The following is a 254,775-nucleotide window of genomic DNA, read 5'->3' on the forward strand; positions in this document are numbered from 1 at the left end:
AAGCGCTCAGCATAGAGCAAAGAATAAATATGAGCCAATCCTTACTGCGATCTTTGGGAGGCAGAATGAACAAATCAACATCAGGTGAAGAATTAGTTTTAGTTATTTTTTATGCTGTTCATCGTGTGGAATAAGTGATTAGGCGACTTTATTCTTTGGGTAAGTGCGATTACAGATGTGGAGACACAGGGGTCTGCGGGTGCTCTAGTCAGCTAGCTGAAACCGCATGGACCAAAGGATCATCCTGCCAAACGCCCTCTCTCCTTTGATCATGAGCATAATACTACTGTGACAAAACAGGGTGAAGCTAAAACAATGTGGCAATACTTTATTGAACCACACAACTGGCAAATAACATAGAACAGTGGCAGCAAAATACCCAAGATGGTGAAAAATTAAAGAGTCTCACACTGACTCGTCGGTGACTTCAGAGCTTTAACAGCCGACCACCCCACCTGTGGAACGACAGGAGGATGTAGCAACAAGCTTACGAAGCTGACAGTCCATTGAGGTACAGGCCAGGTGAACGGAGGGTCACATTCTGGTTTCTCCGAACATCTCCATGGAGCCAAGTGACCTGTGGATGCAAATCCTGGCTTTCCCAAATATATCCAAGGGGCTCTGTTTACCGGTGGGTCCAAATCCTGACTACCCCAAACATATCTATGGTACAGCGATGGTCAATGGAGCAGATCTTTATTTTTTTCAGCTGGGACCATGGTCCCCTAAGCTGGCATCCTGTAAAATGTAAAATCTGATTCCCTCATGATGGAGCCATGATCGGGCAGCTATCCTGTAGAGTGTTCCTGGATGTGGTTCTGTAAAGAGTCTCTGGTTCTTTGGATCTCAGGATCTCTTGGCTCTCTGGGTGTTTTGGCTGTTTGGATGTAAATTGCAGAGGCATAGTCCACTTTTATAGCTCATAACTGTTGTCATTCAAGCCAGCATCCAGAGGTCAAGAAGACGATGTGATGAGGCTACCTTGCATTGTTTGACTACTTAATTTGCATAGTTTTTAATCCTCTGTTTTGTAAGTCAACAAACCACAGGACCCACAAAACGGTCATTCAACAGATTAAGTAAAAATCCAGTGTTCAATTACCCTACATCACTGTCTTCTAAAGATAGCAGACAATAAATTGAAGGAGCTGATATAAGAGGCAAACATTAGCTATTCAAAATGACCAAAAATCAACGTTTAAGGCTGTGTGCACACGATGCAGATTTGCAGCGGATCCGCAGCGGATTTTACCGCGCAGAAACGTTGCATTTCTGCATTGTGATGTACAGTAGCCTTAAAATCAATGGAAAAAAAACCGCTGTGCAGACGCTGCGGATTTTTCCGCGGTACAAAATCTGCAGCATGTTACTTCTTTTGTGCGGTTTTCCATCTCCCGTCACAAAATCCGCAGGGGGTAAATCGCGATGGAAAACCGCATGAAAAATGGAAGAAAACCGCAGGAAAAATGCAGGTCATTTGACCTGCGGATTTCTTCCATTCTGCGCGAAAAAATCAGCAGGGCCAAAAAGTCCGTCTGCACTCAGCCTAAGACTACAGTAATATGACAACAGTGTATGGTTCTTGACCGACTGAAGAACAAACGCATAAATTCAAAACTCAACATATAGATAACAGTCTATTCCTCCTGGCTTACGGATAGCAACACCGTTATCAGTGTGTCAAGAGTGGGAGAAGAGGGTTGCATTGACAATCAAACACAATGGGCAGCACTTTGAATACATTTTATAATTAGTCATAAAATTGTAAATAACTCATGAAAGAATAAACTTATGTTAAAACCAAACACACCATTGTTTTTATTGTGAAATTCTCAAAAAGTTTGATGTGTCACATGACTTTTCCCATTGAAAAATAAAGTTGGATCCAATATGGCCTACTTCAAAATGGCCACCATAGTCACCATCCATCTTGAAAAGTTTCTCCCCTCCCATATACTAATGTGCCACAAACAGGAAGTTGATATCACCAATCATTCCCATTTTATTTAGGTTTATCCATATACCGCATTTTTCGGACTATAAGACGCACCGGACCATAAGACGCACCCCAATTTTCAGTAGGAAAATAGGGAAAAAAAAATGTGTCAAATGGGGGTCCGTCTTACAGTCCGAATTCAGCTTACCTGGGAAGGGATCCGGCACAGGTGGAGTAGTCACAGGGGTCATTCAGTGGTCCAGGCTCGTGCGGTGGCGGCTCTGTGCTGGGGCAGCTGTGCTGAGGCAAGGGCAGCTGTGCTGGGGCATGGCAACTGTGCTGGGGCAGCAGTGCTGATGCAGGGGCAGCTGTGCTGGGGCAGCAGTGCTGGGGCAGGTGGGCTCTGCGGTGGTGGCAGCGGGATGTGCTCCGATGCAGAGGCGGCGGGTCCGCCGGCATTTCTTCGCAGCCCGGAGCATGGACGCCGGTCCGGGGATGGCGCATGCGCGGGATCAGATCTCGTCCCGAGATCTCGGGGGACGAGATTCAAATCTCGGCAACGAGATCTCGGGACGAGATCTGAAGCTGCGCATGCGCCATCCCGGCGGCCATGTTCCCGGAGGCCACCGCAACATGGCGGCGGCCAGCAAGGGAAGTGTGGAGGCCTCCGGGCTGCGAAGAAATGCCGGCGGACCCACTGCCCCTGCACCGGAGCACAGCCCGTTGCCACCACCGCACCGCCCGCTGCCACCAGCCAGGTTAGGTACCGTGTATTGCGACCATAAGACGCACCCCCCCCCACTTTCCCCCAAAATTTTGGAGGAAAAAAAGTGCGTCTTATGGTCGGAAAAATACGGTAAATGGCCCACCCTGTATATACACTACGTTTGTGCGCCACATGCACATTTGTGGCCTACTGGTGGTCATTTTGCAGGGCTCTGGCAGTGCTCCTCCTGTTCCTCCTTACACAAAGGAGATAGCGGTCCTTCTGCAGGGTTGTTGCCCTCCTACAGCAATAATAATGTGCCACATTTCCTTATATTGCAGTATTTGATATCATTGGTGTTTTATATGCATACTGACCATGGTGCTGCTGTATTATAGGACATTATGTTATGTGACTAGTGTTACACTGCATCCTGACACTTCATTTATGTATTGGTTTATTTGTCTGGATTACTAAGGTCTGCTTCAACCTTATATTGATCCTTGGAATAGAAGTTCACATTTTAATTTAATTTCTACAGAATAATTACCTATGTACAATGGACTAAACCAATGCTAGTACCTGCACTAAGACATTACCCATACAATAAACTTTGTGCCTTGAAGGTTTACCAGGTGTATGTCACTGTCACCACTTTTGGGTTGGGTGTACCCACTTTTCCAGAAACCTGTTGTAGTGTGTCTGACTTTTTAAGATTCCTTTTTTTTATGCAATATTCAATAACATTTGTACTTTAACTTTTACTCTGGCCTTGGTTAAAGCGTTTTTTGTGGTCTATTTATATTCATGCTTTATGGCCCGTTACATAGGATAATTTTGGTGTGCGAGTACGATTACAGCAATACTTCACTTATATTCTTTTATGTTTTAGCGCTTTTACACAATAAAAACTATTTTATTCAAAAAAAGAATCGCTTTATCTTGAGAGCTAGAACTTATTTATTGTTCTGCTGACGGACCCGTATGGCGGCTTGTTTTTTGCAGGACAAGATGACGTTTTCAGCTGTACAATCTTTATGCAGATTGCTTTTTTTATCGCTTATTTTTCCACTTTTGTTCAGCAATATCATGATAAAGCATAGCTTTTTGCCTTTTTTTTGTTTTGTTTTTATGGAGTTCATTGAAGGGAACAGTGGGACAGTTTTATAGCTCGGGTCGTTCCAGAAGGGGCGATACCAAAGAGGTGTACTTTTTATTTTAAACATAAATATATTGATTGAATTAATAGTTTCTTTTTTTTTTTGTTCTTTAGTTTGTGATTTGTAAAAAATTTTTACATTTTTTTTTTAATCTTTTTTTTTACTCTTGTACACTATCATGCAGTCTATGAATGGACAATGAGCCAAGCTGTGCCCTTTCAAATACGAGACATTTCTTCTAGTACAGACTGTTTGCTATCCCCCCTCTAAGCTGAGAATCCAGGAGCTAAGGTGCCAGGATTGACACCTACCTCCAGCAAAAGCCTTTGTCAACTAAATGTAACTCTACTGCCTTATTAATATCCTTTATTATTTCCTTCACACTCTACATGAGTTTTTAGATGATGAAGATGATTCCCAGAAATAACAAATCCCACATTTTGAACATAAAAAATGGTTTCTACCCTGTATGAGTTCTCTGATGTGCAACAAGATTTGAACTCGAACTATAAGATTTCCCACATTCTGGACATGAATATGGTTTTTCTCCTGTGTGAATTCTCTGATGATTGAGAAGACTTGATTTCTCTGTAAAAAATTTCCCACATTCTGAACATGAATATGGCTTCTCTCCTGTGTGAATTCTTTGATGTGTAATAAGATCTTGTCCCTGGATAAAACATTTCCCACATTCTAGACATGAATATGGCTTCTCTCCTGTGTGGATTTTTTGATGTGTAATAAGATTTGATCTCTGGATAAAACATTTCCCACATTCTGAACATGAAAATGGCTTTTCTCCTGTGTGACTTCGCTGATGCCTACGGAGATGTGCTTTCCGGTTGAAACATTTCCAACATTCTGGACATGAATATGGCTTCTCTCCTGTGTGAATTCTCTGATGATTGAGAAGACTTGATTTCCCTGTAAAACACTTACCACATTCAGGACATGAAAATGGCTTTTCTCCTGTGTGAATTCTCTGATGATTGAGAAGACTTGATTTCCCTGTAAAACATTTCCCACATTCTGGACATGAAAATGGCTTTTCTCCTGTGTGAATTCTCTGATGATTGAGAAGACTTGATTTCTCTGTAAAACATTTCTCACATTCTGGACATGAATATGGCTTCTCTACTGTGTGGATTCTTTGATGTTTAAGAAGATATGATCTCTGAATAAAAGATTTCCCACATTCTGGACATGAATACGGCTTCTCCCCTGTGTGACTTCTGTAATGTGTAAGCAAATTTGACTTATGGATAAAACATTTCCCACATTCTGAACACGAAAATGGCTTCTGTCCTGTGTGACTTCTGTAATGTGTAACCAAATTTGACTTATGGATAAAACATTTCCCACATTCTGAACACGAAAATGGCTTCTGTCCTGTGTGACTTCTGTAATGTGTAACCAAATTTGACTTACGGTTAAAACATTTCCCACATTCTGAACATGAAAATGGCTTTTCTCCTGTATGACTTCTCTGATGTCTAAGAAGTGTTGATTTAACCATGAAACATTTCCCACATTCTGAACATGAAAATGGCTTTTCTCCTGTGTGACTTCTCTGATGCCTAAGGAAATTTGCTTGCTGGTTGAAACATTTCCCACATTGTGAACAGGAAAATGGCTTTTCTCCTGTGTGAATTCTCTCATGTGTAAGCAATTTAGATTTACATTTAAAATATTTCCCACATTCTGAACAGGTAAATGGTTTCTCTGTGGGAATTATTTGATGTTCAACATCATGTTTGCAGCTTTCATTTTGCTTATCAGTCTGTGATGAATCCAAATAGAGGACTGATTGAAAAGGCTTCGATGATTGATTTTTGCTCTGAAGGACTGCAGGTATAGCTGGAATAATGACATGCTTTTCATAGGTATCTGGTTTGACACCACAGTCACCTGCCAAGAATGAAACGGATTTTATTATTTTTCAATATCAATGCCTTATATTTTATATCATTTCTATATACACAATTCTATACAACTCAAAGTATAATGAAACTATGACCTCAGACAGTGGTGAGCCACCTGTTCACAAATCCCATGGTACTGAACCTCCAAAGTACAAGCAACAAACATAATACACAAACGCAGAAAAGTTTGAAGCAATAAAGTCGTAGTTACTCACCGGTTAACGGTATTTTTCGGAGTCCATGACAGCACCACCTGAGAGAGGGGATCCGCCCTTTAGGAACAGGAAACCTACAGATACAAAAAGGCGGCACCTCTCCCACGCATCAGTTGGATTACAGAGCACAAGAGGACAACAACGGTTAATAGCATAATTTATATACAATACTTTACACGACTATTTAAATTACCCGTGTACCTATAAGGGGAAGAAGTGCACACCCAAAATTTTAAACTAAAGGGAGGGAATATACGGGTGCTGTCATGGACTCCGAAAAATACCGTTAACCGGTGAGTAACTACGACTTTCTTCGGTCGTCCATGACAGCACCACCTGAGAGAATTACAGAGAGTAATAACTATTTAGGGAGGGACTACAGCCTGCAGTACCCTTAAACCAAAAGAGAGGTCTGTGGAAGCACCCAAGTCTAGCCTATAATGACTATAAAAGGTGCACGGAGGACCAAGTAGCCGCCTTACATATCTGGTCGATGGAGACTTCTGATCTCTCGGCCCACGAGGTCGCCATGGCTCTGGTGGAATGCGCCCTCAGCTTTCCGGGTGGCGACCTGCCTTTTGAGTTGTATGCGATTAAGATCGCCTCTAATCCACCTAGCTAGTGTGCTTTTTGATACTCTACAACCTTTCCTAGGGCCTTGATGGGAGACAAACAGGGCATTATCTTTTCTCCAGGGATCGGTAACTGCCAGATATTCTTTGAGGCATCTCCTAACATCTAGGGTGTGTAGTTTCTCTTCCTTCTCATTAGCTGGATTAGGGAGGAAGGATGGAAGGACTATCTCCTGTGTCCTGTGAAAGCTAGAAACTACCTTAGGTAAGTACGCCGGATCAGGTTTGAGTGTTACTCTATCGTCCTTAAACTGTATATAAGGAGGACGCCTAGATAATGACTGGATGTCGCTCACCCTACGAGCTGAGGTTAGAGCTACCAGGAAGGCTACTTAAGGGACAGGTTTTTTATGGAAGTTGATGAAATAGGTTCGAATGGAGCCGCTGTCATAGCCGTGAGGACTAGGTTTAAGTCCCATGGCATGAACCTATCTTTCACTATTGGCCTGGATCTACCTGCTGCTTTAATGAATCTACTGATCCAGTAATTACCCGCTATGTTGCAGCTAAAGAGGGCCCCCAAGGATGATACCTGTACTTTAAGGGTACTAGTGGAAAGCCCCATATCCAGACCTTTCTGAAGAAACTCTAAGATCTGGTTTATAGGTGCTGAACCCCCAGCGACTATTCCGGAGTTCTGAAGGAATCTCTTCCAAATCCTGACAGATTTTGGTAGTGATGATTTTCCTACTTTTAAGTAGAGTGTTAATCAGGTCTGGGGAGAAGTCTTTATCTCTTAGCAATGTCCGTTCAAACTCCACGCCGTCAGATGTAGGCCAGCCACCTGAGGATGGAAGACTGGGCCCTGGGATAAGAGTAGGAGATCCGGGATGTCTGGAAGGACCCAAGGCTCGGACACCGACATGGTCCTGAGGCATGAGAACCATGCCCTCCTGGGCCAAAATGGAGCGATAACTATAACCCTCGCTCTGTCCCCTCCTGATTTTTCTCAACACCAGGGGTAGTAATCCCCTCTCTCAGGTGGTGCTGTCATGGACGACTGAAGAAAGAGAGAATTAAAAATAAGCTTTGTTACATTACAATCTATAGCAACAGATAAAAATATACACCAAAAAAACCATGTGAGATTCTAAAAGGGGTATTCCCATTTCTTTTCAACTATCCGAATATGTAGTAGGTGTAATAATAATAGGAAATATGTAGTGAAGTTCTTCTGACTCGCTATGTTGATCACCCCATGTGCAGAGCACTGCATTAGCTTAGGTATCCATGGTTACTACCACTCATATAGTGACTGTTAGTTGCTAGTGGTCATAATCATGGCTACCTAAGCTACTGCAATCCCCTGGACATGGGGTAAGCGACAGAGAATCAGGAAAACTATGCCACATATCTAATTGGAGGTATTTGCTATTATAATTACACCTACTATATTTTGGGATAGGATCTTGGAAATGAGAGTACCCCCTTAAGGCCTCCTTCACACGTCAGTGTGTCCGGTACATGTGACAGTTTTCATATGTACCAGTGACGACCCACTGAACTGAATGGATCTGCGCAAATGTCAGTGTGTTTCCACAGACCGTGTGTCTGTGGGCAAGGCATGCTGACATTACTGTTTTTTTAGCAGAACGGTCCACAAAAAGTCTTGCACATGTGCACACTAATGACATATGGATAACATCGGTGTGTCATCAGTGGGAAAAGTACTGGCACCTGGGAATCAGCGGTACTGTCGCGCTGATTGCTGGCTCCGGGTGTTGAAAACAGCTCACATCATTGTACCCTGCTCTGCCTGTGATCAGCGCAACCAGGGAACAACGTTGAGAGTTGTATTCAGGCCCCGCTGTCTATATAGGAGAAAAGTCTAAACTAAAAAAATAAAAATCACATTATACTCACCTTAACACCTAATCCAGTGAAGCCATGGTCACCTGTAAAGAAATAAAAATGAAAAAAGACTATCACTCACCTGTCCAAAGTTGAAAGAATCCAGTGTCCCATGCCGTAATCCATCTGTTACAGAACCACTCAGCACCCAGAATATGTTGTGCAGTTATATGTATAATAGGTTCCAAGGGAGATGAATGTCCCTAATGCATCATCACACAGGCTGCGCCCTGGGCAGAGGGAACACGATATTCCCCTTTTGTCCGCCCTCCCCCCACCTTTGTAATTCCCACAGTAAATATCGGCAGGCTCCGGCCACCGGCGGCTATTGTAATGTATGTCTGGCCTGCCACTTTTCTATTGGCCTGCCCTCTGTATCTGTGTGATATATTCTGTGTCCTGTGAGTAGTGATCTTTTATATGCACCCATGTAACCAAGGAATTCCAGCCAGCGTCCTTCATTCAGACTCCAGCCAAAGCAGAGTGGACCTCCGGAAACACAGGGTGGTACTGAAAGAGGTACCCAAGATTGGAAGACCCCGTTACACTGGTGGCAGCAAGCGGGATATGATACCCCTTCTACAGGAGGAAAGGAATGAATGGAAAACAACTACCAGAAGTTAAAGAGGATTACATTAAAAGATCTGGTGGAAGCCCGAGGGTTGATCGCCAGCAACAAAACAAAAGCGGATTTGATAGCAGCCATCATGGAACACGACAGTGCAGCGCCACCCCAATGTGAACGTGGAGGAGACTGAATTCCAGAGGGAGGTAAAGAACAGACTGGCGTTCTATGGCCCAAACCCTGCAGTAGAGATCATACGAGAGGTGATGGCTGATGTGCGTACTGATCTGAAGGAAAAGATGGCCGAGCGGACCAGGATAGAGCTAGCCAAGATGGAGATGGCAGAGCGGACCAAAGTGGAGCTGGCCAAGATGGAAATGGCATAGCGGAGAGAGGAGAGTCAGCGAGCAGGGGGAGCTCTGGCCTTCGACCAGGTACCTTCAACAGTAAGCCACAAAAAGATCCAGTATAATGCCTTCCGACAGTTGGGGGAGGCAGAGAAAGACATTGATGGTTTTCTGCAGGACTTTGAGCAGCAGTGTGCCCTTCATCAAGTAAAGCCGGAGGAATGGGTTCAGATTCTGGCCAGCAATCTGACAGGCCGGGCAGCGGACGCCTATCGCACGGTACCTGATGAGGACTGTATGGACTATGAGTGGATCAAAGAAGTGATCTTGGCCCGGTATGCGCTGACACCAGAGGCATACTGCCAAAAGGTCAGCAGACTTATAAAACGCGTAACCGATACCCACGCTGAATGGGCCAGTAAATTACGGTGGTCACTGCTACAGTGGGTACAAGGGAGCCAAGCAACCACTAAGGAGGACGTCCTCCAGCTCTTCTTGTTAGAACGATTCTTTAATGGACTAACTCCCGAGACACAGGAATGGCTTCGGGACAGGCGGCCAACGACTCTTGAGGAAGCCGCTCGTCTGGCCGATGAACATCATGATGCAAGGAGGCCTCAGTTGTCCGGATCAAAGGTGGTCACTAAGGGCCCGCCCATGGACCTGGAGGGCCCCAAACCACCGAAGATTGTAGGGGGATCAGCTAGAAACCCGGCCTACCACAGTCCCCCTGGGGCGTGATGCCACACCTGCCGTCAGCTGGGCCACCTGCAAAGACAATGTCCCAACCGGACTCCGCATACCCAGTGGCCAAAGGCGGGAACAGCTACCTTTAGCCGGGCTGCTGTACACTGCTACCAAGGCGAAGCTGACCCGGCATTGGGGGCTACGACTAACCAAGGGGTGGAAGAGATGGAGGAAGTGCTGCATGAAGTAGCCCCGTGCAGGCATCCCGGGCAGATAATCAACAACAGCATCGACAGGTCGTGTGGGTTAATGGGAAACGTATGCAGGGACTAAGAGATTCCGGGGCAACTTTGACCCTTGTGAAGCCTCATCTCGTCCGGGACCAAGAGAAGATGGACCGGACAGTGGCAGTCCGTATAGCAGGGGGAGCCATACATCGACTGCCCACTGCTAGGATTCACCTGAACTGGGGAGTCGGGGATGGCCTTGTTGAGGTCGGCTTGATGGAGGATTTGCCTGCAGATGTCTTGCTGGGAAATGACTTGGGGCCCATGTTGTCTGCATTCTCGGTTGCCCCTCTGGCTGAGACATATCCTGTGACCACCCGGAGACAAGCTCGAGCTGCAGAGGCGGAATCACACTCAGAGGAGGCATAGGTAAGACATCCCAGCCCTACACGTATTCCCATAGCCAGACACATTTCTTGGGCCACCCCAGATGAATTTAAGAGGGAGTTACTTGAGGATCCTTCATTGGAGGGATATCGTGGGAAGGCACAGGAGGGGAGAGGGGTACTGAAAGGGGAACAGTTTGTATGGAAGCAGGGACTCCTCTACCGGATCACAGAGCAGCACCACACAGGGACGAGCTCCACTATAAAACTACAGCTGGTAGTTCCCAAGAAGTATAGGCAGGAGTTACTGCGAATCTCTCATGACATACCCTTGGCCAGGCACTTCGGCGTCAGTCGCACCAGGCATCGTGACACAAAACTTCTTTTGGCCGGGGGTAACCTATGATGTTCGTCAGTACTGCCAGACCTGTGACAGTTGCCAGCGCATTGGCAAGAGGGGGGAATCGATGCAAGGCCAAATTACTCCCCCTCCCCATTGTGGAGGAACCATTTAGCCGAGTAGCGGTCGATCTGATAGGGCCGTTAGCCAAACCCAGTCCGTCAGGGAAAAGGTATATATTGACAGTGGTAGATTATGCCACACGGTATCCAGAGGCGGTTGCGTTACCTAACATACTGGCAGAGACTGTGGCGGCCGCCCTGCTCCAGGTGTTCTCACGGGTTGGATTTCCCCGGGAGATTATCTCGGACCAGGGTACCCAACCAACTGTGGAAGCTGTGCAGCGTAAAGTCCATTAGAAGCGCCCCGTACCACCCGCAAACCAATGGGTTGTGTGAACGCTTTAACAGGACATTAAAACAGCTCATTGGGACTTTTACCAGGACCTACAGGGACTGGGAGAAATTCTTGCCACACCTCCTGTTTGCCTATCGGGAGGTGCCCCAAGAATCCACGGGGTTCTCCCCGTTCGAGCTGGTATATGGGAGAAGGGTAGGGGGACCCCTAGACTTAGTGCTAGAACACTGGGAAGGGAAGGGCCTCATAGAAGGGGTACCCATTGTACCCTATGTGCTGGAATTCCGGGACCGCCTACAGGAGCTGACCCAGGCTGTACGTGAGAACATGCAGGCGACCCAGCAGCGCCAGCGCGTATGGTACGATCGGAGGGCCAGAGAGCGCACCTTGGAAATAGGACAGAAGATCCTGGTGCTACAGCCCACTAAGCAGAACAAGTTCCAAGCTGCATGGCAGGGGCCCTACCAGGTAGTGGGGAAAATAGCCGACACAACCTATAATGTCGCCGATTGTGACGACCACAGGGTTATCCGCATGTTCCACGTGAATATGCTGAAGCCCTACCGGGGGCGCCCTGAAGAGGTAGTGGCCATCTGTGCACCTGAAGCAGAGGATTTAGCCGGACTTCCCTTGCCGGATGTCTTAGGGGAAAGGACTCAGTCTAAAACATGGGACCAGGTACACTTGTTTGAAGACCTAGGCCCCCGGGAGAGACAGCAGGCGGAGGAGTTGTTGAGGCAGCGACAGAGGATGTTTTCGGGGAGACCAGGGTACACTCGCTTGGCACAACACAAGGTTGAGACCCAGGATCAGACCCCCCTGCGACAAAACCCCTTCTGTGTCCCTGAGTATGTACGAGAGGGGATGCGACAAGAGATGTTGCGTTTAGGGGTCATTGAAGAGTCAGATAGTCCCTGGGCATCCCCTGTAGTGTTAGTGCCCAAGAAGGATGGAACTACATGGTTTTGTGTAGACCATCGTAAGCTCAATGAGAAAATAGTGACGGATGCATATCCCATGCCGCGTGTGGATGAGTTGTTAGACCGGCTGGCTGGGGCAAAGTATTTGACCACCATCGATCTATGCAAAGGCTACTGGCAGATTCCCCTTAGTCATGATGCTATTTCCAAGTCGGCATTTGTCACCCCGCTCGGCTTATTCCAGTTTCGAGTTATGCCATTCGGGATGAAGAATGCTCCGGCGACCTTCCAAAGGCTGGCTGACCGGCTTCTGGATGGTCTCCAGGACTATGCTTGTGCCTACCTGGACGACATCGCCATCTACAGTGCGACATGGGAAGAGCATCTAAATCACCTAGAGACAGTATTGGACAGGATCCACCAGGCCGGAATCACCCTGAACCCAAACAAGTGTCACGTGGGCAAAGCAGAGGTTCAGTATTTAGGGCATTGGGTGGGAAGTGGGAAACAGCGACCAGAACCAGCCAAGATTGAAGCCATAGCCAAATGGCCCACCCCACGCACTAAAACCCAGGTCATGGCGTTTCTAGGGACAGCGGGGTATTACAGGAAATTCGTTCCCAATTACAGCAGCATAGCCAAGCCCCTCACTGATCTGTCCCATAAGAACCAATCCCGCCAGGTAACCTGGACCCCAGAGTGTGAGGAAGTCTTCCGCCAACTAAAGGACGCCCTCACCAATACCCCTGTATTGGCCGCACCCGATCCAACTAAACGTTTCCTTGTTCACACAGACGCTTCTATGTTTGGATTGGGGGCAGTACTGAACCAAGTCGGGCCGGACGGCCAAGAACACCCGGTAGCTTACCTGAGTCAGAAACTACTGCCCAGTGAAGTAAGCTATGCGGCCATCGAGAAGGAGTGCCTGGCGGTAGTATGGGCACTCAAGAAGTTGCAACCATATTTGTATGGACGACAGTTTTCCCTCCTAACGGACCATAATCCCCTAGTCTGGCTTAATCGGGTCTCCGGAGACAACGCCAGATTGCTGCGGTGGAGTTTAGCCCTACAACCTCTGGACTTCACCATCCACTACAGACCCGGCAAACAAAACGGTAACGCCGAAGGACTAAGTCGACAAACGGAACTTGTACCAACCCCATAAACTTCGGTCATCCCCAAACCGATCCGTTAAGGATCAGACTGTGCATGCCGATCGCGTCGTTGAAAAGGGGGAGCCGTGTTACAGAACCACTCAGCACCCAGAATATGTTGAGCAGTTATATGTATGTATAATAGGTTCCATGGGAGATGCATGTCCCTAATGCATCAGCCCACAGGCTGAACCCTGGGCAAAGGGGACATGATATTCCCCTTTTGTCCGCCCCTTCCCCCCCCACACACCTTTGTAATTCCCACAGTAAATATCGGCAGGCTCCGGCCACCTGTGGCTATTGTAATGTATGTCTGGCCTGCCGCTTTTCTATTGGCCTGCCCTCTGTATCTGTGTGATATATTCTGTGTCCTGTGAGTAAAGTGTTGTCAGACTGGAAATACATGGAGAAGCAGTGATCTTTTATATGCGCCCATGTAACCAAGGAATTCCAGTAGGGTCGTCCTTCATTCAGACTCCAGCCAAAGCAGAGTGGACCTCACATCATTGTACCCTGCTCTGCCTGTGATCAGCGCAACCAGGGAACAACGTTGAGAGTTGTATTCAGGCCCCGCTGTCTATATAGGAGGAAAATTAAGTGTAAAATAAAAAAATAAAAATCACATTATACTCACCTTAACACCTAATCCAGTGAAGCCATGGTCACCTGTAAAGAAACAAAAATGAAAAAAGACTATCACTCACCTGTCCAAAGTTGAAAGAATCCAAAGTGTCCCATGCCGTAATCCATCTGTTACAGAACCACTCAGCACCCAGAATATGTTGTGCAGTTATATGTATGTATAATAGGTTCCATGGGAGATGCATGTCCCTAATGCATCATCCCACAGGCTGCGCCCTGGGCAGAGGGAACACAATATTCCCCTTTTGTCCGCCCCCCCCACCTTTGTAATTCCCACAGTAAATATCGGCAGGCTCCGGCCATCGGCGGCTATTGTAATGTATGCCTGGCCTGCCGGTTTTCTATTGGCCTGCCCTCTGTATCTGTGTGATATATTCTGTGTCCTGTGAGTAAAGTGTTGTCAGACTGGAAATACGTGGAGAAGCAGTGATCTTTTATATGCGCCCATGTAACCAAGGAATTCCAGTAGGGTCGTCCTTCATTCAGACTCCAGCCAAAGCAGAGTGGACCTCCGGAAACACGGGGTGGTACTGAAAGAGGTACCCAAGATTGGAAGACCCCGTTACACCATCTGTGTGACATTTGCATATCAGAATAAGCGGTGACCTGAGGTGACCACTCACGTTGAAAAGCTGGGTAGAATGACTCGTTCACACCCTGATTTTTCAAGGTGAACTGCGCTGATTTCATTGAGGTCATCACAGTTCATAGGCCCGCTCTTGCTGCAGGGAGTCATTTTCCCCTGCGCTTCAGAGGGAGTGGTTGCCTCATAACCCTCCATCAAAGTCCTTCGCATCCAAAAGCACTACAAAAATTGGCTGGTGACTAGCTCATCCAACCTTTATCCACCCCAATTCCTCAAGATAGTTGGACCATCATTGTAAATAAGCCCCTGTACTTTGTGTCACTTCCACCACATTGTAGAGTGTAAGCTCTTATGGGCAGGGTTGTCAATATCTTGTCACTGATTATTGAAACTGAACCTGTCAAAGACTGAACTCCCGCTACTAAAGTACCTATACTCTACATTGCCATTTCCGTTTGTGGTTCCACTATTAGTCCCCAGCAATATGCCCGCTGTCTTGGCGTCATACTTGACTCCGAGCTTTCCTTTGTCACCCACATACGATCACTGGCTCGCTCTTGTTATCTGCACCTCAAAAACATTTCTATAATTCAACCTTTTCTTACTTTTGACTCCGCAAAAACTCTTACTGTTTCTCTTATTCATTCTCATCTCGACTATTGTAACTCTCTTCTAATCGGTCTCCCTCTCACCAAACTCTCCCCCTCCAATCTGTCTTGAATGCTGCTGCCAGGATCATATTCCTCGCCAATCGTTACACTGATGCCTCTACCTTGTGCGAGTCATTACACTGGCTACCCATCCACTCCAGAATACAGTACAAACTTATTACCCTCACCCACAAAGCTCTTCATGGCTCAGCACCACCCTACATCTCCTCCCTTGTTTCAGTATACCATCCTATCCGCGCCCTCCGTTCTGCTGATGACCTGAGGTTAGCATCCTCAATAATCAGAACCTCCCACTCCCTTCTCCAAGACTATACACGTGCTGCGCCAATTCTTTGGAATGCACTTCTCAGGTCAATACGATTAGTCCCCAATCCCCACAATTTTAAGCGTGCCTTGATAACTCATTTATTCAGACTGGTCTACCGCCTCAACACATTAACCTAATCTATCCCTTTGTGGCACAGCCAAAAGTTTTTACCATAACCAGGTTCCCCGCATCATGTTCCCACATGCTTTATGCATCCATTAGCGCTCTGTGTCTGTACTGTTACACACTTAACATTATGGCTGGTCCATACAATCAGGGCAACTGTTACCACCCACCTTTCGCGTCTCCCTTTTTTACTGATAGATTGTAAGCTTGCGAGCAGGGCCCTCATTCCTCTTGGTATCTGTTATGATCTATGTGATTATTGTTATGCTGTAATGTCTATTGTCTGTACAAGTCCCCCGTGAAATGTAAAGTGCTGCGGAATATGGCGGCGCTATATAAGTAAAGATTATTATTATTATGAGCAAATGTCAGACAATTTGATTACAGCGTTGACAACGCTATTCATTCAATTTTGGACAGGTGAGAGATATTGTTGTCTTATTTTTGTTTGTGTAAAGGTGACAATGGCTTCAGGGGATTAGGTGTTGAGGGCTTGTACCCATTACCATGAAAAAAAAGTTCCGATTTCAGTCTAGAAAATTAGGACTAATGTCATAAACGTGCCATGCGATTTTAATGCGAGTACAATCTGATTTTTCACACTTAGCATCCGAATAACATCCGAATGCCATGTAATTGCTATTTGATTGCAATACGATTTTAAACATGAACTTTGACATAGCGAATTACTCTGTCATTTACACATATTTTTCCAAGGAAATATACTTCAATAAACACATATACTGTATACATTTTATGAAAATCTGGCAATTCATCTGCCGCGTACAGCAGGATCACAGCGTGACGCGACAGAATAGAACAGGTAGATTACAAACAATATATACAGGGTGTGTCATGTATATGGATACACCTAAATAAGAAGGGAATGGTTGGTGATATCAACTGTCTGTTTGTGGTACATTAGTATGTTGGAGGGGGAACACTTTTCAAGATGGGTGGTGACCATGGCGGCCATTTTGAAGGTGTCCCTTTTGGATCCAACTTTATAAATGGCCGCCCAGGTGTATCCATCTAAATGGCCCACCCTGTATACATAGAATAGATCGATATAAAGAGGTCAGTCACACATACAATTAGCACAGTATGTATGTGCAGCTTACTGTACATGTATTTAATTAAATTATTTTCTGAAAAAAAATTGCATGGGCTTAATTTCCTAACTAGCAGAGGGAAAGCAGATGGCTGTGGGCTGATTTTTATAGCCTGGAAAGGGGGTAATACCCATGGAACTTCCCAGGCTATTAATATCAGCTCTCAGTTGTATACTTAGCCTTTACTGTTATTATAACGGGGGTCCGCTAAAAACAAAATAACGTAAAGTCCCCCTATAGTTATTAACCAGCAAAGGCTTGGCAGACAACTGCGGGCTGCTATTAATAGCCTACAAATGAAACAATGGACATTGGCCCCATTCCAGACTAAAAACATCAGCTCTCAGCCACACCAAAAATGGAGCATATAGAAGATGCACCAGTTCTAGCACTTAGCCTCGCACTTCCCACTTGCCCTGGTGCGGGCCAGAAAAAATTGTTGGCACTTTGCCAAAATTTGCTTTCGGCATGTTTCAGCTCTTTCCAAAGATGCTCAATAGGATTTAGATCAGGGCTCATAGAAGACCACTTTAGAATAGTCCAATGTATTCCTCTTAGCCATTCTTGGGTGTTTTTAGCTGTATGTTTTGGGTCATTATCCTGTTGTAAGATTTGTCAGCAATTTTCCTCCTGCGGCCACATCCAGGGAGGTTGGCTACAGTCCCATGGATCTTAAATTTCTGAATAATATGTGCAACTGTAGTCACAGGAACATCAAGCTGCTTGGAGATGGTCTTATAGTCTTTACCTTTAACATGCTTGTCTATAATGTTCTTTCTAGTCTCCAGAGACAAATCTTTACTTCGCTTCCTCTTGTCCAAGTTGAGTGTGATACTCACCATGTCACCAAACAGCACAGTCAGTATCTGTAGCCTCTATACAGGCCACACACTGATTCCAAGATTGTAGACACCTTGATGATTCTGTCACACTAAGGTGCGACCCGTCTTAATTGTCTGTGGTAAAGATGTGGTTGTGGAAAAACAGGTTTCTGGTTTTTCTTCCTTATCCTCTCCTTCAGTTTCACTCTGCTCACCATTTGTATATATACCAGATACTACCGGAGCTAAAATGGCTGCTGGGTGACGTGTGCCCTTACATAAAATGGCTGCCGGTGTAGGTGTGTGTGTAGTTTGTCTCAAGACGGCCTCTGGTACATGAGGTGTGCCGTCTACATTCAGGACTGGGTACAAGGAAGAAAACTTGTGTGGGCGGGGTGCCCCACAAACGGCACATGTGTCCCTCCAATCTGGGTTCTGATTTTGACAGACTGCACATGTCCACCCCCCTGGATTATACGGAGGTGGTTTATATGGTGCAGGTGCAGCTGCCAAAACTGGAGTCATTTTATCAAGAGGTGGCTTGTACATATATTCACCAGTGGCAGAATCACATTCTTCAACCCACATTTGTCTCTTAATTTCCCTTGAGGCTCTGTGCCATGCTTCCGCATCCCTCAATACATTCCTGTCACGTAACAAGCCTTTCTTGGTAATTAACATACTTTTCCATTCTGTCTCATCAAGTCTCCCCCCTCGGGTTGTAGACCCTACAAGCTTTAGGAGGAGTTTCGCATTTTTAACATACTGTTTGCCTTCTCTTTGTGCCACTACCTCTTGAGCAGAAAAATAATTAGCCTTAGACTCACTATGACCCATGTTTATAACTTAATTTTCAACCACTGTATCTTAGCAGAATCTCAAACTTTTATATTGCCGTAGTTGTAAATATGTCAAAAAAAGGTTACTGTGTATGTGTGTATTATGAAACAACTTATTACACTCTATATAATATAATGTTATATCTTCCGGACTGATTACAGGTAATTCAGCGTGATTGTAAAACACTTTGAGTTCAGGAAATGCAGCTGAAGTAGCGGTCTAACTAGTTTTACCAGTTTTTCTCAGTATAAGAGCTGCAGACAGGCGTGTCTCATCAATATGTCAGTTCTACAAAAATTATTGCAATACAACAATCAATGTTTCTTTGTTACCAAGGCAACTAGGGCTAGGCTTTTTTGTCACTTTAGGTGTAGTAAATAGTGGTAATCACTTATAAATAGGTGGTTGATATTTCAGCAGAGGGGGAAAAATTAGTAATCACCTCTTTCCTTAAAAATATATATATACCGTGTCATTCACGTCACCGGGCCCAGTTTATACCGTGGGCGTATGGCCGGATGTGAGCACCTATGTGTATATCTCCTCTTCGACCGTCTAAGGTCGGAACCAGGGTGATAACTCAGTGTGAACCCCTCCCCTTAACTCTGCTCTGTATGCTTCTAATAGCCCTAGTGCAGCATGAAATAGTTTTTAACAGATACTAGACACGCCTTTAGAATTTTAGAATTGGTTAGATCGATCAATACACACAGACAATTAAGGAATTATATACCTGACCGGGTCCGTAGGCTCAGGACTTTCAAACGTGGTCAGTTTAAGGGTTCAGAGAAGACAGCCAACTATCTCCTCCCAGCCGGACGTGAATACAGAAGGTTAGGTAAGATGATATATTTTCTCACCTGGTCTCGAGCTGCAGCCTCGTCCTGCTGGAAAGACGTCCGTCCTGGGGGAGATTTTGTTGCGGCTGTGATCGTCTGGTATCGTCCTGAGCCCCACTGTTTGAGCGCCAACTGATGATTCTGTCACACTAAGGTGCGACCCGTCTTAATTGTCTGTGGCCGAATCGTAGCTTTGGCACAAGGTATACGTATACTCGAGGAAAGAATACACAAGACAAGAGGGTATCGTGTCAGTATGATTCTTCTCTGTCTTTAATCAAACGTGTACAGCTTTTATAACAGAATTTGAGCTACATCATCAGTTACATCATGGGCATGTTTCCAGTTACTATTTGCTTTTCTCAGGTTGCTACACAATCATTATGTACACTTCTGGGCTACCGTTTACTGCTCCCACATTGCTAAACAATACTTATATACACAAGTATTGTCTTCTAGCTTGGCTCACCCTGGTCCACCCAGTTTATTCAATATTTGATGAAGCTTAGGTGAGTGATACCATAAAGAAACAACTCTAAGAAAATATAAGAAAATATAAGAAAATCAGAAGTATCTTAAAGCAACATGATCCCAATATCCAGCAAAGCGTCCATATATTGATACAGTTTTGATTCTTGTATATATTCATGTGCCATATATTCTTCCCTTAATACAGATCCAGACCCAAGCAGTGGTGTAGCAGCATCAGGCAATCTAGGGAGGATGTCTTTACCTTTGTACGAGGATGAAAGTCCCCCAAATAGCCCCGAATATACAAATGCTTTCTACCCACGCCGAACTAAGCATGTAGCCCCCACCAATGACATTTTTGTTCCTACCAGACGTAGTACCCGATATGTGAGCTGGAAACCACAGGAAGCTGCCACTCTAGTTAACAGCTTACCTGATCCAGAGGGGCACCCTATGCCTTTTTATAGAAAAATGAGTCAGATACACAAAACCCATGCAGCAGCATGGATAGATTTAATCGGGTTGGCCGAGATCAAAGCAGGAGATTCATTTTGGCCTGTAATGGAACCATCCCTAAGACCCACGAGTGGAATGCCTGAATATTATCAGACCCTAGCCTCTGGGGGGGGACTTCCTAGAAAAACTCCAGAGCTGGGCCAAGGACCGCCTAATAGACCAAGCCACCTCCTTACAGGATACAATGCAAGAGAAAAATGAATCGGTGGAAAAATATTACCACAGGTTGAATCAAATGTTTACTGATTTAGGATTTGACCTCGTGGACAAAGCCCACCACCAAATTTGGGTACAGGCCTTTGTGCAGGGTCTCAGAGAACCAATACGCAAGCAACTGCAAAACACCAGGCCAGAATACCGCAGACTAGAATCAGAGGTACTACATACTGTTGCAAAGGGACTAGAGTTAAACCAGTCAGCTAAACCCCGCACCACCCTTCTGTTGTCCCAAGACCCGTCCCAGAGTAATCTCAGACCACCGAGACCTAGGGTAGCCTGCTTCAACTGTGGGAGAATAGGACACCTAAGGAGGAACTGTAGATCAGCTCCACTCAGGAGAGGGCCAGAACAGCGACAGCAGCCCACCCAGGGACCACCTGGACCCCGTCCACAATAGGACATTGGCAAGCCGGATCCACCACACACCCCATTACTCATACACTCCACAAAACAACCAAGTGGACCAACGCCCACTATCCAGTTAGAGGTTGAGGGCAAACCCCTCACTTTCTTGGTGGACACCGGTGCAGCCAGAAGTGTAATCAGAAACATTGACCTACCAGATCCAGACTGTCTGACGGATGAAATCGTGCCTTGTGTGGGGGTGGATGGAAATACTCGGTACACACCAATGACCAGACCCCTCCATGTAAGTCTCCAGCCAACACAAACCATGTTGTCTCAATTGGTAGTCTCATCCACCTGTCCAGTCAATCTGCTAGGGTCAGACCTGCTGTCAAAATTTCAAGCTAATATTCTGTTTCACGAAGACGGGACAGTCAGTCTTAAGACCCAACTTTCTTATGATCACTCTGCAGAATTATACGCTTTTTTCTCTTTGCAGTGTAACGAGCAGGGCGCGTCCATAGATCCAGTCAAACCAGAAATCATGGCATTGATCCCAGACATGTTGTGGGCGCGAGGCCAAGAAGACATTGGCCGGCTTAAGGTTCCGCCCGTGAAGGTAGAATTGAAACCTGGAGCACTGTTGCCCAGGAAACCACAATACCCGCTCTCTACCTCACAATCTGCTGCTATTACACAACAACTGAAAATCTACCTCGAGAATGGAACCATCACACCCACCAAGTCACCCTGCAATACTCCTCTGTTTCCATTGAAGAAGAAAACTCCAAAGGGACAACCTACTAAGTTTCGCATGGTACATGATCTGCGAGCTGTCAATGAAGCCACAGTACTGGACACACCAATTGTGCCTAACCCACACACACTGCTTTCATCCATCCCACCCACCTCTAAGTGGTTCACGGTGATTGACCTAGCAAATGCATTTTTCAGTGTGCCTCTACATCCTGACTGTCAGTACCTGTTTGCTTTCACGCATGAGGGTCGGCAATATGCCTGGACTGTGATGCCTCAAGGGGCGCAAAATAGCCCCTCTATGTTTACTCAAGCCATGATGACTGTCTTGGACCCCTGGAAGATGACACATCCCACTGTTGTTCTTTTACAGTACGTAGATGACCTCCTCCTCTGTGCTGACACTCTGACAGAAGCCCAAACGGAGTCCATCTCCTTACTACAGTTCTTGGCACACAATGGATGTAAAGCATCAAAGGACAAACTGCAGTTCTGCAAGGAAAGAGTGGTATTTTTGGGACACTGTATTTCCCACCAAACCAAACACCTGACTGAGGACAGGAAAACGGCTGTACGAAATATACTCCTGCCGATCAAGCCCTCACAACTGCAGACCTTTCTTGGCCTTGTCTCCTACTGCCGTCCCTGGATCCTCGATGCCTCTCTGCACATGCAACCTCTGTATGACTGCCTCAAGGTCGACCCCTTCAACCTGACCAAAGAAGCCATCGATGGATTCCACACGCTAAAGACTGCCATCACATCCTCTCCGGCCCTAGGACTACCAGACTACAACAAGCTATTTTGCCTGTTTGTCATGGAAAAACAAGGACATGCAACTGGAGTCCTGACGCAGCTCCATGGAGGAAGACAACGCCCTCTTGGGTACTATTCTGCCCGACTGGATCCAGTGGCTCGTGGAGCTCCAACTTGCATGAGAGCTGTGTTTGCAACCCACCTACTCCTGGACAAGACATCTGATGTCATACTGGGTCACCAGCTGAAGATCATGGCGCCTCATGACATTACTGCCATCCTGGCCCAGACACAGCCGAAGCACCTGTCTGCCGCCCGTCACTTAGGTCTCCAATGCTCCCTTCTGCTTACAGACAACGTTACCATCTCCAGGTGTGCTGTTCTTAACCCAGCCACTCTCCTACCTCTGCCAGAAGGAGGGGAGGGCGAAGACCACATCTCTGACACATCAGTGGAAGAGGTAGTCGACTCTGAAATGGCCCAACATGATTGTCTCGCTCTGATGAGACAGGAAACCTCCGGGTTTGATTCAGTCACGGATGTTCCTTTGGAAAACCCGGACCTGACGCTCTTTGTGGATGGATCACGATATGCAGACCAAGAAGGCCGGTTCCACACGGGTATGGCAATAGTTACAGAAGATACTGTGTTACTAGCACAACCATTACCCCCATCCGCCTCTGCCCAGGAAGCGGAACTGCGAGCTTTAACAGAAGCATGCCGGATGTCTGCTCAACGCACAGCCACAATATATACTGACTCACGCTACGCTCATGGTGTTTGTCATGACTATGGACCAATCTGGAGAGCAAGAGACTTCATCACATCCAATGGAACGCCTGTCAGACACCACAGAGCCATACAAGAATTAATGGAGTCTTTGTTGATGCCAGAAAGAGTTGCGGTGGTAAAGGTAAAAGCACACACTGGAGGAACTTCAAAGGAAGCAGTGGGCAACAGACTGGCTGATGTCACAGCAAAAGAGGCTGCCTTACTACCACTTGACCCAGAAACTGTTCATCTTTTCTCTCTTAAGGACTCAGTATCAGAGGAAAAGGAGCCCTGGGAGAAGACACTCTCCACACTTCAGAAACAAGCATCCAAGGAAGAGAAGGACCACTGGACCCTGGATGGAGCCACAATAGATGCCAGACATCTGATGATGTACAGAGGAAAGCCCTGCCTACCAAGAGTTCTCTACCCTATGGTGGCCAAATGGGCTCATGGCACAACTCACCAGTCCAAGGTCAAGATGCACAACCTTGTCCGCCAGTATTACCACGCACCAGGCTTTTCAACAGTAGCCGCCAACATTACAAAAGGGTGTCTTGTCTGTACCCGATGCAATCCAGGAAAAACCGAAAAAACACCTCAGAAATGTACACCCAGACCCCTGTACCCTTTCCAGTGCATACAGATAGATCACATACAAATGCCACACTCAGGGGGTTTTGAGTATGCCTTAGTAGCAATAGACATATTTTCAGGGTGGCCAGAAGCCTTCCCTGTCAAGAACCAATCAGCAAAAACCACTGCTAAAAAACTTCTCTCAGAAATAGTGTGCAGGTATGGGCTCCCAGAGACTATAGAAAGTGATCAAGGACCCGCATTCACAGCCAATCTCACAAAAGAGATATGGGAGGCCCTCGGGACCGAGTTGGCCCTACATACTCCATATCACCCACAAAGCAGTGGCAAGGTTGAGAGGTTGAATGGTACATTAAAGTGTAAGATGCTAAAAGCTGCACAGGAGACAGGAAGACCATGGCATGAGAGTCTTCCCCTCGCACTGTTCAGCATCAGACATACACCTGCTGGTCCCACCAAGCTTAGTCCATACGAGATCCTGTTTGGTAGTGCTCCAAGGCTAGGACTGTATTTCCCACAACAGTTGTCTCTGCAGTATGACACTTGGACTAAGTTTGTAATTGAACTAACTAAGCACTTAACTAAAATACATTCTCGAGTTTTTTCATCCATCCCAGATCCACAGGACCTAGAAGGAACCCATACGATCCAGCCTGGTGATTGGGTCCTCACTAAGAGGTTCAACAGACGTACCCTGGAACCCAGATACGACGGCCCATACCAAGTCCTGCTGACTACTACCACAGCTGTCAAGCTCGAGGGCAAGCCCACATGGATCCACGCTTCACACTGCAAGAAGGTCCCAGATCCAGAAGCCAGTGGCGACCACCACCCTTCATCTGCCTAATACTTATCCTTTACTTAATTCACCCTGTAGCCAACCTCCTGGGGACAATCACTCATGAGGAGGGCATGATGACTTTCTGGTATAATGTTTCCACCCCCAGGGTAACATATCAATTTGACTAATGTCTTATAGTAGACTGCCCAGGCCCCATGGGACAGTTTGATATTTGGTTAGGTACCCAATTCATCTGCGTCACCACAGCTGAAAGGGGGGAAGGGTCAAACTTTGAGGATTGGGCTCTTGTTGGATGGAACACCGGTGAACATGATTGGGGTTATCGACCACTCCCAGCCTTAGAGCGAAGGGACAAATGGGGAGCCAGCCTATTATCCCGCATGACTCTAACTAAAGCCCCTTTCAAAGGCCAGAGAGCCTTTCCAGGCTTACCCATCCCTGCCACCCACTGCCCCAGGGAGGGATGCATAGTTCTCTACCTTACTATTGACAACCCCTCAGAAAATGACCAAGGGTTGTACGTACTAGGCTCAAGTACAAAAGCCGGTAGAGCCGGAAAGGGTGACAACATGGGTAAATTCCGATTAAGAAACCTTGAATCTAGACCACCAATTGAAGAGATAGATGAACCAGTACCAGGAGCTAAGTTCCTAGTAGATTTGACATATGAGGAAGAACTTGCCATAGAAACAGGGTTTTCTGACTCCAACATCTGGCTCGAATGGGTGAGATATACTGCCACTAGTGCAAACCGCTCCTCATGCATAGCTTGCACCACCGCCAGACCCCATTTAGGCACCGTACCTTTCCCAATTAACCCCTGGGAAGATGAGAAGGGGTTCCTGTGTACCCTATCTCTATACATGGATAATCAACCAGGTGATTCACAAAAATGCCAATCCATAGCCCATCTATACCCACCTCACCAAAATACCGAACCAACTGGCCATGGGATCACCCCCTACCCAGGTAATTACACCTGCTTCCAACGAGATGCCCCTGGTAGACAAGTGAACAACCTACCATCTGGTTACTGTAATAATCAAGTCATTCAGGTACAGGAAGGTAACCTATATAACGACTCCTTGTTAATAGGCCAAATTTACCAATTGCCTGATGTATATTGGTTATGTGGGGACATGAAGATCAGGCCAAGACTCACTGTTCCATGGAAAGGACAGTGTGCCATAGTAAAAGCCCTTATGCCTTTCCATATATTTGATTTACCCGGCTGGGATCAAGTACTCCACGAAAAGCGTTTGCCAAAAAGGGTAAAGAGGGAACTCCAAGGAAAGAAGGAACTTCAAGGTTCTTTTGACCCCCATATTTACATAGATTCTATTGGGCTTCCACAAGGGGTACCTAATGAGTTTAAAGCCAGAAATGAGATAGCAGCTGGTTTTGAGTCAATTATTCCCATGATTGGGGTAAATAAGAATGTAAAATGGATAAATTACTTATACTATAATCAGCAGAGGTTTGTTAATTTTACTAGAGATGCTATACGGGGACTCAGTGAGCAATTAGGCCCCACATCCATCATGGCCTTCCAGAACAGGATGGCCTTAGACATGATCCTAGCAGAAAAAGGCGGAGTCTGCAAAATGATAGGTTCCAGTTGCTGCACCTATATACCGAACAATACCGCCCCCTCTGGAAGTATATCCAGAGCACTTAAAGGCCTTACTGACCTATCAGAAGAGTTAGCTCGAAACTCTGGAACCGATGACAAATGGGATACCTGGTTTGGGTGGTGGAATGGCTGGCAAAAAGCACTTACAAAGTTTGGAATAACCATATTATGTGTTCTAATTATTGTAGCCTTAATTCTATGCTGCTTAGCTCCATGTCTTAAGAAAATGATGATGAAAACTATGGAAACCACAGTGATGACCATGCATGCCGATTTTGAAGATTCCCTGTATGAAAACATGCAATCACCACCTCCGGAATATGCCTGTCTGAAGCAAGCCAATGAGGGAAAGTCCAGGATCTGACTTCCTCCTGTGCAAAGTCCGTTAGGAGGGGGTCCATCTACTAGAGATGGGTCGTCTCGTATATACGGTGAAGATTAGTTAGTTAGGTTCCAGCATTGTTGAGATAGGTAGGCCGGGAGGACAGATCGATAGGTTCGACGAGATTAGGGTTTTGATTTTGCATATCTCCAAAGGAGGGACTGTTAAGGGAAGAATATATGGCACATGAATATATACAAGAATCAAAACTGTATCAATATATGGACGCTTTGCTGGATATTGGGATCATGTTGCTTTAAGATACTTCTGATTTTCTTATATTTTCTTATATTTTCTTAGAGTTGTTTCTGTATGGTATCACTCACCTAAGCTTCATCAAATATTGAATAAACTGGGTGGACCAGGGTGTGCCAAGCTAGAAGACAATACTTGTGTATATAAGTATTGTTTAGCAATGTGGGAGCAGTAAACGGTAGCCCAGAAGTGTACATAATGATTGTGTAGCAACCTGAGAAAAGCAAATAGTAACTGGAAATATGTCCATGATGTAACTGATGATGTAGCTCAAATTCTGTTATAAAAGCTGTACACGTTTGATTAAAGACAGAGAAGAATCATACTGACACGATACCCTCTTGTCTTGTGTATTCTTTCCTCGAGTATACGTATACCTTGTGCCAAAGCTACGATTCGGCCACAGACAATTAAGACGGGTCGCACCTTAGTGTGACAGAATCATCATTCTGTTTATTAACCAGCAAAGGCTTGGCAGACAACTGCGGGCTGCTATTAATAGCCTACAAATGAAACAATGGACATTGGCCCCATTCCAGACTAAAAACATCAGCTCTCAGCCACACCAAAAATGGAGCATATAGAAGATGCACCAGTTCTAGCACTTAGCCTCGCGCTTCCCACTTGCCCTGGTGCGGGCCAGAAAAAATTGTTGGCACTTTGCCAAAATTTGCTTTCGGCATGTTTCAGCTCTTTCCAAAGATGCTCAATAGGATTTAGATCAGGGCTCATAGAAGACCACTTTAGAATAGTCCAATGTATTCCTCTTGGCCATTCTTGGGTGTTTTTAGCTGTATGTTTTGGGTCATTATCCTGTTGTAAGATTTGTCAGCAATTTTCCTCCTGCGGCCACATCCAGGGAGGTTAGCTACAGTCCCATGGATCTTACATTTCTGAATAATATGTGCAACTGTAGTCACAGGAACATCAAGCTGCTTGGAGATGGTCTTATAACCTTTACCTTTAACATGTTTGTCTATAATGTTCTTTCTAGTCTCCAGAGACAAATCTTTACTTCGCTTCCTCTTGTCCAAGTTGAGTGTGATACTCACCATGTCACCAAACAGCACAGCGAGTATCTGTAGCCTCTATACAGGCCACACACTGATTCCAAGATTGTAGACACCTGTGATGCTAATTAGTGGACACACCTTGATTTAACACGTCTTTCGTCACATAATATCATGAGTTTTATTTTTTAAAAATTCTATGGAAACATGGTTGAAAAGCAATGTCTGACATTCATTTGTTCATCTTCATAGATTATTTTTTATCTGTTATTACTTTTGTCAGATTCAAGTCATTTCCGTCACCATTGTGGGTTTTTCTTTCATTAAACGAGGAGTACAAAAATTTTGACCCCGTGTGTAATTACAATAGAATCTGTGACTTCTCTGCATTTAGTGGTCACTACTCACCTGGGTAGTCACCTGTAGGAATCGCCTCTTTACACCGCTCATCACCCCTCACATATGTCTCTGTAGTATTAATATGGGTCAGATCTTCACCCTGAAACAAATATTGTAAAAGTCACCGACAGATGGAGAAGTCCCATCCATGATCAGCTCTAATCCTGCCATCTCCACCGCTCTCATTACACAAGTATAAAACATATAATACTGGTGGATAGAACAAGACTGAGCACAAGACCTTCACAGCCGTCTACACATCATAGGGGAGATCTCATGACACCTTCTCTCCATCTACCTGATGATCCTGAGGAACATTGGGATCTTCTTGGTTACAGTTCTGTGGAAGAAGAGGACGCGGACATCTCTCTGGTGTTGTCCTCGTACCGAATAGATCTGGAGGAAACACATACAGGGACTGAATTCATTCTTTACATACAGATAATTATAGGCCGTGTGTATTTAGTCCTGACTATTACCTGGTGATGTGAGGGGCTGGGGAACCTCCATCATGACGTCCTTGTACAGATCTTTGTGTCCTTCTAAATACTCCCACTCCTCCATGGAGAAATAGACGGAGACATCCTGACACCTTATAGGAACCTGACACATACAATGATACCGTCATCCCCCCGATCCCTTTATAGAGTTACTATATAATGTCCCAGCATTCCCAGCAGTGTCACCTCTCCAGTCAGCAGCTCAATCATCTTGTAGGTGAGTTCTAGGATCTTCTGGTGATTGATGTCCTCATGTATCAGGGGGTGAGGTGTAGGCCCCGTGATTGGGCTCAGGGGTCTTCCCCATCCCTCAGACACAGGGTCCTGACAGCGCTCACTAGAGGTCTTCTTCACTACTGTGTAATCCTGGTTATGGAGAGACACATTAATAAATCTCACTACAGACATTTCCAGAGTCCTCACCTCTCCAGTTCTGTCCGTTATTCCCATAGATAAGAATGATGTAATGTGACATCATCAGAATCTCTCACCTCTCCAGTAAGCCGGAAGAGGATCTCTAGGGTGAGGTGTAATATCCTCTCCGCCATCTTGTCTGTAGTCATTCGTTAATGTTTAAAGTAAATCTTCTAGAAGATAATTATACCGATTGTATCTGCCAGGATCCTAAATGGAAGGAAGATCAGCTGATGAAGAATCATACAAAATACCATGGGAAAACAAGACACAGGAGCAGTGATGCTGATATAGTGTAAGGACATGTGTACACCGTGTCATGTCAGGTGGACATGTCCTGTAACCAATCCGAAAAAGTGCAAAAGTGGGAACATAATGCACAAAAATGAAAAACAACTCACTGTTCATAGTTTCAGTTTTAAAACTTCTATTAACCCCTTCAGGTTTCTAAAGCTGCAAAACAGTTACAAGAAGTGACCAGAAAACAGCAGATAAGACGCCAAAAAATGGCATCTCAGGACCCCGTCCAGTCTGAGGACCAGAGATCATAATGTGACCTCACTATGGGCACTCCTTCTGTTACGAGTGCATGAAAAAAAAAAAAAAAAAAAGGATTGTCCAGGAAGGCATCAATGTGCAGTATACAATACGGGGAGCAGAGATGTGCGAACTTGTCGGGAAACATTTGCCAATCTCAAATTCGGCACGAACGTAGCACATTCGGATTAGTGTTCCAGAGCAAAGTTCGAGCACATTTCGGTAAATGATCGCGTTTCCAATAATGCTTTTGATAGGTGTCACGGGGTTACTGCAGAGTATCCAGAAGACCGCGGCGTCTGATTGCTACTACTCCTGCGCTGAAAAGCACTTCTTTTTAATGGTGTAAAGCGCTGCGGAATATGTTAGCGCTATATAAAAATAAAGATTATTATTATTATTAATGGTGTTCATTCCTTTTGGCAGAACACGGGTTAATCGACCATGTTGAAAACTCTGAGCTCTCAGCTGTGCTCGGTCAGCCATTCCCATCCCCTATATACACCGTGTGCAGAATTATTAGGCAAGTTATATTTGAGAGGATTCTTTTTATTATTGAATAACAACTATGTTCTCAATCAACCCAAAAGACTCATAGATATTAAAGCTTAATATGTTTGGAAGTTGGAGTGGGATTTTTTTCCGATTTGGCTATCTTAGGAGGATATCTGTTTGTGCAGGTAACTATTACTGTGCATAATTATTAGGCAACTTAATAAAAACCAAATATATACCCATCTCACGTGTTTATTTTCACCAGGTAAACCAATCTAACAACAGAAAATGAAGAAATAAACATTTGACACTCAAAAACAAAACAAAAAATATCAGTGACCAATATAGCCACCTTTCTTTACCAAAAAATGTCATTAAAGAATGGGTTAAGATACTAAAAAAGAAATTTTCACACCTCTTGCATGGAACCTTTTATTCCTGCGTATCTATAAATTATTTTTCATGTCCAAAAAAACTTTTTTTTTCATTGTGACATTCTATATATTGTTCCTAAGCACTCAGTCACGCTCTTTGCATGAAATATTTTACTTCTGCGCTGAAAAGCCATTTTATGTGCAAAAAACTCCATCTGATGGTCACTAATTCCATATATTGCTTGTAGGTACTTATTCACACCTTTTGCATGGAACCACTCATTCCTGCGCATCTCTAAATTATTTTTGAGGTGTAAAAAATTCCTTTTGATTCTGACTAATTCTATATATTGCTCGTAGGCACTCATTCCCACCCTTCGCATGGAATCATTTATTTCTGCGCAGAAAATCCATTTTCCATTGGAAGATCATTTTGGAGTTATTTAATTACTTTTAGATATATCCATTTATATTACTGTGAAAAAAAATTCTCCAGTTGTATAAAATACAAGTATGATCTGCCTAATATCGACTAAATATATGTTTGACTGTATGATTGATTTATTTTTCTTTCTTTTTTTTCTTGGAACTTCAATCCTGGAGTGATCTGTATCGTGGCAAGGAACCGCTCACTCTTCCTTTCATGTGTTGCCACTTTTTGTCATTAATTGCAAGCTTTGTGATTGGTTTGTAACCTGTATATATTTTTCTATGCATCTTGTTTTTATTTCCCTATGACTAAGGGTGCCTTTGTGCACCAGAAACGCATCAGGTGTTTTTTGCATTTTAATATGGCATATTAGCCTAATAAAGTTTTTTTTTAATTTATGCCGGTGTGCCGAACGAACTTTCTTCTTCTTGTGGATAATTCCACATGTGGTAATTCATAGTTTTGATGCCTTCAGAGTGAATCTACATTTTTCATAGTCATGAAAATAAAGAAAACTGTTTGAAAGAGGTGAGTCCAAACTTTTGGTCTGTACTGTATATATGTAATCGATATTACATAGTGTATTACATATTTACAATTTATTACAGTTGTGTTGTAAAGTTGTATTCCAATAAATATATATTATTTTCTATCTAAACATCTTGATTATTGTATCATAAAAATGATTATTGTATCATTAAAAATGTCTGATGTTCATATTATACTACAATAAATTTTTCACTTAACCCCTTCACGACCTTTGACGCCACATAGGCGTCATGAAAAGTCGTGCCAAAATGACCCATGATGCCTATGCGGCGTCATGAAAAGATCTCCCTCCTGCGAGTCGGGTGAGCGGGTTCAATGAAAGTTCACCCGACCCGCCGGTGCAGGGGGACCTAGACTTGACCCCAGGGGGGGTGGCTTCACCCCCCCAGGGATACGATCACTTCCAGTGACCTTTTTGCCACCCCCCTCGCATCTGATTGGAGCTAGCGTCCATGTGACGCTAGCACTCCAATCAGATGTGGAGGGGCGGAGTAAAATCATGGCTGCCTCGTTCCTCAACTTCATCCCGTCCGTGGAAGCTGAAGAACAAGGTGCCAGACTGCCGCCCTGACCTGCGATCACCGCCGCTGTCATCGCCACTGCCACCACTGCCCTCCGGTAGTATATCGCTCTTCTCCGCCGCCAAATTCCAGCCCCTCCCACCTCCGCTCACTCACCCCTGCCCCCTGATCCTCCCCCAGCACCCCCGATCATCCACCTGCTGTTTCCACATCTGCCAGCTCCTCAGCCACCTACTGCCTCCTGTGCCTGAGAGCCCCCTCCTGTGCCCCAGTGATCACCCTCATTAACCCCTGCCCCCCTGATTAACCCCTGCTGCAGGTTTTTAGTTCATTATCGCCTCAGCCACCTCCTACCCCCCCTGTGCCTGACAGCCCCCCTCTGCCACTGGTGATCCCCCAGCACCCCGATCATCCACCTACTGTTTCCAGCTCTGCCAGCTCCTCAGCCGCCTACTGCCTCCTGTGCCCCAGTGATCACCCTCATTAACCCCTGCCTCCCCCTGATTAACCCCTGCTGCTGTAGGATTTTATTTCCTTATCTCCTCAGCCACCTCCTTCCCCCCCTGTGCCTGACAGCCCCCCTCTGCCCCTGGTGATCCCCCAGCACCCCTGATCATCCCCCAGCACCCCTGATCATTTCCCTTGCTGCTTGCAGGCTCCTCAGCCGCCTCCTGCCCCCGTGATCACCCCTCAGCCCTAGTGATCACCCCCATCAACCCCTGCCCCCCTTATTAACCCCTGCTGCTGCTGTTTTTTATATCCACCTCCATCTCCTCAGCCACCTCCTGCCCGCCCCGCGCCGGCAGCCTCCTTCTGCCCCTGGTGACCATCCCCCTGATCATCCCCCTGCACCCCTACTGTTGATGCCGCCGCTGGTTCCATCTCCACCTAATTCTCCTCAGCGCCCTCCTGCGCCTGACAGCTCCTTTCTGCCCCCGGTGACCATCCCCCAGCCCCAGTGATCACCCCCTGCCCCCCTGATCACCCCCCCTGCTGCTGCCGCTGGTTCCTTCTCCACTTCCATCTCCTCAGTCCCCTCCTGCCCCCCGCGCGCGCGCCTGACAGTCCCCTCCTGACAGCCCATTCCTCCAGTAAAAAGTTTCACCAAACACTCGCACATACACACTATAATAAAGGTTTTTTTACACACGCACACACACCACACGCACAATGTCCCGCTCATCCCAGTCCCAAAGGGTCTACTCAGTTGAGGAGGCATATGAAATTATTGCCTCTGATACTGAAAGTGAGAGAGAGGACCCCACCTTTCTCTATTCCTCCCACTCTTCCAGCGACACAGACTTGCCACCACCGAGATGTCGCAGGACGAGAAATCGTCCGGAGCCCAGGGAAGAAGAGTCGGAGGCCTTAGAGGAAGAGTTGGAGACCTTGGAGGAAGTCTCACAGCCAAGTGCTAGTCACGCCCAACCTAGCACTAGGTCTCCCTCCTGGACCCCCGTCCCTGAAAATTTTGCTCAACGGATTCCTGATTTCGTTCCCCAATCAGGAATCCAGTTTGAGACTGCCAACTTCAGGGAAATAGACTTTTTCAAAGTCTTTTTCTTGGAGTCAATCGTCAGTCTCATGGTGGAGCAAACTAACTTGTACGCCCAGCAATTTTTGGCCAAACACCCAATTTCTTCATTCTCTATTTGGAGTCCCGTTAACTCTGTAGAAATGATTAAACATTGGGGACTGGTCCTTCACATGGGGATTGTGAAGAAACCAGAAATTCGCCAATACTGGAGTACTGATATTTTATATCAAACTCCAGTATTTGGCATGGTTATGACTCGGAAACGTTTTGAGGCTATTCATAAATTTCTTCATTTCAGGGACAACACTGAAAGCCTTCCCCGCGATGACCCGAATTTTGATAGACTGTTCAAAATTCAGCCAGTCATCGAACACTTCAACAACAAGTTTGCTGAAGTGTACATTCCTGAAAGGGAAATTTGTGTGGATGAATCCCTCATCCATTTCAAAGGGAGGCTTCAGTTCCGTCAGTACCTGCCCAGCAAAAAAGGCAAGGTACGGGATGAAACTTTACAAGCTGTGTGAGAGTACCTCAGAGTACACTCTCAGCTTTAGAGTTTAACCAAGGAAAGGACAGTAGGATCCAGCCCCCAGAATGTCCACTTGCTCTGGGGGTGAGTGTGAAAATAGTGTGGGATTTGGTCCACCCTCTGCTTGATAAAGGTTACCATCTGTACGTTGATAACTTTTATACAAGCATCACACTATTTCAATCCCTCTCTGCCAGAGCTACCGTCGCTTGCGGTACCGTGCGCAGAAACCAGAGGGGTCTCCCTTTGCCGCTAATTGAGCAGCCTCTAAGAAAGGGTGAGACCCGGGTCCAATATAGCGGCAACGTGCTTGTGGTCAAGTTCAAAGACAAAAGAGACGTCTTTGTCTTGACCACAATCCATGGTCCTGGCACCACGGCCACCACCGTTCGAGGTACCCCAGCACCGGTCCACAAACCGGACTGTGTCCTGGCGTACAACCATCACATGGGGGGAGTTGATCTTTCTGATCAAGTCCTCCAGCCCTATAGTGCCATGCGGAAGGCGAAGGTGAGGTACAAAAAACTGGCTGTGCACCTCGTACAAATGGCACTGTATAACACAACTTGCTATCACGACGTGCAGGCCAGAACCACTCCTTCCTTGAGTTCCAGGAGGCAGTGATAAAGGCCATGATTTTTGGAGAGGAGGACGGAGCGCGCCCCAGCACCCCTGGAACTCAAGTTTCCCATATGGTACCAGGGCAACATTTTCCCCGTGAGAGGAAAAAAAAAAAAAAAGGTGCCGGGTATGCTATAAAAAGGGGGACAAGAAGGGAAGCTCGTTTCCAATGTGAAACGTGTCCCGACAAACCTGGACTGTGTTTGAATGAGTGCTTCAGAATTCATCACACGTCCATGGACTAAACACATCCTGACGCTCAACTACAGAACTCAGCCACACCAGCCTGACATACACAACACCACACACACACCAACCTGACGTACACTACACCACATACACACCAACCTGATGTAGTATCAAGTTGGTATGTGTGGCGTAGTGTACGTCAGGTTGGTGTGTGTGTGTGTGTTGTATGCTACACCACACACATCAACCTGACGCACACTACACCACACACCAACCTGACGTACACTACACTACACCACACACCAACCTGATGTACACTACACCACCCACACACCAACTTGATACTACATCAGGTTGGTATGTGTGGCGTAGTGTACGTCAGCTTGGGGTGTGTGTGTGTGGTGTATACTACACCACACACACCAACCTGACGTACACTACGCCACAAACACTAACCTAATGTAGTGTGGCAGATTGGTGTGTGTGGCGTATTGTACGTCAGGTTGGTGTGTGTGTGGGTGTGTGGTGCATACCCTACCACACACACCAACCTGACGTACACTACATACTTTCTATAAGCGACATGGTGTCCGCTAACTATTGGAGCTAATTTTCCATTCCAAAAGTCAAACGGCGCTCCTTCTCTTCAGGGCCCTGCCGTGCGCCCAAACAGTGGTTTATGACCACATATGAGGTATCGGTGTACTCAGGAGAAATTGCTCAACAAATTTTAGGATCCATTTTGTCCTGTTGCCCATGTAAAAATGAAAAAATGTAGGCAAAAATAATTTAGTGAAAAAAAGTCCTTTTTCATTTTTACAGAGCAATTTGTGAAGTACCTGGGGGTTCAAAGTGCTCACTATGCATCTAGATAAGTTCCTTGGGGTGTCTAGTTTCCAAAATGGGGTCACTTGTGGGGGTACTCCAATGTTTCGGCACACAGGGGCTCTCCAAACACGACATGGTGACTGCTAATGATTGGAGATAGTTTTCCATTAAAAAGTGCGCGAGGTGTACGGAGCGGAGCCGCGTGTGCGCAAGGTGTACGGAGCGGAGCCGCGTGTGCGCAAGGTGTACGGAGCGGAGCCGCGTGTGCGCAAGGTGTACGGAGCGGAGCTGCGTGTGCGCAAGGTGTACGGAGCGGAGCCGCGTGTGCGCAAGGTGTACGGAGCGGAGCCGCGTGTGCGCAAGGTGTACGGAGCGGAGCCGCGTGTGCGCAAGGTGTACGGAGCGGAGCCGCGTGTGCGCAAGGTGTACGGAGAGGAGCCGCGTGTGCGCAAGGTGTACGGAGCGGAGCCGCGTGTGCGCAAGGTGTACGGAGCGGAGCCGCGTGTGCGCAAGGTGTACGGAGAGGAGCCGCGTGTGCGCAAGGTGTACGGAGAGGAGCCGCGTGTGCGCAAGGTGTACGGAGCGGAGCCGCGTGTGCGCAAGGTGTACGGAGCGGAGCCGCGTGTGCGCAAGGTGTACGGAGAGGAGCCGCGTGTGCGCAAGGTGTACGGAGAGGAGCCGCGTGTGCGCAAGGTGTACGGAGCGGAGCCGCGTGTGCGCAAGGTGTACGGAGCGGAGCTGCGTGTGCGCAAGGTGTACAGAGCGGAGCCGCGTGTGCGCAAGGTGTACGGAGCGGAGCCGCGTGTGCGCGACATTGGAGGATGTACATGAAGAAGACTCCATGATCTTCTAGTGCTGCTTTGTGTTGGGTATGGGGACTTTATCTGGTGGTGATATGTGGGTGCAGGTCTTGCATTTCTTACTGTTACAATGTACAAGGTGCAATGCAGGGACAGACATCGGAGAAACTAAACAAAAACTACAAACAAGGATGAATCTGCATAGACATACAATGAATAATGAGCTGGAGCCGCCTGTAGGAATACACTTCTCTAGACCTGGACACAGTATGGCAGATCTAAAAGCCCTAATATTGAAAGGTCATTTTAATAGTGACAGAGAAAGAAAAATCTGGGAGTTCAGATTTATAAATATGTTTCAGTCTCTAACAATAGGACTCAATTTGACACCAGTATTCATGACTCATTACATGGACACAGCTGACATCTCCACAAGGTCTTCAGATGTCTAATAGAACACTTCCACCTCATCTACATGTATAACAAAAGCCTTAATGTGATTTCCTTGGCCTGTCTCTAGCATTATCTCATGTCCTTGTAAAATTCCTATATAAATGTCGCCATCTCTTCTCAGTAATTGCCTGATGAAGGGGCCTTCTGAGCCTTGAAAGCTTGCAAATATAATTACTCTGGTTAGCCAATAAAGGTATCACTCCTTGAATACTTGTCTCAATTTTTTGGGGACATAAGTATTTACATCGATATTCTGGCTAACACGGTACCACAATATTATTTTGTATTGAACATCTTCATTGATGTAAAAAGACATAAATCCACGTGACACATTCATTCCTGCACTGAGTTAGTCAAAGGTAGTCATAAATTTATACACCCAGACCCTCCTGTGTCTCTGAGATTTGAAATTACCTTTTAAAACAAGTAATTTAATGTCCATGATGCTATGACCGGGGATACAAAAATGTTTTTCTACAGTTAACTGTGAACCTCTAGTAGTTATAATCCAGTCCAGTTTGTTTTCTGCTGTCTTCTCTTTGGACTGGTCATGCGGGGGTTAATCCCCTCTGCCTCATTCTGGAGCCGGCTAGGTTATTTCAGTCCTCTGCAGCCTGCGGGCCAGCGTCAGCTATACAGCAAGCTTCCAAGCTAGTGCCTCTGACCTGTATTCCTTTAGTGTTCATTCTGCCCCTGATTACCTGGACTTGTATATGACTTGGCTTGATTTCTGGACTCTGCTTCTGATTTTTCCGCTTCTGATACCACGCTTTCCAACTGGCTTTTGACCCTCTGGCTGGTACCCCGACTTCGGATTACGTCTTACGTTTCTGATACCACGTTTCTGGTAGGTCCCGACTTCTTGCTTGTCCCTGACTACACACTTGCTGTCTCCCTTGATACTTCTGCTCCTGACAGTTGCTGACTTTGGCTAGTCTGACCACTCTTTTGTTACCTGTGACCCCTGTGCTGTTGCTCTGTGTTACTATGCTGTGTGTGTGCGCGCAACCTCTCTTCCCTCACCAGCACCCCCTGGTGGAGGTTGCACTGTACTGCACTGCAGCAGCACATTACAGTAGTCACCTACAATCCAAATCTGGAGGTGCTAAGGGGAGCTGCACAGAAATTACAACCTTTACTACAAAAAGCTACACAATTACAATCCACATTTCAAGACCCCCACTACTGTATATTAAGCAGCCCCCAAATTTAAGAAACATCATTGTCAGAAGCTCCCTGTCCTCTCCAACAGCTACAGGAACCTTTCCTTGCAACCAGAAAAAAGTAAGACCTGTCCATTTATAATGACCACGGACAAGATAAAGATCCTCAACTCACATCAGGACTACAAGATCCCAGGTGCTTTCAGCTGCACCACATCTAACGGGGTGTACTTAATTATTTGTACTAAATGTCCAACTGGGAGTCTGTATGTGGGGGGAGACAGGGCAAAAGCTGAGAAGAAGGATGAATTTTCATCGCCACAAAATAAGAGAAAGAATGGATCTACCTGTAGCAAAACCTTTTTGTATCCCCGGTCATAGCACCATGGTATCAACCACTGAGGAATCTCAATTCTAAATATTTTTCTATCTATCGGCTGACACGGTACAAAGATATATGTCTTTCCTGGATCAAGATTTAGGATGCGCTTTGCTTTTGTCTTATTGAACTTTGTACTGTCCTGTTCATCCATAATGGTTTCTTTTTATTCCTGGACATATTATTACCTGAGGGTGTAAGGTTTTTGCAGGATTCTAGTAGTATTTCCTTAAAAATGCCCCATTTATGTTCGGTATCCCGAGTTACCATAACGTTGTCCCAATCTATACGATTAAGCTCTTCCCTTAATTTGCTACAATCATCTTTCTTAAAGTTCCAGGTTTTGGCATTTGCCTTTTTGAATGTTTGATTGAAAATGACATTGAAACTTACCATGTTATGGTCACTGCTCACAAATGCTCCCTGACCTGTAGATCTGAAATTGTATCTGGTCTATGTGACAGGACCAGATCCAGTAGATCACCTCCCCTGGTCAGTTCATCAGCCAGCTGAGAGAGGTCATTGTCCTGAGCTGTGGACTAGAAATTGTAGCTTTTAGCACAGCCAGAAGAGTCTATGTCCCATTGAATGTCTGGATAGTTAAAATCCCCCATTATAAGAACCCTGTTACTGTTTGCTGCTCCTCCTCTACCTGTTCCTCTATATTAGGAGGCTTGTAGCAGACTCCAATTAGCAGTTTTCCATTATTACCATCCCCACGTACAGTTACACAGCGACTCTACATTGCTGTAACTCCCCCAATGTCTTCTTTCAGCACAGGTTTTAATGTGGATTTTATGAAGATGCACACCCCTCCACTTTTTTTTATCTTTCCTGTCCTTTCTAAATGTCGTAGAACCCTCTATGTTTGTTACCCAGTCATGGCTCTCGTCAAGCCAGGTTTCCGTAATGCCCACCACTGTGGGCATCGTGGAGGTGGATGCTTCTGATTGGGCATTGGGAGCAATTCTCTCACAAAGAACTGGAGAGAAGGCTCGGTTACATCCTTGTGCTTTCTTTTCCCGTAGGCTTACCCGTGCAGAGAGGAACTATAACGTGGGAAATAAGGAACTTCTAGCGATTATTGCAGCCTTTAAGGAATGGAGGCATCATCTGCAAGAGGCCGCACAACAGATCATAGTGCTGACCGATCATCGCAATTTAGAATTCCTGAGATCTGCTAAATGTCTGTCTCCACATCAGGTTCGGTAGAATCTATTCTTGAACCAATTTAAATTTTGCTATTTCTTGCCGTCCAGGTTCACATTATGGGAAAGCTGATGCTTTTTCAAAATCCATTCTGCAGATTCCGTATTTGGGTCTCTGCCCCAGACCATTTTATCGGATGCCAACTTCATCGGAGTAATCCATGATCCGGACCTATGGATGGTGATCAAGGAAGCCTATGATGATGATACAGGAAAGATGTATATCTTTGTACCGTGTTAGCCAGTAGATAGAAAAATATTCAGAATTGAGAGTCCTCAGTGGTTGATACCTTTTAATGGCTAACTGAAAAGATGGTAACACATTGCAAGCTTTCGAGACTACTCAGGTCTCTTCTTCAGGCTAGACTAATACAAAATCTGAAGAGTCACATATTTATGCACAATACAACACAGAAAAAATGCAATGGATAAGACAAGTGACGTGAAGCAGAACTATCAATATGGGAGAGGGAGAAACATAAATATTGGACCAGTGCATAGATAAGGAGTCCGGATGTTTTATAGTCCTCTGATTGGGGTCTCCTAATGTGTTGTGATGCCCCCACCAGGTCTTGAAAGCAAATTCCTTAATTGATGTAAAAAGACATAAATCCATGCAACACATTCATTCCAGCACTGAGAGTGTCAAAGGTCGTCATAAATTTATACTCCCAAACTGTGATGTATTGTGCATAAATATGTGACTCTTCAGATTTTGTATTAGTCTAGCCTGAAGAGGAGACCTGAGTAGTCTCGAAAGCTTGCAATGTGTTACCATCTTTTCAGTTAGCCATTAAAAGGTATCAACCACGGAGGACTCTCAATTCTGAATATTTTTCTATGATGATGATGTATCTCTTGCTAACCCACGTGTGGATATCATTCTTGTCCTTAAGGGAGACTTGTGGTTTCTTGACCGATGCATCTACATTCCTGAGGCTGTACGTCTGAAGATCCTCAAGTTGGTACATGACTCCAAGTTGGTTGGTCATAGGGGGTACAGAAGACACAAGAATTCCTGAGCTGATTTTTCTGGTGGCCAACTTGCCTGAAGGATATGAAGGACTATGGGAGGTATGTGGTCGTTATAAGACACCTCATGCTTCTCCTACGGGTCTACTTCAACCACTACTGGTTCCATCTCGCCCATGGGGCTCAATCTCTATGGACTTCATTGTGGATCTTCCTACTTCTTGTGTCATGAATATGATCCTAGTGGTACTTGATCGCATGACTAAGGCTGCTCATTTTGTTCCTTGTGCCGGCCTTCCCTTAGCTAAGGAGACTGAACTTGGTGATACAGAATATTTTTCAGCTACATGGGGTCCCAGATGAAGTTATCTCTGACCGTGGAGTACAATTCACCTCAGATTCTAGAAGGGGTTTTATTCTGTGCTTAATATTAATGTTAATCTTCTGCATATCACCCTCGGATGAATGGTCAGACCGAGCGAACCAATCTGACTTTGGAGCAATATCTACAATGCTACATCTGCCATCTTCAGGATGATTAGTTGAAACTACTTCCTGTAGCGGAATTCATCGACAATAATTCTCAGAATGCCTCCACTATGGTAACGCTTTTCTTTGCTAATCTAGGTTATCATCCGAGCAGCTTTCCTAGATCTCCGTTGGATGTTCCAGTTCCGGCAGTGGAGGAAAGGTTGACTGCTTTGAGGAGAATCTACAAGTCCTTAAAGAAACATTAAATTCAGCTCAGGAATGTTACAAGAGATCGGCTGATAGATTCCAGAAGCCAGCACCCATGTTCAAGGTAGGAGACTCAATGTGGTTATCCACTAAGAATCTAAGACTGAACGTTCCTTCACAGAAACTGGGACAGAAGTGCATAAGTCCTTTCAAGATCACCGGTATTGTTAGACCCAGTCCCGTACCCCTGCGGGGTCCCCATCGGGACTCCCGCTCTGTGCTGGCCCCACGCTGCCCTGTTGCAGCCTCTACTTCTTCACTTTCCCCTGCTTCCTGGCACACGGCCAGCAGGTCCCCGGGTAGAGTGCTTAGGGCGCGCTGCCGGTCTCTTAAAGAGACAGCGTGCATTTTTCAAAAAGTACTTCTGACCAATGGTGTGCTAGTAATTACTATTTCTAGCCCCTCCGTCATAGGGAGGGTGCCGCAGAAACAAGTATCTTCTGTTGCTAGCTTCTGGTTCTGCCTGTTGTACTTGTGCGCCTGCAGAGCTCTGCCAAGTATTCCGCTTATACTGTTTGTCTCTGCAGACTGTCTGTTGGCTGTTACCCAGCTGTCCAAAACTACATCTGTACCGTCTACGCCAGTTCTGTCCTGCTCCGCCACTCATTCATCCGAACCACTGGACAATGCCTGTATCAGCTTTTACCCATGTACCCATAACCCGTCGGTCAGCTTGACCATTTCTGTTAACCCTGTTTATCCATCTGTCCCGCTGGGGCAGCTGCCACGTGTCCGGGGTCTGATTACAAGCTGGCACCGTAAGACCAGATTGGTGCTGAAAATTGATGAAGATGTCGGAAAGTGAGTATGAGAGGGAATTAGGTTTAAAGGGACCCTGTCAGCATCAGGATTTTTTCTCATAGTTACCAACCTCAGGTGGAGCGTTTGCCTAGGTACCTAGGATTTGGGAGAAATAAAGTGAGAGACACAGGTAGCTTAGCTATCAAGTAAATCTCCTGTTTAATGGTGGAGTAGGACGGGTTCTTATAGCCCAACATCAGAGGAAATGGACAGAAATGGACAATTCCATAACATTTCGCAACAATTGGCAAAATGAAGAAGAGTTTACACAATAATTGGCAAAAAGATTACGCTATATAACAACATGTCAGCTATATCCTGGGACACAAGATTAAATTAATTGAATGTGGCGGGAACACGGGGGTGTTTTGGGCATTTACTTAATGTCAATTTAACAATTCGCGGAACTATATCCTTTTAGTGCATTTGGCCAAGAAGATACTTGGCCTTGACATATTCAGACATAGAAGAGGAAATTTTGGAGCTGACCACTGGCCAAAAGTATTTAACCACATAGACAGATGATAACAATTATAATGGAGTCATGGGTTATGGACTTGTTTTTCTGATATTTTTCTTAACTTTAGAGAACTGAAATTAACCATTTCTTTGAGAGCGCTTCACGGCGGCCAATCATTTAAATTCACCTTCCCACCTGCTTGTTCTCCCTCTGTCTCCATCCCCTTTTCTTTAATTGACAGCTCTGGCTTCACAGAGCCAGAGAAGGGGGGAAAGAGAGGGAAACCAAGCAGGTGGGAAGGTGTATTTCAATGATTGGCCGCCGTGAAGCACTAAGCTCCTGTACTTGGTTGAACAGTCATTCTGTGCTGACAGAGCTCCTTTAAAGCACCATTCCAGTGGTGAAAAAAAAAACCAAAAACGCTGGAGTGGGGCTTAAAATGGCTACAGTGCCCAAATGTTTTACACCCTGTGGTTGAATTTTTCAAAACCAGTTTAAGAGTAAAGTGATTGTTACCTGGACTAAAAATATAACTATACACCTATATAAAACACACAAACACAGTATCTCTAATACATGCCGGTAGATAAAGTCTATACTGTATATAATACATACCTGCCTGTACTATACAGTGTGTTTATATAAAGTTTGCTCTTATATATTATATGTAGGTATTTATTGCACCCATCTCTATAGTGCCCATAACCAGTAATGACTGGAGGCTGCCCTGACAGATTACAGGCAGTGATTAGAGACTGTTCTCGGAGCTCCGGGGCCGGTCGCTGCTGTGTGTGGCTGAGAGACGTGATCCTGCAGCGACCAGCACGGAGCTCCGGGACCACAGGGAGTAAATCACCGCTGAATGAGCCTTAGGCTAGGTTCACATTGTGTTAGAGGCATCCGTTAAACAGATATGCTAACGCAGATGTCATTTTTGACATCTTTTGTGACCTAGTGCTAATGTATGCGCTAATGCATGGCAGCATTTCGTTACCATGCGTTAGCCCAGACAGGTCTTGTGCGCTAGACCCGACGCACCCGAAAACGCTGCAGACCGCGCTCGAGGGTGCGTCCTGAAGTAACGCATCATCGCTAACGCATGCCGATTTTGACATGGGTTAGGATGCTTTACTATTATTGCGGGCAATGGGGGCGTTAACACTTCCGTTACACAGCGTTAGTGCAGCTACATAACGGATGCCGTCAGCGCATTAAACACAACGCAATGTGAATCCAGGCATAAAGGAGTTGGCTGGTCTAAATCCACAAGCCTGCAGTCCCTCTATGGGTCAACTATGACTGTAGACCTGCGAATCCTCAAAGTGTACGCACTGTGCGCTGTGAGGATTTGCCAGTCTCAGAGCCGGGAACAGCAGTCACGGGGCTACAAGGGTGTAACATGCAGACTCCCGGCCAGAATTCAGCTAGAGGAACTGTTAGTGAATATCAGTCTGCACTTGGACCGCAGTGCATGGACCGGCCGCGGGTCTCCAGACCTGAACCCAGCAGCATGTATGAGGCTGGGAGATCAGCGCTCAGTCCATACACTGCAGTGTGAGCGCAGATCCCACTTGTATTAATCATTCCCTCCCCCCTTTCACACTCCAGCCAAAACGTATAAGCTACTGGGTGATCCTGAGCTGCTGCCTGATGCTGTAATGGGGCATTTGGTTTCGCAGCAGCGCTCAGGGTCATTCAGTAGCTTATAAATTCTTGTTGGGAAGGAGGACGGCATTATTATATCAAACAATCACGTACTGAAATGGTGGACAAATTAACACATGGACTTAAGTTAGCTACTCACACAGCCTGTCAAAAAGAATCTCCCTGCGGGCTGCAGACTCCTCTCAGCAGCCTCCCCCTGTGGGACGCAGCCCCAGAGTCCTCTCACTAGCCTCCCCAGTCCCCTCACTAGCCTCCCCCTGTGGGACGCAGCCCCAGAGTCCTCTCACTAGCCTCCCCCTTTGGGACGCAGCCCCCAGTCCCCTCACTAACCTCCTCCTGTGGGACGCAGCCCCCCAGTCCCCTCACTAGCCTCCTCCTGTGGGACGCAGCCCCCCAGTCCCCTCACTAGCCTTCCCCTGTGGGACGCAGCTCCAAATTCACCTCACTAGGCTCCCCCTGTGGGACGCAGCCCCCCAGTCCCCTCACTAGCCTCCCCCTGTGGGATGCAGCCCCCCAGTCCCCTCACTAGCCTCCCCCTGTGGGACACAGCCCCCCAGTCTCCTCACTAGCCTTCCCCTGTGGGACGCAGCCCCCAGTCCCCTCACTAGCCTCCCCCCGTGGGACGCAGCCCCCCAGTCCCCTCACTAGCCTCCCCCCGTGGGACGCAGCCCCCCAGTCCCCTCACTAGCCTCCCCCTGTGGGACGCAGCCCCCCAGTCCCCTCACTAGCCTCCCCCTGTAGGACGCAGCCCCCCCAGTCCCCTCACTAGCCTCCCCCCCGTGGGACGCAGCCCCCCCAGTCACCTCACTAGCCTCCCCCCCGTGGGACGCAGCCCCCCAGTCCCCTCACTAGCCTCCCCCCGTGGGACGCAGCCCCCCAGTCCCCTCACTAGCCTCCCCCCGTGGGACGTAGCCCCCCAGTCCCCCTCACTAGCCTCCCCCTGTGGGACGCAGCCCCCCAGTCCCCTCATTTCTCTCCCCTCAGCAGGCACAGGCTGTCAGACCCAGTCTCCTCTCACCTGTTGCGGTCTCCTCACACAGTGACCACTGACAACAACACCGGACACTGTACAATGCCTAGACTGTATGGGCTCCTTAAAGATGTGACGTCATTTCCGGCGTGTCAGACCGGAGGGGGCGTGTTCTGACAGCAAAAGCAGGAAGAGGAGACGCCATTACACGTTTGTCTGTCTGGGCTGCAGTTAGGACCTGGAAGGAGCCTACACAGTCTAGGCTCAACCAGAGCCACACTCCACATATATGGCTGCTCTGTGCGCACAGGACCTGTGATGAGGTCACAGGAGGGGAGGAGTCAGGGGTCACATGATCAGGGGCCTCAGTGTGTGCAGGACTCTGCTGTGCTGGTTGTCATGGTGCTGGATGAGGGGAAGTTTATGTGTGGGGTCAGGAGGGGTTTCCAGTGTGGATGTGGCAGAGCCGTGTGTGTACGAGGTGTACTGAGCGGAGCCGTGTGTGTACGAGGTGTACGGAGCCGTGTGTGTGTACGGAGCGGAGCCCTGTGTGTACGAGGTGTACGGAGCGGAGCCGTGTGTGTACGAGGTGTACGGAGCGGAGCCCTGTGTGTACGAGGTGTACGGAGCGGAGCCCTGTGTGTACGAGGTGTACGGAGCGGAGCCCTGTGTGTACGAGGTGTACGGAGCGGAGCCGTGTGTGTACGAGGTTTACGGAGCAGAGCCGTGTGTGTACGAGGTGTACGGAGCGGAGCCGCGTGTGTGAGGTGTACGGAGCGGAGCCGCGTGTGTACGAGGTGTACGGAGCGGAGCCGCGTGTGTACGAGGTGTACGGAGCGGAGCCGCGTGTGTACGAGGTGTACGGAGCGGAGCCGCGTGTGTACGAGGTGTACGGAGCGGAGCCGCGTGTGTACGAGGTGTACGGAGCGGAGCCGCGTGTGTACGAGGTGTACGGAGCGGAGCCGCGTGTGTACGAGGTGTACGGAGCGGAGCCGCGTGTGTACGTGGTGTACGGAGCGGAGCCACGTGTGTACGAGGTGTACGGAGCGGAGCCGCTTGTGTACGAGGTGTACGAAGCGGAGCCGTGTGTGTGTGAGGTGTACGGAGCGGAGCTGCGTGTGTACAAGGTGTACTGAGCGGAGCCGCGTGTGTACAAGGTGTACAGAGCGGAGCCGTGTGTGTGTACGGAGCGGAGCCGTGTGTGTACTGGGTGTACAGAGCTGAGCCGTGTGTGTACTGGGTGTACGGAGCGGAGCCGTGTGTATACGGAGCAGAGCCGTGTGTATACGGAGCAGAGCCGTGTGTATACGGACCAGAGCAGTGTGTGTACGATGTGTATGGAGCGGAGCCGCGTGTGTACGAGGTGTACGGAGCGGAGCCTCGTGTGTACGAGGTGTACTGAGCGGAGCCGCGTGTGTACGAGGTGTACAGAGCAGAGTCTCGTGTACGGAGCGGAGCCGTGTGTGTGCGAGGTGTACGGAGCGGAGCCGGGTGTGTACGAGGTGTACGGCGCGGAGCCGCATGTGTACGGGGTGTACGGAGCGGAGCCGTGTGTGTATGAGGTGTACGGAGCGGAGCCTCGTGTGTACGAGGTGTACGGAGCGGAGTCTCATGTGTACGGAGCGGAGCCGTGTGTGTGCGCGAGGTGTACGGAGCGGAGCCTCGTGTGTACGAGGTGTACGGATCGGAGTCTCGTGTGTACGGAGCGGAGCCGTGTGTGTGCGAGGTGTACGGAGCGGAGCCTCGTGTGTACGAGGTGTACTGAGCGGAGCTGCGTGTCTACGAGGTGTACGGAGCGGAGTCTCGTGTGTAAGGAGCGGAGCCGTGAGTGTATGAGGTGTACGGAGCGGAGCCGCGTGTTTATGAGGTGTACGGAGCGGAGCCGCGTGTGTACGGAGCGGAGCCGTGTGTCTGCGAGGTGTACGGAGCGGAGCCTCGTGTGTACGAGGTTTACTGAGCGGAGCCGCGTTTGTACGAGGTGTACGGAGCGGAGTCTCATGTGTATGGAGCAGAGCCGTGTGTGTGCGAGGTGTACGGAGCGGAGCCTCGTGTGTACGAGGTGTACGGAGCGGAGCCTCGTGTGTACGAGGTGTACGGAGCGGAGTCTCGTGTGTACGAGGTGTACGGAGCGGAGTCTCGTGTGTACGAGGTGTACGGAGCGGAGTCTCGTGTGTACGAGGTGTACGGAGCGGAGTCTCGTGTGTACGAGGTGTACGGAGCGGAGTCTCGTGTGTACGAGGTGTACGGAGCGGAGTCTCGTGTGTACGAGGTGTACGGAGCGGAGTCTCGTGTGTACGAGGTGTACGAAGCGGAGTCTCGTGTGTACGAGGTGTACGGAGCGGAGTCTCGTGTGTACCAGGTGTACGGAGCGGAGTCTCGTGTGTACCAGGTGTACGGAGCGGAGTCTCGTGTGTACCAGGTGTACGGAGCGGAGTCTCGTGTGTACCAGGTGTACGGAGCGGAGTCTCGTGTGTACCAGGTGTACGGAGCGGAGTCTCGTGTGTACCAGGTGTACGGAGTGGAGTCTCGTGTGTACGAGGTGTACGGAGCGGAGTCTCGTGTGTGCGGAGCCGTGGTGTGTGCGAGGTGTACGGAGCGGAGCCTCGTCTGTATGAGGTGTACGGAGCGGAGTCTCGTGTCTACGGAGCGGAGCCTCGTGTGTACGAGGTGTACGGAGCGGAGCCTCGTGTGTACGAGGTGTACTGAGCGGAGCCGCGTGTGTACGAGGTGTAAGGAGCGGAGCCGTGTGTGTATGAGGTGTACGGAGCGGAGCAACGTGTGTACGAGGTGTACGGAGCGGAGCAACGTGTGTGCGAGGTGTACGGAGCGGAGCAACGTGTGTACGGAGCGGAGCCTCGTGTGTACGAGGTGTACGGAGCGGAGCCTCGTGTGTACGAGGTGTACTGAGCGGAGCCTCGTGTGTACGAGGTGTACTGAGCGGAGCCGCGTGTGTACGAGGTGTACTGAGCGGAGCCGCGTGTGTACGAGGTGTACAGAGCGGAGCCGCGTGTGTGTACGGAACGGAGCCGTGTGTGTACGGAACGGAGCCGTGTGTGTACTGGGTGTACGGAGCGGAGCCGTGTGTGTACTGGGTGTACGGAGCGGAGCCGTGTGTGTACGGAGCGGAGCCGTGTGTGTACTGGGTGTACGGAGCGGAGCCGAGTGTATACGGAGCAGAGCCGTGTGTATACGGAGCAGAGCCGTGTGTATACGAGATGTACTGAGCGGAGCCGCGTGTGTACGAGGTGTACAGAGCAGAGTCTCATGTGTACGGAGCGGAGCCGTGTGTGTGCGAGGTGTACGGAGCGGAGCCGGGTGTGTACGAGGTGTACGGAGCGGAGCCTCGTGTGTACGAGGTGTACGGAGAGGAGCCTCGTGTGGACGAGGTGTACGGAGTGGAGCCGCCTGTGTACGAGGTGTACGGAGCGGAGCCGTGTGTGTACGGAGCGGAGCCGTGTGTGTACGGAGCGGAGCCGTGTGTGTACGATGTGTATGGAGCGGAGCCGCGTGTGTACGATGTGTATGGAGCGGAGCCGCGTGTGTACGATGTGTATGGAGCGGAGCCGCGTGTGTACGAGGTGTACGGTGCAGAGCCGTGTGTGTACGAGGTGTACGGCGCGGAGCCGCATGTGTACGGGGTGTACGGAGCGGAGCCGTGTGTGTATGAGGTGTACGGAGCTGAGCCGCGTGTGTACGAGGTGTTCGGAGCGGAGTCTCATGTGTACGGAGCAGAGCCGTGTGTGTGCGAGGTGTACGGAGCGGAGCCTCGTGTGTACGAGGTGTACGAAGCGGAGTCTCGTGTGTACGGAGCGGAGCCGTGTGTGTGCGAGGTGTACTGAGCGGAGCCTCGTGTGGACGAGGTGTACGGATCGGAGCCGTGTGTGTACGATGTGTATGGAGCGGAGCCTCGTGTGTACGAGGTGTACTGAGCGGAGCTGCGTGTGTACGAGGTGTACGGAGCGGAGTCTCGTGTGTAAGGAGCGGAGCCGCGAGTGTATGAGGTGTACGGAGCGGAGCCGCGTGTTTATGAGGTGTACGGAGCGGAGCCGCGTGTGTACGGAGCGGAGCCGTGTGTCTGCGAGGTGTACAGAGCGGAGCCTCGTGTGTACGAGGTTTACTGAGCGGAGCCGCGTTTGTACGAGGTGTACGGAGCGGAGTCTCATGTGTATGGAGCAGAGCCGTGTGTGTGCGAGGTGTACGGAGCGGAGCCGCGTGTGTACGAGGTGTACGGAGCGGAGCCTCGTGTACGAGGTGTACGGAGCGTAGCCTCGTGTGTACGAGGTGTACGGAGCGGAGTCGCGTGTGTACGAGGTGTACGGAGCGGAGCCGCGTGTGTTCGAGGTGTACGGAGCAGAGCTGCGTGTGTTCGAGGTGTACGGAGCAGAGCCGCGTGTGTACAAGGTCTGCGGAGCGGAGCCGCATGTGTACGAGATGTACGGAGTTGAGCCGCATGTACGAGGTGTACAGAGCGGAGCTGGGTGTATACGAGGTTTACAGAGCAGAGCCGTGTGTATATGTGTATGGAGAGGAGCATTCTGTGGACGGAGCGGAGCCATGTGTGGACACAATGGCCTATTCAAATGTCTTGGGTGGCCATCTGGGCATGGACAAAGCTCAAGAATGGGTTATGGATTTGTTCTATTAGCCTGGATGTCACCAGAAAATCTTAACGTATTCCAGGTCCTGTCCCATCTGCCAGGTAAACGCCCCCTCCTCTCACTTTCAAAGTCCCCTTGTGCCATTAGCCATCATACAAGTGGCATATGAGCAAATTGCCATGGACTTGGTATGTCCACTGGTTAAATCTGCTAGTGGGCATAAATACATGTTGGTCATCCTTGACTATGCTATGCGGTACCCTGAAGCAGTTCCCCTGAGAATATTCTCTGTGAAAAGTATAGCCCGCAAGTTGGTATACGTTTTTCCATACACAGGATTATAGATGGAGATACTAACCGACCAAGGAACACTTTTTATGAGTCAAGTGATGAAGGAACTGTGTAAGGCCCTGCAAATTTCACCACTGAAGAAGACCATGTACCATCTCCAGATAGATGGCCTTGTGTAAAGGTTTAATAAAACATTGAAGAGTATGCTTAAGAAAGTCATAGAGAAGGACGGTCGAGACTGGGACTGTCTCCTGCCTCATCTCTTGCTTTCTATCCAGGAGGTTCCACAAAGCTCTAGCAGATTCTCTCTGTTTGAACTTCTGTATGGCTAACATCCATGGGGTCTCCTTGATTTAGCAAAGGAAACCTGGGAAGCCAAAATCACCCTCCCACCGGACCTTCATGGAGCACGTCACTCAGATGCAGGAGAGGATTGTGAAGGTGATGCCCATCATAAAATGACATCTCCTCTAGAGGCTCAATCTAGTGTCTACAACTGGTCAGTCAGGGTGAGGAAGTTCAGCTCTGGGGACTGAGTCCTCATACTAATTCCCACATTGGAAAGTAGGTTATTGTCCGAATGGCAAGGCCCCTATGAGGTTGTGGAGAAGCTTGGTGAAGTGAACTACAAGATTCGCCAACCAGGAAGGAGAAAATTATACCAAGTGTACCACGTCAATCTGATCAAGCCAAGGGTATACATGGAACCCATTGAAACTCCCATGTTTGCTGGTCAAGCCAGAAGCAGATATTGAAGAAGTCGCAGTAGCGAAAACATTGTTGAAGGTCCAAAAACAGCAGTGTCGGGAGTTGCAGCAGAAAAGGAACCTGTCCTCAGATTTTCCAGGGTGTACAAAGGTCATAGAACATGACGTTCTGACGGAATCCCATGTGCGGGTGAACTTGAAGCCCTAACGAATTCCCGAGGCCCGGCAAGAGCTGATTTACAAGGAAATAAAGCATATGCCGAATCTCTGAATGAAGTCTCCAGGTTCGATGCATATCTGATACTGTGTGTCTATGACCTGATCGAAGATACTTGGACCGGCAAGGTATATAACCAACTTGAATTTAATGAAAGGATAATGGCAAATGCCCATGTCAAAAGACGCCAAGGAGATCACTACATTCTCTACACCTGACAGATGCTTCCAAAACATCTGGATGCAGTTTGGTTTACAGGGAGCCCTGGACACAATCCTGAGGGCCATGGATCGGATCCTCGCACTTGATAAGAATGACGCTACAGCTGTGCTTGATGCTCTCAGGAAAGCCAGGTTTTCAATAAATCTGAAAAAAAAGTGCGATGGGGAAAGAACAGGGCAAATACCTAGGCTATGTAGCAGGTAGATGTGAGATCAAACCCCAGATCAGTAAAATGGACACAATCCAAAACTGGCCAAAACCACTCTCAAAATCTTTCTGGGAATCGTGGGGTACTAGAGGAGATTCTTCCCAAAATTTGCTAAGATGGCTGCACCCTTTACTGACCTCCTTAAGTGGACAAAATCAGCAATGGCCAAATGGACTGCAGAGGCGGAGATGGCCTTTCAAGAACTGATAATAGCTTATATGTAAGCAGACTGTTATGATTGCCCCCGATTTTAAGAAGGAGTTTGTACTCCAGAAAAACGCCTCAGAAGTTGGTTTAGGTGCAGTCCTTTCTCAGGTGATACACGGGGAGGATCACCCCGTTCTTTAACTTAGTAGAAAGCCATCGGCATTTAAGAATTATTCCATCATAGAAAAGGAATGCTTGGCTATAAAGTGGGCGGTGGACAAATTACAATACAATCTGTTAGGGCCCTACTCAGGTGGATGAGGGAGAAAAAGGGGGAAAATGCTTGCGTTACCCCCTGGTTTATAGCCATTAGGATTTTGATTTCCATGTGGAACATAGAGCCAGGAAGCTACATGATTGTAGCAGTTGAGTGGCTGGTGCTTTGTTCCCTGACACTTCAAGGGTTAAATGCATTTGATGTCTATGCATGTTATAAAAGGATAATGCCCATTGGGGCTGCAGTTAGCTTAGACAGGGTTAACTGTAATGGCTGGCCCAGTTTGGGAGGGAGAACTGAGAGTTAGAGTCAAGCCCAGGAAGATACAGAGTCAGTCAGAAAGTGGAGAGCAGTATATGAAGTAGCAGGCCTAAGTCAAGAGGCTGCTGGCCGCAGCTTGAGCCTAATACTCGGGACAGTGGATTGCCGAAAATACCCTTCCGTATGATTCTGTCTAATGGCCTGGGGCAACCTCAAGATGGATGTCAGGGGCCTGGTTTGAACTCAGCTACAGGGAAAGATGGACTCAGACTACATGGGGCAAAAGGTATGGTAATCCAAATATACTGCTAGTGGTGGAGAAGACTCCCTAGGGCTAGATAAGCCAGTGAGATGGACATTCTACCTTTCCCTATAACCAGAGCTGAAGTTGTATCTGGTACCTGTGGGAAAAGATAACAGTCCATTGGGCCTTATCCTCTACATCTGCCTGTAGATACTGCTATTCACCAAGTCAAAGTTTGATTGGTTTTATGAACTTTGTGTTTCCTGGATTAATAGCTGCCCTGGTTCCAGAAGAGGGATTCCTGGACTCAGAAGAAGAGGCCTGCAGTCCTAAATAAGTGTGATGTACCTCACACAAAGCAGCACACTGGGACAAGAGATGTCTGTAGGAGGCCAAAGCGCGTGGGAACAGAAGCTCGCCCAAGACTACCTGGCTTGGGCATCTTACATGGTAATGCCAATGACCTCTCAAGAATCCCATGTCTAGTAGTAGAAGGTGCAGGTAAGAAGGCCTCCTGTGTGTTATCTCCAGACTGAGCTGTATAATGGATGCTATCCAGCCTGTGTTCTGGACTTTCTCTAAATTGCCATTGATGGAAATGTTTACTTTGCTTTCCATGCACTGAAAGCCGTTTATTTTCTTGTGCTTGTCGCTCGTTATGAAGCACCAATAAACCAACATGGATATTTAAATGGAAACGGTTCCTGTGTTACCATGAACCTAACAAGAAGCATTCCCACAATGACCGCTGCATCAGACGTGAGTTATGTGCAGGTGCCATCTTTCTTCCTGGAATTTTTAAAGATAGCCACTGTTTTAAGTTGGTCATGCCTTCTTCTATGTGCCTGTTCTGCATATCTGAGGGATTTCAAAATCCCATGTGATTTCAGCAGTTTAACCCCTTACCGACATGGGAGGTACAATTATGCTGATGTCGGTATCCCTCCATTTGATGTGGGCTCACCGCCGAAGCCCACGTCTTTCCCGAGACATGTCAGCTGTTTTGAATAGCTGACATATGCCCGCAACAGCAGAGTGGAATCGCTGACAGCGGCATTGAAATGGCACTTACAGCCATCAGGACAGAAGTACGCACACCGGTGACCCACGTCACATGATCGTGGGTCACCAGTGTGTCTGCATAACAACCCGAGGTCTACTGGAGACCTCTATGGTTGTCAGTGCCAGATTGCTATGAGCACCACCCAGTGGTCGGCGCTCATAACAAGTCAGTAATTCAGTTACATAGAGGCAATATCTGCACATCGCCTCTATGTTGCAGGGCCGATCGAGTTGTGCTAGCGTATAGTTTCCTATGGAGACTACTGAAGCATGGGTAAAGTTAAAAAAAATAATGTGTTTAATATACAAGTTCAAATCTCTCCCCTTTCGCCCTATTCAAAATAAAATAATAAAAATAAAATCAAACATACACAAATTTGGTATCGCCGTTTTCAGAATCACCCTATCGATTAAAAAAAGGATTAACCTGAATGCCAGAAATAATGTTTTTTGGTCGCCGCAACATTTCATTAAAATTCAACAACGGGCGATGAAAAGATCGTATCTGCACCAAATGGTATCATTAAAAACAACAGGTCGGTACGCAAAAAAATAGGCCCTCACCCAACCAGAGATCACGAAAAATGAAGATGCTACGGGTATCGGAAAACGGCGCAATTTTTTTTCTTTTTGGCAAAGTTTGGAATTTTTTTTTCACCAAAAAAAAAAAGAACCTAGACATGTGTGGTGTCTATGACCTCGTAATGACCTGGAGAATCATAATGGCAGCTCAGTTTTAGCCAAACAAAAAATAAGTGTGGGACTGCACTTTTTTTGCAATTTCACCGCGTTTGGAAATTTTTTCCCATTTTCTAGTACACGATATGGTAAAACCAATGGCGTCATTCAAAAGTACAACTCGTCCTGCAAAAAATTAGCCCTCACATAACCATATTGATAAAAAAATAAAAATGATATGGCTCTGGGAAAGAGGGGAGGGAAAAACGAAAACGTAAAACAGAAAAAAGCTACGGGGGTTAAGGGGTTAAAGCTTTGGTAATGCAGTGGGCTCCTGCGCTCACCCGGCAGGAGAACTCTCTGTTGTTTACAAGTATTTTGTCTCTAGCAGCATCTCCCGCGTTCCCCTATGACTTTTAGGCACGGTTCACAGCAGCATATAAAAAATCAACCATTTTTCATCCAGAAAAAAAAATCTGTTATGCATTTTTTTTTTTTTACATCACCGGTTACTAACGTTTACAAGATCAGTTTCCTAGGTTAATATAGGCAATGTAGTCATGCAAAAAAGCATTACGGACGATTTGTATGAGATCTGTTAAGATCTATGGGCCGGACAGAGATCTCCCACCTCTAGAGCATATTTTAAAAGAAAAGGGGTGTTACCAGTGTGACACATGTAATGACTGACAGTCTACTCTCTTTGTGTACATGTTTCACACTGGTGACTCCCCTTTACTTTAAAATAAGCTCTAAAGACAGATTCTCGGGAGATCTCGGTCCCGCCCTTAGATCCAAACAGCTCATTAGCATATCTCTGGAGTAAGACATCGGATCATAGATATCAGGGTTCATTTTATTCAACTGTCTATGACCTACTTGCCAATAAAGACAGTTTAGGAAGATTTATCCTGACAGGGTTAAAGGCAACACATGTCTGAATAACATTTTAAGCTCGGGGCAATGGTGGACCACTTACAGATGTGTAACATTAGACGCTGCTTCTTTGCATAGCAATATACCCCATGATATTTTGAATTTGCTTGGTAATGGTAGAGGTGTCGTCCAAACACCCTCTCTGAAGACTTTTCATATATTATGTTCCTGTTCTGTCTTATGTCATGATTTCACATGCTCTGAGTTTAGCCCCATAAGTTCTAAGGAGAGCAAATTCCAGTTCCATAACAAGTTCTACACTAACTGATTTCTCAATGTCCGGAGTTCAGAGATTGATGGAGTAATAAGGTCCCTTTCACTATCAGTGAGTACCAGCTGTAGCATAAACCGCCGAGAGAGACGTAATTCCTCTAGGCAGCTAGAAGGAGTGGGTGTTATGTCTGGTCCTGTTGCACCCGGCCCCATACCTCGCTGGTCCCCGTTGGGACTCCCGCTCTCTGCTGGCCTCGTGCCTTCCAGCCGCAGCCTCTGCTCCTTCCCTCCCCTCTGCTTCCGGGCATGCTGTCAGCAGGTCCCTGGGGAGAGTGCTTAGGTCGCGTGCGCATGCTCCCAGTCTCTTAAAGAAACAGCGCGCATTTTCCAAAAACATCTCTGACCAATGGCGTGGTACGGATTACTATTTCTGGCCCCTTCGCTCCAGAGCAGCAAGTATCTTCTGTTGCTAGCTTCCAGTTCCGCTGTTGTTGTGGCTATGCTCCTGCAGTGTTCTGCCTAGTACTCCAATTACACTGTTTGTCTCCGCAGACTGTTACTGGTTACCCAGCTGTCCAGGACGTCTGTACCGTTTATGCCAGTTTCGTCCTGCTCCGCCACTCAGCCATCCGAACCTCTGGACAATGCCAGTGCCAGCTTTTACCCGTGTACCCAGAACCCGCCGGTCAGCTCCACCATTCCTGTTAACCCTGTTTATCCGTCTATCCCGCTGGGACAGCTGCCACGTATCCGGGGTCTAACTAGAGGTAGCACCGGTGATATCCAGACATTCGGTTCTGACCCTGTTCGAGGGGACTTACTATGGGTGTCTGGGGCTCACTTAGTCTTGTCCCCTTCGGAGCCCAGGACCGAGGTTCCGCAAATATTGCAATAAACAACGAATGTGAACTTCACCACCTGTGCCTCCACTGCTATTCAATACAGTGGGCTACATCAGGCATCTTGTGAACCAGTCTTGGAGGTTTACAGAAATCCTATTCTGACCAGGAGGAAATACGAGGTACCCATTACAGTGCAGGATAAAAAAATGGGAACAGTGCTAGAGAAATTGAGAAGTACTCTGTCACTCTTGAATTGTACTTATACTATTGAAATGCTGTATTTAATTTTCGCAAAGATGGAGCATAAGAAATGTACCAGAAGTATTGTACCTGCAATAGTCTGTTAATGTGTTAATGACTTCTGATGTCACTGATTCATAACTTATTTTCAAGGCCCCCATACCCAGGAGGTGGGGGCAATTCAGACAACACAGAAGGAACAAAAAATTTTAACGGATCTGTGAAGCACATAAGAGACATGGAAAGAATGGTGAAGTTTTAGTCTGAAGGCAACCGGATTGACTACCTCCAGAATCTCAATAAATATAATTCTGGATTAATTATTCAACGGCTCATATACAAAAAAAATCAATCCTTAAACGATACTTTATTAACCAATCATTAAAAAGTTTTCAAAACTTCAAAAAACAGGCAAACAAAAATAGGCTTATTGCTGATTTTCAAAATCCAGCCACAAACACTAGAGAGTCGTTCCAATGTCAGGTAGAGGGTCACAAACCTATTTGTCCCTATAGGGCCCTATATCTCTCTCCTACCTGACAGTGGAGGTTGGCACCCTCTTGATACGCAAATGGCGCCCCCGCTCCTCGGCGGCTCTCCCTAATCACCCTGTTGACTCCTATCTAAATGACATCAGCTTGGAGTACAACAGATGGCCGGGGACATAAATATAATAGATAATAACCCCATGCCACAAACCACCAAGACAAAAATGTGAGGAATAGTAACTGGAAAAAACTCTAATTTTTGGCAGATTTGTAAACATTTGCTTTGGGAGGAAAAGGGGTCTAAATAACCCTATTTAGGTGTCTCCCTGCCTGACAGCGGAGCTTTTACACCCTACGTTACTCTGGTGCCCCCGCTCCACGTGGGCTGACCCTTACTGACCCCTACACTTCTCACCCAGAAAGAGGAAAGAGGGTGTCAGAATATATGGCCAAGGGAGACAGGGGTAATAACTTAGAATTACCCCTGAAAAAATCCCCCCCAAAGACAAAAAATGTTTTAATAATAATAAAAAAAAAATAAAAAATGCATCTGCAAACTGATGTATACAGTGTATGGGATAATAGTGCATTAGCAAAGGCAGTTGCAAGTAAAGGGGGTAAGATATCAATCAGAACAGATACACAATCCTTTAAATGTTCTTAAGCAGCATTAATGTACATTTCTCACATCACAAAACGCTGCTATTGCCTCTAATCCCCAACAACACATTTTTCATATTGCATCATGCCCAAAACAATGAGCCATTGATCGCTCAGGCTCAAAATTGCACTGTCCCAAAAAAAAAAAAAAAAAAAAATCAGCAAATTAACAAATATGTAAGAACTTAGCTCATGGCCACTGAAAAATCACCTCAATATATACAGTGGGGAAAAAAAGTATTTAGTCAGTCAGCAATAGTGCAAGTTCCACCACTTAAAAAGATGAGAGGCGTCTGTAATTTACATCATAGGTAGACCTCAACTATGGGAGACAAACTGAGAAAAAAAAATCCAGAAAATCACATTGTCTGTTTTTTTTTTCATTTTATTTGCATATTATGGTGGAAAATAAGTATTTGGTCAGAAACAAAATTTCATCTCAATACTTTGTGATATATCCTTTGTTGGCAATGACAGAGGTCAAACGTTTTCTGTAAGTCTTCACAAGGTTGCCACACACTGTTGTTGGTATGTTGGCCCATTCCTCCATGCAGATCTCCTCTAGAGCAGTGATGTTTTTGGCTTTTCGCTTGGCAACACGGACTTTCAACTCCCTCCAAAGGTTTTCTATAGGGTTGAGATCTGGAGACTGGCTAGGCCACTCCAGGACCTTGAAATGCTTCTTACGAAGCCACTCCTTTGTTGCCCTGGCAGTGTGCTTTGGATCATTGTCATGTTGAAAGACCCAGCCACGTTTCATCTTCAATGCCCTTGCTGATGGAAGGAGGTTTGCACTCAAAATCTCACGATACATGGCCCCATTCATTCTTTCATGTATCCGGATCAGTCGTCCTGGCCCCTTTGCAGAGAAACAGCCCCAAAGCATGATGTTTCCACCACCATGCTTTACAGTAGGTATGGTGTTTGATGGATGCAACTCAGTATTCTTTTTCCTCCAAACACGACAAGTTGTGTTTCTACCAAACAGTTCCAGTTTGGTTTCATCAGACCATAGGACATTCTCCCAAAACTCCTCTGGATCATCCAAATGCTCTCTAGCAAACTTCAGACGGGCCCGGACATGTACAGGCTTAAGCAGTGGGACACGTCTGGCACTGCAGGATCTGAGTCCATGGTGGCGTAGTGTGTTACTTATGGTAGGCCTTGTTACATTGGTCCCAGCTCTCTGCAGTTCATTCACTAGGTCCCCCCGCGTGGTTCTGGGATTTTTGCTCACCGTTCTTGTGATCATTCTGACCCCACGGGGTGGGATTTTGCGTGGAGCACCAGATCGAGGGAGATTATCAGTGGTCTTGTATGTCTTCCATTCTCTAATTATTGCTCCCACAGTTGATTTCTTCACTCCAAGCTGGTTGGCAATTGCAGATTCAGTCTTCCCAGCCTGGTGCAGGGCTACAATTTTGTTTCTGGTGTCCTTTGACAGCTCTTTGGTCTTCACCATAGTGGAGTTTGGAGTCAGACTGTTTGAGGGTGTGCACAGGTGTCTTTTTATACTGATAAGTTTAAACAGGTGCCATTACTACAGGTAATGAGTGGAGGAAAGAGGAGACTCTTAAAGAAGAAGTTACAGGTCTGTAAGAGCCAGAAATCTTGATTGCTTGTTTCTGACCAAATACTTATTTTCCACCATAATATGCAAATAAAATGAAAAAAAAAACAGACAATGTGATTTTCTGGATTTTTTTTTCTCAGTTTGTCTCCCATAGTTGAGGTCTACCTATGATGTAAATTACAGACGCCTCTCATCTTTTTAAGTGGTGGAACTTGCACTATTGCTGACTGACTAAATACTTTTTTCCCCACTGTATAGTAGGCGGGGTAATAGTACTTTGACAAAGGCAGTTTCAAATAACGGGGGTAAGGTATCAATCAAAACAGATATACAACCATCTGAGTATTCTTAAACAGCATTAATAAACATTTCTCAAATCACCAACCGCTGCTATTACCTCTAATCCCCCATAACAGCATATTTTCATATTGCTTCATGCCCAAAAACAATAAGCCATTGATCACCCGGCTCAAATTGCACTATCCCCAAGTATTAAATCAACAAAATTGACAAATATGTAAGAACTTAGCTCATGGCCAATGAAAAATCGCCTCGACGCGTTTCCCTCCCGTAAGAGGAGTTCATCAGGAGGCCCATGATGTATTATGAATGCTCCCTCCGAGCATCAGATGTCATGCCTGGTTGCAGGTATCAATGGGTATGTGGTGACCACTGGTCATTTATAGCGACCTTACAACCTAGTCAAAGTGATAGAGGAAAATGGGGTCACCACATACCCTACGTCAGCAAGGATTTGAACTTCTGGATCACGGAGTGAATTACCTATATGATGGACTGCTTGCTAGAGATGGAGAGCACCTTACTAAGACTGGAAAACAAGTATTTGGAAGTCACCTTGCTACACTCATCAGGAGAGCTTTAAACTAGAACAATTTTGGTAAGGGATGCAAAAGGCCAGAAAAAGCCATACACCTGACAAATGCTATTGAGAACTCTGCTAGTATAAGTGGAAAGGAAGAACACAGACAAAAAAAATCTAAATAAAAATATTGGAGGAAGAGAAACCAATTACAAACTAAAGTGATTCTATAGAAATGCACAAAGCATGGGAAGCAAAAGACCAGAAAAAGCCATACATCTGACAAATGCTATTGAGAACTCTGCTATTAGAAGTGGAAAGGAAGAACAAAGACAAAAGAATCTAATTAATAAAAATATTGGAGAAAGAGAAACCAATCACAAACTAAAATGTTTCTATACTAATGCACAAAGCATGGGCAACAAACAAGGAGAATTGGAACTACTAACACAGGAAAAGAAATATGATGTCATTGGAATCACTGAAACTTGGTGGGACAATACACATGATTGGAATACAAGACTAGAAGGATACAACTTATTTGCAAGAAACAGACTTGATAAACGAGGAGGGGGTGTCACATTGTATGTTAGAAACGCGTATATCTGCACAGAGATTGAAGCTTCAGAGACTGGGAGTTCTGTGGAAACTGTTTGGGTAAGAATACAAGGACAGAACAATGGAAAGGACACCATTGTTGGCATTTACTACAGGCCGCCTGTGCAAGTTGAAGATATGGATGAACTCTTTATGCATCAAATGGCCAAGTTCTCCAAAAAATATGACATAGTTGTCATGGGAGATTTCAACTATCCAGACATTTGTTGGGAATCTCTCTCAGGCAAAACTAACAGGTCAAGGAAATTCTTATCCTCTCTTGCTGACAACTTTATCTTCCAAAAGGTAAGGGAGAAAACAAGGGGAACTGCTACCTTGGATCTAATCCTTATAAACAGGGAGGAAATGGTTGAGGAGGTAATAGTGGCTGGGACCCTAGGAGGTAGCGACCATGCTATTTTAGAATTTTGGATAACTAGAGGCGGAAGACCTGTGAAGACTCAGACGTCAAGGTTAGATTTCAGAAAGGCAGATTTTAAGGGATTCAGAAAGAGAATTGGAGGGATCCAATGGCTGGATATCCTTAAAGACAAAAATGTCCAGGAAGGATGGGAAATCTTGAAAAATGAAATTCTCAAAGCACAGTTGTTAACAATTCCGAAAAGAGGGAAGAATAGGAAGCATTTAAGGAAACCAGGATGGATGAACACAGAACTTAAGCACATGCTAAAAAGGAAGAAAAAAATGTTTATAAAATGGAAAGAGGGAGGCATATCTAAAGAAGAATATAATGCTGTCTGCAGAACCTGCAGGGCACAAATCAGATTATCTAAAGCTGAAAATGAATTGAGGCTTGCAAGAGATGTCAAAAGCAATAATAAAGGATTTTGGGGATATGTCAAAAGTAAAAGAAAAGTCAAAGATGCTATAGGATTTTTACAGGATGAAAATGATGAAATGGTAAGACAGGATGTTGAGAAGGCTGAACTTTTAAATTCCTATTTTGCATCTGTTTTCTCTCAGAAAGGAAATGTAACATCAACTGTTATTCATTGTCCTATTAAGGGAATAGAAGAATCCAGGATATCTATAAACAGAAAGATAGTGAGGAAACACTTAGCTAACCTAAATGAATTCAAGTCTCCAGGTCCAGATAAATTACACCCCAGAGTACTGAAGGAGATAGCAGAAGAAATTTTTGAACCCCTCTCCATAATCTTTGAAAATTCTTGGAGAACAGGAGAAGTCCCAGAAGACTGGAGAAGAGCAAATGTTGTTCCTATCTTCAAAAAGGGGAAGAAGGTGGACCCAGGCAACTATAGGCCGGTGAGTCTGACTTCTATACCAGGAAAGATCTTTGAACAAATTATTAAACAACATGTATGTCAAAACCTGGATAAGAATGAAGTGATTAAACAGAGTCAACATGGGTTTGTAACTAATAAGTCATGTCAGACTAACTTAATTTCCTTCTATGACGGTATCACTGATTGGGTGGATCAAGGAAATGCTGTAGATATAGTATATCTTGACTTCAGCAAAGCATTTGACAAAGTCTCTCATACAATCCTTATTGAAAAAATGACTAAGTATGGAATGGACAAGGCAACTGTTAGGTGGATTCATAACTGGCTTAGTGATCGGACCCAAAGAGTGGTCATAAATGGCTGCACATCCAGTTGGAAGAATGTCTCAAGTGGGGTACCACAGGGCTCTGTCCTGGGCCCTGTATTGTTCAACATCTTTATCAACGATTTAGATGAAGGAATTGAGGGTAAACTGATTAAATTTGCTGATGACACAAAGCTAGGAGGGATAGCTAATACTAGAGAAGAGAGAGAGAGGATTCAAAAAGATTTAAATAAACTGGAGAAGTGGGCAGCAACTAACAGAATGGTTTTTAACAGGGAGAAATGCAAAGTACTACATCTGGGCAATAAAAATGAAAAAAGCATATATAGAATGGCAGGAATAGGGCTAAGTGACAGCACATGTGAAAAAGACTTGGGTATACTAATAGATCACAGACTGAATATGAGTCAACAGTGTGATGCAGCAGCAAAAAAGGCAAATGCAATTCTAGGATGTATTAACAGAAGCATACAGTCTAGATCACGTGAAGTCATTATTTCCCTCTACTCCTCTTTGGTCAGACCTCATCTGGAATATTGTGTCCAGTTTTGGGCACCACATTTTAAAAAAGACATCAACAAACTGGAGCAAGTTCAGAAAAGAGCGACCAGAATGGTGACCGGTCTGCAAACCCTGTCTTATGAAGAAAGGTTGCAGGATTTAGGAATGTTTAGTTTGCAAAAGAGAAGACTGAGAGGAGACTTAATAGCTGTCTACAAATATCTAAAGGGCTGTCACATTGTAGAAGGATCAACTTTATTCTCATTTGCACAAGGAAAGACTAGAAGCAATGGGATGAAACTGAATGGGAGGAGACACAGATTAGATATTAGAATAAACTTTTTGACAGTTAGAGTGATCAATGAGTGGAACAGGCTGCCATGAGAAGTGGTGAGTTCTCCTTCAATGGAAGTCTTCAAACAGAGGCTGGACAGACATCTGACTGGGATGATTTAGCGAATCCTGCTTTGAGCAGGGGGTTGGACCAGATGGCCCAGGAGGTCCCTTCCAACTCTACCATTCTATGATTCTATGGGCAGCAAACAAGGAGAATTGGAACTACTAACACAGGAAAAGAAATATGATGTCGTTGGAATCACCGAAACTTGGTGCGGATTGTACTCAGGTGCGTAGGAGGAAACAGGAGACACATTCAACGTCCATGTGGGTTTATTTACTTCATAAACCATCAAGTCAGCAACAAAAAGGTACAGTCCAGCACTCAGGCTCTTTCTGGAGCCACAGACACAGGAAGGCTTCTCCCTCTCAAGACACAGACCACTCTGTGGTGTCCAGCCAGGACACATGGAAATGATTATTGTTATGCTGTAATGTCTATCATCTGTGCAAGTCCCCTCTGAAATGTAAAGTGCTGCGGAATATGTCGGCGATATAGAAATAAAATTTATTATTTATTATTATGTCCACACCAGCAGACTTCCAAACACTCATTCCCATGTGCTAAACACACCTCGATTACATAGCTTGTAACCACACCCACAGGTGAGGTATGGATCACATGGGCTGGTCACATGGCCATGACATCATTGCAGGTCCTCAATCACCTGCAGGTCCTGAAGGAAAACAGGGGTACAGTGAGCACCCTCACCCAGAGGTGAGGCAATATGGGTAGCCAGACCCTCTCATCTCTCACACCTACTGGCAACCCGGATCCAGGTGCACTAAAGGACATATTCGTGCTCATGTGCACTAAAGACAAAATAGTCCGGGTTGCATCGCAGGGAACATCCATTCCTATGACATATACCTTACATTAACCACGCGACTACCAGTCACACCACATATTCCCCCTGTTCAAACCTGTGGGGTTGAACACTTGTCCTAAATCAAGGGCCTCGAGACAGGGCACCCATATCACCTTTCCATACCTGTCGAGAGGGCCTTCCCAATTGGTTTCGAGCGTCAGCTCCTGAGACATGGTCCGTCACTGTCACCACATCTCTGTCTGTGAACAATGTGCTATCAGACTTTGTTGCCTGTTTCAGTGTCAGAAATCCATTAGGCTTTCCCCACCCCCATCGGTCAGTATGTAGGCATAATTCATTTGCACCCATACGACCTGTCTGGTCTGACTCTTTGTCATTTCATCTGTTACAGGGTCTCCCACTTAGGTCACTCAGCCCTGAGCTGAGGCATCACTGCTTCAACCTGTTTCATTAGGCCACCTTTTGTTATCTTTCTGCTGGCCATTTCTCCCATGGTCTTGATTGCCCGGAGATCTGTCCTTCCACCTGTCCCTATGTCCTCTATTAGCTCCAGCTTTATGACTTCCAGTCTTACGCGAACCTCTTTGCCTCTCTATACCTCGAGTTGAAGGTGACGGCCATCTTCTTCCCATTTCCTGCAGCTCTCTGTTGATCTGCTCCCTCTCAAGTCTTAGCTGCCCTACCTCTTTCAGGTACGCCACGCAATACTCCAAGAGTGGGGACATGCTTCTTTTGTGGATTGATTTGAAGCTTTAGAAACATTTTCCATAACTTTTAGGATCACATTTATCCAGCGCACTAAACTGAGCACTTTACATCTAAAACTCGTAGGGTATGTTCCCACGGGCATAAACTGGCAGCGCTTTGGATGCAGCACATGTCCGGGTGCCGGACAAACACATGCGGCCTGCCCTGCCAGTTGCTACACTTCAGACCACGATTGTTTCTGTAAGTACTGCGGCCCTTCTTTGGCCGCACAAGTTTATGGACTGGGGGCTTAGCGGAAGGTGCCGGAGACCGACCGCTGCCGCCAGAAGATGGATCGTCATTTAAAGGACCCCATCAGTGGACAACTTCCCGGTCGTTGCTGGCACTACAACCCCTGCGGAATCAGCTGAGGATCCTAAAGAACACGATAAGTTTTGACAATTGGACTGCTGCTATTCTGCATCTTTTATCCTGTTTTGTTTCTTGCATTAACTCTTTAACCATTAATCTCCCTGCGAGGAGCTTATACTCTGTTAAATTGTTAAACTTTTTAACCCTTGTTCTGTCTCCTGTCCGTCACTGGATCCTGCAACCTGCACGCATAGATTTAATGAAATCCCATTCACTATGCTGTAACATCTGGCCGCTGCAGATGTATGCAGCGTCCAACCAGCAGCATTTACTGACTGTGCGAACATACCCTTAGTGACAGGATTCAGTTGAGACATCCAAGTTTTTCACTATAACGCAGCAGTAGAGTTACTCTGGACTCCGTTTGGAGTGCACAAAACTGTGGTTGACTGTGCTTTTATGCACTTCTAAAAAGATAGACATTGCCGGAACATATTAAGCCACACGGCATCCACAGTGACTCCATCTGCCTCATTATAGGGAATCTTCCACCAGAAGTTCCAACTGAATCACGTATTTCAGAGATTTACACAGAAACCCCGGTGTAAGCGCTCAGCATAGAGCAAAGAATAAATATGAGCCAATCCTTACTGCGATCTTTGGGAGGCAGAATGAACAAATCAACAGCAGGTGAAGAATTAGTTTTAGTTATTTTTTATGCTGTTCATCGTGTGGAATAAGTGATTAGGCGACTTTATTCTTTGGGTAAGTGCGATTACAGATGTGGAGACACAGGGGTCTGCGGGTGCTCTAGTCAGCTAGCTGAAACCGCATGGACCAAAGGATCATCCTGCCAAACGCTCTCTCTCCTTTGATCGTGAGCATAATACTACTCTGACAAAACAGGGTGAAGGTAAAACAATGTGGCAATACTTTATTGAACCACACAACTGGCAAATAACATAGAACAATGCCAGCAAAATACCCAAGATTGTGAAAAATTAAAGAGTCTCACACTTCCGCTGACTCGACGGTGACTTCAGAGCTTTAACAGCCGACCACCCCACCTGTGGAACGACCAGGAGGATGTAGCAACAAGCTTACGAAGCTGACAGTCCATTGAGGTACAAGGCCAGGTGAACAGAGGGTCACATTCTGGTTTCTCCGAACATCTCCATGGAGCCAAGTGACCTGTGGATGCAAATCCTGGCTTTCCCAAATATATCTAAGGGGCTCTGGTTACCGGTGGGTCCAAATCCTGACTACCCCAAACATATCTATGGTACAGTGATGGTCAATGGAGCAGATCTTTATTTTTTTCAGCTGGGGCCATGGTCCCCTATGCTGGCATCCTGTAAAATGTAAAATCTGATTCCCTCATGATGGAGCCATGATCTGGCAGCTATCCTGTAGAGTGTTCCTGGATGTGGTTCTGTAAAGAGTCTCTGGTTCTTTGGATCTCAGGATCTCTTGGCTCTCTGGGTGTTTTGGCTGTTTGGATGTAAATTGCAGAGGCATATTCCACTTTTATAGCTCATAACTGTTGTCATTCAAGCCAGCATCAAGAGGACGATGTGATGAGGCTACCTTGCATTGTTTGACTACTTAATTTGCATAGTTTTTAATCCTCTGTTTTGTAAGTCAACAAGCCACAGGACCCACAAAACGGTCATTCAACAGATTAAGTAAAAATTCAGTGTTCAATTACCCTACATCACTGTCTACTAAAGATAGCAGACAATAAATTGAAGGAGCTGATATAAGAGGCAAACATTAGCTATTCAAAATGACCAAAAATCAACGTTTAAGACTACAGTAATATGACAACAGTGTATGGTTCTTGACCAACTGAAGAACAAACGCATAAATTCAAAACTCAACATATAGATAAGTCTATTCCTCCTGGCTTACAGATAGCAATACAGTTATCAGTGTGTCAAGAGTGGGAGAAGAGGGTTGCATTGACAATCAAACACAATAGGCAGTACTTTGAATACATTTTATAACTAGTCATAAAATTGTAAATAACTCATGAAAGAATAAAGTTATGTTAAAACCAAACACACCATTGTTTTGATTGTGAAATTCTCAAAAATTTTGATGTGTCACATGACTTTTCCCATTGAAAAATAAAGTTGGATCCAATATGGCCTACTTCAAAATGGCCACCATAGTCACCATCCATCTTGAAAAGTTTCTCCCCTCCCATATACTAATGTGCCACAAACAGGAAGTTGATATCACCAACCATTCCCATTTTATTTAGGTTTATCCATATAAATGGCCCACCCTGTATATACACTACTCAAAAAAATAAAGGGAACACTAAAATACCACATCCTAGATAACTCTGATTGCAAGTGGAATATTTCAAATTTTTATTCATTGCATAGTGGAATGTGGTCAGAACAATTATCAATGTAAATCAAATGAATATCCCATGGAGGTCTGGATTTGGAATGATACTCAAAATCAAAGTGGAAAATCAAATTACAGGCTGATCCAACTTCAGTGGAAATGCCTCATGACAAGGAAAAGATGTTCAGTATTGTGTGTGGCCTCCACGTGCCTGTATGACCTCTACTGTACAACGCCTGGGCATGCTCCTGATGAGGCGGCGGTTGGTCTCCTGAGGGATCATCTCCCAGACCTGGACTAAAGCATCCGCCAACTCCTGGACAGTCTGTGGTGCAATGTGACGTTGGTAATAGAGCGAGACATGATGCCCCAGATGTGCTCAATCAGATTCAGGTCTGAGGAACGGGCGGGCAACTCCATAGCTTCCATGCCTTCATCTTGCAGCAACTGCTGACACACTCCAGCCACATGAGGTCTGGCATTGTCCTGCATTAGGAAGAACTCAGGGCCAACCGCACCAGCATATAGTCTCACAAGGGGTCTGAGGATCGCTCTCCACGGCGTCTCCAGATTCTGTCACGTGCTCAGTGTAAACCTGCTTTCATCTGTGAAGAGCACAGGGCGCCAGTGGTGAATTTGCCAATCCTGGTTTTCTGTGGCAAATGCCAAACATCCTGCACAGTATTGGGCTGTGAGCACAAACCCATATGTGGACGTCGGGCCCTCAGACCATTCCTCATGAAGTCAGTTTCTAAACGTTTGTGCGCCACATGCACATTTCTGGCCTACTGGTGGTCATTTTGCAGGGCTCTGGCAGTGCTCCTCCTGTTCCTCCTTACACAAAGAAGGAGATAGCGGTCCTTCTGCAGGGCTGTTGCCCTCCTACAGCAATAATCATGTGCCACATTTCCTTATATTGCAGTATTTGATATCATTGGTGTTTTATATGCATACTGACCATGGTGCTGCTGTATTATAGGAGATTATGTTATGTGACTAGTGTTACCCTGCATCCTGACACTTTATGTATTGGTTTATTTGCCTGGATTACTAAGGTCTGCTTCAACCTTATATTGATCCTTGGAATAGAATTTCACATTTTAATTTAATTTCTACAGAATCATTACCTATGTACAATGGACTAAACCAATGCTAGTACCTGCACTAAGACATTACCCATACAATAAACTTTGTGCCTTGAAGGTTTACCAGGTGTATGTCACTGTCACCACTTTGGGTTGGGTGTACCCACTTTTCCTGAAACCTGTTGTAGTGTGTCAGACTTTTTAAGATACCTTTTTTTTTTATGCAATATTCAATAACATTTGTACTTTTTAACTTTTACTCTGGCCTTGGTTAAAGCGTTTTTTGTGGTCTATTTATATTCATGCTTTATGGCCCGTTACATAGGATAATTTTGGTGTGCGAGTACGATTACAGCAATACTTCACTTATATTCTTTTATGTTTTAGCGCTTTTACACAATAAAAACTATTTTATTCAAAAAAAGAATCGCTTTATCTTGAGCGCTATAACTTATTTATTGTTCTGCTGATGGACCCGTATGGCGGCTTGTTTTTTTCAGGACAAGATGATGTTTCCAGCTGTACAATTTTTATGCAGATTGCTTTTTTTTATCGCTTATTTTTCCACTTTTGTTCAGCAATATCATGATAAAGCATAGCTTTTTGCCTTTTTGTTTGTTTTTATGGAGTTCATTGAAGGGAACAGTGGGACAGTTTTATAGCTCGGGTCGTTACAGAAGGGGCGATACCAAAGAGGTGTACTTTTTATTTTAAACATAAATATATTGATTGGATTAATAGTTTCTTTTTTTTGTTCTTTAGTTTGTGATTTGTAAAAAATTATTTTTACAATTTTTTTTTTTAATCTTTTTTTACTCTTGTACACTATCATGCAGTCTATGAATGGACAATGAGCCAAGCTGTACCCTTTCAAATAGGAGATATTTCTTCTAGTACAGACCATTTGCTATCCCCCCTCTAAGCTGAGAATCCAGGAGCTAAGGTGCCAGGATTGACACATACTGTACCTCCAGCAAAAGCTTTTGTCAACTAAGTGTAACTCTACTGCCTTATTAATATCCTTTATTATTTCCTTCACACTCTACATGAGTCTTTAGATGAAGATGATTCCCAGAAATAAAATTTCCCACATTTTGAACATAAAAAATGATTTCTACCCTGTATGAGTTCTCTGATGTGCCACAAGATTAGAATTCGAACTATAAGATTTACCACATTCTGGACATGAATACGGCTTCTCTCCTGTGTGACTTCTGTAATGTGAAACCAAACTTGACTTACGGTTAAAACATTTCCCACATTCTGAACATGAATATGGTTTTTCTCCTGTGTGAATTCTCTGATGATTGAGAAGACTTGATTTCTCTGTAAAAAATTTCCCACATTCTGGACATGAATATGGCTTTTCTCCTGTGTGAATTCTTTGATGTGTAATAAGATCTTGTCCCTGGATAAAACATTTCCCACATTCTGGACATGAATATGGCTTCTCTCCTGTGTGAGTTCTTTGATGTTTAAGAAGATTTGGTTTCTGGATAAAACATTTCCCACATTCTGGACATGAATATGGCTTCTCTCCTGTGTGAGTTCTTTGATGTTTAAGAAGATTTGGTTTCAGGATAAAACATTTCCCACATTCTGGACATGAATATGGCTTCTCTCCTGTGTGAGTTCTTTGATGTTTAAGAAGATCTGATCTCTGGATAAAACATTTCCCACATTCTGGACATGAATATGGCTTTTCTCCTGTGTGAATTCTCTGATGATTGAGAAGACTTGATTTCTCTGTAAAAAATTTCCCACATTCTGGACATGAATATGGCTTTTCTCCTGTGTGAATTCTTTGATGTGTAATAAGATCTTGTCCCTGGATAAAACATTTCCCACATTCTGGACATGAATATGGCTTCTCTCCTGTGTGAGTTCTTTGATGTTTAAGAAGATTTGGTTTCTGGATAAAACATTTCCCACATTCTGGACATGAATATGGCTTCTCTCCTGTGTGAGTTCTTTGATGTTTAAGAAGATCTGATCTCTGGATAAAACATTTCCCACATTCTGGACATGAATATGGATTCTCCCCTGTGTGACTTCTGTAATGTTTAACCAAATTTGACTTAACGTTAAAAAATTTCCCACATTCGGAACATGAAAATGGCTTTTCTCCTGTGTGACTTCGCTGATGCCTACGGAGATGTGCTTTCCGGTTGAAACATTTCCCACATTCTGGACATGAAAATGGCTTTTCTCCTGTGTGAATTCTCTGATGATTGAGAAGACTTGATTTCTCTGTAAAACACTTTCCACATTCTGGACATGAAAATGGCTTTTCTCCTGTGTGAATTCTCTGATGCTTGAGAAGACTTGATTTCTCTGTAAAACATCTCCCACATTCTGGACATGAATATGGCTTCTTTACTGTGTGGATTCTTTGATGTTTAAGAAGATATGATCTCTGGATAAAAGATTTCCCACATTCTGGACATGAATACGGCTTCTCCCCTGTGTGACTTCTGTAATGTGTAAGCAAAGTTAACTTATGGATAAAACATTTCCCACATTCTGAACACGAAAATGGCTTCTGTCCTGTGTGACTTCTGTAATGTGTAACCAAATTTGACTTACGGTTAAAACACTTCCCACATTCTGAACATGAAAATGGCTTTTCTCCTGTGTGACTTCTCTGATGTCTAAGAAGTGTTGATTTAACCATGAAACATTTCCCACATTCTGAACATGAAAATGGCTTTTCTCCTGTGTGAATTCTCTGATGCCTAAGGAGATGTGCTTGCTGGTTGAAACATTTCCCACATTCTGCACAGGAAAAAGGCTTCTCCCCTGTGTGAATTCTCTCATGTGTAAGCAATTTAGATTTACATTTAAAATATTTCCCACATTCTGAACAGGAAAATGGTTTCTTCGCTGTGGGAATTATTTGATGTTCAACATCGCTTTTGCAGCTTTTATTTTGCTTAACAGTCTGTGATGAATCCAAATAGGTGACTGATTGAAAAGGCTCCGATGATTGATTTTTGCTCTGAAGGGCTGGAGGTATAGCTGGAATAATGGCATGCTTTTCATAAGTATCTGGTTTGACACCACAGTCACCTGCCAAGAATAAAACTGATTTTATTATTTTTCAATATCAATGCCTTATATATTATATAATTTCTATATACATAATTCTATACAACTCAAAGTATAATGAAACTATGACCCAAGACAGTGGCGAGCCACCTGTTCACAAATCCCATGGTACTGAGCCTCCAAAGTACAATCAAACATACATAATACAAAAACGCAGAAAAGTTTGAAGCAATAAAGAATTAAAAATAAGCTTTAATACATTACAATCTATAGCAACAGATAAAAATATATACCATAAAAACCATGTGAGATTCTAAAAGGGGTATTCCCATTTCTTTTCAACTATGCGAATATGTAGTAGGTGTAATAATAATAGGAAATATGTAGTGTAGTTCTTCTGACTCGCTATGTTGATCACCCCATGTGCAGAGCACTGCATAAGCTTAGGTATCCATGGTTACTACCACTCATATAGGGAGTGTTAGTTGCTAGTAGTCATAATCATGGCTACCTAAGCTACTGCAATGCCCTGGACATGGGGTAAGCGACATAGAGAATCAGGAGAACTATGCCACATATCTAATTGGAGGTATTTGCTATTATAATTACACCTACTATATTTTGGGATAGGATCTTGGAAATGAGAGTACCCCCTTAAGGCCTCTTTCACACGTCATGTGTGTCCGGTACATGTGACAATTTTCATATGTACCGGTGACGACCCATTGAACTGAATGGATCTGCGCAAATGTCAGTGTGTTTCCACGGACCGTGTGTCTGTGGGCAAGGCATGCTGACATTAGTTTTTTTAGTAGAATGGTCCACAAAATGTCTTGCACATGTGCACACTAATGACATATGGATAACATCTGTGTGTTATCAGTGGGAGACGTACTGGCGCCTGGGAATCAGCGGTACTGTTCGCGCTGATATCCTGCTCCGGGTGTTGAAAACAGCTCACATCATTGTACCCTATTCTACCTGTGATCAGCGCAACCAGGGAACAATGTTGAGAGTTGTATTCAGGCCCCGCTGTCTATATAGGAGAAAAATTAAGTCTAAAATAAAAAAAGAATACAAATCACATTATACTCACCTTAACACCTGATCCAGTGAAGCCATGGTCACCTGTAAAGAAACAAAAATCAAAAAAGACTATCACTCACCTGTCCAAAGTTGAAAGAATCCAAAGTGTCCCATGCCGTATTCCATCTGTGTGACATTTGCATATCAGAATAAGTTGTGACCTGAGGTGACCACTCACGTTGAAAAGCTGGGTAGAATGACTCGTTCACACCCTGATTTTTCAAGGTGAACTGCGCTGTTTTCATTGAGGTCATCACAGTTCATAGGCCCGCTCTTGCTGCAGGGAGTCATTTTCCCCTGCTCTTCAGCGGGAGTGGTTGCCTCATAACCCTCCATCAAAAAGTCTTTCGCATCCCAAAGCACTACAAAAATTGGCTGGTGACTAGCTCATCCAACCTTTATCCTCCCCCAATTCCTCAAGATTGTTGGACCATCATTGTAAATAAGCCCCTGTACTTTGTGTCACTCCCACCACATTGTAGAGTGTAAGCTCTTATGGGCAGGGTTGTCAATATCTTGTCATTAATTATTGAAACTGAACCTGTCAAAGACTGAACTCCTTGTGTTTCCTCCCGCTACTAAAGTACCTATACTCGAAATTGCCATTTCCGTTTGTGGTTCCACTATTACTCCCCAGCAACATGCCCGCTGTCTTGGGGTCATACTTGACTCCGAGCTTTCCTTTGTCCCTCACATATGATCACTGGCTCGCTCTTGTTATCTGCACCTCAAAAAAATTTCTAGAATTCAACCTTTTCTTACTTTTGACTCCGCAAAAACTCTTACTGTTTCTCTTATTCATTCTCATCTCGACTATTGTAACTCTCTTCTAATCGGTCTCCCTCTCACCAAATTCTCCCCCCTCCAATCGGTCTTGAATGCTGCTGCCAGGATCAAATTCCTCGCCATTTGTTACACTGATGCCTCTACCTTGTGCCAGTCATTACACTGGCTACCCATCCACTCCAGAATCCAGTACAAACTTATTACCCTCACCCCCAAAGCTCTTCATGGGTCAGCACCACCCTACATCTCCTCCCTTGTTTCAGTATACCATCCTACTCGCGCCCTCCGTTCTGCTGATGACCTGAGGTTAGCATCCACAATAATCAGAACCTCCCACTCCCTTCTGCAAGACTATACACGTGCTGCGCCAATTCTTTGGAATGCACTTGCCAGGTCAATACGATTAGTCCCCAATCCCACAATTTTAAGCGTGCCCTGATAACTCATTTATTCAGACTGGCCTACCGCCTCAACACATTAACCTAATCTATCCCTTTGTGGCACAGCCAAAAGTTTTTACCATAACCAGGTTCCCCGCATCATGTTCCCACATGCTTTATGCATCCATTAGCCCTCTGTGTCTGTACTGTTGTTACACACTTAACATTATGGCTGGTCCATAGAATCAGGGCAACTGTTACCACCCACCTTTCGTGCCTCCCTTTTTTCCTCATAGATTGCAAGCTTGCGAGCAGGACCCTCAATCCTCTTTGTATCCGTTATGATCTATGTGATTATTGTTATGCTGTAATGTCTATTGTCTGTACAAGTCCCCTGTGAAATGTGAAGTGCTGCGGAATATGGTGGCGCTATAGAAATAAAATGTATTATTATTGTATTATCGTTAACTTTGTTAGGACTGTTGTATATGAACTGTAAAGCGCTGCGGAATATGTTACCGCTATATAAGATTATTATTATTATGAGCAAATGTCAGACAGATTGATTACAGCGTTGACAACGCTATTCATTCAATTTTGGACCGGTGAGAGATATTGTTGTCTTATTTTTGTTTGTGTAAAGGTGACAATGGCTTCAGGGGATTAGGTGTTGAGGGCTTGTACCCATTACCATGAAAAATAAGTTCCGATTTCGGTCTAGAAAAGTAGGACTAAAGTCATAAAACGTGCCATGCGATTTTAATGCGAGTACAATCCGATTTTTCACACCTGGCATTCGGATGTTATTCGGATGCTATGTAATTGCTATTTGATTGCAATACGGATTTTAAACATGAACTTTGATATAGCGAATTGTCATTTACACATATTTTTCCAAGGAATATACTTCAATAAACACATATACTGTATATATTTTATGAAAAGCCAGCAATAAATCTGCTGCATACAGTAGAATCACAGCGTGACGCGACAGAATAGACCAGATAGATTACAAACAATATATACAGGGTGGGTCCTGTAGATGGTGTGAGAATCATGTGGGAATAGTGGATGAGGGCAGGTATATCTCGCCCAGATTCCTTTCCTATGTGGCCTAGTCTGGTCAGTATCGCACCTGCTTGCTAATGAATAATGGGAGGTGGATATAAAAGGATGCCAGGTGGTTGTGTGAGTGTCTCAGCCTGGGAACACAGAGAGCCTGTCTGTGTGAGAAACACACGTGAGTGGAAGCAGTGCCCACTGCAACTGTGGTTTGGCTGGACGGGAGAAGCCCGCCAGTTGGTAGTTAGGTTGTCCATTGTTTAGTTAGTGCCGGACAGGCAAGGATTTGTTTTATGTTTTATTTCCTTTTTGCATTGCTTTCACCAGTAATAAACCTGACTCAGGGTCAGTTACACCCGAATCCCAGCTCTGTGCCTGAGTTTCATACTGAACGCACGTGACCTTTGACCCCAGCAAAGGCGAACCCGGAGTGTTTTATCACAATGGATACACCTAAATAAGATGGGAATGGTTGGTAATATCAACTTTCTGTTTGTGGTACCTTAGTATGTGAGAGGGGGAACACTTTTCAAGGTGGGTGGTGACCATGGCGGCCATTTTGAAGGTGGCCCTTTTGGATCCAACTTTATAAATGGCCCACCCAGGTGTATCCATCCAAAAGGCCCACCCTGTATACATAGAATAGATAGATAAAGATTTCAGTCACACATACAATTAGCACAATATGTGTGCAGCTTACTGTACATGTATTTAATTATTTTTCTGATAAAAAAATTGCATGGGCTTAATTTCCTAACTAGCAGAGGTAAAGCAGATGGCTGTGGGCTTATTTTTATAGCCTGGAAAGGGGGTAATACCCATGGAACTTCCCAGGCTATTAATATCAGCTCTCAGTTGTATACTTAGCCTTTACTGTTATTAAAATGGGGGCCCGCTCAAAAAAAAAAAAAAAAAGACGTAAAGTCCTCCTATAGTTATTAACCAGCAAAGGCTTGGCAGACAACTGCGGGCTGATATTAATAGCCTACAAATGGACCATGGACATTGGCCCCATTCCAGATTAAAAACATCAGCTCTCAGCCGCACCAAAAATGGAGCATATAGAAGATTCACCAGTTCTAGCACTTAGCCTCGCGCTTCCCACTTGCCCTGGTGCGTGCCAGACAAAATTGTTGGCACTTTGCCAAAATTTGCTTTCGGCATGTTTCAGCTCTTTCCAAAAATGCTCAATAGGATTTAGATCAGGGCTCATAGAAGACCACTTTAGAATAGTCCAATGTATTCCTCTTAGCCATTCTTGGGTGTTTTTAGCTGTATGTTTTGGGTCATTATCCTGTTGTAAGATTTGTCAGCAATTTTCCTCCTGTGGCCACGTCCATGGAGGTCGGCTACAGTCCCATGGATCTTAAATTTCTGAATATGTGCAACTGTAGTCACAGGAACACCAAGCTGCTTGGAGATGGTCTTATAACCTTTACCTTTAACACGTTTGTCTATAATGTTCTTTCTAATCTCCAGAGACAAATCTTTCCTTCGCTTCCTCTTGTCCAAGTTGAGTGTGATACTCACCATGTCACCAAACAGCACAGCGAGTATCTGTAGCCTCTATACAGGCCACTCACTGATTCCAAGTTTGTAGACACCTGTGATGCTAATTAGTGGGCACACCTTGATTTAACATGTCTTTCGTCACATAATATCATGTTTTATTTTTTAAAAATTCTATGGAAACATGGTTGAAAAGCAATGTCTGACATTCATTTGTTCATCTTCATAGATTTTTTTTTTCTGTTATTACTTTTGTCAGATTCAAGATATTTCCGTCACCATTGTGGGTTTTTCTTTCATTAAACGAGGGGTACAAAAATTTTGACCACGTGTGTAATTACAGTAGAATCTGTGACTTCTCTGCATTTAGTGGTCACTACTCACCTGGGTAGTCATATGTAGGAATCGCCTCTTTACACCGCTCATCACCCCTCACATATGTCTGTGTAGTATTAATATGGGTCAGATCTTCATCCTGAAACAAATATTGTAAAAGTCACAGACAGATGGAGAAGTCCCATCCATGATCAGCTCTAATCCTGCCATCTCCACCGTTCTCATTACACAAGTATAAAACATATAATACTGGTCGATAAAACAAGACTGAGCACAAGACCTTCACAGCCGTCTACACATCATAGGGGAGATCTCATGACACCTTCTCTCCATCTACCTGATGATCCTGAGGATCATGGGGATCTTCTTGGTTACAGTCCTGTGGAAGAGGAGGACGGGGACATCTCTCTGGTGTTGTCCTCTTACTGGATAGATCTGGAGGAAACACATACAGGGACTGAATTCATTCTTTACATACAGATAATTATAGGCCGTGTGTATTTAGCCCTGTCTATTACCTGGTGATGTGAGGGGCTGGGGAACCTCCATCATGACGTCCTTGTACACATCTTTGTGTCCTTCTAAATACTCCCACTCCTCCATGGAGAAATAGATGGCTACATCCTGACGTCTTATAGGAACCTGACACATACAATGATACCGTCATCCCCCCGATCCCTTCATAGAGTTACTGCTTAATGCCCCAGCATTCCCAGCAGTGTCACCTCTCCAGTCAGCAGCTCAGTCATCTTATAGGTGAGTTCTAGGATCTTCTGCTCATTGATGTCCTCACGTATCAGGGGGTGAGGTGTAGGTCCCGTGATTGGGCACAGGGGTCTTCCCCATCCCTCAGACACAGGGTCCTGACAGCACTCACTAGAGGTCTTCTTCACTACTGTGTAATCCTGGTTATGGAGAGACACATTAATAAATCTCACTACAGACATTTCCAGAGTCCTCACCTCTCCAGTTCTGTCCATCTGTTATTCCCATAGATAAGAATGATGTAATGTGACGTCATCAGAATCTCTCACCTCTCCAGTAAGCCGGAAGAGGATCTCTAGGGTGAGGTGTAATATCCTCTCCATCTTGTCCGTAGCCATTCGTTAATGTTTAAAGTAAATTTTCTAGATGATAATTATACCGATTGTATCTGCCAGGATCCTAAATGGAAGGAAGATCAGCTGATGAAGAATCATACAAAATACCATGGGAGAACAAGATACAGGAGCAGTGATGCTGGTATAGTGTAAGGACATGTGCACGCCGCGTCATGTCAGGTGGACATGTCCTGTAACCAATCCGAAAAAGAGCAAAAAAGTTGGAACATAATGCACAAAAATGAAAAACAACTCTCTGTTCATAGTTTGTTTTAAAACTTCTATTATCCCCATCAGGTTTCTAAAGCTGCAAAACAGTTACAAGAAGTGACCTGAAAACAGCAGATAAGACGCCAAAAAATGGCATCTCAGGAACCCGTCCATTCTGAGGACCAGAGATCATCATGTGACCTCACTATGGGCGCTCCTTCTGTTACGAGTCCATGAAAAAAAAAGAAAAAGGATTGTTCAGGAAGGCATCAATATGAAGTATACAATACGGGGAGCAGAGATGTGCGCACTTGTCGGGAAACATTTGCCAATCTCAAATTCGGCACGAACGTAGCACATTTGGAGTAGTGTTCCAGAGCAAAGTTCGAGCACATTTCGGTAAATGATCGCGTTTCCAATAATGCTTTTGATAGGTGTGACGGGGTTACTGCAGAGTATCCAGAAGACCGCGGCGTCTGATTGCTCCTACTCCTGCGCTGAAAAGCACTTCTTTTTAATGGTGTTCATTCCTTTTGGCAGAACACGGGTTAATCGACCATGTTGAAAACTCTGAGCTCTCAGCTGTGCTCGGTCAGCCATTCCCATCCCCTATATATACCGTGTGCAGAATTATTAGGCAAGTTATATTTGAGAGGATTCTTTTTATTATTGAATAACAACTATGTTCTCAATCAACCCAAAAGACTCATAGATATTAAAGCTTAATATGTTTGGACGTTGGAGTGGGTTTTTTTTCCGATTTGGCTATCTTAGGAGGATATCTGTTTGTGCAGGTAACTATTACTGTGCATAATTATTAGGCAACTTAATAAAAACCAAATATATACCCATCTCACTTGTTTATTTTCACCAGGTAAACCAATCTAACAACACAAAATGTAGAAATAAACATTTGACACTCAAAAACAAAACAAAAAAAATCAGTGACCAATATAGCCACCTTTCTTTAACAAAAAAGGTCATTAAAGAATGGGTTAAGATCATAGAAAAGACATTTTCACACCTCTTGCATGGAACCTTTTATTCCTGCGTATCTATAAATTATTTTTCAAGTCCCAAAAAAATTTTTTTTTTTGATTGTGACCAATTCTATATATTGTTCGCAAGCATTTAGTCACGCTCTTTGCATGAAATATTTTATTTCTGCGCTGAAAATCCATTTTATGTGCAAAAAACTCCGTCTGATGGTCACTAATTCCATATATTGCTTGTAGGTACTTATTCACACCTTTTGCATGGAACCACTCATTCCTGCGCATCTATAAATTATTTTTGAGGTGTAAAAAATTCCTTTTGATTCTAATTCTATATATTGCTCGTAGGCACTCATTCCCACCCTTCGCATGGAATCATTTATTTCTGCGCAGAAAATCCATTTTCCATTGGAAGATCATTTTGGAGTTATTTAATTACTTTTAGATATATCCTTTTATATTATTGTGAAAAAAAAAAATTTCTCTATGTACAATTAAATTCTCCAGTTGTATAAAATTCAAGTATGATCGGTCTTAGGCTAGTTTCACACTAGCGTTTATTGCCTGCAGCACACGGCGCCGCTAAGCCCCGCCTCCCTGCCCGCCCCATCCGGTCATCGGCACCTACTAGCGCACATGGACGCTTGCGATCTGCGCACCCTATCTTTAGCATAGGGTGCGCAGATCGTGCGCTGGCCGTGCGCTAGTAGGATTTTAGTGTGTGCTGCGCACCTTTGAAGGTGTGCCGTGCGCGCCAAAATGCAACATGCTGCGTTCGGCGCACCTTCAAAAGTGTGTAGCGCACGCTAAAATCCTACTAGCGCACGGCCAGCACACGATCTGCGCACCCTATGCTAAAGATAGGGTGCGCAGATCGCAAGCGTCCATGTGCGCTAGTAGGCGCCGATGACCGGATGGGGCGGGCAGGGAGCCGGGAGGGGGCGGGGCTTAGCGGCGCCGAGCGCTGCAGGAAATAAACGCTAGTGTGAAACTAGCCTAATATCGACTAAATATATGTTTGACTGTATGATTGATTGATTTTTCTTGGGAACTTCAATCCTGGAGTGATCTGTATCGTGGCAAGGAACCGCTCACTCTTCCTTTCATGTGTTGCCACTTTTTGTCATTAATTGCAAGCTTTGTGATTGGTTTGTAACCTACATATATTTTTCTATGCATCTTGTTTTTATTTACCTATGACTAAGGGTGCCTTTGTTTTCAAATAATTTTGTTTTTTTTTTTTTAAATAAAAAGGGTAGGGAAAGGAATGTAGGAAGGGAGGGAAGGGAGTGGGGAATAAACAACCTTGTACAGGTACGGAAAAAAGATTTAAAAACTAGAGAACCCACAAACAGGTATAGAATATCATATTGAATAACAACATAAAAGAAGAAAAAAAAAAAAAAAATCGACAATCCTTATTGTGGGGTAACATTCTTGGAAGGAGATACAACATCCCAGTACTAAAGCGCCCAGGTTTAAACTTCAAAATATAGTGCCTCTTGTTAAGTCTAGTTGATATGAAATTTGTTGTTCCAGGTCTTCCATTTTTTTGAGTATTTGTGAATGTGATTGTTGTTAATCGCAAATCTGCGTTCTATATCGCTGTGTTGGCCTATCTTGTCAAGTATGTCTGAAAACTTGGGAACTTCTGCTTTCTTCCACCATTGTGCTAACATGGTCTTGGTCACTAAGAGGATGTGTATGATAATGTGTCTTACCGAATCATCAAATTGTTCCATGTCTAAAGAAAGAAGTGCTCTTTCGGGTGTAATTATGAAGTCCTTAGCAATGAGGATAATGTGCTGTGTGACTTGAAGCCAGAGGTTTTTGATTTTTGAACAACCCCAGAAAATATGGTAGAGGTTCCCTTGGTGTCCACAATCTCTCCAGCACAAGGAAGATAGCAGACTGTTAAAATGCGATAACCTTGTCGGGGTATAGTACCACCTATTTAACAATTTGAAATAACTCTCATGAAGACCCATTGATATGTTGGAATTCTAAGTGTTTTTGATGGCATCGTTCCAATTCTCGAGACGGATATCAGCACCAAAATCGGACTCCCATCTCTTCATGTATACGTTTTTGTGGCTCGTTAGGTCTTTGACAACAGATCTATACAAATTACGCAGACTCCAGAGGTTTTTATTTTTAAGGTTGCACAGTAGTGAAGTTAGCATTTCATAATTCAAAGTCCTCCCTTTTATGAATTTCCAAATTCTGTCTTTCAACATGGTGTAAAAGACTAGCTCAGATGACGGTAAATTATATTTAACCCTGATCTCACCGAATTTCAGGAACTCCACTCCACTATAAACATCCCCCACCCTTTTAATTCCAGATTTCCCCCAAACCTCCGGTATCGGGAGATCATCTATCAGTGCCAATGAAGATAGAGGCAACTTTAAGATTTGCTCTGCTTTTTTGATATTTTTAGTCGGCTTAATGAGATCCCTCCAGGCTGAGATTATCGGCCGGAATATAGGATGAGATGAGTTCGCACTGGGCTTTTGCAGAAGGAAGTGAAAGAAAAGTTTTTGAATGGAACCTCTATCACTAGCATCTCTCTCCAAGCCATACCAAGCTGGATGTGTCATGTTTTCAGTAAACCAGTGCCAGCTCTGTTTGATGAGCGAGGCCTGATAATAAGCGTATATGTTGGGCAGTCCTGCGCCCCCATGTTTTTTATTTTTGTACATCAAGTCTGCAGATATTCTTGCTTTTTTACCTTTCCAAATAAATAGTCGGATGAGCTCTTGAGCTTTATCAATGGTTTGGCGCGGAAAGCTAACTGGTACAGTCCTAAATATGTATAAAATTTTGGGAAGGATAAAAGTTTTGACTGCCAGAATCTTCCCAAAGATGGAAGTCTCTAGCTGAGCCAAAAAGGATAGATCGCCTGTAATAGTCTTTATAATGCTGTCTAAATTGGCCCTAACTGTGGCTTGGATTGATCCAGCTATTCTAATCCCTAGATAGACAATCTCTTTCTCCTCCCAAATGAACTGGGTTTGGGCCTTTATTTCGCTAATTTCAGATTGTTTCATGTTTAGAGTTATAAATTTTGATTTGTTTGGGTTTATCTTAAAATAAGATGCTCTAGAGAATTTTTCTAGTTCAACTGAAAGGGCTTTAATGGAGATTGCAGGATCCAGTAGCGTGAGGAATAGATCATCTGCGAATAATCCAATTTTAAAATTTCGTGATGGCAGTTCAAATCCTTTAATATCGTTTATTCTTATTTTTTCGGCTAGGGGCTCTATGGCAAGCACAAATAGAAGGGGGGACAGGGGGCACCCCTGTCTCGTGCCATTGGTAATGTCGAACGGGTCGGAGAGGAAATTGTTTGCATAAATCCTGGCACTCGGACCCGAGTACAAGGCGAAGACTGTTGATAGAAACTTCTCATCAAAGCCAAATCTAGCGAGAGTTGCTTTTAAGTAAAGCCAGTTTAGCCTATCAAACGCCTTCTCGGCAGTCCAGTGCCAGAAAAGCAGTTTGGGTTCTCAGGTTGGTCGCTAAATTTATCAGATTCAACACCCTTCTAGTTCCGTCTGAGGCCTGGCGGCCCTCTGTAAAGCCTATTTGATCATCCACCAACAGACGTGGAAGGATGTTTTTTAATCGGTTTGCAATGATCTTTGAGTAGATTTTAATATCGCTATTTATGAGCGATATTGGCCTATAGCTCTGTATCATCTCGGGGTCCCCCCCCTCCTTTGGAATCATGATAATTGTTGCCTCTAAACATCTCCTTTGGGAAGAACCCCGAGAGGACGCCAGATCAAAGACGGAAGCCAGCTGTGGAGCCAGAACTTATGAAAAGGATTTATAGTAGTCTCCAGAGAAGCCATCCGGCCCTGGTGATTTTTGGGACTGCAGTTTCTTGATAACATCAGCAATTTCTCTCTCTGTAAAGGGGCTATTGACATAACTCAAGTCCAGCTCATCGACTCTTGGTAGATCAATACTCTGTAGAAAAGAATCTACAAAATTCGAGTTAACCACCGGTGTTTGGGGGGTCATCTTTCAGGTTATAGAGATTTTTAAAGAATTCTGCAAACGAGTTGACAATGTCCCTAGGGTGAGTTTTGGGGTCACCCGAGGGAGATACTATCTTATTTATTCTCCTTTTAAATTTCCTCATCATAAACCTGGTAGGCTTGTTAAGAGACGCATATGATTTGTACTTAGATGCTTTGATGACTGCATCATATTCCTGGTAGATTTCAGATCTCAAACTCTGTCTAAGTCTCAAAATCTCAGCCTGGACGGTCTGGGAAGGAACTTTTAAGTTTGTTTTTTCTCTAGATCATTAATTTGGGCCTGTAGGTTTGAAATATATTTTCCCTATTTCTCTTCTTATGTTTAGAAAGAATTTGCATAAGACACCCCCTCAGGACCGCTTTATGGGCGTTCCAGACCGTGAACTGATCTACTTCACCAGGTACGTTTTCCTTGAAGTAGTTTAAGAGAGCGTTTTCTATCTCTTGTTTGTAATCTGGTATATATAGCAAAGCTGAGTTAAGCTTCCAGCGGAATGGTTTGTCAGGGGGAGGACCCACAAGGAAGTCAATGAGAACCGGGGTATGATCCGAGATGGACTTCTGCATGTAGCGAATTGTCCTTAATTTTGGACAGAGTGAATATGTTAATAAGTAGAAGATCTATCCTGGAAGCTGTCTTATGTACATCTGAAAAGTGGGAATACTCACGTGACGATGTATTCAAGCAGCGGAAAGCATCATAAAGCTCATTTTGAATTAACCAGTCTTTTAAAGCTGGGACCTTGTGGCGAACTAAAGAGGATGAATCAATGCTGCTATCTGGGACAATATTAAAGTCGCCCAATAAGATGAGTTCGCCTGTTTTAACTTTGTCAATTTTTTTGATAAGCTTGTTCAAGAAGCGAATGTGTCCCTTGTTGGGTGCGTATACATTCACTATTGTGCATGGCCTTTCATGGAGTAAACAGATGAGTATATGAAACCTGCCCAAGGAGTCTGGTATCTCTTTGATGAGCTGAAAAGGAACGGTGCCACCTACCAATGTGATGACCCCAGCCTTTTTCTTTGGGGAAAGTGACTTGTACATGTGTGGGAAGTTCTTGTGCTAGAAGACCGGGTGTCGATCGGAAGCCAGTTTAACCTCCTGAAGGCATACCAATTCTGCCCGGGTTTGGTTGATCTCCTTCCATACCGCATACCTCTTATTCAGACTGTTGAGCCCCCTAACATTGTATGATAAAATTTTCATCGTTAGAATGCAATATCAAAACAGGAAAGGGAAACAAATAGAACAATGAAATACAGAAAAAAAAAAAAAAATTACGAACTTGAGAGTTCTCCTGGAGGACTCCAAACTGGTTGGTGTCTCACCTTTGATCAGGGGAAAAACGAGAAAAAAAATTAAGTGGCAAGTTCCCACAGTGACAACGATAAACTGTAATTACGGGTACTAATAGTCAAGGGTGCCTTTGTGCACCAGAAACACGTCAGGTATTTTTTGCATTTTAATATGGCATATTAGCATAATAAAGTTTTTTTTTTCATTTATGCCGGTGTGCCGAACGAACTTTCTTCTTCTTGTGGATAATTCCACATGTGGTAATTCATAGTTTGATGCCTTCAGAGTGAATCTACATTTTTCATAGTCATGAAAATAAAGAAAATAGTTTGAAAGAGGTGTGTCCAAACTTTTGGTCTGTACTGTATATATGTAATCGATATTACAAAGTGTATTACATATTTACAATTTATTACAGTTGTGTTCTAAAGTTGTATTCCAATAAATATATATTATGTTCTAGGTAAACATCTTGATTATTGTATCATAAAAAAGATTAAATGTCTGATGTTCATATTATACAATAAATTTTTCACTTAACCCCTTCACGACCTTTGACGCCACATAGGCGTCATGAAAAGTCGTGCCAGAACGACCCATGACGCCTATGCGGCGTCATAAAAAGATCTCCCTCCTGCGGGTTGGGTGAGCGGGTTCAATTAAAGTTCACCCGACCCGCCGATGCAGGGGGACCTAGACTTGACCCCGGGGGGGTGGCTTCGCCCCCCCGGGGATACGATCACTTCCAGTGACCTTTTTGCCACCCCCCCTCGCATCTGATTGGAGCTAGCGTCCATGTGACGCTAGCCCTCCAATCAGATGTGGAGGGGCAGAGTAAAATCATGGCTGCCTCGTTCCTCAACTTCATCCCGTCCGTGGAAGCTGAGGAACAAGGTGCTAGACTGCCGCCCTGACTTGCGATCACCGCCGCTGTCATCGCCACTGCCACCACTGCCCTCCGGTAGTATATCGCTCTCCTCCGCCGCCAAATTTCAGCCCCTCCCACCTCCGCTCACTCACCCCTGCCCCCTGATCCTCCCCCAGCACCCCCGATCATCCACCTGCTGTTTCCATGTCTGCCAGCTCTTCAGCCGCCTACTGCCTCCTGTGCCCCAGTGATGACCGTCATTAACCCCTGCCCCCCTGATTAACCCCTGCTACTGCAGGTTATTTCATTATCGCCTCAGCCACCTCCTACCCCCCCTGTGCCTGACAGCCCCCCTCTGCCCCTGGTGATCCCCCAGCACCCCCAATCATCCACCTGATGTTTCCATGTCTGCCAGCTCCTCAGCCGCCTACTGCCTCCTGTGCCCAAGTGATCACCCTATTAACCCCTGCCGCTGTAGGATTTTATTTCCTTATCTCCTCAGCCACCTCCTTCCCCCCCGTGCCTGACAGCCCCCCTCTTCCCCTGGTGATCCCACAGCACCCCTGATCATCCCACAGCACCCCTGATCATTTCCCCTGCTGCTGCAGGCTCCTCAGCCGCCTCCTGTGCCTAACAGCCCCCTCCTGCCCCCGTGATCACCCCTCAGCCCTAGTGATCACCCCCATCAACCCCTGCCCCCCTTATTAACCCCTGCTGCTGCTGTTTTTTATATCCACCTCCATCTACTTAGCCACCTCCTGCCCGCCCCATGCCTGACAGCCTCCTTCTGCCCCTGGTGACCATTCCCCTGCACCCCTACTGTTGATGCCGCCGCTGGTTCCATCTCCACCTAATTCTCCTCAGCGCCCACCTGCCCCTGACAGCTCCTTTCTGCCCCCGGTGACCATCCCCCTGCCCCAGTAATCACCCCTGATCACCCCCCCTGCTGCTGCCGCTGGTCCCTTCTCCACTTCCATCTCCTCAGTCCCCTCCTGCCCCCCGCGTGCCTAACAGTCCCCTCCTGCCCCCCGCGCGCGCCTGACAGTCCCCTCCTGACAGCCCATTCCTCCAGTAAAAAGTTTCACCAAACACTCGCACATACACTATAATAAAGGTTTTTTTTACACACGCACACACACCACACGCACAATGTCCCGCTCATCCCAGTGCCAAAGGGTGTACTCCATTGAGGAGGCATATGAAATTATTGCCTCTGATACTGAAAGTGAGAGAGAGGCCCTACCTTTCTCTATTCCTCCCACTCTTCCTCTTCCAGCGACACAGACTTGCCACCACCGAGATGTCGCAGGACGAGAAATCGTCCGGAGCCCAGGGAAGAAGAGTCGGAGGCCTTAGAGGAAGAGTTGGAGACCTTGGAGGAAGTCTCACAGCCAAGTGTGAGTTTCCCCCAACCAAGTGCTAGTCACGCCCAACCTAGCACTAGGTCTCCCTCCTGGACCCCCGTCCCTGAAAATTTTGCTCCACGGATTCCTGATTTCGTTCCCCAATCAGGAATCCAGTTTGAGCCTGCCAACTTCAGGGAAATAGACTTTTTCAAAGTCTTTTTCTTGGAGTCAATCGTCAGTCTCATGGTGGAGCAAACTAACTTGTACGCCCAGCAATTTTTGGCCAAACACCCATTTTCTTCATTCTCTATTTGGAGTCCCGTTAACTCTGTAGAAATGATTAAACATTGGGGACTGGTCCTTCACATGGGGATTGTGAAGAAACCAGAAATTCACCAATACTGGAGTACTGATATTTTATATCAAACTCCAGTATATGGCATGGTTATGACTCGGAAACGTTTTGAGGCTATTCATAAATTTCTTCATTTCAGGGACAACACTGAAAGCCTTCCCCGCGATGACCCGAATTTTGATAGACTGTTCAAAATTCGGCCAGTTGTCAAACACTTCAACAACAAGTTTGCTGAAGTGTACATTCCTGAAAGGGAAATTTGTGTGGATGAATCCCTCATCCACTTCAAAGGGAGGCTTCAGTTCCGTCAGTACCTGCCCAGCAAAAAAGGCAAGGTACGGGATGAAACTTTACAAGCTGTGTGAGAGTACCTCAGGGTACACTCTCAGCTTTAGAGTTTACCAAGGAAAGGACAGTAGGATCCAGCCCCCAGAATGTCCACTTGCTCTGGGGGTGAGTGGGAAAATAGTGTGGGATTTGGTCCACCCTCTGCTTGATAAAGGTTACCATCTGTACGTTGATAACTTTTATACAAGCATCACACTATTTCAATCCCTCTCTGCCAGAGCTACCGTCGCTTGCGGTACCGTGCGCAGAAACCAGAGGGGTCTCCCTTTGCCGCTAATTGAGCAGCCTCTAAGAAAGGGTGAGACCCGGGTCCAATATAGCGGCAACGTGCTTGTGGTCAAGTTCAAAGACAAAAGAGACGTCTTTGTCTTGACCACAATCCATGGTCCCGGCACCACGGCCACCACCGTTCGAGGTACCCCAGCACCGGTCCACAAACCGGACTGTGTCCTGGCGTACAACCATCACATGGGGGGAGTTGATCTTTCTGATCAAGTCCTCCAGCCCTATAGTGCCATGCGGAAGGCGAAGGTGTGGTTCAAAAAAACTGGCTGTGCACCTCATACAAATGGCACTGTATAACACATGCGTGCTATCACGATGTGCAGGCCAGAACCACTCCTTCCTTGAGTTCCAGGAGGCGGTGATAATGGCCATGATTTTTGGAGAGGAGGACGGAGCGCGCCCCAGCACCCCTGGAACTCAAGTTTCCCGTATGGTACCAGGGCAACATTTTCCCCATGAGGAGAGGAAAAAAAAAAAAAAAAAAAAGGTGCCGGGTATGCTATTAAAAGGGGGACAAGAAGGGAAACTCGTTTCCAATGTGAACCGTGTCCCGACAAACCTGGACTGTGTTTGAATGAGTGCTTCAGAATTCATCACACGTCCATGGACTAAACACATCCTGACGCTCCACTACAGAACTCAGCCACACCAGCCTGACATACACAATACCACACACACCAACCTGACGTACACTACACCACACACCAACCTGACATACACTATGCCACACACACCAACCTGATGTAGTATCAAGTTGGTATGTGTGGCGTAGTGTACGTCAGGTTGGTGTGTGTGTGTGGCATAGTGTACATCAGGTTGGTGTGTGTGGTGTATACAATACCACACACACCAACCTGACATACACTACACCACACACCAACCTGACGTACACTGCACCACACACACACCAACCTGATGTAGTATCAAGTTGGTATGTGCGGCGTAATGCGCGTCAGGTTGGTGTGTGTGTGGCGTAGTGTACATCAGGTTGGTGTGTGGTGTATACAATTCCACACACACCAACCTGACGTACACTACACACCAACCTGATGTAGTGTCAGGTTGGTATGTGTGGCGTAGTGTACGTCAGGTTGGTGTGTGTGTGCTCTGTAGTGTACATCAGCTTGGTGTGTGTGTGTGTGTGTGTTGTATACTACACCACACACACCAACCTTACACTACGCCACAAACACTAACCTAATGTAGTGTGGCAGGTTGGTGTGTGTGGCGTAGTGTACGTCAGGTTGGTGTGTGTGTGGTGCATACCCTAAAACACACACCAACCTGACGTACACTACATACTTTCCATAAGCGACATGGTGTCCGCTAACTATAGGAGCTAATTTTCCATTCCAAAAGTCAAACGGCGCTCCTTCTCTTCAGGGCCATGCCGTGCGCCCAAACAGTGGTTTATGACCACATATGAGGTATCGGTGTACTCAGGAGAAATTGCTCAACAAATTTTAGGATCCATTTTATCCTGTTGCCCATGTAAAAAAGAAAAAATGTAGGCAAAAAGAAATTTTTGGTGAAAAAAAAAGAAGTCCTTTTTCATTTTTACAGATCAATTTGTGAAGTATCTGGGGGTTCAAAGTGCTCTCTATGCATCTAAATAAGTTCCTTGGGGTGTCTAGTATTCAAAATGGGTTCACTTGTGGGGGTACTCCAATGTTTCGGCACACAGGGGCTCTCCAAACACGACATGGTGTCTGCTAATGACTGGAGATAATTTTCCATTCAAAAGTCAAATAGCGCTCCTTCCCTTCTTGGCCCTGCCGTGCGCCCAAACAGTGGTTTATGGCCACATATGAGGTATCGGTGTACTCAGGAGAAATTGCCCAGCAAATTTTACTATCCATTTTATCCTGTTGCCCAGGTGAAAATGAAAAAATTGATGCCAAAAAAAATTTTTGTTGGAAAAATTGAAATGTCCATTTTTTCCTTCCATGTTGCTTTAGTTCCTGTGAAGCACCTGAAGGGTTAATAATCTTCTTGAATGTAGTTTTGAGTAGCTTGAGGGGTGCAGTTTTTAGAATGGTGTCACTTTTGGGTATTTTCTGCCATATAGACCCCTCATAGTGACTTCAAATGTGAGGTGGTCCCTAAAAAAATGGTTTTGTAAATTTTGTTGCAAAAATGAGAAATCGCTGGTCAACTTTTAACCCTTATAACGTCCTAACAAAAAAAAAATTTTGTTTCCAAAATTGTGCTGATGTAAAGTAGACATGTTGGAAGTGTTATTTATTATTTAGTTTATGTCAGATAACTCTCTGGTTTAACAGAATAAAAACTCAAAATTTTCGCCAAATTTTCATTTTTTTCACAAATAAACACAGATTTTCGAACTAAATTTACCACTAACATGAAGCCCAATGTCACGAAAAAACAATCTCAGAATCGCTAGGATGCATTGAAGCGTTCCTGAGTTATTACTTCATAAAGCGACACTGGTCAGAAATGCAAAAAATGGCCAGGTCAAAATAGCCTGGGTCATGAAGGGGTTAAATATAAGCAATATATGTGGGAGTCGGTGTAAGGGAAATTGAGGAGTCGGAGTCGCAGGTTTGGCTTACCGACTCCACAGCCCTGCTTGCAAGTCTGATCCCGTTCTAATGGAGCCTCCGACACCGACCTCCACCCGCAGAGCCGCACTCCACATAGAGAATAATGGAGCCTCCAGCACCGACCTCCACCCACAGAGCCGCACTCCACATAGAGAATAATGGAACCTCCAGCACCGACCTCCACCCACAGAGTCACACTCCACATAGAGAATAATGGAGCCTCCAGCACCAACCTCCACCCGCAGAGCCGCACTCCACAGAGAATAATGGAGCCTCCGGCACCGACCTCCACCCGCAGAGCCACACTCCACATACAGAATAATGGGGCCTCCAGCACCGACCTCCACTCGCAGAGCCGCATTCCACATATAGAATAATGGAGCCTCCGGCACCGACCTCCACCTGTAGAGCCGCACTCCAGAGAATAATGGAGCCTCCGGCACCTACCTCCACCCGCAGAGCCGCACTCCACATAGAGAATAATGGAGCCTCCACCACCGACCTCCACCCGCAGAGCCGCACTCGGGTAAGGATTTTTGCAGGATTCTAGTAGTATTTCCTTAAAAATGCCCCATTTATGTTCGTTTTCTCCAGTTACCATGACGTTGTCCCAATCTATACGATTACGCTTCTCCCTTAATTTGTTACAATCATCTTTCTTAAAGTTCCAGGTTTTGGCATTTGCCTTTTTGAATGTTTGAATGAAAATGACATTGAAACTTACCATGTTATGGTCACTGCTTCCCAAATGCTCCCTGACCTGTAGATCTGAAATTGTATCTGGTCTATGTGACAGAACCAGATCCAGCAGATCACCTCCCCTGGTCAGTTCATCAGCCAGCTGAGGGAGGTCATTGTCCTGAGCTGCGGACAAGTAATTGTAGCTTTTAGCACAGAAAGAAGAGTCTATGTCCCATTGAATGTCTGGATAGTTAAAATCCCCCATTATAAGAACCCTATTACTGTTTGCTGCTCCTCCTCTACCTGTTCCTCTAGATTAGGCTTGTAGCAGACTCCAATTAGCAGCTTTCCATTATTACCATCCCCACGTACAGTTACACATCGTGACTCTACATTGCTGTAACTCCCCCACTGTCTTCTTTCAGCACAGGTTTTAATGTGGATTTTATGAAGATGCACACCCCTCCACCTTTTTTATCTTTCCTGTCCTTTCTAAATGTCGTAGAACCCTCTATGTTTGTTACCCAGTCATGGCTCTCGTCAAGCCAGGTTTCCGTAATGCCCACCACTGTGGGCATCGTGGAGGTGGATGCTTCTGATTGGGCATTGGGAGCAATTCTCTCACAAAGAACTGGAGAGAAGGCTCGGTTACATCCTTGTGCTTTCTTTTCCTGTAGGCTTACCCTTGCAGAGAGGAACTATAACGTGGGAAATAAGGAACTTCTAGCGATTATTGCACCCTTTAAGGAATGGCGGCATCATCTGCAAGGGGCCGCACAACAGATCATAGTGCTGACCGATCATCGCAATTTAGAATTCCTGAGAGCTGCTAAATGTCTGTCTCCACATCAGATTCGGTGGAATTTATTTTCGAACCAATTTAAATTTTGTTATTTCGTGCCATCCAGGTTCACATTATGGGAAAGCTGATGCTTTTTCAAAATCCATTCTGCGGATTCCGTACTTGGGTCGCTGCCCCAGACCATTTTATCGGATGCCAACTTCATCGGAGTAATCCATGATCCGGACCTATGGATGGCGATCAAGGAAGCCTATGATGATGATGTATCTCTTGCTAACCCACCTTTGGATATCATTCTTGTCCTTAAGGGAAGCTTGTGGTTTCATGACCGATGCATCTACATTCCTGAGGCTGTACGTCTGAAGATCCTCAAGTTTTTACATGACTCCAAGTTGGCTGGTCATAGGGGGTACAGAAGACACGAATTCCTGAGCTGATTTTTCTGGTGGCCAACTTGCCTGAAGGATATGAAGGACTATGTGAGGTATGTGGTCGTTATAAGACACCTCGTGCTTCTCCTACAGGTCTACTTCAGCCACTACTGGTTCCATCTCGCCCGTGGGGCTCAATCTCTATGGACTTCATTGTGGATCTTCCTACTTCTTGTGTCATGAATATGATCCTAGTGGTACTTGATAGCATGACTAAGGCTGCTCATTTTGTTCCTTGTGCCGGCCTTCCCTTAGCTAAGGAGACTGTGAACTTGGTGATACAGAATATTTTTCAGGTGCATGTGGTCCCAGATGAAGTTCTCTCTGACCCTGGAGTAAAATTCACCTCAGATTCTAGAAGGGGTTTTGTTCTGCGCTTAATATTAATATTCGTCTTTCTTCTGCATATCACTCTCAGACAATTAGTGAGACAGAGCGAACCAATTAGACTTTGGAGCAATATCTACTATGCTACGTCTGCCATCTTCAGGATGATTGGTTGAAACTACTTCCTGTAGCGGAATTCTCCTACAATAATTCTCAGAATGCCTCCACTATGGTAATGCCTTTCTTTGCTAATCTAGGTTATCATCCGAGCAGCTTTCCTAGATCTCCGTTGGATGTTCCAGTACTGGCAGTGGAGGAAAGGTTGACTGCTTTGAGGAGAATCTACAAGTCCTTAAAGAAACATTAAATTCAGCTCAGGAATGTTACAAGAGATCAGCTGATCGATTCCAGAAGCCAGCACCCATGTTCAAGGTAGGAGACTCAATGTGGTTATCCACTAAGAATCTAAGACTGAACGTTCCCTCACAGAAACTGGGACAGAAGTGCATAAGTCCTTTCAAGATCACCGGTATTGTTAGACCCAGTCCCGTACCTCTGCGGCGTCCCAATCGGGACTCCCGCTCTGTGCTGGCCCCATGCTGCCCTGTTGCAGCCTCTACTTCCTGGCACACGGCCAGCAGGTCCCCAGGTAGAGTGCTTAGGGCGCGCTGCCGGTCTCTTAAAGAGACAGCGCGCATTTTTCAAAAAGTACTTCTGACCAATGGTGTGCTAGTAATTACTATTTCTAGCCCCTCCGTCATAGGGAGGGTAACAGAGTAACAAGTATCTTCTGTTGCTAGCTTCTGGTTCTGCTGCCTGTTGTACTTGTGCACCTGCAGAGCTCTGCCAAGTATTCCGCTTATACTGTTTGTCTCTGCAGACTGTCTGTTAGCTGTTACCCAGCTGTCCAAGACTACATCTGTACCATCTACACCAGTTCTGTCCTGCTCCGCCACTCATTCATCCGAACCACTGGACAACGCCTGGTCAGCTTTTACCCATAACCCGTCGGTCAGCTTGACCATTTCTGTTAACCCTGTTTATCCATCTGTCCCGATGGGACAGCTGCCACGTGTCCGGGGTCTGACTAGAGGTAGCACCGGTTTCCTCCAGACACTTCATTCTGACCCTCTTCAAGGGGACTTACTACGGGTGGCTGAGGCTTTCTTAGTCACGCCCCCTTCGGAGTTCCCCGGACCGTGGTCCAGAGGTTCCGCACATATTGCAATAAACTACGAATGTGAACTTCACAACCTGTGCCTCAGCTTCCATTTGTTACAGGAATCGTGAATTCTCTGGCCTGCCATCTTAAGCTTACGAGGACTATGAAGGTATTTCATGTCTCTCTTTTGAAGTCTGCCTCTCCTAATAGCTTTCAGGGATGCATTGTGCCCCATCCATGACCCATACTGGTAGATGGGCAGGAGAAATTCTTGGTGGCGGAAATCATTGATTCTAGGATCCACAGAATCCAACTCAGTATCTTATAAGATGGCAGGGATATTCACCTGAGGAGGACTCTTGGGAACCCGTTGACAACATCTGTACCGTGCAGAAGATCACTCAGTTCCATCAAAAATACCCCGAGAAACCAGGTCCAGGATCATCCTTAGGCCACTGTTAAGGAGGGAGTAATGTCAGGACCAGGGCTGCCACTAGGAATTTCAGGGCCCCATACTGTCAAGATTTTGGGGCCCCCTTGAGACTCCACCCAATTTCCTCCCAGCTCCGCCTCCCTCATTCGATCCTTCCACAGTCCCACCATCCACTCTTGGAAAAACTCCTGCACCACATCCTCATCAATCACACATTAACACCATATCACATACATAACCATCAGCCTTTGTTTTGACCAAAAGATTTTTTAAGCCGCCACCACGAAAAGGTAGACTTATCGCAGTTTATAACGTAGCTTCTGACTTCTAGCCAGTCAGAAGCTGTGCTTACAAGCTGGCACCGTAAGACCGGATTGGTGCTGAAAATCGATAAAGATGTCAGAAAGTGAGTATGAGAGAGAATTAGGTTTAAAGGGACCCTGTCAGCACAGAATGACTGTTCAACCAAGTACAGGCTCTTGGTGCTGTCAGCGTCAGGATTTTTTCTCATAGTTACCAACCTCAGGTGGAGCATTTGCCTAGGTACCTAGGATTTTGGAGAAATAAAGCGAGACACAGGTAGCTTGGCTATCAAGTAAATCTCCTGTTTAATAGTGCAGCAGGACGGGTTCTTAAAGCCCAACATCAGAGGAAATGGACAAAAATGGACAATTCCGTAAGGCTAGTTTCACACTAGCGTTTTTGAGCACAGCGACGGCCTGCGCACGGCCGCCGCTAAGCCCCGCCCCCTGCCGCGCCTCCGCCGGTAGCTCCACCTACCGGTGCATGACGCTGCATGCGCCCCCTATCTTTATCACTGGGGGCGCAGGCCGTGCGCAGTATGCGTTTGGCGGCGCATGCGCCTTTTTGACGGTGCGCCGGCGCAACCAAACTGCAGCACTGCAGTCCCACGGTACTCATCTGTCTTTGTGTATAGGTCTCGATCTGGCCGCTGCTCTGATGAACCTTGCTACCCAATAATCTTTTGCAATATCAGCTGCAAACAGGGCCCCTAAGGCTGAAACTTGTACTTTTAGCGTGCTTGTGGAGAGACCCAATTCGAAACCTTTCTGGAGAAATTCCAGAATATGTTTCGTGGGAATTCCATCTCTGATGTCAAAGTGAAAGGTGGACAGGAAGCGTTTCCAGGTCCTAGCATAGATATTAGTGGTGGTTAATTTTCTGCTTCTTAGGAGGGTGTCAATTAAGTTCTTGGAGAACCCTCTATTTTTTAATAGTGACCTTTCAAATACCACGCCGTCAAATGAAGTCCCGCTACTTGTGGGTGGCTGACTGGCCCCTGGTGGAGGAGATCCGGAAGGTTCGGCAGTACCCAGGGATCGCCTACCGACATGGTCCTCAACCATGTGAACCAGGTCCTCCTGGGCCAAAAGGGGGCAATCAGTATGACTCTTGCCTGATCCTCTCTGATCTTCCTGACTACCAGAGGAAGAAGATTCAATGGTGGGAAGGCGTATGCCAGAGAAAAATCCCATCTTATCAGTAGGGCATCCACCGCCAGGGGATTTTCCCTGGGGTTCAGAGAGCAGAACAATCTTTCTTTTCTGTTTTTTCTGGTGGCAAAGAGGTCTACCTCTGGCTGGCCCCATCTGCGGACAATCTGGCGGTAAATATTTTTGTTCAAAGCCCATTCTCCTTGTCTTAGAGCCTTGCGGCTTAAAAAGTCTGCTCTTACATTGTCCTTTCCGCTGATGTGGAGCGCGGTCAAAGATAGACAATTTCTCTCTGCTATCTGGAGGAGCCGTTCTGTTATCTGCATCAGAGCGCTGGAGCGGGTTCCACCTTGGTGGTTGACATATGCTACCGCTACCTGGTTGTCCGAGTGTATCCTCACATGATGGCCCTGCAGGTAGATAATGAGTTTCTTGACTGCCCGCTCTATCGCCAATAGTTCTCTCTGGTTGGATGAGATTTCAGAATTAGAATCCCACTGGCCCTGTACCACTATGTCCCCCATATGGGCTCCCCAACCGAAGGAACTTGCGTCTGTGGTTATAATACGAGTTATCTGTGTTATCCAGGGCACCCCTGACGCTAGGTTCTCGCTCTCAAGCCACCATCTCAGTGATGCAACAGTTGAGGGGCTTAGACACATCCGACCCTGTAAGGAGCCTCCAAGGGCCCTGCTATTAATCAAGATGTCGTTTTGAAGGGTTCTGGTATGGAACTGTGCCCACCTTACTGCTGGGATGCATGAAGTTAGAGAACCTAACAGGGACATGGCCTGTCTGAGGGTCATAGATGGATTATCCATTGCCCGAAGAACCTGCTCCTGTATCTTTTGTATTTTATCTAGTGGTAGCAGGCACCGCTGAGTGTCTGAATTTAGTATCAACCCTAAAAATGTCTGTATTTTTAAGGGCTGGAGTCGGGATTTCTCGTAGTTTAAAATCCATCCCAGGTTTTCTAACCTGGATTTAGCTTTTTCTATCTGGGATTTACAATGACCCACTGATTTTCCTACAATCAAGAAATTGTCTAAATATGGAATGATTAAGACGTCCACCTCCCGTAAGTGAGCCATAACTTCGGCCACTAACTTTGTAAAAACTCTGGGTGCTGCTGAGAGACCAAAGGGAAGGGCTCTATACTGAAAATGACGTACTGTGCCCTCTACTGAAACTGCCACCCTCAGGAACTGCTGGAAGTCTGTATGGATAGGTACATGATAGTACGCGTCTTTCAAATCTATGACTGCCATAAAACAACCTTTAAACAATATTTTTATTGTTGTATTAATGGACTCCATTTTGAATTTATGATCAAAAACTCGTTAAGGGAACGAAGGTTTATAATCGTTCTGAATGTGTTATCAGGTTTCTGGATTAGAAACAGGGGAGAGTAAAACCCTCTTCCTCTTTCAGCCTCTGGGTCCTCTACCAGAACATTTTTCTGACATAGGCTCAAGACTTCCGCTTCTAAAGCCGTTTGTTCGAGATGAGAAGATCTTAAGGGGGTCAGTTTAAAGGTGTCCCGCGGGATCTGGGTAAATTCCAACCTAAGCCCGGTGGATATTACCTTGCGCGCCCAGTCACTATTCGTAATCTGTGACCATGCCGGGAAGAAGGATGACAATCTACCCCCTACGGGAACCGCTAGTCATTGATTTGGTTTCTTTTGATCTCTCGACGAGCGTGTAAACATATAGCCCGTACCTCATCTCCTTCTGTCTTCCCATCTGGGTCGATCTCTAACAGGCGAAGAGTTGCGCCTTCTCCCCTGGCCAAATTTCCTTCTACCAAATGGGCGACGGTAGGACGCTGATGAAAGGTTTGGGAACCTTTTCTTGTCGTCCCCCGCCTTTTCAAGCAGCTCATCTAGGACAGTTCCAAACAAGTATTCACCCTCACATGGAATCGCACAGAGCTTTGCTCTGGACTGGATGTCTCCCTGCCAGCACTTTAGCCACAGGGCTCTGCGAGCTGCGTTAGAGAGACCTGCTGCTCTGGCGGCCATTCTCACTGCATCCGCTGAGGCATCTGCTAGGAAGGCTGCTCCCTCTTGGATGGTCGGTAGGGCCCCAAGAATTGTCTGTCTTGATGTACCCTGTTTTAGTTGTGACTCCAACTGGTCCAACCAGACCATCATGGACCTGGCCGTGCACGTTGAAGCCACTGCTGGTCTTAAGGACCCGGCCGCCATCTCCCAGGTGTTTTTCAGGAAAGTATCAGCTTTCCTGTCTAAGGGATCTTTAAGGGATCCCATGTCCTCAAAAGGGAGCGAGGATTTTTTTGATGCCTTCGCAATGGCAGCGTCTAATTTGGGGGCTCTGTCCCAAGAACTTACTGCCGGATCGTCGAAGGGGTATCTCCTTTTGAGGGCTGGTGGTAGCGACCCTCTTTTGTCCGGTCTTTTCCACTCTCTGTGGATCAGATCCTGTATCTTCTGGTTTAACGGAAAGACTCTCCGCTTCCTCTGTTCCAGCCCACCGAACATGACATCCTGCATGGATAAATGGGGCTTAGGCTCCTCTACCTCCATTGTCCCTCTGACTGCTTTGACCAGCTTGTCTACCCGGTCAAGAGGCAGACAAAATCGCCCCGAGTCCTCTTCTCCTGAGGAGGACAAGGGAGATGAAGCCCGGGAGTCTCTGCTTTTTCTCCACTCTGCCGAGGAATCAGACTCCGCCGGGACCTCGCCCCTTAGACTTTGCGGCTGAGACAAGGACTTTAGGGTTTCCCTCATTTCTACCCTGACAATGTCTCTCAAACTCGCCGCTACTGCAGGCGACTCTTCTGCCACCGTCTGCTGAATACAGGGGGGGCACAATCTTTTGAGGCATGCGTCCGGTAATGGGCATGCACAGAGTGCGCATTCCCTATGCTTATTTTTATTTGTAGCTTTTTTTCCCTAGAAAAAGAAAAAACACAGAAGGGGGGTCCCGTCACTGAGTGAACTTTCACGAAGATCACTTACCAGTGCCACAATCAAGTACCGGAGAACGAGGGGGATTTCTTTCAGCCGATGCTCCTGTCTGCCTGGAGGAGCTCTTACGAGTGGACTGGTCACTTCGTCCCGCATTACTGTCACGGGACCCTTTCTTTTTCTGTTTGACCTGCCGAAGGTCATCCAGGGGCGGCAGTGATGTTTGCCGCTGCTGCCCTTGCTTCTGCCGCTGCTGCTGCTCTCGATCGCTTTCCATTACCACTGCTGCTGCACACTGCTGCATGTAGTAATGTGGCCAAGGCAAGGAACCCTGCCCGGGTCCCGCCTAAATACCCCCTCCTCCGGTCAGCAGTATCCATGCCGCGCCCCTCCCCCCCCCTTAACGGAGCTCCCTACCCCAGCTGGCGCCCGAACTCGCGCCATCGGTGTTTCCGATGGGCGCCGCCATTTTGGAATCGCCGCGCATGCGCAGTGGCGCGCTGACCCGGAAGCGCCTCCTCCGCCCGCCCCTGACGTCACCGCTACCCCGGAAGCCCCGCGGGACGCCCAGGAGCTCCGGAGCAGCGCCCGGTCGCAGCCCCCCGCACAGCGCTGCCAACCCATATGCGCCGCCGGAGCCGGGAATCCCCGGGGGGGGTATACTTACCGGCGGCGGCTAAATTCCTGGAGACGGACATCCTCCGGACGCCGCTCCCTGCTGTCCACGCCACCGCCGTGACACCCATCCTGGGCCACCGTGGCGTCCTCCAGGAAATCCGAACCAGGCCGAGGTAGGAGACCCCCTCGCTACCGGAGTCGGCTGGCCGGCCTGGGACCAACCTCCTTGCTGGATGACTCCATGACTTCTGTAGGATCCCGTCCCCTCAGGAACAGGAAACCAACTGATGCGTGGGAGAGGTGCCGCCCTTTTTGTATCTGTAGGTTTCCTGTTCCTATAGGGCGGATCCCCTCTCTCGTGGTGCTGTCATGGGAGTCCGAATAAACTAGCCTAACATTTCGCAACAATTGGCAAAATGAAGAAGCATTTACAATATAAGGCTGAGTTCACACGTTGCATTTTTTCAGCGTTTCCGCGGCGGTTTTAACCACGCGATTATCCCGCGAAAAATAAGCATCCCATGCATTCCTATGGGATTCCGCAATGCTGTGCTAATGCTGCGGTTTTTACCGCGGCGGAATCGCTTTGCGGTAAAAGCTGCAGCATGCTCATTAATTTTGCGGAATCGCGGCGATCCCGCACCCATAGGAATGCATTGTTCCGCTTACTTTCCGCATGTGGCTGTGCACACCATGTGAAAAGTAAGCAGAACAATTGCGGATGGTACCCACGGTCCGGAGGAGAGGAGACTGTCCTCCGGGCTCCAGGTACCATATCCCTGTAGAAAATAGAATTTAAAATAAAAAATGGTGTTATATTCACCTTCCAACGTCCCGCGCAGCCTTCCCGCCTCTCTCCACGTTCCCGTTCCCAGTAATCCTTTGAGAAAATGCCCGCGATGGCGTCCGTTCTCGCAGGATCGCGAAGTCTCGCGGTCATCGCGAATCACCGCGAGACGTCGCGATCCCGCGAGAACGTATGTCATCGCGGGCATTTTCGCAAAGGATTACTGGGAACGGCTGCGCGGGACATCGGAAGGTAAGAATAAGACCTTTTTTTTTTTTTTTTACATTTTATCTTTTACTACTGATGCTGCATAGGCGGCCACAGTAGTAAAAAGTTGGTCACACTTGTCACTGTGTTTGATGAGTGTGACCAACCTGTCAATCAGTTCTCCAAGCGATGCTACAGATCCCTTGGAAAACGCTAGCATTTTGCAAGCTAATCACGAATTTAAAATGCGATTTTCCCGCGGAATGGAATTCCGGAATTCTTGCGGTAATTTCCGCGAGAGTTCCGCTACGTGTGAACTTAGCCTAATTGGCAAAAAGATTACGCTATATAACATGTCAGCTATATTCTGGGACACAAGATTAAATTAATTGAATGTGGCGGGAACACGGGGGTGTTTTGGGCATTTCCTTAATGTCAATTTAACAATTTGCGGAACTATATCCTTTTAGTGCATTTGGCCAAGAAGATACTTCGCCTTGACATATTCAGACATAATTCAAATATAGAAGAGGAAATTTTGGAGCTGACCACTGGCCAAAAGTATTTAACAACGTAGACCGATGATAATTAAAATGGAGTCATAGGTTATGGACTTGTTTTTCTGATATTTCTCTTAACTTTAGAGAACTGAAATTACCGTAATCATTTCTTTGAGAGTGCTTCACGGCGGCCAATCATTTAAATTCTCCTTCCTACCTGCTTGTTCTCCCTCTGTCTCCATCCCCTTTTCTTTAATTGACAGCTCTGGCTTCATAGAGCCAGAGAAGGGGGAGAGAGAGGGAAACCAAGCAGGTGGGAAGGTGTATTTCAATGATTGGCCGCCGTGAAGCACTAAGCTCCTGTACTTGGTAGAACAGTCATTCTGTGCTGACAGAGCTCCTTTAAAGCACCATTCCAGTGGTGAAAATACAAAAACCAAAAACGCTGGAGTGGGGGCTTAAAATGGCTACAGTGCCCAAATGTTTTACACACTGTGGTTGAATTTTTCAAGACCAGTTTAAGACTAAAGTGATTTTGTTACCTGGACTAAAAATATTGCTATACACCTATATAAAACACACAAACACAGTATCTCCAATACATGCCGGTAGATAAAATAAAGTCTATACTGTATATAATACATACCTACCTGTACTATACAGTGTGTTTATATAAACTTTGCTCTTATATATTATATGTAGGTATTTATTGCACCCATCTCTCTATAGTGCCCACGTCCAGCATAACCAGTAATGACTGGAGGCTGCCCTGACAGATTACAGGCAGTGATTAGAGACTGTTCTCGGAGCTCCGGGGCCGGTCGCTGCTGTGTGTGGCTGAGAGACGTGATCCTGCAGCAACCAGCACGGAGCTCCGGGACAACAGGGAGTAAATCACCGCTGAATGAGCCTTAGGCTAGGCTCACATTGCGTTAGGGGCATCCGTTAAACAGATGTGCTAACGCAGATGTCATTTTTAACATCTTGTGTGACCTAGCACTAATGCATGGCAGAATTTAGTTACCATGCGTTAGCCCATACAGGTCTATGCACAGCGAACACATCCGTCCACTGTACGCTAGACTCAACGCACCCGAAGACGCTGCAGACCGCGCTCGAGGGTGCGTCCTGAAGTAACGCATCATCGCTAACACATGCTGCTTTTGGCATGCTTTAGGATGCTTTACTATTATTGCGGGCAATGGGGGGCGTTAACACTTCCGTTACACAGCGTTAGTGCCGCTATATAACGGACGTCATCAGCGCATTAAACACAACGCAATGTGAACCCAGCCTTAAAGGAGTTGGCGGGTCTAAATCCACAAGCCTGCAGTCTCTCTATGGGTCAACTACGTGACTGCAAAAATGAAGATGAATGCACTCATGGAGATCAACATCCAACACTGCGGAGACACCATCACATGTTTCTCAACGCAAGCAATGACTAGCCAGGTCTTTCCCCGGGAAGGAACAACCACGGGAAGGGCAGTCTCCAATGAAGGAAACCACCTATGCCAAAACATGGTATCCATCCACAGACAGCAGTTTCGGGAAGCAGCCCCCAGGTCACCTCAATAATCTCCCCCTGTAGGACGCAGCCCCCCAGTCACCTCACTAGCTTCCCCCTGTGGGACGCAGCCCCCCAGTCACCTCACTAGCTTCCCCCTGTGGGACGCAGCCCCCCAGTCACCTCACTAGCTTCCCCCTGTGGGACGCAGCCCCCCAGTTCACTCACTAGCCTCCTCCTGTGGGACGCAGCCCCCCAGTCACCTCACTAGCCTCCCCCTGTGGGACGCAGCCCCCCAGTCACCTCACTAGCCTCCCCCTCTGGGACGCAGCCCCCCAGTCCCCTCAATAGTCTCCCCCTGTGGGACGCAGCCCCCCAGTCACCTCACTAGCCTCCCCCTGTGGGACGCAGCCCCCCAGTCCCCTCAATAGCCTCCCCCTGTGGGACGCAGCCCCCCAGTCCCCTCAATAGTCTCCCCCTGTGGGACGCAGCCCCCCAGTCCCCTCAATAGTCTCCCCCTGTGGGACGCAGCCCCCCAGTCCCCTCAATAGTCTCCCCCTGTGGGACGCAGCCCCCCAGTCCTCTCACTAGCCTTCCCCTGTGGGACGCAACCCCCCAGTCACCTCACTAGCCTTCCCCTGTGGGACGCAGCCCCCCAGTCCCCTCAATAGTCTCCCCCTGTGGGACGCAGCCCCCCAGTCCCCTCAATAGTCTCCCCCTGTGGGACGCAGCCCCCCAGTCCCCTCACTAGCGTCCCCCTGTGGGACGCAGGCCCCCAGTCCCCTCATTTGTCTCCCCCTGTGGGACGCAGCCCCCCCAGTCACCTCACTAGACTACCCCTGTGGGACGCAGCCCCCCAGTCACCTCACTAGCCTCCCCCTGTGGGACGCAGCCCCCCAGTCCCCTCATTTGTCTCCCCCTGTGGAACACAACCGCCCAGTCACCTCACTAGCCTCCCCCTGTGGGACGCATCCCCTCAGTCCCCTCACTAGCGTCCCCCTGTGGGACGCAGGCCCCCAGTCCCCTCATTTGTCTCCCCCTGTGGGACGCAGCCCCCCCAGTCACCTCACTAGACTACCCCTGTGGGACGCAGCCCCCCAGTCACCTCACTAGCCTCCCCCTGTGGGACGCAGCCCCCCAGTCCCCTCATTTGTCTCCCCCTGTGGGACGCAGCCGCCCAGTCACCTCACTAGCCTCCCCCTGTGGGACGCAGCCCCCCAGTCACCTCAATAGCCTCCCCCTGTGGGACGCAGCCCCCCAGTCACCTCAATAGTCTCCCCCTGTGGGACGCAGCCCCCCAGTCACCTCAATAGTCTCCCCCTGTGGGACGCAGCCCCCCAGTCACCTCAATAGTCTCCCCCTGTGGGACGCAGCCCCCCAGTCACCTCAATAGTCTCCCCCTGTGGGACGCAGCCCCCCAGTCACCTCAATAGTCTCCCCCTGTGGGACGCAGCCCCCCAGTCACCTCAATAGTCTCCCCCTGTGGGACGCAGCCCCCCAGTCACCTCAATAGTCTCCCCCTGTGGGACGCAGCCCCCCAGTCACCTCAATAGTCTCCCCCTGTGGGACGCAGCCCCCCAGTCACCTCAATAGTCTCCCCCTGTGGGACGCAGCCCCCCAGTCACCTCAATAGTCTCCCCCTGTGGGACGCGTCTCCCCCTGTGGGACGCAGCCCCCCAGTCACCTCAATAGTCTCCCCGTGTGGGACGCAGCCCCCCAGTCACCTCAATAGTCTCCCCCTGTGGGACGCAGCCCCCCAGTCACCTCAATAGTCTCCCCCTGTGGGACGCAGCCCCCCAGTCACCTCAATAGTCTCCCCCTGTGGGACGCAGCCCCCTCACTAGTCTCCCCTGTGGGACGCAGCCCCCCAGTCTCCTCAATAGCCTCCCCCTGTGAGACGCAGCCCCCCAGTCTCCTCACTAGCCTCCCCCTGTGGGACGCAGCCCCCCAGTCCCCTCACTAGCCTCCCCCTGTGGGACGCAGCCCCCCAGTCCCCTCAATAGCCTCCCCTGAGGGACGCAGCCCCCCAATCCCCTCACTAGCCTCCCCCTGTAGGACGCAGCCCCCCAGTCCCCTCACTAGCCTCCCCCTGTGAGACGCAGCCCCCCAGTCTCCTCACTAGCCTCCCCCTGTGGGACGCAGCCCCCCAGTCTCCTCACTAGCCTCCCCCTGTGGGACGCAGCCCCCCAATCCCCTCATTTGTCTCCCCGTGAGACGCAGCCCCCCAGTCCCCTCATTTGTCTCCCCGTGAGACGCAGCCCCCCAGTCCCCTCACTACCCTCCCCCTGTGAGACGCAGCCCCCCAGTCTCCTCACTAGCCTCCCCCTGTGAGACGCAGCCCCCCAGTCTCCTCACTAGCCTCCCCCTGTGGGACGCAGCCCCCCAGTCCCCTCATTTGTCTCCCCGTGAGACGCAGCCCCCCAGTCCCCTCATTTGTCTCCCCGTGAGACGCAGCCCCCCAGTCCCCTCACTACCCTCCCCCTGTGGGACGCAGCCCCCCAATCCCCTCACTACCCTCCCCCTGTGAGACACAGCCCCCCTGTCTCCTCACTAGCCTCCCCCTGTGGGACGCAGCCCCCCAGTCCCCTCACTAGCCTCCCCCTGTGGGACGCAGCCCCCCAGTCCCCTCAATAGCCTCCCCTGAGGGACGCAGCCCCCCAGTCCCCTCACTAGCCTCCCCCTGTAGGACGCAGCCCCCCAGTCCCCTCACTAGCCTCCCCCTGTAGGACGCAGCCCCCCAATCCCCTCACTAGCCTCCCCCTGTGGGACGCAGCCCCCTCACTAGTCTCCCCTGTGGGACGCAGCCCCCAGTCCACTCACGGTTGAGCCTAGACTGTGTGGGCTCCTTCCAGGTCCTAACTGCAGCCCAGACAAACAAACGTGTAATGGCGTCTTCTCTTCCTGCCTTTGCTGTCAGAACACGCCCCCTCCGGTGTGACACGCCCCCGGAAATGACGTCACATCTGGAAGGAGCCCATACAGTCTAGGCATTGTACAGTGTCCGGTGTTGTTGTCAGTGGTCACTGTGTGAGGAGACCGCAACAGGTGAGAGGAGACTGGGTCTGACAGCCTGTGCCTGCTGAGGGGAGAGAGATGAGGGGACTGGGGGGCTGCGTCCTACAGGGGGAGGCTAGTGAGGGGACTGGGGGGCTGCGTCCTACAGGGGGAGGCTAGTGAGGGGACTGGGGGACTGCATCCCACAGGGTGAGGGGACTGGGGGGCTGCGTCCCACAGGGTGAGGGGACTGGGGGGGCTGCGTCCCACAGGGGGAGGCTAGTGAGGGGACTGGGGGGCTGCGTCCCACAGGGGGAGGCTAGTGAGGGGACTGGGGGGGCTGCGTCCCACAGGGGGAGGCTAGTGAGGGGACTGGGGGGCTGCGTCCTACAGGGGGAGGCTAGTGAGGGGACTGGGGGGCTGCGTCCTACAGGGGGAGGCTAGTGAGGGGAATGGGGGGCTGCGTCCCACAGGGGGAGGCTAGTGAGGAGACTAGGGGGCTGCATCCCACAGGGGGAGGCTAGTGAGGGGACTGGGGGGCTGCGTCCCACAGGGGGAGGCTAGTGAGGAGACTGGGGGGCTGCGTCCCACAGGGGGAGGCTAGTGAGGAGACTAGGGGGCTGCGTCCCACAGGGGGAGGCTAGTGAGGGGACTGGGGGGCTGCGTCCCACAGGGGGAGACTAGTGAGGGGGACTGGGGGGCTGCGTCCCACGGGGGGAGGCTAGTGAGGTGACTGGGGGGCTGCGTCCCACGGGGGGAGGCTAGTGAGGTGACTGGGGGGCTGCGTCCCACGGGGGGAGGCTAGTGAGGGGACTGGGGGGCTGCGTCCCACGGGGGGAGACTAGTGAGGGGGACTGGGGGGCTGCGTCCTACAGGGGGAGGCTAGTGAGGGGACTGGGGGGCTGCGTCCTACAGGGGGAGGCTAGTGAGGGGACTGGGGGGCTGCGTCCCACGGGGGGAGACTAGTGAGGGGGACTGGGGGGCTGCGTCCCACGGGGGGAGGCTAGTGAGGGGACTGGGGGGCTGCGTCCCACGGGGGGAGGCTAGTGAGGGGACTGGGGGGCTGCGTCCCACGGGGGGAGGCTAGTGAGGGGACTGGGGGGCTGCGTCCCACGGGGGGAGGCTAGTGAGGGGACTGGGGGGCTGCGTCCCACAGGGGGAGGCTAGTGAGGGGACTGGGGGGCTGCGTCCCACAGGGGGAGGCTAGTGAGGGGACTGGGGGGCTGCGTCCCACAGGGGGAGGCTAGTGAGGGGACTGGGGGGCTGCGTCCCACAGGGGGAGACTAGTGAGGGGACTGGGGGGCTGCGTCCCACAGGGGGAGGCTAGTGAGGGGACTGGGGGCTGCGTCCCACGGGGGGAGGCTAGTGAGGGGACTGGGGGGCTGCGTCCTACAGGGGGAGGCTAGTGAGAGGACTGGGGGGCTGCGTCCCACAGGGGGAGGCTAGTGAGGGGACTGGGGGGCTGCGTCCCACAGGGGGAGGCTAGTGAGGGGACTGGGGGGCTGCGTCCCACAGGGGGAGACTAGTGAGGGGACTGGGGGCCTGCGTCCCACAGGGGGAGGTTAGTGAGGGGACTGGGGGCTGCGTCCCACAGGGGGAGGCTGCTGAGAGGAGTCTGCAGCCCGCAGGGAGATTCTTTTTGACAGGCTGTGTGAGTAGCTAACTTAAGTCCATGTGTTAATTTGTCCACCATTTCAGTACGTGAGTGTTTGATATAATAATGCCGTCCTCCTTCCCAACAAGAATTTATAAGCTACTGGATGACCCTGAGCGCTGCTGAGAAACCAAATGCCCCATTACAGCATCAGGCAGCAGCTCAGGATCACCCAGTAGCTTATACGTTTTGGCTGGAGTGTGAAAGGGGGGAGGGAATGATTAATACAAGTGGGATCTGCGCTCACACTGCAGTGTATGGACTGAGCGCTGATCTCCCAGCCTCATACATGCTGCGGGGTTCAGGTCTGGAGACCCGCGGCCGGTCCATGCACTGCGGTCCAAGTGCAGACTGATATTCACCAACAGTTCCTCTAGCTGAATTCTGGCCGGGAGTCTGCATGTTACACCCTTGTAGCCCCGTGACTGCTGTTCCCGGCTCTGAGACTGGCAAATCCTCACAGCGCACAGTGCGTACACTTTGAGGATTCGCAGGTCTACAGTCATAGTTGACCCATAGAGAGACTGCAGGCTTGTGGATTTAGACCCGCCAACTCCTTTATGCCTGGGTTCACATTGCGTTGTGTTTAATGCGCTGACGGCATCCGTTATGTAGTGGCACTAACGCTGTGTAACGGAAGTGTTAACGCCCCCATTGCCCGCAATAATAGTAAAGCATCCTAACCCATGTCAAAATCGGCATGCGTTAGCGATGATGCGTTACTTCAGGACGCACCCTCGAGCGCGGTCTGCAGCGTTTTCGGGTGCGTCGGGTCTAGCGCACAAGACCTGTATGGGCTAACGCATGGTAACGAAATGCTGCCGTGCATTAGTGCATACATTAGCACTAGGTCACACAAGATGTAAAAAATGACATCTGCGTTGGCTCATCTGTTTAACGGATGCCCCTAACGCAATGTGGACCTAGCCTAAGGCTCATTCAGCGGTGATTTACTCCCTGTGGTCCCGGAGCTCCGTGCTGGTCGCTGCAGGATCACGTCTCTCAGCCACACACAGCAGCGACCGGCCCCGGAGCTCCGAGAACAGTCTCTAATCACTGCCTGTAATCTGTCAGGGCAGCCTCCAGTCATTACTGGTTATGCTGAACGTGGGCACTATAGAGAGATGGGTGCAATAAATACCAGGGCTGTGGAGTCGGTAAGCCAAACCTGCGACTCCGACTCCTCAATTTCCCTTACACCGACTCCAACTCCGACTCCGACTCTGACTCCCACACATATTGCTTATATTTAAGTGAAAAATTTATTGTAGTACAATGTGAACCTCAGACATTTAATCATTTTTATGATCCAATAATCAAGATATTTAGATAGAACAGAATATATATTGATGTACTACCCGGTTTTCATTCTTTTTGGTACAGATACGATATGGATAGACAGATATGGATAAATGGATATATAGATAGAGCAGATTTCTAATCTGCTTTTGCTATTGAAAACATTATCTATGAGCTCAAAAACCTTTCAGGTGATGCAGTTTTTTAAAAAGATGATCAGCTTTTGCAGCTGAAAAACGTATCCTCAAAAAAAACAGGAAAAACGCTGTGTGTGAATGTAGCCTTAGATCAGGAATATAACAGCCATTTATAGCACATTTCATAACTTTCCCAAACTCCTATGAAAAAATATTCAGCACATCCTGCATTGAATTACTGTACCCAATTTATTATATATTTTAGGAGTCGGAGTCGGTCCATTTTATACCGACTCCGACTCCACCAAAATGAGCACCGACTCCGACTCCGACTCCGACTCCACAGCCCTGATAAATACCTACATATAATATATAAGAGCAAACTTTATATAAACACACTGTATAGTACAGGCAGGTATGTATTATATACAGTATAGACTTTATCTACCGGCATGTATTGGAGATACTGTGTTTGTGTGTTTTATATAGGTGTATAGTTATATTTTTAGTCCAGGTGACAATCACTTTAGTCTTAAACTGGTTTTGAAAAATTCAACCACAGTGTGTAAAACATTTGGGCACTGTAGCCATTTTAAGCCCCCACTCCAGCGTTTTTGGTTTTTGTTTCACCACTGGAATGGTGCTTTAAAGGAGCTCTGACAGCACAGAATGACTGTTCTACCAAGTACAGGAGCTTAGTGCTTCACGGCGGCCAATCATTGAAATACACCTTCCCACCTGCTTGGTTTCCCTCTCTCTCCCCTCTTCTCTGGCTCTATGAAGCCAGAGCTGTCAATTAAAGAAAAGGGGATGGAGATAGAGGGAGAACAAGCAGGTGGGAAGGAGAATTTAAATGATTGGCCGCCGTGAAGCACCAAGCGCCTGTACTTGGTTGAACAGTCATTCTGTGCTGACAGGGTCCCTTTAAACCTAATTCCCTCTCGTACTCGCCTTCCGATATTTTCATCAATTTTCAGCACCAATCCGGTCTTAGGGGCCATCTTGTAAGCACAGCTTCTGACTGGCTAGAAGTCAGAAGCTACGTCAGAAGCTGCGAAAACAGTCTACCTTTTCATCGTGGCGGCTGAAAAAATCTTTTGGTCAAAACAAAGGCTGATGGCTATGTATGTGATATGGTGTTAATGTGTGATTGGTGAGGATGTGGTGCAGGAGTTTTTCCAAAAGTGGATGGTGGGACTGTGGAAGGTTCGAATGGTGGAGGCGGAGCTGGGTGGAGTTTCACGGGGGCCCCAAAATTTTGACAGTATGGGGCCCTGAAATTCCTAGTGGTAGCCCTGGTCCTGACATTACTCCCTCCTTAACAGTGGCCTAAGGATGATCCTGGACCTGGTTTCTCAGGGTATTTTTGATGGAACTGAGTGATCTTCTGCAGGGCACAGATATCAGCAACGGGTTCCCAAGAGTCCTCCTCAGGTGAATATCCTTGCCATCTTATAAGATTCTGGAATCCTGGAATCAATGATTTCCTCCACCAAGAATTTCTCCTGTCCATCTACCAGTGTGGATCATGGAGGCAGCACAATGCATCCCTGAAAACTATTAGGAGAGACAGACTTCAAAATAGAGACATGAAATACTGGGTGGACCTTCATAGTTCTCGGCAGCTTAAGACGGCAGGCCACAGAACTCACGATTCCTGTAACAAATGGAGGCACAGGTTGTGAAGTTCACATTCATTGTTTATTGCAATATTTGTGGAACCTCGCGACCACTGCCTGGGGGGCTCCGTAGGGGCATGACTAAGTGAGCTTCAGACACCCATAGTACGTCCCCTCGAACAGGGTCAGAATGAAGTGTCTGGAGGAAACTGGTGCTACCTCCTGTCAGACCCCGGACACGTGGCAGCAGTCCCAGTGGGACAGATGGATAAACAGGGTTAACAGAAATGGTCAAGCTGACCGACGGGTTCCCTATACATGGGTAAAAGCTGACACAGGCGTTGTCCAGTGGTTCGGATGAATGAGTGGCGGAGCGGGACGGAACTGGCGAAGACGGTACAGACGTATTCTTGGACAGCCGGGTAACAGCTAACAGACAGTCTGCGGAGACAAACAGTATAAGCGGAATACTTGGCTGAACACTGCAGGCGCACAAGTACAACAGGCAGCAGAACCAGAAGCTAGCAACAGAAGATACTTGTTTCTGCGGCACCCTCCCTATGACGGAGAGGCTAGAAATAGTAATTACTAACACACCATTGGTCAGAAGTACTTTTTGAAAAATGCGCTCTGTCTCTTTAAGAGACTGGGGGCACGCGCCCTATGCACTCTACTCGGGGACCTGCTGGCCACATGCCAGGAAGCAGGGGAAAGTGAGGAAGTAGAGGCTTCAGCAGGGCAGCGTGGGGCCAGCACAGAGCGGGAGTCCCAACGGGGACCCCGTGGAGCAGCAGAGGCTGCAGCAGGACTGCATGGGGCCGGCACAGAGCGGGAGTCCCGATGGGGACCCCGCAGAGGTACGGGACCGGGTTTAAGAACACTGGTGATCTTGAAAGGACTTATGAACTTCTGTCCCAGTTTCTGTGAAGGAATGTTCAGTCTTAGATTCTTAGTGGATAACCACACTGAGTCTCCTACCTTGAACATGGGTGCTGGCTTCTGGAATCTTTCAGCCGATCTCTTGTAATGTTCCTGAGCTGAATTTAATGTTTCTTTAAGGACTTCTAGATTCTCCCTCAAAGCAGTCAACCTCTCCTCCACTGCCGGAACTGGAACATCGAACGGAGATGTAGGAAAGATGCTCGGATGATATTCTATGATTCTAACCTAGATTAGCAAAGAAAGGCATTACCATAGTGGAGGCATTCTGAGAATTATTGTAGGAGAATTCCGCTAAAAGAAGTAGTTCCAACCAATCATCCTGAAGATGCAGACTTGGCATAGTAGATATTGCTCCAAAGACTGATTGGTTCGCTTGGTCTGGCCATTTGTCTGAGGGTGATGTGCAGAAGAAAGACGAACATTAATATTAAGCGCCGAATGAAACCCCTTCCAGAATCTGAGGTGAATTGTACTCCTCGGTCAGAGAGAACTTCATCTGGGACCCCATGCAGCTGAAAAATATTCTGTATCACCAAGTTCACAGTCTCCTTAGCCGAGGGAAGGCTGGCACAAGGAACAAAATGAGCAGCCTTAGTCAGATGATCAAGCACCACTGGGATCATATTCAAGCCACCAGAAGTAGGAATATCCACAATGAAGTCCATAGAGATTGAGCCCTACGGACGAGATGGAACCGGTAGTGGTTGACGTAGATCGGTAGGAGAAGCACGAGGAGTCTTATAATGAGCACATAGTTCGCAAGAGAGAACATAGTCCTTCGTATCCTTTAGGCACGTTGACCACCAGAAAAATCAGCTCAAGAATTCTTGTCTTCTGTACCCTCCCAATGACCAGCCAACTTGGAGTCATGTACCAACTTGAGGATCTGCAGATGGACTGTCTCAGGAATGTAGATATATCGGTCATGAAACCACAAGCCTCCCTTAAGAACAAGATTGATATCCACAGGCGGGTTAGCAAGAGATAAATCCCCATCATAGGCCTCCTTAATCTCCATCCACAGGTCTGGATCATGGATTATTCCAATGAAGTTGGCATCTGATAAAATGGTCTTGGGCAGGGACCCAAGTACAGAATCCGCAGAATGAATTTGGGACAAAGCATCAGCTTTCCACCGAGCCTGACGTGGTGACAGACATTTAGCAGATCTGAGGAATTCTAAATTGCGATGATCGGTCAGCACTATGATCTGTTGTGCGGCCCCATGCAGATTATGCCTCCATTCCTTAAAGGCTGCAATAATCTCTAGAAGTTCCTTATTTCCCACATTGTAGTTCTGCTCTGCAAGGGTAAGCCTACGGGAAAAGAAAGCACAAAGATGTAACAGAAAAAGAAAAAAGAAGCCAGCGCTGCAAAGGTTAGAACGCATAACATAAAGTGCATATGCACATAATATCTAACTGTATTCAAAATGAGATATTTAGCAAAAAAATTGATCAATTCAATTGAGCCACCCCGCCATGCCAAGGCAATCTCATGTGGGGGGGTCCTACTCTACGTTTTTAATAAACACTGTGCCATTACGGCCTCCTAGATACATTAAAAGCAAGACCACTTTAAGTGCAATCCGTACCTGAGCATTTCTGGATCGCTCCCATGATGCCAGAAAAAGCAAGTGCGGATGAAGGCCAACCAGGTCTGAATGCAGACATGTCAGGTTTAGCTTCCACACATTGCCTGACCAGCAAGCATAGATGAATGGCAATGCAGGTTCAGATACAGGTGCACAATTAAATAAAGCTTGGGGCAGGGCGGGGCTGCTGTGTGTGTGCACAGCAGCCTAGATCCATCACAGTGAACACAGAAAAAATGGCGAACATAACCCAGCGCGCACGGCATGTTATATTATGCGTTCTAACCTTAGCAGCGCTGGCTTCTTTTTTTGTATATTGGTATATGGCTGACCACCACTGTTGCCGTGCACGCTGGGTTATGTTCGCCATTTTTTTCTGTGTTCACTGTGATGGATCTAGGCTGCTGTGCACACACACAGCAGCCCCGCCCTGCCCCAAGCTTTATTTAATTGTGCACCTGTATCTGAACCTGCATTGCCATTCATCTATGCTTGCTGGTCAGGCAATGTGTGGAAGCTAAACCTGACATGTCTGCATTCAGACCTGGTTGGCCTTCATCCGCACTTGCTTTTTCTGGCATCATGGGAGCGATCCAGAAATGCTCAGGTACGGATTGCACTTAAAGTGGTCTTGCTTTTAATGTATCTAGGAGGCCGTAATGGCACAGTGTTTATTAAAAACGTAGAGTAGGACCCCCCACATGAGATTGCCTTGGCATGGCGGGGTGGCTCAATTGAATTGATCAATTTTTTTGCTAAATATCTCATTTTGAATACAGTTAGATATTATGTGCATATGCACTTTGTTATGCGTTCTAACCTTAGCAGCGCTGGCTTCTTTTTTCGTTTTTTGTATAAAGATGTAACAGAGCCTTCTCTCCAGTTCGAGAGAGAATCGATGGCTCCCAATGGCCAGTCAGAAGCATCCACCTCCACGGTGCCCCCAGTGGTGGGCATTACGGAAACCTGGCTTGACGAGAGCCATGTCTGGGTAACAAATATAGAGGGTTATACTACATTTAGGGTGGTTTCACATTAGCGTTTCAGGGCGCAGCGACGGCCTGCGCACGGCCACCGCTAAGCCCCGCCCCTGTCACGCCTCCTCCAGTAGATCCGCCTACGGGCACATGACGCTGCATGCATCCTGCGTCCCCTATCTTTATCACTGGGGTCGCAGTCCGTGCGCAGTATGCGTTTGGCAGCGCATGCGTCCTTTTGATGGTGCGCCAAGCGCAACCAAATTGCAACAGGTTGCGTTTGGCGCTGGTCGGCGCACCGTCAAAAGGACGCATGCGCCGCCAAAAGCATACTGCGCACGGCCTGCGTCCCCAGTGATAAAGATAGGGGACGCATTCAGCGTCATGCGCCCGTAGGCGGAGCTCCTGGAGGAGGCGCAGCAGGGGCGGGGCATGGCGGCCGTGCGCAGGCCGTCGCTGCGCCCTGAAACGCTAATGTGTAACCACCCTTAGAAAGGACAGGAAAGATTAAAAAAAAAAAAAGGTGGAAGAAATCCACATTTAAACCTGTGCTGAAAGAAGACATTGGGGGAGTTACAGCAATGTAGAGTCACTATGTGTAACTGTACGTGGGGATGGTAATAATGGAAAGCTGCTAATTGGAGTCTGCTACAAGCCTCCTAATATAGAGGAACAGGTAGAGGAGGAGCAGCAAACAGTAATAGGGTTCTTATAATGGGGGATTTTAACTATCCAGACATTCAATGGGACATAGACTCTTCTGGCTGTGCTAAAAGCTACAATTACTTGTCCACAGCTCAGGACAATTACCTCCCTCAGCTGGCTGATGAACTGACCAGGGGAGGTGATCTGCTAGATCTGGTCCTGTCACATAGACCAGATACAATTTCAGATCTACAGGTCGGGGAGCATTTGGGAGCAGTGACCATAACATGGTAAGTTTCAATGTCATTTTCAATCAAACATTCAAAAAGGCAAATGCCAAAACCTGGAACTTTAAGAAAGATAATTGTAACAAATTAAAGGAAGAGCGTAATCGTATAGATTGGGACAACGTTATGGTAACTCGGGATACCGAACATAAATGGGGCATTTTTAAGGAAATACTACTAGAATCCTGCAAAAACCTTACACCCTCAGGTAATAAAATGTCCAGGAATAAAAAGAAACCATTATGGATGACCAGGACAGTACAAAGGTCAATAGGTCAATAAGACAAAAACAAAGCGCATCCAAAATCTTGATCCAGGAAAGATATATATCTTTGTACCGTGTCAGCCGATAGATTGAAAAATATTTAGAATTTGAGAGTCCTCAGTGGTTGATACCATGGTGCTATGACCGGGGATACAAAGAGGCTTTACTACAGGTAGGTCCATTCTTTCTCTTATTTTGTGGCGATGAGAATTCATCCTTGTTCTCAGCTTTTGCCCTGTCTCCCCCCACATACAGACTCCCATTTGGACATTTAGTACAAAAAATTAAGTACACCCCATTAGATGTGGTGCAGCTGAAAGCACCTGGGATCTTGTAGTCGTGATGTGATTTAGGGATCTTTATCTTGTCCGTGGTCATTATAAATGGACATGTCTTACTTTTTTTCTGGTTGCAAGGAAAGGTTCCTGTAGCTGTTGGAGAGGACAGGGAGCTGCTGACAATGATGTTTCTTAAATTGGGGGGCTGCCTAAAACACAGTAGTGGGGGGTCTGGAAATATGGATTGTAATCGAGCATCTTTTTGTAGTAAAGGTTGTAATTTCTGTGCAGCTCCCCTTAGCACCTCCAGATTTGGATTGTAGGTGACTACTGTAATGTGCTACTGCAGTGCAGTACAGTGCAACCTCCACCAGGGGGGTGCTGGTGAGGGAGGAGAGGTTGCGCGCGCACACACACAGCATAGTAACACAGAGCAACAGCACAGGTGTCACAGGTAACAAAAGAGTGGTCAGAGTAGCCAAAGTCAGCAACTGTCAGGAGCAGAAGTACCAAGGGAGACAGCAAGTGTGTAGTCGGGGACAAGCAAGAAGTCGGGACCTACCAGAAACGTGGTATCAGAAATGTAAGACGTAAGCTGTAGTCAGGGTACCTGCCAGAGGGTCAAAAGCCAGTTGGAAAGCGTGGTATCAGAAATGGAGAAACCAGAAAGAGTCCAGAAATCAAGCCAAGTCATATACAAGTCCAGGTAATCAGGGGCAGAATGAACACTAAAGGAATACAGGTCAGAGGCATTATCTTGGAAGCTTGCAGTATAGCTGACGCTGGCCCGCAGGCTGCAGAGGACTGAAATAGCCTAGCCAGCTCCAGAACGAGGCAGAGGGGATTAACCCCTGCATGACTAGTCCAAAGAGACAACCGAAAACAAACTGGACTGGATTCTAACTACTAGAGGTACACAGTTAACTGTAGCAAAACATTTTTGTATCCCCGGTCATAGCATCATGGACATTAAATTACTTGTTTTTAAAGGTAATTTCAAATCTCAGAGACACAGGAGGGTCTGGGAGTATAAATTTATGATGACCTTTGACTAACTCAGTGCAGGAATGAATGTGTCTCGTGGATTTGTCTTTTTACATCAATTAAGATGTTCAATACAAAATAATATTGTGGTACCGTGTTAGCCAGAAAATCGATGTAAATAATTATGTCCCCAAAAAATTGAGAAAAGTATTCAAGGAGTGATACCTTTATTGGCTAACCAGAGAAATTATATTTGTAAGCTTTCAAGGCTCAGAAGGCCCCTTCATCAGGCGATTACTGAGAAGAGATGGCGACTTTTATATAGGAATTATACAAGGACATGAAATGATGCTTGCTAGAGACAGGCCAAGGAAATCACATTGAGGCTTTTGTTATACATGTAGATGAGGTGGAAGTGTTCTATTAGACATCTGAAGACCTTCTTGTGGAGGTGTGAACTGTGTCCATGTAATGAGTCATGAATCCAGGTGTCAAGTTGAGTCCAATTGTTAGAAACATATTTATAAATCTGAACTCCCAGATTTTTCTTTCTGTCACTATTAAAATGACCTTTCAATATTAGGGCTTTTAGATCTGCCATACTGTGCCCAGGTCTAGAGAAGTGTAATCCTACAGGCGGCTCCAGCTCATTATTCATCGTATGTCTATGCAGTTTCATCCTTGTTTGTAGTTTTTGTTTAGTTTCCCCGATGTCTGTCCCTGCATTGTACCTTGTAACAGTATGAAATGCAAGACCTGCATCCACATATCACCACCAGATAAGGTCCCCATACCCAACACAAAGCAGGACTAGAAGATCATGGAGTCTTCTTCATGTACATCCTCCAATGTCATGCACACACGGCTCTGCCACATCAACACTGTACACCCCTCTTGACCCCACACATAAACTTCCCCTCATCCAGCACAGCAGAGTCCGGCAGACACTGAGGCCCCTGATCATGTGCAGCCATATATGTGGAGTGCGGCTCTGCGGGTGGAGGTCGGTGCTGGAGGCTCCATTATTCTCTATGTGGAGTGCGGCTCTGCGGGTGGAGGTCGGTGCTGGAGGCTCCATTATTCTCTATGTGGAGTGCGGCTCTGCAGGTGGAGGTCGGTGCTGGAGGCTCCATTATTCTCTATGTGGAGTGCGGCTCTGCGGGTGGAGGTCGGTGCTGGAGACTCCATTATTCTCTGTGGAGTGCGGCTCTGCGGGTGCAGGTTGGTGCTGGAGGCTCCATTATTCTCTATGTGGAGTGTGGCTCTGCGGGTGAAGGTCGTTGCTGGCAGCCTCATTATCCTCTCTCAGGATTCGCCTTTGTTTTTTCTGTCATTTGTTCTTCATCTAAATAAGGAATCACACAGACGCTCCAGAGGAGGCCGCGTCTCACAGCAGTTGCTCCCCATTAGAGATGAGAGAACCTTTCAAGGTTTGGTTCATCTAACCTCCCAATGTTCGCCAAATGATTTGACAAACATACCCGAACTTCATTGAATTCAGTGAGAGGCAAAACCAAACAGCTGAAATTAGGGGCAGACACCAGGAAAAGTGTCACCAATTGACCCAAAGTACAGATAGTATAATTGTGCAGCATGGATGCCTGGAGCAGAGCTTGGAGCAGCATTTCAATCTGAAACCTTGATCAGGAACAGGTGGATGAGTGACAGGTGAAGGCCTGGTGCTCTAAGAGCTCTGCCAAATTCAGGCAGCACACATGAAGGAGACCCAACTTGGGAGTCTCCACATTTCAGAAAATTGTCACACATGCCCAAAGTGGCATCAATTTCCCACAGTAGGAATAGTATAATTGTGCAGCATTTTGACAACTTCTGTTACTGGATGGGCTACTCCACTCCCTTTCTTTGGCAGCCGCTCAGCAGTATTATTTGTTATAGCACCATTTATGTGTAAAGGGGTGTACATAATAAAAACAAGTAAAATAATCATAAACAATACAAGTCACTGACTGATGCAGAAGGAGAGAGGACCTTCCCCGTGAGGGATCACAGTCTACAAGGGCTGAGTGAGGATACAATAGGTGAGGGGAGAGCTGCTTGTGCAGCGGTATGGTGGAGAGATGGTTACTGCAGGTCGTAGGCTTGTCGGGAGAGGTGGATCTTCAGGTTCCTTTTTAAGGTTACTACAGTAGGCAATAGCATGGTATTGTTCGGAGAGATTTCGAGAGTAGGGGATGAGCAGGAGAAATCTTGTATGTGATTTTGGGAATAGGAATTAAGAGGAGAGTAGAGAAGGAGATCTTATGAGGATCGGAGGTTGCCTGCAGGTCAGTACTGGGAGACTAGGTCACAATGTATGGAGGACACAGGTTTTGAATAGCTTGGTATGGCATGGTTAGGGTTTTGATCTGGAGTCTTTGGGTAATGGGGAACCAGTGTAGGGATTGAAAGAGGGGAGAGGCCAGGGAATAGTGGTGTGATGCATGGATTAGTCGGGCAGCAGAGTTTAGGATGGGTTGGAAGGGTACAAGACTGTTAGAAGGAAGAACACAAAGCAGTAGTCGAGAGAGGAGATGATGAATGCATGGACTAGGGTTTTTCCAGATTCTTGATTAAGGAATGTACGGATCCGGGAAATATTTTTGAGTTGTAGTCTGCAGGAAGGGGAAATGGCATGGATATGTATTTTGAAGGCGAGATCGGAGTCCAGGGTTACCTTGAGACACAGAGCTTGTGGGACGCACTCATCTACACCTTGTAGATGAGGGCCAGAAAGAGCATGTGTTCCCCAACTGACTGTGGGGAACCACAGATATACGAGTGATGCAACCACGAGAAGCACTGCATCCTCAGTCACAACTCTGGTTGTGGCCAGCAATGGTGGCAGGTGTGCAGTTTGTGTGGGTGGAAATGGTTGCCTAACCTGGGCCTTTTTTAAGACCCAACTGCAGGTTATCTGCCAACTTATTAAAAATAAGTCTCAGTAGAGGCAAAAATTGCAATATTTTGACTACTGCATGCATTAACCGGCATATGAGCGATCAACATGCATTAGACTGGGAAATTCGCTGTGCTTAAATGTGGCCTTGTGTGCCTCGCCACCCACGGTCCGCCCCCATAAACCGCATCTGCTGCGTCTTCCTCCTTTGATGTGCTGTGTTCTCACACAAGTCTCCGACCTCAGAACCTCCACTTGTTTACTCATTACAGTTGCTGTGAGTGACAGCCCATCAGTTGTTACGGAAGTGGACATGCCTGCTGTTTTTGACCGCTCTCAAACACTAAACACATCACATCTTTCTCAATCCACCATAACATCTCCGTCTGCACCTCATTCATAGTCCAGCAGTTTGTCATGTTCTCCATACTCCACCCTCCCTCCATACTGCAGCCAGCCCTTGGTCCCGCAGTTGTGGTCACGTGAAAGATTGTTTCCTCTTACACATGGCATAGCTAACAGCTTGAACTTCACCATCTCCAATCCGTTTGCCATGGAAATGCTGCTTTGCCGCCTGATGTATGCAGTCACTTTCCGAAAGCTGATGGCCATCGCAGTCACACAGTACCAATTGCCTAGTCGCCATTACTTATGTTAGAAAGCTGTGCCGGTGCTACACGAGCATGTCACAGACAACGTCAGTCGTTCCTTGAAAAAAATCAATGTCTGCCAGGCTGCATTTCACTACTGACCCCTGCACAAGCAAACATGGCCAGGGGTCATTACAACTTGTTGATTAGGCACCGGGTAGCTGTGGGGACAGACTGGTAGGGGAGCTGGAATCCCCAAAGGCTTGCAGGGTGCTTTGGGATGGAGACGTAAACCACTACACAGCAGAGGATGGAGAACTAAACTACTAGACAACAGGGGTTGGAAAAGTAAACTACCAAACACCTAGAGTTGGAGAAATAAACCACTACAAAATAAGGGATGGTGAATTAAACCACTAGACTCCAAGGTGTCAATAGACACCAAGTCTTGGAATAACTAAGGCTTGTGGGACAAACATTTGTATCTAACATAGGAGCAAAAAGGAGGATGTGGCACACCAAAATGAAGATTAAAAAAACTTTATTCGGCACTCAAGCCGTAATTAAAAACCATGCAAATCCTGATGCGTTTTTCCGTTGCAAAAAACGCACCCTTAATCATAGGATACACAGATAACACAATAGTCACATTAAATAGAGACAAGCAACCAATCACAACCACTTAACAATTACTACGATATGCTTGAACATGTGAGAAACACAACACTTAGAGAAACAGCTTCAATAGATGTAAAACAAATCGTATCTTGAGTTCATTCCTCTTGGGAAAACGTGTGTCCAATTTCAGGATCCAATATGCCTCTCTTGTAGTTAATATTTCTCCAGTCACCTTCCACGACAGCTACTTTGGAGGATGTCTTCCCCGCCCTAATAGGGGACAGGAACACAAAGAGGTTAAATACCCCTCCCCTTCCTGCAACCACCAGTGTTTTCCTGTCCCCTATGGGGCATGAAGAGGTCTACGATGGTGCTGCCGTGGCCATCTATCGGGAGCACCCCACGTCCAGTACCAGCTGGGATACATATCAGATGCCGAGGTCAGGGGCCTTGCTCTCCTCCTCTGGTGTCTGCTCCCATCTCCGCCTGATTGGTGGGACTCGGGACTCTCCCGCCTCTCCTGCGCCTCCTTCGGGGGTAAAGCGAGGCAGTGATGTGCACGCCTGGGGCCTCCAGATAGCTCCCCGGCTTCCTCCTCCGTGCTGCCGGTTCCTTGGGGGCTCACGCTGGCCGGGGGTCGCTTTCCTCCACTTCGGGCGTTACTGGGCTTTCCACTGGGTCTCGCGTCGCTTAGGGGCGCGCGTCACTTCTGGTCTTTCCCTATGCGTTCCACAGTGGAGCGCACGTGTGCGCCGGGGGGCGCGTTACTCCTGGGACCGACTGTCACATTCTGGGGCATCCTCATGTGGTTCCCCCCATTGGGCTAAAGCGAGGAGGAGGAGGTGCACAAACAACCCTGGACCCTCGATCTTTCAAGGTCCGGGTGAGGAGATCACCAGGTAAGACACCTGTCTGATACTGACTGAAGGCGGCATGGACGGTGACAAGCCCTAAATCTCGCTGCGTTGGCAGAGCCCAGCGTACCCCCTCCTACTGTAAGTAGCAGGCGTCGGCCCAGGCTATCCAGCATTTATTTACTAAAATGGCGTAGCATACCTCTCTAATATGGGGAGCAAAGGTCTCTGACCCTATGAGGACCAGCCACAAGTGTAAAATGTGTGCTGCCAGACTCCCTCAACATACGGGGAAAGCTCTGCCTGTCCTGTACGGAGAGGTCCTTCGCGCTGAGCAGCCCTCTCTCCTGGATAGCATCAAATCCCTCAATACAGGAGGTTCACTCCTCCATGACTCCCTTCTCCCAGACCGCCTCCCTCTAGGAGGAGGAAGAAGGCTCCGATAGAATCAGACTCAGGCGAAATTCAGTCCTTGGATTCAGAGGACGCTTGGGAGATTGAGGGTTCCTCTTCCACGTCCACCCCTAAAACCAGGGAGCAAAAGATATCACTTGGTCCTGAGCATATGGGTGAGCTAATCAGTATGGTTAAGAGCACCATATGGGTGGAGGAGGAAGAAGTTAAATACACGTTACTGGATGACATGTTGGGTTGAAGCCCAAAGAAGGTGTCCTGTACATGAGAACGTACAGAATCTGATCCTCCATAAAAGGAGGCCTCCCTTAAAAAAAACAAAAAAAAACATCCCTCTGAGGGCTCCTCCCAGTTCAATGATCCAATGGATCGAGAAAAATATATATATTTATTTTTGAGAGCTTATCAAGGAAGTCCTGGGACACCTCTACAAATCTGCTAGAAGATAATATTGCTTTCACGTGCCCTGTCTCTGATTACGCACAGACTCAGGGCACCTCAGGGGAAAGATACCTGACACCCTACCCCTACTGCAGAAAGCAACGAGGTTCCTAGCCGATGCTTCCGCTGGCGGTTGCTAAACAACTTGAGACCACGCCAGGACCAGGGCGGAAGACCAGCCTGTAATTCGCAGGTCTCGGGTAATTCATTAATGCACCGGCTCTTCTAGGCTGAGCGTGACTGCTCTCGCCAGGTCCGGGTAGCCGCAAAAGCGGCCGTCCTTTCTAACTCCTCTAGAGGAGTGCCCTGGTTAAAATCCTAAGGGAGGCGACTTATCTCCAAATGGTGCGCCATCCCCTTCCAGGGCCACTATGTATTCAAGCCTGTCCTGGATAACATCCCGGACAATGCTTCGGACAAAAGGATCTCTTCTGGAACATAGAAATCTTAGAAGACGGATTTTTCGCCCCTCCCGTGACTAAACCTCTGTCAACAGCTATTCTAAGCTGAATTTCAATGCCCTCGTCAGATCACAGCTGCTAAGCAGCTTGAGGCTGCGCCAGTACCGGCATGAGAGACTGGCTGGGAATCCCTGGTCCTGTTGACGTACTCAGGAAGAGTATAGGGGGCAAGGGCAGGAACATCCTTATCTCTAACCATCAATAGACCCCAGATAAGCAATAATACTCGCTGGCAGACCATATCCACAAATCAGTGGGTCCACCGTACCATACGAGATGGACTAAAAATTGGGTTCGAGAGTCCTTCCCTGTAATGCTTAGGGGTAACCTCCCTACAGCCTCCACACCTTCAGGGCTCCTTACCAAGAGATCTGCTCCGGTAGAACGTGCGGTTGCCAAAGCGGGAGAAGGACACAGCCATTACGCACGTCCCTTCCTGGTGACAAAGCCATCAGAGAAAAACCGAATCATCATAAACAAATCGGTCCGGTACAGGCAATTCAAAATGGAGTCAATCAAGGGCAGTCCCACTCATCGTACAGAACTGGGTAATGGCAACGGTAGATCTGAAGGGTGCATATTACCATGTGCCAATCCATCCGACCATGTATCTCTCCAAGATCATGGTGGAAGCAGTGATTTTCATCCGGCGCCAGGGGATAGCATCTATCTCATGTCAGAAGATGGACATAGGAAAGACCCCGGGAATATTAAGATCCCTGAGTTGGATACCAAACCTGGTCTATCCCTCTACGAGAAGGAAGCCTCTGGGAGTTCTCTCGGACTCAAGGGGAAAGACATCCTTCCTACCTACGGTTTGTCAGGTCGACCTTGTCCACAAAAGAACCTGGTTCAGGACCAGCGGGCACCGACCCTCAGTCAATGTATGGTCTAGGATCTCTGACCACATGCACCCAGGCAGTTTCTTTGGCTCAGGCCCATACCCAAATTCTATAAAGCCACGTGCTTTTACATTCCAGGATCCGCCTGGCCTACGTGGCGACAAATTCCATTGTCCTGAAAGATTCCCCTCCCTGGTCAGGTTAAACCGGCCCTGAGGTGGTGGTTGAACTAACGAAATCTTCAGAAGGGAGTCAGCCGGATTCAGCTTCTCCTGAAAACACTCCGCTCAGATGCCAGCCAACGAGGCTGGGGCGCGGTAGTAGAGATCCTATTTTCAGGGGCGATGGCTGACAAGCATCAGCACCAGTTCCTCAAATCTGAGAGAACTGAAGGCAGTAGGAAAAGCGCTAAAAGACGTAGTCATCGCTAATCCAAAATCGCCACGTCTGCATCTACTCGGACAACATGACCACAGTGGCCTATCTCCAGCCAAGGGGGTACGAAGTACGCCGGCCTGAAGGCAATAGCAGCAAGGATCTTCTCCTGGTCAGTGCGTCTGAAAGGATCAGACAACACCCAGGCAGATTTCCTCAGTCGAGAAGACATTCATCCGGAGGAGTGGCGCCGGGACCAGACGGTATTCGTGTCCCTAGCCTCAAGATGGGGCGGAGGTGGACCTAGTCGCCAACAGGCAAAATGCGAAGACAGGGGTATTCGTCTCCCTCAACCACATGGACGTAGTGCAAGGAATAGATGCCCTTCACCCAATGGTGGGATTCCAACCTCGCATATACATGCCCACCCATACCGATGCGGGCAAAAAACATCTCCGGAAATCCAGATGGACCGAGTTCCCACAATACTAATCGCCCCTCTGTGGCCCGGAAGAAGTTGGTATAGTGCCCTACTTGCTGTGGCCCAGGAAGGCTCTGGCTTCTTCCCCAAAAAGGGCGACCTCCTTCACCAAGGTCCTCTGCTACACCCGGGTGTAGGCAAATGGAACCTGGCAGCATGGTTATTGAGGCCGAATTCCTAAGAGCCAAATGGCTCTCGGATAGGGTAATCCAAACCCTTCAGGAAAGCCAAAACCAATAACCAAGGCTGTCTATGCCAAGGTCTGGGAAAAGGTTTACTCCCTGGAGCTCTCCAGGCACCCCTGATCCCTTCCATCCCAGTGCAGCACAGACCCTAGATGTTTACAAAAGGTGTAGAACAGGGCCTTATCCCCAGCACACTAAAGGTATAAATATCAGCTCTTAGCACCAGGGCTGTGGAGTCGGAGTCGGAGTTAGTTTTGGCTGGAGTCGGTAGAAATGTACCGACTCCGACTCCAGCTTTAAAAAAAAATGTATTAATATTTCATAATTGAACTTTCATATGAATTTTATAAATGTTACTCAAATATATATGTTCTATCAAACTATGAACAACAGTGATAAGCAGTTCTGCTGGAGATAGAGACATTTCTTACTTCTTGTGTGTCACTGTTCTCCACTGCCCTTATCTAATCTTATACTTGGTTAACCTCATGCTGCCCCAACCCCCCTACTTACAATGTATGAAACTGAAAGTGAAAATGTGTTGCAAATTCTTAGTAGTAAAGCTCCTCCTCTAGACTAGATCATACTAGGTGTGCGTCTTCCAAGCATCTCACAGCTGCCTGCTACTCAGAAGAGGAAGACTGTAAGAAGTATTATCCTTTCAACAAACTTTGCATCAGTTAACTGTGAGTACATGAGGAATAATAACAGTATTACTGACCACTATATCAGTTGTACGACCTGGCAATAATTTTGTACAATTGTCTTTAGGAAAAACAATTGTCATTTGGATTGTGAATGCAGAATTAAAAACCTGAGAATGTCAAAGAAGCATCACATTAAATCAGCTGTATTTGAACATTTCACCATCACTCAAGATAGAAAACATTATGTCTGTCAGTGTATGACAAATGATCCAGACGAAAACAAATGCTGTGAAGCCAAGATGAGTGCATATTCAGGCAAAGATAAAAATGCTCCTACCAAAGCTTCTAATCTAAAGAGACATTTACAGCGCTTTCATCCAGAAGTACTGAAAGCAGTGGATGAGAAAGACTGCATCCAAACCAATGAACCAGTGCCCAGCTCTTCCAGCCAAACAAAGGAGCAGAGAATTTTGCAGCCATCAGTTGCAAGATATTTTGTCAGTGACAAAGTCACTGTGACAATGACAGTAGATACATTTAAAAAACAGATCATAGAGCTTGTTGTTAAGGATAGTGTGCCTATTTCATTATTTTCACGACCAGCTTTTGTGTCTGAATGGGGAAATGGCCCGCAAGCTTGGTGTTTCTCTGGAGAGAGAGAGAGAGTATTAGAAAATTAGTAATCGAAGAAGCTTTTAAACAAAAGGAAGAACTTAAAAAAATTCTCAAGGGACGCTTTCTGTTTCTTAAAATGGATGCCTGCACACGTCACAGAGTGAACTATTTTGCCATCAATGTCCGATTTGTTTGTGACAAAAATGAAATAGTTACCAAGACATTGGCAGTAAAAGACACCAAAGCTCATCACACCAGTGAGTTTCTCCAGGTCTTGGTGGAAAAGGTTCTGCAAGACTATGAACTTAAAAAAGAGCAAGTTCTTTCTGTCGTAACTGACAATGCTTCAAATATGATAAGTACTATTAAGCTAATGAATGAGAGTAATGATGGTGACCAGCAGCTAGAAGAACATTCTGGGTCCACAGACACAGAACTGTTTGAAATAGAGGAACACAGTATTGTAACTGAGGAGCAAACTGAAGTTGCTTCAGATGAACAGCAACATGATAGTTTAGATGATCTTGTTGAAACTGTGTCAATATGTTCTTTCATTCATCACATGCGCTGTGTTGTGCATACGCTACAGCTGGCTATAAGAGACAGTCTGCAAGAAGGACATGCTGCTGCACTGATTGGCAAGGTGAGAAAATTGGCTACTGTTGCCAGAACCCCTAAAGTTGACTCAATTTTGAAGAGACGTGCTGGAAAAGGGGCAATTATTGATCAAGCCACACGATGGGGCAGTACTTACTTAATGATTCAGCGCTTGGTTGAACTGAAAACCTTTCTTGTAGACATGGCTAACCCTTAACTGACGCTAAATGAAAGTCAGTGGAATCAGGTGACTGAGCTGGAAAAATTGCTAGAGCACCCATTTACAGTGACTAAAAAATTACAAGCAGAGGACTTAACTCCAGGTATTTTCTTAAAGGAGTGGAAGAACCTGATGTTTCGCCTGTCCCAAAGAGGAGGGTTAATTGCAAGTGGCATTGCTACATCAATGAAACGGAGAGAGGAGCTACTATTACAAAATAACATTCTTTTGGCAGCTGTTTATGTAGACCCAATGCATCGGATTCTTCTAGATGATCAACAGCTAAGTAAAGGAAAAGAAGCTCTGTTTGAAATAGCAGTAAGGATGAAATGGTTGCAGAACAGTCAGGAGGAACAAGAAGAATTTGGTCGTCCTGCCACATCTTCACCCTCATTATCAACTGATGAAGAATTTAATTTCGAAAAATATTTGGATCACAAGGACCGTGCAAAGCGTTCCCACATAGAAGAAGAGTCATCCCCATCAAGGAACACAGCCAGTACATTTCAGCAGAATTTTTCATGTGCACTAAAAGAAATTGAGAAATTTGACCGTTCATCAAAAATAACAATGCAACAAGTGATTCCTCTGTATCCTGACATTGTCAGAGATGTTGCCCGAGTGGTTACTGCTTTGCCACCAACACAAGTTAGTGTAGAGAGGTTGTTCTCTGCTCTCAAAATAATTAGATCAGATTTGAGGGCATCCATGAAGGAGGATCTGACAGAGGCAATACTTTTTCTGAGGACAAATTTATAGATTTCTTCTTATTAACTGCATAAAAGTGTTTATTGCATATTTACTTACAGTTTAGAAAAGTTTATAAAAGTTATTTGCTATATTCTAATTGTATTCTAATAAATGTAGTTTTTGCTCTAAGTGGTCTGATTACTTATATGATGGTGAGAAACTGAATAAGCACGATGTTTAATATTTTACAACAGTAAATTTGTTATGAATTGGCCATTTATGAAGGAGCCGGAGTCTGAGTCGGAGCCTGATAAAATCCAGAAGTCAGAGTCGCAACTGTGGCTTACCGACTCCACAGCCCTGCTTAGCACCTTTTTTTTATCTTGACCTGGCCAGCCACCGCTGGATCAAACGATTTTATGGCTTCGCCAGCCATGATTCGTCCTAAACTCCGCAGTCAGGGGCCTCCTTGGGATCTCAACACCGTGCTCAACACCCTAACCTAAGATCCATTTGAGCCTCTAGATTTCATGACCATGAAAACCTAACCCTTTAATCGTCCTCTTAGTCGCAATTACTGCGGCTAGACGTATAGGAGAATCGCAGGCCCTGTCAATTCAAGAAGCTTACCTTGCAATCATTACAGATAATATTATCTTGAGATTAGATCACGCCTTTCTACTCAAACTTTCATAGGGATCAGGACATTGTACTGTCCTCATTCGGCCCACGCTGTTCCAGCCCTAAGGAAGAGACCTTCCACACTCACGACATTTGCAGAGTGGTCCTGTCTACCGACAATAGAGTGAAGCCTATCTGCCTGACCTACGCATCCCAGAAGCTGGCTCCATCCGCCTCACTGAGGGCACATTCTACCCATGCGATCGCAACATCATGGGCAAAAAAGGGGAATGCTTCGTCAGAGTGGATATGCAGAACCGCCACCTGGTCGTCCATCCACACGTTCACCAGGCGTTAGACTAAATTTCAATGGGGATTTAACATTTGGCAGACGAGTGCCGCAGGCCGTGATCCCCCCCTAGAGGAATCAGCTGTTGGTATTACTCAGATGTAGCTGTCGTGGAAGGTGACAAGAGAAAATAGAATTAAGCCCCCGATACACATGGCGAGATCGCTAGCGATATCGATGAAGCGACAACAATTTTGTGACGCAACAGCGACATCGCTAGCGATCTCGCTAAGTGTGACACGCGGAAACGACCGGCTCCCTGCTGCGATGTCGCTGATCGTGCGCGAACGTTCAGGATCATTTTTTTGATCGCTGGCGTCACGCTGGCAAGCATGCATTGCTGTATTTGACGCCCCTTATCAACGACGAGCGACCTAAGATGGCGCTGAAGGATGCCTATTCAAAGTCTGAATCGCTATTATAGACAGTGTGTGACACGGCACCAACGATCGCCGTGGTCGTTAGTGACATCGCTGATCGCTGATGCGTCATTATGAAGATCGGCCTGTATGACTGCTTACTAGCGATGCACAAACGATCTTGGCCAGATCGTATCGTTGTCGGAATCGTTGGTGCGTCGCTACGTGTAATGGTACCCTTAGACTTACCGGTAATTCGGTTTCTAGGAACCTTCCACGACAGCACTAATTTCCCTCCCTAGCTGATATTCTTATTGGATGATTCCTGCACTTTGGTGGTAACTATTCATACTGGTGTCCAGGAAAACACTGGTGGTTGCAGGAAGGGGAGGGGTATTTAACCTCTTTGTGTTCCTGTCCCCTATTAGGGCAGGGAAGACATCCTCCGATGTAGCTGTCGTGGAAGGTTCCTAGAAACCGAATTATCGGTAAGTCTAATTCTATCTTTCTGTTTATTACCACCCCGTAGAGGATTGCGGATCTTTTCAAAAGCATAAAAAGAAAAGTTAGTGAGATCTCTATGGTGCACATTGACAAAATGCTTTGATGCGCCAGAATAAGACTTTTTTCATTATGAATGTTGGTAATGTGCTCAGCAAAACATTTCTTGATTTTTCTTGTAGTACATCCAATGTATTGCATCTGACATGGCACCCAGCAGATGCAATATATCACATATTTTGTATCACAATTCAAATAGGAAGTAATGGTAGAAGAATAACCTGAAAAAGAAATAACAGATTTAGTTCTATCAATGGCGAAAGCGCAAACATTACATTGATTATTAGCTCACTTAAAGCCTTTGCCGATAACCACATTTCAGAAGAAGACTGGCGTTTTAGGAGACTCAGTGACCACGCATTGCCCAAACTGTATCCTCTCCTAGCAACAAAACTACAGCCGACAGATACAATTTTACGCAGTTTTTCATCCTGGTTGACAATAGGTAAATATTTTTTTAACAATGTTTTTAATGCTATTAAATTGAGGGCTGTAAGGAGTTGAAAAAAACTAACGGAGGATGCCTGTTGGACAAAGACAATTTATTAGGGATACTATTGAAGAGAAATAGCGCAATAGTGCATTATCCAGTGTAGGTATATCAATTTAAAAATAATACACTCACCAGATGGAGCTTGTAATAAGCATGGAGGATTCGCTGCTGCAGAAATCACAGATCCACGAGGGACTGACATAGAAGATGCAGGATAGGGGAAAAAAGTGGTCAGACAATCCGCGCTGCGAATCACTATGAACAATTATTATTACAGTGCTCTTTATTCAACGCGTTTCGAAGTTTCAAAACTCCTTCCTCAGGAAAAAACCACAAGCAAGTGTCATGAAAAGGTTCTTAAATAGAAAAACTTGTCATTCTGGTGCTCGGCGTCTAACAGGTCACCTGATTCAAAAGGATGTCAAAGTTCATTGCTTGAACACATGATTGACACTTAACAGACAAAATATATATAAATTTCTGTTATAAAGAAAGCCACCATAAAACCACACAAACAATGCCAAATCCAACAACATGTATAGAAAAACAAACTTATACCGTGACATTTCTGAATAAAATATTCTTTCAAAAGTGGCTCTCCTGAGAGGCTGTCCTCCCTGTAAGGCTAAGTTCACACGTACCGGAACTCTTGCGGAAATTACCGCGAGAATTCCGGAATTCCATTCTGCGGGAAAATCGCATTTTAAATTCCCGCGATTTTCCCGCGGAAAAACTAGCATTTTGCAAGCGTAATTAGCTTGCAAAATGCTAGCGTTTTCCAAGCGATCTGTAGCATCGCTTAGAGAACTGATTGACAGGTTGGTCACACTCGTCAAACATAGTGTTTGACAAGTGTGACCAACTTTTTACTACTGAGGCTGCCTATGCAGCCTCAGTAGTAAAAGATAAAATGTAAAAAAAAAAAAAAAAAATGGTGTTTATTCTCACCTTCCGACTTCCCGCGCAGCCTTCCCAGTCATCCTTTGCGAAAATGCCCGTGATGCCGTCGCGCGAATTACCGTGAGACTTCGCGATCCCGCGAGAACGGACACCATCGCGGGTATTTTCGCAAAGGAGTACTGGGAACGGGAGCGTGGAGAGAGGCGGGAAGGCTGCGCGGGACGTCGGAAGGTGAGAATAACAATATTTTTTATTTTAAATTCTATTTTTTACAGGGATATGGTGCCCAAAGCCCGGAGGACAGTCTCCTCTCCTCCGGACCGTGGGTACCATCCGCAATTGTTCTGCTTTTCGCATGGTGTACACAGCCACATGCGGGAAGTAAGTGGAACAATGCATTCCTATGGGTGCGGGATCGCCACGATTCCGCAAAATTAATGAGTGCGCGTTTTTTACCGCGAAGCGATTCCGCCCCGGTTAAAGCCGCAGCATTAGCACAGCATTGCGGAATCCCATAGGAATGCATGGGATGCTTATTTATCTCGTTTTCGTGCCAAAATCGCGCGGTTAGAACCGCCGCGGAAATGCAAAAAAAATGCCACGTGTGAACTCGGCCTAAGGCATTTCTCCTTTTTTCCACCCCTTTTTGTAGGTTCTTGTCCCTTTCTTTTTAAATTTTTCTTTTAATAATTTTTTTTTCCGTTGATTGTTAATAAAGAAATTGTCATTTTATAATGCAAGTTTAATAATTTTATAACAAAAATGTATATATATTTTGTCTATTAAGTGTCTATCATGTGTTCAAGCAATGAACTTTGACATCCTTTTGAATCAGGTGACCTGTTAGACGCCAAGCACCTGAATGACAGGTGTACTGTTTTTTCTATTTAAGAACCTGTTCATGATACTTGCTTGTGGTTTTTTTCCTGAGGAAGGAGTTCTGTGAAACTTCGAAACGCGTCAAATAAAGACCACTGTAATAATAATTGTTCATAGTGATTTGCAGCGCGGATTGTCTGACCACTTTTTTTCCTATTCTGCAAAGACATTTTATTAACAGAAGATCCAAAACGAGGGTCATTCAAAACTTTGATAAAGGCAGAATTAACATCATGGTGGTTGTACTCTCTATCCAAAAGATGCTGACCAGCAATTTTACCCTCCCTCATAAAAGAATCACGATTGGAACACAACCTGTTGATTCTTTTCAATTCTCCATAGGGGATCGATATAATAGTGTGTTTGGCATGAGAGGAGGATGACAATAGGTAAGAGTTGCTAGAGATATCCTTTCTGAAAACTGAAGTAAGAATTTTATGTGTAATCGTATCACCAGTCAACAGAATGTCCAAAAAGGAGATTTCAGAACCAAAACCACTAATGGTAAAGGATAGACTTAAATCATTACAATTCAAAAAATTATAAAAATCCTGCACTTTAGACGGTGGACCTTGCCAAATGAAGATCAGGTCGTCCGCGTGTCTACCAAACCAAAAAATGTCACATGAAAAAGGATTTTTATCGGAGAAAATAATTCTTCCCACCATGCTATTTAAAGGATGGCGAGAGACGGGGAAAAATTAGCACCCATTGGCGCACCAAGCACCTGCAAAAAATAACAATTATCAAGCATAAAAAAATGATGTTTCAGTAGATACGTGAGCGACCTGATAATGAACCGTTTCAGTTCTTCAGAATAATTACTATAGCACTTAAGGTGACGATTAGTGTTGAGCGATACCACCCAATACTGAAAAATATCGGATCGGAATGGATCGGCCGATCTAAAAAAAAGTATCGGGTATCGCCGATTCCAATCCCGGAAGTCCCATTCAAGTCAATGGAACAGAAATATCGGAATTTAAAAAAACCCTTTCTTTACATGTCGGTTAATTCTACATGAAGAAAAACAACTAATAATAATGTAGAATGTGTTGTGGGAGGTGTTGGAGACATTAAAGCCATAGAGGTTTAGGCCAATCAAATGGAATAGCAGGATTTTTTTTTTTTTTTTTTTTTTAAAGACGTTCGTAGTTACAAAGATATTGACTATGTTAAAGTCTTTAATTTTTTGTCAGATATGTATGTTTCACTACTTCCATGCTCTTCACCTTTTTTACTTCTCCCACACTTTCTCCTTCATCATCTTCAGCAGCTGCAGTATCTTCTTCTTTTTCTTCTTTTTCTTCTTTTTCTTTTTTTTCTTTTTCTTTCTCTTTTTCTTCATCATATTCTTATTTGTGTCAGGCATTCCTGTAGTTGTTATCTATAAAAGTTTGAAGATTGCACCTTCCGTTCAGCCTGTCACAAAAGATTTACAACAGGATTTGTCTGTGTTCAGTTTGGCCTGCACTGCTTAGTCTTCTTCTGCTTATAAATTTGATAATCTCATTTGCTCAGATTTTTAGTCTTATGCTTAATGTTCTTCTGCTTTTGGTTTTTATGCTTCTTGGTCTTCTGTCTCTTGTTGTTCTGCATCTTGGTGGTTGTCTTCCTGTTCTTTGTCCTCTTGGTCAACTTCTTCAGGGTCATCTTTTAGGTATTCTTCTGTGTGGTCTTCAGGGTCGTCATCTTCAGGGTCATTGTCAGGGAGATCCAGAGTGAGAATCAAAAACCATTTCCACAAGCTTGAACTTTGAAAAGTAGCAGAAGTTACAAGAAGGCTGAGGAACTGGCGAGAACCAGCTGATGGTACTGGAACCCGGAGTGGCAGCAGAATAAACAAGAGCCAATGGCACAACCGTGGACCAGCTGACGGTGCTGGAACACGGTTACTAAGCAGGAGGTACCTGTGCTCCAAAGCACTACCAAGGACCAGCAGACGTTGGTGGAACTCGGATACCGACAAGGAGGCACCTAGGCCAAAGGCTCTGCCGGGAACCAGCTGACGTTGCTGGAACCCGGATGGGTAGCAGAAGGTACCCATGATTAACAAAGTGTCGCGTCCGCGAGCAGGCCGCAGTTACCGAAACCCACAGTCCTACAGGGGGTGCTTTTCCTATTGGCACTATGGAACCAGCCTTTGTTACCAGAACCCGCAGTCCACGTAGGAAGCACTGAAACTGCAGGCACCATAGACTCTGCTAACCCGACCGCAACACGACAGGACAACGTATCAGTGGCAAAGTGACGTTGACACTACCCGGAAACAGCAGGCGTGCTGGAACCAGGCTGGGCAGGAGGGAGTACCCGTGTCAAAGACACTGCCGAGAACCAGCTGACGGTGCTGCAACCCGGAGGGGCAGCAGAATGAACAAGAGCCAATGGCACAACCGTGGACCAGCTGACGGTGCTGGAACACTGTTACTAAGCAGGAGGTACCTGTGCTCCAAAGCACTACCAAGGACCAGCAGACGTTGCTGGAACTCGGATACCGAGAAGGAGGCACCTAGCCCAAAGGCTCTGCCGAGAGCCAGCTGACGGTGCTGGAACCCAGATGGGTAGCAGAAGCTGCAAGAGCAAATGACACTAGCGAGGACCAGCTGACGGTGCTGGAACCTGGAGGGGCAGCAGAAGGAACAAGAGCCAATGGGACAACCGTGGACCAGCTGACGGTGCTAGAACACGGTTTCTAAGCAGGAGGTACCTGTGCTCCAAAGCACTACCAAGCACCAGCAGACGTTGCTGGAACTCGGATACCGAGAAGGAGGCACCTAGGCCAAAGCCTCTGCCGAGAACCAGCTGACGGTGCTGGAACCCGGATGGATAGCACAAGGTACCCAGAAAAAAAACAAAGTTGCAAGGCCATGAGCCGGCCGCAGTTACCGAAACCCACAGTCCTACAGGGGGTGCTTGTCCTATTGGCACTACGGAACCAGCCTTTATTACAAGAACACGTAGCCCACATAGGAAGCACCAAAACTGCAGGCATCATAGACTCTGCTAACCCGACCGCAACAGGACAACGTATTGGTGGCATAGTGACGTTGACACTACCCGGAACCAGCAGGCGTGCTGGAACCAGGCTGGGCGGAGTGCCCGTGCCAATGGCACAACCGTGGACCAGCTGACGGTGCTGGAAGACTGTTTCTAAGCAGGAGTTACCTGTGCTAAAAAGCACTACCAAGGACCAGCAGACGTTGCTGGATCTCGGATACCAAGAAGGAGGCACCTAGGCCAAAGGCTCTTCCGAGAAACAGCTGACGGTGCTGGTACCCGGCTGGGCAGGAGGGAGTACCCGTGGCACACACTTCTGAGCAGCAACATGCGATGTTGAAGCCCAGGGGTCAATCATGCAGCAGGCTGAGGCCAACTTGTAGCAAGTTTTATATTGTTTGTACACAACTACTGATTGTAACCGTGCTCCACTTTGTTCTCTGGCTCTACTGTCTCTAGTATTTCCCCTGGCCTTCAACCACGCCAGTTGCTGCTCTGCAGTGTTGTCTACACAATCCACACTTGTTCTTGAGTTACTGGGGCTCAGTCACGTCAGTTGATCCCCTGATGTGTGTCCGGCAAGGTGTCCTGCTCTGTCCACATTCCCACAACTATTAATGGGAATGGGGACAGAGCAGGAGACATTGCCGGACACACATCAGGGGATCAACTGACGTGACTGAGCCCCAGTAACACAGGAACAAGTGTGGATTGTGCAGACGGCACATCAGAGCAGCGACTGGCGGGGTTGGAGGCCAGGGGAAATACTAGAGACAGTACAGCCAGAGGTCTAAGTGGATCACGGTTAAAAGTCAGTAGTAGTGTGATGTTGGAGGCAGCAGGAGCCTTTGCCATCCGCACAGCAGGGGAACAGCTGGCGTTACTGAACCCCACAGACACAGGAGCGAGTGTTTCTATCTGTGCGGACGGCACTTCCAAGCTACAACTAGCTGTGTTGAAGCCCAGGATCAATGCTCTGAGCAGGCTGAGGCCTACTTGGAGCAAGTGGAAAATAACATGTTGTGTGATGTTGGAGGCAGCAGGAGACTTTGCCATCCGCACAGCAGGGGAACAGCTGGCATTACTGAACCCCACTAACACAGGAGCTAGTGTGTGTTTCGCTGTTAAGGCGGCACTTCTGAACACCAACTGGCATTGTTGGAGCCCAGGATGAGGCATGGAGTTGGCTGAGGCCAACTTGCAGCACGTTTTATAGAGGTTGTAGACTACTACTGATTGTAACCATGCTCCACTTAGGCCTCTGGCTCCACTGTCTCTAGTATTTCCCCTGGCCTCCAACCCTGCCAGTGACCGCTCTGAAGTGGCGTCAGCACAATCCACACTTGTTCCTGTGTTACTTGGCCTCAGTCCCGTCAGTTGATCCCCCTGATGTGTGTCCGGCAAGGTCTCCTGCTCTGTCCTCATTCACACTACTAGTAATGGGAATGTGGACAGAGCAGGAGACCTTTACGCACACACATCAGGGGATCAACTTATGTGACTGAGGCCAAGTAACACAGGAACAAGTGTGGATTGTGCAGACACCACTTCAGAGCTGTCACTGGTGGAGTTGGAGGCCAGGGGAAATACTAGAGACAGTGGAGCCAGAGGTCTAAGTGGAGCAGGGTTAAAAAATCAGTAGTAGTTTGAATGTGGATGGAGCAGGAGACTTTGCCGTCCACACAGCAGGGGAGCAGCTGGCATTACTGAACCCCACTAACACAGGAGCGAGTGTTTCAATCTATGCGGACGGCACTTCCAGGCTACAACTGGCTGTGTTGTAGCCCAGGATCAATGCTCCGAGCAGGCTGAGGCCTACTTGGAGCGAGGAGAAAAAGCGTTGTAGTGTGAGTTTGGAGGCAGCAGGAGAATTTGCCATCCACACAGCAGGGGAACAGCTGGCGTTACTGAACCCCACAGACACAGGAGCGAGTGTTTATATCTGTGCGGACAGCACTTCCAGGCTACAACTGGCTGTGTTGTAGCCCAGGATGAAGCATGCAGCAGGCGGAGGACAACTTGCAGCTGGTTTTATAGAGGTTGTAGACTACTACTGATTGTCACCGTGCTCCACACTACTACTAGTAATGTGAATGTGGACAGAGCAGGAGACCTTGCCGGACACACATCGGGGGATCAACTTACGTGACTGAGGCCAAGTAACACAGGAACAAGTGTGGATTGTGCAGACACCACTTCAGAGCTGTCACTGGCGGAGTTGGAGGCCAGGGGAAATACTAGAGACAGTGGAGCCAGAGGTCTAAGTGGAGCAGGATTAAAAATCAGTAGTAGTTTGAATGTGGATGGAGAAGGAGACTTTGCCGTCCACACAGCAGGGGAGCAGCTGGCGTTACTGAACCCCACTAACACAGGAGCTAGTGTTTTTGTCTGTGCAGACGACACATCTGAGCGACAACTGGCTGTGTTGAAGCCCAGGGATTATAGTTCAGGTGGTAGAAACATGAACACAACAGGAGACCTGGATACAGTTGGCAACCAATTATTTAGTCGGAAAGAGGACTGGCAAATTCTGGGGAGATCCAGGCCTTGTTCATTTTCAGAAAAGTAAGCTGGTCGACGTTATCGGAAGAAAGTCGTGTGTGACGGTCTTTTAATACACCACCTGCGGCACCAAAGATGCGTTCTGATAATACACTGGCAGCAGGGCAAGCCAGCACCTCCAATGCATACTGGCTAAGCTCTGGCCATGTATCCAGCTTAGAGACCCCAAACTTGAAGGGGGAAGAGCCATCTGGGAGTACACTCACAGGGCAAGACATGTAGTCTGTCAACATCTGACGGAAACGTTGCCTCCTGCTGACTGGAGCCGTCAGTGATGGTGTAGACAATTGTGGCGGACACACAAAACTTTGCCACATTTGGGCCATAGTGGTCTTGCCTTGTGCTGAGGCGGTGCCTCTGTTCCCTCTTTGTGCCGAGTTTCCTCCACTGGCTCGACGCACAGAGGTGCTTTGTAAAGCACTAGCACCACTGCTGTCGGGTGGAATGGAAAACATGATGGACTGCACCAGTGTGTCTTGGTACTCCCGCAGTTTACGCTCCCGGTTCAACGTTGGTATGAGGGTTTGCAAGTTGTCCCGGTAGCGAGGATCTAGGAGGGTGTACACCCAATAATCAGCCGTGTAGAGAATGTGGGCGATGCGGCGGTCGTTTCTCAGGCACTGCAGCATGTAGTCAACCATGTGCTGCAGACTCCCAACTGCCAAAGAACCGCTGTCCCCTACTTGAAGCGTGATCTCTGCCTGCTCTGCATCACCCCACCCTCGCTGTACATACTGACTAGAGCTTTGTGTACCTCCCTCCTGTGGAGAGATGTCTTCCTCCTCCATGGACTCCTCCTCATCCTCCTCACAAAGTGTCCCCTGCCTAGGCCTTTGTGAGGAAGTACGTAGCGCAGACTGTCCAGAGGCAGATGGCATTTGGGACTCCTCATCCTCCACCTCTTCCAAAACCTCATCCCTTAGTGCTTGCAGTGTTTTTTGAAGCAGGCAGATAAGGGGGACAGTCATGCTGACTAGTGCATCATCTGCACTCGCCATCCGCGTGGAATCATCGAAGGCACGCAAAACGAGGCAGATGTCCTTCATAGAGGCCCACTCAGTGGTGCTGAAGTGAGACCGGCGCACATTGCGACTTGTTTGCGCCTGATGCAGCTGGTACTCCATGACTGCTGCCTGCTGCTCACACAACCGCTCCAACATATGTAACATTGAATTCCACCTGGTGGGTAGGTCACGTATGATGCGATGTTCCGGAAGGCGTAATCGGTGCTGCAGAGCAGCAAGGCGCGATCTTGCCGTGCTGGAACGACGCAAGTGAGCGCCCTCTATGCGGACCTTGTGCAGCAGTGCATCAAGATTCGGATAGTCCCTCAAAGCTCTGCCCGACCAAGTTGAGCACATGTGCCAGACATGGGATGTGAGTGAGGTTGCCAAGGCCAAGAGCTGCCACCAGATTTCGGCCATTGTCACACACACTACCAAGCCCGGCTGGAGATTCGCTGGCAGAAACCACACGTCGCTCTCCTGCTTGATGGCATTCCAGAGCTCCTGCGCTGTGTGGCTTCGATTCCCCAAATTAATTTCAGTACGTCCTGTTGACGTTTGGCCACGGCTGTGCTCATATCGGTCATAACAGGCTCCTCCTGCGCTGTTTCAGAGGAACTGAGGAGGAGTCAATGTGTACAGACTGGATTCCTGCAATCCGTGGAGTTGGCAGAACACATAGAGCGCCACTCTCCAGATCTGTACCCGGCTCCACAACATTGACCCAATGGGCAGTGAGGGAAAGGTATCGTCCCTGTCCGTGGTTACTGGTCCACGCATCGGTGGTCAGGTGGATCTTGCTACTGACAGCATTTAGTAGCGCATGTTTTATGTTTGCCTCCACATGTTTCTGCAGGGCAGGGACGGCTCACCTGCTGAAATAAAAGCGGCTGGGCACGGTGTATTGTGGGACTGCCAATGCCATGAAGTCCCGGAAGGTGTCAGTCTCCACCAGCCTGAATGACAGCATTTCAAGTGCCAGTAGTTTGGCAATGCCAGCATTCAGAGCCTGTGCTCGGGGATGGTTTGCCGAGTATGGCCGCCTTTTCTCCCATGCCTGTGCTACCGATGGCTGTCGAGTGGCCTGGGAGTGTGAGGATGACTTGGAACGTGGTGCTGTGGGTGGAATGTCACAGGGTCTCCGGACAACAGTGCCAGAGGTTCTTCCTTGGCGATCCTGTGAGGAAGCCGAACCAGCTGTGTGTGAGCTGGAGGAAGAGGCCCCAACATGAGCTGAAGAGGTGGTAGGTGGTGCTGTACGTTGGCCTACGTCTTCAGTGTGTCTGTGTAACTCCACCTTGTGCTTGGTCCACACATGTTTCCACATATTAGTGGTATTGAGGTTGCTGACATTTTTCCCTCTTTTGACTCTCTGATGACACAGCTTGCATTTGACAAAGCAAATGTTATCTGCAACCGTGTCAAAAAAGGACCACGCACTGCAAGTCTTGGGAGCGCCCGTTTTGCCTTTTGAAAGTGGAATGCTCCTAACGGGTGCCGAAGTGGAGGCTACAGGCAACCAAGTCTGCCCCCTCCCTCTCCCTCCGGTTTTGGCCGTTCGGGGAATCTCTTCCTCAGAGCTGCTCCCACCACCTTCCTGTTCCTCACGCCATGATGGGTCAAGGACCTCATCATCTACACTCCCCTCTTCAAACACCTGCTTCTCCTGGGTTGTCTCGCCAGCACCGTACGCACCAGAAAGTGGTAACTGAGTCTCGTCATCATCTGATGCGTACTGAGGTGTGCTGACCATAGGCACTGGCCCACCCGCCTCTTCAGATTCAGAGGGACAAAGAAGTTGCAAATCACTGCATACTCCCTCTTCACATTCTGGAATGCTGCTTGGCTGGCCCCCTCTTTCCAAACCAATAGATTCCGAGAACAGAAGTAGAGACTATGATGGCTCCTGTCCAGGGCTCTCTGACTGCCTGGGCACTTTGGCAGGTGGTGAAGAGACAGATGGTTGCTCTTCGGTGCTCTGGCCCTGAGAGGATGTGGAAGTAATTGAAGTTGATGCGTTAGCTGCCATCCATCCAACAACAGCTTCAGTTTGTACCTCCTGCAGCAGTGGGGTACGGTGAGGTCCTACAAAGCTGCGCATAAAGGACTGTTGCCTGCTAAAACTGGGGGATGCTGACTCACTGGTGCCAACAGCAGGCACAGAATCCCCATGTCCTCTCCCTGCAGAATCCCCACGTCCTCTCCCTGCTGAAACTCCACGGCCACGTGCCTTACTCCCTGCCTTCTTCATTTTGCTAGACTGAGAAAGATAGGCAGAAAAGTACAAAGGGGGGCCTTAGTGTGCTTAATCCTGAACAGCTGGTTACAGGTATAAGAAACACTAATTTTATGAAGTGTGTGTGTGTGTGTCGACTACACTTTAATGGGAGCTAATGTGGCCTACACAGCCTTCAAATGTAGTGTTTGGTGAACTTTGTTTTTTTTTTTTTGGGGAAAAAAACCTAAAAGGATGTGTCCAAAGATTTGAAAGTCAGAGTATCACCAACTTTCTGGAGCTATTACAATGCAGGCAGGTAACCTACAATGCAAAAGATGAGGCTCCAAAAAAATTGGGTAATACTAATCTGGCTGCAGCTGAAGGGCACAAGCCAGAAAAAAGGCTCCTCTGTCTACTCCTATATAGTGTTTGCAACCAACCAATGTAGATGGATAGGGATGGATGCACACTAATAGGAGAAGAAAAATGAGCTGCAATTAAAGAAAAATGTGTGAGGCAGTGACGCACGCTGAGCGGCCTACAACCAGACGTAGCTGCAGGACACACTACTCAGCATGAGCTGCACTCACACACAGTCAAAGACCTCTCAGACAGCCGTGAACAGTGCAGCTAAGTGGGCACTAGCACTGAAAGGCTGCAGAAAGGCTCCGCTGTCTACTACTAGTGTTTGCAACCAACATATATGGATACGGATGGAAGCACACTAGATAGAATTTTTTAAAAATAAGCAGCTCAAAAAGAAAAATGTGTATGAGGCAAGCTGGGCGGCCTACAACCAGACGTGGCTGCAGGACCCACTCCACAGCGTCAGCTGCACTCACACAGCCCTTTCAGACAGCTGTGAACACTGCTGCTAGGCAAAAGAAAGCTACAGTGGTGGTTTATGTAGCCTGGGTAAAGCACAAAATTGTTTTTAGAATCGCTATTTCTAACTGTCCCTCACAGTCTTCAACAGCAGCCTGTCCCTAACTGAATTCACAGCAGAGTGATCAGAAATGGCGGCGGCGGTGGCTTTTATAGTGCATCATGACATAATTTCAGCAGCCAATCACCGCCATGCCAATAGTTAACATGCCTACATGCCTAATAGGATGTACCCACACTTCTGAGGTTTCCCATTGGCTGAATCAAAGCGAGCGGGCTGATAGCATTATGGGAACTTCCGATTCCGGTATCCGATATGAAAAAAGTATCGGAATTCCGATACAGCTAATATCGGCCGATACCCGATACTTGCGGTATCGGAAAGCTCAACACTAGTGACGATTAATGGCTTTGATAGCCAAAGAATGTGGTATAGAGGAGTATAGATTAACTACATCACATGTGAAGAAATTGAAAATATTATCCCAATAAACACTTTCCAAAGACGTCAATACAGAAGAAGAATCCTTTAAATATCCGGGAATCCTAGAAATTAAAGGATGGAAATGGATGGAAATTAAAGGAGCTAAGGTTCTCATTTAGCGATCCTAAGCTAGAAATTAAGGGCTGTAGGGGAGGGGGAAAAATATTTTTGTGGGTCTTAAGGAGGCCATGGAAAATAGAGACTATAGGATGGTCAGGGATTAGCCACTTGCCAATTTTTGAATCTAAAACACCCGATGATATGCCCTCCTGAGTAACTGAAAAAAGCTCCAATTTATAAGACAGAGTGGGGTCAGACTTCAATGACAAATAGGTGGTTGAATCATGCAAAATGGTATGAGAAAGACTGACATATAACTGAGTATCCATTACTATGGTGCAACCACCTTTGTCTGACTGCCTAATTACAATGTTGGAGTTTTTTTTGCAGCTGGCTGACAGCCAAAGATTGACTTGCAGACAAGTTACAAGAAACATTAGCATGTTTTGTTTCCTGATCTAACAATTTCAAATCCTCAACCAAAGATTAAAACAAATCCAAAGATGTAACTCTGGATTGGAGGGGATAATAAGATGAATTTTTTGGGCTAAAGGGCCTGTCACACTAAGCGATATCGCTATCACGTCACTGGTTTTTGTGACGTTATAGTGATAATGCTAGCGATATCGCTATGTCTGATACTTACCTCCGACCGCTCCCCCGCTGGTTATTGCTGATCACGAGAGAATGTCCTGGACTGTTTCTCGTCGTCAGCTTCCTGCTGTGGTGACGAGCGACGCGGGGACGCGGGCGGGAGGATGTCAGGATCGCCTCGTCTGACAGGTAAGTAGCGACCCCCGACCCCTGCTATGTCGCTGGTGAGATCTGCCTGTGTGGCAGCTCACTAGCGACCACTTAGCGATGCACCAGCGATCCTGACCGCGTCATATCGCTGGTTGGGATCGCTGGTGCATCGCTAAGTGTGACAGTACCTTAACAGATATATCTTTACCAGAAATAGCAAGTGCGTCATTCCTATGATCCTGTAAGGATGATAATATCGATATAGCTTTTTGTTCTCTGAAAGAAAAAAATTACGACTGAGTCATTCGAGACATCTGAATAAAGTGGATTCACAGATGGTAAAACAAGATCCTCAGGAAAAAAAGTCTTTTTACAGTCAATAACTGGGTAAATTTGTTCATCTTTTATTGTTTGAAAAAAGTTAAATCTTCTGGTGGGCACAAAATTTAAGCCTTTTTGTAAAACATTCAGCTGGTCTTGGGACAAAATAATCACATTGGAAGGAGAGTCTAGCTCCTCATGCGTCTGTTCCTGTTAGAGTATGTTTGTGGGGACGGGTCTTCTAAGGGGGGTTATCTCCTCCATATATAGTGACTTGCTGCATACACATCTACTGAAATTTCTGATCAATGTGAGGACTAAGTGGGTGAGAGAGCTGGGCTGCTTGGAAGACGAAACATGGGAGTCTGTCCTGGAATGGATACCTAAATTATCATTGAGCGAACCGTACAGACTGTCGCAGCTTTACATTCTACACGGAGTGTACAGATCACCGGAGGTTATGTATATGGCCGGATTACGAGCTACCTCTAAATGCCCTAGATGTAAGAATGAAAGAGCCGGAATGCTTCATATGTTATGGACGTGTCCAAGGTTGACTGCTTTCTGGTCGGTGGTCTTGAGCTGGATCGATGGGGCTTATAGATGTGTAGTCCCAAGGGAACTGGTGGTTTGCCTGTTGGGGTATGTGGAGGAAATTAAAGTGGATAACTTCCTCAAGGTGGCTATTTCCAGATTGTCATATATGGCTAGAATGGTAATATCGAGGAGCTGGATAAAGGAAGATCCACCTTCAAGGGGATTTCACCTTCAGTATGTCAAGCATGTCATTAAGCTGGAGAAAGGGGTCTATAAGAAAAGAGGAAAACTGGTAATGTATGACAGACTGGACGCCATGGCTGGAGTTAGGTTAAAGGGAATCTGTCACCCTTTTTTTGAATATGAGCTGCCAGCACCGACATCAGGGGCTTATCTACAGCATTCTGTAATGCTGTAGATAAGCCCCCGATGTAACCTGAAAGATAAGTTTATTCTCACCGGGGGGGGGGGGGGGGGGCGGTCTGGTCCGGTGGGTGTCGCGGTGCAGTCAGGCTCCGCCCATCTTCTAGCGATGCCATCCTCTTCTTTCCTTCCTGTCGTGGCTCCGGCGCACTGCTCTGCCCTGTTGAGGGCAGAGCAGAATACTGCAGTGCGCAGGCGCCGGGAAAGGTCAGAGAGGTCCAGCGTCTGCGCACTGCAGTACTCTTCTCTGCCCTCAACAGGGCAGAGCAGTGCACCTGCGCAGGAGCCGCGACGGGTAGGAAAGAAGAGGACCGCATCGTATGAAGATGGGAGGCGCCGGACTGGACCACGACACCCATCGGACTGGACCCCCCCCAGTGAGTATAATCTAACCCTTATTTCTTGTCTTTCAGGTTACATCGGGGGCTTATCTACAGCATTACAGAATGCAGTAGCCAAGCCCCTGATGGCGGTGCTGGCAGCTCATATTCGAAAAAAGGGGTAACCGATTCCCTTTAAAAGATGGATGTATAGGGATTGGTACATTGGGATATCTGTCTATGGGAATGATTATCATATTGTTCTCTTAAGAAAAATGTATGTCTAAATTTATATATTTATATAGGTCATTCTACTGTGATAATACGAGCTGTCTAGGGGGGATTGTTCGGTATGTTGGGGTTTGTTTTGCCGTGTTGGATACAAAAACTGAAAATACCACTGTAATAAGTTTATAGCTGTGTTCTTAATAAAAATCTACTTGAATTTTAAAAAAAATATGCCTTGGAAATCGCAGTCACACAGCTTAAGATTTGTGGTCAGCTATCCAGGCTACAGAGGTCTTTTGGCCTGGCAAGTAACCGTTTTATATGCAATCTGTCGACATGGTGGAGTTTCACTCTCCACATGTAGCAGCGACGAGCCCTGGTGCAGTATGTCCTTTTGCATAGCCTGGGCCAATGTAGTACAGATGTGGTGAAAATCACGCTCACGTAGTGAGCACAGATGAAGGACTTTTGCACCCTTCTGCACAGTTTCAAAATGGCTATCAAGATGGTTTTCACTGACAATGCCATCATCAGCATCACTATTCCGGTCATCTACATGCTGGAGCACACTTTGAATAGTCTGCGAGAGGTTGTGGTGGTCCCAAAGGAAGAGGAGGAAGAAGCGGAAGTGATATCAATATCTCAAAGTTCCGGACAACAGTCGGGGGGGGGGGGGGTGTCATGGTGCCAGACAAACTGTTAGTGAAGGTGCAGGAGCCGAGGAACAAATGGAGGAGGACAAGGAGTGAGAGTGATGCAACAGTCAGAAGATGAAGAGAATAATGATCCCCTCCTTGTTTTCTGTGGTTGGCGTGAGAGAATGTAGGAAGCTAGCTTGAGTTACCCTGGTGCCAAGACACCATGGACTTGGATCTCATGAATGCGCCCCACCTAAGAGTGCCTTCTTTTTGTACTATTTACAACCAGATCCTTTCCTCCTGTAATGGGATACGCATATGCTGCTGAAGTATCAAAACACGATTTTACACAAAATTAAGAGTGGTTTTCCCCAAGACAGCAGTCGCGCACAATTAGTGCATCACAGTTATAGAGTTCCAACCCTGGGAACGTTCAAGAACGTTAGCATCAGTAGTGTAAGTGGCATAAGCAATTTCTGTGAGTAATTTCACACATTTTTTTAGACCATCACGTGCACCAGCAGAATAGAGTGTAAGTCTGACACTTGAATGACTGGAGAGAATGGTGCAGGAGTATCTTCAGCTCAATATCAATACCATCAGGGGGAATTTGGACCCTTTTGCATTTGGGTCTTCAAAAATGGCTGAATGGCCTAGCTTTTATCAAGCTGAACAAGTCCTGGATCTCCAATGACTTTTGCACCCCAATCGCAGACTGGGCGATGGTGTAGTTTTCAGTGGGCTGCATTGATCTTGAGATATTGCAGTATGTGACACCTTTGTCATGGATCCTGTGTCTGCTGTTGCTATTGTTGGTAACAATTTTTGGAAATGTGAAAGCCTCATTATACTATTTCTACTCTGGGTAAATTAATTACAGTTTAGTGGTGTCTTCCCCTAATTTTTAGAAATGTTTGGACTCCAAATTGGGTCTCTCACATGTGTCTTGCCTGAATTTGGCAGGTCTCTCGGAGCACCAGGCCTACACCTGTCTCTCATCCACCTGTTAATCATCAATGTTTAAGCTAGAAATGCTGGTCCAAGCCCTGTTCCAGGCCCTGCCCCATGCATCCATGCATTGCAATTAAATGATTAGTACTCTGGGTCCGTTGGGCGGTTGGAGAGTTTTGATGCAGGGAAAAACGGGTAATTCTAGTGCCTCTTCTGAGCCCTGTACTGTGTGTCATGTTAGGGTGGAGGAAGAGGAGGAGAGGCCACTTGATGCAGTGCTTGTCATCTACTGGAGCACATGCTCTTTCTGGCCCTCATCTACAAATCGTACCACTGTGTGGCTGCAAAAGAAAGGGAGATGAGTATCCCTTCAGTAACACCAGTTGTCTTTGGATAGGATGATTCTTGTTCAGTAGAGTTTTCAGCAACATTACCACCTATCCCACATAAACCTCAAACACCAAGTCTGTTCCCCCTTCCACCACAACCTTACTTTTTCCCACTCATCTTGGCTGTACCCTTCCACTTTTTCAACTAGCTGTTTCACAACCCTGTAAGTCAACTGTCACTTATATAATAATCAGTATTTATTGGCTGATATAGTGTGGCTAGATCACAGAATTGGCACAAAAGATTAATAGGTTGAAATGTGGACTGGTGCCTGCATCAGAGTATTACCCCAAATGATTTTGATTAGTAAATGTGACCTCTGGAGTCCTGACTGCAACACAGTTGTAGCCCAAACGATTTTGAGTATGAAATGTGGACTACTCTTAGCACAACACTATTAGCACAAACTACAGGGTGGGCCATTTATATAGATACATCTAAAGTAAATGGGAATGGACCCCACTGGACCACAGAGGGTGACCCGGGCCTACCTGGACTAAGGAAGGGTAGCGACCGTGGTCTGTAGCAGATGAGCATGTGGGCAAGGTGGCGACATGCAGGACTAGATGACACTGCACAACTTCAGGTATAAAGAACATAAAGTTTACTAAGACAAAGTCACATACAGAACACAAGACATAATGCCAGGCTCCTGATTCTGCACAACAAGGAAGGGCACACTTCCAAGGTTAGCAGACAATGGCAGGAGGTCAACATGGGATGATGCAGTTCGGGGTCATCTGGTATGGGCATATCAGGGAACCTCTCTCTCTCTTTGGCCTCTGGCGTAGCGCAGGCACAGCAGGAGAACATCAGCCACCTCGCTAGGATAGACGTTATCACAGGGACGACGCCAGGGAACTGGCAGGACATCGGGACACAGGCAAGACACGGACAGGACAGATCTTGGAGCATCAGCATGGCAGCTCAGGACCGACTCTGAAACACAGGCTGGACCACGGACTGGACATCTGGACTCCAGACTACAGACACGGCTCCAGGCAGAAAACATCAGGACATCAGAGACATCGGCAGAATATTGGGCAGCAGTCATCAGGCTCCGGACCTCGGACATGACCTCCAGGCACCAGATAGCGGTCATCAGGCTCCAGGCACCAGACAGCTGTTGCCAGACGCTGGACATCGAACACGACCTGGAAAGGAACTCAAGCAGTATGGTGCAAGCATTGCAGGATTGGACCAGAGCTGGACGGAGTAGCATAGCAAGCTGAGCACAGCATAGAAGATACTCAGCAGAAACACCGGACTCCATCTTCAAAAGACAAACACATGTTTATTCACAGGTTACAGGAAACTCAGTCACTGGGTATGTGGTTTGAGCCACAGAAGGACTTGAGGAACATCACACAGCAGGAATCAGGGCAAGGGCTTTGGTACCAACACAGAGGCATGACGGGTCCAGGGACAAAGACATCAGCTTTCCCAGAACTAATAGGCAGAACAGGAGCTGAAGACAAGACAGACCAGGAGCAACATAGAGGACTGAACACGCATGGAACCTAATGAGAAGCTCTGGCAATGCCCAGCAGTGAAGAGGAACTTTAAATAGGAGCTGCCCCTCAGCAATAGGCTGAGGACAGCAATTCAAGCGCACACACTACACTTAATAAGAGCAGGGAAGTTGTGGCTGCGCACACCCCAAGCACAGACAGAAACCAGTACAGCATAGCCAGCACAGGAACTGAGGCTTGAAGCACCTGGCAGCGGCTGCAAGCCTGAACACGTGAAAAGTCATGCACCAGCTGCAAAGGACCTCGCAACCCACGGATAGCTTCCACAGCAGTAGCCAGCAGAGCAGGGAACTGAGCAGCATCCATACAGGTAACAGACAACGGTATCCCAGCTGATTAAAGGGAAAGGAGCAAAGGGTAAGAGCACAGACAGGCATAGTAACGCCGGGGAAACAAGGTACAAACACATTGGCGTTACAACTTGCAGCAGCAGGAGTGGCCTTTCTGCGCTGTTAATCTGAGAAAATAGCATCAGCAAAGCATGTCCGCTTTTTATATGGAGAGGGACATGTGACTTCAATGAAAGAAGCCCTTGTGTCATAACGTTGTTGATGGTTTCTGCGCCTTGATTGCCTGCTGGAATACACACATTAAGTTCATTTAATAAAACATACAGATTGCTAGTACTCTGACCTCTCCCCATTCATCGCCTTTTCCCCTCATGAAACACGAACCCCCCCCCAACCTAGCCAAAGTCCTAATGTCACGATTCAGCTGTCAGGTGACCTGGGACAAGGAGCTCCTTCCCTGTCCCTAACACTAGGGGGTGCCTTAGCTCGCCCTATTTCCCAGGATACTTCTGAAGGTGACGAAGCCGGGGCAGCCACCCTTGCCTTATCTCCTGAGTTAACCCTCTATTGTTGTGAGTTCATTTTCCCCTTCGTCACTGAGGTCTGGTGAACTCCCTATTCTGGTAAAGGAAGGTAGTGAGCCTGATTATCAGGCACCTGAGCCTAATGATGATGACTGGCTGAGTGGAGTCACGGACTGGATATAAGGCTGCCGACGCCCTTCTGCCCTGCGGGTTATTTCTCTGTGGGCTTCTAAGAGACCAGTCTGATTCCTGCTCCTCTAAAGCTAAGTTTTCTGCTTTGCCTTTTAGCATTTGTGTTTTGTTTTTGTTTGCCCTGCTTTTCTGGATTCTGCCATTCCCTGCTGGGGTGAGCTGAATCTCCTTTTGCCTGTTGCTCTGTCTTCAGAATATTCCTGAGTACTGACATAGTCTTTTTGAAGCCTAGCGTCTTCAGGGCCTTTTTCACTGTCAGTCTGTTGGCTCTTATTTTCATAGGGTTTTTCACGGATTGCAGACAGCAGCCTTCCTGTCCTTTCCTATCTAGTTTGCTTGGGCCCCGTCTTTGCTCAATCTATCTTTCTGTCTGTGTTGTGTTCTTTCTTCTTGCTTCACCGTCATATGTGGGGGGCTGCCTTTTGCTTTGGGGTCTGCTCTGGGGCAGTTTAGATTTCCCTTTCTGTCTTTAGGCTATTTAGTCCTCCGGCTGTGATCGAGGGGTATAGGGCATCGTAGGAACCCCCCACGGCTACTGCTAGTTGTGTTGCTAGGTTCAGGGGTCTGCAATCCGATAGCTGCCAACCTCTCTGGTTTTCTGGACTTAGCTAGCATTTCTGTTTTTGCCTCCTACGGTGACTCAATCATAACACTCTATGTTGTGAATTTTCTCTCTGGCTTCCCTCTGGTGATTACTGAAAATAGTGGAGCTGGTCAGATTGAGAGTTCTCTTTCTGGGCTCCCTCTGGTAGTTACTGGAGGTAGTGGAGCTGATCTGATTGACAGAGGCTTGCCACCTGATAATGAGGAAGACGATTGGAGATCTGGTGTTTCTGATTGGGATTTAAGACAGCTGACTCCCTCTATCCCTGCTGGTGATTTTTTTTTTTTCATGTGCCTCCTGAGGTCTGATGTCTCCTGCTATTTCCCTGCATGTTCAGCTAAGTGGTTCATTTGCTATTCTGTTTGCATTTGATCTGGTTTTGTTTATCTCTGCTTTGTGCGGGTCAGCTAGCTCTGGCTGGGGCTGTGCTGAATCACCACCCATATGTTACTGCATGTGTCAGTTTGTTTTGTCCCCTTTTCTATTGGTCTCTTTTTGCTTTGCTTTCAGAATATACCAGAGTGCTGATATAGTGGGGGGCGAAGTTGTGTGACTTCAGTGTTTTTTGCATCAGACGTGTTGGACTTTTGCAGGTTTTTTGCGTGATTGCAGACAGTGGCTTTCCTTTCCTGTCCTGTATAGTCAATGTGGGCCCCATCGTTTGCTCAGTCTATTTTTATGCCTGCGTTTGTGTTTTCATCTTGTCTCACCGACAATATATGTTTGGGGGTTATCTATTCCTTTGGGGTCTGCTCCAGGGCAGTTTAGATTTCCCCTTTCTTGCTTTAGGCTTAGTTAGCTCTCCGGCTGTACCGAGGCGTCTAGGATCATCGTAGGTGAGCTCCATGGCTACTGCTAGTTGTGTTGACAGGATAAGGGGTCTGCATCCGCTTAGTTACCAACCTCACTGGTTTTCTGTGGCTTAGCCTGGGCCTGCTATCCTCTGCGATGACCCATTCATAACACCTGTCTGTTCTCTTCCCCATCCAGGGAAGAGGGGTGCTACTGTGCACCGCAGTACACCAACCCAACAAACAAGGGTAAACTGAAATCACCATGCATACAAATATTCACTCACATATAACAGAGGAATGCACCAGGGAGTGGAGCATGGGGAAAAAACAAAATAGAGGAGGGAAGAGAATTACCACACTTACAAACCACGCAATAGTCACAGATAACTCCTTCAAAACTCCTCATGTGAACACCTCTCCTTCTATGCCATGAAATAAATGCTAGCTCTGATGTAGGTTTGAATCGGGACCTAGATTATAAAGGGGATGGGAGAGGCTAACCAAGCACAGCTGAGAGCTCAGAGTTTTCAACATGGTCGACTAACCCCTGTTTTGCCAAAAGAAATGAACACCATTAAAAAGAAGTGCTTTTCAGAGTAGGAGCAATCGGACACTGCAGTCTTCTGGCTACTCTCAGCGGTAACCCCATGACTCCTATCAAAAGCATTATTGGAAATGCTATAATTTACCGACATGTGCCCGAACTTTGCTCTGAACCCTAATCCGAATGTGCTACGTTGGTGCCGAATTTGAGATCGGCGAACATTTTACGACAAGTTTGCAGATCTCTACTCCCCGTATCGTACATTGCACATTGATGCCTTCCTGGACAATCCTTTTTTCTTTTTTTTTTTCATGGACTCGTAACAGAAGGAGTGCCTATAGTGAGGTCACATGACTATCTCTGGTCCTCAGAATGGACTGAGTCCTGAGATGCCATTTTTTTGCCATCTTATCTGCTGTTTTCCGGTCACTTCTTGTAACTGTTTTGCAGCTTTAGAAACCTGAAGGGGTTAATAGAAGTTTTAAAACTGAAAGTATGAACAGAGTTGGTTTTCATTTTTGTGCATTATGTTCCAACTTTTGCACTTTTTCGGATTGGTTACACGACGTGTCCACCTGAAAAGACGTGGTGTGCACATGTCCTTACAGGAGCAGTGATGCAGGTATAGTGTATCTTGTTTTCCCATGGTATTTTGTATGATTCTTCATCAGCTGATCTTCCTTCCATTTAGGATCCTGGCAGATAAAATCGGTATAATTATCTTCTAGAAAATTTACTTTAAACATTAACGAATGGCTACAGACAAGATGGAGAGGATACTACACCTCACACTAGAGATCCTCTTCCGGCTTACTGGAGAGGTGAGAGATTCTGATGACGTCACATTACATCATTCTTATCTATGGGAAAAACAGATGGATAGAACTGGAGAGGTGAGGACTCTGGAAATGTCTGTAGTGAGATTTATTAATGTGTCTCTCCATAACCAGGATTACACAGTAGTGAAGAAGACCTCTAGTGAGCGCTGTCAGGACCCTGTGTCTGAGGGATGGGGAAGACCCCTGAGCCTAATCACGGGGCCTACACCTCACCCCCTGATACATGAGGACATCAATGACCAGAAGATCCTAGAACTCACCTACAAGATGATTGAGCTGCTGACTGGAGAGGTGACACTGCTGGGAATGCTGGGACATTATACAGTAACACTATAAAGGGATCGGGGGGATGACGGTATCATTGTATGTGTCAGGTTCCTATAAGGTGTCAGGATGTCGCCATCTATTTCTCCATGGAGGAGTGGGAGTATTTAGAGGGACACACAGATGTTTACAAGGACGTCATGATGGAGGTTCCCCAGCCCCTCACATCACCAGGTAATAGACAGGACTAAATACACACGGCCTATAATTATCTGTATGTAAAGAATGAATTGAGTCCCTGTATGTGTTTCATCCAGATCTATCCAGTAAGAGGACAACACCAGAGAGATGTCCCCATCCTCTTCTTCCACAGGACTGTAAACAAGAAGATCCCAATGTTCCTCAGGATCATCAGGTAGATGGAGAGAAGGTGTCAGGAGATCTCTCCTATGATGTGTAGACGGCTGTGAAGGTCTTGTGCTTAGTCTTGTTTTATCCGCCAGTATTATATGTTTTACACTAGTGTAATGAGAGCGGTGGAGATGGCAGGATTAGAGCTGATCATAGATGTGACTTCTCCATCTGTCTGTGACTTTTACAATATTTGTTTCAGGGTGAAGATCTGACCCATATCAATACTACAGAGACATATGTGAGGGGTGATGAGTGGTGTAAAGAGGAGATTCCTACATATGACTACTCAGGTGAGTAGTGACCACTAAAGGCAGAGAAGTCACAGATTCTACTGTAATTACACACATGGTCAAAATTGTTGGTACCCCTCGTTTAATGAAAGAAAAACCCACAATGGTGACGGAAATATCTTGAATCTGACAAAAGGAATAACAGATAAAAAAAATCTATGAAAATTAACAAATGAAAGTCAGACATTGCTTTTCAACCATGCTTCCATAGAATATTTAAAAAAATAAAACTCATGAAATTGTGACAAGAGACATGTTAAATCACTGTGTGTCCACTATTTAGCATCACAGGTGTCTACAATCTTGGAATCAGTGTGTGGCCTGTATAGAGGGCTACAGATACTGACTGTGCTGTTTTGTGATATGGTGTGTATCACACTCAACTTAAACAGGAGGAAGCGAAGGAAAGATTTGTCTCAGGAGATTAGAAAGAACATTATAGACAAACATGTTAAAGGTAAAGGTTATGAGACCATCTCCAAGCAGCTTTATGTTCCTGTGATTACAGTTGCACATATTATTCAGAAATTTAAGATCCATGGGACTGTAGCCAACCTCCCTGGATGTGGCCACAGGAGGAAAATTGATGAAAAATCTTGCAACAGAATAATGACCCAAAACATACAGCTAAAAACACCCAAGAATGGCTAAGACATTGGACTATTGTAAAGTGGTCTTCTATGAGTCCTGATCTAAATCCTATTGAGCATCTTTGGAAAGAGCTGAAACCTGCCGAAAGCAAATTTTGGCAAAGTGCCAACAATTTTGTCTGGCACGCACCAGGGCAAGTGGGAAGCACGAGGCTAAGTGCCAGAACTGGTACATCTTATATATGCTCCATTTTGGTGCAGCTGAGAGCTGATATTTTTAGTCTGGAATAGGGCCAATGTCCATGTTCCCTTTGTAGGCTCTTAATATCAGCCCGCAGTTGTCTGCCAAGCCTTTGCTAGTTAAAAACTATAGGGGGACTTTATGTCAATTTTTATTTTGAGCGGGCCCCCATTTTAATAAACAGTAAAGGCTAAGTATACAACGGAGAGCTGATATTAATAGCCTGGGAAGCTCCATGGGTATTACCCCCTTCCCAGGCTATAAACATCAGCCCACAGCCATCTGCTTTACCTCTGCTGGTTATGAAAATTAAGCCCATGCAATTTTAAATTATTTTTATGAATTAATTAAATACATGTACACTAAGCTGCACACACATACTATGCTAATTATATGTGTGACTGACATCTTTATATCTATTCTATGTATTCAGGGTGGGCCATTTAGATGGATCCACCTGGGTGGGCCATTTATAAAGTTGGATCCAAAATGGCCACCTTCAAAATGGCTGCCATGGTCACCACCCATCTTGAAAAGTGTTTCCCCTCCCATATACTAATGTACCACAAGCAGAAAGTTGATTTCACCAACCATTCCCATCTTATTTAGGTGTATCCATATAAGTGGCCCACCCTGTATATATTGTTTGTAATCTATCTGTTCTATTCGGTTGCGTCACGCTGTGATTCTACTGTACGGCTTTTCATGAAATATATACAGTATATGTGTTTATTGAACTATATTTCCTTGGAAAAATATGTGTAAATGACAGAGTAATTCACTATGTCAAAGTTAATGTTACAATCGAATTGCAATCAAATAGCAATTACATGACATTTGGATGTCAGTCGGATGCTAGGTGTGAAAAATCGGATTGTACTCGCATGAAAATTGCATGGCACTGTTTGACATTAGTCCTACTTTTCTAGACCGAAATCAGAACTTTTTTTTTCATGGTAATGGGTACAAGCCCTCAAAACCTAATCCCCTGAAGCCATTGTCACCTGTACACAAGCAAAAATAAGACAACAATATCTCTCTCCTGTCCAAAATTGAATGAATAGTTACCAACGCTGTAATCAATCTGTCCGACGTGCTCATCATAATAATAATAATAATAATCTTTACTTCTATAGCAGCAACATACTCTGCAGTGATTTACAATTCAACAGTTTATATACAACAGTCCTAACAAAGTTAACGATAATACAATAATTAATGCCAAGATATTGATGACCCTGCCCATATGAGCTTACACTCCACAATGTGGAGGGAGTGACACAAAGTACAGGGGCTTATTTACAATAATGGGCCATCTATCTTGAGGAATTGGGGGTGGATAAAGGTTGGATGAGCTAGTCACCAGACAATTTTTGTAGTGCTTTTGGGTGCAAAGGACTTTGATGGAGGTTTATGAGGCAACCACTCCTGCTGAAGAGCAGGGAAAAATGACTCCCTGCAGCAAGAGCGGCCCTATGAACTGTGATGACCTCAGTGAGATCAGCGCAGTTCACCTTGAAAAATCAGGGTGTGAACGAGCCGTTCTACCCAGATTTTCAACGTGAGTGGTTACCTCAGGTCACCGTTTATTCTGATATGCACCTGTCACACAGATGGATTACGGCAAGGGACACTTTGGATTCTTTCAACTTTGGACAGGTGAGTGATATTCTTTTTTTATTTTTGTTTCTTTACAGGTGACCATGGCTTCACTGGATTAGTTGTTAAGGTGAGTATAATGTGATTTTTTTTTTTTTCTTCTTATTTTAGACTTAATTTTACCCTATATACTCTTAATTTTACCCTATATAGACAGCAGGGCCTGAATACAACTCTCAACATTGTTCCCTGGTTCCGATGATCACAGGCAGAGCAGGGTAAAATGAGAGCTGTCTTCAATATAGTAGGTGTAATAATAAGAGCAAATACCTCCAATTAGAAATGTGATATAGTTTTCCTGATTCTCTATGTCGCTGACCCTGTCGAGGTAGCTATTTAGGGAGGGCTAAATTAACCCTTCACAGTTGATCCAGTGATTTCCAAATTATTCCACAGTGTTGCTAGCAACTCAAATGACCACACGGAGACTGGGGTCTCTGTACGGGAGGATCGAGGCAGATCACTAAGCCCCTTTATTTTAGTCACTTTTTTTTATAACATTTTGCTTAATTATGCAAAGTTCTCATCTACCAATAAAATCATTTCACTTTATAAGCCAATAATATTGCAAGAAAACCGGAAACTACATATATGTCCGTACCTAAATAGAAAGTAGTATAATGGCATATTCTTCAGAGTTTTACACCCCCGCCTCCCTTATCTTTGCACCTGATGAGAACAATCTGGTTTCATGACAGCCCATGCCAATTTTAAAAATTTATCTTACAGCAACAAAAATTAAGAAACGAAACCTACAGAGAATGGATAAAACGAAACTTCAACTCTGATTTTAGTATTAACCCTTCACATTCCCCCCTAGATAAATTTATTTTAACACCTATGCAGCATCAGCGGTGCTATCCCAAGCCAACAGCTTGAGGGGTACTGGTCTCCACATGACTGATGCCGTGTTACCAGTCATGGCTGTCGTGGCGCACCCATCCCCCCTATATACTGCAGTTCATGAATAACAATTTTTGATGACGGTGGTGGAGATCTTTTGTAGGTAGCCATGTGCTTGGCTTCAACATCTTCATCAAGTAGCCTTTTGAGATCGATGTAGAGAAAAGCAGAGGCAACGACGCCTTTGGTATCATTAGCTGTCTTAGTGCAGACTTTCCTAATACATACAGAAATACACCAAAGAACAAGTTTTAGTATCACATATAGAACAAGGATACAGGCAGCAATGTGTAACAAGCTTTGTAAGATCCCAGCTATCCAGCCCCCAATTCCCTTAAATCAATTGGCTGTATTGAGAAAGGAGAAAGTGTCTCGCCACCAACTGTCCCTATTACAATCATTGTCTTTATCGTATTGATCTTTGAGTCTTTGAATATCTTCTAACTTTTAACTTCTACCAATAATAATATGGAAAATACGAAAAACCAAAACATTATGCCCCCTTCATTTGCTATTGGCTTGTTTAACCAGCTTACAGTGCGATGCGTGAATCCAAGTCAGTCTTCCTTCTAGTTTCACTGATATAGGGGTGATGAGGAGAACTTGATAGGGACCGTCATACAAGGGTTCTAGTCCGTGCTTCCTGACATGCCTCTTCACGACTACCAAATCACCAGGCTTCAGGTTATGACAGGTGTCTGTTTCTGCTGAATCTGGAAAAGAAAACTAGAGCATAAGTGTTAGCAAGATTTTTACTAAGCAGAATAACATATTGAACAGCACGGTCAGTTTCTTGTGATAACTGCTGGGGCTGGAAATTTGCAACTGGGGGCCTAGTACCAAACACTATCTCATATGGGGACAGGCCATATTTTGTAATAGGGGTAGTACGAATGTGGTATAACACAATGGGTAGGAGCTCTGGCCATGGAGCCATAGTCTCCTGCATCATTTTGGTCAATTGTCCCTCAGTGTGCCATTCAACCTCTCAACTTTCCCACTGGATTGTGGGTGGTACGGAGTATGTAGGGCTACAGTGGATCCAAGCATTGTCAGAACTTCTTAGTACACATGAGAAGAAAAGGCCGGGCCTTGATCACTTTCAACAACTTCAGGAATCCCATATATGCATATGACTTCCATCACCAGTTTCTTTGCAGTAGTTTTTGCAGTCATGTTGGTAACAGGGAATGCTTCCAGCCAACTGGAGAACATGTCAACAACAACCACCAAACAGTATTCATACCTTCCAGACTTGGGCAATGTGATATGGTCCACCTGGAGCCTTTGGAAAGGATAGTCGGGCTTAGCAAGATGCTTCGGGGGCACACGTTGAAGGTGACCGGGATTACAAGTCTGACAGATATTACAGGCACAGTTGAGCGCTGACAAAACTGTGGAAATTCCCGGGGCCCAGTAGAATTTTTGCACCAGTGCGAGGGCCTTATTCTTTCCTCGATATATAGGTCCATGTGCCCATATGGCAATAGCAGGGTACCTCCGCTTAGAGAGACACACAAGTCGGTCCTTTTTCCAGAGACCATTATCCATTCGTGCCCCATCAGTCTTCCATTGCTTCACCTCTTCCTTTGGAGACCTTCTCTGCATCATCATTAAGCGGTCTCGCAGGGTCCGACAGAAAACTTCAGTCTGTTGTAGATCATCAGGTTCTTGTAGGGTCAGTGCTTCTTGTAACTGTTTACGCTGAGAGCGTGTGGTCACCATAGTTGGTATGGTTGGTTCAACGGGTAAAAGAGCGACGGCTTTTGCTTGCATATCCGCAAATATGTTGCTGACAGTCTGTGGACTGGTCCTAGGACCGTGCGCCATAACTTTGATAATGGCCACCTGAGTAGGTAATTTGATCGAGTCCATGAGGGTTTTAACAGCTTCAGCATTTTTCACTGAGGTTCCGGCAGTAGTAATAAACCCTCGATTGGCCCATAGAGCCCCAAAATCGTGAGCAATACCAAATGCATACCGTGAGTCCGTGTATATATTAGCCCGTCTGTTCTTGGCCAAAGTACATGCAGTAGACAGAGCCTGGAGTTCTGCTTCTTGTGCTGACTGTGAGGGCGGGAGCGCAGCTGCGTGCACTACATTGTCCTCTGTGGTAACAACGTATCCCGTGTGGAATCTACCAAACTCGTCAGCATAACTTGAACCATCCGTGTATAACACCAGATCGGGATTTGGGAGTGGATTCTCACTGACATTTGGTGGAGTAGCTGTTTCTTCTTGGGAACAATCATGTTGGAGGTAATCCTCATCACTGCCATCTTCCCTTATAGTTCATTATACAGTCTTTCAAAGCATTGTAAAGGGGTTGCGTTATGCGGGATGCATCCGGTATCCACTGACAACAATAAGTGCATAAGAAAACGCTGGAGTTCAGCTTCATCTTTTAAGATAAGATAAGATAATCCTTTAATCGTCCCACCATGGGGAAATTCAGAGTATTACAGCAGCAAGGCAGGAACAAGTACAGATGCATAAAGGCATTACATTGACAGTAGGTAGGTACATATACGAAAAAAAAAAAGATATAACTGGACTATCACAACTTTGGATCTATCAGTTCACTGTTTGGGTCGTTCTCCGTTTTGGACAGTGCTGGTTATACAGCCTAACTGCAGAAGGAAGGACTTTCGATAGCGCTCCCTCTCACATTTAGGATGAAGTAGCCGGTCACTGACAGTACTGCACATCTTTGTCACGGTCTCATGCATGGGATGGGAATCATTCTGCACCATGTAGCTCACCTTGGCCAGTATCCTCCTGTCACCTACTTCCTGAGCTGGGTCAAGGGGGCATCCCAGGACAGAGCTGTCCCTTCTAATCAGTTTGTCCAGCCCATTCCTATCCCTGGTTGATATGCCACTACCCTAGCACGCCACACCAAAGAAGATGACTGATGCCACAACAGAGTTGAAGAAGGATGCAAGGAGTGCCCCTCTAACTCCGAAGGCTCTCAGCCTTCTGAGCAGATAAAGCCTGCTTTGGCTCTTCCTGTACACTGCATCCAAGTGATGGGCCCAGTCAAGCTTATTATTGAGGATCACACCAAGGTATTTATAGGTGTCGACTATCTCAATGTCATTTCCCTGAATGTTCACCACTACTGGTGGATTTTTGCCCTTGCGAAAGTCCACCACCAATTCCTTGGTCTTCCCGGAATTAATCCTAAGGTGGTTCCTCTGACACCACTCCACAAAAGCTTGGTTAGTGTCTCTGTACTCTTTCATCACCTCCTGTGATGAGGCCTACTATTGCAGAGTCATCAGAATACAGTGTTTCCAGGTTTCTCCAGGTGAGAGAGAGTCCTTTCTAGAAGGTGGATAATGGCATCATCCACACCAATGCCCGGCCTGTAGGCAAACTGGAGAGGGTCCATATCCGAGCTCACTAGAGGACGGAGACGTGTGAGAACCAATCTCTCTAATACCTTCATCAGGTGTGATGTCAATGCTACAGGTCTATAGTCACTAAGGTCTTTCGGATAAGGTTTCTTCGGAACTGGTACCACACACGATAATTTCCACAGTTGTGGTACTATACCCATTCTCAGGCTCATATTGAACAGATATGTAATGATCTCACTCAGCTGGTGCCCGCAGGTTTTGATTAGTCTTGCACTGATGCCGTCAGGACCTGCAGCCTTCAAAACTTTGATCTTATTCAGTTCTTTTGCAACCTGGGTACTTGTGAAGAACAGACCCTGGCTCAGTTGACAAGTTGCAGCAGGGGGTGAGGTTATTGTAGCAGAGAGGTGTGAATGGTATGTAGGGGCAGGAGCAGCCAGTGTGTGATTAAATCTGTTAAAGAATAGATTAAGTTCATTAAGCCCCTCTTTATCTACAACCATCCTGGAGACAGTCTGTCTATGCCCAGATATAGACTTTAGACCCTCCCAGACTTCATGGATACTTTTCTGTGACAGTTTCAGTTCAATTTTTCTCTTATAATTAGCCTTTGCCTGCCTGATTAGATTCTTCAGATCTTTCTGCACCTCTCGCAGCCTGCCTTTTGGGAAAGGAAGGGAGCTGACGGCTATTATTCTTTCTTCTGCGAGGTGTCTGGCACCCTGAAGGAGACAGTGACGCAAGAACATCACTTGACCAAGGCAGAACTGAAGTCTCGAGGCCGAAACCCGACATTTCAGTGCTGCCAGATGCTTTAAGGAGGCTAACAGTGGCAGAAATGGCAAAAGACACCTGGATATATATACAGTATATATATATATATATATATATATATATATATATATATATATATATATATATATATATATATATAATATAATATTTTTGCAAACCTGGTTGGGACTGTTTTGGGCCCCTTGGCATAACTGTCCATATTAACTGTCGTCCCTGCTAAGTGATTGCAAATAGAAACTGGCAGTCTGGGTGTAACTGAATGCTAAAGAAGGCATTGGTAAGATCAATAACTGTAAACCAAGCAGCATCCTGGGGCATTTGGGACAAAAGAGTATGTGGATTAGGCACCAGGTTTGAGAAACACTTTTACTGGTTCTGTCAGACACCGCACTACACTTGCTCATAGAGCCAGTGCGCGTGTCCTGAGTACAGAAGCAGTGCTAAAAGATACCTGTGGAGTGGGCAGCAGCGGTGACAATGCGTGCTTCAAGCTAATAGTGTCAGGGACCAGTCAGCGCTGGAAAGTAAAGAGGCACGGGACCTGCGGACACTGAAAATGAGCAAGCGTGCACAGGACCTATGGTCATGTGAACGGTCATGTGGCTGCAAGGGGGCGGGGCTTAGCGTCAGAAGCCAGAGAACTCAGATTCAGGCAAAACAAGTCATGTACAGTACAGTCAAATGAGGTACAGGAGGGATAAACAGACGGGAGGTCAGACAAAGCCAAAGGTCATACACAGGATCACAGTACAGTACCAGGGAGGAGACAGAGCGGATAATCAGGGCCAAGCAGAGATCAAAACCAAACAGACATAGGAGGTACCAGGCAGAATCCAAAGCGATATCCAGGGAACAGACCGAGTCATACACAGAGAATCAAGTAACCAGAACACAGCACTAACACACTCAGGGGTCACCACACAATGCCAAGGGCGAAAGTATAACTTACAGGGATGGGAGCGTCCTGAGGCTATAAGAAGCCTCCCCCAGAACCAGGGAGAGGCCACAATCATAGCCCCAGGTGTGCAGGTAAGCCTGCACTGGGATCACAACCTTAAACCCCAGAAATGCCAGTCATCAGCACTGGTTCCAGACATTAATCCCAAGTGTGCGAGTCAAACCCGCACTGAGATCATGACAGTACCCCCCCTCAACGGGGGGGGCCTCTGGACCCCCAGGCTTGCCCGGGTACTTAGCATGGAAAGCCCGCACCAGGCGATCAGCATGCATCAACCGGGCAGGTACCCAGGACCTGTCCTCCGGTCCATACCCCTTCCAGTGAACCAGGTACTGTACCGACCGCTGTAGCAACCTGGAATCTACGATATGACCAACCTCGTACTCCACCTGCCCCTCGACCAAAACAGGAGGAACAGCAGACTCTGAGTCTCCCTGGACTGCTTCAAAAGGTTTCAGTAGAGATTTGTGGAAGACGTTAGGGATCTTGAAAGAGGGTGGAAGGCACAGCCTATACGCCACTGGATTGATTTTTTCCACAATCTTGTACGGGCCAATGAATTTGGGTCCCAACTTGGCTGACGGAATCTTTAACTTAATGTTTCGCGTGGAGAGCCAAACTTTCTCTCCCACCCGAAACATGGGACCAGGTGTTCGTTTCCTGTCCGCGAAAAACATACCTACCTTGAGACCTAGATATACGCCGCTGGACTTCTGCCCATGTATCTTTTAACCGCTGAACAGAGTCCTCAGCCCCGGGTCACCCCGAATCCAGACGAGAAAACTCACCAAAATGAGGACTGAACCCATAGTTAATCAAGAAAGGGGACCTACCAGTGGATTGACTCACCTGACTATTGAAGGCAAATTCAGCCAACGGCAGTGCATCGCACCAGTCATTCTGTCTAGCAGAGGTTAGACACCTGAGGATCTGTTCCAGGGACTGGTTAGTGCGCTCCGTCTGTCCATTGCTCTCAGGATGGTATGCAGACGAAAAGGACAGAGACATACCTAATTTTTTGCAGAAAGCACGCCAAAACTTAGCCACAAACTGCACACCACGATCAGACACCACATTCAGGGGTACCCCATGCAACCGGATCACATGCTGCACAAATAACCTGGACAACGTCTCAGCTGACGGTAGTGCGGACAGGGGTACGAAATGAGCCTGCTTAGAAAACCTGTCCACTACTACCCATACCACTGTATTACCCTTAGATGGAGGGAGATTGGTAACAAAATCCATGGATAAGTGAGTCCATGGCCTTTCGGGCACTGCAAAGGGTATCAGCTCCCCTGCCGGCCGGCTATGAGAGCTTTTAGAACGAGCGCAGACCCCACAACCAGCAATGAATTTTTTTATGTCCGAACCAAGGGTAGGCCACCAAAAGATCCTAGCCACCGCCAGACGTGTGGCTGAAATACCAGGGTGAGCACTCAGCTTGGATTCATGGAACTCCTGCAAGAGTTTCAGGCGAAGTTGCTCTGGGACAAACAACTTCCCCTCCGGCTTGGCCGCCGAGGCCTGCGACTGGGCCCCCTGAATCTCCCGTTCCAATTCAGATGAGACCTCTGCTATCACAACCCCAGGGTGAAGAATGCAGGATGGTTGCTCAGGGGTCGACACCGGCTGAAAACTGCGTGATAAGGCGTCAGCCTTGACATTCTTAGACCCTGGACGAAATGTAATCGTAAACTGAAAACGGGAAAAAAAAGTGACCAACGGGCCTGTCTGGGCGTTAGTCTTTTAGCAGACTCAATGTACGACAAATTTTTGTGATCCGTGATCACCGTAACCGGGTGACTGGCCCCCTCCAAAAAGTGCCTCCATTCTTCAAACGCCAATTTGACCGCAAGAAGCTCTCTATTGCCTACGTCGTAATTTCTTTCCGCAGCAGAGAACTTCTTGGAAAAGAAAGCACATGGCCTGAGGTTGGTTAGAGTGGCAGGCCCTTGGGACAACACCGCCCCCACCCCCACCTCAGAGGCGTCCACTTCCACGACGAATGGTTTGGACGGATCTGGCTGCACTAACACAGGAGCAGACATAAAACACTTTTTCAGCGTCGCAAAGGCCTCTCTTGCGAGCGAGGACCAATTTCTCACATCCGCACCTTTGCATGTTAGATCCGTGAGCGGTTTGACCACTTGCGAAAACCCCCGGATAAATTTGCGGTAATAATTGGCGAACCCCAAGAAGCGCTGAAGACCCTTAAGATCTCGGGGTTGCACCCAATCCGCAATGGCCTGCACCTTCTTGGGGTCCATGCAAAAACCCTCACCGGATACAATTAACCCCAAAAAGGACAACTCTTGTACGCAGAATACACATTTCTCCAATTTGGCATACAAATGATTTTCTTTAGGCCTTTGGAGCACAGTTCGTACATGTTCCAAATGAGAATACTTGTCGGGGGAATATATCAAAATATCATCTAAGTAGATAACGACAAAACGACCAATGAGATCCGAGAATACCACGTTGATGAAATTCTGAAATATGGCAGGGGCGTTGGTAAGACCAAACGGCATGACTAAATTTTCAAATAGTCCCTCGGTCGTGAGGAACGCAGTTTTCCATTCATCCCCCTCTCGGACCCTTATCAAATTATATGCCCCCCGAAGGTCCAGTTTAGAAAACCACTTTGCCCCTGATAGTTGGTTACATAAATCGGGAATCAACGGAAGGGGGTACGTATTCCGTACAGTAATTTGATTAAGCTCCCGGAAGTCGAGACAGGGACGTAACCCGCCATCTTTTTTTCTTTACAAAAAAGAAACCTGCCGCCACAGGTGAGACTGAAGGACGTATGTGTCCTTTGCGCAGACTTTCAGTAATGTACTCCTTCATAGCCAAGCGCTCAGGACCGGACAAATTAAACAGACGGGCTTTGGGTAATTTAGCCCCCGGGACCAGCTCAATAGCGTAGTCAAAGGGTCTATGTGCGGTAACGTCTCGGCCTCGCTTTCGGAGAATACATCTTCGAAGTCCTTCAGGCATTCCGGAATACCTTCCAGCTCGACAGATGATACAGACACAGATTTAACAGGTTCAATCAGCAGTGCGGATTTATCACATAACTCAAAATCATTAAACCCCCATTGAACAATCTCCCTCGTTTTCCAGTTAATAACTGGGTTATGGCGTTGTAACCAGGGCATGCCCAACACCAACCCTGCAGGTAGATTGTCTAGCACAAAACAACTTATGTTTTCCACATGAGTAGCGCCCACTCTGAGCGAAAACACATCAGACATAAAGCGAATTCCCTCCTTAGTGAGGGGAGATGAGTCAATGGCCATCACCTTGATAGGGACAGTTATGCTCAAGGTTCCAATCTTGCAGTGTGTGACCAATTGGGAGTCAATAAGATTAATAGATGATCCGCAGTCCACGAAGGCTGTAGAGGAAAAAGAACTACCATCCACAAACAGTTCCACAGGCAGTACTACTTTAGAAAACGAGGAAAATGGTACCTGAGGGTCTGAGCAGACTCCCCGTTGACTACCCAGACCTAGTCGTTTCCCGCCGACCGGGTTTGAAGACGGGCAATTCAGGCACTCCCTTTTCCAATGTCCCGTTTTACCGCAGTAAAAGCATAACTGCTTGTCCTTCCGGCGTTTCCTCTCCATATCCTTCAGGGAGAGAGCGCCTACATCCATGGGCTCAGGGGCAGTCTCTTTTCCACTGGGGAATAATGGAGTATCCACCTGCATCACCCCTCTGGCCCGCAGCCTGCGGTCCATCCGGACGGCCTGGGTCATGGCGTGCTCGAGAGAGTTAGGTGGGGGATGTAATGCCAAGGCATCCTGCAGCCGCTCGGACAAGCCTCTGCGAAGGAGTCCTCGGAGTGCGGTGTCGCTCCAAGAGACCTCTGCCGCCCAGCGGCGGAACTCGGAACAAAACCACTCAGCTGAGTGTTTCCCCTGACAGACACTCATCCACATGTCCTCTGCCAATCGCACTCGGTCAGGTTCATCATAAATGTGCCCGAGGGCTTCAAAGAATGTGTTCACTGACATACGTTCAGGAGCAGAGGAAGACAGAGAGAAAGCCCATGCTTGCGGAGCCCCCTGAAGTAGGGAAATAATGACCCCCCCCCCACCCTCTGGAACTCATCCCCGGAGGAGCGGGGCCTTAGAGAAAAAAAATGCTTGCATCCTTCTCTGAAAGACCTGTACTCCTTTTTATCCCCTGAGAAAAGGTCTGGCAATTTGACCGGAGATTCGGGGGACGCTAATGACACATCCCTACCCCCAGAACTAGAAGCCCCTGCATCGACAGCCCCCTGCACAGTAACCACCAACTGTTGCTGGGTCTGGGCCATCGTGCGTTGTTCCACATTGAGCTTATGGAACATTTGGGTCAGGTGCTTGACCTGCTCAGCCAAGGCTTGTATGGGATCCATGAGGATAACACACTTTTTTTTTTTTTTTTTTTTTTTCCTTCAGAAAAAAAAAAAAAAACTGAAACGGTCAGTTATAATGTCAGAGACACCGCACTACACTTGCTCCTAGAGCCAGTGCGCGTGTCCTGAGTACAGAAGCAGTGCTAAAAGATACCTGTGGAGTGGGCAGCAGCGGTGACAATGCGTGCTTCAAGCTAATAGTGTCAGGGACCAGTCAGCACTGGAAAGCAAAGAGGCACGGGACCTGCGGACACTGAAAATGAGCAAGCTTGCACAGGACCTATGGTCATGTGAACGGTCATGTGGCTGCAAGGGGGCGGGGCTTAGCGTCAGAGAAGCCAGAGAACTCAGATTCAGGCAAAACAGAAGTCATGTACAGTACAGTCAAATGAGGTACAGGAGGGATAAACAGACGGGAGGTCAGACAAAGCCAAAGGTCATACACAGGATCACAGTACAGTACCAGGGAGGAGACAGAGCGGATAATCAGGGCCAAGCAGAGATCAAAACCAAACACATAGGAGGTACCAGGCAGAATCCAAAGCGATATCCAGGGAACAGACCGAGTCATACACAGAGAATCAAGTAACCAGAACACAGCACTAACACACTCAGGGGTCACCATACAATGCCAAGGGCGAAAGTATAACTGACAGGGATGGGAGCATCCTGAGGCTATAAGAAGCCTCCCCCAGAACCAGGGAGAGGCCACAATCATAGCCCCAGGTGTGCAGGTAAGCCTGCATCGGGATCACAACCTTTAACCCCAGAAATGCCAGTCATCAGCACTGGTTCCAGACATTAACCCCACGTGTGCGAGTCAAACCCGCACTGAGATCATGACAGGTTCTACAGGCATTTTCCCTATATCATTTGGCCCTTTTGACCAGAGTTTAGATGGTATCTCTGAGAGGTATGGGGTGAGTCATTGATCCTCAGGCAATATTGGGGGTGGATCTGAGCCTATCAGGGCCACCATAACTGTAGGAAGGGCATGCAAAATACAGATTTCCTCACTGTCTTCATCTACATAGGGATTATATAACAAAAAAAACCCATCTGACCATCATCTTGGAATTGTATTCTGGAGCGGAACTGTGATAATAAATCTACCCCTAGTAAATTTACTGAACATGTGGGAGAGATCACGAACTGAGCAGTAACGAGAATTAGCAGGGAGGGGCTGAGGAGCAGGGTTCCCACTAGCTGAAGTCTGAGGAAGGGGAGGGAGAGTTTGCTGTGTGAGCTGAAGGGCACACTGTGTGTGCTCGCAGCTGCGGTGGGGGCTAGAGGTTGCTGTTTGCTTTTTTTTTTTTTTTTTCTTTTTTTTTTCTCTCTCTCTCTCTGCTGAACAGAGTGGGTTAAAGTCTTCTGAAAACTTTTTTTTTCCTCTGGAGCTGGTAAATGGAAGGGGTGGATACTCAACCACTAGCAATAACGGGGACTGAGGCTGGCGGCGGATGATAATAGGTGCCGTCGGCAGAGGTGGGGGCTGCGACTCTCGGTCTCCTTGTGCCACAATTATAACAGACCTCTCTCCACTGAGGATTAGTAACTACACATACAGCACAGATCCACCCGGCAGGATCGTAGGGTGGGGGCATACTGAGTTTCGGTAGTCCAGGATACATCGGTGCCTTAGGGTTAAGGGGCACAGAGCTTACAGTCGGGAGGAGGCTTGATTTCCTGGGGAGGGACCTTATCATCTAGCAGGGAAACTTCTTGTTTCAAATCATCACTTTTAACTATTCGACTGCCTGACACATTGTCTGGATCTTAGTTCCTTCTTTAATCAATCACATTCTCACACCACAGTCACTTTCTTGAACCAAAAAACATCCCGTCCCTGTCATAATAGACAATTTTTCCTTCTTCAACATAGCAGTAACAGAAACATTCAGAACTCACGTGCTGTTCAATGTCCACATAACCTTCATTATACAATTCATGTGCCAAGCCACGGAATTCCTCAGCGCCTTCAAGTAATCCATCATCAGTCGATCTCCCTTTATTTATTTATTTTTTAACTCCTTCATCCCATAGCGTAGGCTGCAACCTCCCGCCCTTAGGAAATCCCAGAATCGAAAATATTTTTCCTGCATTCCTGAGAAATTTCTTTCCTCGTCTTTGAATCATAAGACTAACAGTATCTGATCCTTCGCACAATTCCAAACTTTTCTTTTTCTTCCACAGAAACATAATTCTCTCCTTTAGAGCTAAATATCCTGACAAATTGTGCACAATACTGGAGCGGCCGTCTCCGTTTGTTCCACAGGGTCAATAATCCCCCTCTGGGATTGCCCAAAATTCACGGTATTCAGTGAAAGGAGGAGGGCGTCTCAGACTATCCCTCCGGACACCTCTGGTTATATATATCTTTCTATATATACCTGAGTTACGTATCCTACCCCGTCTTCGATCACTCACCACGCCTGACTCTTAACAGTGAATTCAGGATATTTTGACTATAAAGAGAGCCACAACAGTGGTCAATCCGGGGTGTCCGTCCCTTATGAGGTACGGTTCGAGCACTGGGCCCCCAATGGGACTACACCTCTATATGATTCCACCCTTGAATCACCCCACCAGGGGACAAACCTCAGATCCTCTTTGCAGCAACAAGCACAGGAAAACCACACCAACGGTCAGTCTGAACAGTATAACTGTCAACTTACCGTGGTTGTGGGGGGTGATCAGTCCCAATTTTCCAGCACCTGTGTCCGCTCCGAGGGTCCTTTATCTTGTTGTCCTCCGGGGGCAGAGGCGTCCCTGTCCGGGGGCCCCACGTTGCGGGCCACTGTCGAGGTAGCTATTTAGGGAGGGCTAAATTAACCCTTCACGGTTGATCCAGTGATTTCCAAATTATTCCACAGTATTGCTAGCAACTCAAATGACCATACGGAGACTGGGGTCTCTGTACGGGAGGATTGAGGCAGATCACTAAGCCCCTTTATTTTAGTCACTTCTTTTATAACATTTTGCTTAATTATGCAAAGTTCTCATCTACCAATAAAATCATTTAACTTTATAAGCCAATAATATTGCAAGAAAACCGAACACTACATATATGTCCGTACCTAAATAGAAAGTAGTATAATGGCATATTCTTCAGAGTTTTACACCCCCGCCTCCCTTATCTTTGCACCTGATGAGAACAATCTGGTTTCATGACAGCCCATGCCAATTATTATAAAAATGTATCTTACAGCAACAAAAATTAAGAAACGAAACCTACAGAGAATGGGTAAAACGAAACTTCAACTCTGATTTTAGTATTAACCCTTCACAACGCCATGTCCAGGGCATTTCAGTAGCTTAAGTATCCATGGTTATGACCACTAGCAACTAACAGTCGCTATATCAGTGGTAGTAACCATGGATACCTAAGCTAATGCAATGCTCTGCACATAGGGTGAGCAGAAGAACATAGTGAGGCAGAAGAACTGTATTACATGTTTCCCAATATTATTATTACATATACTACATATGGGGATGGATGATCAGAGATGGGAATAACCCTTTGAGAATCTTACATGTTTTTATGGTGTATATTTTTTATTTGTTGCTATAGATTGTAATGTAATAAAGCTTATATTTAATCCTCCCTTTATTGCTTCAAACTTTTCTGGGTTTGTGTATTATGTTTCTCGATTGTACTTTAGAGGTTCAGTACCATGGGATTTGTGAACAGGTGGCTCACCACTGTCTTAGGTCATAGATTCACTATACTTTGAGTTGTATAGAATTATGTATATAGAAATTATATAAAATATAAGGCATTGATATTGAAAAGTAATAATATCCGATTCATTCTTGGCAGGTGACTGTGGTGTCAAACCAGATACCTATGAAAAGCATGCCATTATTCCAGCTATCCCTCCAGCCCTTCAGAGCAAAAATCAATCATCGGAGCCTTTTCAATCAGTCACCTATTTGGATTCATCACAGACTGATAAGCAAAATGAAAGCTGCAAACGTGATGTTGAGCATCAAATAATTCCCACAGAGAAGAAACCATTTTCCTGTTCAGAATGTGGGAAATATTTTAAATGTAAATCACAATTGCTTACACATAAGAGAAGTCACACAGGGGAGAAGCCATTTTCCTGTTCAGAATGTGGGAAATGTTTCAGCCGAAAAGCACATCTCCTTAGACATCAGCTAAGTCACACAGGAGAAAAGCCATTTTCATGTTCAGAATGTGGGAAATGTTTTACCCATAAGTCAACTTTGCTTACACATTGTAGAAGTCACACAGGGGAGAAGCCATTTTCATGTTCAGAATGTGGGAAATGTTTCATGGCTAAATCAACACTTCTTAGACATCAGAGAAGTCACACAGGAGAAAAGCCATTTTCATGCTCAGAATGTGGGAAATGTTTTAACCGTAAGTCAAATTTGGTTACACATTACAGAAATCACACAGGACAGAAGCCATTTTCATGTTCAGAATGTGGGAAATGTTTTACCCATAAGTCAACTTTGCTTACACATTGTAGAAGTCACACAGGGGAGAAGCCATATTCATGTCCAGAATGTGAGAAATGTTTTAACAAGAAGTCAACTTTGCTTGCACATTACAGAAGTCACACAGGGGAGAAGCCATATTCATGTCCAGAATGTGGGAAATATTTTTCCCAGAGATCAGATCTTCTTAAACATCAAAGAATCCACACAGTAGAGAAGCCATATTCATGTCCAGAATGTGAGAAATGTTTTTTCCAGAGATCAGATCTTCTTAAACATCAAAGAAAACACACAGGAGAAAAGCCATTTTCATGTCCAGAATGTGGGAAGTGTTTTACAGAGAAATCAAGTCTTCTCAATCATCAGAGAATTCACACAGGAGAAAAGCCATTTTCATGTTCAGAATGTGGGAAATGTTTTACCCAGAGATCAGATTTTCTTAAACATCAAAGAATCCACACCGTAGAGAAGCCGTATTCATGTCCAGAATGTGGGAAGTGTTTTATCCAGAGATCAAATCTTCTTATACATCAAAGAAAACACACAGGAGAAAAGCCATGTTCATGTCCAGAATGTGGGAAGTGTTTTAAAGAGAAATCAAATCTTCTCAATCATCAGAGAATTCACACAGGAGAAAAGCCATTTTCATGTTCAGAATGTGGGAAATGTTTTAACTGCAAGTCAACTTTGCTTACACATTACAGAAGGCACACAGGAGAGAAGCCATATTCATGTTCAGAATGTGGGAAATGTTTTATCCAAAGATCAGATCTTCTTATACATCAAAGAAAACACACAGGAGAAAAGCCATGTTCATGTCCAGAATGTGGGAAGTGTTTTACAGAGAAATCAAGTCTTCTCAATCATCAGAGAATTCACACGGGAGAAAAGCCATTTTCATGTTCAGAATGTGGGAAATGTTTTACCCAGAGAGCAGCTCTTCTTAAACATCAAAGAATTCACACAGGAGAGAAGCCATATTCATGTCCAGATTGTGGGAAATGTTTTACCCAGAGAGCAGATCTTCTTAAACATCAAAGAATTCACACAGGAGAGAAGCCGTATTCATGTCCAGAATGTGGGAAATGTTTTAGTTCGAGTTCTAATCTTGTTGCACATCAGAGAACTCATACAGGGTAGAAACCATTTTTTATGTTCCAAATGTGGGAAATGTTATTTTTGGGAATCCTCTTCATCATCTAAAATCTCATGTAGAGTGTGAAGGAAATAAATAATAAGGGCTATTAATAAGGCAGGAGAGTTACATTTAGTTGACAAAGCAGTGAAACATTGTAAGCACAAAGGGGGTTTTGCTGGAGGTAGGTGTCAATCCTGGCACCTTAGCTCCTGGATTTTCAGCTTACAGGGGGGATAGCAAATGGTCTGTACTAGAAGGAATATCTCCTATTTGAAAGGGCACAGCTTGGCTCATTGTCCATTCATAGACAGCATCGTTTAACCAATTCCCGACTTGCGCTGTATATATGGCGCAGTAGGAGCTGTGTTCCCGCACACTACGGTATAGATATGGCGCTGTGATCAGCTAGGTCAACGATCTGTCATTATACAGTTGATGTCTTATCCGGGGATAGTGTAGAAGAGTAAAAAAGATTAAAAAAGAATTGTAAAAATATTTTTTTAAAGTACAAAAAAAAAAAAAACTATTAATCCAATAAATATATTTGTTTAACCTGTGAGAATCATGTGGGAATAGTGGATGAGGGCAGGTATATCTCGCCCAGATTCCTTTCCTATGTGGCCTAGTCTGGTCAGTATCGCACCTGCTTGCTAATGAATAATGGGAGGTGGATATAAAAGGATGCCAGGTGGTTGTGTGAGTGTCTCAGCCTGGGAACACAGAGAGCCTGTCTGTGTGAGAGACACGTGAGTGGAAGCAGTGCCCACTGCAACTGTGGTTTGGCTGGACGGGAGAAGCCCGCCAGTTGGTAGTTAGGTTGTCCATTGTTTAGTTAGTGCCGGACAGGCAAGGATTTGTTTTATTTCCTTTTGCATTGCTTTCACCGTTAATAAACCTGACCCAGGGTCAGTTATACACGAATCCCAGCTCTGCGCCTGAGTTTAATGCTGAACGCACGTGACCTTTGACCCCAGCAAAAGCGATCCCGGAGTGTTTTATCACAAACCCCTTAATGACCGCCAATACGTCTTTTTACTGACCTGAGATATAATAGAATAGCATCCCCATACAGGAGACAATCCAGCAGCTGTCAACTGTACATTATAGCTGACAACTTGCTGTATCACAAACGATCAGTGTTGACACAGTCCATATCTGTTTAACCCCTTGGTTGTTGCTGTCAAAAGTGACTACATCAAATAAATGGTTAATAGATTGTGGGGGCTTCCGCTTTAACCTAATTGACACACCGAGATCATGATTGTGTGGTCCTGATGTTTGCCATAGCAATTCATGGCCAAATAGCGGCCTTAGAGTCTCCCGGCTATAGCGAGCGGTTCAGAAGTGAGCGACATTTAGATGGTAAACACTTTTTCATTGCTGCTATACCACTTTGCATTAATTACTGAAAATCACCTGAAGGGTTAATAAACTATCTGACAGAAGTTTTCAATGTGGCAGGAGGTGCTGTTTTTAAAATGGTATCATGTTTGGGGTTTTCAATATATAGCACCCCCAAAGTTACTCCAAACCTGAATAGGTCCCTTAAAATAAATTGTGTAAATTTCCTTGAAAAAATGAAAAAGTACTGCTACATTTTTAAACCTCGTAAAAGGCTAACAAAATAAATTAGCTTTTTAAAAATGGTTCTGATGTAAGGCAGACATGTGGGAAATGTTTATTAATGTTTTTATGTGATATGACTATCTGGATTAACCCCTTAAGCCCCAAGGGTGGTTTGCACGTTAATGACCAGGCCAATTTTTACAATTCTGACCACTGTCCCTTTATGAGGTAATAACTCTGAAACGCTTCCATGGATCCCGGTGATTCTGACATTGTTTTCTCGTGACATATTGTACTTCATATTAGTGGTAAAATTTCATTCAAATAACTTGCGTTTATTTGTGAAAAAAACGGAAATTTGGCGAAAATTTTGAAAATTTCGCAATTTTCCAACTTTGAATTTTTATGCCCTTAAATCACAGAGATATAGCACACAAAAAACTTGATAAGTAACATTTCACACATGTTTACTTTACATCAGCACAATTTTGAAACCAAAATTTTTTTTTTTGTTAGGAAGTTATAAGGGTTAAAAGTTGACCAGCGATTTCTCATTTTTGCAACACCATTTTATTTTTACGGACCACATCACATTTGAAGCCACTTTGAGGGGTCTATATGATAGAAAATACCCAAAAGTGACGCCATTCTAAAAACTGCACCCCTTAAGGTGCTCAAAACCACATTCAAGAAGTTTATTAACCCTTTAGGTGCATCACAGGAATTTTTTGAATATTTAAAAAGAAACATTTAACTTTTTTTCACTAAAAAAATACTTCAGGTTCAATTTTTTTTAATTTACCAAGGGTAACAGGAGAAATTGGACTGCAAAAGTTATTGTGCAATTTGTCCTGAGTACGCCAATACCTGATATGTGGGGGGGAACTACTGTTTTGGCGCATGGCAGACCTCAGCAGGGAAAGAGCGCCATTTGACTTTTTCAATGCAAAATTGGCTGGAATTCAGATCGGACGCCATGTCGTGTTTGGAGAGCCCCTGATGTACCTAAACAGTGGAAACCCCCCCCAAGTGACCCCATTTTGGAAACTAGACCCCCCAAGGAACTTATCTAGATATGTGGTGAGAACTTTGAACCCACAAGGGCTTCACAGAAGTTTATAACGTACAGCGGTACAATTAAAAAATCATATTTTTTCCACAAAAATGATCTTTTCACCCTCAATTCTTATTTTTCCAAGGGTAACAGGACCCTAAAAGATATTGTGCAATTTGTCCTGAGTGCGCTGATACCCCACATGTGGGGGTAAACCACTATTTGGGCGCATGGCAGAGCTCGGAAGGGAAGCAGCGCCATTTGACGTTTTTGGCTGGAATTGAGATCGGACACCATGTCGCGTTTGGAAAGCCCCTGATGTACCAAAACAGTAGAAACCCCCCATAAATAACACCATTTTGGAAACTAGACCCCCCCAAGGAACGTATCTAGATGTGTGGTGAGCACTTTGAACCCCCCAGTGCTTCACAGAAGTTTATAACGCCCATGCGTGAAAATACAAAAATCGTATTTTTTCCACAAACATGATCTTTTAGTCACCAATTTTTTTCATTTTCCCAAGGGTACAAGGAGAAATTGGACCCCAAAAGTTGTCCAATTTGTCCTGAGTACGCTGACACCCCATATGTGGGAGAAAACTACTGTATGGGCAAACGTCGGGGCTCGGAAGGGAAGTATTGATGTTTTGGAATGCAGACTTTGATGGAATGGTCTGCGGGTGTCATGTTGCCTTTGGAGAGCCCCTAATGTACCTAAACAGTGGAAACCCCCCACAAATGACCCCATTTTGGAAACTAGACCCCCTAAGGAACTTATCTAGATATGTGGTGAGAACTTTGAACCCCCAAGGGCTTCACAGAAGTATATAATGCCCAGGCATGAAAATAAAAAAAATCGTATTTTTTCCACAAACATGATCAATTAGTCTCCAATTTTTTTTTATTTTCCCAAGGGTAACAGGAGAAATTGGACCCCAAAAGTTGTTGTCCAATTTGTCCTGAGTACGCGGATACCTCATATGTGGGAGAAAACTACTGTATGGGCACACGTCGGGGCTCGGAAGGGAAGTAGTGATGTTTTGGAATGCAGACTTTGATGGATTGGTCTGCGTTGTCATGTGCGTTTGGAGAGCCCCTGATGTACCTAAACTATTGAAACTCCCCACAAGTGACCCCATTTTGGACACTAGACCCCCCACGGAACTTATCTAGATGTGTGGTGAGCACTTTGAACCCCCAAGTGCTTCACAGAAGTTTATAACGCCTGGCCGTGAAAATAAAAAAATCATTTTTTTCCACAAAAATGATATTTTTGCCCCCAATTTTTTATTTTCCTAAGGGTAACAGGAGAAATTGGACCCCAAAAATTGTTTTGCAATTTGTCCTGAGTATGCTGATACCCTATATGTGGGGGTAAAACACTGTTTGGGCGCATGGCAGAGCTTGGAAGGGAAGGAGCACCATTTGACTTTTTCAACGCAGAATTGGCTGGAATTGAGATCAGACACCATGTTGCATTTGGAGAGCACCTGATGTGCCCAAACAGTGGAAACCCCCCAATTATAACTCCAACCCTAACCCCAACACACCCCTAACCCTAATGGGAAAATGGAAATAAATACTTTTTTTTAATTTTATTATTTTTCCCTAACTAAGGGGGTGATAACGGGGGGATTGATTTACTATTTATGGCGGTTTTTATGTTTGGCGGCTGTCGCACGCTAAAAGACGCTTTTTATTGTAAAAATAGTTTTTGCAACACCACATATTGAGAGCTATAATTTTTCCGTATTTTGACCCACCGAGTCATGTGAGGTCTTATTCTTTGCGGGACGAGTTGACGTTTTTATCGGTACCATTTTTGGGCACGTGACTTTTTTGATCGCTTTTTATTCCGATTTTTGGGACGCAGAATGAACAAAAACCAGCGTTTCATGAATTTATTTTGGGGGGGTGCGTTTACACCTTTCCGCGTGCGGTAAAATTGATAAAGCGCTTTTATTCTTCGCGTCGGTATGGTTACAGCGATACCTCATTTAGGTCGGTTTTTTATGTTTTGTCGGTTTTTTGCAATGAAAACAATTTTATATAAAAAATAATTATTTTTACATCGCTTTATTCTGCGAGCTATAACTTTTTTATTTTTTCTCTGATGATGCTGTATGGTGGCTCGTTTTTTGCGGGACAAGATGACGTTTTCAGCGGTACCATGGATATTTATATGCGTCTTTTTGATCGCGCGTTATTGCACTTTTTGTTCGGTGGTATGATAATAAATCATTTTTTGCTTCGTTTATTATTTTTATTTTTTAAGGGGTTCGCTAAAGGGGTTAACTAATGGGACAGTTTTATAGGGCGGGTATTGTGGGGTTTTTTTTTTTTTTTTCAAAAAATGAATTTATTGGGGAATATTATTATTTTTTTTTTTTTTTTTTTACTAATTTATTTAGCGATTTTCTTTTTTAAATTATTTTTACACTTTTTTTTATTTTTTTTTTTTTACTTTATTACATCACTGATCTATTAGATCAGCAATCTGTCACAGGCAGTTCTGCAGACTTCCTCATGCCTGCGCTTTGCAGGCAGTGAGGAAGTCAGCTCCCTACAGGCCCCCGAAGGCCCCCGTCGCCATCTTGGATCCAGGGGCCTGTAGGGAAAGAGTCCCCCGCAGCAGCGCTGCACATTGCGCTGCCGTGGGGGGCTCTGGGAAGCACGGAGGGAGCCCCCTCCCTGCCGAAGCTTCCCTTTAACTCCCGGTACACCGCGATCGTGTTTGATCGCGGTGTACAAGGGGTTAACGTGTCAGGGGCGGTCCGTGACCGCCCCTGACACATTGTGCCGGGTGTCAGCTGTGATAATCAGCTGACACCCGGCCGCGATCAGCGGCGCTTACCACGTGGGCGCCGCTGATCGCATTAGACGTACTATCCCGTCCCTGGGAATTAAGTCCCAGGGCACATGGATGGGATAGTACGTCTAATGGCAGAAAGGGGTTAAAGGGATAATCATTCAAAGTTTGAAAATTGCAATTTTTTTTAGCTTTTTGTCAAGTTTCTGATATTTTTTTATAAATGAACACAAAACATATCAACCTAAATTTACCATTATCATAAATTATAATGTGCCACGAACAAACAATCTCAAAATCAATGGGATTTGTTGAAACGTTCCAGAGTTATCACCATATAAAGTGACATTGCTTAGAATTTATAAAATTGGCCCCGTCACTAAAGGGGTTAAAATAAAAAGTACACATCTTTGGTGTCACCCCTTCTAGAATGACCCGACCTATAAAACCGTCCCACTGTCCCCTTCAATGAACTCCATAAAAACAAACAAAAAGGCAAAAAGCTATGCTTTTATCATGATATTGCTGAACAAAAATGGAAAAATGTGATAAAAACTGCAATCTACAGAAACATTGTACAGCTGACAACGTAGTCTCTAAGTTTACTTTGTATAGCTCCCACTGTTGTGAGCTCATCTGTTCATTCATCTTTTGTGTCCGAGGATCTCCCTCTTCTGGTGAAGGAAGGTAGTGAGGCTGATTTGGATGAAAGAAACCAAACACCTGATCAGGTGGATTGTGACTGGGTAATGGGAACTTCAGACTGGATATAAGGCAGCCGACGCCCTTCTGAGTGACTGGTGATTTCTCTGCTGGATTCTTGGAGACCAGTCTGATTCCTGCTTCCCAAACATAAGTTTTTGCTCTGCTATTGAACGTATTAGTTTTGGTTTTGTTTACCTTGTTTTTTGAGTTCAGCCATCCCTGGCCGGGGGTGTGCTGGATTCTTTTTCCTTGATCAGTGTTCTTTTTTGCTCTGCTTTCAGAATATTCTGAGTGCTGATATAGGGTTTGAAGTCTAGTGACTTCAGGGTCCTTTTTGCTTATCAGTTGTGTTGGTAATATTTTTAGCAGGGTTTTCTCGTATTGCAGACAGCAGCTTTTCTGTCCTGTCCTTTTTAGTTAGCTTGGGCCCCATCGTTAGCTCAACCTATCTTTCTATCTGTGTTAGTGTTTTCATCTTGTTTCACCGTCATTATATGTTGGGGGCTGCCTATTGCTTTGGGGTCTGCTCTGGGGCAGTCAGTTTTTCCCTTTTCTCTCTTTAGGCTTATTTAGATCTCCGGCTGTGACGAGGTGTCTAGGATCACTGTAGGAACACTCCACGGCTACTGCCAGTTGTGTGATAGGATTAGGGGTCTGCAATCCGCTAGTTTCCAACCTCTCTGATTTTCTGGGCTGAGCTTGTGTTTTGTTTTTTCCTCCTCGGTGACTCAATCATGACATCCGACCTCCTGTTGCAAGGAGTTAATCATAGATAACATCTTGTCTGCCCGTGACTCTGACATTGCCCCAGCAGAATCCTCTTTTGGCTGGAGTATCCTGTAATACTATTGTAGGAACTCTAGGATTCTGATAGCGTGAGGTGATGAACAGACAGAGACAGGTTACTTGTACAAACAGTGTATTTTTACACAGTGATAGTGTGGGAGGAACGGCCCCCGTGGAGTGTACGGGCCGGAACCAAGGAAGCTGTCATCTAGGCTCCGGGGGAAACTGTCCCCGGGGGACAGAGTTCGGGGACGGACCGTTGTGATAGACGGACTGGGGGAGGGACCAGTATAAAGGAGGCGGGGAATTCCCGGGACAGTGAGTCAGCAGACCGGGACAGAAGCAGCAGGAGACCGTGGGAGCGACTGAGAGCCAGAGCGACTTACCAGTGCCAGGGGAGATGCTCACGGAGGACATCAGAGGGGCGGCGCCGGGACGACCGTCCAAGACCCGCTGCCGCCTTACCTCAGCCCGCGGCTGCGGCCTGCCCGTGGTTGCTCGCTGCCGCCTCGCCCCAGCTCGTGGCTGTGGCCTGTCTCCCACCACCTGCAGCCACCCTGCTCTCACCCGTGGCCGCGGCAAGTCCAGTGCTGTCGGCCGCCACCACTGTCCCGCTTCGGTCTGTGGCATGGGCCGAGCCTTTGCTCACCGCAGAGTCCCCGTCGCAGCTGCTCGTTACACAGGTGGCCTATCACCCGCCACCCCGCATCGCCACCGCTTGCCCCAGTCCAGGGGCTGCGGCCCTTTCGTCCAAGTACACCGCCGGGGCCTGTGGGGCTCCAGTGTCATTAGCGCGCCAGAGTGCGCAAAGACTTCATCAACGCCTCAGCAACTGGGCCCAGCAACTACTACGCCGAAAGACCACCATCCCGAATGGCGAGGGACGTCTGGACGGATAAGTTGACTATATAATTAAGGACCCGTAGTTGGCCATACCACTGCCCTATAGTGACCGGCTACTTCCAGAAGTAGTCGTGTTCTACCCGTTTGTGTTTGCTTGTATAGAGCCCCTGTGAGGGCAATCCGTGTTACCCCCTTTGTTAATCAGGCCGTGACTGAGGAAAGTTCCCTCTAGTCTTATAAAAGTTACTATAGAAAGCACCAAATTGTCTCGCGACTCGTCACTGCATCCTGCGTACCTGCAAACCCTACATTTGGCGTAGTCGGCAGGATGCAGTCTCAGAGCGTGGACAACGAGGGCCCCCAGCCCAGTATTTCTTTGGGGGCTATGCTAAGCAATCTACCCAGGTTCTCCGGCAGCAATACTATGCTGTGGAATTGGATGGAGCGTATGCGTGGGTTATTTAGGATGCATCCGCTTGCCCCTGACCTAGAGGCAGAGGTGGCCCTGATGGTGTTGGATGGGGAAGCCCAGGATACTGTAATGTTGAGTCCCCGGGGGCAGCGAAACACCTTCGTCAGGGTGGTACAGATCTTAGAAGAGTATAACAATTCCCAACAAGAGAAAAATAGGGTATATAATATCGATAAAAAATCAATATCAAGACAAAAAAAATTGTCAACCACAAAATCTATAAACTACAGACTAAAATTGTATACTCCAGATAACAATACAATGCATAAAAAATGGAGTTCCATACAAAGAATAGTAAAAATTGTATCACTTTTATTATATCAATTATTATACATATGTAACAAAGAAGTGAAAAAGCCCTAAAAAAATGTTTTCCTTAAATTACATGGGTCCAGGGCATATAGAAAATGTATTGCACATAAGCCATATAAATGTATTACAATCCTGATGTAAACATCCCACACATTCATAGCATATGAAGAAAATACATATGTATATACGTCCTCAAAAAACCGCAGGCATCAAATCTCATATAATGGGGATTAACCCTCAATCAGTAAACAGCCCTGCGTTTAATTAGAGGACAACCATATATTATCATAAAACATGCTTATTAGTGCTTAGCCATAGATAATACTGTTGTGCCCAGGAGCCTTGTGCCACCCCTTGACGCGCGTTTCGCGTGTGCTTTATCAAAAAGGGAGTGAGGAAAAAGTCTCCTGACCGGTGTTTTATAATGAAAATTGTCCAAAGTGCGCATGCGCCGAAAGATCAGCGCTGGAGGAAGTTACATCGTCTCCCGGCATTTACCGAGCGCGCACGTCATGGGGAAATCCCCAGTTGACGTCACTGGACATGCGTGCTAGGAATCTGAAACCGGGAAAGCCGTGTCGCTCCAGGAGCTTAAGGCGCATGCGCTAGACATATATCGCCATAATGAGCGTTATGTGCTGATAAAAAACGTCCAGCGCATATATCCGGTAAAGTGCTCAAAAAATAAAATGTGGCTGCTCATAAAAGAATGACAGTCCCTACTTAGCTATAATAATTAATAACAAATAATTCCAAGTGGCAAAAAGTGAACGAAAAATATGCCAAGTGAAAATAAATATAATCATAATGTGATTATGTGCAATGTGTAGTGCAAACAAATCGCGACAAATATCATAAAAAGTGACAAAAAATGATGAAAAATAATAATGAATGTGAATAATAGTAGAGGCAACACAAAATATGCAAATATAGTGATAACATGAAATAATTTTCATGTGAAAAACATGATAAATGCATGAATAGCAATATATAAAGTGAAAAATGAATAATACAGTGCATATATTTATGAGACAATAGTCCCAGGAAACTTCAAAGAGTATGCCAAAAATATCAATCTTCACAATACGACGTCATGTTGTTATGCGTCAATCATTCTTCAAACCGGATTTTCAAGCCTATATTGGGCTACGTAAAAAAAACACCTGATATAGGAGAAAACCTAATTCTAAAAAAGAGACCAGGAACAATAAATAATTAAAACACAAAATAATAATATAAAAAAAAATAATGGTTTATTGATAAAATTAAAAATAAAAAACAGCATCAAAAGAATCTAAAACAGATGGAATAACAAGGGACTTACAAAAAAGGGGCAAAACTAAGTTTTTCATTCATCCCATTAGGGGCCATGGAATCCAAGTCCACAATCCACTTGCATTCTGTTTGTGCTAACAAGCGTTTAATATTGCCCCCCCCTACTACCACTATGCACCTGATCAATCCCGATGATTCGCAAACCAGTAGGGTCACCATTTATGTATCAACCGAAAATGTTTTGGAAGGGTTTTAAGGGTGCTCACATCTTCAACTTTGCGCGCATTAGTGATATCCCTCACATGTTCTCTTGCTCGGATGTGGAGCTGACGTGAGATCAGCCCCACATAAATTTTAGAACAGGGACATGTGGCCACATAAATGACATGTGTACTGCTACAGCTTAAATGCTGCCGAATCTTAAAGGTTTTTCTACCATTTGATGACACAAATTGTGTACCTCTAATGAGATTTTTGTAGGTACATGCCATGCAATCACCACAGGGAAAAAATCCCCATGTTGGATGTTTATTAGGATTCAAAGGATTGGTAATTTTGGCTACATAATGGCTCTTAAGGGCATGTCACATTAAGCGATATCGCTAGCAATATCGCTATAACTTGTGACGTTATAGCGATATTGCTAGCGATATCGCTGTGTGATACTTACCTACAACCCGCTCCCCCGCTGCTTATCGCTGATCGCGCAAGAACAGGCTGGACTGTTTCTCGTCGTCAGCTTCCTGCTGTGACGACGAGCGACGCGTGGAGCCGAGCGGGAGGACGCAGGATCGCCTGGTGTGACAGGTAAGTAGCGATCCCCGTCCCCTGCGATGTCGCTAGTGAGATCTGCCTATGTGGCAGCTCACTAGCGACCACTTAGCGATGCACCAGCGATCCTGACCACGTCATATCGCTGGTCGGGATCGCTGGTACATCGCTAAGTGTGACAGTACCCTTAACCAAATGGTCCTTAATACTTTTGTCACGTCTTGCTGTAAAACAAGGTCTTTCAGGAATATTCTGGGCCAGAATAGGATCCGTCAATAAAACAGACAAATGTCTGCCAATGAATTCCTGCATACGCCTCCAATAGCAATTATATGTAGATATATACCTAATGTTAAAATTAGAAGTCGATTTTTTTCTCTTTATTAAACAATAATTGATGACTTTCTGTTTTTCTAGCTCTTAGATAACCGTTTTTGATACAGCGGTTGCTATACCCTCGTGACTTGAACCTATCCTTTAAATCAATTGATTGCACCTCAAATTTCTCATTAGTTGAGCAGATCCGCTTCATCCTAAGAAATTGGACAACTGGGACGGCTTTAATAGTATGCGAGGTATGGGAGGATGATGCATGTAATAACGAGTTTACGGATGTCTCCTTTCGGAAGAGAGCTGACCCATAAAGTCACATGTCTCCAATTCGCTACACTGCCAAATGAAAAATATATCATCGATATACCTACGCCAACACTGCACTCGGTCACTGTGAGAGACCCCATCCTGATGGAATAGCAATCTCTCCCAGTAACCGAGGAACAGGTTGGCATAGGCTGGTGCACAAGCTGCCCCCATGGCAGTACAACGTTTCTGCAAATAATATCTGTCTTTAAAGACAAATACATTATGAGTCAGCACAAACTGCAAAATCTCAATAATGAAATTACATAATTCACCGTCCCAGTTGCTGTTCTCCAGGAAGAAGCGGACCGCCCTGATGCCATCCTCATGAGATATACATGTATATAAAGACTCGACATCAGCTGTAACTAGTCACATGTCCTTTTCCAAAATAACTCCCTCCATTTTAGTAAGCGTATCGGTGGTATCTGGTATATAAGGTAATGTCTCAACCATGCCTTTTAAATTAAAATCCACAAACTTACAGGCTGAATCACATAGGCTATCAATACCGGAGACAATTGGCCTCCTGGGAGGATTTGCAGAGTCTTTGTGAATTTTGGGTAACAAGTACAAGGTAGGAATTTTGTGAAACTCCACCTTTAGACCATCAAAACTTTTTTATTAATGACTCCCAAATCAAAAGCTTTTTGCAAAATCTTATCAAATTCTAATTTGTATGAAGCTGCTGGGAAGTGAGACAATTTAACATATGTGTCCTTACAATTTAACTGCCTGAAAGCTTCTTTCTCATATTTTACTACTGGCCAGATCACTACATTCCCCCCCTTGTCCGCCGCCTTAAAAACCACATCCTCCAAATTTTTCAATTCATGTAGTGCCTGGCGCTGAGATCTAGACAAGTTGTCTCCTGTGATGTGACTTGGAATCTTAAAATCCTCTAATACCAATCTCGTAAAGATCTCAACTTGTGGACATAAGGACAAGGGGGAAAATGCACGTGATCGTGGCATAATTGGTTTGGGAAATATACCTTGTATTTCCATTATTCTCTGTGGAGTGTGGCTCTGCAGGTGGAGGTCGGTGCTGGAGGCTCCATTATTCTCTATGTGGAGTGCGGCTCTGCGGGTGGAGGTTGGTGCTGGAGGCTCCGTTATTCTCTATGTGGAGTGCGGCTCTGTGGGTGGAGGTCGATGCTGGAGGCTCCATTATTCTCTATGTGGAGTGTGGTTCTGCAGGTGGAGGTAGGTGCTGGAGGCTCCATTATTCTCTATGTGGAGTGCGGCTCTGCGGGTGGAGGTCGGTGCTGGAGGCTCCATTATTCTCTATGGGGAGTGCGGCTCTGCGGGTGGAGGTCGGTGCTGGAGGCTCCATTATTCTCTATGTGGAGTGTGGCTCTGCGGGTGGAGGTCGGTGCCGGAGGCTCCATTATTCTCTATGTGGAGTGCGGCTCTGCAGGTGGAGGTCGGTGCCGGAGGCTCCATTATTCTCTATGTGGAGTGCGGCTCTGCGGGTGGAGGTCGGTGTCGGAGGCTCCATTAGACCGGGATCAGACTTGCAAGCAGGGCTGTGGAGTCGGTAAGCCAAACCTGCGACTCCGACTCCTCAATTTCCCTTACACCGACTCCCACATATATTGCTCATATTTAACCCCTTCATGACCCAGCCTATTTTGACCTTAATGACCTTGCCATTTTTTGCATTTTTGACCAGTGTCTCTTTGTGAGGTAATAACTCAGGAACGCATCCTAGCGATTCTGAGAATATTTTTTCGTGACATATTGGGCTTTATGTTAGTGGTAAATTTAGGTCGAAAATTTTTGCGTTTATTTGTGAAAAAAATGGAAATTTGGCAAAAATTTTGCTAATTTTGCAATTTTCAAATTTTGAATTTTTATTCTGTTAAACCAGAGAGTTATGTGACAAAAACTAGTTAATAAATAACATTTCCAACATGTCTACTTTACATCAGCACAATTTTGTAAAGAAATTTTTTTTTTTTTTTAGGACGTTATAAGGGTTAAAAGTTGATCAGCGATTTCTCATTTTTATAACAAAATTTACAAAACCATTTTTTTAGGGACCACCTCACATTTGAAGTCACTTTGAGGGGTCTATATGGCAGAAAATACCCAAAAGTGACACCATTCTAAAAACTGCACTTCTCAAGCTACTCAAAACCACATTCAAGAAGATTATTAACCCTTCAGGTGCTTCACAGGAACTAAAGCAACATGGAAGGAAAAAATGGGCATTTCAGTTTTTCCAACAAAATTTCTTTTTAGCATCAATTTTTTCATTTTCACCTGGGCAACAGGATAAAATGGATGATAAAATTTGCTGGGCAATTTCTCCTGAGTACACCGATACCTTTTATGTGGCCATAAACCACTGTTTGGTCGCACGGCAGGGCCCAGAAGGGAAGGAGCGCTATTTGACTTTTGAATGGAAAATTATCTCCCATCATTAGCGGACACCATGTTGCGTTTGGAGAGCCCCTGTGTGCCGAAACTTTGGAGTACCCCCACAAGTGACCCCATTTTGGAAATTAGACACCCCAAGGAACTTATCTAGATGCATAGTGAGCACTTTGAACCCCCAGATACTTCACAAATTGATCTGTAAAAATGGAAAAAGTACTTTTTTTTCACCAAAAATTTTTTTGCCTACATTTTTTCTTTTTCACATGGGCAACAGGATAAAATGGATCCTAAAATTTGTTGAGCAATTTCTCCTGAGTACACCGATACCTCATATGTGGTCATAAACCACTGTTTGGGCGCACGGCAGGGCCCTGAAGGGAAGGAGCGCCATTTGACTTTTGGAATGGAAAATTAGCTCCAATAGTTAGCGGACACCATGTCGCTTATGGAAAGTATGTAGTGTACGTCAGGTTGGTGTGTGTGGTAGGGTATGCACCACACACCCACACACACACCAACCTGACATACACTACGCCACACACACCAACCTGCCACACTACATTAGGTTAGTGTTTGTGGCGTAGTGTATGTCAGGTTGGTGTGTGCTGTAGTGTACGTCAGGTTGGTGTGTGGTGTAGTATACACCACACACACACACCAACCTGACGTACACTACGCCACACATACCAACCTGACACTACATCAGGTTGGTGTGTTTGGTGTAGTGTACGTCAGGTTGGTGTGTGCTGTGGTGTAGTGTAGTGTACGTCAGGTTGGTGTGTGTGTGTGGTATTGTATACACCACACACACACCAACCTGACGTAAACTACGCCACACATACCAACTTGATACTACATCAGGTTGGTGTGTGTGGCATAGTGTATGTCTGGTTGGTGTGTGGTGTTGTGTATGTCAGGCTGGTGTGGCTGAGTTCTGTAGTGGAGTGTCAGGATGTGTTTAGTCCATGGATATGTGATGAATTCTGAAGCACTAATTCAAACATAGTCCAGGTTTGTCGGGACACGTTTCACATTGGAAATGAGTTTCCCTTCTTGTCCCCCTTCTATAGCATACCCGGCAACTTTTTTTTTTTTTTCTCTCCTCACGGGGAAAATGTTGCCCTGGTACTATACGGAAAACTTGAGTTCCAGGGGTGCTGGGGCACGCTCCGTCCTCCTCTCCAAAAATCATGGCCTTTATCACCGCCTCCTGGAACTCAAGGAAGGAGTGGTTCTGGCCTGCACATCGTGATAGCACGCATGCGTTATACAGTGCCATTTGTACAAGGTGCACAGCCAGTTTTTTGTACACCTTCGCCTTCCGCATGGCACTATAGGGCTGGAGGACTTGATCAGAAAGATCAACTCCCCCCATGTGATGGTTGTATGCCAGGACACAGTCCGGTTTGTGGACTGGTGCTGGGGTACCTCGAACGGTGGTGGCCGTAGTGCCGGGACTATGGATTTTGGTCAAGACGAAGATGTCTCTTTTGTCTTTGAACTTGACAACATGCATGTTGCCGCTATATTGGGCCCGGGTCTCACCCTTTCGGAGAGGCTGCTCAATTAGTGGCAAAGGGAGACCCCTCTGGTTTCTGAACCCGGTACCGCAAGCGACGGTAGCTCTGGCAGAGAGGGATTGAAATAGTGTGATGCTTGTATAAAAGTTATCAACGTACAGATGGTAACCTTTATCAAGCAGAGGGTGGACCAAATCCCACACTATTTTCCCACTCACCCCCAGAGCAAGTGGACATTCTGGGGGCTGGATCCTACTGTCCTTTCCTTGGTTAAACTCTAAAGCTGAGAGTGTACTCTGAGGTACTCTCACACAGCTTGTAAAGTTTCATCCCGTACCTTGCCTTTTTTGCTGGGCAGGTACTGACGGAACTGAAGCCTCACTTTGAAGTGGATGAGGGATTCATCCACACAAATTTCCCTTTCAGGAATGTACACTTCAGCAAACTTGTTGTTGAAGTGTTCGATGACTGGCTGAATTTTGAAGTCTATCAAAATTCGGGTCATCGCGGGGAAGGCTTTCAGTGTTGTCCCTGAAATGAAGAAATTTATGAATGGCCTCAAAACATTTCCGAGTCATAACCATGCCAAATACTGGAGTTTGATATAAAATATCAGTACTCCAGTATTGGTGAATTTCTGGTTTCTTCACAATCCCCATGTGAAGGACCAGTCCCCAATGTTTAATCATTTCTACAGAGTTAACGGGACTCCAAGTAGAGAATGAAGAAACTGGGTGTTCGGCCAAAAATTGCTGGGCGTACAAGTTAGTTTGCTCCACCATGAGACTGATGATTGACTCCAAGAAATAGACTTTGAAAAGTCTATTTCCCTGAAGTCGGCAGCCTCAAACTGGATTCCTGATTGGGGAACGAAATCAGGAATCCTTGGAGCAAAATTTTCAGGGACGGGGGTCTAGGAGGGAGACCTAGTGCTAGGTTGGGCGTGACTAGCACTAGGTTGGGGGAAACTCACACTTGGCTTTGAGACTTCCTCCAAGGCCTCCAACTCTTCCTCCCTTGGCTGCGGACGATTTCTTGTCCTGCGACATCTCGGTGGTGGCAAGTCTGTGTCGCTGGAAGAGGAAGAGTGGGAGGAATAGAGAAAAGTGGGATCCTATCTCTCACTTTCAGTATCAGAGGCAATAATTTCATATGCCTCCTCAACTGAGTAGACCCTTTGGGACTGGGATGAGCGGGACATTGTGCGTGTGGGGTGTGTGCGTGTGTAAAAAATCTTTATTATAGTGTGCGTGTGTATGTGTGAGTGTTTGGTGAAACTTTTTACTGGAGGAATGGGCTGTCAGGAGGGGACTATCAGGTGCTCGGGGGGGCAGGAGGGGACTGTCAGGTGCATGGGGGGCAGGAGGGGATTGAGGAGATGGAAGTGAAGATGGAACCAGTGGCAGCAGCAGGGGGGGTGATGAGGGGTGATCGCTGGGGGCTGGTCACCGGGGGCAGAAAGGGGCTGTCAGGCGCAGGAGGGCGCTGAGGAGAATTAGGTGGAGATGGAACCAGCGGCGGCATCAACAGTGGGTGTGATCAGGGGTGCAGCGGGATGATCAGGGGTGCAGGGGGTGATCACCAGGGGCAGAAGGAGGCTGTCAGGCGCGGGACGGGCAGGGGGTGGCTGAGAAGGAGGTGGATATAAAAAACAGCAGCAGCAGGGGTTGATGGGGATGTGATCACTAGGGCTGAGGGGTGATCACAGGGGGCAGGAGGGAGCTGTTAGGCACAGGAGGCGGCTGAGGAGCCTGCAGCAGCAGGGGAAATGATCAGGGGTGCTGGGGGATGATCAGGGGTGCTGGGGGATCACCAGGGGCAGTGGGGGGCTGTCAGGCACGGGGGGAAGGAGGTGGCTGAGGAGATAATGAAATAAAAACCAGCAGCAGGGGTTAATCAGGGGGGCAGGGGTTAATGAGGGTGATCACTGGGGCACAGGAGGCAGTAGGCGGCTGAGGAGCTGGCAGACATGGAAACAGCAGGTGGATGATCGGGGGTGCTGGGGGAGGATCAGGGGGCAGGGGTGAGTGATCAGAGGTGGGAGGGCTGGAATTAGGCGGCGGAGGAGAGCGATATACTACCGGAGGGCAGTGGTGGCAGCAGCGGTGAAAGCGTCAGCGGCGGTGATCGCAGGTCAGGGCGGCAGTCTGACACCTCGTTCCTCAGCTTCCACGGACGGGATGAAGTTGAGGAACGAGGCAGCCATGATTTTACTCTGCCCCTCCACATCTGATTGGAGGGCTAGCGTCACATGGACGCTAGCTCCAATCAGATGCGAGGGGGGTGGCAAAAAGGTCACTAGGAGTGATCGTATCCCGGGGGGGCAAAGCCACCCCCCCGGGGTCAAGTCTAGGTCCCCCTGCACCGGCGGGTCGGGTGAACTTTCATTGAACCCGCTCACCCGACCCGCAGGAGGGAGATCTTTTCATGACGCCGCATAGGCATCATGGGTCATTCTGGCACGACTTTTCATGACGCCTATGTGGCGTCAAAGGTCGTGAAGGGGTTAAGTGAAAAATTTATTGTAGTATAATATGAACATTAGACATTTAATCATTTTTATGATACAATAATCAAGATATTTAGATAGAACATATCTATTTATTGGAATACAACACAAAAAACTGTAATAAATTGTAAATATGTAATACACTATGTAATATCGATAACATATGTACAGTACAGACCAAAAGTTTGGACACACCTCATTCAAAGAGTTTTCTTTTATTTCATGACTATGAAAAATGTAGATTCACTCTGAAGGCATCAAAACTATGAATTACCACATGTGGAATTATCCACAAGAAGAAGAAAGTTCGTTCGGCACACCAGCATAAATGAAAAAAAAAACTTTATTAGGCTAATATGCCATATTAAAATGCAAAAAACACCTGATGCGTTTCTGGTGCACAAAGGCACCCTTAGTCATAGGGAAATAAAAACAAGATGCATAGAAAAATATATGCAGGTTACAAACCAATCACAAAGCTTGCAATTAATGACAAAAAGTGGCAACACATGAAAGGAAGAGTGAGCGGTTCCTTGCCACAATACAGATCACTCCAGGATTGAAGTTCCAAGAAAAAAAGGAAAGAAAAATAAATCAATCATACAGTCAAACATATATTTAGTTGATATTAGACAGATCATACTTGAATTTTATACAACTGGAGAATTTTTTTTTCACAATAATATAAAAGGATATATCTAAAAGTAATTAAATAACTCCAAAATGATCTTCCAATGGAAAATGGATTTTCTGTGCAGAAATAAATGATTCCATGCGAAGGGTGGGAATGAGTGCCTACGAGCAATATATAGAATTAGAATCAAAAGGAATTTTTTACACCTCAAAAATAATTTATAGATGTGCAGGAATGAGTGGTTCCATGCAAAAGGTGTGAATAAGTACCTACAAGCAATATATGGAATTAGTGACCATCAGATGGAGCTTTTTGCACATAAAATGGCTTTTCAGCGCAGAAATAAAATATTTCATGCAAACAGTGTGACTAAGTGCTTACGAACAATATATAGCATTAGTCACAATAAAAAAAAAAAAGTTTTTTTTGGACATGAAAAATAATTTATAGATATGCAGGAATAAAAGGTTCCATGCAAGAGGTGTGAAAATTTATTTTCTATGATCTTAACCCATTCTTTAATGACATTTTTTGGTAAAGAAAGGTGGCTATATTGGTCACTGATATTTTTTGTTTTGTTTTTGAGTGTCAAATGTTTATTTCTACATTTTGTGTTGTTAGATTGGTTTACCTGGTGAAAATAAACAAGTGAGATGGGTATATATTTGGTTTTTATTAAGTTGCCTAATAATTATGCACAGTAATAGTTACCTGCACAAACAGATATCCTCCTAAGATAGCCAAATCGGAAAAAAATCCCACTCCAACTTCCAAACATATTAAGCTTTAATATCTATGAGTCTTTTGGGTTGATTGAGAACATTGTTGTTATTCAATAATAAAAAGAATCCTCTCAAATACAACTTGCCTAATAATTCTGCACACGGTGTATATAGGGGATGGGAATGGCTGACCGAGCACAGCTGAGAGCTCAGAGTTTTCAACATGGTCGATTAACCCGTGTTCTGCCAAAAGGAATGAACACCATTAAAAAGAAGTGCTTTTCAGCGTAGGAGTAGGAGCAATCGGACGCCGCGGTCTTCTGGATACTCTGCTGTAACCCCGTCACACCTATCAAAAGCATTATTGGAAACGCGATCATTCGTGCTGAATTTGAGATTGGCAAATGTTTCCCGACAAGTGCGCACATCTCTGCTCCCCGTATTGTACACTGCACATTGATGCCTTCCTGGACAATCCTTTTTCTTTTTTTTCATGGACTCGTATCAGAAGGAGCGCCTATAGTGAGGTCACATGACGATCTCTGGTATTCAGAATGGACGGGGTCCTGAGATGCCATTTTTTGGCGTCTTATCTGCTGTTTTCAGGTCACTTCTTGTAACTGTTTTGCAGCTTTAGAAACCTGATGGGGTTAATAGAAGTTTTAAAACTGAAGGTATGAACAGTGAGTTGTTTTTCATTTTTGTACATTATGTTCCAACCTTTGCTCTTTTTCGGATTGGTTACAGGACATGTCCACCTGAAAAGACACGGTGTGCACATGTCCTTACACTATACCAGCATCACTGCTCCTGTGTCTTGTTTTCCCATGGTATTTTGTATGATTCTTCATCAGCTGATCTTCCTTCCATTTAGGATCCTGGCAGATACAATCGGTATAATTATCTTCTAGAAAATTAACTTTAAACATTAACGAATGGCTACAGACAAGATGGCGGAGAGGATATTACACCTCACCCTAGAGATCCTCTTCCGACTTACTGGAGAGGTGAGAGATTCTGATGACGTCACATTACATCATTCTTATCTATGGGAATAACAGATGGACAGAACTGGAGAGGTGAGGGCTCTGGAAATGTCTGTAGTGAGATTTATTAATGTGTCTCTCCATAACCAGGATTACAAGTAGTGAAGAAGACCTCTAGTGAGCACTGTCAGGAGCCTGTGTCTGAGGGATGGGGAAGACCCCTGAGCCTAATCACGGGGCCTCCACCTCACCCCCTGATACATGAGGACATCAATCACCAGGAGATCCTAGAACTCACCTGTAAGATGATTGAGCTGCTGACTGGAGAGGTGACACTGCTGGGAATGCTGGGACATTATACAGTAACACTATGAAGGGATTCGGGGGATGACTGTATCATTGTATGTGTCAGGTTCCTATACGGTGTCAGGATGTCTTCGTCTATTTCTCCATGGAGGAGTGGGAGTATTTAGAGGGACACAAAGATGTGTACAAGGACGTCATGATGGAGGTTCCCCAGCCCCTCACATCACCAGGTAATAGACAGGACTAAATACACACGGCCTATAATTATCTGTATGTAAAGAATGAATTCAGTCCCTGTATGTGTTTCCTCCAGATCTATCCAGTAAGAGGACAACACCAGAGAGATGTCCCCGTCCTCTTCTTCCACAGGACTGTAACCAAGAAGATTCCAATGTTCCTGAGGATCATCAGGTAGATGGAGAGAAGGTGTCATGAGATCTCCTCTATGATGTGTAGACGGCTGTGAAGGTCTTGTGCTCAGTCTTGTTTTATCCACCAGTATTATATGTTTTACACTTGTGTAATGAGAGCGGTGGAGATGGCAGGATTAGAGCTGATCATAGATGGGACTTCTCCATCTGTCTGTGACTTTTACAATATTTGTTTCAGGGTGAAGATCTGACCCATATTAATACTACAGAGACATATGTGAGGGGTGATGAGCGGTGTAAAGAGGAGATTCCTACATATGACTACCCAGGTGAGTAGTGACCACTAAATGCAGAGAAGTCACAGATTCTACTGTAATTACACACGTGTTCAAAATTTTTGTACCCCTCGTTTCATGAAAGAAAAACCCACAATGGTCACAGAAATAACTTGAATCTGACTAAAGTAATAACAGATAAAACAAAATCTATGAAAATTAACAAATGAAAGTCAGACATTGCTTTTCAACCATTTTTCCATAGAATTTTTAAATAATAAAACTGATGATATTATGTGACGAAAGACATGTTAAATCGCGGAGTGTCCACTAATTAGCATCACAGGTGTCTACAATCTTGGAATCAGTGTGTGGCCTGTATAGAGGCTACAGATACTCGCTGTGCTGTTTGGTGACATGGTGTGTATCACACTCAACTTGGACAAGAGGAAGCGAAGGAAAGATTTGTCTCTGGAGATTAGAAAGAACATTATAGACAAACGTGTTAAAGGTAAAGACTATAAGACCATCTCCAAGCAGCTTGATGTTCCTGTGACTACAGTTGCACATATTATTCAGAAATTTAAGATCCATGGGACTGTAGCCGACCTCCATGGACGTGGCCACAGGAGGAAAATTGCTGACAAATCTTACAACAGGATAATGACCCAAAACATACAGCTAAAAACACCCAAGAATGGCTAAGAGGAATACATTGGACTATTCTAAAGTGGTCTTCTATGAGCCCTGATCTAAATCCTATTGAGCATCTTTGGAAAGAGCTGAAACATGCCGAAAGCAAATTTTGGCAAAGTGCCAACAATTTTGTCTGGCACGCACCAGGGCAAGTGGGAAGCGCGAGGCTAAGTGCTAGAACTGGTGCATCTTCTATATGCTCCATTTTTGGTGCGGCTGAGAGCTGATGTTTTTAGTCTGGAATGGGGCCAATGTCTATGGTCCATTTGTAGGCTATTAATATCAGCCCGCAGTTGTCTGCCAAGCCTTTGCTGGTTAATAACTATAGGGGGACTTCACGTCATTTTTTTTTTTTGAGCGGGCCCCCATTTTAATAACAGTAAAGGCTAAGTATACAACTGAGAGCTGATATTAATAGCCTGGGAAGTTCCATGGGTATTACCCACTTTCCAGGCTATAAAAATCAGCCCACAGCCATCTGCTTTACCTCTGCTAGTTAGGAAATTAAGCCCATGCAATTTTTTTTTTTTCAGAAAAATAATCATTTAATTAAATACATGTACAGTAAGCTGCACACACATACTGTGCTAATTGTATGTGTGACTGACCTCTTTATATCTATCTATTCTATGTATACAGGGTGGGCCATTTAGATGGATACACCTGGGTGGGACATTTATAAAGTTGGATCCAAAAGGGCCACCTTCAAAATGGTCGCCATGGTCACCACCCATCTTGAAAAGTGTTTCCCCTCCCATATACTAATGTACCACAAGCAGAAAGTTGATATCACCAACCATTCCTATCTTATTTAGGTGTATCCATATACATGACACACCCTGTATATATTGTTTGTAATCTACCTGTTCTATTCTGTCGCGTCACGCTGTGATTCTACTGTACGCGGCAGATGAATTGCTGGCTTTTCATGAAATATATACAGTATATGTGTTTATTGAAGTATATTTCCTTGGAAAAATGTGTAAATGACAGAGTAATTCGCTATGTCAAAGTTCATGTTTAAAATCGTATTGCAATTACATAGCATCCGAATAACATCCGAATGCCAAGTGTGAAAAATCAGATTGTACTCGCATTAAAATCGCATGGCACGTTTATGACATTAGTCCTACTTTTCTAGACCGAAACCGGAACTTATTTTTCATGGTAATGGGTGTAAGCCCTCAACATCTAATCCCCAGAAGCCATTGTCACCTTTACACAAACAAAAATAAAGGTACCGTCACACTAAGCGATATCGCTAGCAATATCGCTATAACTTGTGACATTATAGCGATATTGCTAGCGACATCGCTGTGTCTGATACTTACCTACGACCCGCTCCCCCGCTGGTTATCGCTGATCGTGCGAGAACGTCCTGGACTGTTTCTCGTCGTCAGCTTCCTGCGACGCTTCCTGTGGAGAGACGAGCGTGGAGGCGGGCGGGAGGATGTCAGGATCACCTAGTGTGACAGGTAAGTAGCGACCCCCGTCCCCAGCGATGTCGCTGGTGAGATCTGCCTGTGTGGCAGCTCACTAGCGACCACTTAGCGATGTACCAGCGATCCTGACCGCGTCGTATCGCTGGTACATCGCTAAGTGACAGTACCTTAAGACAATCTCTCACCTGTCCAAAATTGAATGAATAGAGTTGCCATCACTGTAATCAATCTGTCTGACATTTGCTCATAATAATAATAATCTTTACTTACATAGCGGCAACATATTCCGCAGCGCTTTACAGTTCAACAGTCCTAACAAAGTTAACGATAATACAATAATAATAATACATTTTATTTCTATAGCGCCACCATATTCTGCAACACTTTACATTTCAGAGGGGATTTGTACAGACAATAGACATTACAGCATAACAATAATCACATAGATCATAACGGATACCAAGGGGAATGAGGGCCCTGCTCGCAAGCTTGCAATCTATGAGGAAAGAGGGAGACACGAAAGGTGGGTGGTAACAGTTGCCCTGATTGTCTGGACCAGCCATAATGTTAAGTGTGTAACAGTACAGACACAGAGGGCTAATGGGTGCATAAAGCATGTGGGAACATGATGCGGGGAACCTGGTTATGGTAAAAACTTTTGGCTGTGCCACAAAGGGATAGATTAGGTTAATGTGTTGAGGCGGTAGGCCAATCTGAATAAATGAGTTTTCAGGGCACGCTTAAAATTGTGGGGATTGGGGACTAATCGTATTGACCTGGGAAGTGCATTCCAAAGAATTGGCGCAGCACGTGTATAGTCTTGGAGAAGGGAGTGTGAGGTTCTGATTGTCGCTGCTAACCTCAGGTCATCAGCAGAACGGAGGGCGCGGGTAGGATGGTATACTGAAACAAGGGAGGAGATGTAGGGTGGTGCTGACCCATGAAGAGCTTTGTGGGTGAGGGTAATAAGTTTGTACTGGATTCTGGAGTGGATGGGTAGCTTTTGCGGAGTCAAAAGTAAGAAAAGGTTGAATTCTAGAAATGTTTTTGAGGTGCAGATAACAAGAGCGAGCCAGTGATCGTATGTGAGGGACAAAGGAAAGCTCGGAGTCAAGTAAGACCCTAAGACAGCAGGCATGTTGCTGGGGAGTAATAGTGGAACCACAAATGGAAATGGCAATGTCGAGTATAGGTACATTAGTAACTGGAGGAAACACAAGGAGTTCAGTCTTTGACAGGTTCAGTTTCAATAATTAATGACAAGATATTGACAACCCTGCCCATAAGAGCTTACACTCTACAATGTGGTGGGAGTGACACAAAGTACAGGGGCTTATTTACAATGATGGTCCAACTATCTTGAGGAATTGGGGGTGGATAAAGGTTGGATGAGCTAGTCACCAGCCAATTTTTGTAGTGCTTTTGGATGCGAAGGACTTTGATGGAGGGGGTTATGAGGCAACCACTCCCGCTGAAGAGCAGGGGAAAATGAATCCCTGCAGCAAGATCGGGCCTATGAACTGTGATGACCTCAATGAAATCAGCGAAGTTCACCTTGAAAAATCAGGGTGTGAACAAGTCATTCTACCCAGCTTTTCAACGCGAGTGGTCACCTCAGGTCACCGCTTATTCTGATATGCAAATGTCACACAGATGGATTACGGCATGGGACACTTTGGATTCTTTCAACTTTGGACAGGTGAGTGATAGTCTTTTTTCATTTTTGTTTCTTTACAGGTGACCATGGCTTCACTGGATTAGGTGTTAAAGAGAGTATAATGTGATTTTTATTTTTGACTTAATTTTTCTCCTATATAGACAGCGGGGCCTGAATACAACTCTCATCATTGTTCCCTGGTTGCGCTGATCACAGGCAGAGCAGGGTACAATGATGTGAGCTGTTTTCAAAACCCGGAGCCGGCTATCAGCGCGAACAGTACCACTGATTCCCAGGCGCCGGTACGTGTCACACTGATGACACACAGATGTTATCCATATGTCATTAGTGTGCACATGTGCAAGACATTTTGTGGACCGTTCTGCTAAAAAAACAGTAATGTCCGCATGCATTGCCCACAGACACACGGTCCGTGGAAACACACTGACATTTGCGCAGATCCATTCAGTTCAATGGGTCATCACCGGTACATATGAAAACTGTCACATGTACCGGACACACTGACATGTGAAGGAGGCCTTAAGGGGGTACTCTCATTTCCAAGATCCTATCCCAAAATATAGTAGGTGTAATTATAATAGCAAATACCTCCAATTAGAAATGTGGTTTCATTATACTTTGAGTTGTATAGAATTATGTATATAGAAATGATATAAAATATAAGGCATCGATATTGAAAAAGTAATAAAATCCGTTTTATTCTTGGCAGATGACTGTGATGTCAAACCAGATACCTATGAAAAGCACGCCATTATTCCAGCTATACCTCCAGCCCTTCAGAGCAAAAATCAGTCATCGGAGCCTTTTCAATCAGTCACCTATTTGGCTTTATCACAGACTGTTAAGCAAAATAAAAGCTGCAAAAGCGATGTTGAACATCAAATAATTCCCACAGAGAAGAAACCATTTACCTGTTCAGAATGTGGGAAATATTTTAAACGTAAATCTAAATTTCTTACGCATGAGAGAATTCACACAGGAGAGAAGCCATTTTCCTGTTCACAATGTGGGAAATGTTTCAACCAGCAAGCACATCTCCTTAGGCATCAGAGAAGTCACACAGGAGAAAAGCCATTTTCATGTTCAGAATGTGGGAAATGTTTTATCCATAAGTCAAATTTGTTTACACATTACAGAAGTCACACAGGGGAGAAGCTGTATTCATGTCCAGAATGTGGGAAATCTTTTATCCAGAGATCATATCTTCTTAAACATCAAAGAATCCACACAGTAGAGAAGCCATATTCATGTCCAGAATGTGGGAAATGTTTTACAGAGAAATCAAGTCTTCTCAATCATCAGAGAATTCACACAGGAGAAAAGCCATTTTCATGTCCAGAATGTGGGAAACGTTTTAGTTCGAGTTCTAAGCTTGTTGCACACCAGAGAACTCGTACAGCGTAGAAATCATTTTTTATGTTCAAAATGTGGGAAATTTTATTCCTGGGAATCATCATCATCAAAAAACTCATGTAGAGTGTGAAGGAAATAATAAAGGATATTAATAAGGCAGTAGAGTTACTTTTAGTTGACTAAGGCTTGTGACTGGGTATGCGACAGAGCAAGAAGGGACAACAGGCCGAGGGACGATCCAACGAGATTTATTAAGGCAGGGAGCATACAACATCAAATATCCAGAATGTCCTTGGAGTCCATGAGAAGTCCACAATAAGTCCACACAATGGAAACAAATCCGGGCACCTCACGATAGTCCTTGTGCCAGATATGATAACAATATCCTTGCAATAGTCCACAGGATTCCACACAATCCCACGGACGTCACGAGCTGGCCGCAACTCAGTTCATTACTCCTTCACGTCCGCACTCAAATCACAACTGATCTTAAAAGAAGAATGTATTGTCAGGGCTCCTGGGATCAGCCCATCTGAAGGGGGGTAGGGGGTCACACCTACTATTCAATGGTTTGGTCCATCAGAAGATTCTAGAAATGTAAGGGCTCCACTGAGTCTACAGGATGTGTATTGTAGGTTATCTTCTGCTTAGGAAAACAATAGCCACAGTTCCACTAGCTATTGACACAAGCCTAAATTAGATTATGGTCCAGGTACATCACAAGACATTGCAAAGTATTGGGGGAAGGAGACATGGTTAGTTTACAGCAAATACAACCAGAGAAAAGTTAAATGACATTATACAAAATACAGGACAGGGCAAAACTACAAATCATGACAATCCCTTCCCCTCCCAATTTGTGTACGTACTAGGGACCTCTACAGGTTGCTTGTTAAGTACACACAGGCATGGCTGACTAGACTCAGGGCTCCTCCTGCCTGGACAGTCCATCTGCATTTTGGTGTTGGCTGCCTCTTCTATATTGTATGGTAAAGTTATAGGGCTGCAGAGCCAGGCTCCATCGTAGTAAGCGTCCATTGTCCCCAGAGACTCGGTTCAGCCAGGTGAGGGGATTGTGATCAGTAATGACAGTGAATTCTCGTCCATACAGATATGCCCTTAGTTTCCTAAGGGCCCACACTACAGCCAGACATTATATTTCAACAGGTGCATAGGCCACTTCTCGGTCCAGCAGTTTCCTGCTAAGGTAGGCGATGGGGTGTTCGTCCCCAACTGCATTCACCTGGCTGAGGACAGCTCCCAGTCCATAAGCAAAGGCGTCCGTCTGCACAAGGAATCTCCTCTTGTAATCTGGAGCAGCCAGAACAGGGTCGCAGACCAGGGCGTCCTTCAGCCAGTTAAAAGCCTCATCACAGGCTGGAGTCCAGATCACCAGCCGGGGCATCGTTTTCTTGGTCAGGTCGGTAAGAGGCTTGGCCACAGTGCTGAAATGAGAAACACATTTTTGGTAATAACTGGCAGTGCCCAAAAAAGCCATAACTTGTTTCTTAGTTTGGGGTACAGGCCAGTCTCTAATAGCCTGGATTTTGGCAGGTTCAGGACGGAGCTTCCCTCCTCCTACTCTATGCCCTAGGTACTGGACTTCACCCATCCCCAATTGGCATTTATCGGGTCGAATGGTTAGGCTGGCTGCAAGAATCAGGTCAAGAATAATGGCTACTTGATTCAGATGTTCCTCCCACGTCTGGCTGAAGATGGCGATGTCACCCAAGTAGGCACAAGCAAAGTCACCACATCCCCGGAGGATCTGGTCCACCATTCTCTGGAAGGTTGCCGGGGCATTCTTCATTCCAAAAGGCATGCTTAGAAATTCATACAGACCAAAGGGGGTTATAAAAGCGGACCATTCTCTCCCTTCCTCCGTGAGAGGGATTTGCCAGTATCCCTTACTGAGATCCAAGGTAGTGACATATCGGGACCCAGCTAGTCGGTCTAGAAGTTCGTCAATATGGGGCATTGGGTAAGGATCGCTGACGGTATGGTCGTTTAGTCGTCGATAGTCCACACAAAATCGAGTACTCCCATCCTTCTTGGATACTAACACCACAGGAGAGGCCCAAGGGCTATGGGAGGCCTGGATTACCCCAAGCTGTAACATCTCCAGTTCGTGCTGCATGGTGTTTCGAACAGATTCAGGTACCCGGTAAGGAGCCTGTTGTATGGGACGGATACCCTGAGTGTCCACATGATGTTGGGTGACGGTGGTTCGACCTGGTTGGGATGAGAAAGTAGCCCGTCTCTGTTGAAGCACTCCCAGCATCTGGTTTTTCCTGCAAGGAATCCAGGTGATCTCCCAGAGGAACCTGTTCCACAGTGGATGGGGCTCTCGCTGCTTCCACGAGATCAGGTAGGGAGTCCTCATCCTCTTTACCGTCTTCTGAAGCTAGCCGACAGCTTGCTATCATTGGAAGGTTCCGGTCATGGTACTCCTTAATCATATTCACATGGACAGTCTTTTGTCTTAGCCCCTGATCATCTAAAGCAAGAAGATAATTGGTATCATTTAGTTTTCTGAGAACCCGGAAGGGACCCTCCCATGTTGTCTGCAGTTTATTCTGCCGATGGGGAACAATCATTAAGACCTGTTGTCCTTCTACAAACTCCAAATAGCGTGCTTTACAGTCATACCATGTCTTCTGTCTGGTTTGAGCCATATGCACATGACTCTGGGCTAAACTAGCGAGTTGAGCCAGGGTTTCTCGCAGCTTTAGGACATAAGGGACAACAGGGGCTCCTGTATCTTCAACTTGTCCCTGCCAATATTCTTTTAGCAGGGTTAAGGGTCCTTGGACCTTTCTTCCATAGAGTAGTTCTATGGAAGTAGAAGTAGTTATATATTTAGCTCTGGTTGGGATAGCACGCGTGCGGGCTCAGGCGTGCAACAGATATTAAGTGCAACAGGATCAAGTGTTTTGCAGTTAGACAATGCATTGAAGCTGATGTTCCTCTCTTCTCTTCTTCACACAGGTATTTCATTCCATCATCCATGTATGCTGTCTGACAAGTGTGAACTGCATCATATATTGCCAGATATTTTTATGGTATTTCATTCCATCATCCATGAATGCTGTCTGACAAGTGTGAACTGCATCATATATTGCCAGATATTTTTATGTTATTTCATTCCATCACTCCTGTGGTGGGTCTTTATTTTTTTTTTTTTAACTATTTGGTTTCTGCTTTGAAGTGTAGAAAGGTTTTTTTCCCTTTCTCTGTTTGATGGCCTTGTCCAGCATTAGTTATTTACCCTGCATAGTAATGCCTGCTCTGGCCTTGTGCTAATTGGTTAATTACTGATTGTGGCCTTTTGATGGCTGAAGCTAGCAGACATTTCATTTCATATATATTTAGCTCTGGTTGGGATAGCACGCGTGCGGGCTCACGCGTGCAACAGATATTAAGTGCAACGGGATCAAGTGTTTTGCAGTTAGACAATGCATTTGGACAGGGCAGGAGACAGGTAAGGTGCATAAGTTTTTCATGCACGCATGCTTCTTGGTCAGTCGTACTACATTTGCATTGATCATATCAACCTGCTGCTTTTTTGTCTTTACCTCTGCTTTCTAACAACTCGCCTGCCCTTTTACACATTCTGTGCACTCTCTGCATATCCACCCCTCCCTTTTCCCCTCTCCCATGTATAACTCTGAGGCTCTATTGACATTTCTTACCCACACCAAACCATCCAAAACCACCATGCAGCACTCAAAACGTTCATACAAATCATCCCACCACCTGCTTTTTCTCCTTTTAATAGTTGCAGGTGACATCTCCCCCAACCCTGGGCCTCCCTCCACCAGCATACGTTACTCTCCTCCATCTGCATATAGAAACCCTGCTAATCTTATTAACATTCAGTGCATGCCTTCTCCTCTCACTTTCCAATGTTCTCTCTGGAATGCACGGTCTGTGTGTAACAAACTGACTTACATTCACGATCTTTTTCTCTCTAATTCCCTTAACCTTCTGGCTATTACAGAAACCTGGATCCAGCATTCAGACACCACCGCTGCTGCCGCTCTCTCGTTTGGTGGGCTAAAAATTTTCACATACCCCCAGACCTGAGAACAGACAGGGTGGAGGTGTTGGTTTGCTCCTTTCATCACAATGTGCTTTCCAGGTCATCCCCCCGGTTCCCTCACTTACATTTCCTTCCTTTGAAGTCCACGCCGTCAGACTCTTTAAGCCCTTCTCCTTACGAGTGGCGGTCGTTTATCGCCCTCCAGGCTCCTCCCGCCAGTTTCTAGACCACTTCACCACCTGGCTTACTCACTTTCTATCCTGTGACATCCCCACCCTCATCATGGGAGACTTTAACATCCCCATCAATGATCCGCTCTCCCAGTCTGCCTCTCATCTTCTTTCTCTAACTTCTTCATTCGGCCTCTCACAGTTTACTAATTCTCCTACACATGAGGACGGGAATACTCTGGACCTGGTTTTCTCCCGTCCCGGCTCGCTGCACGACTTTACTAATTCACCCCTCCCGCTCTCGGACCACAACCTTCTTTCCTTCTCTGTCAAGAATTGTCTCCTCACCCGGAACACCCCCACTTACCACACTTATCGGAATACACGTACCATTAATACCCAACAGCTTAGGGACAATCTCCACACATCTTTAGCCCCCATCTCCACCCTCTCCTGTCCAGACATAGCATTGTCACACTTCAATAATACACTGAAGAATGCCCTAGATGAAGCAGCACCTTCTATACGCAGAAAGACCCGACACAGACAACGGCAGCCCTGGCACACAACGCAAACACGCTTTCTTCACCGCTGCTCGAGGTGTGCAGAGCGGCAGTGGAGAAAATCTCTCTTAGCAGAAGACTTCATCCACTATAAGTTCATGCTCAAAACCTATAACTCTGCCCTTCATCTGGCCAAACAATCCTACTTCACCACCCTCATCACCTCACTATCCAACAACCCAAGACGACTTTTTGAAACCTTAAACTCCCTCCTGAAACCTAAAGTACAGGCCCCCATCACCAACCTCAGCGGTGAGGATCTGGCCACTTATTTCCTAGAAAAAATCAACCACATCCATCAGGATATCTCAGCCCTATCTCCTCAGTGCCTGGATCCCCTTCCCTGCCGCACCTCAAGCTCACTAGACATCTTTGAGCCTGTTTCAGAAGAAGAAGTTTCCAAGCTCCTCGCTTCTGCTCGGCCTACAACCTGCAACAGTGACCCTATTCCTTCACAGCTCCTGCAGTCTCTCTCACCAGTGGTCACCACTCACCTGACTAAAATATTTAACCTCTCTCTTTCTTCAGGTATATTTCCCTCCTCATTTAAACATGCCATCATAACCCCTTTACTTAAAAAGCCATCCCTGGACCAGAACTGCACTGCTAACTACAGACCTGTCTCTAACCTTCCCTTCATCTCTAAACTCCTGGAACGCCTGGTCCACTCCCGTCTAATCCGCTATCTCTCGGATAACTCTCTTCTCGACCCCTTACAATCTGGTTTCCGCTCTTTACACTCTACTGAAACTGCCCTCACTAAAGTCTCTAATGATTTAATAACAGCTAAATCGAAAGGTCATTGCTCCCTACTGATTCTCCTGGATCTCTCTGCCGCATTTGACACTGTGGATCACCAGCTCCTCCTCACTATGCTCCGCTCTATAGGCCTCAAGGACACAGCCCTCTCCTGGTTCTCCTCCTACCTCTCTGACCGCTCCTTCACTGTATCTTTTTCCGGCTCCTCTTCCTCTTCTCGTCCCCTTACTATCGGGGTCCCGCAGGGCTCAGTCCTAGGCCCCCTCCTCTTCTCTTTATACACTGCCCCTATTGGACAAACAATCAGCAGATTTGGGTTCCAGTATCATCTCTATGCTGATGACACCCAATTATACACTTCTTCCCCTGACATCACCCCTACCCTAATTCAAAATACCAAGGATTGTCTGTCTGCTGTCTCTAGCATCATGTCCTCCCTCTATCTGAAACTAAATCTCTCCAAAACTGAACTTCTTGTGTTTCTCCCCTCTACTAACCTCACTCTACCTAACATCGAAATAACCCTGGAGGGTTCAACCATAACTCCCAAGCAGCATGCCCGCTGTCTTGGGGTCATATTCGACACTGAACTTTCCTTTACTCCGTACATCCGATCACTCAGTCGCTCTTGTCACCTGCATCTTAAAAACATCTCCAGAATCCGAACTTTTCTCACCTTTGAAACTGCTAAGACTCTTACTGTCGCTCTTATTCATTCTCATCTGGACTACTGCAACTCTCTTCTGATCGGTCTCCCTCTTACCAAACTTTCTCCTCTCCAATCCATCTTGAATGCGGCAGCCAGGGTCATATTTCTGTCCAGCCGCTTCACCGATGCCTCCATCTTGTGCCAGTCATTACACTGGCTACCTATTCGCTACAGGGTCCAGTATAAACTCATCTCTCTCACCCACAAAGCTCTCCACTGTTCTGCACCGCCTTATATCTCCTTTCTCATCTCTGTCTATCGCCCTACACGTGCCCTCCGTTCTACAAATGACCTAAGACTAACATCCCCCGTAATCCGAACCTCGCACCTCCGCCTCCAAGACTTCTCTCGTGCTGCTCCAGCTCTCTGGAATGCACTTCCCCAGGCGATCAGACTGATACCTAGCCCTGACCTATTCAAGCGCGCTTTGAAAACCCATCTCTTCAAACAAGCCTACCACATCAACTACCCAGCAAGCTAACTTTGCCCTGTTCCCTCCTTCCAAATATTATTCTGAATCTGCACCCTACTATTCATCTGTCTCCACACCCTTCATGCACATGATAACTGCACTTGATACTTGTCTATTGCACTTAAACACACGGGCTGATGACCGGATCATGCAGCTTTATATGAAAATCCCTATTATAATTGCCAGACCTGAATTAACAAGCATTTTTCACCTACTGTGTCCCCCCATTTCCTTGTAGATTGTAAGCTTGCGAGCAGGGACCTCACTCCTAATGTCACTGTTTGAATTGTCTTAACTTGTATTGAATTTATTGTCTGTACATGTCCCCGCTTAATTGTAAAGTGCTGCGGAATATGTTGGCGCTATAAAAATAAAAATTATTATTATTATTATTATAGTTCAAAGGGGTAAAACCCGGTGGACTCCTGGGGAACTTCCCGATAGGCAAACAAGAGATGGGGTAGATACTTCTCCCAGTTTGAATCGCTGTCAGTGAAGGCCCTCAGCATATTCTTCAGAGTGCAATTGAATCATTCACAAAGTCCATTTGTTTGGGGATGATACAGGGTCGTTCGGATCGCTTGTACTCCACGTGTGCGCCACAGACACTGGACCAGCTCCGACATGAACTGGGAGCCTTGGTCTGACGAGATCTCACTGGGGAATCCTACTCTGGTGAAAATGGTAACCAGGGCCTCGGCCACCTTGGCTGCAGAAATACTTGACAAGGCCACAGCTTCTGGATATCGGGTGGCATAGTCCACAACAGTGAGAATGTACTGCTTTCCAGATTTACTTGGTTTAGCCAGAGGTCCAATGATATCGACAGCTACTCTTTGAAAGGGTTCTTCTATTATAGGGAGCGGTTGCAGGGGTGCCTTTGGGTGATCTCCAGGTCGCCCTCTACGCTGACATATGTCGCAAGTTCGGCAGAAATGCGCTACGGCATGGGAAATCCCAGGCCAATAGAAAGATTAAGTCAATCGTCTCTCAGTGCGGGTTTTGCCTTGATGGCCAGCAGTAGGAATGTCATGAGCAAGGTGTAATAGGAGAATTCTGTATTTCTCAGGTACGAATCAGCTGTTTGCTATAAGTCCAGGGCTTATCTAGGGAGTCAGCATTGGTAACCCGATACAGAAGTCCATTTTCTCTGATAATTCTTTCCCTGTTCTCCCCCAACTGTCCTATCTCAGCTCGAGCTCTAAAACTAGCTAGGGTGGGGTCAGTATCTACCTCTTGTCCAAACTGAACTTTATCCCAAGTAACACTCACATTGTCCCCACAAGAAGAATCACTCACCGGCTGTGACGGCAGTTCTGGTGGCCTCATTTCCATGGATGGGTTGTACACGTCCACTGTTATGAAAACACTAACACAGATAGAAAGATAGGTTGAGCAAACGATGGGGCCCAAGCTAACTAAAAAGGACAGGATAGAAAAGCTGCAGTCTGCAATCCGTAAAAAACCCTACCAAAAAATGTCCCAACCGTCTGATAGGAAAAACAGGCCCTGAAGTCGCTAGGACTTCAAAATGACTATATCAGCACTCAGGTAAATTCTGAAGACAAAGCAAAGAGACAAACTGATCAGAGACAAAAATGGAACTCAGCACACCCCCGACCGGGGATGGCTGAACTCCAAAAAACAAAGCAAACAAAACAAAACTAATAAATTTTTGCTCTGCTATTGAACTTATCTTTGGGAAGCAGGAATCAGACTGGTCTCCAAGAATCCAGCAGAGAAATCACCAGCGACTCAGAAGGGCGTCGGCTGCCTTATATCCAGTCAGAAGTTCCTGTTACCCAGTCATCATCTACCAGCTCAGGTGTTTGGTAATCAGCCTCACTACCTTCCTTCACCAGAAGAGGGAGTTCATCAGACATCGACGGTGAAGGGGAAAATGAACTCACAACAGTACCTCCCCCTTCAGGAGGGGTCACCGAACCCTCATCCACGCCATCAGGGTGATCAGGATGGGACCGATGAAAGGCACGAACCAATCTTTCGGCATGAATATCGGATGCAGGGACCCAAGAATTATCCTCCTGGCCATAACCCTTCCATTTAACCAAACACTGGAGTCTCCGTCTAGCCAGGCGAGAATCCAGTATCTTCTCAACCTGATATTCCACATTACCTTCAACCAATACCGGGTCAGGAGGTGCCACCACAGGAACTACTGGCTCAACAAACCTCTTTAACAGAGACTTATGAAACACGTTATGGATCTTAACTGTAACAGGAAGAGTCAATAGAAAAGAGACTGGATTAAGAATCTCCAAAATCTTGTAAGGTCCAATAAATCTAGGTTTAAACTTTGGAGAAGCCACCTTCATAGCGATATTCTTTGATGACAACCAAACCATATCACCCACCTTGAACTGGGGACCAATGGTCCTATGCCGATTGGAAAACCGCTGGGTGTTATGATTGAGTCACCGTAGGAGGCAAAAACAGAAAAGCCAGCCAAGTCCTGAAAACCAGAGAAGTTGGCAACTATCAGATTGCAGACCCCTGAACCTATCAACACAACTAGCAGTAGCCGTGGGGGGTTCCTACGATGACCTAGACCCCTCGATCACAGCCGGAGAGATACATAGGCATAAAGAAGGAAAGGGGAAATCTAACTGCCCCAGAGCAGACCCCAAAGCAATAGGCAGCCCCCCACATATACTGATGGTGAAGCAAGATGAAAACACTTACACAGACAGAAAGACAGGCTGAGCAAAGACGGGGCCCAAAAACTACCTAGATAGGAACGGATAGGAAGGCTGCTGTCTGCAATCTGCCAAAACCCTATCTGAGACAAAAGATAACAAGCTGATATAAAAATGGCCCTGAAGCAACTAAGCTTCAAAAACTAAATCAGCACTCAGGTACTTTCAGAAGACAGAGCTCACGGAACACTGCACACTCCAGCAGGGAGTGGCAGAATCCAAAAAGCAAGAAAAACAAAAACAAATCTTAAATGCAAAAAGGCAAAACAGAAAACTTAGCTTTAGGAGAGCAGGAATCAGACTGGTGTCCAAGAGTCCACAGAGAAATCACCCGCAGGGCAGAAAGGGCGTAGGCTGCCTTAAATCCAGTCAGTGACTCCACTCAGCCAATCGTCTTCATTAATCCCAGGTGCCTGATAATCAGGCTCACTACCTTCCTTCACTAGAATAGGGAGTTCACCAGGCCTCAGTGACAGAGGGGAAAATGAACTCACAACAGCTGGGCCTTTTCCTGGGAGAGAGACAACTTATCCACCACTTGGTCCAAGATCTGGTGCATTGTCTCCACCACAGTGTAAACACCTGGGCAGGCAAAAGGCTCCACCTGCCCTGAAGAAAATCGAGGATGAAACCCAAAGTTACAAAAAAAAGGTGACATCAAAGTGGCAGAACTAGCTCTATTATTTAAAGCAAATTCGGCCAAGGGCAAAAATGAAACCCAATCATCCTGATCAGCAGAAATAAAACATCTCAAATACGACTCCAAAGTCTGGTTTGTTCTCTCCATCTGCCCATTGGTCTGAGGGTGAAACGCAGAGGAGAAGGACAACTGAATTCCCAGCTTGGAACAGAACGTCCTCCAAAATCTAGACACAAACTGAACGCCTCTGTCAGATACAATGTTCTCAGGAATCCCGTGCAAGCGAACCACCTGTTGCAAAAACAGGGGCACCAACTCAGAAGAAGATGGCAACTTAGGGAGTGGTACAAGATGAACCATCTTAGAGAACCTATCACAAATCACCCAAATAACAGTCATTCTCTGAGACACAGGCATATCAGAGATGAAATCCATTGAAATATGGGTCCATGGCCTCCTGGGGACCGGCAAAGGCATCAACAACCCACTAGAGCGACAACAAGGTTTAGACCGGGAGCAAGTCCCACAGGACTGCACAAAATTCCTGACATCACGAGACAAGGCGGGCCACCAAAAAGACTGACTCACCAGATCTCTAGTACCAAAAATACCTGGATGACCAGCCAATGCAGAGCAATGAACTTCAGACATCACTCTCTTCTTCCACTGGTCAGGAACATACAACTTTCCACTGGGACAACGCTCAGGTTTGTCCTCCTGGAACTCTTCCAGAGCACGTCTCAAATCGGGTGAGATGGCAGAAAGAACTACTCCTTCGCCTAAGATGGTAGCAGGCTTGGTCACCACAGGAGAATCAGCAAAGAAGCTCCTAGAAAGAGCGTCAGCCTTGACATTCTTAGTGCCAGGAAGAAAAGAGACCACAAAATCAAAACGTGTAAAAAACAAGGCCCATCTAGTCTGTCTAGGGTTCAAGCGTTTGGCCGACTCCAGGTAAATCAAATTCTTGTGGTCAGTGAGGACCACGACTTGATGTTTAGCTCCCTCCAACCAATGTCTCCACTCCTCAAATGCCCATTTCATGGCCAACAGTTCCCGATTCCCCACATCATAGTTACGTTCAGATGGGGAGAACTTTCGGGAAAAGAAAGCACAGGGATTCATTTTAGATGTTACAGGATCCTTTTGGGACAAAACAGCTCCTGCACCAATCTCAGAAGCGTCCTCCTCTACCTGGAATGGGAGTGAGACATCAGGTTGCCGCAAAACCGGGGCAGAAGTGAATCTTCGCTTCAGCTCCTGAAAGGAAGAAACAGCCTCCGGAGACCAATTCAACACATCAGCACCCTTCTTAGTCAGATCAGTCAATGGCTTGGCAATACTAGAAAATTTTGCTATAAATTTCCGATAAAAATTAGCAAAACCCAAAAACTTCTGAAGGGCCTTCAAAGAAGTGGGCTGAACCCAATCATAAATGGCCTGTACCTTGGCGGGGTCCATTTCAATAGTTGACGGGGACAAAATAAATCCCAAAAAAGAAATCCTCTGTACTCCAAAAAGGCATTTAGATCCTTTGACATACAGGGAATTCTCCCTCAAGATCCGGAACACCGTCCGAACATGTTCCACATGAGAATCCCAGTCCTTGGAGAAGATCAAAATTTCATCCAGATAGATAATCAAAAATTTATCCACAAAGTCTCGGAAAATGTCGTTCATGACGCACTGGAAGACAGAAGGGGCATTAGTGAGCCCAAAAGGCATCACCAGGTACTCAAAATGTCCCTCTGGAGTATTAAACGCCGTCTTCCATTCATCCCCATGCTTAATGCGGATAAGATTATACGCCCCCCTGAGGTCAAGCTTGGTAAACCAGCAAGCACCTTTAACTCTGGAGAATAGATCCGAAATCAGGGGTAACGAATACTGATATTTAACAGTAATTTTGTTGAGGGCACGATAATCAATACAAGGCCTTAATGAACCATCCTTTTTGGCCACGAAAAAAAACCCAGCACCTAATGGTGAAGAGGATGGTCTAATATGACCCTTCTCCAACGCCTCCTTAATATAGGATCGCATAGCCTCGTGCTCGGGTACAGATAAATTGAAAAGCCGACCCTTGGGAAATTTACACCCCGGGCTCAGTTCAATTGCACAGTCATAACTCCTATGAGGAGGCAAAGATGCAGACTCATTCTCACTAAATACATCATAAAAGTCCGCCAAATAGTCAGGAACATCATGCGACTGAGGAGAGGTGGAAAAAACCGGAGCCTCACTAAGGGCACACCGACAACCCCAACTCACCACAGACACAGATTTCCAGTCCAAAACTGGATTATGAATTTGCAACCAGGGAAACCCCAGAACAATGGTATCATGCAAATTATGCAACACCAAAAATCTGCAATTTTCTTGATGGTTTGGGGCGACCCGCATTACCACCTGGGTCCAAAACTGAGGTTTATTTTTTGCCAAAGGAGTAGCATCAATTCCCCTCAAAGGAATAGGTGTCCGCAGAGGTGTCATAGGAAATCCACAACATTTAGCAAAATCCAAGTCCATTAGGTTCAGGGCTGCTCCCGAATCCACAAATGCCTTGGCGGAAAATGTGGACAGGGAGCAGGTCAGAGTAATTGCCAGAAGAAACTTAGGTTGAACACCACCCACAGAAAACGTGTGTGCAAAACGTTTCTCTCGTTTAGGACAGACAGAAATAATATGCGAGGCATCTCCACAGAAAAAACACAGATTATTACGCTTTCTGAACTCCTGACGTTGCTCCCTGGACAAAACTCTATCATATTGCATAGGTTCAGACACTAGTTCAACAGGTGGCCACACCTCTCGTGCAGTCCTGCGTTCACGTAAACACCGATCAACCTGAATGGCTAATGACATAGAATCGTCCAGACCAGAGGGAACAGGAAATCCCACCATAGTATCTTTTACGGCTTCTGACAAACCCTTCCGAAAGAGAGCTGCCAAGGCATTATCATTCCAGGCAGTAAGGATCGCCCACTTTCGGAATTTTTGACAGTACAATTCTGCAGAATCTCGACCCTGGCTCAATGCCAGCAGGGTCTTTTCAGCCTGATCAATAGCATTAGGTTCGTCATACAACAACCCCAAGGCTTGAAAAAATGCGTTGACATTAGTCAGACTAGGATCATCAGATTTCAAAGAAAACGCCCAATCCTGGGGATCGCCACGCAGCAAAGAGATGACAATTTTAACCTGCTGCGCGGAGCTCCCTGTCGAGTTAGGCTTCAAGGCAAAAAATAATTTACAATTATTTTTGAAATTCAAAAATTTAGACCGATCCCCAAAAAATACAGCAGGAGTAGGGATCTTTGGTTCAGCAGCATGTGAATGAGCAAGGTAGGCGGAAATTACCCGCACTTCAGCAGCGAGCTGCTCCACACGATCAATTGCTTTATCTCCATTGAGAGAAAAAAAAATTCCCCCTACGGCCTCAGAGATATAGAGGAAAAAATATACACTTTTTTTTTTTAAATTCTTTCCTGCTATTGAGTACCCTAGGATCTGCGTAAGGCTGGTGATTCTGTTATGAATGAGTCACCGTAGGAGGCAAAAACAGAAATGCTATCTAAGTCCAGAAAACCAAAGAAGTTGGCAGCTATCAGGTTCAGGGGTCTGTAATCCATCAGCAGCAACTAGCAGTAGCCATGGGGGGTTCCTAAGGTGCCCTAGACCCCTCGATCACAGCCGGAGAACTGCCTAGCCTAAAGACAGAAAGGGAAATCTAAACTGCCCCAGAGCAGACCCCAAAGCAATAGGCAGCCCCCAACATATAATGACGGCGAAGCAAGAAGAAAAAACACTAACACAGAAAGAAAGATAGACTGAGCAAATGATGGGGCCAAAGCTAACTAGATAGGACAGGATAGGAAGACTGCTGTCTGCAATCCGCAAAAACCCTATCAAAACAAGAGCCAACAGACTGACAGGGAAAAAGGCCCTGAAGACGCTAGGCTTCAAAAAGACTGTCAGTACTCAGGTATTTTCTGAAGACAGAGCAAACCGACAAAAAGGAATTCAGCTCACCCCAGCAGGGAATGGCAGAATCCAGAAAAGCAAGGCAAACTAAAACCAAAACACAAATGCAAAAAGGCAAAGCAGAAAACTTAGCTTTTGAGGAGCAGGAATCAGAGTGGTCTCTTAGAATTCCACAGAGAAATCACCAGCGAAGCAGAAGGGCGATGGCTGCCTTATATCCAGTCAGAGATCCCCGTCGCCCAGTCATCCTCTCCCAGCTCAGGTGCTTGGTAATCAGCCTAACTACCTTCCTTCACCAGAAGAGGGAGTTCATCAGACCTCAATGGTGAAGGGGAAAATGAACTCATAAGGAGGAGCGCCGAGAGATGGCTGCTCTGGCATGAGGCTCCTGAGTTTTTTAGTTTTTTACCCCGTTTAATTGTTAATTCTCCCTTTGGTTCACTCACCGTTGCGTAGCTACAGGATTCGGCAGAGCTGGGAGTAGTGTGGAGACTGCGATCAGCCTTGACCGGTGTCTTTCTGTCCTCGTGGAGCTCCGTGCCTGGATTCAGCTGGGAGAGAGTGAAGCTGCTGGCTGCCTGCCTTGTACCCATTTCCAGCATGCAGATGATCCCAGGATAGGAAACCTGGTGGAGTGTGCGGTGCTGGAGTTGTTCTGGAGATCTTGTGGTCCACATGGAGCTGTAGGGCTACAGGATTCGGCAGAGCTGGGAGTAGTGTGGAGACTGCGATCAGCTGGGACCGGTGTCTTTCTGTCCTCGTGGAGCTCCGTGCCTGGTTTCAGCTGGGAGAGAGTGAAGCTGCTGGCTACCTGCCTTGTACCCATTTCCAGCATGCAGATGATCCCGGGATAGGAAAGCTGGTGGAGTGTGCTGGAGATGTTCTGGAGATCTTGTGATCCAGGTGGAGCTGAAAGGGTGAGCTGGGCAGGTTTGGACTGACTGTTGGCGTGTCCCCTGATGTCCCTGTCTTGTTGCACCCATGCCCTCCCCCCCAGCAGTGCTGGGAGCACCCTTTATGGAAAGTTGTACATTTAACTCTGCTAAGCTGTGACTGTTCAGTCTTTATAGCTACAAGCTGAGTGTAGTCATGGCCACTGCACTCTGTAAACCTACTCTTATGATTTCAAGGGACGATTTATTATTCTGGAATCATCCGCAATTTCTCATGGACTCCCCTTCTTGGAGCATGATTGCTAATTCAACAATTGAGTACATAAAATCCATTACTTCTGTGAAACCTGTGGAGGTGTACTGCAAGAGAGGTAGGAGGAGGAGGAGTCCTGGCACGCCTTCGGAGGAGAGGGTTCAGAACAGCTCTTCCTTCACTCCACTTGGCTAATGTCCGTTCCTTATCTAACAAAATGGAGGAACTGAACTTACTTTGTAACATGAGATCTGATATGGCCAATTCAGCTGCTCTTTGTTTTACTGAGACCTGGTTGAATGACACCATCCCTGATTGTAGTCTGGATCTACCTGGTTTTGTTATCTACAGAGCTGACCGTGATTGTGTAGCTTCAGGTAAACAAAGGGGGGGTGGGGTATGTCTCTACATCAACACTAGCTGGTGCTGTGATGTTAACATACTGGGAAAAGGTTGCTCTCCAGATCTAGAGTACCTTGCACTCAATTGTAGACCATTTTACGCTCCAAGAGAGTTTTCATCTATGGTTCTGGTTGCAGTATATATTCCCCCTCAAGCATCTGTTAAAGCTGCTATTGGTGAATTAGCTTGCAAAATATCAGAATGGGAGAAAGGATCTCCTGAAGCATTTGTGATCGTAATGGGGGACTTTAACAAAGGAAAACTCAACCTGGATCTCCCCAAATTTACTCAACATATAAACTGCTTCACGAGAGAGAACAATACGCTTGATCACTGCTATACTGTCTTAAAAGGGGCCTACAGGGCAGTGAGGAGAGCAGCAGTGGGCTTTTCAGATCATTGTCTAATTCATTTAATTCCAGCCTACAGGCAAAGGTTGAAAACATCCAAACCTACAGTTTATACAAAGAAGACATGGTCTGAGGAGGCAAAATTGCAACTGCAAGCATGCTTTGAATGCACGGACTGGGAGGTATTCCAGGAAACATGCTCGGGTCTGGATGAATGGGTTGATGCAGTGTCCTCATATATCCGTTTTTGTGAAGACACGTTTATTCCATCCAAATCTGTCCACTTTCGGGGAAACAACAAGCCGTGGTTTACAAATAAAGTCAGGTTGATCCGTAAGAGAAAAGAGGAGGCTTATAAAGCAGGCGATATTACTGAATTCAAGAAACTTAGGAACTCGCTATCTAAAGAGATCAAGTTAGCCAAACACGAGTATGCAAAGATTCTGGAGGAAAGGTTCTCATCCAAAGATACTAGATCTGCATGGAGAGGATTAAGAGAGGTCACCAATTATAAAAGCCACCCCACTATAGTGAACCCCAGCAGAAGTCTGGCAGCAGAGTTAAATGAATTCTACTGCAGATTTGAGGCAAGCTCTACACACAGTGGCTATTCATCTCTAAGCTCCTCAGTCTGTTCATATAAAGATCATTCATTGTGCAACACCCAAGTAGTGATCTCCGAGGCAGAGGTGATACGCATCCTGAAGGGACTTAAGGTCAAAAAGGCACCTGGCCCTGATGGTGTATCTCCAATGTGTCTGAAAGTATGTGCTACCCAGCTTGCCCCTATACTGACAAATATATACAATGTGTCACTGAAAGAGTGCGTTGTACCTCAGTGTTGGAAAAATTCCACAATTATCCCTGTCCCCAAGAAAGTGGGATCCTCTGAGTTGAACGACTATAGACCAGTAGCACTCACATCTGTAGCTATGAAAGTCTTCGAAAGAATTATGATGTCCCACCTGATAAAATTCACGCAGAAGCTATGGGACCCGCTTCAGTTTGCCTATAAGGAGAATCGTTCGGCAAACGACACTGTCAATCTGGCATTGAAGTACATTTTGGATCATACAGATGAACGGCACTCATATGTCCGGATTCTTTTCATGGACTTTAGCTCAGCGTTCAATACCATTGATCCGAATTTACTTCATAAGAAAATGGTAGCTCTTGGAGTCCCTCTCAACTTATGCTTGTGGATTTATAACTTCCTGACAGCCAGGATACAGAGTGTAAAAGTTGGACCATTCACTTCGGACACCTTGGTCACAAACATCGGGGCACCTCAGGGGTGTGTTTTGTCCCCGTTACTGTTTTCTCTCTGTACGAATGATTGCATCTCTTCAGCAGACTCAGTAAAAATCTTGAAATTTGCCGATGATATGATACTGATTGGTCTCATCAGGGGAAATGCTGAAGACTTGTATCGGAGTGAGGTGGAAAGAATATGTGACTGGTGTAAAGCCAATAATCTTGTACTCAACACTAAAAAAAACTGCTGAGATGGTTGTGGATTTTAGGAAAGATCAACATGAGATACTTCCAATCTACATCCATGACGAAGTGGTTCTTAGGGTCACAGAGACCAAATTCCTTGGTGTTATCATCTCTCATGATCTTAAATGGGGGAAAAACGTGGATGCTGTTATAAGAAAAGCACAACAGAGGATGTTCTTCCTGCGTCAGCTGAAAAGATATGGTTTGTCTAAGAATCTGCTGATCTTATTCTTTAATGCTGTCATCAGATCTGTGATTTGTTCCTCTCTGATAGTCTGGTATGGGGGAGCCACTGCGCATGACAAACTCCGCTTACAAAGGACTTTCAGAACAGCAGAGAGAATTATAGGCTCCCCCCTGCCTAAAATCCAGGATCTTTATGATAAGAGTATTCGATCCCACGCATTGAAAATTTCATCCGATCCCTCTCACCCGGGACACTCCTCATTCCAACTACTCCCTTCAGGACGTCGCTTCAGAGTCCCCAAATGCAGTACCAACCGCCATATGAACAGCTTCTATCCACTCTCTGTTCAACAATTAAATCGTCATGTGTAGACTATATACTGTATCTGTCTTGTTAGATGTTACTTGTTGTATCTGTTGTTATATATTATGTTGCCTCTTTGCCACAAAGAATTCCTTGTATATATGTAATATGTACTTGGCGATAATAAATAAATTTGATTGAATTTGATTGATAACACAGCACCTGTGAAATGCGCAGACGCTGCATCGGTGAAAAGCACGCACAGCACCTGTGAAATGCGCAGACGCTGCACCGGTGAAAAGCGCGTCCAGCACCTGTGAAATGCGCAGATGCTGCACCGGTGAAAAGCGCGTCCAGCACCTGTGAAATGCGCAAACGCTGCACCGGTGAAAAGCGCGCCCAGCAACTGTGAAATGCGCAGACGCTGCACCTGTGAAAGGCAAGTCCAGCACCTGTGAAATGCGCAGACACTGCACCCGTGAATAGCGCGCCCAGCACCTGTGAAATGCAGACGCTGCACCCGTGAAAAGCGCGCCCAGCACCTGTGAAATGCGCAGACGCTGCACCTGTGAAAGGCGAGTCCAGCACCTGTGAAATGCGCAGACGCTGCACCTGTGAAAAGCGCAGACGCTGCACCTGTGAAATGTGCAGACGCTGCACCGGTGAAAAGCACGCCCAGCACCTGTGAAATGCGCAGACGCTGCACTGGTGAAAAGTGAGCCCAGCACCTGTGAAAAGCGCAGACGCTGCACCTGTGAAAAGCGCAGACGCTGTACATGTGAAAAGCGCGCCCAGCACCTGTGAAAAGCACAGACGGTGCACCTGTGAAATGCGCAGACGCTGCACCTGTGAAATGCGCAGACGCTGCACCTGTGAAATGCGCAGACGCTGCACCTGTGAAATGCGCAGACGCTGCACCTGTGAAAAGCGCGCCCAGCACCTGTGAAATGCGCAGACGCTGCACCGGTGAAAAGCGCGTCCAGCACCTGTGAAAAGCGCAGACGCTGCACCTGTGAAAAGCGCAGACACTGCACCTGTGAAATGCGCAGACGCTGCACCTGTGAAAAGCGCAGACGCTGCACCTGTGAAAAGCGCAGACGCTGCACCTGTGAAAAGCGCAGACGCTGCACCTGTGAAAAGCGCAGACGCTGCACCTGTGAAAAGCGAGCCGAGCACCTGAGAAATGCGCAGACGCTGCACCTGTGAAAAGCGCAGACGCTGCACCTGTGAAATGCGCAGACGCTGCACCTGTGAAATGCGCAGACGCTGCACCTGTGAAATGCGCAGACGCTGCACCTGTGAAAAGCGCAGACGCTGCATCGGTGAAAAGCGCATCCAGCACCTGTGAAATGCGCAGACGCTGCACCGGTGAAAAGCGCTTCCAGCACCTGTGAAATGCGCAGACGCTGCACCTGTGAAAAGCGCAGACGCTGCACCGGTGAAAAGTGCGTCCAGCACCTGTGAAATGCGCAGACGCTGCACCTGTGAAATGCGCAGACGCTGCACCTGTGAAAAGCGCAGACGCTGCACCTGTGAAATGTGCAGACGCAACAGTGAAAAGCGCAGACGCTGCACCTGTGAAAAGCGCAGATGCACCTGTGAAATGCGCAGACACTGCACCTGTGAAAAGCGCAGACTCTGCACCTGAGAAATGCGCAGACGCTGCACCTGTGAAAAGCGAGCCCAGCACCTGTGAAAAGTGCAGACGCTGAACCTGTGAAAAGCGCAGACGCTGCACCTGTGAAATGCGCAGACGCTGCACCTGTGAAAAGCGAGCAGAGCACCTGTGAAAAGCGCAGACGCTGCACCTGAGAAATGCGCAGACGCTGCACCTGTGAAAAGTGAGCCCAGCACCTGTGAAAAGCGCAGACGCTGAACCTGTGAAAAGCGCAGATGCTGCACCTGTGAAAAGCGCGCCCAGCACCTGTGAAAAGCGCAGACGCTGCACCCGTGAATAGCGCGCCCAGCACCTGTGAAATGCAGACGCTGCACCCGTGAAAAGCGCGCCCAGCACCTGTGAAATGAGCAGACGCTGCACCTGTGAAAGGCGAGTCCAGCACCTGTGAAATGCGCAGACGCTGCACCTGTGAAAAGCGCAGACGCTGCACCTGTGAAATGCGCAGACGCTGCACCTGTGAAAAGTGCAGACTCTGCACCTGAGAAATGCGCAGACGCTGCACCTGTGAAAAGCGAGCCCAGCACCTGTGAAAAGCGCAGACGCTGAACCTGTGAAAAGCGCAGACGCTGCACCTGTGAAATGCGCAGACGCTGCACCTGTGAAAAGCGAGCAGAGCACCTCTGAAAAGCGCAGACGCTGCACCTGAGAAATGCGCAGACGCTGCACCTGTGAAAAGTGAGCCCAGCACCTGTGAAAAGCGCAGACGCTGAACCTGTGAAAAGCGCAGATGCTGCACCTGTGAAAAGCGCGCCCAGCACCTGTGAAATGCGCAGACACTGCACCCGTGAATAGCGCGCACAGCACCTGTGAAATGTAGACGCTGCACCCGTGAAAAGCGCGCCCAGCACCTGTGAAATGCGCAGACGCTGCAACTGTGAAAGGCGAGTCCAGCACCTGTGAAATGCGCAGACGCTGCACCTGTGAAAAGCGCAGACGCTGCACCTGTGAAATGTGCAGATGCTGCACCGGTGAAAAGCGCGCCCAGCACCTGTGAAATGCGCAGACGCTGCACTGGTGAAAAGTGAGCCCAGCACCTGTGAAAAGCGCAGACGCTGCACCTGTGAAAAGCGCAGACGCTGTACATGTGAAAAGCGCGCCCAGCACCAGTGAAAAGCACAGACGGTGCACCTGTGAAATGCGCAGACGCTGCACCTGTGAAATGCGCAGACGCTGCACCTGTGAAATGCGCAGACGCTGCACCTGTGAAATGCGCAGACGCTGCACCTGTGAAAAGCGCAGACGCTGCACCGGTGAAAAGCGCGTCCAGCACCTGTGAAAAGCGCAGACGCTGCACCTGTGAAAAGCGCAGACGCTGCACCTGTGAAAAGCGCAGACCCTGCACCTGTGAAATGCGCAGACGCTGCACCTGTGAAAAGCGCAGACGCTGCACCTGTGAAAAGCGCAGACGCTGCACCTGTGAAAAGCGCAGACGCTGCACCTGTGAAATGCACAGACGCTGCACCTGTGAAAAGCGAGCCGAGCACCTGAGAAATGCGCAGACGCTGCACCTGTGAAAAGTGCAGACGCTGCACCTGTGAAAAGCGCAGACGCTGCACCTGTGAAATGCGCAGACGCTGCACCTGTGAAATGCGCAGACGCTGCACCGGTGAAAAGCGCAGACGCTGCACCGGTGAAAAGCGCAGACGCTGCATCGGTGAAAAGCGCGTCCAGCACCTGTGAAATGCGCAGACGCTGCACCGGTGAAAAGCGCTTCCAGCACCTGTGAAATGCGCAGACGCTGCACCTGTGAAAAGCGCAGACGCTGCACCGGTGAAAAGTGCGTCCAGCACCTGTGAAATGCGCAGATGCTGCACCTGTGAAATGCGCAGACGCTGCACCTGTGAAAAGCGCAGACGCTGCACCTGTGAAATGTGCAGACGCAACAGTGAAAAGCGCAGACGCTGCACCTGTGAAAAGCGCAGACGCTGCACCTGTGAAATGCGCAGACGCTGCACCTGTGAAAAGCGCAGACTCTGCACCTGAGAAATGCGCAGACTCTGCACCTGTGAAAAGCGAGCCCAACACCTGTGAAAAGCGCAGACGCTGAACCTGTGAAAAGCGCAGACGCTGCACCTGTGAAATGCGCAGACGCTGCACCTGTGAAAAGCGAGCAGAGCACCTGTGAAAAGCGCAGACGCTGCACCTGAGAAATGTGCAGACGCTGCACCTGTGAAAAGTGAGCCCAGCACCTGTGAAAAGCGCAGACACTGAACCTGTAAAAAGCGCAGATGCTGCACCTGTGAAAAGCGCGCCCAGCACCTGTGAAAAGCGCAGACGCTGCACCTGTGAAAAGCGCAGACGCTGCACCTGTGAAATGCGCAGACGCTGCACCTGTGAAAAGCGCAGACGCTGCACCTGTGAAAAGCGCAGACGCTGCACCGGTGAAAAGCGCGCCCAGCACCTGTGAAAAGCGCAGACGCTGCACCGGTGAAAAGCGCGCCCAGCACCTGTGAAATGCGCAGACGCTGCACCTGTGAAATGCGCAGACGCTGCACCTGTGAAATGCGCAGATGCTGCACCTGTGAAAAGCGCAGACGCTGCACCTGTGAAATGCGCAGACGCTGCACCTGTGAAAAGCGCAGACGCTGCACCTGTGACAAGCGCAGACGCTGCACCTGTGAAATGCGCAGACGCTGCACCTGTGAAATGCGCAGACGCTGCACCTCTGAAAAGCGAGCTGAGCACCTGTGAAAAGTGCAGACGCTGCACCTGAGAAATGCGCAGGCGCTGCACCTGTGAAAAGCGAGCCCAGCACCTGTGAAAAGCGCAGACGCTGAACCTGTGAAAAGCGCAGACGCTGCACCTGTGAAAAGCGCGCCCAGCACCTGTGAAAAGAGCAGACGCTGCACCTGTGAAAAGCGCAGACGCTGCACCTCTGAAAAGCGAGCTGAGCACCTGTGAAAAGTGCAGACGCTGCACCTGAGAAATGCGCAGACACTGCACCTGTGAAAAGCGAGCCCAGCACCTGTGAAAAGCGCAGACGCTGAACCTGTGAAAAGCGCAGACGCTGCACCTGTGAAAAGCGCGCCCAGCACCTGTGAAAAGAGCAGACGCTGCACCTGTGAAAAGCGCAGACGCTGCACCGGTGAAAAGCGCGCCCAGCACCAGTGAAAAGCGCAGACGCTGCATCGGTGAAAAGCGCGTCCAGCACCTGTGAAATGCGCAGACGCTGCACCGGTGAAAAGCGCTTCCAGCACCTGTGAAATGCGCAGACGCTGCACCTGTGAAAAGCGCAGACGCTGCACCGGTGAAAAGTGCGTCCAGCATCTGTGAAATGCGCAGACGCTGCACCTGTAAAATGCGCAGACGCTGCACATGTGAAATGCGCAGACGCTGCACCTGTGAAAAGCGCAGACGCTGCACCTGTGAAATGTGCAGACGCTGCACCTGTGAAAAGCGCAGACGCTGCACCTGTGAAATGCGCAGACGCTGCACCTGTGAAAAGCACAGACGCTGCAACTGAGAAATGAGCAGACGCTGCACCAGTGAAAAGCGAGCCCAGCACCTGTGAAAAGCGCAGACGCTGCACCTGTGAAATGCGCAGACGCTGCACCTGTGAAAAGCGAGCAGAGCACCTGTGAAAAGCGCAGACGCTGCACCTGAGAAATGCGCAGACGCTGCACCTGTGAAAAGCGAGCCCAGCACCTGTGAAAAGCGCAGACGCTGAACCTGTGAAAAGCGCAGATGCTGCACCTGTGAAAAGCGCGCCCAGCACCTGTGAAATGCACAGACGCTGCACATGTGAAATGCGCAGACGCTGCACCTGTGAAAAGCGCAGACACTGCACCAGTGAAAAGCGCAGACGCTGCACCAGTGAAAAGCGCGCCCAGCACCTGTGAAAAGCGCAGACGCTGCACCGGTGAAAAGCGCGCCCAGCACCTGTGAAATGCGCATACGCTGCACCGGTGAAAAGCGCGTCCAGCACCTGTGAAATGCGCAGACGCTGCACCTGTGAAAAGCGCAGACGCTGCACCTGTGAAAAGCGCAGACGATGCACCTGTGAAAAGCGCAGACGATGCACCTGTGAAAAGCGCAGACGCTGCACCTGTGAAAAGCGCGCCCAGCACCTGTGAAAAGCGCAGACGCTGCACCTGTGAAATGCGCAGACGCTGCACCTGTGAAAAGCGCAGACGCTGCACCTGTGAAAAGCGCAGATGCTGCACCGGTGAAAAGCGCAGACGCTGCATCGGTGAAAAGCGCAGACGCTGCACCGGTGAAAAGCGCGCCCAGCACCTGTGAAATGCGCAGACGCTGCACCTGTGAAATGCGCAGACGCTGCACCGGTGAAAAGCGCAGACGCTGCACTGGTGAAAAGCGCAGACGCTGCACCGGTGAAAAGCGCGCCCAGCACATATGAAAAGCGCAGACGCTGCACCGGTGAAAAGCGCAGACGCTGCACCGGTGAAAAGCGCGTCCAGCACCTGTGAAATGCACAGACACTGCACCTGTGAAATGTGCAGACGCTGCACCTGTGAAAAGCGCAGACGCTGCACCTGTGAAATGCGCAGACGCACCTGTGAAGAGCGCACACGCTGCACCTGTGAAACGCGCAGACGCTGCACCTGTGAAAAGCGAGCCGAGCACCTGTGAAAAGCGCAGACGCTGCACTGGTGAAAAGCGCGCCCAGCACCTGTGAAAAGTGCAGACGCTGCACCGGTGAAAAGCACGTCCAGCACCTGTGAAATGCGCAGACGCTGCACCTGTGAAAGGTGCAGACGCTGCACCTGTGAAAAGCGCAGACGCTGCACCTGTGAAAAGGGCAGACGCTGCACCTGTGAAATGCGCAGACGCTGCACCTGTGAAATGCGCAGACGCTGCACCTGTGAAAAGCAAGCCGAGCACCTGTGAAAAGCGCAGACGCTGCACCTGTGAAAAGCGCAGACGCTGCACCTGTAAAAAGCGCAGACGCTGCACCTGTGAAATGCCCAGACGCTGCACCTGTGAAATGCCCAGACGCTGCACCTGTGAAAAGCGCAGACACTGCACCTGTGAAAAGCGCAGACGCTGCACCGGTGAAAAGCACGTCCAGCACCTGTGAAATGCGCAGACGCTGCACCTGTGAAAGGTGCAGACGCTGCACCTGTGAAAAGCGCAGACGCTGCACCTGTGAAAAGGGCAGACGCTGCACCTGTGAAATGCGCAGATGCTGCACCTGTGAAAAGCGCAGACGCTGCACCTGTGAAAAGCGCAGACGCTGCACCTGTGAAATGCGCAGACACTGCACCTGTGAAAAACGCAGACGCTGCGCCTGTGAAAAGCGCAGACGCACCTGTGAAATGCGCAGACGCTGCAACGGTGAAAAGCGCAGACGGTGCACCGGTGAAAAGCGCGTCCAGCACCTGTGAAATGCACAGACGCTGCACCGGTGAAAAGCGCATCCAGCACCTGTGAAATGCGCAGACGCTGCACCTGTGAAATGCGCAGACGCTGCACCTGTGACTGGTGGCTGCGTCCCACAGGGGGAGGCTAGTGAGGAGACTGGGGGGCTGCGTCCCACAGGGGGAGGCTAGTGAGGGAACTGGGGGGCTGTGTCCCACAGGGGGAGGCTAGTGAGGGGACTGGGGGGCTGCGTCCCACAGGGGGAGGCTAGTGGGGGGACTGGGGGGCTGCATCCCACAGATGGAGACAAATGAGGGGACTGGGGGGCTGCATCCCCAAGGGGGAGACAAATGGGACTGGGGGGCTGTGTCCCACAGGGGGAGCCTAGTGAGGTGAATGTGGAGCTGCGTCCCACAGGGGGAGGCTAGTGAGGGGACTGGGGGGCTGCGTCCCACAGGGGAAGGCTAGTGAGAGGACTCTGGGGCTGCGTCCCACAGGGGGAGGCTGCTGAGAGGAGTCTGCAGCCCGCAGGGAGATTCTTTTTGACAGGCTGTGTGAGTAGCTAACTTAAGTCCATGTGTTAATTTGTCCACCATTTCAGTACGTGATTGTTTGATATAATAATGCCGTCCTCCTTCCCAACAAGAATTTATAAGCTACTGGATGACCCTGAGCGCTGCTGCAAAACCAAATGCCCCATTACAGCATCAGGCAGCAGCTCAGGATCACCCAGTAGCTTATACGTTTTGGCTGGAGTGTGAAAGGGGGGAGGGAATGATTAATACAAGTGGGATCTGCGCTCACACTGCAGTGTATGGACTGAGCGCTGATCTCCCAGCCTCATACATGCTGCTGGGTTCAGGTCTGGAGACCCGCGGCCGGTCCATGCACTGCGGTCCAAGTGCAGACTGATATTCACTAACAGTTCCTCTAGCTGAATTCTGGCCGGGAGTCTGCATGTTACACCCTTGTAGCCCCGTGACTGCTGTTCCCGGCTCTGAGACTGGCAAATCCTCACAGTGCACAGTGCGTACACTTTGAGGATTCGCAGGTCTACAGTCATAGTTGACCCATAGAGGGACTGCAGGCTTGTGGATTTAGACCCGCCAACTCCTTTAAGCCTGGGTTCACATTGCGTTGTGTTTAATGCGCTGACGGCATCCGTTATGTAGCGGCACTAACGCTATGTAACGGAAGTGTTAACGCCCCCATTGCCCGCAATAATAGTAAAGCATCCTAACCCATGTCAAAATCGGCATGCGTTAGCGATGATGCGTTACTTCAGGACGCACCCTCGAACGCGGTCTGCAGCGTTTTCGGGTGCGTCGGGTCTAGTGCACAAGACCTGTATGGGCTAACGCATGGTAATGAAATGCTGCCGTGCATTAGCACTAGGTCACACAAGATGTTAAAAATGACATCTGCGTTAGCTCATCTGTTTAACGGATGCCCCTAACGCAATGTGAACCCAGCCTAAGGCTCATTCAGCGGTGATTTACTCCCTGTGGTCCCGGAGCTCCGTGCTGGTCGCTGCAGGATCACGTCTCTCAGCCACACACAGCAGCGACCGGCCCCGGAGCTCCGAGAACAGTCTCTAATCACTGCCTGTAATCTGTGTCAGGGCAGCCTCCAGTCATTACTGGTTATGCTGGACGTGGGCACTATAGAGAGATGGGTGCAATAAATCCCTACATATAATATATAAGAGCAAACTTTATATAAACACACTGTATAGTACAGGCAGGTATGTATTATATACAGTATAGACTTTATCTACCGGCATGTATTAGAGATACTGTGTTTGTGTGTTTTATATAGGTGTATAGTTATATTTTTAGTCCAGGTAACAAAATCACTTTAGTCTTAAACTGGTTTTGAAAAATTCAACCACAGTGTGTAAAACATTTGGGCACTGTAGCCATTTTAAGCCCCACTCCAGCGTTTTTGGTTTTTTTTTTCACCACTGGAATGGTGCTTTAAAGGAGCTCTGTCAGCACAGAATGACTGTTCAACCAAGTACAGGAGCTTAGTGCTTCACGGCGGCCATTCATTGAAGTACACCTTCCCACCTGCTTGGTTTCCCTCTCTCTCCCCTCTTCTCTGGCTCTATGAAGCCAGAGCTGTCAATTAAATAAAAGGGGATGGAGATAGAGGGAGAACAAGCAGGTGGGAAGAAGAATTTAAATGATTGACCGCCGTGAAGCACCAAGCGCCTGTACTTGGTTGAACAGTCATTCTGTGCTGACAGGGTCCCTTTTAACCTAATTCCCTCTCGTACTCGCCTTCCGATATTTTCATCAATTTTCAGCACCAATCCGGTCTTAGGGGCCATCTTGTAAGCACAGCTTCTGACTGGCTAGAAGTCAGAAGCTACGTCAGAAGCTGCGAAAACAGTCTACCTTTTCATCGTGGCAGCTGAAAAAATCTTTTGGTCAAAACAAAGGCTGATGGCTATGTATGTGATATGGTGTTAATGTGTGATTGGTGAGGATGTGGTGCAGGAGTTTTTGCAAAAGTGGATGGTGGGACTGTGGAAGGTTCGAATGATGGAGGCGGAGCTGGGTGGAGATTGGGTGGAGTTTCAAGGGGGCCCCAAAATTCCTAGTGGTAGCCCTGGTTCTGACATTACTCCCTCCTTAACAGCGGCCAAAGGACGACAACGGACCTGGTTTCTCAGGGTATTTTTTATGGAACTGAGTGATCTTCTGCAGGGCACAGATGTCAGCAACTGGTTCCCAAGAGTCCTCCTCATGTGAATATCCTTGCCATCTTATAAGATTCTGGAATCCTGTAATCAATGATGTCCTCCACCAAGAATTTCTCCTGCCCATCTACCAGTATGGATCATGGAGGTGGCACAATGCATCCCTGAAAGCTATTAGGAGAGACAGACTTCAAAATAGACACATGAAATACTGGGTGGACCTTCATAGTCCTCGGCAGCTTAAGACGGCAGGCCACAGAACTCACAATTCCTGTAACAAATGGAGGCACAGGTTGTTAAGTTCACATTAATTGTTTATTGCAATATTTGTGGAACCTCGCGACCACTGCCTGGGGGGCTCCGTAGGGGCGTGACTAAGTGAGCCTCAGACACCCATAGTAAGTCCCCTCGAACAGGGTCAGAATGAAGTGTCTGGAGGAAACCGGTGCTACCTCCAGTCAGACCCCGGACACGTGGCAGCAGTCCCAGTGGGACAGATGGATAAACAGGGTTAACAGAAATCGTCCAGCTGACAAACGGGTTCCCGATACATGGGTAAAAGCTGGCACAGGCGTTGTCCAGTGGTTCGGATGAATGAGTGGCGGAACTGGCGTAGACGGTACGGAACTGGCATAGACGGTACAGACGTATTCTTGGACAGCCGGGTAACGGCTAACAGACAGTCTGCGGAGACAAACAGTATAAGCGGAATACTTGGCAGAACACTGCAGGCGCACAAGTACAACAGGCAGTAGAACCAGAAGCTAGCAACAGAAGATACTTGTTTCTGCGGCACCCTCCCTATGACAGAGAGGCTAGAAATAGTAATTACTAACACACCATTGGTCAGAAGTACTTTTTGAAAAATGTTCTCTGTCTCTTTAAGAGACTGGGCGCACGCACCCTATGCACTCTACTCGGGGACCTGCTGGCCACGTGCCAGGAAGCAGGGGAAAGTGAGGAAGTAGAGGCTTCAGCAGGGCAGCATGGGGCCAGCACAGAGCAGGAGTCCCAACGGGGACCCCGTGGAGGAGTAGAGGCTGCAGCAGGACTGCATGGGGCCGGCACAGAGCGGGAGTCCCGATGGGGACCCCACAGAGGTACGGGACCGGGTTTAACAACACTGGTGATCTTGAAAGGACTTATTAACTTCTGTCCCAGTTTCTGTGAAGGAATGTTCAGTCTTAGATTCTTAGTGGATAACCACACTGAGTCTCCTACCTTGAACATGGGTGCTGGCTTCTGGAATCTTTCAGCCAATCTCTTGTAATGTTCATGAGCTGAATTTAATGTTTCTTTAAGGACTTCTAGATTCTCCCTCAAAGCAGTCAACCTCTCCTCCACTGCCGGAACTGGAACATCCAACGGAGATGTAGGAAAGATGCTCGGATGATATTCTATGATTCTAACCTAGATTAGCAAAGAAAGGCGTTACCATAGTGGAGGCATTCTGAGAATTATTGTAGAAGAATTCCGCTAAAAGAAGTAGTTCCAACCAATCATCCTGAAGATGCAGACTTAGCATAGTAGATATTGCTCCAAAGACTGATTGGTTCGCTTGGTCTGGCCATTTGTCTGAGGGTGATGTGCAGAATAAAGACGAACATTAATAGTAAGCGCCGAATGAAACCCGTTCCAGAATCTGAGGTGAATTGTACTCCTCAGTCAGAGAGAACTTCATCTGGGACCCCATGGAGCTGAAAAATATTCTGTATCACCAAGTTCACAGTCTCCTTAGCCGAGGGAAGGCTGGCACAATGAACAAAATGAGCAGCCTAAGTCAGATGATCAAGCACCACTAGGATCATATTCAAGCCACCAGAAGTAGGAATATCCACAATGAAGTCCATAGAGATTGAGCCCTATGGACGAGATGGAACCGGTAGTGGTTGATGTAGATCGGTAGGAGAAGCACAAGGAGTCTTATAATGAGCACATAGTTCACAAGAGAGAACATAGTCCTTCGTATCCTTTAGGCACGTTGACAACCAGAAAAATCAGCTCAAGAATTCTTGTCTTCTGTACCCCCCCAATGACCAGCCAACTTGGAGTCATGTACCAACTTGAGGATCTGCAGATGGACAGTCTCAGGAATGTAGATATATCGGTCATGAAACCACAAGCCTCCCTTAAGGACAAGATTGATATCCACAGGCGGGTTAGAAAGAGATAAATCCCCATCATAGGCCTCCTTAATCTCCATCCACAGGTCTGGATCATGGATTATTCCAATGAAGTTGGCATCTGATAAAATGGTCTTGGGCAGGGACCCAAGTACAGAATCCGCAGAATGAATTTGGGACAAAGCATCAGCTTTCCACCCAACCTGACGTGGTGACAGACATTTAGCAGATCTGAGGAATTCCAAATTGCGATGATTGGTCAGCACTATGATCTGTTGTGCGGCCCCATGCAGATGATACCTCCATTCCTTAAAGGCTGCAGTAATCACTAGAAGTTCCTTATTTCCCACGTTGTAGTTCCGCTCTGCAAGGGTAAGCCTACGGGAAAAGAAAGCACAAAGATGTAACAGAGCCTTCTCTCCAGTTCGAGAGAGAATGGATGGCTCCCAATGGCCAGTCAGAAGAATCCACCTCCACGGTGCCCCCAGTGGTGGGCATTACGGAAACCTGGCTTGACGAGAGCCATGGCTGGGTAACAAACATAGAGGGTTATACTACATTTAGAGTGGTTTCACATTAGGCCTCTTTCATACTTCCGTTTTTTACAATCAGTCAAAATCCGCCAGGTTTTGAAAAAAACGGATCCGCAATTTTTTTTTGTGAATCCGTTTTTTTCCCCATTGACTTCCATTATCGGCGGATTTTGATGGATTCCTCTCTCCTCTCTCTCTCTCTCTCTCTCTCTCGTAACTGACACAAAAAAACTGAAGTGTGGAAGATGCCTTAGCGTTTCAGGGTGCAGTGACGGCCTGCGCACGGCCGCCGCTAAGCCCCGCCCCTGTCACGCCTCCTCCAGTAGATCCGCCTGCAGGACGCATGCAGCGTCATGCGCCCGTAGGCGGAGCTACCGGAAGAGGCACGGCAGGGGCGTGGCTTAGCAGCGGCCGTGCGCAGGCCGTTGCTGCGCCCAGAAGCGCTAATGTGAAACCACCCTTAGAAAAGACAGGAAATATTAAAAAAAAAAAAAGGTGGAAGGATGTGCATCTTCATAAAATCCACATTTAAACCTGTGCTGAAAGAAGACATTGGGGGAGTTACAGCAATGTAGAGTCACTATGTGTAACTGTACGTGGGGATGGTAATAATGGAAAGCTGCTAATTGGAGTCTGCTACAAGCCTCCTAATATAGAGGAACAGGTAGAGGAGGAGCAGCAAACAGTAATAGGGTTCTTATAATGGGGGATTTTAACTATCCAGACATTCAATGGGACATAGACTCTTCTGGCTGTGCTAAAAGCTACAATTTCTTGTCCACAGCTCAGGACAATGACCTCTCTCAGCTGGCTGATGAACTGACCAGGGGAGGTGATCTGCTGGATCTGGTTCTGTCACATAGACCAGATACAATTTCAGATCTACAGGTCAGGGAGCATTTGGGAGCAGTGACCATAACATGGTAAGTTTCAATGTCATTTTCAATCAAACATTCAAAAAGGCAAATGCCAAAACCTGGAACTTTAAGAAAGATGATTGTAACAAATTAAGGGAAGAGCGTAATCGTATAGATTGGGACAACGTCATGGTAACTGGAGAAACCGAACATAAATGGGGCATTTTTAAGGAAATACTACTAGAATCCTGCAAAAACCTTACACCCTCTGGTAATAAAATGTCCAGGAATAAAAAGAAACCATTATGGATGAACAGGACAGTACAAAGGTCAATAAAACAAAAACAAAGCACATCCAAATTCTTCATCCAGGAAAGATATATATCTTTGTACCGTGTCAGCGGGAATTTGAGAGTCCTCAGTGGTTGATACCATGGTGCTATGACCGGGGATGCAAAAAGGTTTTGCTACAGGTAGGTCCATTTTTTCTCTTATTTTGTGGCGATGATAATTCATCCTTGTTCTCAGCTTTTGCCCTGTCTCCCCCCCACATACAGACCCCCATTTGGACATTTAGTACAAATAATTAAGTACACCTCATTAGATGTGGTGCAGCTAAAAGCACCTGGGATCTTGTAGTCCTGATGTGAGTTGGGGATCTTTATCTTGTCCGTGGTCATTATAAATGGACAGGTCTTACTTTTTTCTGGTTGCAAGGAAAGGTTCCTGTAGCTGTTGGAGAGGACAGGGAGCTGCTGACAATGATGTTTCTTAAATTTGGGGGCTGCCTAAAACACAGTAGTGGGCGGGGGGGTCTGGAAATATGGATTGTAATCGAGCATCTTTTTGTAGTAAAGGTTGTAATTTCCATGCAGCTCCCCTTAGCACCTCCAGATTTGGATTGTGGGTGACTACTGTAATGTGCTGCTGCAGTGCAGTACAGTGCAATCTCCGCCAGGGGGTGCTGGTGAGGGAAGAGAGGTTGCGCGCGCACACACACACAGCATAGTAAAACAGAGCAACAGCACAGGTGTCACAGGTAACAAAAGAGTGGTCAGACTAGCCAAAGTCAGCAACTGTCAGGAACAGAAGTACCAAGGGAGACAGCAAGTGTGTAGTCAGGGACGAGCAAGAAGTCAGGACCTACCAGAAACGTGGTATCAGAAACGTAAGACGTAAGCTGTAGTCAGGGTACCAGCCAGAGGGTCAAAAGCCAGTTGGAAAGCGTGGTATCAGAAATGGAGAAACCAGAAAGAGTCTAGAAATCAAGCCAAGTAATATACAAGTCCAGGTAATCAGGGGCAGAATGAACACTAAAGGAATACAGGTCAGAGGCACTAGCTTGGAAGCTTGCTGTATAGCTGATGCTGGCCCGCAGGCTGCAGAGGACTGAAATAGCCTAGCCAGCTCCAGAACGAGGCAGAGGGGATTAACCCCCACATGACCAGTCCAAAGACAAGACAGCAGAAAACAAACTGGACTGGATTATGATAACTACTAGAGGTACACAGTTAACTGTAACAAAACATTTTTGTATCCCCGGTCATAGCATCATGGACATTAAATTACTTGTTTTAAAAGGTAATTTCAAATCTCAGAGACAGGAGGGTCTGGGAATATAAATTTATGACGACCTTTGACTAACTCAGTGCAGGAATGAATGTTTCACATGGATTTATGTCTGGGTCATTCCATATCAAGTGATCCAAAAATGAATTTTTTTTACCTGATGTCTTTAGATTTTTTTTATTTTTTGTTTTTTTGAAGTACAACTTTAGTTAATTACAAATTAAAAGTTTTGAATTTTTTTCTTCATCAGTTAATTTTTTACAGACTTCTAAAGTTGTGAAAAAGAGCGAATTTTGGCCTGGTATGGCTTTACATTTTTTATCATATCTTGGGCTAGAATAAAGATACAAAGATGGGAGAGACATCATTTTTCTCAGAACGGTAAAGGCTTTCATTTGATATGTCACAAGACTATGTTTCTTTACATTTTGTTTTTGAGAAATCAAATTCATAAATTTGATGCGCAATTGTGAAAAAAACGTATGTTTTAAAATGGTGGAAAAATGCATGTGCATTACTTGTGTTCTTGTTTATATTTGTACAGGGATTCAACTTGGGACCTATCAAATTTGTATTTTTTTTCTTAAGCCTTGAATCATCTGATTTTATGTTTGTGAGTTTATTCCTTTTTTTCTTTTCATATATTACAACGTATTGAACTCAACATTTATATGTAACAATAAAGAAACACAAAAAACAAATCCCGAAGTGCCAGAATAAATCCATCTTAATCATCATAACACAACTTGCTCAGCATTTTCAACCTGAATACACTGAACAAACCAAAAGAAAAAAGGTGATCATATCCTCAAGTGTGATTTTCTAAGTGGTCTCATCCTAATTATATGTTAAAAACAAGATTAAAAGAACCAATATTTTTACCACCTTTCATACATGTAACAATTCATCACTAAACATGTCATTTATGAAGTGTTTAAGAAGAATAGTACAGTAGTTAAATCCTCGTTCTATAAAATATGAACTAATCAAACAATTAATAGTACATTTTTAAACTGGCCTTTTATCATCAATTTGACCCTTCTAGTGGGTGAAATGTAATCTGGTCCATAAGCGCTTACTAGCAATGGCCATTTCCTTTTGTGTCAAAGAGTATGTGCGGCCGGTCATGGTGTTGGGCTCCACCTGAGTTAATATCTGATTTTTGTTAACTTTTAAAATGTCTGGTTTTCTTGGGTACACAAAGGATGGCGCTGGGCCAGAAGGATGCAAAAAAGTCACTTCTACTTCTTCATTTTCACAATTTATGGAGAGTACAGTAGCCAGCCACCAGTGCCGATCATATTCACAGGTCACATAACCAGTTATGTCATCCATTGCCAATCTTGTGCCGCCTTCTACCACTTCATGCACTTCACTGTCTCTGCTGAATGAAAAAATCCTTGTTTTTATTTGTTTCACTACATGGAATGACAGTGTGGTATTGCTGAGTCCCTTTGATGCGTTCTGCTTCCTGTAACCGATGCTTTAACAAACTCTCCTCCTCTTTGTAGTCCTTGTTTGTGCAGTACATGAACTGGATGTTAAGAATATTTTTCTCACTCCATTTGAAAAGTTGCATGGGTGTTAAGATTTGGTCTGAATATGGCCTCTGGAGGCTAGCCCGGGCTGCAAGGCATTTCACGGTGCCTCCTAAACCATCACATACACCTTTGCCATGAGCAGTGGCAAAAAAGTGCCATTCAGTTTCCACTCCAAAGTCTTTCTTGTGATGGCATACATTTATAAAGTTTTTCCTGTTTTTATACTGTGCAGAAGAGCCATCCGAGAAGTAGTAGACCTTGCTCAAACTTGGTAGGATGTCTGTTTTTTATTACTGAAATCAATTTTTTTTGGAACAAATGAACAGCTATTGAATCGTGAAGTAAGCACTCAGATATCATAACTACACTTTTGTACTTTATTTCTCCATTCTCATTGTAATAGATCGCAAAAGGGTGCACAGTTGCTTGTTCATTGTTCCAGTGAAATGACTGTGCTTCATCCTGAACAACAAAGGAATAGTTCTCTGAAAAGTCTGACTGCCTCATTCTGTTTGATGCTTTCTTTGAGGTGATTGTAGTAGTCAGACTGTTGGCGAGCTATAAATGAGTGTTTCTTAAGGACTATCAGCTGTTCACAAAAACATTCTACAAAAAGTTCTGCACTTTTAAAAACCGTGTCAAAAGTACATCTGTCAACAGATATCCACTGTTTATAAGTTATATTATCTACCATAGCCTCTTCAAAATAACTTAATATTTTTTCTTTGAGAGCCAATACTGAAGGACATTGTTTGCAAATATTGAGATAACAACTCCAACTCTTTTCTGGACACAATATTTGAGACAGACATACTTTGTAATCGCCAAGGTTGGACTCGCCAATCTGAATATCTTTCAGCTTACCCCCTTCAATCATGAGCTTAGTGTTCTGGTGTGTTGTACATAGGCATACTGAGTGTGTACCACTACCACCAGCCAGGACACAATTCTTCGGTCGCAGGTCAGCAAATTGTGAAAATCCTATTTTGGCAGAAGTGGAATTTTTTTCTTTAAAAAGTTCATAGGTTTCTTTCAAATTGAGTTTTCTTACCGTTCACTTTTATAGACACACAATCTTTCTTGCCAGGCATAATTCGGCTCACTTCATCACTATTGTAAAAATCTTTCACTTTACCCACTATAGCTTCATCTAATGTTTTGCCTGGTTTAGGATCAGGACAAGACAAGAAACCTTTTTGTTCAACTAGAGATTTGGCTTTTCTAGCCATTCTATTGCTAACGTTTAATTCATTTTCTATTCTTTTGCATGTCCAACTCTTCAGTAGTGTAGTCAGTATCATGAACTGTTCACTTCTGCTGTGGGTGGCTTTAAATTTATCTTTAAGCTGCAGAATGATCTCTGAATCAGTGTCATTTTTTCCTTCACCTTCTACTGTTTCACCTGCTAGCTCAAAGGTCAATTTTTTTTGTAACTTTTTCTAATTTTTTTTGGCAATAACATGGATAATGGATTCTTTTTTTTGCAATGGGTGATTCTTCAATGTTAGAAAGTGATTTATTCAAATACTCTATTGTTAAATCAGGATTGATAAAATCCTCTGTGTTGGAAGTTACAGGTTCTTCGAAATTTCCTGCCTGCTGAGCATTTTTCTCTTTTGCAAGTTGCTTTCTACAACTGTCACAAATTTTCATGCCTGCATTGATTGATTGATTTATATGAAACATCCAATCTTGTACCGGCCTAAGATTTTTTTCTTGTTGTGTGTCCAGTTTTTTCAAAAGGATTGCCACAGCATATATTATAAAATGCTGTTCTTTGAGAAGTAGCAGCCATTGCTGTGTGAGAAAAATACAGTTAATATTATGTAAGGAAGATGGGTAATAAAAATAAAGATTTACAGTACACTTGAGATATAACAGTTACTATAAAGTGAGTATTAGGGCTAATGCACACACAGCTTTTTCTGTCTGCGGTTTTGGCACATTTTTCTACCTTGTTTTCACTATATCTGCATTAGTCTTTTTAATCGCTAGTGAAAACGATGGTAGCTTTTTATATAAATAGTGATAAATGCGTTTATTGCAGATCAAAAAGTAGTGCAAGCAGTGATTTACTCACTCTGTGTTTCAAAAAACACTGCATGTGTTAACCCCATTGAAATCAATGAGGGGCATTTTTCTGAACGATTATCACTCAGAATAGCACTGTGTGTGTATTGGCCCTTAATAAGAAAAGCATTAAACTATTAATATAAGTTTACTCAAACTTTAAACACACTCACCAATATTGTAGCACACAGACTTCCTTGATGCCGTAGAGACTATTGTTTGTTCAAGAGTGAACATGTCAGGACATGAAAGCTCTGTCTTACTTCCTGACTCTGCAGTGGGCAGATACTCCACATGACTGACAGAGCTGCTGGCCTGTCATTTGCTCTGCATTCACTGTCTACCCCTGTTCATTCTCAGGTTGAGCCCTATCAAAGCTTTCTCTGTCCTCTCCTGCTTCTAAGCTGTAACATAATAAAAAATACAGTAATATCTAAAAATCATGGATTATTTGGTAAATATAGACCCCACACTTCTAGACCACAGGCTGAACAGATCTGAATTCCAGATTTTGGAATTGACACTGTATAGTTTAATTTTTTAAAATATGATCCCATCATGATCCCAACTTGAATTTTGGTACAGATGTGGCTAGGAGCATAGCAGGTACATGTGCAGTTTTTGATATTTCTAAATTAAACATTTTTTTCAGAAATGTGTTTTAAACTTTTGCGTTTGCATTCGCATGGTTAAAATATTAACAAAGATACTCTTGTGACATATCTGGTCAAAGCCTGTACAGTTCTGGGTAGACTGGCGTTTATTTTGTTTGTCTATCTTTTTTCTAGCCTGAGTTATGAGGAGAAATGTTAAGGCAGGCAACACCGAAATTCGCACTTTTTCTGAACTTTGAAAATCAAACGATTTGACAAACATACCCAAACTTAATTGGTTTTGCCTCTCACTGAATTCAAACAGCTGAAATTGGGGGCAGACACCAGGAAAAGTGTCACCAATTGACCCAAAGTACAAACAGTATAATTGTGCAGCATGGATGCCTGGAGCAGAGCTTGGAGCAGCATTTCAATCTGAAACACTGATCAGGAACAGGTGGATGAGTGACAGGTGAAGGCCTGGTGCTCTAAGAGCTCTGCCAAATTCAGGCAGCACACATGAAGGAGACTCAACTTGAAGTCTCGACATTTCAGAAAATTATTGTCACACATGCCCAAAGTGGCACCAATTTCCCCACAGTAGGAATAGTATAATTGTGCAGCATTTTGACAACTTCTGTTACTGGATGGGCTACTCCACTCCCTTTCTTTGGCAGCCGCTCAGCGGTATTATTTGTTATAGCACCATTTATGTGAAAAGGGGTGTACATAATAAAAACAAGTAAAATAATCTTAAACAATGCAAGTCACCGACTGATACAGAAGGAGAGAGTACCTTCCCCGTGAGGGATCACAGTCTACAAGCTTCTATTCATTACAGTGGGCTGCATCAGGCATCTTGTGAACCAGTCCTGGAGGTTTACAGAAATCCTATTCCGACCAGGAAGGAATACGAGGTACCCATTACAGTGCAGGATGAAAAAAGTGGGAACAGTGCTAGAAAACTTGAGAAGTACTCTGTCACTCTTGAATTGTACCTATACCATTGAAATGCTGCATTTAATTTTCGCAAAGATGGAGCATAAGAAATGTATCAGAAGTATTGTGCCTGCAATAGTCTGTTAATGTGTTAATGACTTCTGATGTCACTGATTCATAACTTATTTTCAAGGCTCCCATACCCAGGAGGTGGGGGCAATTCAGACAACACAGAAGGGACAACATTTTTTAACGGATCTATGAAGCACATTACAGACATGGAAAGACTGAAGTTTTAATCTGAAAGCAACCGGATTGACTACCTCCAGAATCTCCTAATAAAGTTGGGCCTTAACTTCGCAGATGGGACTTTCAACTTAAAATTGAAACCATCTGCAGTGACTTTGAAAACTTAGGTAAGAAAGTGAAAGAACTGGGAGCGCAGGTGGTCTTCTCTTCCATCCTCCCAGTGGATGGGCATAGAACAAGGAGGTGGAATAAGATTCTGCAGGTGAACAACTGGCTTTGTCGATGGTGACGTCAGCAAGGATTTGGACTTCTGGATCACGGAGTGAATTTCCTATATGATGGACTGCTTGCTAGAGATGGGGTGCACCTTATGAAGACTGGAAAACATGTATTTGGAAGTCACCTTGCTACACTCATCAGGAGAGCTTTAAACTAGAACAATTTTTGTAAGGGAAGCAAAAGACCAGAAAAAGCCATACACCTGACAAATGCTATTGAGAACTCTGCTAGTATAAGTGGAAAGGAAGAACACAGACAAAAAAAATCTAAATAAAAATATTGGAGGAAGAGAAACCAATTACAAACTAAAGTGATTCTATAGAAATGCACAAAGCATGGGCAACAAACAAGGAGAACTGGAACTACTAACACAGAAGACATGATGTCATTGGAATCACTGAAACTTGGTGCGACGTGTAAGGATTGTACTCTCAGGTGCGTAGGAGGAAACAGGAGGCACATTCAACGTCCATGTGGGTTTATTTACTTCATAAACCATCAAGTCAGCAACAAAAGGGTAAACAGTCTTTATATCAGGCAGACACAGCATCAATGTCCATAGCAGAGCTCTGCTCTCTCAGGCCTGTGGGTACACAGGCTGTGCAGTTCAGCACTCAGGCTCTATCTGGAGCCACAGACACAGGAAGGCTTCTCCCTCTCAAGACACAGACTACTCTGTGGTGTCCAGCCTGGACACATGGAAATATGTCCACACCAGCAGACTCCCAAACACTCACTCCCGTGTGCTAAACACACCTCGATTACATAGCTTGTAACCACACCCACAGGTGAGATATGGATCACATAATGCTGGTCACATGGCCATGACATCACTGCAGGTCCTCAATCACCTGCAGGTCCTGAAGGAAAACAGTGGTACAGTGAGCACCCTCACCCAGAGGTGAGGTAATATGGGTAGCCAGGCCCTCCCATCTCTCATACCTACTGGCAACCCGGATCCAGGTGCACTAAAGGACATATTAGTGCTCATGTGCACTAAAGACAAAATAGTCCGGGTTGCATCACAGGGAGCATCCATTCCTATGACATATACCTTCCATTAACCACGCGACTACCAGTCACACCACATATTCCCCCTCTGTTCAAACCTGTGGGGTTGAACACTTGTCCTAAATCGAGGGCCTCGAGACAGGGCACCCATATCACCTTTCCCTACCTGTTGAGAGGGCCTTCCCAATTGGTTTCGAGCGTCAGCTCCTGAGACATAGTCCGTCACTGTCACCACATCCCTGTCTGAAACATAATGGATAGCACATTGTTCACAGTGTCAGAAATCCATTAGGCTTTCCCCGCCCCATCGGTCAGTATGTAGGCATAATTCACTTGCACCCATGCGACCTGTCTGGTCTGACTCTTTGTCATTTCATCTGTTACAGGGTCTCCCACTTAGGTCACTCAGTCCTGAGCTAACTGAGGCATCACTGCTTCTACCTGTTCCATTAGGCCACCTTTTGTTATCTCTCTGCTGGCCATTTCTCCCATGGTCTTGATTGCCCGGAGATCTGTCCTTCCATCTGTCCCTATGTCCTCTATTAGCTCCAGCTTTATGACTTTCAGTCTTAAGCGAACCTCTTCGCCTCTCTATACCGCAAGTTGAAGGTGACGGCCATCTACTTCCCATTTCCTGCAGCTCTCTGTTGATCTGCTCCCTCTCAAGTCTTAGCTGCCATACCTCTTTCAGGTATGCCACGCAATACTCCAAGAGTGGGGACATCCTTCTTTTGTGGATTGATTTGAAGCTTTTGTAGAAACATTTTCCATAACTTAAAGGATCACATTTATCCAGCACACTACGCTGAGCACTTTACATCTAAAAGTCGTAGGGTATGTTCCCACGGGCAGAAACCGGCAGCGCTTTGGATGCAGCACATATCCGGGTACTGGACAAACACATGCGGCCTGCCCTGCCAGTTGCTACACTTCAGACCACGATTGTTTCTGTAAGTACTGTGGCCCTTCTTTGGCCGCACAAGTTTATGGACTGGGGGCTTAGCGGAAGCTACCGGAGACCGACCGCTGCCGCCAGAAGACGGATCGTCATTTAAAGGACCCCATCTGTGGACAACTTCCCGGTCGTTGCTGGCACTACAACCCCTGCGGGATCAGCTGAGGAGGATCCTAAAGAACACGATAAGTTTTGACAATTGGACTGCTGCTTTTCTGCCTCTATTATCCTGTTTTGTTTCTTTAACCAGTAATCGCCCTGCGAGCTTATTCTGTTAAATTGTTAAACTTTTTGACCATTATTCTGTCTCCTGTCCGTCACTGGATCCTGCAACCTGCTTACACCTGCATGCATAGATTTAATGAAATCCCATCCACTATGCTGTAACATCTGGAAGCTGCAGATGTATGCAGCGTCCAACCAGCAGCATTTACTGTGCAGAACAGCAGACTGTGGGAACATACCCTTAGTGACAAAATTCAGATGAGTTGTGGGAAGCAGGGTGTGTTGCAGTCCGCGCTGCCGAGATTCACAAATCACCTGGGATTCAAGATGTTGTAGCAGTGTACTCCTTTATTTCCTCCTACGCGTTTCGGCGCCCTTCCTGGCACCTTCCTCAGGGATAGTCCCATAGTCCCGTGCCCATATACCCATCATACATATCCACGATCCCATAGGCCCGTGCCCATATACCCATCATACATATCCTCCATCCCATAGTCGAGTGCCCATATACCCATCACACATCCTCCATCCCATAGTCCCATGCCCATATACCCATCATACATATTCTCCATCCCATAGTCCCGTGCCCCTATACCCATCATACATATCCTCCATCCCATAGTCCCGTGCCCATATACCCATCATACATATCATCCATCCCATAGTCCCGTGCTCATATACATATCCGCCATCCCATAGTCCTGTGCCCATATACCCGTCAAACATATCCTCCATCCCATAGTCCAGTGCCCATATACCTATCACACATCCTCCATCCTAGTCTTGTGCCCATATACATATCCGCCATCCCATAGTCCCGTGCCCATATACCCGTCATACATATCCTCCATCCCATAGTCCAGTGCCCATATACCCATCATACATATCCTCCATCCCATAGTCCCGTGCCCATATACATATCCGCCATCCCATAGTCCCGTGCCCATATACCCGTCAAACATATCCTCCATCCCATAGTCCAGTGCCCATATACCCATCCTCCATCCCAGTCTTGTGCCCATATACATATCCGCCATCCCATAGTCCCGTGCCCATATACCCATCATACATATCCTCCATCCCATAGTCCCGTGCCCATATACCCATCATACATATTCTCCATCCCATAGTCCCGTGCCCATATACCCATCATACATATCCTCCATCCCATAGTCCCATGCTCATATACATATCTGCCATCCCATAGTCCCGTGCCCATATACCCGTCAAACATATCCTCCATCCCATAGTCCAGTGCCCATATACCCATCCTCCATCCCAGTCTTGTGCCCATATACATATCCGCCATCCCATAGTCCCGTGCCCATATACCCGTCATACATATCCTCCATCCCATAGTCCCATGCCCATATACCCATCACACATATTCTCCATCCCATAGTCTCATGACCATATACCCATCATACATATTCTCTATCCCATAGTCCCATGCCCATATACCCATCATACATATTCTCCATCCCATAGTCCCATGCCCATATACCCATCATACATATCCTCCATCCCATAGTCCCATGCTCATATACATATCCGCCATCCCATAGTCCCGTGCCCATATACCCGTCAAACATATCCTCCATCCCATAGTCCAGTGCCCATATACCCATCACACATCCTCCATCCGTTGCAGCTGAAAAGAGGAAATCGGAAAAACCGCGCCTGTTGGCGCGCGAATTTTGGCTCATCTTTCATCGTTTTTAAGAAATCTCAAGATGGAAGAGGCCAGGAGCCATTTGGTGAGCTGAATTTCTTGCTACATGTTCACAGATTTACCAGTGGAAAAGCCAAACTTCACATGCCACAAATGCAAGCTTGTGTCCCTGTTGGAGGAAAAGTTGCAAAATCTCGAAGAGAGGTTAGCTACGTTGAAGATCATTAAGGAAGGTGAAGAGTTCTTGGACAGAGCAGAATTATCTCTTCATGTTACAGAAAGAGAAGAAATTCGAAGTGCACCTGAAGAAACAGAGGAATGGAGACATGTGACCCAGAGAAGCAGGAGGATCAGGAGGCAGTCAGCACCCATACTGCTCAGAAACCAGTACCAGGCTCTCACGCAGGAAAACGATGAAGAAATACATCAGGATAAGACTTTGCCAACAAACAGCAACCTTGTACGCCTTCAGAGTCCTCCTGGATGGAGAAAGAAAAATGTTGTGAAGAAGAAACGGAGAGTGGTGGTCATGGGGGATTCCCTGTTGAGAGGAACAGAGGCCGCTATCTGCAGACCGGATATAACTTCAAGAGAAATGTGCTGTCTTCCTGGTGCAAAAATTAAAGATGTGTCTGACAGGATATCAGGACTCTTCAGACCTACAGATGACTACCCATTCCTGCTACTACATGTGGGGACAAATGACACCGCAAGAAACGACCTGGAAACCATCTGCAGAGACTATGAAGACTTAGGTAAGAAAGTGAAAGAACTGGGAGCGCAGGTGGTCTTCTCTTCCATCCTCCCAGTGGATGGCCATGGAACAAGGAGGTGGAATAAGATTCTGCAGGTGAACAACTGGCTACGTCGATGGTGCCGTCAGCAACGATTTGGATTTCTGGATCACGGAGTGAACTACTTATACGATGGACTACTTGCTAGAGATGGGGTGCACCTTACGAAGACTGGAAAGCATGTATTTGGAAGTTGCCTTGCTACACTTGTAAGGAGAGCTTTAAACTAGAACAACATGGGAAGGGAAGCAAAAGACCAGAAAAAGCCATACACCTGACAAATGCTATTGAGAACTCTGCTATTAGAAGTGGAAAGGAAGAACAAAGACGAAAGAATCTAATTAATAAAAATATTGGAGAAAGAGAAACCAATCACAAACTAAAGTGTTTCTATACTAATGCACAAAGCATGGGCAACAAACAAGGAGAATTGGAACTACTAACACAGGAAAAGAAATATGATGTCATTGGAATCACTGAAACTTGGTGGGACAATACACATGATTGGAATACAAGACTAGAAGGATACAACTTATTTGCAAGAAACAGACTTGATAAACGAGGAGGGGGTGTTGCATTGTATGTTAGAAACGCGTATATCTGCACAGAGATTGAAGCTTCAGAGACTGGGAGTTCTGTGGAAACTGTTTGGGTAAGAATACAAGGACAGAACAATGGAAAGGACACCATTGTAGGCATTTACTACAGGCCGCCTGTGCAAGCTGAAGATGTGGATGAACTCTTTATGCATCAAATGGCCAAGTTCTCCAAAAAATATGACATAGTTGTCATGGGAGATTTCAACTATCCAGACATTTGTTGGGAATCTCTCTCAGGCAAAACTAACAGGTCAAGGAAATTCTTATCCTCTCTTGCTGACAACTTTATCTTCCAAAAGGTAAGGGAGAAAACAAGGGGAACTGCTACCTTGGATCTAATCCTTATAAACAGGGAGGAAATGGTTGAGGAGGTAAAAGTGGCTGGGACCCTAGGAGGTAGCGACCATGCTATTTTAGAATTTTGGATAACTAGAGGCGGAAGACCTGTGAAGACTCAGACGTCAAGGTTAGATTTCAGAAAGGCAGATTTTAAGGGATTCAGAAAGAGAATTGGAGGGATCCAATGGCTGGATATCCTTAAAGACAAAAATGTCCAGGAAGGCTCCCATACCCAGGAGGTGGGGGCAATTCAGACAACACAGAAGGGACATTTTTTAACGGATCTATGAAGCACATTACAGACATGGAAAGACTGAAGTTTTAATCTGAAAGCAACCGGATTGACTACCTCCAGAATCTCCTAATAAAGTTGGGCCTTAACTTCGCAGATGGGACTTTCAACTTAAAATTGAAACCATCTGCAGTGACTTTGAAAACTTAGGTAAGAAAGTGAAAGAACTGGGAGCGCAGGTGGTCTTCTCTTCCATCCTCCCAGTGGATGGGCATAGAACAAGGAGGTGGAATAAGATTCTGCAGGTGAACAACTGGCTTTGTCGATGGTGACGTCAGCAAGGATTTGGACTTCTGGATCACGGAGTGAATTTCCTATATGATGGACTGCTTGCTAGAGATGGGGTGCACCTTATGAAGACTGGAAAACATGTATTTGGAAGTCACCTTGCTACACTCATCAGGAGAGCTTTAAACTAGAACAATTTTTGTAAGGGAAGCAAAAGACCAGAAAAAGCCATACACCTGACAAATGCTATTGAGAACTCTGCTAGTATAAGTGGAAAGGAAGAACACAGACAAAAAAAATCTAAATAAAAATATTGGAGGAAGAGAAACCAATTACAAACTAAAGTGATTCTATAGAAATGCACAAAGCATGGGCAACAAACAAGGAGAACTGGAACTACTAACACAGAAGACATGATGTCATTGGAATCACTGAAACTTGGTGCGACGTGTAAGGATTGTACTCTCAGGTGCGTAGGAGGAAACAGGAGGCACATTCAACGTCCATGTGGGTTTATTTACTTCATAAACCATCAAGTCAGCAACAAAAGGGTAAACAGTCTTTATATCAGGCAGACACAGCATCAATGTCCATAGCAGAGCTCTGCTCTCAGGCCTGTGGGTACACAGGCTGTGCAGTTCAGCACTCAGGCTCTATCTGGAGCCACAGACACAGGAAGGCTTCTCCCTCTCAAGACACAGACTACTCTGTGGTGTCCAGCCTGGACACATGGAAATATGTCCACACCAGCAGACTCCCAAACACTCACTCCCGTGTGCTAAACACACCTCGATTACATAGCTTGTAACCACACCCACAGGTGAGATATGGATCACATAATGCTGGTCACATGGCCATGACATCACTGCAGGTCCTCAATCACCTGCAGGTCCTGAAGGAAAACAGTGGTACAGTGAGCACCCTCACCCAGAGGTGAGGTAATATGGGTAGCCAGGCCCTCCCATCTCTCATACCTACTGGCAACCCGGATCCAGGTGCACTAAAGGACATATTAGTGCTCATGTGCACTAAAGACAAAATAGTCCGGGTTGCATCACAGGGAGCATCCATTCCTATGACATATACCTTCCATTAACCACGCGACTACCAGTCACACCACATATTCCCCCTCTGTTCAAACCTGTGGGGTTGAACACTTGTCCTAAATCGAGGGCCTCGAGACAGGGCACCCATATCACCTTTCCCTACCTGTTGAGAGGGCCTTCCCAATTGGTTTCGAGCGTCAGCTCCTGAGACATAGTCCGTCACTGTCACCACATCCCTGTCTGAAACATAATGGATAGCACATTGTTCACAGTGTCAGAAATCCATTAGGCTTTCCCCGCCCCATCGGTCAGTATGTAGGCATAATTCACTTGCACCCATGCGACCTGTCTGGTCTGACTCTTTGTCATTTCATCTGTTACAGGGTCTCCCACTTAGGTCACTCAGTCCTGAGCTAACTGAGGCATCACTGCTTCTACCTGTTCCATTAGGCCACCTTTTGTTATCTCTCTGCTGGCCATTTCTCCCATGGTCTTGATTGCCCGGAGATCTGTCCTTCCATCTGTCCCTATGTCCTCTATTAGCTCCAGCTTTATGACTTTCAGTCTTAAGCGAACCTCTTCGCCTCTCTATACCGCAAGTTGAAGGTGACGGCCATCTACTTCCCATTTCCTGCAGCTCTCTGTTGATCTGCTCCCTCTCAAGTCTTAGCTGCCATACCTCTTATAGTCTCATGCCCATATACCCATCATACATATTCTCTATCCCATAGTCCCATGCCCATATACCCATCATACATATTCTCCATCCCATAGTCCCATGCCCATATACCCATCATACATATCCTCCATCCCATAGTCCCGTGCCCATATACCCATCATACATATCCTCCATCCCATAGTCCCATGCTCATATACATATCCGCCATCCCATAGTCCCGTGCCCATATACCCGTCAAACATATCCTCCATCCCATAGTCCAGTGCCCATATACCCATCACACATCCTCCATCCGTTGCAGCTGAAAAGAGGAAATCGGAAAAACCGCGCCTGTTGGCGCGCGAATTTTGGCTCATCTTTCATCGTTTTTAAGAAATCTCAAGATGGAAGAGGCCAGGAGCCATTTGGTGAGCTGAATTTCTTGCTACATGTTCATAGATTTACCAGTGGAAAAGCCAAACTTCACATGCCACAAATGCAAGCTTGTGTCCCTGTTGGAGGAAAAGTTGCAAAATCTCGAAGAGAGGTTAGCTACGTTGAAGATCATTAAAGAAGGTGAAGAGTTCTTGGACAGAGCAGAATTATCTATTCATGTTACAGAAAGAGAAGAAATTCGAAGTGCACCTGAAGAAACAGAGGAATGGAGACATGTGACCCAGAGAAGCAGGAGGATCAGGAGGCAGTCAGCACCCATACTGCTCAGAAACCAGTACCAGGCTCTCACGCAGGAAAACGATGAAGAAATACATCAGGATAAGACTTTGCCAACAAACAGCAACCTTGTACGCCTTCAGAGTCCTCCTGGATGGAGAAAGAAAAATGTTGTGAAGAAGAAACGGAGAGTGGTGGTCATGGGGGATTCCCTGTTGAGAGGAACAGAGGCCGCTATCTGCAGACCGGATATAACTTCAAGAGAAATGTGCTGTCTTCCTGGTGCAAAAATTAAAGATGTGTCTGACAGGATATCAGGACTCTTCAGACCTACAGATGACTACCCATTCCTGCTACTACATGTGGGGACAAATGACACCGCAAGAAACGACCTGGAAACCATCTGCAGAGACTATGAAGACTTAGGTAAGAAAGTGAAAGAACTGGGAGCGCAGGTGGTCTTCTCTTCCATCCTCCCAGTGGATGGCCATGGAACAAGGAGGTGGAATAAGATTCTGCAGGTGAACAACTGGCTACGTCGATGGTGCCGTCAGCAACGATTTGGATTTCTGGATCACGGAGTGAACTACTTATACGATGGACTACTTGCTAGAGATGGGGTGCACCTTACGAAGACTGGAAAGCATGTATTTGGAAGTTGCCTTGCTACACTTGTAAGGAGAGCTTTAAACTAGAACAACATGGGAAGGGAAGCAAAAGACCAGAAAAAGCCATACACCTGACAAATGCTATTGAGAACTCTGCTATTAGAAGTGGAAAGGAAGAACAAAGACGAAAGAATCTAATTAATAAAAATATTGGAGAAAGAGAAACCAATCACAAACTAAAGTGTTTCTATACTAATGCACAAAGCATGGGCAACAAACAAGGAGAATTGGAACTACTAACACAGGAAAAGAAATATGATGTCATTGGAATCACTGAAACTTGGTGGGACAATACACATGATTGGAATACAAGACTAGAAGGATACAACTTATTTGCAAGAAACAGACTTGATAAACGAGGAGGGGGTGTCGCATTGTATGTTAGAAACGCGTATATCTGCACAGAGATTGAAGCTTCAGAGACTGGGAGTTCTGTGGAAACTGTTTGGGAAAGAATACAAGGACAGAACAATGGAAAGGACACCATTGTAGGCATTTACTACAGGCCGCCTGTGCAAGCTGAAGATGTGGATGAACTCTTTATGCATCAAATGGCCAAGTTCTCCAAAAAATATGACATAGTTGTCATGGGAGATTTCAACTATCCAGACATTTGTTGGGAATCTCTCTCAGGCAAAACTAACAGGTCAAGGAAATTCTTATCCTCTCTTGCTGACAACTTTATCTTCCAAAAGGTAAGGGAGAAAACAAGGGGAACTGCTACCTTGGATCTAATCCTTATAAACAGGGAGGAAATGGTTGAGGAGGTAAAAGTGGCTGGGACCCTAGGAGGTAGCGACCATGCTATTTTAGAATTTTGGATAACTAGAGGCGGAAGACCTGTGAAGACTCAGACGTCAAGGTTAGATTTCAGAAAGGCAGATTTTAAGGGATTCAGAAAGAGAATTGGAGGGATCCAATGGCTGGATATCCTTAAAGACAAAAATGTCCAGGAAGGATGGGAAATCTTGAAAAATGAAATTCTCAAAGCACAATTGTTAACAATTCCGAAAAGAGGGAAGAATAGGAAGCATTTAAGGAAACCAGGATGGATGAACACAGAACTTAAGCACATGCTAAAAAGGAAGAAAAAAATGTTTATAAAATGGAAAGAGGGAGGCATATCTAAAGAAGAATATAATGCTGTCTGCAGAACCTACAGGGCACAAATCAGATTATCTAAAGCTGAAAATGAATTGAGGCTTGCAAGAGATGTCAAAAGCAATAATAAAGGATTTTGGGGATATGTCAAAAGTAAAAGAAAAGTCAAAGATGCTATAGGATTTTTACAGGATGAAAATGATGAAATGGTAAGACAGGATGTTGAGAAGGCTGAACTTTTAAATTCCTATTTTGCATCTGTTTTCTCTCAGAAAGAAAATGTAACATCAACTGTTATTCACTGTCCTATTAAGGGAATAGAAGAATCCAGGATATCTATAAACAGAAAGATAGTGAGGAAACACTTAGCTAACCTAAATGAATTCAAGTCTCCAGGTCCAGATGAATTACACCCCAGAGTACTGAAGGAGATAGCAGAAGAAATTTTTGAACCCCTCTCCATAATCTTTGAAAATTCTTGGAGAACAGGAGAAGTGCCAGAAGACTGGAGAAGAGCAAATGTTGTTCCTATCTTCAAAAAGGGGAAGAAGGTGGACCCAGGCAACTATAGGCCGATGAGTCTGACTTCTATACCAGGAAAGATCTTTGAACAAATTATTAAACAACATGTATGTCAATACCTGGATAAGAATGAAGTAATTAAACAGAGTCAGCATTGGTTTGTAACTAATAAGTCATGTCAGACTAACTTAATTTCCTTCTATGACGGTATCACTGATTGGGTGGATCAAGGAAATGCTGTAGATATAGTATATCTTGACTTCAGCAAAGCATTTGACAAAGTCTCTCATACAATCCTTATTGAAAAAATGACTAAGTATGGAATGGACAAGGCAACTGTTAGGTGGATTCATAACTGGCTTAGTGATCGGACCCAAAGAGTGGTCGTAAATGGCTGCACATCCAGTTGGAAGAATGTCTCAAGTGGGGTACCACAGGGCTCTGTCCTGGGTCCTGTATTGTTCAACATCTTTATCAACGATTTAGATGAAGGAATTGAGGGTAAACTGATTAAATTTGCTGATGACACAAAGCTAGGAGGGATAGCTAATACTAGAGAAAAGAGAGAGAGGATTCAAAAAGATTTAAATAAACTGGAGAAGTGGGCAGCAACTAACAGAATGGTTTTTAACAGGGAGAAATGCAAAGTACTACATCTGGGCAATAAAAATGAAAAAAGCATATATGGAATGGGAGGAATAGGGCTAAGTGACAGCACATGTGAAAAAGACTTGGGTATACTAATAGATCACAGACTGAATATGAATCAACAGTGTGATGCAGCAGCAAAAAAGGCAAATATAAAAAAGGATGTATTAACAGAAGCATACAGTCTAGATCACGTGAAGTCATTATTTCCCTCTATTCCTCTTTGGTCAGACCTCATCTGGAATATTGTGTCCAGTTTTGGGCACCACATTTTAAAAAAGACATCAACATACTGGAGCAAGTTCAGAAAAGAGCGACCAGAATGGTGACCGGTCTGCAAACCCTGTCTTATGAGGAAAGGTTGCAGGATTTGGGAATGTTTAGTTTGCAAAAGAGAAGACTGAGAGGAGACTTAATAGCTGTCTACAAATATCTAAAGGGCTGTCACATTGTAGAAGGATCAACTTTATTCTCATTTGCACAAGGAAAGACTAGAAGCAATGGGATGAAACTGAATGGTAAGAGACACAGATTAGATATTAGAAAAAACTTTTTGACAGTTAGAGTGATCAATGAGTGGAACAGGCTGCCACGAGAAGTGGTGAGTTCTCCTTCAATGGAAGTCTTCAAACAGAGGCTGGACAGACATCTGACTTGGATGATTTAGCGAATCCTGCCTTGAGCAGGGGGTTGGACCAGATGGCCCAGGAGGTCCCTTCCAACTCTACGATTCTATGATTCTATCCTACAGTCTTGTGCCCATATACATATCCGCCATCCCATAGTCCCGTGCCCATATACCCATCATACATATCCTCCATCCCATAGTCCAGTGCCCATATACCCATCATACATATCCGCCATCCCATAGTCCCGTGCCCATATACATATCCGCCATCCCATAGTCCCGTGCCCATATACCCATCAAACATATCCTCCATCCCATAGTCCAGTGCCCATATACCCATCCTCCATCCCAGTCTTGTGCCCATATACATATCCGCCATCCCATAGTCCCGTGCCCATATACCCATCATACATATCCTCCATCCCATAGTCCCGTGCCCATATACCCATCATACATATTCGCCATCCCATAGTCCCATGCCCATATACCCATCACAGATCCTCCATCCCATAGTCAAGTGCCCATATACCCATCATACATCCTTCATCTCATAGTCCCATGCCCATATACCCATCATACATTTCAGCCATCCCATAGTCCCGTGCCCATATACCCGTCATGAATGTCTACCTTAGTATAACCCCTCTTTATAAAACGTTTACCAATGATCTCACATTGTTTATCGTATAGATTAGGCGTGGTACATGTTCTTTTGCTCTTACAAACTCCCCTGTAGGTATATTAGCTATAACATGACGTGGATGGCAGCTAGATGCGTGTAACAGTGAATTGCCTGCCGTAGGTTTTCTAAAAATATCACAATCATTCTTTCCTCCAAATTTGCCGACAAAAGAATATCCAAAAACGAAATTGTCTTGGCATCAAATTGATGTGTGAAACGTATATTGCATGGATTATTATTAATATAGAACATAAAATTCTCAATATTAAATACATCACCATCCCACACAATTATAACATCATCAATGAATCTCAGAAAAAGAAAAGTATCAGAAGAAAAAGGATTTTTTTCAGAAAAAATGTACTCCTCCTCCCACCAGGCCATAAAAATATTAGCAAGAGACGGTGAAAACTTGGAACCCATGGAACAGCCTTGCACCTGTAAACAGAGATCATCCAAAAAAGAAAAAAAAAGAAAAAAAATTGTTTTTTAACAAAAAATAGGTCACTTCAATCAAATACATCTGTAAATCTTCTGAAAAGTTACTGTATTTCTGTAAATAAGTAGTAAGAGCCAAAATAGCCAAATCGTGTGGGATGGAAGTGTACAAACTTTGTACATCACAAGTGAGCCAACAAAAGGAACTTCGCCATTCCACCTGAGAAAAAATACTAAGAACATGCTTGGAATCCTGCACATAGCTAGGTGAAATAGTGGCTGGAGGTTTTAATCTTGCGTCCAACCATTCCGACAAGTTTTCATTAAGAGATCCGATGCCCGATATGATAGGACGGAACAAAGGTGGAAAAACCTCCTTATGAACTTTTGGAAGTGCATGTAACAAAGGAACTCTGGGATATAAAGGACAGAAAAATTCACATTGTTTTTGATTAATAATTCCCAAACTAAAACCCCTATGTAACAATTCCTGTAATTTAATTCTGATATCTGTGGGGTTATAATTAATTCCCTTGTATACCTCACTATTAAAAAGCATAGTCCTCACCTCTCTTTCATACAGCCCAGTATCTAATATGGTCACAGATCCCCCCTTGTCAGAATTTCTTACCACGATATTGACATTAGCAGATAACAAATCAAGTGCCTGTTTCTCAGTACGAGAAATGTTAGAACGACCATTCTGATTAGCATTATAAATTTTCATAAGTTTATCTTCAACAAGAAATTGAAAATCATCCATAACTTGCAATTTTGACTGCTCAGGATAATATCTAGGATTAGGGACTCTAGAGGAAAAATTAACATCAGTTAAATACATAAACCTAGAACCAGATTCAGACAAGTCCCTCAAATTCTTTAGGGTAACTTGCTCCTGGAAAGAAGTAGGCATAAATTCCTCAGGAACTTTATCAACATGTTCATCATTAATATTGGAAGTTTTTTCATATTCCACATCCTCTGCAAAAAAATGTCTCCTAAGAGTCAATCTTCTCATAAAATGATTAACATCAAGCATAGTGTTGAATAAGTCCATTTTCGCTGTAGGCACAAAATTAAGACCCCTTTCAAGGATATTAATTTGATCATTCGTTAAAATGATAAATGATGATAAAATCATCTCATAGTCCCATGCCCATATACCCATCATACATATCCTCCATCCCATAGTCCAGTGCCCATATACCCATCACACATCCTCCATCCCATAGTCAACCATTATGACATCATAATGAGCGGCGGCAGAGCTTGCAACCTATGATGACATCAGCGTCGCCATGGCAACCATTGTGACATCATAATGAGGGGCGGGGCTTGATACGCACACAGTTTCCCCAGTATGCAAATAGGGGCATTATGACATCATAATGAGGGGCGGGGCTTGACACGCACACACTTTTTCACCAGTATGTAGATAGGGGCAAAATTGTTTGGTGAATTGGAACGTGCGGGGTTAAAATTTCGCCTCACAACATAGCTTAGGACGCTCTCGGGGTCCAGACGTGTGACTGTGCCAAATTTTGTGGCTGTAGCTGCGATGGTGCGGATGCCTATCCCGGACGTACACACACACACACACATACATACATACATACACACATACACACACATACATACATACATACATACATACATACATACACACTTTGAGCTTTATATATTAGATTTTCAATAACATTTGTACTTTTTAACTTTTACTCTGGCCTTGGTTAAAGCTTTTTTTTTTTTTTTTTTTTATATCATTTTTATTAAATTTTCATAATAATATTACAGGGAAGGAAGGAAGGGTAAATATGGGAAAAAAAAAAAAAAGTAGAGAACTCTACTCTACAGTGTTAGATCACACAAAATAAATTAAAATTAGATAAGACAAATAGTGAGTTAGGACAAATGGTGAAGACTTTGTTACCTTTCTGCAATACTTTTAAGGCAAACAGACAATCAGAGAAGCAGTAAATACCATAACTCAAATAGTAACTTTAGACTAGGAAAATTTTTGGTTCCATAGGTCCCACTTAGAGTGATAATCGGGTAAGGCATTGTTAATAAAAGCAAACCTTTTCTTCATAGAACTATGGATCCGAACCTTATCTAAAATATCTGAAAAAGAAGGCGAAGCGGTTTTTAGTCACCAAAGCGCTATTGTGTTTTTGGTTACCAGGAAAATATGTAGCATAACAAATCTAATAGAAGGGTTGATATTCTCAGTACCCAGAGAAAGCAGGGCCATTTGCGGAGTGACCTTAACCTTTTGGTCTGAAAAGGTTCCTACATGGTCCAAGACCTCTTTCCACAATTTTTTTAGTTTGGGACAGCTCCAGAATATGTGGTATAAGTTGCCCGGCAGGCCACAATTTCTCCAGCATAAAGGAGAGTATTTGGAATCTATATGGGAAAGTCTAATCGGGGTGTAGTGCCACCTAGTCAATGTTTTAAAGAAGGACTCCCGCAGAGTCAGAGATTGTTGAGGAGTTTGAAAATTTTATAGCCTTTTCCCATTCTTCTATTTCAAATGTAGTATTAAAATCTTTTTCCCATTTCTGGATATATGCGTTTTTTGTAAACTCCATATCTTCATTAAAATGGGAATAGATAGTCTTTAGGCACCAAGGCGATTTATTATTAGGCTTAGTAAACATAGAGGCAATAATATCAAAGTTTAGAGCTCTACTACTTAAAAATTTCTGCAGAATATCTTTCAAAATAAGGTAGAATGAGAATTGTGCAAAGGGGACATGGAATTTGTTCTTAATCTCACTAAAGGATAGAGGGTGCTGTCCATCCCATATATCCCCTACTTTACTAATTTTTAATTCATACCATACTTCTGGAATGGAGCATTTATATATCCTAGACAATCATTTTAAAGGGAATTTTTTCATAATTTGCTGCCTGTTGACTTTCTTCTTTAGTTTTGTAAAAGACCTCCATGCCGCAAATATAGAGTTAAGAATAGGGTGGTGATGGTCCTTAATAGAGGGTGACAGTAAGTGTCTAAAGAATAGATCTGAGATGGAATTGTCCCCACATTGTTCTGATTCCAGGTCTAACCAGGCGGAAGATGCCGTCTCACAAAACCATTGTTGGCTTTGGAGAACAAGAGAGGCTTGATAGTAGGCCTGAATGTTAGGTAGTGCAAGGCCTCCATCCATTATTTTTTTCTTATATAAAATTTTGTTGGCTACTCTAGGTTTTTTCCCTTTCCAAATAAATAAATTGATTGATTTTAGAAGTCTTTTTATATATGAAGCATGGATAATTAGTGGAACATTTCTAAGTATAAAGAGTATTTTGGGTAGTATATAGGATTTTATTACCAAAATTCTTCCCATCAGGGACAAATCATAATTTGTTGTGAGTTCATTTTCCCCTTCACCATTGAGGTCTGATGAACTCCCTCTTCTGGTGATGGAAGGTAGTGAGGCTGATTACAAAGCACCTGAGCAGAATGATGATGACTGGGTGACTGGAATTGCTGATTGGATATAAGGCAGCCGACGCCCTTCTGCCTTGCGGGTGATTTCTCTGAGGGATTCTAGGAGATCAGTCTGATTCCTGCTCATCAAAAGCTAAGTTTTCTGCTCTGCTTTTTGCATTTGTGTTTTGGTTTTGACTTGTTTTTCTGGATTTCTGCCTTCCCCTGCTGGGTGAGCTGAATTCCTTTTTGCTCTGTCTTCAGAAAATACCTGAGTACTGATATAGTCTTTTTGAAGCCTAGCGTCTTCAGGGCTTTTTTCCCTATCAGTCTGTTGGCTTTTGTTTTGAGAGGGTTTTGACGGATCGCAGACAGCAGCTTTTCTATCCTGTCCTATTTAGTTAGCTTGGGCCCCATCATTTGCTCAGCCTATCTTTCTATCTGTGTTAGTGTTTTTTCATCTTGCTTCACCGTCATTATATGTTGGGGGCTGCCTATTGCGTAGGAACCCCCCACGGCTACTGCTAGTTGGTGTTGTTTGGTTCAGGGGTCTGCAATCCAATAGCTGCCAACTTCTCTGGTTTTCTGGACTTAGCTAGTATTTCAGTTTTTGCCTCCTACGGTGACTCATTCATAACAATAATTGTTATAAGCAGAAAAATCTTTTGAAAGCTTTCCAATAAGATGATCCATATTCCTAGCCGAAATGGATTTTAAATCTTTAGGGAAAATAATCCCCAGAAATTCCAACTCGTTTTCCTCCCAATAGAAATTAGTCTGCTTTTTAAGATTCTCTATTTCTGAGCAATTTAAGTTAAATTGTAGCAGTTTAGATTTCTGAGCATTTATTTTAAAATAGGAAACTCTAGAAAAGCACTCCAAATCCGTCATGAGGGCAGTAAGAGAATTAGCGGGATCAGTAACTGATAACAGAAGATCATCTGCAAATAAGGTTAGTTTGTGATGGTGTTTCTTTGTTTTAAAACCAGAAATAGCAGAATTTTGCCTGATCATCTCTGCCAATGGCTCAATCGCTAGGGCAAATAAGAGGGGAGAGAGGCGACACCCTTGTCTGGTTCCATTGGTGATATTAAAGCATTTAGAGAAATGGTTATTAGTATAAATTTTGGCATTAGTGTTAGAATATAGTGCAAATACAGATGCTATAAATTTATTATTGAAGCCAAATTTTAGTAAGGCGGTTTTAAGGTAGCTCCAATTCACCTTATCGAAAGCCTTTTGGGCATCTAGTGAAATAAACAAAGAAGGGTAATTATTAGTCCTAGCCATGTTGAGCAGATTCAGAGTCCTCCTTGTGCCATCTGTGACTTGTCTCCCATTAATAAAACCCACTTGATCGTTCCCAATGAGGTGGGGTAAAAGATTTGGCATCTGCTAAGATTTTTGATTATATTTTAATATCAGTATTAATTAAGGATATTAGATGATAATTCTTAACTTCCTCTAAATTCCCATTATCCTTTGGAATCATAATGATAGAGGCTTCCGTCATTTCTGTGGGAAACGAGCCAAGGCTGGAAGCATGATTGAAAAGAGACATTAAGTGAGGAGATAGGATGTTGGAAAAGGATTTAAAATACTCATTGGTGAATCCATCGGGACCAGGGGATTTGTTTAATTTAAGTTTATCAATGGATTTAGCAATTTCTTCCGCTGTAAATGGTTGATTTAATAAATTTAGGTCCAAGTTATCTATTTGAGGGAGGGCCAATTTGGAAAAAAAGGAGTCAATCTCCTCTTGACTAGGGTTAATTGTTCATGGGTCATTTTTTAGATTGTAAAGGTTTTCAAAGTAGTCCGCAAAAACTTGAGTGATATCAGAAGGGTGGTACTTGATTTCTCCTGAAAGAGATTTAATTTTAATAATCCTCCTATTTACCCGGGAGTGCTTCGATTTATTCATCATGTACTTAGTAGGTTTATTAATTGAAGCATAGGTGTTGTACTTTGATGCCCTAATAATGGAATCATATTCAGAAACAATTTCAGATCTTAAGTCCTGTCTTAGTTTCAAAATATCTAAATGAATATCTTGAGAAGGAGTGGACAGATTTTGTTGTATTTCTTTTAAGGCAATTTGGGATTGGAGATCAACAATTTTTTCTCTTTTATATCTCGTGGAAAGTTGAATGAGACACCCCCTCAAGACAGCTTCGTGTGCATTCCATACATTAAAGGGATCAATCTCCTCTGAGGAGTTTATTAAAATAATTATTAATTGTATCACTGATTACTAAATACCCAGAAGTACAAGGAGTTAAAGTGGAATTAACTCTCCATAGGAAGGTATTTGTCGTGGGAGGACCCGAATTAAACACCGCAAGGACAGAAGCATGATCCGAAAAGGATTTCTCCAAGATTTCTATTTTCCTAAATTTTGTTAGGGAAAAAACGTTAGTTAAAAAAAAAGATCAATTCTTGAAGATGTTTTATATGTGTCGGAGTAAAAAGTGAATTCCCTAGACGAAGCATTCAGACATCGGAAGACATCAAACATCTCATTCTGTTTAATCCAATTACCCAGAGTTCGGTTTGATTTAGAAGTGGCAGAAGAAGACGAGTAAATATTCCTATCGGAACTAAGTTGAAATCCCCTATTAGCAGTAAATCTCCTCTTTTAACCTTGTTAACTTTCTTCATTAGTTTATTGAAAAATGAAAGGTGACCATTGTTAGGGGCATATTTACAATCGTACAAAGATTAAAATTTAGGTTGCATATGAGAATATGAAATCTTCCCTGAGAGTCAGCATGTTCTTCAATTAGTTGGAAAGGGATATCTTTATTGACAATTGTTATCACTCCCGCACTTTTTTTATTTTTGAGGGCTTTAAAAATGTGGGGTAAATTTTTATGTTGGAAATTGGGATGATTATCTTTAACTAGTTTAACCTCCTGAAGACAAGAGACATCTGCATGGAGCCGTTTTATTTCTTTCCAGGTAATGTAGCGTTTGTGTGGACTGTTTAAACCTTTTACATTATGAGAAAGGATTTTTAGTTTCATGTTTATTGCTTAGATATCAAGAACCTTCACTCGACCAATCTAATAATTTAGCAGAAAGGTAAACAAAAAAAAAAAGGAAAAGCAAAAACAACAAAAAAAAACAAGTATTCAAGCAAAAAACTATGAATACAAGGAAAATAAAAGAAAGGAAGTATGTATCTAAAGAGTGCTCCTGGAGGTTATCCACTAACTGTGGTATCTCTCCTTTTATGGGGACTTAAAAAAAGCCAAAATGTGGCAAGATCCCAGAAAGCCATAAAGGTGTGGAATAG

The 254,775-nt window shown here is 45.9% G+C and overlaps 4 protein-coding genes across 5 annotated transcripts; 2 read left to right on the forward strand and 2 right to left on the reverse strand.

Moving 5' to 3' along the window:
• Positions 1-313: 313 nt before the first annotated feature.
• On the reverse strand, positions 314-104,926 carry LOC141094247 (uncharacterized). Its single transcript, XM_073580065.1, has 7 exons — positions 104,846-104,926; positions 29,313-29,445; positions 29,008-29,187; positions 28,801-28,924; positions 28,620-28,717; positions 28,331-28,421; positions 314-5,710 (listed from the first exon to the last, which is right to left on the reverse strand). Exons 2-7 carry the CDS (start codon positions 29,382-29,384, stop codon positions 4,263-4,265), a joined length of 2,013 nt encoding a protein of 670 aa, XP_073436166.1. The 5' UTR covers positions 29,385-29,445; positions 104,846-104,926; the 3' UTR covers positions 314-4,262.
• Positions 69,533-104,964, reverse strand: LOC141094212 (uncharacterized). The gene is made up of 7 exons (XM_073580009.1): positions 104,846-104,964; positions 77,799-77,928; positions 77,490-77,669; positions 77,283-77,406; positions 77,102-77,199; positions 76,813-76,903; positions 69,533-71,626 (listed from the first exon to the last, which is right to left on the reverse strand). Exons 2-7 carry the CDS (start codon positions 77,865-77,867, stop codon positions 69,672-69,674), a joined length of 2,517 nt encoding a protein of 838 aa, XP_073436110.1. The 5' UTR covers positions 77,868-77,928; positions 104,846-104,964; the 3' UTR covers positions 69,533-69,671.
• LOC141094222 (uncharacterized) lies at positions 104,963-170,923 on the forward strand. 2 transcript variants are annotated; one of them, XM_073580024.1, is made up of 7 exons: positions 104,963-105,070; positions 150,722-150,851; positions 150,981-151,160; positions 151,244-151,367; positions 151,451-151,548; positions 151,747-151,837; positions 168,577-170,923. In XM_073580024.1, the coding sequence occupies exons 2-7, from the start codon at positions 150,783-150,785 to the stop codon at positions 170,361-170,363; spliced, it is 2,349 nt and encodes a 782-aa protein (XP_073436125.1). In that variant the 5' UTR covers positions 104,963-105,070; positions 150,722-150,782; the 3' UTR covers positions 170,364-170,923. The 2 variants fall into 2 exon arrangements, with proteins under 2 accessions (XP_073436125.1, XP_073436126.1); XM_073580025.1 differs by lacking the exon at positions 104,963-105,070 and adding an exon at positions 128,424-128,443.
• Positions 170,924-187,543: 16,620 nt separating this feature from the next.
• LOC141094335 (uncharacterized) lies at positions 187,544-196,647 on the forward strand. The gene is made up of 6 exons (XM_073580171.1): positions 187,544-190,368; positions 190,498-190,676; positions 190,760-190,883; positions 190,967-191,064; positions 191,263-191,353; positions 195,825-196,647. Exons 2-6 carry the CDS (start codon positions 190,653-190,655, stop codon positions 196,517-196,519), a joined length of 1,032 nt encoding a protein of 343 aa, XP_073436272.1. The 5' UTR covers positions 187,544-190,368; positions 190,498-190,652; the 3' UTR covers positions 196,520-196,647.
• The last annotated feature ends 58,128 nt before the right edge of the window (positions 196,648-254,775 follow it).

This window comes from Dendrobates tinctorius, unplaced genomic scaffold (genome assembly GCF_039654945.1).
Source record: "Dendrobates tinctorius isolate UK_male_01 unplaced genomic scaffold, ASM3965494v1 ptg000063l, whole genome shotgun sequence".
NCBI classification, from domain to species: domain Eukaryota; kingdom Metazoa; phylum Chordata; class Amphibia; order Anura; family Dendrobatidae; genus Dendrobates; species Dendrobates tinctorius.

Bases quoted from the DNA above. Each gene is read 5' to 3' on its own strand.
- LOC141094335 (XM_073580171.1), top strand. From the start codon at position 190,653: ATGATTGAGCTGCTGACTGGAGAG. The intron at 190,677-190,759 runs GTGACACTGCTG...TGTATGTGTCAG, and splicing joins TTGAGCTGCTGACTGGAGAG to GTTCCTATACGGTGTCAGGA. The intron at 191,354-195,824 runs GTGAGTAGTGAC...TATTCTTGGCAG, and splicing joins TCCTACATATGACTACCCAG to ATGACTGTGATGTCAAACCA.
- LOC141094222 (XM_073580024.1), top strand. From the start codon at position 150,783: ATGGCTACAGACAAGATGGAGAGGATACTACACCTCACACTAGAGATC. The intron at 151,368-151,450 runs GTAATAGACAGG...TGTTTCATCCAG, and splicing joins CCAGCCCCTCACATCACCAG to ATCTATCCAGTAAGAGGACA. The intron at 151,838-168,576 runs GTGAGTAGTGAC...CATTCTTGGCAG, and splicing joins TCCTACATATGACTACTCAG to GTGACTGTGGTGTCAAACCA.
- LOC141094212 (XM_073580009.1), bottom strand. From the start codon at position 77,867: ATGGCTACGGACAAGATGGAGAGGATATTACACCTCACCCTAGAGATC. The intron at 77,200-77,282 runs GTAATAGACAGG...TGTTTCCTCCAG, and splicing joins CCAGCCCCTCACATCACCAG to ATCTATCCAGTAAGAGGACA. The intron at 76,904-77,101 runs GTAGATGGAGAG...TATTTGTTTCAG, and splicing joins ATGATCCTCAGGATCATCAG to GATGAAGATCTGACCCATAT.
- LOC141094247 (XM_073580065.1), bottom strand. From the start codon at position 29,384: ATGACTACAGACAAGATGGCGGAGAGGATATTACACCTCACCCTAGAG. The intron at 29,188-29,312 runs GTGAGAGATTCT...CTCCATAACCAG, and splicing joins TCTTCCGGCTTACTGGAGAG to GATTACACAGTAGTGAAGAA. The intron at 28,718-28,800 runs GTAATAGTCAGG...TGTTTCCTCCAG, and splicing joins CCAGCCCCTCACATCACCAG to ATCTATTCGGTACGAGGACA.